Source organism: Thermobia domestica, chromosome 1 (assembly GCF_964235325.1).
Source record: "Thermobia domestica chromosome 1, izTheDome1.hap1.1, whole genome shotgun sequence".
NCBI lineage: Eukaryota > Metazoa > Arthropoda > Insecta > Zygentoma > Lepismatidae > Thermobia > Thermobia domestica.
Window position 1 is genome coordinate 167,710,990 of NC_137454.1, and position 243,750 is coordinate 167,954,739.

At 36.6% G+C, this 243,750-nt stretch overlaps 4 protein-coding genes across 5 annotated transcripts; 3 read left to right on the plus strand and 1 right to left on the minus strand.

Moving 5' to 3' along the window:
• The first annotated feature begins 346 nt into the window (after positions 1 to 346).
• LOC145671452 (uncharacterized) lies at positions 347 to 94,716 on the plus strand. Its single transcript, XM_081740662.1, has 13 exons — positions 347 to 467; positions 1,543 to 1,823; positions 2,571 to 2,706; positions 8,918 to 9,126; positions 17,279 to 17,540; positions 45,495 to 45,600; positions 51,787 to 51,915; positions 64,529 to 64,691; positions 70,855 to 70,944; positions 80,662 to 80,786; positions 85,579 to 87,770; positions 90,622 to 90,751; positions 94,039 to 94,716. Exons 1-13 carry the CDS (start codon positions 347 to 349, stop codon positions 94,331 to 94,333), a joined length of 4,239 nt encoding a protein of 1,412 aa, XP_081596788.1. The 3' UTR covers positions 94,334 to 94,716.
• A 9,440-nt stretch (positions 94,717 to 104,156) lies between these two features.
• On the minus strand, positions 104,157 to 172,987 carry AP-1-2beta (adaptor protein complex 1/2, beta subunit). 2 transcript variants are annotated; one of them, XM_081766249.1, is made up of 19 exons: positions 172,831 to 172,987; positions 169,972 to 170,087; positions 167,543 to 167,713; positions 165,617 to 165,862; positions 158,479 to 158,672; positions 156,681 to 156,855; positions 150,951 to 151,138; positions 149,021 to 149,147; positions 147,318 to 147,445; positions 136,938 to 137,118; positions 131,106 to 131,374; positions 127,895 to 128,087; positions 124,902 to 125,095; positions 123,818 to 123,904; positions 120,781 to 120,910; positions 118,824 to 118,995; positions 116,232 to 116,386; positions 114,247 to 114,273; positions 104,157 to 104,560 (listed from the first exon to the last, which is right to left on the minus strand). In XM_081766249.1, exons 2-19 carry the CDS (start codon positions 170,077 to 170,079, stop codon positions 104,486 to 104,488), a joined length of 2,820 nt encoding a protein of 939 aa, XP_081622375.1. In that variant the 5' UTR covers positions 170,080 to 170,087; positions 172,831 to 172,987; the 3' UTR covers positions 104,157 to 104,485. The 2 variants fall into 2 exon arrangements, with proteins under 2 accessions (XP_081622375.1, XP_081622385.1); XM_081766259.1 differs by lacking the exon at positions 114,247 to 114,273 and having other exon boundaries at positions 172,831 to 172,986.
• Positions 172,988 to 178,085: 5,098 nt separating this feature from the next.
• LOC145690871 (tubulin alpha-1C chain-like) lies at positions 178,086 to 227,856 on the plus strand. Its single transcript, XM_081766271.1, has 4 exons — positions 178,086 to 178,244; positions 182,294 to 182,516; positions 194,726 to 195,027; positions 226,786 to 227,856. The coding sequence occupies exons 1-4, from the start codon at positions 178,242 to 178,244 to the stop codon at positions 227,608 to 227,610; spliced, it is 1,353 nt and encodes a 450-aa protein (XP_081622397.1). The 5' UTR covers positions 178,086 to 178,241; the 3' UTR covers positions 227,611 to 227,856.
• On the plus strand, positions 207,174 to 213,782 carry LOC145665521 (uncharacterized). Its single transcript, XM_081732828.1, has 2 exons — positions 207,174 to 208,308; positions 213,772 to 213,782. The coding sequence occupies exons 1-2, from the start codon at positions 207,195 to 207,197 to the stop codon at positions 213,780 to 213,782; spliced, it is 1,125 nt and encodes a 374-aa protein (XP_081588954.1). The 5' UTR covers positions 207,174 to 207,194.
• Positions 227,857 to 243,750: the final 15,894 nt, after the last annotated feature.

The window sequence follows — 243,750 nt, forward strand, 5'->3', positions numbered from 1 at the left end:
TCAGGAAAAAAAAATGGTGGAAATAATGAATATTTGAATGAAAGGAACTTCGTAAAAGTCATTAATGATCAAAATTTTTAGTTGTGCCAAATTACACACAAAATGCACACAGATCGGCATTACACACAAAATGCACAAACAGGTCAAAATTGCACACATTTTGTGCAATGACACACACATTGGCAACGCTGTATCCTGACCACTGATATGGGAACAATGCTCCTTACGTGAATTACCACGTAATTGTCGCGTAACTGCCACGTGATCGCTCGCAGAGGGAGGAGAATAACGTCTGTCATTTGTCTGTAAGTTCATTGTTTCGCCTTTCCTTGTTTGGTGAATAACAATGTCAGATACCAGTGACTTCACTTTGGAGGAATTCTTACTGGCAAATATGTGGGTCTATGAATGGAAGCATAACAACGAAAATACGCCGCAGATAACGGATAGGTTTCGTGAACGGTTCGGTAAGGAACCACTAAGTCGTTAGACTTGGAAGAAGAAAGCTTTTCGCCTGGGAAGTGTTTTGAATGGCCTCGTTCTGGTCGTCCATCAACCCAAAAGGTAATATGTGCTAGAAGTTATCGCGTCACTGATGCGTTCACTCTGCAAGTCGACCAAAAAGCGTTCTGTAGAACTTAGAATTGCAAGGAACACAATGCAGCTACTTGTGAAAATTGAGTTAAGCCTCATATATTCCAGCCAATGACTATCAATGAACAAACCGACAATGATTTAAGATGCCGGCAGAATCATGCAGATCTTGTTGGAGGCCTTCCTCACAACTCCAGCTCATAAGTTGTTCTTTTCTCTGATGAATGTGATATTTGTTGGAGTTCGTGGGACCCATATATATCATCAAGGAATTGAGAACAATCCTCCGCACGTCATGCTTTGGGCGGAAATGACTGAACAATACATCTTTGGTCCATACTTCTTTGGGGTTCCGTGACCCAGGTTACTTATCTGGAGATGTTGAATGATTGGCTTCTTCCACAGCTGCAGAATGTGGGCATTAAAAACATAGTTGTTTACCAACACGATGGAGCTCCCGCCCACTTCTCACTTGCTGTTAGCGAACGCCTGAACGTACCTTTCCCTGGCTAATAGATAGGACATGGGCCCCCAAATTCATCAGCACCTTATCTTTGACCACCTCGAAGTTCGGACTTTACATAACCAGACAATGCCTTGTGAGGTACCATCAAATCACACAGGTATTGAGGTACCATCAATACCAGGAAGAATCGGTATGCTGCTCTGCAAGTAAATGTTTAAAGCCTTCCAGCTTATGTTGCCCCAGCTGTTAAGGCGGATGAGTAGGAGAACATGGAGGCGTATCACGCTGTACAGGAATAATGGAGGTGCACATGAGGACGGTTTGGACAACTAACTGCAAGTATTATTAATGTAGAGATAAATAAGTGCAGGTATAAAGAGGCTTTCTGACCACCCTGTAGAAACACTCAAAACTGTGTACGTAATATTTAAAGTAGATTAATAAAACCAGATCCCAATAGCTTTTTTTCTTATTAATTTCAGATGTGGGAGCTGAAACCGCAGATTTAATTGAGGAATCCCGCCATAAGAGATCAATCAAAGATGTTGATCTGGTAGTTCGCTTAGATAGGGAAGATAAACCTTTAGAATTGGAGCTGGTAAAAAATCATGTGTTGATACCTCCGCACTTGACTTTTGAAATCATTGGTGACAACGGAATTTTGGATAAAGAAATAAATATAGCAAACAAAGATTGCTTTTTCCAGGGAAACATTTTGAGTGGAGGCTTTGCTGCCGTTGACAATTGCGATGGCACTGGAATTGTAAGTACTCTTATGCATTAGGTTTTGCACAGATATAGGTTTCATAGGGAAGGATTTTCTTATTTTTAAATTATTACAGTGTAAGTGTTTATAATTCGAGGAAAGCCAACAATTCAGTTTTCTATGGATAATCAATAAAGCAGATATACGCGTATTATCGAATACTCAGATCACCGAATTAATTTGATTTCTAACATTTGCTAAAAGGTGCTTGCATTTATGTTTAATTGGAATTTGACGCCATTATGATTTTCGATTTAGAACATCCATGATAAGCTTTGTATATACATGTCTTGTATAATGTTACATGAAGTGTCAAGTAGTGTTAGATTTGTAGTGGGAGGTAATTGAGATTTTTTCTTGTTCTTCTACTTACATTATTATTATTATTATTATTATTATTATTATTATTATTATTATTATTATTATTATTATTATTATTATTATTATTATTATTATTATTATTATTGTAGAATTAGCAAGAAAATCCATTAGAATTTCTTGTTGCATGTAAGAAATTTAAAAACAAAAACAATTGAGAAATTCTGAGAATATTGCATGTTGCTACTTTTTTACACGATTTAATAGAGATTCATTTAGTTTGACACATAACGTAAAAACATCCATCGATTCTGTATCCATATATATATTTCCCGCAGGTTTAATTGAATATAATTAAGCCGTATATTGATATTCTATTACAAATTTAATTCTTTATTATAGTAATTCCTTATTATTTATATTCAGCGAGGATTACTATCCACTCCTGAGGGAAATTTTCTTGTCCACCCAGCTCCTGCAAAACTTCGCGGAAAACGGGACGTTTCTGAATTGCACATCATCATGGAATATGATCCTCATGGCGGAGAATGTCATGTCTCCAGTAAGTACTTTTGTTTTCTAATTAGCGTATTCTTCTTGTAGATTTTTTTTTTACATGAAAACAGTGGATCTTAGTCTGTAATACAAGATGACCTAATTAAACCGCACTTATTACACTTCCTATATAAGAGGTGATGAAATGAAATCCATTCGGCGTCTCTGGTAGGATCAATTGATGGCATAGATTGTATTGTTGTAATGGTACAGCTCACAGATGACGAGAAGAACCCTAAAACAGGGGTAGCGGGGAAAAATCAACGATACGGTCAAGTTCATTTTCGGTTTTTGAGGTGTGGTCTATACTTAGATGTCGTCTGTTACTCCGGGTAAAGTTATCTGTGTGCTATTCCGTGGTGTCATTTGAAACTCCCGTGCGAAAAGTGAGTGAGCCCATACCTACGTCACACTACTTCTGCTGGGGTTCTTCTCGTCATCTGTGAGCTATATGTAGTAAACTAGTGGCATTAGTATAGTATTCATGATGAAAATCTCCTGTATTTGCAGGAATAAGATCTGAACCATGGCATTCACTATTCCAAATCCATCCAAGTTTTCTCAGTGAACAGTAGGGTGAAGCGAAAAAATCAAATTTTAATAGGGCTCAAAAGTTGCGTATTTGCATGCTAATCAATGGAAAAATAACGAAAAAATTCACACTTTGGATCTTCAGTTCGCGCAAACGACCTAAAGTTTGAAAAAAATGACAAAGAAAAAAAATACCTTTATGCGAAAAAATAAGATTTTTTGAGTATCGAATTCTAATAGGGCTCTAAAGTTGCGTATTTGTGTGCTGATCAATGGAAAAATAACGAAAATAATCACACTTTGGAGCTCCAGTTTGCACAAACGGCCTAAAGTTTGAAAAAATAAATAAATAAAAATTACCTTTACGCAAGAAATATATGAATTACTTTTTTCATTTCTATAGCGCCCAAGTACTTTATTGTAGTTGTGTGAGGTCATGTTTGTTAATAATTCGTTAATGTGTGTGATTTGATGCATTTTATTTTCATAATGATTTTGTAGCTCTTCGCCCATTTCTCTACTTTTTTCCTTGAAATGGCCCAGAATTCACAACGAGGAGGTGGCTGCAATTCGAGTTCCACCCACACTCTACACAACTCTCCAATCAATTAGAGTGTGCTAAGTTATGTTAATTTAATCAAAGATTTTGTCTTAAATTCAGATTTTTAAAAAAATAAATTTTGGCATTGTGAGTATTGAGAGCAAAGTTGCTCTAATGTAGCCATCTCTGTTTCTTGTCCGCACGCTTTTCCTGCAGACTCTGTGACAAGTTCGATACAATTTTCAACTTCCAGAGTATGGGATAGAAAATTTAAGAAGTCTATCTCATGAGTAGGTTTGTCATACACAAGTGATAAGATAGTTTGTGTGTCAAGCTTTCGAGCACTGATAGGGGCGACAGCTTACAGTTGAGTTGATTTTAGTTTAGCGTCCCTTTCAGCAGCGAGGCTATATGAGACGTGGACCTACTGATTAACGTGGAATCCGAACCACATGAGCTCCCGCCGGGAATCGAACCCGGGTCTCCCACGCCAAAGGCGCGTACGCTAACCGCTTAGCCACGGATGAGCTCTAAAATATCTACGAGTCCGCCGCTCTATCCACCTAACCACAGAGGCTACACGACAGCTTACAGTTTCTTTTATCAGCTCACTGTAGACTGTGGCATCAAAATTTATTGAAGGTGCCACAAAAGTTCTAACAGATTTCCCCTTCGGATCTTGATTTCTGGAACCAAACTCTCGTACGTGTTGTCTCTCATTCACTGTCATAGCCAACAATATGTTATCTCGATAGCAGAAGAATGCATTTCTCTCAATCACATGATCGACGATTTTTTTAATGTTGTTTGGCAAAGGTCTAATTGTTTGAACTACCTTCAAAATGTTTTAAGGTTCATATTTCACTGACTGATATCTCTCTATGTCGAATCAGACAGGAGCATATGTCTTTATAATGTAGTTTACAAGCACTTTGAGTTCATTTGTAGGATTTGTTTGAGAAACGTACAACCGTAAGGCCCGGTTTGCGCATTTCAGCTATCGGAAGTCACTGAGAGGTCCAGGATTTCTTATAGCCACATTTGCAGCACACTGCCTTGTCTTAATTGTTCTGTTAGAACTTTTATGGCACCTTCAATAAATTTTGATGCCACGCACTACAACGAGCTGATAGATTGGAGAAAATGTAAGCTGTCGCCTCCTCCAGTGCTCGAAAACTTGACAACATAAACTATCTTATCATTTATGCACGACAAATCTGCTCGTGAATTTGTCTTCTTAAATTTTCCATGCCATACTCAGGAAGTTGAAAGATGTATCAAGCTTGTTACAGAGTCTGCAGATAAAGTGTACGGACAAGAAAACAGAGATGGCTATAGAGCTCACAATGCCAAAATTTAATTTAAAAAATCTGAAATTAAGACAACTCCTTTGACTAAATCAACATAATTTAGCATACCCTAATTGATTAAAGAGTTGTGTAGGGTGTGGGTGGAACTCGAATTGCAGCCACCTTCCTCGTGGTGAGTTCTGGGTCATTTCAAGGAAAAGAAAAAACGTAGAGAAATGGGCGAAGAGCTGCAAAATCATTATGAAATTAAAAGTATAAAATAACTCGCATTAACGAATTATTAACAAAGATGGCCTCACACAACTAAAATAAAGTACTTGGGCGCTATAGAAATGTAAAAAAAGGAATCTGTATATTTCTTGCCTAAAGGTAAATTTTAGTGTTTTTCGTCATTTTTTAAAAATTTTAGGGCGTTTGCGCGTACTGAAACTCCCAAGTGCGATTTTTTATTATTATTATTATTTTCCCATTGATTAGCATGCTAATATGCAACTTTTGAGCCTTATTAGAATTCGATATTCCAAAATTTGATTTTTTCGCTCCACCCTAGTGAACAGTCATCCAGTTTCTGATTGCCGAGGGATGTCAACCGGCTGAGGTGTTCCGTCAGATGGAGATTCATATATATCTAAGACGGCCGACGTGTATTGGGAAAGAATATTCTTTTTTACTTCCTGGAACTTGAACTTCTTGGGGTGTCGTAACGATGGGTGCTTCCATTGTATGCTTGTGGATTTGGAACTCGGTTCAAAGTGGTATTACCATGATTACTCGGTGATTCATCCGCTGCCACAATCCACAAGAGAAAGTGATATTCTTCTGTGCGGTAACGCATCAAATGTAAAGACGTGCCCATATGTCTCGGTTTTTGTCTCTGTAAACATCCGTGGCACATTACTGTCCACATAGTTTATGGTATCCCAGGTTCTTAACTATTGTTTGTGCTGTTTCATAGCTCATATTCAGTTCCGTGGCTATCGTTCGAGTGCTTACACGTCTATTGTTGCGAAGGAACGCAATCATCCATTGCAGTACAGTTGTGATCTGTGACAACAACACGCTCCCGGCCAGAATGGGGAAGATCATTTGTAGTTCGACCTATGCAAAACATTCGTGCCCAATTCGCGATGGTTGCTTCAATACACATGCATCGCTATAGACTTCCTCCATCCGACGGGACACCTCAGCTAGTTGATATCCTCCTGCACTCAGAAACTGGATATCTACTCGCTGATTCGACTTGGGCGAATTTTGGATGGTGAATGCCATAGATCAAACTTTATTCCTGTACAGAAAGGAAACGTTTCGCAATGATTCCTATACTAATGCCACAAGTATATACGCCATTACATACCACTACAACAATGCAATCCTATGTTATCAATGTTCCTAACAGAGGTGCCGAACTGGTATAATTTGACCACACCTTATAATTTCCTATCCTTATACAGTATTTACGTTTCCATCTTATAAACTGCCGTATATCTTAACATTTACCTAAATTAGTCACTACCTCTTCTTACCTTTCTAACTTCTTCAGAATGAATCCTAGCATAATTCTTGAGGCATACTGTTGTTGGCGACAAATCATTACGGATTCACACAGTTCAATTCGTCTATAAAACTAAGTTCAACAACAACTTTATTTATTATCTCGGGTGACATATTGAACCAAAAGCACGAATGATTTGCGTTAAATGCTGTAGAGTCCATTGAAATTCCAATATCCGTGCTCCTTCATTCTATTTGCATGCTTTTCTCTTTTGTTCGTTTGAAATTCTTTCTCTACAAGCTTTATTCTTCATAATTTTGCTATATATATTATATATGTGTACAGTCTGTCACAAAAAATAGTACCACTTTGGAAAAACTGTTATGTTGTTAGTTTCAGCCCTATTTTATACACCTCGTTGGTCACACATTGTTCAACTGATCTTTTAATACTTCTCTAATGTTTATGTTGTGCTACTGTAGTACATATATGAACATTACTTGAAAACACTGAGATTTATACATCAAAAGACCTTATAATCCAGAAACTAAATTTAATGCATATTTGTTAGTACCCCACTCTTTGTGCAAAGTTTATCGCTAAACGGTAGGTAAATCATTGAAAGTAAATGAAAAAAGAAAATTGTTTACACTACAATCTTTATGACACTTCAGTCTTTTGTTAGAACGCCACGGGCAGCTCTTAATGCTGCAAATTAACGTGATATGATTTTTACAAGTGTTTCACTTAATGTAATATATACTTCGAGGTGCCAGATTCGAACCAGTTCCTCAGTGATTTCTCTCCTAGACTGATATGTCTTCCCATGTCCTTTTTATGACATAATATGTCATTTTTGTGACATAATATGCTACCGAATCAATATAGGATTTATATCTGGAGAGTTTGGTGGCCACAATAATCTTTGGAAATTCATACTTTGGAACCAGTCCGCTATACTCCGTGCTATGTGACACGGCGCATTGTCGTCTTGGAAAATAAATCAACTCGAATTACGGTCTGAGAAATAGTCAACAGATGGTTGTAGTAACTTTCGGTTCAGGATGTCAACGTAATATGCTGCATTAATTTGTTTATTCCAGATTTTAATTCATCCCACTCCATTTGAAGTAAAGCATCCGCACAACATGCCACTTTCATCAAATTTCCTTCTTTTGGAAACGTACTTTGGCTTCACATTTTCTCTTTTTCTCATCCAAAATTTCATTCCACTGTCATTTTCAACGATCATAAACTTCTCCTCATCCAAGAAAATTACGTGCCACCACTGTTCATCACTCCATGCACCGTGTCTACTGACGAACTCTCTTCTTGAGTTTAGATGTTTATCAGTTAAAAGTGGGTTTTATCTTAGAGTTTTCTTATGTAACCCTATTTTTATTAAATCCGTCTGACAACAGTCATCCAGCTTATGTTGTAACCTGCATTAGAATAAATAATTGCTGCATTTCATAGTCCTGGAAGCTCTGTCTGATACAGCCCAGCGAAAAACCTCTTGATCCAATCTCGCATCTTTCATTTTCTGCCACACCGTTCTCATTAAGAAGACATACCATGCTCCCCTTGCTTCTGTATTATTCTACCAAAGATAGTATGATATTTACCTAGAATTTTGGCAATTTGTCTATTTGAGTAGCCCTCACTTCGCAGTATCAGAATTTGTCTTTGTTTACAAAGGCTTGTGTCATACACTTTTCTCATATTTTGAGTTTCTAGGGAACAATGAGATTCTTCAGCGTCTTATAATATACGTGAAGCACTTCCGTATAGAACGTAAACAAAACGAATATTCAATAGTACATAATTTTCATTAAAATTTGCACTTTACACCGCTTCAGAAAAGCAAATAAAACGAGCATTTTAAATCTCAACCTCACTCATACTGACTACAGAGACACCAAACGGAGAGCATCTGAACTATTGTAACGCAAAATACTGCTCTGACCTCCAAACTTAAAGGTTGTTGGAAACACCAAGTAGATACCAGTATGTCACGGAATGGCTAGCTGTACCTGAATTTTAAGAAATACATTTCTAAATTTTTGCAATTTTTTAAAAGAGTAATTCATATAAACTATCAGATAAGTATCATAAATAAGATTTAAAAAAAAATTATGGCACCGACACGATAGAATAAAGTTTTTCAATGTTGTGAAGGATTTGTGGATGTTTAGATTAAAGTTGAACTATGTTTTTTAATCTTTTCTAGCTGCCTGGAAAGCACACAACACTACTCGTACAAATCAATATTAGATAAAACTAAAGTTGGATTTTCTTTTTTGCTTGTTACAATGCTCTTTACAACGCACTTATATCCTTGCAGGTTCCGAGGAATTAACGCTGTCAAATTGGACTTCACCAGTGCTGGATGATGTTATGTCTTCCATGCTTGAAGGAGAGGTTGTCGGTGAACTAAGTAACAAGGTAGTGGAATTGGCTGTGTTCGTAGACGATAAATTGTATCAGAACCTAAATAAAAAGGGCAACGGTGAAGAGGAATTGTCTCACATTATCCTTACTATGGTTAACGGAGTAAGTAAAAGATCGCATTTTCATAATATGCATTTTCACCTTCCTCTTTTGTGGAATTCTTTGTGGATTTACGGTTTTATCTTTTTCCTTAAAATATATAAGAATTTTACAATAAAGACATACGGTTGCCTTGCTGTAAAATTCAGTCTAAAGCGGGACACACTTGCAGAAAATGTGCAAATTGCCTGTTCTTCATACCCGAATTTGTACATGAAATAATTTATTTTAAAAATAGAAATACATATAATCATTAATGAAAATTGCAATGAAAATTTAAATCAAAAACAAATAAAACAGAAAACTCGTATCATCAGCTTGTGTGCAGTTAATTAAGTTGAATAGAAGTTATGAGCTATTAAGCCGGCAGAAACAAAGATTTCACTGTTGCTAACACCAAAAATTTTAGCGGTAAAAACACATCGGTATCTTTATAGTCATAGGTAATACGCATCGGGGTCGAAATTTAGGAAAAGTGTCTAGCAATTTATACCGTACCGTAACACGGGGTTACTTTGCACAAAATATGAAAACAGTTGCACAGTCCTCTGTCAGTAAAAGCATGAACTATAAACAGAGTTTCAACTGCCTCCTTTATAAGATAGAACATCTAACTGTATTTTGGCTATAATGCTGGCGGTTAGCATCAGTTCTAATTACCCGTAGGGTTTGTAGAGATATGGAAAGCAGTCACTGTAAAGGCCGACGAAATTTGAAAGATATCACCTACAAGAATTTCCGTCAAAGTTAAGTCAGTTTCGTAGAATACTACAGTGTATAATGGGACTTTGAAGCAATAGTTGAAATTGAAGTGTAAGACGTTTTGAAATCATAGAAAGAATAATACTGAGAGAAGGCGGTTTCAGTCCCTAATCGGGGTTACTTTGCACTGGTCCAAAGTAAGCCTTTAAATAGGAAATTACTACTGCTAGTACCTTCTGCCTTCTAATTTTAGGCAAATTTCCTATTTAGGTAGATGTCGAAGTGGATTTCTTGTTGAAAAATAAATTACGTACAGTGGCGGATCCAGAAAAATAGTTTGAGAGGGGCTTCACTCAGAAAAGGTTTCATTTTTAGAAATCATTGGACTTTGCTGAGGGGGGTCTTGAAGCTTATACGCATAGAAATTAACATCAGATTTCTGAAAAAAAAAAAAAGATATTATGCAATTTGGGTGGGCTTCAGCCTGAAAGCCCCAAACCCAGTAAATATTCCACTGATTACGTTTGGGATAATATTCTTGGACATAAAGAGCAACCAAGGCAGATCGGTTTACAGGGATTTTTTTTTTTTTTTTTTTTTTTTTTTGTTCCTGATTTCGCATTTTTGTGAGGAGTATGCTAAACTATCAGAATGTGGTTCCTGTGCCTGTACCAGAAAATATATAATTTTCTTTACAAATATCGATCATTCATACTAATACAGGGAGGTCCCACAAGTTGTCGCTCAAATCTGATTACCACACAACACATCATGAGAAATGAAAATGAGCAAACTTTAAGGTGCTATGGACTAGAAGGGTAGGAGCTACGGGGATTCAAAATTTGAAAAAATGAAACGAAATCTTTGAGTTTTACGTCCCATGGTTATACCGGCAAGGCTGAAGGAGACGGTGATGATGAGAAATGAATGAAACGGTGGAATGAAAAAAGCGGGAGGAAACGGGAGAACCCTGAGAAAACCCACCGGTGTTTGTCTACCACAAAGTTCACTTGACGGGGCTTCAAAATTTGAATATCCAAAAAATTATATCATGGAATTATGTACGTTTAAGGTAAATATCTTGAAAACCGTTAAACCAATCAAAAGTTGCACAGTATAATGAGAACAAAATACCCTATAGAAAACCACAAACAGTGTTGCCATAGGTGAAGCAGTGTTGCCAACTCATCATAAAAATATTTTGTTTGAAATAGTACCATATACAAGTGTGCAGTGCCCAGATTTAAAATCCACTATTATCACTAAACATAACAGTGAAGTGTAGTGGTACAATGTTGCATACTGTTGGAACTACGTGTTCTGAAAATGTACACGTAATTCTCATTTCATCAATTCTTCCATAATTATTGACTTTCATTAATAATCTCTTTGAGTACCATATATAAATAGTCATGTTGCTTGTTACATTTGTTAAACTCAATAAAAATGTTCATTATCAAGCTTATTACAATATCTATATCTACTATCTTACTCTCTCTTTCTCCCTCTCCATATATATATGGGGGTGGGGGAGTTCAAACTGACAACGTTTGTGAGGTGATTTCTGACACCAAGATAATAAGCTTATATGGACTTATGGCGAAAAGTGCTCACTTTCAGAGCTAGGGTCGTCCAAAAGCGTGAAAAACTACATTGCAACACGCGTTATTTCGAAGACAAGAAACCGTGGTGTGTTGGTCCATATAAGTGTAAACAGAGTAACACATACAGAAATGATGTATTCCATCCAAAAATGAACATTTCAGCACAGTTATACGTACAGAAAAATGTAAAATATACCGTGAAACAGTACCTATACAGCAGTACGCGCTATTTCGAATATGAGGAATCATGGAGTTGGTGCTCCCTAACACCTCTGAATTTCCGGTGACGATTTCTCTATTCACTGCTGTCAAGGCTTACTTTTTGCCTTCTTTATACCTAACTTTAAAGTCAGAACTTATCTGAAAATTCTATTGGGAGTCCGCCTATCTAAGAATTATGTCTGAACGGAATTATTTTCTCACATTGCACATTGAACTGAAAATTAAATGAAATTGTTTAGTTTATCGTCCCACGATCATGCCCGTTAGGCTAAGGGAGACGATGATTAACGCATAGAATGATAATTGAAGAATTGGTGAAATGAGAAAGCAGGAGGAAAGGAAAGTCGAACACGATATTGTCTACCACAAACTTACTTGGTCGGGGATCGAACCAGGGACCCTAGGCACCAGAGGTAATTCCTTTGATTAATTCATTTAAATGAAAATTAAATAAAACTTTAATTTACACTCTTCTGAAAATGATATATTTAAAAAAAATGACTGTTTTAACTTTTCTTTAAAATAAAAAAGAGTTTGAACCTTGGATATTTAAATATTTTAACTTTCTGAGAAAGCTTGCTTAGTTGATGACTATATTTCTTTTTATACAATATTATTTATTCCAGACTGTTGTAAGTGGTAGTACACTGCGTTTTTATCTACGATCTGTTCGCAGCACTGAAAATAAAATAACTATTATAGTAAAATAATTATGAGCGTGATTTTACAAAATAGGACATCTTTCGGGAATTTACCGGGCCAGAGAAGATGCCAGTTGAAAGGCCCTCATCGCCCATGACCTGCAAATTACAAAGGGAAAAGGAACCTGAGGAAGATACCATTAACCCCTTACCGCATGCCGTGCCATATATGGCACATACCCTTTTTTCAAATTAGCTTTTTTTTTTGTGATTTATCAAAGGCATCAAATGACTGTTTTATCTGCTGTGTGAGATATTGACGTGTATGAATAAGAGATTTTGGTGTCATCTGGCACGCTCTTTGTGAGTTGTAAGTGTGTCATATATGGCACTTACTTATTTCTCGTCGGAATTAAGCGAAACATCTAAAATTCAAGTTTTAATTCATTTTTCAAGTTCCCATATGAGGATTTCCAATACTGATTACTTTTTTCGCTAAAAGAAAAAAAATCATGCAGAAAGGGGTTAAGGTAAACAAACGTCGAAGCTTCCTTTTCATAGAGGGATTTATTCCAGGGCGCTGTTCCTCTTCCCTCTGTTGCCCCTAAGTAATCTTAACAGCCAAGTTCTAAGCTAGTACATTTATATAATTGAGTGCTAGTACTAATGTATATACTCCTCCTTCATTCCTAGTAACGTTTTTTAGCATCAACGCCACTAGAAAAAAAAGGGGGGGAATAGTATCCTCACCTTCAATTTATTGTATTTTATCACACGAATAAAATATACTTAATTCTTAGCAACTTCTTGATTGTTAATAATCCAGAAATAATGAAATATATAACAATTACTCGTACAATAGAAATAACTTAAAGTAAGATAGAATAATTCAACATATTATTACGAATATAACCACAATTTCCCCTGGTTTTTAATTATCATCTTTCGGGAGTTCACTGGATCTAGATAGGAGCCAACTGATTTTTATAAGATCTCAGGTCGTATGGCCTCCATTAGAAAGGGGATGAGACATATGGAAGATACCACAAGTGTAGAACCATCGAAGATTCTTTTGCAGGGAGCCTTGATTTGAAGCACGGTTTCCCTTATCTGTATTGTTCCTAAGAAATGTTCGACCGCCAGGTCTATAAGCACTGTTTAATAGCTTATCCTTAATAGAAAGAAAAGTTGAAATATTGTTCATTCTTGTTTTCTTGGTGGTGAGGAAGAACAGCATAGACGAAATTTTAAACAACCTACTAAATGGAACGACATTAGTTTGAAAGAGTGAGGAGACCTTTTGAATTCTATATTTTTGAGATTTACGCCCACGAATATGCCCTTTAAGCTGAAAGAGGAGATGAGAACTATATGATAGTGAAATGAATTGTAGAAGAACAAAACGTAACATATGTGCCACGACGAAAACGTCTTTTGATTGTAAGCTTATGGCTTACGCATGGGTAACTAGACTTAAAAAAATACAGGAGCAGGATATTCGGCATGCCAGTGAGCAAAAAGTCTCTAGCTTTTCAAAATAACCCGTGTTTATTTATTTAAGCTTATTCCGATATATATATTATAAAGTTATTTTATTTTAATGTCTAAGTTTATTTCAATGTCTTTAAAAATCAAAGTTATTTTAATATTGTCAACGGTGTAAAAATGACGTCTAAGGATGCGCACGAGACAAGATTTGTGGCTGTCTCGACTCGAAAATGTGGTGTAAAAGTGATGTCTCGACTCGAAAAATGTATATTTCTCTATTGGAAGAGCCGTGTCTCGACTCGAATTTTGTCAGGAAAATCCTGTCTCGACTCGTCTCGTGCGCATCCTTAATGACGTCTTTTCAGAGGATTCTTTTATATTCAGAAACAGAAAGAAGTCTGGTGAGACTAAGTTGGGACTATAGGACAATTGCAGAACCATTGTATCCCGATCCGGGTCAGGTATTCGCACACGACAAAGGTAGTGTGGTTTAGAGCATCGTCATGATGAAGCTTCCACGAATTCTTGATATCGCTTCAGGCGCAGTTGGTCTTTTGTTTCAGTCTTTTGAGAACTCCCACGTAAGATTTGACGTTGACGGTCTACCAGGTGAAACAAAGTAAGAACGGGCTACCTCTTTAGGAGCAAAAAGGACAATGAGCGTGGCTTTGTTTTTCGTTTTGCTCATTCTTGCCTTTTTTGGCGAGGGGACTGATTCGTATGCCATTCAGTGCTCTGCGTTTTCGTTGCAAAGTCATATTCAAAGATCCATGTCTCATCACTGGTTATTACATTGTCCAAAAACCAAAGGTTTTCTTCATAACACTGTACAAGTTCTTCATAAACAGTCAGTCGATTGTTTTTCTGATCGTCGTCTGTGAGAACTCTTGGAACGAGTTTCGCACACAATTTCCGCATCTGCAACTATTCCGTTATAATCCAGTGAATAATTCTTTTCGAAATGTTTAGTGTGTCACCTAACAACTAGTGTGTCGATTAGAATTCCGTAACTTTTTCAGTATTTCTTTAACACTACAGTACTCGCATGAAATTGTTGAAACATGAGTGCTCGCGCGGATTACTATTGTAGTCCATTTGTTAAATACATATATCTTAGTGGTTATCCAACCGGTATTTTTTACATTATTTTTGTGGGTTTTCATAAGCAATAAAGAACACATTTCAGTGTAAACATTTTGTTTTTTAATGCACAAAAAGAATTAGAAGACAAAACTTTAGAATGCGTATGCAATTTACTACATTTTTGTAAATGTTCGTTTATTTTCTTACTATTTGATTAAAAATTGAAATAAAAGAGGAAATTTGCATTTAAAGTGTTAAAAACTGTTATAAAAAATAAAAAGAAGTTAAATTGTTTGCAAGTTTAACTTTTACACTTGAAAACAAAGTCAAAAGTAGGCAAAATTTTGGGTGTTTCAGTCATAAGAGTCAGTGCAAAGAGTGTGCTTGCGGTCAGAGCAGATCCACTTACTGCACCTGATACATCTTTTTCGGGTACCCTTGTTTCTTCATCTTCCACAAAAAGGTTTGATAAGTTCCATAGCCACAGATTGCAGGAAGTTTCTACGGTTGATCATAGCATCATTGTTATTTACATTGAAAACAATGAGAGCATTTACTCCAGCAACGTTTAACACGTGGAAGAAGAGAGTGTGTGGGCATATTTGCGAATTACTGGCTGTATCACACTGGCGACACAATTTGTCCAATATGTCAACTCCAAATTTAGTGTCGTTCTATCTTAATAACTATGCATTGTAGGTATGATGTTATGACGCTGCGTTCGCGTATTTCTTAGGTGCACTACCATCTGGTAATTCTGTCCTTTCCAATGTAAAATTCTCCGGGAAACCTGTCTTCCGGGATAACGCCATTCCTTTCTTCATCTTCTATTTCTTCCAAATCGTCACTACCACTTTCTTCACAGTCACTACTCGACAACATTTTCCTCTATTTCATCTTAGTGTTCTATACTCAAAACACTTTCGTCGTCACTTTCAGTTTCTGTTAGCCACTGTCGTATCTGTTCTTGCTCTGACATTTTAAATTAACATATATATCACATATATTTGAGCGAATAATATGAAATAATACGTTAAAAACGAGAACAGTTAAAACGTTAGCCAGAAAACAAACTATCACGTCAGTACTCGCACGGATTACAATAGTAGTCCTTGCGAAAATAACAATTCATATAACATCAGTGGGTTGACTTTGGGTGCTATCACTCAACTAATGGTGTTCTAGAAATGAGGGAGGAAGGTAGACGACCGCTCAAGGTCACAAGTGTTGCCAACCCTCAGATACCAGAAAATTGAAACCCACTGGACTACAATAGTAATCCGCGCGAGCACATTTAAATTAAATTTACCTAAAATTTTCAAGCAAGAAAAATGCTGAATAAAACCCTTAACAGCTTCTTAATAACAAACTGCTATAATTAAACAATACATTTAAATGAATGATAGGATTGGTGCGATTGAAATGTCAAAGAAGGTGTATTATTTTCAAAGGCCAAAAGCATGAGAACTACAACACCTAGTCTAGTTAGTCAAAGTATTCTTCAGCTGCAGCCAACCACATTCAACGATTGGGTTTAATGACGAAAGGAATTTAGAGTTCTCAATTTCACGTTACATCACCCGGTCATTAATCAAGTTTTTCTGTGAATACTAAAAAGTGATTAAAGTGCCAGAAGAGATAACAGTACGTAGGAGAGATATGAAGAGAATGCGATGAATAAGAAAAGGTTTATACTGGAACTTATGGGGAGTCTGAACCGTGCTTTCAGTGACATCTAGGTACGCATTTTTGTGCATTATGAGGACAATGGTCTGTTGAACGATGTAGTAGGATTTGCGGTGCTCCCGAGGAGTTTACAACATGCTGATGCTTGGTGGCCGTGGGGCTAATTTTCCAATTTTGTGATACCGTCACGAAATATCACCATTCCTGGTTCAAATGAACTGTTGGTGTTTTCCGCTGCTAGATATACAGAATGTCTCAGTTTGAATTCGTAGAGGAGGTACACTGACAACTGTGTGTTCTGCATGATGGGTTTTCACGTGAATCTGTTCAACAAAACACTGCCTTCATACTGAATGAGTACCCTAGCTTGTTTTCTGAATATGTACGGTGTGAGACGTCGTGTGCGTATCCTCGGTCCTTTCATTGATTACGTCATAGAGGCTGGATACGACTTAACGTAAAAGCTGACATTTCAATCACATCAAGCCAATACAATTGGTTGAAGATGTAATAACTTATGCAAAATACACGATGTTTTGATGTAGATTAATTCTTATGTGAGCATTTGTTAATTAAATTGGATCTGTTGATTGTTTAGTAAACGCAATAGATGAGAAGTATTTAAAGGAAGTATTACGATGAATATATTAAGAACTGACTATCACATCTCAAATTCTTAGGCCTTTTCCTTTTCTGAGCTTGCTGAAATACCTTTTGAACTATTTACAGGTTCAAACCCTATATAATCTTCCATCTATGAGCCAAAAGATGGAGATTGCTGTGGTAAAGCTACAAGCCTTCAAAAACGCTAACTCCGGAGCACCCAGCAAACGCAGTGGAGAAATTAAAAACTACCTTCTTTCATTCTGTGAGTGGCAAAAAAAGAATAATCCTGGAACCGATTCAAGTAATCCCAGTCACTGGGATCATGCAATTATGCTCTCAGGACTGGACCTATATGATCGTACGAAAGTCAATAACGCTGTCATAGGTTTGTATCTTTTTAAACTTACTTATTACTTACAAGTACGTATTTAGGTCATATATCTATATTTTTTAAATCTAAACTTCTGCCTCTTAGTTATAAGTTAATGGTGGGTGGGATTTGTGCACACTCATATGAAAGTTATGTTTCAATTTTATTTGTGCACACTCATATTAAAGTTATGTTTCAATTATGTTTGTGCACACTCATATGAAAGTTGTTTCAATTATATTTGTGCACACTCATATGAAAGTTATGTTTCAATTATATTTGTGCACACTCATACGAAAAGTTCTGTCTTACCTTTGTTCACACCCATGTGAAAAATACAGGTTTAATACCTTTGTGCAACCATATGAAAACATTTGCTTTACGTTTGTTCACGTCCATATGAAAAATTTTGCTTTAATTACCGTATGGCACACTCATATGAAAAGTTCTTCTTTAGTTATCTTTGTGTACACAAATATAAAAAGTTGCGCTTAAATAACATTTGTGCATACTCATATGAAAAGTCCAGCTAAATTTTTATATTTGTTTTTGTACATACTCATATGAAAATGCCTGCTTTAATTACCTTCGTGCAGACCTATATGAAAAGTTCATTTTAATTACCTGTCTGTATACCCATATGAAAAGGTCTTATACAACGTGGTCATGCGATTAAAAGCTTTGCCCTCACCCACAATGACCATTTTGGTGTTTGTTCAGTCGATATGCATACACAGTCGACTTACAGCATCCGTTACAGACCTTTGGACTACCTTGTACAAATATTACAAGTAGGATATTTAGTCTAATTTTTGTTTCTATGATAAAAATGTAAAGAAGAAACGACTTAACCGGGGTTCGCATGGGTTAGAATTTTTTTTTTCTTATAGAGTAAGCATTTCGTTCATGAATTTTTTAATTCAAAAATAGGTAACTTAGAAATGCAATTGAGCGAATTTAATTGAAGCGAGTGTAAGTAAACTTTCACCATTCGATTAAACATATTCATGTATCTGTCTGTCCGTCAGCGATTACTTTCGTAGAACTTACCTGATTTTAATGAAACTATAAATAATACTTAAAAAAAAAAGAACAAGGAAGGGATAAAACCCATCCAAAGTTAAAATTTTAGGCGTATACACATATGGTAATATAATTTTCCATGATAACTTAAAAAATACCTTTTAAAAGATGTGGTATATATTTTAGAATTCTTCCCAACCGTCCCCACTTATTTGAAATTGCAATCGGTCAAGGATAAAGTAGTACTCTCACGGATCTTAAAAGATATATCTAGCGATGAATTTCGTGAAAAAAAAGGTCTCTTGACGCATGATGCATCAAATATTTACTGTCCTTTCAAATGAACAAGATTTCGTTCTTACATGAAAACAACAATATGAACCAATAGTAAATCTTGATACTTTTTTCTGCTTCCCCATAGCTGTATCTTTTATATTGAACTAGGCAGTTCAATGCGAGGAGAGATAATTAACTGCGTGTTTCTTTGAGTCGTAGAATTATCAGTTTGCTTAAGATTGGAACAAGGTACAGGCGAGAAGATGATTTTTATCTAATAATAAAACATATATTCCAATCTAAATTTTGTATACAGTTCTTATGGAATATAGTATTTGATTTCTTTGAGGATTAAGCATTCATTACCCATATCGCCTGGGACCAAATTGGGTCAAAGGCAAAGAGGTGAATTCTTTCTTATCTTAGAAGGTATGTTAACGGTAATTCAGTTAGGGACAAGGATGCTATAATTGAGCCTTTAAAAACAAAGTTAAACGTAATCTTGCCCAGATTTTACACAGTTTTCATGAAACATATTGTGAGTTTCCTTTGATGTTTCCTAATGAGAATTTGCAAGCAATTTCATATTTTGAAAAAGGGAATTTACGTGAAAGATTCATGGATAAGTAATGAAATCAAGTTCAGTGTTTCGTTTGAGTTCAATAATATTCTCTTAATGATTTGGGTTGAAACAATCAAAGGGAAATAATTTAGTTTAAGGGGCAAGGCTGTAATGTACCATTGCAGTCAAAGTGTAATGAAATTTTGGTAGGAGGGAAGATAAACGGGCCCTCGGATTTTCGGTTCAAAATTGATCACAACGTCTTCCTTAGGTCCCAAATAGTGTTTCCTGAAAATATCAGACCGCGGAAACTTCAAAAAGGTGCCCAAAATTACTATAGATTTACCATATATGGGCAGGGAAGATAAACGGGCCCTCGGATTTTCGGTTCAAAATTGATCACAACGTCTTCCTTAGGTCCCAAATAGTGTTTCCTGAAAATTTCAGACCGCGGAAACTTCAAAATGGTGCCCAAAATTACTATAGTATTTACCATATATGGGCAGGGAAGATAAACGGGCCCTCGGATTTTCGGTTCAAAATTGATCACAACGTCTTCCTTTGGTCTCAAATAGTGTTTCCTAAAAATTTCAGACCGCGGAAACTTCAAAAAGGTGTCCAAAATTACTATAGAATTTACCATATATGGGCAGGGAAGATAAACGGGCCCTTGGATTTTCGGTTCAAAATTAATCACAACGTCTTCCTTAGGTCCCAAATAGTGTTTCCTGAAAATTTCAGACCGCGGAAACTTCAAAAAGGTGCCCAAAATTACCATAGAATTTATCATATATGGGCAGGGAAGATAAACGTGCCCTCAGATTTTCGGTTCAAAATTGATCACAACGTCTTCCTTAGGTCCCAAATAGTGTTTCCTGAAAATTTCAGACCGCGGAAACTTCAAAAAGGTGCCCAAAATTACCATAGAATTTATCATATATGGGCAGGGAAGATAAACGGGCCCTCAGATTTTCGGTTCAAAATTGATTACAACGTCTTCCTTAGGTCCCAAATAGTGTTTCCTGAAAATTTCAGACCGCGGAAACTTCAAAAAGGTGCCCAAGATTAGGATAGAATTTACCATATATGGGCAAGTAAGGTAAACGGACCCTCAGATTTTCGGTTCAAAATTGATCACGACGTCATTCTTAGGTCCTAAATAGTATCTCCAGAAAATTTCAGACCGCGGAAACTTCAAAAAGGTGCCCAAAATTACGACAGAATTTACCATATATGGGTTGGGTAGGTAAACGGATCCTCGGATTTTTGGTTCGAAACTGATCACAATGTTCTTCTTAGGTCTCAAATGGGGTTTCCGCGTTCTAAAATTTTCTACGAACACTATTTGGCACTTCAACAACATTTTGAGATCAAATTTGAACCCAAAAGCTGCGAGCCCTTTTATCTAACCTGTCTATACGAGGTTATAGAGGGTACATTGTATAGTAATTTTGGGTACCTCATGAAGTTACCACTGTCTGAAATTTTCAGGAAATACTATTTAGGACCTAAGGAACACGGTGTGCTCAATTTTGAATCGAAAATCCGAGGGCCCGTTTATTTACCCTATCCATGTATGGTAAATTCTATCCTAATTTTAGGAACTTTTTGAAGTTTTCGCAGGCTGAAATGTTCAGGGAATGCTTTTTGGGACCTCAAGATCACGTTCTGATCAAATTTCAGCCGAAAATCCGAGGGCCCGTTTATCTTCCCTGCCCATATCTGGTAAGTTCTATCGTGACTTTCGGGAAGATTTGGAGATTCTGCGGTCTGAAATTTTCAGGAAACATTATTTGGGATCTAAGGAACACGTTGTGGTCACTTTTGAACCTACAATCCGAGGGCCCGTTTATCTCCCTTGCCCATACACGGTAAATTCTATAGTAATTTTGGGCACCTTTATGAACTTTCAGCGGTCTAAAGTTTTCAGGAAATACAATGAGACGTAAGGAAGGTGTTATGATAAATTTAGAACCAAAAATCCGAGGGTCCGTTTATCTACCCTACCCATATATGGTAAATTCTATACTAATTTTGGGCTCCTTTCTGAAGTTTCCGCGGTCTAAAATTTTCAGGAAACGCTATTTGGGACCTAAGGAAGACGTTGTGATCAATTTTGAACCGAAAATCCGAGGGCCCGTTTATCTTCCCTGCCCATATATGGTAAATCTATAGTAATTTTGGGTACCTTTTTGAAGTTTCCGCGGTCTAAAATTTTCAGGAAACACTATTTGGGACCTAAGGAAGACGTTGTGATCAATTTTGAACCAAAACTCCGAGGGCCCATTTATCTTTCCTGCCCATATATGGTAAATTCTATAGTAATTTTCGGCACCTTTTTGAAGTTTCCGCGGTCTGAAATTTTCAGGAAACACTGTTTGGAACCCAAGGAAGACGTTGTGATTAATTTTGAACCGAAAATCCGAGGGCCCGTTTATCTTCCTTGGCCATAAATAGTAAATTTATAGTAATTTTGGGCACCTTTTTGAAGTTTCCGCGGTCTGAAATTTTCAGGAAACACTATTTGGGACCTAAGGAAGACGTTGTGATCAATTTTGAACCGAAAATCCGAGGGTCCGTTTATCTTCCCTGCCCATATATGATAAATTCTATGGTAATTTTGGGCACCTTTTTGAAGTTTCCGCGGTCTGAAATTTTCAGGAAACACTATTTGGGACCTAAGGAAGACGTTGTGATCAATTTTGAACCGAAAATCCAAGGGCCCGTTTATCTTCCCTGCCCATATATGGTAAATTCTATAGTAATTTTGGGCACCTTTTTGAAGTTTCCGCGGTCTGAAATTTACAGGAAACACTATTTGAGACCAAAGGAAGACATTGTGATCAATTTTGAACCGAAAATCCGAGGGCCCGTTTATCTTCCCTGCCCATATATGGTAAATACTATAGTAATTTTGGGCACCTTTTTGAAGTTTCCGCGGTCTGAAATTTTCAGGAAACACTATTTGGGACCTAAGGAAGACGTTGTGATCAATTTTGAACCGAAAATCTGAGGGCCCGTTTATCTTCCTTGGCCATATATGGTAAATTCTATAGTAATTTTGGGCACCTTTTTGAAGTTTCCGCGGTCTGAAATTTTCAGGAAACATTATTTGGGACCTAAGGAAGACATTGTGATTAATTTTGAACCGAAAATCCGAGGGCCCGTTTATCTTCCCTCCTACCGAAATTTTTGTTTGGGGGGAACCATACTTTTCGAACGTACCGCGTACTGTAAATTTTAACCATAATTTTCGGTCTATGTATTAAATTCATTTGTTCTTTACTGAAACCAAAATTAATGTGGGAGCTTCGGAATAATCTAGGAAGAATTATATATCGGGGAATAATTTCCTTATTTATATATTATTTCATTATACAATCTGTATATGGGCATTTCAAATGGATGAATATTGAAATTATACATCTAAATGCAATAGGTCAGCATTGGACAGAATTTTTTTAGATTGTCCACCAATCTGATATTTGTTAGAATAATTTAAACCCACTTCGTCCATCTGAAATGCCCATATCCTCCCAAAATACGGTTTCATCCAGTTTTTACTATTTTTCATTCGGTTAGTAATTTCCGCCGCCAAAATTCCCTTGCTCTGATTGGGAACTACACTTCCGCCTTACTATTCTCGCGCGCCTTCACCTTGTACTTTGTGATGTGATCTTGGTGTAGATAGGAGCATGCATCATCGCTCCATCGAATTTTCATAAACACAGAGGAATTCGACAGGAAAACTAAACAGAAATCAAGTAAAATTAGTTTCAGATAAGAAATGAAATTGTTGAAAGCAGATGGGAGCTCTGAACAGTTAAATTAAGCAGTGAAATCAATCAGAAAATCGGTGAAATGTGGAATTCAGCTCAGCAGACGCCATGTTGGTGAATATTGATAGTTGTGGACAGGAGTAGCATCAAAGTGAATTGGTTTTGCGGTTGTCTGATATTTCAAACTAAGTTTTTGGAGATTAGTGTTTCCCCTAAGAATTCCCTTCACCTTCCCAAAGTCAAGTAGGGTTCGGTAGCCTGTCCATATATAGAGTTTTGTGTGTAGTATAAGTGATTTTTTTTTCTTAACATGGCGGTATATTTAGGTTATTTGGTAGGATAATTCTTACTATGTCCGAGAAAACTCTAACAGGGACTCTCATTTATTCCTGAATTGATCACAGTTTCCAAGAGAAATGGGTTAAGTGATTCTCATTTTCCCTTCAGGAAAGGGACTTTCTTCGTCCCTTTTCAATGTCCCTCCTGGGGCATTGAAATAATCTTGTAATTAGAAAAAATGAATTAGTTTGATAGAAGGGCCATTCGGCTCTGACTATTCCCTTCCTTTTCAGTTCCCGAGCCGGTTTAGAATGAAGTAATGTTATTGATTTGTTTGATGTACATACAGCTGAGTTGTGTAATAAATGGATTAGTATATATAGTGATATGTGTTAATATTTGCTTTCTTAGTTCATATGTGATATTGTATGCGTATGTGTAATTTAGTGTGTTGTGTGAGAGCATGTATAACTAATTTATTTAAGGACAGTGTACTGTTGTTGGATTATTCATCTCTTTTGCTCGGTTCAAATAAGTAAATTAGTCCGTAATACAAATTTATAGTATTTCTGTACATACTACTTATAGTTAACCGATAATAGACTATAAAACGTGTTTAGTAGTGCAAAGTTTGTTTTCAAACTACCAACGCCATCTCGTGTCGGGCTAAGAACTCGCCGCTAGTGTTTTGTTCCTTCGAGACTTAAGAATTTAGTCAACTCGAAAATTGCCCTTCTATTTGTAATTATTTATGTAATTTTGAAAATTGCATAAATATTAGTTCTAGTCCATATGAATAGATATGTAAATGAATGACATTATAAATTAGCTTCTCTGAAAAGCACAATACGTTATGTAGTTTCATAATTAAATTATTAATAAAATTAAACTTCGAGTTTATCCTTAAACCAAAGTTTGTCTATATGGCACTATTCTGTCGTCAGACTGTAGTTTCAAATTCTCTCTCTTCGTTACGTTCTGTGAGAGATCGCATTGTTTTCGTTTTTAAAATATAATCACATTTAGTTAACAGAATAGTTAATGATTTTGAATTCTCATTGCATATAAAAATGATATGAACCCGTAAAATGAAATATACTTCGGTTTGTACTGAAAGAATCTAGTATCAGTCCATATAAATTATCGCCTATTGATCAGTATACTGTAGTAGCTTGTTGATTTTAAAATATATATAATGAGACTGCTTTGAACAGTCTAGGGCAGAATGATGGAATAGGGTGTCTATAAAGGAATTTAAGTTATAGAATGTGAATAAATGAATAATAATAGTGATTATATATATATATATATATATATATATATATATATATATATATATATATATATATATATATATTAGTAAGTGTGAGTAAATAATAGGACACCTGTAAATGCATAAGCCCAGTTGTAATTTTGCCACAAAGTATTGATTGTATTTAGTATATAATAATAAATGTTTTGTGCACTGACCATTACGTGAGAATTTTGTGTTAGGATAGTGTGTCGTGTGAAAATGACGGATTATATTTTCACTTCCCGGCTCATCATTTAATAGTAACCGTACATACTAACTGCTCATCTGCTCTGACGATGCGAATAGTGGTCATGTAGCAAATGATTTCGGATAGTTTCCAAGTAATCACATAACAGAATAGTCTTTGCAGAATTGGTACAGTTTAAATGTATGCGTTCAGCTTATATTTGCTATACTACTCTGCAACTTCGATTTTTTTCTTTCCACGTCACCTGATTAAGCCGAGATCATCGCTCTTCGCGGAGGTAACGAAGTGGATAGGAGTAAATAACACAGTAAATATATTACAGTAGAATCTCGTTATTTCCGTACCAAGGTGTCGATCTCCCTCCTCCCCAACGTTTTAATTTTCCTTCTTTTTAAACTAGGTAGTGATTGAAATTAAATGACACCTCAAGGTTTGCGCCCTTGCGGATTTGGGAACTACTAGTAAGATTTGGCAGACAACTTGCTAGTACAAAATTTATTTTATTTATTTTTTTTTTTAATTTTGGCAAATCTCTGTTAGAATTTCTTCTATTATATCGACTTTATTCTACTTTTTCCATACTTTACTCGAAGCTTCTCTGTTTCTGAGGGGTCGGATAATTTGTTTTAGAAATTCTAAATTAGGGACTACACCAACCTTCCGGCTGGACCGGCCGTAATCTGACTGAATTGATACCGAAAATGGTTAATAGTCAATCATTCCACAGGGCTTATTCCTTGTGAGATGGTTGCCTAGAAGGCACGGACTTGTACTTAGGCACTCAGATAGCCCGTGGGGCCACGCATTTTTAGTAGGCCACCTGTTTGAGCATATTAAAATATATTTGGCTGTGGATTGTCATATGTCTAAATTTGACCACTTATGTTTGTAGTATTTAGTATCTAGTGTATTTTCCTTTGGCACGCCGCTTTTTCTCTTCTCTTCTCTATCTCGCTACACTCTTCTTCAAGATTTTTCTATTTTTCAACCTCCCACCCCGAGTTTTGAACCTGACAAATATAAACCATTTGACATATATCATTCGAACCCGAATTTCCAGTTGAGATGTTGCGAGACACGATTCGTAGAGGTATTTGTTGATGGCAAATATTAAATGGTAATTGAAAGATTAAATGGTAATTGAGTATATGTATGTGGATATACGTATAAATACGTTTTGAATATAATGTGATTTTGAAGTAAAATGTATAATGTTGAATTTCGTAGATAAATATGTGTAAAGGGTCTTAGTACCTTGCCTCGAACGGTTGTTGGTTGCCATAGTTTCGAAAAATTCGACGAATATAAAATGTGAATTTAATGTGTACCGCCGCATGTTAGATATTCCCTTTAATCTTTGTAATATGAATTATTAACATATGTAAATTTCAACATCGTCTGTTATTATACTAACTGCATGTAGCATGAATTTAAGGCGTATAATCGTAACCCTAATGTATTATTAAATCTACCCTCAAGTTCATAAACCTGAAATTCTCCTGTGCAATTACATTCCAATTTCATTCATCATATACTAATCTTCGAATCTAAATGGTGTTTTCGCTTCACTAATTGTGGTTTCGATACACAGGCAAAACCTCCTAGAACTGGAGAAAATTTTCGCTTCCTTTATAGTGTGCGAATATGACTATAATTGTGTGCACCTTAATGTGATACAAGGTGGTAGTGATTTAAAGTGCTAATAAATGGACGGGATAATAAATTGAATAACAACGTGACGTAGTCACTGTGAAATTAGTGACAAACTTCATTTCCTTAATTTCAAAGAATGGAAAACATGTATAAATAAATAAGTATACGAACTGGATATGTGTTGTTCGCAATTTATAATGATTAACTCGTATGCGTATATCTATATATATATATAAATAAAGTAAATTTGGGTACATTGACACCAAAAGGGCGCCTTACGGACGTGGGATATAAAAAATCGTGCCGAAAGTACGAGAAAGCACTCGTCGTATCATCTTTACTTTCAGTTTTTTTTTTTCATTTCATATAAGATACAGACTCATTTAATGATCATTCTATTTTTTTCTTTCATACGAAATATAGAATGTGATTAGATTTTCAGATTTACATCTCATTTTATCAAAATTTAAATTATTTTTCATCTTTCTGTTAATATCACACACACACACACACACACACACACACACACACACACACACACACATATATATATATATATATATATATATATATATATATATATATATATATATATATATATATATATATATATTGATGTAATCCAATATTATATGTGGGATGATACATTTATATGTGTACTCAATTGCATGTCATAAACATTTTCCTTATGTTTAAATACTTTATAGATGTAATAAATGTTGAGCAACTGTAGGTAGTTGATAGTTTCTTTTAAACTGAATCACCTATATCAATACATTGTCCTGTATGTATCTGTGTGTGAGTGAATGAGTGACAAATTTAGCTTTAAGTAGTAGTTTTAAGCTTGATTTACGACGATAGTGTTTACAATATGTGTGTAATACTATATTATATGTATTGGTGCATGGCCGAGGTCATGAAATATAACTAATTCTAAATTATTCTAAATCGGCTCTGAAAGGAAAGCCAAAACAACAGGATGAGCGTTGATAACGTTAGTCTTTCAGGAATTTCAAAAACTTCTATTTGTGGAAAATAAGTGAATCACTTTGGATTTTTTTCTTTCCTTGGCTAATTCAAAAGTGCGTTCGATCTCCACTATGGGAATTCAGCTATTGGATAAAAGTTATTTAATGTTTGGAAATAACAGAGAAATGATTAAATTAAAACTTCTCATCAACTGGGTTGTGTCAAGGCAACTCCCACTTGTGCAGTTGCCTGGATCCAAATCAGGGTAGTATGAGAAACATGTGTCTTTTCAGGATCAATTCAGAATTGATTCTCAAATAATAAAATTCGTGTATAACTCACCCTTTTAAAACCATTTAAGTTTCTTTACCATAGTCACGTTATTATCCAGTAATCCTTCATCTCTAGTTCCTTCTTCCTTTCTTCTTTTCTTCTCCCTTTCCTTCTTTCCCCTATCTTTCTTCCCTTCTCCTTCGCTTTTCCTTCTCCTATTTCTAATAAAACTAAAGAAGGGTCGTGACTGGGAGTTGTCGCTATAGACACGGTCATTAAATTCTTTTGATATTTCTCTTCGGAAGTCCCATAAGAATTAATCAATAACGAAACATACATATAACCAAAATAAAATTCCAAAAATTCATTCATTTTAATATATTTACTAAATTATCAAATTGAAGATTAAAATATAGCGACTCTCCTATCCCCACTCTCGATTTAAGCTCTATTTCAAGGTATTTCTAGCAATTACGTACATGGAACCTACGGTATATATCAATCAACTCATCTTGGCGAAAGAAAGCAACCGGTACCGGAATTGAACAATTTCAGTCACCTACTTCCGACACACGGTACCTAATTTAGCCTCCGGGGACGGGATATTTCCAGTAATTGTACACCTGAAATAAATAGACAGTACAGTCCATAAGTTCCCGGACTGATTCTTCTTACAGCTTTCCTACTAAGGCTATTTGTAGGAACAGCGATTGGATTACATATTACTAGGCATCGTGTATCGAGAGTGGGTGGTCGGAAGAGTCCAATTCCAGGAACGAACGCTTTTGTTTCGGCAAGACGAGTTGATTGATGTGTATGTTCTTGCATGTGTGCAATCGCTAGAAATATTCCACCCCAGAAACTAAATTAAATACAATGTATTGGGAGTGGGTGACCGCAATTGTCCAATTCTAGTGTCAATCTTTTTCTTTGGTCAAGACGAATTGATTCATACAGAGGAAACGAATTGATTGATATATAAGATGCATTGTGAAATCGTTGGAAATACCTCACCTTCGGAAACTAAATTAGAGTCAAAGACAAGGAGGTGAAATCTTATAGTGTAACATTTTCAAGCTTCCTTCTACAATGTACAGATGGTGATAAGAAAAATGGAAACACCTGAACGAAATTGCGACTTACCAGATTAATATGGTGTCGGGCCACCTTTCGCCTTCAGAACAGCCTTGATGCGACGTGGGATGGAGGCATAGAGGTCGTGAATGGTAGCAAATGGAATTTTACACCATTCCTCGTGCAGGGCATCGGCCAGTTCTGTGAGAGAGGATGGAGGTGGAAATCGTCGCAGGAGTCGTGTTTCCAAGACGGACCACAGATGTTCAATTATGTTGAGATCTGGGGATTGGGCGGGCCAGGGGAGGTGTTGAACTTAATTCCGATGTTCCTCAAACCACGCTGCAACAACGCCAGCGGTGTGAATGGATGCATTATCGTCCCGGAAGATGGCGTCATTGTCCGGGAACAACATCCGGATCATAGGATGCAAGTTGTCTCCTAAAATTGCGACATAATCGTTGGCAATGATTCGTCCGCTAAGTGTGACCACAGGACCCAATGAAAACCATGATATTGCGACCCACAGCATCACCGAGCCGCCACCATGTTTCACAGTTGGGCGGAGACACTGCAGATCATAAGCTTCTTTTGGCGTTCCCCACACATAAACACGGCCCGTGGTTGGGAATAGGGTGAAGGATGACTCATCCGACCATATCACAAATTTCCAGTCCTCAACGGTCCAAATTGCATGGTCACGGCACCATTTGTGGCGTGTGAAAGCGTTACGGTCCCTGATGAGCGGTTTGGCCCGTGCAATACGACCCCGTAAGTTCATGTCATGTAATTCGCGGCGGACAGTGATTGTCGAAACAGGGTGGGGGAGGTGCTGATTGAGTTCCTCCGTCACTTGCTCCGCAGTGGCACGACGGTTCTGCGTGACAATGCGCTTTAATACCCAGCGTGACCTGTCACTCATTATTTTCTTCCGCCCACTGTTCCGCTTCCCCGATGTGGTTTTCCCGTGTGTTGTGTAGGCCGTCATCACCTTCGACACTGTCCCACGCGACACACCTAACACAGTAGCCACTGCCGTCACACTCACTCCACGTAACCGCGCACCAACAATTTGCCCTCTTTGAAAACCTGAGAGGTCTCCCATTTTACACTACCTCCGTCTGCTGCAGCCACTGGACACTGCTGTTTCACTGCGCCTGACGTAGTATGGAGACCGACCTAACACACCACCACCAGCGGTCCGGCGCTGCGGGCGCCACGACACCACTGCCAACCCATACATCTGACGTGTTGCCAACTACAGATGTTTCCATTTTTCTGATCATCATCTGTATATAAGGAGCAGTCAAATAAAAACCGAACACCCTTCATAAAACACATTTCTCTTCAAAGTTGACAACACTGCAGTTACCGATAATGTCATTTCTCGGGAGGAAAAATGCATAGTGACAACTCACAGATACACACAGTGGTTCGTTTATTGCTCTATAGGTGAGTATACTGAAAAGTATGTTTGTCCAGTATTGGAAAAAAATGGAGGCAAGCAAACAAGAACAGAGAGATGTGGTTCATTTTTTGGTGGCTGAGGGTTGTGAAACTCATAGGATTGCGTATGCTGAATACCGCATGTCACTGACGAGTGTGCAGGAGTGGCATAAAAAATTCCGAGAAGGACGTACGTACATCACGCAAGATGATTCACGCCGAGGACAGGGCCATCAAGCCATTGTTCCTGATGTGATTGCGCGGATTGATGGCCTTATCAGGGAAAACTGACGAACACAGAAGAAGAAATCCATGTTCAGTCGGAATTAGCTATGGCTCTGTGCATGTCATTATCAAAGAACACCTGCAGTTCCGAAAAATTTGCGCGAAGTTGGTGCCACATCAACTGACGAAAGGACAAAATATTGACAGAATGTTTTCATCTCTGATGCATCTGCAGCGGTACCACGAGGAAGAGTATGCGTTTCTGTCCCGTATCGTCAATGGGACGAGACGTGGTGCCAACATTGAGCTCAAGAGCAAACGGCAAAGCGAACAATAGAAACACCCCAATTTTTTCCCGCCGAAGAAATCCAAAGCTGTTCACATAAGTTCCGGTAAAGTCACGATGACCTTCTTCAACTGCAGGGGTCCTCTGCTTGTTGACTTCCTCGAGCGTGGGACCATAATAAATGCGAAGCAATATAAAGACTCTTTGCAGAATCTGAGACGCGTCATAAAGTCAAAGCAGCCTGGAATGCTGTCAGACGGAATCATTCTTTTGCATGGTAATGCCCATCCCCATACTGCCAAACTGGTGATGGATAGCCTACGCTTGAAAGCTTTGGCTGGGAAACACTTCAACATCCTCCGTATCTTAGATCTTTCCCTTTGTGATTTTCACATTTTTGGCCACCTGAAGAAAAACATTCGTGAGTATCGGTTTCAGTCGGATGAGGAAGTGCAAGACTTGGTGATGTGGATCTGTCAGTGATCTAACTCCTACAAAACTGGAATTGATCATCTCATCACCCAGTGGGATAAATGTACTAACGCGTCTGGCAATTACTTTTGAAAAAAAATCATTCTATTGATACTTTTTGGCGTGTGTTCGATTTTCATTTGGCTGTCCCTCATATTTTCATTCAGACTTCCCAATCATCTTCATTGTTGGAGGTTGAAACAGTTCAAGAATAACAGGATGAAATTACTGTCATCTTAAAAAACATGTTCTGCTATAAAGTTTGTGAAAATCCTTCGATTTTCATGAAATACCGGATTATTCTTTAACATTTAAGAATTATCCCTATTGCTTGGTTGAAATCAGTGATGACTAGCAGGAAAGTTAGGGCTATCGTTACATTCATTTAACGGTAACTTTCCTGTCAATTACCCAATATTCATGCGTACGCCGCCCCGTGAGCATAAAATGAATCCAATTTTCATCAAACATGTATGATCTGTCAGGAAAGTAAATGTACACCTATTTTTCGAGTCTGGCATTCCTGCGCTCCATCCGTGGAGAGTATGAGAATTAAATCAATCAAATGTTTACTGAGGGGCAAAAAGAAAAGCTTAATCTGAATAAGACATTGCAGAGGGGCACAAGCTGTGAATACGAATAGTGCATTGTGTAAATAAAGGACGACACCGAAAGAGAAAGCCAGAAGCAGCTGTTAAACTTACAAAAAAAGAGTAAAAATTGTCGAAGTGGGAACATAAAACATAAATAAAACAAATACGCCGACAACTAAACGGTCACCATGCCTTGATCTTAGTGTAGTAGTTAAGGTGCTGGCTTACAAATGCAAAGGACGCAAGTTCGAATCCTCGGCAAGGACGTTTTTAAAAATTTTTGTTAATAATACATACAAATCATGAGAGATGGTAAAAGAGGTCGTATTTAGTTTTTCGTAGCAATTATTATTTTTAATGTTTAGTACTGATAATACTTTTTGTCTTTGCGTATTGCTTTTATTCTTTTCTTCATTTCGAAAGAGAAGAATATCCGAACAAATGCCACCAAAATTCCTCATATTTTGAATGTAAACGCCATTTGCAATTAGTGAAGAATAAAAATTGAACGTTCCGATGTAGCTGCAAAAAGTAAAAAGAAAAACATGGAAGTCGACCATACTCATGGTTATTAAAAATACAATTTCTACATGCCTTACACCTCCCGACCACGTTTCTACGTTAGCAAGTAAGAGGTTTGTGTTTAGGTTAGGTTGGTCAATACGTTTTGCAAAGGGGCCCGGTTTAGCTCTGATGCACCACAGGTGCGAGAAGGGAGAAAAACACTTTTTCTCTCTCCCTCTGTGTGTCTACTTATCTATCTATTTGTATATATATAACGCTATTTGTGAATGCCATAACCATCCTAATTTTCAGCGGATTGAGACGAAACTTGGCACAAACATTAATTGTCGAAATATCTTGATGAGTTCGTTAACCAGAATAATCAGATGAAAATGTTCAAAATGGTGGCCCTTCAAACTCTTAAAAAGTTCCAAGGGAAGCAAATTTCGCCCATAAATAGGTATTCAGAAAGTTTGAATAAATTTTCCTCTTTTACTGAAATATTTGTGTGCAGAAACTTATTGAAATATTGGACCCGATTAATCGCCTAAAGAAGGTTCACGCCCTTTCGCTACGGTCAGGTTTTTTTTTTTTTTTTTTTTGCAGGAGGGGGTTATTTTCCTATCGGAACAAGATGATTGTTAGTGATGATATGAAATTACACATTGAAAGTGAAGTAACTTGTGTAACGTGTTATTTGAAAGAATAATATAATAAATGTGCATTCCTCTAACACAGAGAACTCATGTATTTCGAGTTCGGGAGCCTGAATGGCGAGAAGTGTTATTTGATTTGCTTTTAGTAACACATTGCATTGCAAATAAAGGTAGGCAACATTAGTGGTAAGTAAAACAACAACAACAATAATAATAATAATAATAATAATAATAATAATAATAATAATAATAATAATAATAGGTGTTGTTTGTGGCAAGGTAATATCTTAATTAATTCTTCTTCAAACGTAATGATTGTAACGCCATATCTCCCTTACAAACAAAATATTAGCAATTTATATCGAGAGAACGAGAAACTGTAGAGCGATGGGAGCAACGTTGGACAGTACGCACTCATAGTACTCAGAAAAGTAAGCGATTTCAATGCAAAAGGAACGAAGAGTCATTGTCATGGGTAGTTATGGGGCCACGGCAGAGCCCTCTTTAGGCAAAGTGTCAATAACTTATATCGAGAGGTGATACTGGGATGGGACCAACTTTGGACACCGTGGACCCGTAAAGCGCATCGAAAAAAATAGGGGGGGGGGCGCCAGCCAGCCTTACTTATTTCCACATAATAATATAAAATTATGTTGTCGAAATACGAGTTAGCTACTAATATTTCATATTATTATTATTATTATTATCGACAGCGTCTTTTCATTACGTGTGCGTGTTTGACATGAAGCCAAAGAGAAGATCCATCATTTGTAGAAAGAATAATAGTCAGTTACTTTAACTGTGAACGGCAGCGAAAAATACGAAAAGAGTGGACTACCTGTAACGTAAAGAAGCAATATTTTCTCTCAAATGGATAAAAAATAAAGCCGAGATTAATTCGAACTCGCATGGACGGCGCGAAAAGCTAGTGCTTTGTCCACTTTTTTTTTTAACTGACTCACTGAACGTGTTTCAGTAACTTACTTATTGCTAATTTTACTTGCTTCACTCGTTTAACTTGCTTTTTCTAATAACTTGTAACGACAGAGACACGAACACAGAAACATCGAGAACAGTTAAAAATCATAGATGCTCTCCCGCCGGGAATCGAACCCGGAAGTCCATATACCAAAGGCGCACGTGCTAGCGACTAGACCAGCGGGAAGGGCACCACTCTCTCCCTGTGTCGTTAGGGATTACGACCACTGTCTTGCCAGCTATCACTTCTGTGGGTTGTATACTATGATCACATGTTTCTTCTCTGCTGCAAGAGTAAAACCTACATTATATGTAATACATGAGGTATTTAGACCTACATACTCTTCATATAATGTAATAAAAGGGTCATGCTGGGAATAAGAAAAAGAACATTCCTTGGACTATTGGCATCAGAAATATTTATCTACGAGGCATGCGCAGTAGTATATTTCAGAATAGTTACTGTTTTGTTCAGTAAACGAAGAAAGGGGTATAAAAAAGCAAATATGTCGCGTCAACGAGATCGACCAGATTTGACAGGGGCGGAAGCAGATGTATAGTAATACAACAACTTCGCTCAGTTGATACGAGCCGAGCCGGTTGATATCACTACCCGAGTTGGTCTTCTGCTTGGGCTCAAGAATTCGACCGTGCAGGTCTCAGCCTTAATTTTAAGAACTACAGTATAATTTTAAGTACTACAAGAAAAATACCTTTGATTCGACTCGGATTGAACTCGAGTCGAGTCGAATTTTGGCTCGACTCCTGCTCATCCCTATTCGTATTTGTATTTTGTTTCCACTTCAACAATTTCTACTCTTTTTTTTCTTTGTTTACCTATTGTTTCTGGATTTCTCTGTCGGTGTCGTCCTTTATTAACACCATGCACTATTCTTATTCCCAGCTTGTGACCCGCTTCAATGTCTTATTCAGTTTAGGCTTTTCTCCTTATATTGACTTGACATGTGATTGATTTAATTCTCACTTTCCGCGCACGACCGATGAAAATGTTTTATTATTATTATTATTATTATTATTATTATTATTATTATTATTATTATTATTATTATTATTATTATTATTATTATACTATTGAACTTGCACGGCGAAATTACTGTATAATACGATATCATTTCAGTAATTTTATTCCATTGTATGTTATTTAATTTATTAATGGGCACTAAATTGTCTCCAGATCAACGAATAAATTAACTACGGCATGCACTTTGGTGGAAATATCATTACATGAACATGTTTGGAACGAACCAATAATCTTATTGCAATGATATTTCCACCAAAGTGCATGCCGTAGTTAATTTATTCGTTGATCTGGAGACAATTTAGTGCCCATTAATAAACTAAATAACATACAATGGAGTAAAATTACAGAAATGATATGGTATTATACAGTAATTTCGCCGTGCAAGTTCAATAGTATAATAATAATAATAATAATAATAATAATAATAATAATAATAATAATAATAATAATAATAATAAAACATTTTCATCGGTCGTGCGCGGAAAGTGAGAATTAAATCAATCACATGTCAAGTCAATATAAGGAGAAAAGCCTAAACTGAATAAGACATTGAAGCGGGTCACAAGCTGGGAATAAGAATAGTGCATGGTGTTAATAAAGGACGACACCGACAGAGAAATCCAGAAACAATAGGTAAACGAAGAAAAAAAAAGAGTAGAAATTGTTGAAGTGGAAACAAAATACAAATACGAATAGGGATGAGCAGGAGTCGAGCCAAAATTCGACTCGACTCGAGTTCAATCCGAGTCGAGTCAAAGGTATTTTTCTTGTAGTACTTAAAATTATACTGTAGTTCTTAAAATTAAGGCTGAGACCTGCACGGTCGAATTCTTGAGCCCAAGCAGAAGACCAACTCGGGTAGTGATATCAACCGGCTCGGCTCGTATCAAATGAGCGAACAGCTCGAGTCGGCTCGGTTGGGATGAGCCGATGACCCGAGCCGGCTTAGTTGGAACAAGCCATCGACTCAGCTCAATTGAGCCGATGGCTCGAGCTTTCTCGGTTGGGATGGGTCACCTACTCGGCTCATGTGAACCGGTTCGAGCCAGCTAAGTTGAAACTAGTTCATCAGCACGTTTCGACTCAGCTCAACTAAGCCGATGGATCAAATCGGCTCGGTGTGGTGAGCTGTTGGCTCGGCTCACTTCTCGATTCGGTTCGATATTGAATGAGCTGTAAGCCGAGCCGCTCGAGCCGTTGAGAAGCCCAAACCCGTTCCCAGCTGTTTTGAATATGTTTGGATGAAGCCTATAACTTTTAACAATTTTTTGCTCGAGCCCGAATACTTGCCCCTTCGGAACTCAAACCCAGAACGTGACCGATGTCCTTGCCTCCTGAAGACTTCCAGACGACCGAGATCGACAGTCAATTAGCTTTTACTATTCAGATACAAACCGTATATCTTTTAAAGATTATACATGGAGTTGATATAATAATAATAATAATAATAATAATAATAATAATAATAATAATAATAATAATAATAATAATAATAATAATAATAATAATAATAATAATAGTTTTAAACTTGCCCTGAAATTTGGCAAAACTTACTTAAAAGTAGAGATTTCGGGGAAAGGGTTCCGTACCTTCAAGACACACCTCTGCAACTACCAACATTTTAAACTAGAACCTTTTATTGAAGTTTCAAGTAGAAAGTATGTTTTGAGGAAAATAACTGTAATAAATATAACTGAATATCACGCGACAGTAAGGCATATAATAAACTAATTTTTAGAATATGCAGAGGTAAATATAAAAGCTTTGCTACAAAAATACCTACACAGAGCATAATTCAATGAGCTCTGAAATACAATGTAACGAAATAGCCTATGAGATTCAGTCTACAGAGCAATTGTTACTTAAAGAATGGACATACACTATTTCGAGAATCGAGACAAGACGGGAAATGTTTACGATACTTTTCGTCTCGTCTCGATTCTCATCTCCAAAGACAGACGAAAATTTTGATTTAGCCCTGACCCGTCTCGAATGTAAAATGTTAATTCTCATGTTATTTTATTTGTTTTAGAAACGAGATGAGAAACTCCTACTCTCGTGAGCAACATTAAACCAAACCGAAATATTCTTTCCAAATGTCACGTTTCTGCTTGTAATGGTATGACCTGAGCGATAATTTAGCTTCTAGCTTTTAATCTTCTACGAGATAATAATAATAATTATTATTACTATTATTATTCCTGAAGATTTGATAGTTCAAGTATTGAAACATCCGAGTATTCAAATATCTGAATATAATAAAACGTATGTTATCGCTGATCAATCGCCACCAAAAATTCTAAAGTAAGAAAAAAAAATTGCAACGTGCATTCGCAGAAGCACCTTGACCACTGAACCGCGATCGCTACGCGGTAAACGATCCGTCTTTAGTCTGGTTACGTTAGGTTTCTTTGTCTCCGCTTGCAAACTTGTATGTTATATTTTTCGATTCAAAATATCTTTCGTATTTCTTTTATGAAGTCGGCAAAGTTTATATTAATAACTTGAGTTTTTCTTAAACCACTGGTTCACAAGTTCGTTCTTTCTCCACACGAAACTACAAATATGACAGATTGAATTCTCATACTCCCCATTTCTTTCAAAGCAGTCGCCATTACCTGGTCAAAGACTTATTTCCGCCACGATTCATATTAACCAAAATAAATTCATTTTTCGGAAGCGGAACTTTCACTTTCCGGATTTCGCAAAATTATGGAATTCAGTTATACTCCGGAATTCAGAAGAATTTCGGAACTCGGAAAGAATCCGGAATTTAGAAAATTCCGGAATTGAGAAAAACTCCGACTTTCGAAAAAATCCGGATTTTCCGAATTCCGGAATGTTAACGAAATCAGAAATTTCTAAATTCTGGATTTTTCCGAATTCCGAAATTATTACAAAATTGGAATTTTCCGAATTCCGGAATTTGTCCGGCTTTACTTTCGGGAGTCCGAAAACTAATAATTCCGGAACGGGCTATCCCTAGTTTATACACAACCTTTCAGAACACTAAGCTAGTAGCTGTCTACAAACAAACAAGTAATGCAAAGCATGTTGTATACTGCAATACGTCATGTATTAAAATCCGACACCATGACCCTTTTATTACATTATATGAAGAGCATGTAGGTCTAAATACCTCATGTATTACATATAATGTAGGTTTTACTCTTCCAGCAAAGAAGAAACATGTGATCATAGTATACAACCCACAGAAGTGATAGCTGGCAAGACAGTGGTCGTAATCCCTAACGACACAGGAAGTGAGCGTTGCTATCACCGGTGGTCTAGAGGCTAGCACGTGAGCCTTGGGTGTATGGAGTCTCGGGTTCGATTCTCGGCGGGAGAGCATCTATCATTTTTAACTGTTCTCGATGTTTCTGTGTTCGTGTCCCTGTCGTTATAAGTTATTAGAAAAAGCAAGTTAAACGAGTGAAGCAAGTAAAATTAGCAATAAGTAAGTTACTGAAACGCGTTCGGTGAGTCAGTTAAAAAAATAGTGGACAAAGCACTGGCTTTTCGCGCCGTCCATGCGAGTTCGAATCAATCTCGGCTTGATATTTTATCCATTTGAGAGAAAGTATTGTTTCTTTTCGCTACAGGATGGATTTTCTCTTTGGTTTCATGTCAAACATGCTCACGTAATGAAAAGACGCTGTAGATAATAATAATAATAATAATAATAATAATAATAATAATAATAATAATAATAATAATAATAATAATAATAATAATAATAATAATAATAATAATAATAATGATAATAATAATATGAAATATTAGTAGCTAACTCGTGTGTGTATTTCGACAATATAATTTTATATTATTATGTGGAAATAAGTAAGGCTGGCTGGCGCCCGCCTCCCTAATTTTTTCGATGCGCCTTATGGGTCCACGGTGTCCAACGTTGGTCCCATCCCAGTATCACCTCCTGTTTTCTCGATATAAGCTATCGACATTTTGCCTAGAGAGGGCTCTGCCGTGGCCCCATGAGTACCCATGACAATGACTCTTCGTTCCTTTTGCATTGAAATCGCTTACTTTTCTGAGTACTATGAGTGCGTACTGTCCAACGTTGGTCCCATCGCTCTACAGTTTCCCGTTCTCTCGATATAAATTGCTAATATTTTGTTTGTAAGGGAGATATGGCGTTACAATCATTACGTTTGAAGAAGAACTGAGGAAGATATTGCCTTGCCACAAACAACACCTATTATTATTATTATTATTATTATTATTATTATTATTATTATTATTATTATTATTATTATTATTATTATTATTATTATTATTATTATTATTATTATTATTATTGTTTTACTTACCACTAATGTTGTCTACCTTTATTTGCAATGCAATGTGTTACTAAAAAGCAAATCAAATAACACTCCTCGCCATTCAGGCTCCCGAACTCGAAATACATGAGTTCTCTGTGTTAGAGGAATGCACATTTATTATATTATTCTTTCAAATAACACGTTACACAAGTTTCTTCACTTTCAATGTGTAATTTCATATCATCAGTAACAATCATCTTGTTCCAATAGGAAGATAACCCCCTCCTGCAAAAAAAAAAAAAAAAAAAAAAAAAAAAAAAAACCTGACCGTAGCGAAAGGGCGTGAACCTTCTTTAGGCGATTAATCGGGTCCAATATTTCAATAAGTTTCTGCACACAAATATTTCAGTAAAAGAGGAAAATTTATTCAAACCTTCTGAATACCTATTTATGGGCGAAATTTGCTTCCCTTGGAACTTTTTAAGAGTTTGAAGGGCCACCATTTTGAACATTTTCATCTGATTATTCTGGTTAACGAACTCATCAAGATATTTCAACAATTAATGTTTGTGCCAAGTTTCGTCTCAATCCGCTGAAAATTAGGGTGGTTATGGCATTCACAAATAGCGTTATATATATACAAATAGATAGATAAATAGACACACAGAGGGAGAGAGAAAAAGTGTTTTTCTCCCTTCTCGCACCTGTGGTGCGTTAGAGCTAAACCGGGCCCCTTTGCAAAACGTATTGACGAGCCTAACCTAAACACAAGCCTCTTACTTGCTAACGTAGAAACGTGGTCGGGAGGTGTAAGGCATGTAGAAATTGTATTTTTAATAACCATGAGTATGGTCGACTTCCATGTTTTTCCTTTTACTTTTTGCAGCTACTTCGGAACGTTCAATTTTTATTCTTCACTAATTGCAAATGGCGTTTACATTCAAAATATGAGGAATTTTGGTGGCATTTGTTCGGATATTCTTCTCTTTCGAAATGAAGACAAGAACAAAAGCAATACGCAAAGACAAAAAGTGTTATCAGTACTAAACATTACCAATAATAATTGCTACGAAAAACTAAATACGACCTCTTTTACCATCTCTCATGATTTGTATGTATTATTAACAAAAATTTTTAAAAATGTCCTTGCCGAGGATTCGAACTTGCGTCCTTTGCATTTGTAAGCCAGCACCTTAACCACTACACTAAGATCAAGGCATGGTGACCGTTTAGTTGTCGGCGTATTTGTTGTATTTATGTTTTATGTTCCCACTTCGACAATTTTTACTCTTTTTTTGTAAGTTTAACAGCTGCTTCTGGCTTTCTCTTTCGGTGTCGTCCTTTATTTACACAATGCACTATTCGTATTGTCCGTTCACTGTAGCTTGGCGCTGTGTTTTGACACAAAACCTGGCCAGCGAATCTTAGCAGTCCTTCCCCTACTTTCCTCTTGTAGCAGTGGTAACAGTGGAACTAACTCATCAACTTTAGCACTAGTAGGGTTTGGTATTTGCAAGTTGCGTAAATTTCGAAAGAGTTTACTTCTTCTCTAATCAGGGCCGTAACTTGTGTGGGACAGGGGAGGGGCAACTTCCCCCCAGGGAGGTTCCCCGCCGTTCGAAGGGGCCCATTTGGAGACGAAATTTTCTTAATCAATATACAATACGAACATGAAATTATAAATGAAGCATTAAACAGTTTCACTACATTACATAAAGCAGCGCACAAAAGGTAAATAAAACAAAAGTGAGCCTTGTGCCCACTTCAGTAAGAAACGTCTATTATTAGGGGCCCTAGAAATAACATTTATTCGTATGGCTTTGAGATTTGTCAATGTTGTCCCCTTAATTGTCATGTATGGAATGGGCCCAAGGGCGTAAGTAACGGCCCCGCAGACCTTGCCGTGAGGGAGGGCCGACAGGCTCCGGGGGGCATAAATAGTAAGAAAAACTTAGAAAGAGGGGGGGCAAGAATGAGAAAAACAACTTTTTCTAGGAGGCCCAAATACACATATTAATGCTTGCCCCCCAGAAAAAAAAAATATAAGTTACGGCGCTGTCTCTAATGTGAATTTATTGGTACACTTCTCCTAATAGTTAACTATATCAGGTTGGTCTTTTTAAACCTTAGGCCGTGGAGAGAAACAATATTACAGGAGGATAGTATTCATATTTTAAGAAGGTGGGGAAAGGAGAGCAAGGATGAGAAAGATGAGAAGAAAGAAAGAAAGAGAATGAAAGAAACACTTCTACATTTACTTCATAATGAATTTAAACACACATAAACGAAAAAGGGATGTCGGAACCCTCCACCATAATATTTGTGGAAGTGTTGACAATATAATATTCTGAAGGAATATATTTCCCGCCAATTCTGGGGCCTCGATGTTTGGCCCAATTCTGGCCTTGCAGCAGTGGCGGATCCAGGGGGGCGATCATGGCGATTGCCCCCCAAAAAGGAACCTTTCTCATTTTATATATTTAAATAAAACCCAATCCCAGAGTTTGGAGCTCTTAAAAATAGCTCTAAGTAGCAGTATTAAAACCCACCGCCCTCAAGAAGTCCGTCCTGGATCCGCCCCTGCCTTACAGAAGCTACTATCTAGTCATTCACCTCGTGGGACTGAGGAAAACCTTAATAAGGAATACCGGCCAGAGCCGCGTTCATGCCCACGCTCGATCTATCTATTTTAATGCCTTTTTTCGTGTTGCACAGTGTCTGGTAAGGGCACCCAAACAGGGCAAATGTGTACAGCTTTAAAATATTTAAATGTTAAAATTCGCTTTATATTGTACTTTGAACACTGAATTCAATGTGTATTATATTCTTCTTACAGCAGCATGGTTTATTTCCTAATACTTTAAGTCTATGGTTGTTAGTATTTATAATTATTGCATCATACTAATCCTTCTCAAAGCTCGTTCAATTAGTATGAAATTCTACACTTAGCAGTTTGCAACATTGCAAACCTTCACCAACAGGCAATATGTGGGGAGAATATTTCCACCTATACTCGCATCGAAATTCCCAGCCCTTGTTTACAATCAGTACAATATGTTTCCGTCGCCTTATCATGAAAACAACGCTGTCCAGCGAACCTAACGGTCTTCGCTACCTCTGTTTATTGTTTATTGTCTGTTCACTCTAGGATGGAAGATTGTTTACAAACAACAATTGTAGTGCGAGCGTCAAAACCTTGCTTCTCACCCCTACATGGTTAATTCATCGTTGCCAGGCACATGAATCTCCGAACCGAATGTACCTACTTCTGCACAGTCATGGACCAAGTGCTATTACTACATAAATTGCTGCTTTTGAGATGACTGAGATATTAACGTTATGAAAAATTGAGTTAGTATTATGTAATACAATCTTACATATAATGCACACTCAATTTTGTGCAAGTGTTCTTGCTCGAAAGTGTGCGAAAACCTTGTACGCCTGGCAATATTGGAAGATGGCAGTTTGTGTTGTAAACAATAAACAGAGGTAGCGAAGACCGTTAGGTTCGCTGGACAGCGTTGTTTTCATGATAAGGCGACGGAAACATATTGTACTGATTGTAAACAAGGGCTGGGAATTTCGATGCGAGTATAGGTGGAAATATTCTCCCCACATATTGCCTGTTGGTGAAGGTTTGCAATGTTGCAAACTGCTAAGTGTAGAATTTCATACTAATTGAACGAGCTTTGAGAAGGATTAGTATGATGCAATAATTATAAATACTAACAACCATAGACTTAAAGTATTAGGAAATAAACCATGCTGCTGTAAGAAGAATATAATACACATTGAATTCAGTGTTCAAAGTACAATATAAAGCGAATTTTAACATTTAAATATTTTAAAGCTGTACACATTTGCCCTGTTTGGGTGCCCTTACCAGACACTGTGCAACACGAAAAAAGGCATTAAAATAGATAGATCGAGCGTGGGCATGAACGCGGCTCTGGCCGGTATTCCTTATTAAGGTTTTCCTCAGTCCCACGAGGTGAATGACTAGATAGTAGCTTCTGTAAGGCAGGGGCGGATCCAGGACGGACTTCTTGAGGGCGGTGGGTTTTAATACTGCTACTTAGAGCTATTTTTAAGAGCTCCAAACTCTGGGATTGGGTTTTATTTAAATATATAAAATGAGAAAGGTTCCTTTTTGGGGGGCAATCGCCATGATCGCCCCCCTGGATCCGCCACTGCTGCAAGGCCAGAATTGGGCCAAACATCGAGGCCCCAGAATTGGCGGGAAATATATTCCTTCAGAATATTATATTGTCAACACTTCCACAAATATTATGGTGGAGGGTTCCGACATCCCTTTTTCGTTTATGTGTGTTTAAATTCATTATGAAGTAAATGTAGAAGTGTTTCTTTCATTCTCTTTCTTTCTTTCTTCTCATCTTTCTCATCCTTGCTCTCCTTTCCCCACCTTCTTAAAATATGAATACTATCCTCCTGTAATATTGTTTCTCTCCACGGCCTAAGGTTTAAAAAGACCAACCTGATATAGTTAACTATTAGGAGAAGTGTACCAATAAATTCACATTAGAGACAGCGCCGTAACTTATATTTTTTTTTCTGGGGGGCAAGCATTAATATGTGTATTTGGGCCTCCTAGAAAAAGTTGTTTTTCTCATTCTTGCCCCCCCTCTTTCTAAGTTTTTCTTACTATTTATGCCCCCCGGAGCCTGTCGGCCCTCCCTCACGGCAAGGTCTGCGGGGCCGTTACTTACGCCCTTGGGCCCATTCCATACATGACAATTAAGGGGACAACATTGACAAATCTCAAAGCCATACGAATAAATGTTATTTCTAGGGCCCCTAATAATAGACGTTTCTTACTGAAGTGGGCACAAGGCTCACTTTTGTTTTATTTACCTTTTGTGCGCTGCTTTATGTAATGTAGTGAAACTGTTTAATGCTTCATTTATAATTTCATGTTCGTATTGTATATTGATTAAGAAAATTTCGTCTCCAAATGGGCCCCTTCGAACGGCGGGGAACCTCCCTGGGGGGAAGTTGCCCCTCCCCTGTCCCACACAAGTTACGGCCCTGATTAGAGAAGAAGTAAACTCTTTCGAAATTTACGCAACTTGCAAATACCAAACCCTACTAGTGCTAAAGTTGATGAGTTAGTTCCACTGTTACCACTGCTACAAGAGGAAAGTAGGGGAAGGACTGCTAAGATTCGCTGGCCAGGTTTTGTGTCAAAACACAGCGCCAAGCTACAGTGAACGGACAATACAACACAAACTGCCATCTTCCAATATTGCCAGGCGTACAAGGTTTTCGCACACTTTCGAGCAAGAACACTTGCACAAAATTGAGTGTGCATTATATGTAAGATTGTATTACATAATACTAACTCAATTTTTCATAACGTTAATATCTCAGTCATCTCAAAAGCAGCAATTTATGTAGTAATAGCACTTGGTCCATGACTGTGCAGAAGTAGGTACATTCGGTTCGGAGATTCATGTGCCTGGCAACGATGAATTAACCATGTAGGGGTGAGAAGCAAGGTTTTGACGCTCGCACTACAATTGTTGTTTGTAAACAATCTTCCATCCTAGAGTGAACAGACAATATTCACAGCTTGTGCCCCTCTGCAATGTCTTATTCAGATTAAGCTTTTCTTTTTGCCCCTCAGTAAACATTTGATTGATTTAATTCTCATACTCTTCACGGATGGAGCGCAGGAATGCCAGACTCGAAAAATAGGTGTACATTTACTTTCCTGACAGATCATACACTTCTCTGAAGTTCTTACATCGTTCATACTTGGGTTGGGGTTAAAATTGGTGAAATTTTCGAAGAAGGAAAAAAAAAGAAGAAGAGAGAGAAACTTTTCCTCGCTTCTACTGTATGAGTTCAACTTTTATACACAGTGACGGCTCCTGAGGAAAGTCCCACGGGAAAATAAGTTCGTTGCTACAAGCTAAGGGAAGAAAAATGATCCAAAGTCCTAATTCTATTAATATACACTTTAAAGCACAATATAATGTATATTTTAGAATAATGGAAGCTGTGATATTTATAAGCAGCTATTCTCACGTATATACGAGAATAGATGTAGAATATAATGAGTTAATTCTGTTTTCTTATAGGTTTAGCGTGGGTAGGAGGAATGTGCAACACTCAATATAGTTGTACGATGAACGAAGGACATAATTTTGAAAGTGTTTTTGTAATTGCTCATGAAATGGGTCATAAGTAAGTAAAATTTTATCTTAGTACACTTAGTAATGCAAAATGCTAACTTATAATAGATCTAAAAAAATATACTTTTATTAACGTATATATACTATTTTTCTGTAAATTTGGGGGGGTCATTTAAATGCAGAAGGCATATATGAGGATTTTAAGACAAATTGCATTCAAATTATGCCAAATATTGTATATTCATAAATACAATGAGGGGGCCCACATAAGGTTTGGGGGCCCGGCCCCCCTTGACCCCCAGGATCGGCGCCCTTGTATATATAAGATTATTTGAAGTTAGATATAATACAGAAACATATATGCCAGACAATACAACAGATATGTGTATAATAAACATATTTACACATTCAGTGGCATATGACATATTGCTACTTTTCAATGCACTAAAATAAACAGGATATCAGGAATCATCACATTCGTTTATAACTTTATTAGTGGAGTATATGTGCACAATTTTGAGTCTTGTAAAACTCATACATACACAATGGAGTAATGAAATATATACAACTCAATTTTTAAAAGAAGAAAAAATATAAATTGGCTTGTGCCATTGGACCACAAAACTATTCGGTTTATCAGATTTCCAAACTATCCCATGCATAAATGTGAGAAGTTTTATAAAACGGGTCTGTCCACAGGTATCGGATCAAAAACGCTAAGAGATATCGAGAAGCATTTTCTTGCAATCGATTCAATGTTCCAAGAACAGGTCTCATCTCCTCTCTTATTCAAACCAAAAGTGGTAAAAAATTAGTCATTTCCGGTTTCAATGTTTCTTACCATAGAAGAAAAACGGTAAAAAGAGAGTGACAAATGGGTTTCAGCTATGGATTCAGTGTCTCAAGAGAACATATTATGACCACCTGCAACACTCTATATAGACTGGAAACGGAATTTATTAGTACTTCCGGTTTCAATACTTATTTCTACAGAGTAAAAACGATCAGGGATATCAGATAAACGGTTTCTGATACAGATTCAACGTCCCAAGAATGAATTTTATCTCGACTTTTGTCTATCTGTTGAAACCGGAAGTGATGAAAATATACGATTTTTCTGTTATAACACTGATCGCATGTGAATCTAGTTAGCGACAAGCATTTTTTTTTTTTAAATATGGATTCAGTGTCAAAGATATGTTTCATCTCTGATTTTATTCTTTTTATTGCAACCGGAAGTGACAGACATCAATTACCACTTCCAGTTTTAATGTTAATTTCCATAGAGCACAAACTAAGGGGTAACGAGTAATGGCTCTTTGATATAGATTCAGCGTCCAAGGAACAGGTTCCGTCCTTGATCTTATTCAACTATTGCAACCAGTAGCCTAGTTGTAGATTAACTAATTGTTAATTGAATTGAGTTTATCGTCCCGTTCAGCAGCGAGGCTATATGAGACATGGACCTACTGATCAACGTGGATTCCGAACAAGCCTAGTTGTAGATAAACTAGGCTAAAGTAGGAGTTCGCATAGTTTGGAAGTCCTCCTACTTACACTATGAAAGCGTATCTATAGCCGGATAAAGTGGTGAAAATGCCCTTGCACGGATTGCTGTGATATTTATACCAAAGGTATCTCATATCCAAAGACAACTTTGGCCAGAAAATCAACTTCAAATTCCTGTGAATTTCGAAGTTATTGTTGGAAATTCGAAAATCAAAAAGTTTTCATATCTCGGAAACGACTTAAGTTACGAGGGTGAAACAAAATATACATATACCTTGTTTGAAGGGTCTTACTGGGAACAAGAAACAGTGTATTTCACCGTTTAAATTTCTACATATTTCTACTATATTTCGCCGTCTTCCTACTAACATGTCGAGATCGTACCTCGAATTTAACTATATGGGTATTTTCTTTCAGGAAATGGAGATTGGTGCTGTTATCTTCATTCATCATTGCATGAGTTGAGTTGATTTTGAGTTTAGCACCCCTTTCAGCAGCGAGGCTATATGAGACGTGGACCTACTGATTAACGTGGAATCCGAACCACATGAGTTCCCGCCTAGAATAGAATCCGAGTTCAAACACAATTGCGCGTACGCTAACCGCTTAGCCACGAAGAGAGCTCTCGTTTATCATTTCAGCTGAGTAGGAAACTGCCCGAGACAACTGACAGGAACATGTACACTCATGTCCAAAATGATTGTCGCATATCTATAACTGTCTTCTTGTAAGAATATAATTTGATAATGATTTTGCAGGATACTTTTAAAATTGGTACTGTGTGTGTAATCGGGAAATGTATATTTGTGGTAAATTTCATAGGAAAAGAATTATAAATACGAAAATTAGAATGAGAAAAAGAAAATGTTGCTAAATGGGCAAGATAGTTTTATTTTCGTTTTATTGTTCTTATTTAGTGCTCCTTTGACATGGAATTTGCCACATACATGTCTTTGTTGATTATACACATACTAACATTATAAGAAATACCGGGCGAATTCGTTATCAAATTATATTCCTACAACAACATATTTATAGACATGCGACAATAATTTTGGTCATGAGTGTACAAAGAATTCTTAGGTCTTTTTCTGTCAACTCCGGGAAATCCAGGACGTCCGCAGATGTAACTTTTGCAAAAGAGCGTGTACACGTACACCTGTCAACCGTGCTGTTTAGCTTCTACTCCCAGTGGCGTAGGGAAGGGGGGCGGAGGGGCCGGGCCCCCCCAAAGAGCTCCGATAATGTACTTTGGTGCTTTGATGTTTGTAATTTTTTATATATTTTTATATTTATATATTTTTTTGTTTGTAATTTTTCTATATGTACCTATAACAGCACTTGCCCCCCCCCCAAACACACATCCTGGCTACGCTACTGTCTATTCCTAATGTGTTTTCTGCGATGTGCTGTCGTTCCATTTGTTGAACTTCCTCGTCGAGGCCATCGTCAGAATTAAGACGATTGCCAAAAATATTATGAAAAAAAGAAGGTATCCGGTATAATAATCCAACTTGTTGTCCAGTTGGTGACGAGAAGACAATATTTGTCCAAGAATGCCATAAAGGGTCTCAGCAACCCACAGAATTTTTGTAACATAGCGGAAAAAGTTCGCCTCAGCCGTAATCAATTGCGTGCGCTTATCTTTCAGTGTAGGCATTAAAACTGTAAATCCTCTTTCTTCCAAATATTCAGTTGTATCCTGAAAGCCGCAATTCACACAATAAATATCCCTTGTGCCATGAGAATCGTTACCCCGTTTGGATCTTGAAACATATTTTCCCATTGCTGTGTCATTTGTGATCGCAGTATATGGCCCTAACATATCTACAATACAACCAATCGTAGTATAAATACTAAATGGCTACATAGAGGCATTTTTTTTTTTTTTTTTTTGTTCCAGGCTAAGATTTTTGTTTATACTCATTATTCGATCTCTTGGGTGTCGAATATATCTTCCTTCAAAGATTAGTACCAAATGGTCAACAGTACTGCGAAGTTTCGTTGCCACAATAGCTTTTTCAATTGTTATGAGCTCTCCTTGCGAACAGATCGCGACTCCAAAGTTACAGAGTAAAATGATTTTTTCGAAGAACGTCATGACAGATGCACACATATCCGAAACTTCCTGTTCCCTTTCTAGCCCTGCAGCATTAACACTATTCGAATTGCCAGTGCGCAGTTTAGACAAAAACGTAACAGTAGTTCAATGACAGTTCGCTTATCAGCAGCACTAGCGCTCTCTTCTCGAAGAGGTACGGTTATGAGAGTTATACTGTCATGTAGCCATTCATGACGAGTCAGAAATTTAAATTTGATCATCTTTGACTTCTGACAGTATTTTTGCAGGCCAAAAATATTTTGGAGTAATGCGGGTTGCATATCTTCCCGGCGTGTACGACTTTGGTTTTCCTCATTTTACACAAAGTTGCACCGCGAGTATCAGACCATGATCAAAATATATTATAGGGTGGTTGGTGCTGCTTCTATGCTGGGAAATAGAAGGTGGTCACTCAAGCATAAAATAAAAAATATTTGAATTCGAATATTTTCGACACGCTTTTCGCTAGAAATTTGAATGACGAAATACGTTGTTTCTTGTTTCGGATAAGACTCTTTAAACAAAGTATATGTATATTTTGTTTCACCCTCGTAACTTAAGTCGTTTCCGAGGTATGAACACTTTTTGATTTTCGAATTTCCAACAATAACTTCGAAATTCAAAAGAATTTGAAGTTGATCTTCTGACCAAAGTTATCTTTGGATATGAGGTACCTCCGGTATAAATATCACAGCAATCCGTGTAGATGCACTTTTCACCGCCTTATCCGGCCATTCCTTTTCACACTGATGAAACGAAATACACTTTTTTTATATAGCAACGGAAAATGGAGTTTTCTGTACATTATATATTTGTCTTCCTTTAGTTCTAAGCCTATTTCGACTATTCATCCCCTTATTTTGTACGAGGCAAGGCTGGAAAGTTCATGAAATCACCAAGAAGAAATTTACCTGGAAGAACCATTTTAATACACTAATCAACGTATTCCCTCCGAAGCTCAATAAACTTTTCACAACGATGTTGCAACATTCGAAATAGAAGGTCTTGTCCTGCTGTGCAAACCAGCCCTCCACCTCCGCAATGAGTGCCTTATCGGATGGAAAAGTTTGCCCTTGAAATGTTTTTTGAAATGTGGGATGAGGTGATAGTCGGAGGGGGTGAGATCAGGTGAGTAGGGTAGATGAGGTACAGGTGAAACCCAGATTCACCAGCAATTGCATGGTTTGATGAGCCTTGTGCGAGGTGCATTGTCCTGGAGAAACTGAACACCACTGCTCAATTTTCCCCGACGTTTTTTTTTTTTTCTTCAGAACCTCCTTCAGCTCAATCAAATAGTTGGAATAAACCCCAACATTGATGGTTTCATCCTTTTTAAGATATTTGATAAGGATGACACCGTCCTTATCCCAAAATACCGATGCAAGCACTTTTCTAGCTGATCTTTGGCTTCGGAACTTCTTCGGTCGAGAATATCCACTGTGGCGTCACTCCATCGATTGCTTAGTCTCTGGATCGTAGTAGTGCAGCCATGTTTCATCTTCTGTCACCAGACTGCACAAGAGCTCACCAGGGTTTTGAAACTTGCAAAATTTCCTGTGACATCTGCACCCGTGTTCTCTTCTGATCAGCATTCAAACATTTTGGGATCCATTTGGCACTGACCTTCTGCATGTCCAAATATTCTGCTATTATGATACTCTCACGCTCACGCGATATCTCCCCACACGCAGTAATGTTTTTGATCGATATGCGCCTATCCTTCATGATCATGTTATGCACTTTGTCGATGTTTTCCGTGGTCACTGCACTTGAAGACCTGCCTGAGGGAGGTTCATCTTCAGTCTCAAGATGACCAGTCTTAAAACGCCTCACCCACTTCGATACTGTTGTATATCCAGGAGCGTGTTCCCCCAAAGTATCCTGCAAAGTTTTATGAATTTCCATAGAGCATTTGTCTTGGAGCACAAAAACTTGATGACACTGCGAAGCTCATTCTTCTCGAAATGAAATGAAATCTTTGAGTTTTACGTCCCACGATTATGCCGGTTAGGGTAAAGGAGACGGTGATGGTGAGTAATGAATGAAATGGTGGAATGAAGAAAGTGGGAGGAAACGGGAGAACCCCGAGAAAACCCACGCACACGGTGTTTGTCCACCACAAAGTTCACTTGGCGGGGGCTGGGATCGAACCCGGGACCCCTCATTCTTCTCGAATTTCCTTAGATCCTTCGCCATATCTTCTTACAGAACCTGCAACAAAGGAAATAATGATAAAATGATCATATAAGGGATGAGAGGTTCACAATACATGACCTTTCTAATGACTACAATGATATGTTTCAATTTTTATTTCTTCTTGGTGATTTCATTAATTTTCCAGCCCCCCTCGTATTATACTTATTGTTAGTAGAAACGATAATAATAATATAATTACGAATTTAATTAAATGTTCAAGTGAATTCAGGTTTTATAAATTTATGGAGACCGACTATCAAGACAAATTCGTAAGTAAATCAAATATTACTACGAATCAAATTCATTACGTTTGGTGCTTAATATATTCACGAACTAGGCATTTTTTCGCAGGGTACCGATAATAGACAAACAATAAATTTTCATTGTAACTTAATATATTATGTACTTTGAAAAGCTGTGCTTATATTTCAGCTTAGGAATGAATCACGACGGTCAGAATGGATGTAATGCACAGAAGTATATTATGTCTCCTAGTCTGGGTGCAGGAAAAGTCACATGGTCAACATGCAGTAATAGAGAAATACAGAACTTTGTTAAAAGGTAATAGATTATATGGAAATATAAGGTAATTGAAATATGACCTTTACAAGTTAATTTAATAGCATTATAAAACAATTTCCCTGTCTAATAAACTTTATTGATTCCAATAAGCAAACAAGAACTAGTACGAGAACCTAGGTATCTAAACTGTTCATTTCTTGTATGATTTTATATTTTTCTTCCCTTCTTCCATTACTGAGAATAAATCATGCAGAAGGAAATGGTAGAGACGATGTTTCGATGTGAAAGTGAAACACCCCAACATTTAATTGTTCTAAACGTGTTCTTAGCCTTCGAAAGCGATCCAAGCGTCTCTAATACTGGTGTCACTCGAATGCTGAATAATTATTCAGTCATTTCCATGCAAATTCTTATCACGGGATTGGCACCTCCCAAGCTCTCTGAATACCTCAAAAGACCAAACTTAAAGTAGGCTGAAGACCACATCAAAGTTTTCCCCTTTACATAGTCGAATGAAGAAAGAACGCTATGCAGTTTGTTATTGTGACCAAAAACACAGCTCGCTTTCACTAGGTGCTTAGATTGCTTCTCGGGATCTTCATGTGTAGATTCTGTATTAATCAAAACCAATTCCAATGTTCTGTCATGAGCACATCAAAAGTCTAAAGATTCAGAATTCGGTGCCAGGTCGGCACCACGTCAGTTCGATTTGGATATCTATTCGCACCATCAATATCGCTTAAGCAGAAGCGTTCACCGCTCTATTTTCATACGTCGTTAGGAAGTAGTTTTCTTGACATCTTGTCAGATGCTGGCAGACCACTCTTTCTCAAGAAGGATTAGAACCAAATGTATCTTATATGGATATTTTTAAGTTCTGCAGTCGCCTAATATCGCCCACAGTACACATGAGAAGGTAAATGAAACTAACAATAAAAAAAAAAAAATAAAAAATAAAAAAAACTGAATCAAGCGGACACTTGAGTTAGAAAAATAAAACATTTTTCTGAGTGATACGTTTTAATAAGTATGTTATTTAAGTACTGAAAGAGAAATTTTGAACATTCCATCACCACAGCTTCTCAGCAGACACCCGTAGCAGAAGAAAAGTATGATATCAGTAATTAAATAACTGATCCCTACATTTAATTGCTGCATGCTTCCGATGTGTATGAGTGAGATAAGCTTATAATGTCGTTTAGGGTGGTCCCGACATTTGGGGATTTCCGACAGTTCTAAGCTTGTAGCCCACTTGTAGCCCTGCAGCTCACTTGATTTTCGAGACAAATGAAATTAATGAACTCACAGGAGTCCAAGTATGTTGTAAGTTATAAGAGCAGCTCATCCTAAAAGGTGATTCCTGACACTAATATAAGCAAAAAGGACCCTATGAACATAGAGAATATTGGGAATATTTGCAGAGTTAGCGAGGGTCGAAAGCGTGGGAACAGTAAGTTCGAAGTGGTAGATATCGAAAACCAAGAAGCTTAGAGATGGCGGTCTAGAAAGTCTAAAGATGGCGCTGGTGTTCAATACATAGGAGCCCGTCTCACACACACACAGGTGGCACTTGTGTTCAAGACGCTACATGGCAGGAGTGAGGTCATTGTGCTGCGAGTGTTAATAGGACAAGTGGCAGTAATCGACTAAAACATGGTACATTATTCAAACCTTGAACAGGCCGATATCCTATTCATGTAGTACTGTTATACGGATGGCAATGGACGTGAAGCAGTATGACTCTATCAGGAGCGTATTCCTAACAGACACCAACCGTCATACAGGATGTTTGCAGCAATTTATCGACGCGTGTGTGAAACAGGGACCCACTATCTGTCCATGTGGATGGTGGTCGGCTCCGTCGTGTACGAACACGTGTTATGGATTAACGTGTGTTAGAAGCTGTGGACAATGAGCCAGGTACGAGTACCTGGGAATTTAGTAGTGAAATGCATGTTAGTCACATGACTTTGTGGCGTGCGTTACATGAAAATGCCTTGTACCCATACCACCTGCAAAGGAGTAGTAGGCCCCGACGTATATTGAGCCGTCAGCAAAAATTTTTGTGACGTCATAGGTCAAAGGTCAATGACCTTGGCCCGGGGTCAATGACCTAGGGGTACCTAGGACCACCCCCTCTAAATTTTGGCAGGGGTACCATGCCCCACCCCCTAAATTTTGGCAGGGGTACATAGGACCATCCCCCTTAAATTTTGGAAATTGCCAAATCTAAAAATTTGGTATGGTAGCATAGGACCATAGTATGTACCCCTATCAGTATAGGGGGTCTATGTCGTTCCCTTTCATGGGTAAAAAATTGCCAAAAATTCAAATTTCGGGGGTTTTTGACCTAATTTATCCCCTTTGATGAGGTATTATTACCCTATATAGTTATATGGGCGTATACAGGGGTCCATTCCCTTTCATAAGACATGGGTATATTAATGCACCCCTTGAAAAATTTGGGAGGGGTACCTTGGCCCACCCCTTAAATTTTGGAAATTGCCCAATTTAAACATTGGATATTATAGTACAGGACCCTAATATGTATTATGATAAATTTGGGCGGTCCACCTTGTTTCCTTCTGGGGGTACAAAATTGCCAAAAATATAAACGTAAGCAATACGTTGTACCACGTGTTTGGTTTTCGACCTAATTTATCTCCTTGGATGAGGTCCTATTACCTTATATAGTTATATGGTCATGTATAGTGGTCCATTATCTATCATAAGACATGGGTACATTGGTGCACCCCTTGAAAAATTTGGGAAGAGTACCTTGGCCCACCCCTTAAATTTTGGAAATTGCCAAATCTAAAAATTTGGTGTGGTAGCCTAGGACCATAGTATGTACCTCTATCAGTATTGGGTGTCTATGTCGTTCCCTTTCATGGGTAAAAAATTGCCAAAAATTCAAATTTCGGGGGTTTTTGACGTAATTTATCCCCTTTGATGAGGTGTTATTACCCTATATAGTTATATGTGCGTATACAGGAGTCTATTATCTTTCATAAGATATGGGTACATTGGTGCACCCCTTTAAAAATTTGGGAGGGGTACCTTGGCCCACCCCTTAAATTTTAGAAATTGCCCAATTTAAACATTGGGTATTATAGTACAGGACCCTAATATGTATTATGATAAATTTGGATGGTCCACCTCGTTCCCTTTTAGGGGTACAAAATTGCCAAAATATAAACGTAAGCAATACGTAGTACCACGTGTTTGGATTTTGGTCGATTTTATCCCCGTTGATGAGGTCCTATTACCTTATATGGTTATATGGTTATGTATAGGGGTCTATTTCCTATCATAAGACATGGGTATATTGGTGCACCCCTTGAAAAATTTGGGAGGGGTACCTTGGCCCACCCCTTCATTTTTAGAAATTGCCCATTTTACACCTTTGGTATAATAGTATAGGACCCTAATATATATTACTATAAATTTGGGTGGTCCACCTCGTTCCCTTTTAGGGGTACCAAATTGCCAAAATTTTAGTACAACCACGTGTTTGGACTTTTGACCTAATTTATCGCCTTTGATGAGGTGTTATTATCCTATATGGTTATATGGGCGTATACAGGGTTCATTACCTTTCATAAAACATGGGTATATTAATGCACCCCTTGAAAAATTTGGGAGAGGTACCTTGGCCCACCCCTTAAATTTTGGAAATTGCCCAATTTAAACATTTGGTATAATAGTATAGGACCCTAATATATATTACTATAAACTCGTTCCTGTTTAGGGGTACAAAATTGCCAAAATATAAACGTAAGCAATACGTTGTACCACGTGTTTCGTTTTTTTACCTAATTTATTCCATTGGATGAAGTCCTATTACCTTATATCGTTATATGGTCACGTATGGGGATTCATTTCCTATCATAAGACATAGGTACATTTGTGCACCCCGTTTAAATTTTTGGGAGGGGTACTTTGGCCCACCCCTTTAATTTTGGAAATTGCCCCTTTTACATGTTTGGTATTATAGTATAGGACCCTAATATAGATTAGTATAAATTTGGATGATTCACCTCGTTTCCTTTCATGGGTACGAAATTGCCAAATTTTAGTACAACCACGTGTTTGGTTTTGGCTCAATTTATCCCCTTGGATGAGGTCCTATTACCTTATATGGTTATATGGCCATGTATGTATTGGTCCATTTCCTATTATAAGACATGTGTACATTGATGCACCCCAGGGAGGGGATTCGGTATCATAGTACATGCCTCAACATGTATCATGATAAATTTGGATGGTCCATCTTGTTCCCTTTCATGGGTAAAAAATTGCTAAAATATAAACATAAGCAATATGTTGTACCATGTGTTTGGTTTCTGGCCCAATTTTTCCCCTTTGATGATGTTCTATTACGTTATATGGTTATATGGACATGTATATGGGTTCATTTCCTATCATAAGACATGGGTACATTGACGCATACTTTAAAAATTTGGGAGGGGTATCTTGGCTCATCCACTCGGTTTTAGAAATTGTTTAATATAAGCATTTGGTATCATAGTACAGGACCTCAATATGTACCACTATAAATTTGGATGGTCCACATCGTTCCCTTTCATGGGTAAAGAACTACCAAAAATCAAATTTTGGAGGTTATTGACCCCGTCTTATAAGGTTTTAACGCGTTATATGGGTATGTACAGAGGTTTATTACCTTCATATGTTTATGTTCCCTTTTAAATTTGGGAATTATCAAATAACAAAATTCGGTAAACGTTTTCTAGGACCCATTGGTGTCCCTCTTATGGCCAAATATTCAAAATTTAAAGGTTATTGACCGGCTTTATTATTGAATAAGTACAGGATTTATTACTTTTTTCATAAGACACGGGTGTGTTTGTGTACCAATCTTAAATTTTGGGAGGGGGTACATTTCTTATTGTCATATCAATAATTGGTAATTGTTCTTAGAATTGGGTGGTATCTCTTTCTTTGGGTAAATCATTGTCAAATATGAGTATGATCACGTGATCAGTTATTGACCTATGATGGGATTAGGAGCCCAGGACATTGGTACATTTAAACTTTATAGGATAATTTGAGAATGCGTCATTGGTATTGATTATTACAGCCAAATATAAACGTAAGCAATACGATTTACCACGTGATTGACCTTGATGAGGTAGTGTACAGGGATACATAGCTAACCTTATTGAATCTTATGACTCATAGTCTTAAGGAAATACTGGCAAAGTTATTGTTGATGCAATTTGATTGGTGGATCACTATCTTTCGTGCAATCTGATTGGCTGATCACTATCTTTCGTGCAATCTGATTGGTTGCTGATGTTCAAATCTTTGCTGCATTCAGTTTTAAGTTTTGTTTAACATTTAAAAATCTTGGTTTCGTTCAACATTTTGCACTCACTGATAAATATGATCAAAACCGTTTATTTGTTAATCGAATAGTTAAAAACCGGATAAAGTTTGACGGTTAACCGTGAAACGTAAAATTTTTTTGTTTGAAAGTTTTTGTTTGAAAACTCTTGTTTCAAATTTGTTTGAATTTTTTCGAAAACCGTTTATTTGTTAATCGAATAGTTAAAAAACCGGATAAAGTTTGACGGTTAACCGTGAAACGTAAAATTTTTAGTTTGAATTTTTTGTTTGAAACTTTGCTTGAAAATTCTTGCTTTCAAATTTTTGTTTGAATTTTTTGTTTCAGAATTTTGTTTGAAATTTCTTTGACAACTTTTGTTTCAAAATTTTTTGTTTAAAAATTTTTCGTTTGAAATTTAAAAAAATTTTTGTATCAAAATTTTGTTTAAAATTTTTGTTTGAAATTTTTCGTTTCCAAATTTTTTGTTTGAAATTTTTTGTTTCAAAATTTTGTTTGAATTTTTTGTTTAAAATTTTTCGTTTCAAAATTTTGTTTGAATTTTTCGTTTCCAAATTTTTTCGTTTCAAAAATTTTGTTTCAAAGTTTGGTTTGACATTTTTAAAAGTTTGTGCACTCAATAGTAAAGAACCTGAACTGTTTAGAACAAAAACCTCTGGCAACATTGTGGTGCACGTCAGAACATGATGTTGTAACGTCATCGGTTTTGCATCATCGTTCGAGTTAGTATTCATGATAACGTCATCATGGCTACTTGTATGCAGTTTCTAAATACGCGTGATGTGATGAAATCATTTACCAAGATTACTGATTTACAACAGAATGTACCTTATAGAATCTTAGCTAGCCAAAAAATCCCTACAAAGTTTGGATTAAGAATCGTAGTGAAGCTTGAAAATGATAAGAATATAATTTTACCAGCAAGATATTTACCCATGGAGGCATCAAAACAAGAAGAACTGCTGCGTTTCTTAAATACTGGATCTGTATCTTTATGTTACAAAGGATTCTTGGGTCGAAGTCATCAATTTGAATTTAGTACACAGCCGGATTCGTCAGCAATTGTGATTCAAACGTCAGCACATTAGACATAGTTGTATGAATTTGGTTGGTCGGCATGACGTCAGTAACTGTGATGAAATCATGAATTCAAACGTCAGCACATTCCTTTCCAATGACGTCAGCAATAACTATAAACCAGCAAATACAGTGTCATCCCACGAAATCATTTGAGCAAGTGCTTTTCAGGAGGAAAGATGTGTACTTCTAACGATAAAGAGTTCATCTTCGCAAGCTATTATCCAATCAATATATTTCAAACAAAACATGTGATGATTGGTATCAGTGCTAGAACATTTGAACCAGTGATTCGATTGGGCAAAGCAGAACAATTTGGTGTACAACCGACCTGTGAAGAATGGCACGAATCGACCAAACGATTATTTTCATGATGAGCTAAATGTGACCATAGTCAAATCATTAGGCTCAAATCATGAAGTGGTGCTACGTACAGTCCTCGAAGAGAAGATGGTGCTGTTACGTAAAAAGAGTACATTCCATGTCCCTCGCAACATGGTGTATCTAACGCAAACGGAATGGAACAAATTCATCAGCATATTTCAGTGTGTTAAACATGCAGTGGAAGTGTGCAACAAAACAAGTATATTCCTGAAAAAGTACTATTTTGAAAAATGTGTTATGCATATTGTACAACATGTATCTAGATATTGTGATGGTTGTCAACATCGTTCGTGGGTGCATACCTGTATTGATAAACAGTTTATTTGTGATCAAATGGACATTGAGTTTCCACCAATTGATATTGCAATAGACCTTAAAAGACTTCAATTGGAATTAAAATTATATGCTAAAGACAAACTAGTGCACGAAGTTCAAAATACATTGTATCGACAATATCCAGAACCACTATCTGGTATGGATGTATGTGGAGTGTAATAAAATGATCCATTTCAATGAAGTGTTTTTTTTTTCATTTCAAGTACAACCCCATGTTCTGACGTGCACCACAATGTTGCCAGAGGTTTTTGTTCTAAACAGTTCAGGTTCTTTACTATTGAGTGCACAAACTTTTAAAAATGTCAAACCAAACTTTGAAACAAAATTTTTGAAACGAAAAAATTTGGAAACGAAAAATTCAAACAAAATTTTGAAACGAAAAATTTTAAACAAAAAATTCAAACAAAATTTTGAAACAAAAAATTTCAAACAAAAAATTTGGAAACGAAAAATTTCAAACAAAAATTTTAAACAAAATTTTGATACAAAAATTTTTTTAATTTCAAACGAAAAATTTTTAAACAAAAAATTTTGAAACAAAAGTTGTCAAAGAAATTTCAAACAAAATTCTGAAACAAAAAATTCAAACAAAAATTTGAAAGCAAGAATTTTCAAGCAAAGTTTCAAAGAAAAAATTCAAACTAAAAATTTTACGTTTCACGGTTAACCGTCAAACTTTATCCGGTTTTTTAACTATTCGATTAACAAATAAACGGTTTTCAAAAAAATTCAAACAAATTTGAAACAAGAGTTTTCAAACAAAAACTTTCAAACAAAAAAATTTTACGTTTCACGGTTAACCGTCAAACTTTATCCGGTTTTTAACTATTCGATTAACAAATAAACGGTTTTGATCATATTTATCAGTGAGTGCAAAATGTTGAACGAAACCAAGATTTTTAAATGTTAAACAAAACTTAAAACTGAATGCAGCAAAGATTTGAACATCAGCAACCAATCAGATTGCACGAAAGATAGTGATCAGCCAATCAGATTGCACGAAAGATAGTGATCCACCAATCAAATTGCATCAACAATAACTTTGCCAGTATTTCCTTAAGACTATGAGTCATAAGATTCAATAAGGTTAGCTATGTATCCCTGTACACTACCTCATCAAGGTCAATCACGTGGTAAATCGTATTGCTTACGTTTATATTTGGCTGTAATAATCAATACCAATGACGCATTCTCAAATTATCCTATAAAGTTTAAATGTACCAATGTCCTGGGCTCCTAATCCCATCATAGGTCAATAACTGATCACGTGATCATACTCATATTTGACAATGATTTACCCAAAGAAAGAGATACCACCCACTTCTAAGAACAATTACCAATTATTGATATGACAATAAGAAATGTACCCCCTCCCAAAATTTAAGATTGGTACACAAACACACCTGTGTCTTATGAAAAAAGTAATAAATCCTGTACTTATTCAATAATAAAGCCGGTCAATAACCTTTAAATTTTGAATATTTGGCCATAAGAGGGACACCAATGGGTCCTAGAAAACGTTTACCGAATTTTGTTATTTGATAATTCCCAAATTTAAAAGGGAACATAAACATATGAAGGTAATAAACCTCTGTACATACCCATATAACGCGTTAAAACCTTATAAGACGGGGTCAATAACCTCCAAAATTTGATTTTTGGTAGTTCTTTACCCATGAAAGGGAACGATGTGGACCATCCAAATTTATAGTGGTACATATTGAGGTCCTGTACTATGATACCAAATGCTTATATTAAACAATTTCTAAAACCGAGTGGATGAGCCAAGATACCCCTCCCAAATTTTTAAAGTATGCGTCAATGTACCCATGTCTTATGATAGGAAATGAACCCATATACATGTCCATATAACCATATAACGTAATAGAACATCATCAAAGGGGAAAAATTGGGCCAGAAACCAAACACATGGTACAACATATTGCTTATGTTTATATTTTAGCAATTTTTTACCCATGAAAGGGAACAAGATGGACCATCCAAATTTATCATGATACATGTTGAGGCATGTACTATGATACCGAATCCCCTCCCTGGGGTGCATCAATGTACACATGTCTTATAATAGGAAATGGACCAATACATACATGGCCATATAACCATATAAGGTAATAGGACCTCATCCAAGGGGATAAATTGAGCCAAAACCAAACACGTGGTTGTACTAAAATTTGGCAATTTCGTACCCATGAAAGGAAACGAGGTGAATCATCCAAATTTATACTAATCTATATTAGGGTCCTATACTATAATACCAAACATGTAAAAGGGGCAATTTCCAAAATTAAAGGGGTGGGCCAAAGTACCCCTCCCAAAAATTTAAACGGGGTGCACAAATGTACCTATGTCTTATGATAGGAAATGAATCCCCATACGTGACCATATAACGATATAAGGTAATAGGACTTCATCCAATGGAATAAATTAGGTAAAAAAACGAAACACGTGGTACAACGTATTGCTTACGTTTATATTTTGGCAATTTTGTACCCCTAAACGGGAACGAGTTTATAGTAATATATATTAGGGTCCTATACTATTATACCAAATGTTTAAATTGGGCAATTTCCAAAATTTAAGGGGTGGGCCAAGGTACCTCTCCCAAATTTTTCAAGGGGTGCATTAATATACCCATGTTTTATGAAAGGTAATGAACCCTGTATACGCCCATATAACCATATAGGATAATAACACCTCATCAAAGGCGATAAATTAGGTCAAAAGTCCAAACACGTGGTTGTACTAAAATTTTGGCAATTTGGTACCCCTAAAAGGGAACGAGGTGGACCACCCAAATTTATAGTAATATATATTAGGGTCCTATACTATTATACCAAAGGTGTAAAATGGGCAATTTCTAAAAATGAAGGGGTGGGCCAAGGTACCCCTCCCAAATTTTTCAAGGGGTGCACCAATATACCCATGTCTTATGATAGGAAATAGACCCCTATACATAACCATATAACTATATAATGTAGTAGGACCTCATCCAAGGGGATAAATGGGCCAAAAGAACAAACACGTGGTACAACGTATTGCTTACGTTTATATTTTTGACAATTTTATACCCCTAAAAAGGGAACGAGGTGGACCATCCAAATTTATCATAATACATATTAGGGTCCTATACTATAATACCCAATGTTTAAATTGGTCAATTTCCAAAATTTAAGGGGTGGGCCAAGGTACCCCTCCCAAATTTTTTAAGGGGTGCATTAATGTACCCATGTCTTATGAAAGGTAATGGACACCTGTATACGTCCATATAACCATATAAGGTAATAGGACCTCATCAACGGGGATAAAAGCGACCAAAATCCAAACACGTGGTACTACGTATTGCTTACGTTTATATTTTGGCAATTTTGTACCCCTAAAAGGGAACGAGGTGGACCATCCAAATTTATCATAATACATATTAGGGTCCTGTACTATAATACCCAATGTTTAAATTGGGCAATTTCTAAAATTTAAGGGGTGGGCCAAGGTACCCCTCCCAAATTTTTAAAGGGGTGCACCAATGTACCCATATCTTATGAAAGATAATAGACTCCTGTATACGCACATATAACTATATAGGGTAATAACACCTCATCAAAGGGGATAAATTACGTCAAAAACCCCCGAAATTTGAATTTTTGGCAATTTTTTACCCATGAAAGGGAACGACATAGACACCCAATACTGATAGAGGTACATACTATGGTCCTAGGCTACCACACCAAATTTTTAGATTTGGCAATTTCCAAAATTTAAGGGGTGGGCCAAGGTACTCTTCCCAAATTTTTCAAGGGGTGCACCAATGTACCCATGTCTTATGATAGATAATGGACCACTATACATGACCATATAACTATATAAGGTAATAGGACCTCATCCAAGGAGATAAATTAGGTCGAAAACCAAACACGTGGTACAACGTATTGCTTACGTTTATATTTTTGGCAATTTTGTACCCCCAGAAGGAAACAAGGTGGACCGCCCAAATTTATCATAATACATATTAGGGTCCTGTACTATAATATCCAATGTTTAAATTGGGCAATTTCCAAAATTTAAGGGGTGGGCCAAGGTACCCCTCCCAAATTTTTCAAGGGGTGCATTAATATACCCATGTCTTATGAAAGGGAATGGACCCCTGTATACGCCCATATAACTATATAGGGTAATAATACCTCATCAAAGGGGATAAATTAGGTCAAAAACCCCCGAAATTTGAATTTTTGGCAATTTTTTACCCATGAAAGGGAACGACATAGACCCCCTATACTGATAGGGGTACATACTATGGTCCTATGCTACCATACCAAATTTTTAGATTTGGCAATTTCCAAAATTTAAGGGGGGTGGTCCTATGTACCCCTGCCAAAATTTAGGGGGTGGGGCATGGTACCCCTGCCAAAATTTAGAGGGGGTGGTCCTAGGTACCCCTAGGTCATTGACCCCGGGCCAAGGTCATTGACCTTTGACCTATGACGTCACAAAAATTTTTGCTGACTCGGCTCAATATACGTCGGGGCCTACTACTAAAGGGTACACGTACTGACAGAAGCAGACTTCCAACCACGTGAAGCATTCTGCCAATGATTCATTCAATAGACCACTCTCATCATGCTGTTCAGACATTAGTACTGTTCATTGATAAGGCCACGTTTGGAAGGGTTGGCTCAAACATGCATCGGCTCAAACATGCTACCCAATGAATGGAGTACAGTACTTGACATTTTTGCAGGATACACTGCCCGAATTTTAGAAAATGTTTCCCTTGTGATTCGCCGCAACATGTGGTATATCCATGATGGGGCTCCCTCACACTTCAGTGTAAATGCCCGTCGGTGGTTGAACAACAAATTCCCAAGACGTTGGATTGGGTGTGACGGCCAAGTGCATTAGCCTGCCCGGTCTCCGAACCTGAATCCACTGGAATTTTATCTGTGAGAACACATTAAAAGTGTGGTGTATGCTACAATGGTGCTCCTGTCAACGATGTCAACAACTTGTAACATAATCACCTTAGCACCTGTACAATTGCTCACCATGATCCAGATATCTTCAAACGGGTTCGCCAATCCATGATCCGGCGTTGTCATGCATGCGTTGCTGTCCACCCTGTTCCCACGCTCTCTGCCCTCGCTGCCTCTGCCAGTATGCCTAATATGCTATATGTTCATAGGACCTTTTCTGTTTATCTCGGTGTCAAAAATTACCTCCTGAAGTTTCTTACAACAAGTTAAACCCTGTATGTATGTTCATATTTCACTACCATAAAAATGGTGGTAGACGGGTAATAGATCAGCTTCCAAGAACAGCCAATAAGGGCAAGATGCTTCAGCAACGACAGATTTTGAACTTTTGAAGTTTTCACCATCTTTAGGAATGAATTCACATAATTCAGTAAACACCTTTTGCTATTTTATTTCTTATGCATCTTTACTATTACAATTTTCTTATTTTCTTTCTTCACAGGAAACAAGTATCTTGTCTAAACGATAGACCGAAGCAAAGTGACAGGGTTCCGTATGCACATCAAGATAAACTCCCTGGGAAATTGTTCACAGCGAAAGAACAATGTATACTGAAATTTGGAGACAGCTTTTACCCATTGGCTACTACGAAAAAGCCATACGAGGTACCTCACAGTCCTTTCTCTCTCTCTCTCTTAAAAAAGTATTGTCAATATTATCTTTCTTTTTATTTATATGTCACCACTGAAGTATGTATCGTGCATAATTTTTCATTGTTAACTTTCATAGATTGGGACTGAATAGATTAAGTGTCTAAAAAATCGTTAAATGCTTATAAATTAGTATACATAATATTTAACACAGATATACATGTAAGTACACAAATCTAAATCATAATATTAATATTTCACTACAAGGACATTAAATGAAGCGAACCACAATCACGGAGTATTTAGGATCAACCGTTAAATCAACCAACACCTGGACGACAGGAGAGAATATTTTGAAACAAAAATAAGACAAAATGGAGCCTATAGGCCAACCTAGCCATAGAACTATTTGCTTCCAGTGCTAGTAGTAGTAGTAGTAGTAGTAGTAGTAGTAGTAGTAGTAGTAGTAGTAGTAGTAATATGCCTTTTGGCAGGTCCTGAGGATTTAATTATTTTTTAAAGTTTAGGTTTGGATCTGGAAATATTTCTTCCACGTTTCTCGATATTCAGCTTCCTTTTTTAACTCCCAATATATATATATATATTATTTTTCAAATCATTGATTGGTGGTTGTGTTTTTCTTCCTACTCCGTGCTTTCCTTCCATGGTGGTAGAAGAAGACAATTTCTCCGCAAGACGTGTCCAATCCAATTGGACTTCCTAGGAAGGATGCTGTCTAGGGAAAGAGGATAAAGAATGCTGACTAAAAGTGTCGTCTTCTATCCTACTCGTTTTAAAACATCTTCGTTTGTTACTGTTTCTGTCCAAGTCTGAATCATACAGCCCAATGGTCCATATGTAGTACTTCAACTTCTTTCTTACTCCAATATTAAGCCTGCTAGTTACATTAATTACTAGAGTGATCTTTTCTTGTTGAATACTTCTTTGGCTATGGCAGTTCTTGACTTAATCTCTTTGGTGTAGTAAGCGTCTCTTGTCAAAATACTTCCCAGATACTTGAAATGATCGACATCTTTAAGTTCTCTTTGTTCTATTCTGATCCGTTTCCACGGGATATTCTCATGACTTTCGATTTTTCGATGTTGATTTCCATTCCATACAGTTTCCCAGTATCAACTATTTTGTCAATTATCTCCTATAATCTTTCTTCTGTTCTAGCTATAAATAATCGTATCATCTGTATACCTGATCTTGTTAATGATCTGCCCTCCAATCTTGAAATCTCCAATTCCCATTAATGCTTCCTTCATTAACCATTCACTGTAAATGTTGAATAATTGGGGCGACAAACTACATCCTTGTCTGACTCCCCTTCCAATTTCCACACTATTCGGTGTTATGATGACCAGCCGAATTTTCGAAAACAACAACTACTACTACTACTACTAAATAATAATAATAATAATAATAATAATAATAATAATAATAATAATAATAATAATAATAAATTGTAGCTTGAAAACGCAATGACGGAACAAAGTCGGTTGAAAGCGGACGTTTATTATTATTATTATTATTATTATTATTATTATTATTATTATTATTATTATTATTATTATTATTATTATTATTATTATTATTATTATTATTATTATTATTTAGTCATATACCTATATTTCCTTAGATGTGATGCGGGTATTATCTTACCGCCCATTCACAAATACCTCAAAAATTGTAATAAGTCTTTTGTAGTGAATTTCATATATTTAATCTCATTCTTTTAGTTAGTAACTTTTTAACTTTACGCGTCTCTACCACAATTTATGAGTTATGGACTCTCTTACTGTCCCTTAGTGAAAACAATAGCAAACTTTTAGTTTGGTATTGATAACATGAAAGACGTAATTTTTATTGTGTTATATTAGGTTCTCAAAAAAAAAAAAGGATTGTCTTTGGAGGTCAAAATTGAGAATACCTTTATAGTTATTTGAAAATAACATTACTGTGAGCGGTCCTGGGTTAGATTCCTGATTGGGGTACTCGATCGAAAAGGCGTAAAAACTTATACAGATCAGGCATTCTGAAAAATTCCTCATTCAAACCAGGAAAATGCTGGGATGATCTAATCCGCTTCCATCCTTCCCTCACTTGCCCGGATAGTATGCTCGCCAAGGGATGTCATTCCTCATACGTAACAGGCTTAAGGCCATTGTCCAGAAATATGTATAAATAAATAACATTATAACCACTTTGTTCGATTACCTTCTGCCATTTTTTCGGCAACACCATAATCCCGTCGCTGTAAAACTTGTGATACGTGGTTTTCAGAGGTCTCTTGAAATTAACTTAACACCATTCAGGAAGCTCTGCAGAGATCGAAACAAATTATAGTCTGACCGTTAGAGTCCGGACTCGTATGATGGATGCATTAAAATCTCCCAGCCAAGTTGTCTCAAGATCTGACGGGTAGTTAAAGATGTACGCGGTCTGGCGTTTTCAGCGTGGTACACCACACCATTTTTATTGACTACTTCAGTCCGTTTCTTTCCAATTGTTCCATGTCTAAGTCTGTGGTTCATCTCGGCAACAGCAGCTCATGGTGCGCGATGCACATCGAATCCTACCAAACGCAATGCATAACCTTCCTGGGCGTCAGTGCGGGCTTTGCCACAGCTTGTGGAACTTTGAAGCCAACAGTTGCCTAACTGTGAGCCATTGGGATACGCATTCAATTGTAGTGCAGAAAATATTTCTCAATATTTCCATCAGCTTGTAGAACGGTATAATACTTGAAATAGAATAATGAATTCTGCATGAGTTTATTGACGGTCAGAAAGCGACACGAACAAATAATTCATGTTTCTCTGTTTACTCGTCAGAAAAGGATCCATTTCTGAATCGAGTGTTGACGTGCGAGATTTTTTAAAAACGATACTTCAGGGCACCGTCATTGGTTAATATGGTACCACATAATTCTAGCACAAAGAACTAAAACCACCACTCACCAGGAGATTATAATCTGTATTTGGTGGACTGCTTGAGGCATTGTGCATTGCAAACTGCGACCACCTGGCCAAACAACCAATACAACTGTATACGCGCAGCAAATCGGCCATTAAAAGTTGAAAACTATCGATCCAGTGTTTGCAAATCGCAAAGGCATTTTACTACTTCAAGACGGTTTGGTGCTGATTGCCACGACTGGCGCTGATTGCAAATATCAAGGTGCTGACTACCACGACGGCGTGCTGACTACCACGAGCCTGGGAGAAATTGTATTTGGAAAGAGCGGAATTAATCCCTCATACTAAATTTACTAATCATTATAGGCCTTATGCAGAGTCGTTTTGATGTATGATTAGCGTCATACTAAAGACCTGACTACTGTAGGAAACATATGTTAGTCGAGCTCTTTAGTATGGTTCTAATCACTCTTCAGAACGACTCTGCATAAGGCCCTATGGGTCTTATGCAGAGTCGTTCAGACGCGTGATTAGTCATACTAAAGAGTTCGACTAACATGTTTCCTGCAGTAGTCAGGCCTTTAGTATGACGCTAATCATACGTCGAAACAACTCTGCATAAGGCGACATTTAGTATGAAGGATTAATTTAGTAATCATCACAGCAAATCTATGTGGCATCCTAAGTTACAAAGTTGCTCACTAAGTGCAGCGACATACGCTTGGATGTTTATAAAGGGATTGTCTTTTCTGTTATATGTACAATTTGCACATTCCGTTGTTTATATTAAATTGTTTTATTGTATTATTTAATGGATCAGTATTATAAAGTAAAATTAGTGTGTATTTATTCATCCTAATAATGTTTTTTATAGTCAAAGAAAGGGCTATTTAAACAATGCTAGGAGGACAGTTCTGAGCATAAAGCAAACAAATCTAAAGAATTAGATTTTCCGGAGGATAATCTTCGCTTCGAAGACGGAACTTCCTTTCAGCAGTACGATAGATTGGAACAAGATAAACGGATTTTGTATTTTGGATGGGATCAACATCGAAGCGCGGGAGTTCCAGCAATGACATAATTGATAATTCCACATACAGGGTTTTCTGCTAGTGACGTCATCTGCATGACATCACGTAACAGGCATTTTCGAGCGCCCAACACCACCGATCATCCCTCCACTGAGCATAGCAGCACGCGGAGTATTTGTTGCATTCGTACAAAAGGTTTTGTGTTCTAGTTGATAAGATTGAAAAAAAAAAATCCTTCAGTGAACTGAATGACTGCAGATCCATTTTGCAAGCAGCTTGTCACAAACAGTCGCTTTGTCATTTCATCAAGCAATGAGCTCACCAACACCAAGTGACAAATTTCGTCTACTCTAGTACCCAATAACATCTGCCAGGGTGAAAAACTTGATCAGACAAAGGTCATAAGCTGACATTGCCAGGCTAAAGTCTAAATTAGAGCAATCTTACGAACAGAAAAAAAAAAAAAAAAACTTTGTAGGGTAGGCAGTGGCGGAACTACTGCCTCTGCAATGGCAGGGAGGCCCAAGACGTAAGGAGGCCCTGATTATATGTGTTTTATTTTAGTCAGACATGAAATCGCAACCAAAAAAAATAATTTTTGTTACTCCGATTGAAAACTATACGCACTATTTTACCGTAAGATTATTGGTTTTGAGCGGGTATAACACCTGATTTTGTCATTCCTGATGTGATCAAAATTGGAGGAAAAGATATATCTTTATTTTTCTGAGTAAGTTTAGAACTACTTTCGGAACAGTTACAGTCCGTTTGGCTACGAGTCTGAGGTAAATTTAATATATTACAAAATTTATTTGAATACAAGTTAGATTTCACAATAGTATATGCGTATGTGACTCGTAATCAAAAGATCATGAGGAAAATAAGTAACATAATATTTTTCCAGAACTTTCACTGTCAATCAGCCGTGTACACATACATATCCTCGTTGAATTATAACAGTGTAACAATCATGAAAACTCCATTCACATATATTATATTCAGTTTTAAACAATTAGTAAATAGTCCTAATTCAAAGTAGCGGTAATATTCTGATTATTACATGTAGTTACTCGTGTTTACATGGTGTCATTCATTGCCTGACTTTGAATGTCTGTGTTGGAAAGAAACATGGAATGCCTAAATTGTTTTATAGGTCCTAATAAGTCCTGGCAAGATTTTTCTGTATCTCTCTCTCTCTGTGTGTGTGTGTGGGGAAGGGGTGATTTTGAAGTTCCGCCACTGAGGGTAGGTGTTATTTATATACTATACATTAACGTTAAACAAGCTGCTTCAGTGGACATGCTTACGCGATTAAACTCGAAATTGAACTGAAGTTTGTGCAAACAGTTGAATCATGTATGGCCGAGTGTTTGCGCAAACACGGTGTTTGCACAAACATGATGTTTGCACAAATTGTAGATCGTCTGTGGGCTATGTAACGTTATGTCTAGCAACTTTCAGGCTCGTGGCAGTCAGCACGCCATCATGGCAATCAGCACCTATAATTGGCTGTGGCAGTCAGCACCCGACCCTTCAAGACAACGATAAGCTACATGCTGCTAAGATCACTTGCAACACCATTATTTGACTTGGTGGTCCGAGTCGAAACACATACTCATATTTCTTTGATAATGCATCATCGGATTAACACTCGTTCGATAAACATCTATGGTCACGTTGGTTCCGAGCTCATGGCAAGGTGGTCTATGACTGGTGATCATTGCTTACGTGTACTTCTAATCGTGAGATTCTTAAAGCCTGCATAAAAGTTGGAGACTGGTTATCGTTGCAGATGGGAACTATTACTGACTTTTCAGGTACGTCTTACTTCGTATTATATGACCTTCCACTTTGAGTGGTCAAATACGACACAACCTTTATGGGTACCTAATATACATATTTGAATCGATTATCCACAGATATTCTATTTAAAAAAAAAAAAAAAAAAAAAAAGAGTACCGAATTTCATTCTCATAACATCAGATTCTCTAATAAAATAGTGTAGACGGCTTAAGAGTCATTTCTATTGCTTCGAATGATAGGGGTGAATTCATCCCGTTTTCTTTTGTTTTGTTTAAAGAAAAGAAAAGTTTCACTTGATAATATTCGTAAATGTTTTTTTTTTTTTTTTTTAATGAAAGTGTTTCCTTTAAAATTTAAGAATGTCCCAGTTACTTGTAATTGATATCAATCAGAATTTTAATTGTTATCTTCGTTTTCCAGAACATATGTCGAGAATTATGGTGCAGAAATGACACTCATGGAGTTAGAGCTCATCCAGCATTAGAAGGAACTAAATGTGGAGATAATATGGTAAGGAAGAAATATGTTTATGGATTCGTGTATAAACATATTAATCACATAATTTTACTCTGGGATCACCCTTTTCAAACGGATGGATAGACGGACTCACACACACAAATGTGTATTTAGGTATCCAGCACTCCAACAAATATTCGGAAGACTGTGCCGTTATCTATATTCCATTAAAGAAAGAACCCTGAACTTCATTCTAATAAATACAAGGTCCTCCAATGAAATAGCGTAAAATTTGAAACCACCTACCTAACACAACCACTTGCCTATGAGAAAACCAAAATACAAATATAATGAATACTGAATAGTTTAACTGAAAACGGAAAGTTCATTCTTTACTAAAGTATATGGTACGTATACGTATCTTGTAATTTCCTCCGTAACTGATGTATATTTGTAGGACTGAATGAAGCTAATGAACAATGGAAACATACGAAGATATAATACTAGCCTGCAGTGGCGTATTTAGGAGGGTGGCTTCCGGGCTTAACCCCCCCGAAATCTTACGTAGTATAGTAAAGTAAATGAAATATCTTGCAGAATTTTCACATTTCCAGGTAAAGCCCCCCCCCGAAATTAGCAAAGCCCCTCCCGAAACAAAATCATAAATACGCCAGTGCTAGCCTGAAATAGTACTATTAATAGTATAAGATTTTGTGTTATGAATTATGGTCCACTGGTATGAGATACAAAGGCATTTGTTGAATTCAGACCATATTTATAGCAAATTTCAATAAGATCAGATATTTCAAATATTTCTGTAACCATTATGGAGAATACATCGCCTGGAAAAGATTCAAGATTGTAATATCCGAGATATACTTCTGAATTAACAATAAAGCTTTTTTTTTAAAAAAAAAAAGTGAAGTAAAATAAACAAGAATATGTACAGGGTGGTCCAAAAGTAAAAGGCAGGATTTTAAAAGAATTGCAAAAGTAACACTGTAGTTTAGTAGTACAGATAGGTTGAAAACTTTTAAGACATGTAGTGTCGATGGCAAACCTAGGAGAGTGAGGTCAGGGGAGCGTGGTGACCACTCCACAGCACCACGTGTACTGGTCCACGAGTTGGAAAACTGTACATCAAGATATTCACGAACATAACTTCCATAATGCGGAGAGACACCATCGTGTTGGCAGAAGACAGGAAATGTTCCATTTTCAGAAAAGAGAGATGGCAAGATATATTTTTCGCACATTCGACAATACTCGATTGCTGTTCAAGTACCATTCATAGACAAAGGGCCCACAACACGGTCCACACACACCATACTACACCATCATTTGGCCAGGAATGCTAGCAGATTCTTCATACAAATAGGGATTCGTGTCCGACCAGCAGCGAACATTCTGTTTGCTCCCCTAACCAGAACGTAAACGTTGGCCTCATCTGTAAACAAGACGTCGCAGGCGAAACGGGAATTTGCTCTGCTGCCCATTCCGCGAATTGCGTAAATGTAGCTTGTAGGGGTGCCACTTATGCAGGGACAAAACACGCATCATGGATATCACCATTTTCCTGGGATAAACGACGAGTGCTTCGATTCGGACTTTTGCTAAATATTGTCAACAGTGCTATTGATATTTCGTCAGTCGCCGTGCATGACCTGGCTGATTTTGGTTAGTTGGCCACAGACTGTTTCCCTGAATTTCTTGATCAACTTGCTTACTGTTCTATGGTAAATGGGTGCCTTATCTGAGTGACGATTGTTAAAATCATCAGCAAGGACCCTCGTGCATTGTCTCTCGACATCAAAATGATCTCGATACGTTCTATCTGCGTCACAGCCATGTTATCTTAGTCACCTGAAATGATCCCAAGAAAACAGAAACAATCATAACTTCTTTGGTAAGTGATACAGCAAAAACAAACACAGTAGTGAATTCCTGAGTGAATTTCAGATGAGAACAAGGCATTGGTTTTCATTTAAGAAAATGAAAGTGAATTTAAAATGACGGATTTCAAGATTGTGGCCATCGACATCACAAGTCCTAAAAGTTTTCTCCCCACCTGTACTACTGTGTTACTTTTCAATTCTTTTAAAATTCTGCCTTTTATTTGAGTGTTTCCAGACTTTTGGATCATACTGCATTTAGATGGCAGTGCTGTAGCTCATCTAATTTAGTTTGAGTATTTGTTCTTTCTTAGTTTTAAGCAGCGTTAAGCAGAAAGAGTGTGTGCATAAATATGCACATAATGATTTTTGGTTTGAACAGTAAGTGATAAAAGCAAATGGATAACCAGAATTCATAGATGGTTCAAATGTCTGCCTTGTAGATCAATGGAAATCATCTCCACAGGAAAATAAATCGGTACAATCCAACTTTGGAAGCCCATATATGGAACTCATCTTGAGTGAGGAAAAAAAAAATAATAAATAAAAATATGTTACTGCAATGATAAGAATTATACAGGATGTACAAGAGGTCCCCGTACTCCTAGGTTTGAGTACACAGAGAGCAATGTCAGAGAAATTTCAGTTTATTTATTTTGTACATAGTATATCTAAGCACTTACATATACGAACATGCTTCTCCATGTCCTCAGTGACATGTGGAGCATTTGATGATCTGTCGTTCAGGCTTCCTCCACGCTCTCGCGCAATTCTTCGTCTCTCCTGTACCGACAATGCGAGACATGTGACTTGATAATTCCCCATAATGAATTGTCTGGTATTGTAAGGTCCAGGCTTGGTGGGGCCATTTCAATGGGGATGGAGTGTTGGAGAACCATGCTCAATCCAGCGGCCTGGAAATGGTTCATTAAGGGAATCACGCACGTGAAGTGCAAAATGGACTGAAGCCTCAGTTTGCTGTACCTACACATGATCCATGATTCCCCTCTGATGCAGCTGCGGTATTAACTACGTTTGCAACATGTGTAAATAACAATGTCCAAGCATATATTCATTAAAAAAAAGTTCGAACAAGTATCGTGATGTAATTTCTGACCATATCATAACATGAGGTGGATTTCGTTCCCACTCTTGCACATAATGAGGATTTTCCTTAGACCAGGAGACCACATTCCTCCTGTGTGAACTGCAATATATCACACATTCTTCTGAAAATAACAGTCATGAGAGACATAGAATTTGGAAACTTTTATGTCAACAACATGCTAGGCTCCAACATGCTATTCCATTCGTTGTCATATACAGACACACAGACATTGTCTATAAACTTTCATATGTAAATCTTTTTAAATGTTGTTATACATTGATGAATGCAATATATTCAGTTCAGCTGCTTTTATGCGAAGTGATTTATCTGGAGACATCGCAATTAATCGAGCGACGGGAGCACATGTTTCCTCATCGATGCGGCCTATCTTTGACACATCCTAAAGCAAACGCACGTTTCTCCCAATCAAGTAGGGTCACTTAACGAGGTGGGTCCTTGCCAAAGCGATCTCTAAACGCAGGCATTACGTGTCATTGTATGCGCGGTGTGTGGATGTTTGTGCACCCACACACATGCAACTAACGGTTCCTCAACTGTGAAACTAAAACCACTCACATCAGCCATTGCTTCACAACTGAAATATCCCATATGACCTTGAACTCAGGGATACCAGATAGTGTTATCTCTGGCCGTAAAAACGATCATCAATATCACACTGACATTGTTCTCTGTGATACTCAAACCTAGGGGTACGGGAACTTTTCGAACACCCTGCACAGTAGATGCACAAAAATGAGGCTACGGCTTGTGCCGTTAAGAAAATATACAAATAAGAGACAATAAAGAATATGTGTGAGAAGTGAAAGGCTAACTGAAATAGTAAAGAAGAAACAAGGTAAACAAGGTAATACTACTAATATCGAAATAAAGATTTGAGATGACTGACGTCAAGACCAAATATGGTGGTAAGCTGCATGCCGAAAGTCCATGGTAATTAAGATAAAGCAAATGTAAGGGTAAGTTTCCCTAAACCTTCATATCCTCTAGCTCAGTTGTAGCTAGTTATGAGAGTATATCAAACAGTTTGTGCACAGCATGTAAACTGAAACAAGTGTGGGCCACTTTCAGAGGACAGACTTGACTGGGTTCCCACCAACCTGGAAGTCTCAGCTTACTCATAAAAAGTTTTAGAAAAATCAGGGAATTTTAACTACGGATATTTACTTCTTATAACCCACTTCTCTTTTTGCATTACCCTGCTATTTGGTAGGGGGTATTTTATATAATAATTAGTTTGTTTTGTAAAATTTCCCAACCTACAGACATAGTAGATAAGGACTCCCTGTTTGGGAAACATACAAAGGTAACCAAGGAAGTTCTGTCGCTTTTTGTAGAGGCTTGTGTTCAATTGGCCCTCACACCGTGAGTTGGATGCGAATGGAGATAAGGCGAAGGTCAGTTGTTGGTGTGGGTATATTCAACAGTTGTTGGTGGTGTGGGACCTGCACACAGCGTCACAAGGGCGTGCATACTGTACGAGTTAAAACTGGGGTCAAATACCGCTGCAGCGGGGCGGAAGATATGCCAGGCCTTTGGTGAGGGTGTCGTAACTACGCGGACAGTGCAGCGATGGTTTAAAAAGTTTAAGGACGGTGACGGAACACTCGAAGACGCACCACGTGCCGGAAGACCAACACATGTACAAAATGAAGTTCTTCAGGCAGCAATTGAGGCGAACAGTAGCCAGACATGTGAGGAACTGGGATTACAATTCAGTGTGAGTGGAGAAACCATTCGGCAGCATCTCCATCAACTTGGGAAGCACTACAAGTTGGGTAAATGAGTTCCACATGATTTGATTCCGGGCCAGAAGGCAATGCGAGCAGACACCTGTGTTTCTTTGCTGTCTCGTCTGAGGAAGGAGCCATTTCTGGACAGGATGTTGACATGTGATGAGAAGTGGGTCCTGTACGAAGCTCCACGGCACCGTCACAGGGAATTTTTTTTACATTTCCCTTACACCCTATGATGAGCGATATCTCCCCTGGAAAAACAGGTGATACCCCCCAAGGGGGTTTACGATTTTATGTTATTTCTATTATCCGTGCCATAAGTGTAAAATATTGCCCAATATATAATCTCTTGGTGATATTTTCTGGTAGCTGGCACATAACACACTAAGTATTACCTTCAATAGCTTCAATCTAAACATTAGCTTTGATTTTATATTTTTAATTCCCTACTCATGAAATTTTGTGAAGTATTGCGCTCAAAGAACTGCTTAATATCATATAAACAATTCATGTTAGAACTGAAATCTGATACCAGAACAATATCAAAGCTGGCTCACTATAATCAGTAAAATAAAGGTGATTAGCTAACTCCAAACGAACATTAGAAAACTGAAAACCTATCCGTGATAAGCAGGCGTCTTGATGGTGGCGCACGGAGGCTGTTCGGTCAAGTTCAGCATTGACAACTGCTCTTGTTTCATTCACTCGATAACAGAGCTTGAAACAAGAAATGGTGGTGTGAGAGCATCAGTCTGTCAAATGAATGGACAGAATAATTTGTAAAAGCACACTGCCTTTGTTAGTCCTTGTGTTTTTATATTCATCCAGAGAACTTTCATAAAACGCAAGAAAACATGACAAAATTAAAGCCCATTATGTGTTCGGTACAGGCCTCAATGCAAAGTTAATGTGTTGCTACTCAAGTCCATCAGCAGTTTAACATTCAGCGTGAAGGAATTTCGGTAGTAACTAAAGATTTATTCAAAATCGCATATTTCCTATTTCCAAAGAAATATCACATACATCCAAATGGAGACCCCTAGTTAGTACAGTGGCATCGCTAGACCATTAAGGAACAATAAAGCAGCATGTAAGAAACTCAGCAGAGAATGCACATCACTTGTCGCATTCTTCTATTACTTCTATAATATTTTGGTATTGCCACCACTGAATCTACAAAAGCCAAGTTCTTTAGAATTAGTAAATTCTCACTCATGTCAGACAAGTGCACGGATATAAATGGAAGAGAAATCTGAGTATTTGTATACGTTACATAGAGACTTGCAAAGTGAAGGGGACCTTCATTTGTACTGTTCCAGTTCAATCTCCTTTAGGAAGAATGCATCAAAGAGACAATTATTCAAGAAATGCATAAAGTAGGGCTTAGTACTGCAAAACTGACTGCTGTGGCTTTTGTCGGTGATTCAAATGTCAGCGGTGAAAAATCTGGAGTTCAGGCACGTCTCGAAGAAGATTCACCTAGGTTGGTTTTTCTTTCAGTGCAAAAAACATCTTTTGCAATTGACTTTGATAAGAGCATGTGGAATTTCAAAAGATATTAAAAGGGTTGTAAATGTAGTGAGTAAACTGTACACAACATTTCATGGGAGTCATAAGCGGCTGAAACTTCTGCAGGAAGTAGAATCTTCAATAGACACTACTTTTCACAAATTGGTGCAATCTGCTTCCACCAGGGGGCTTTCATATGAAGGTAGTATTTCTGTGGTGATCAAACATTATGCTGCAATATGCATTGTGTTAGAGCATATCTATGTTGATGCAGGAGACATGTAATCAGATGCTGGTGGACTATTGCTGGACGACAACTTTTACACTAGTACTCTTAAATACATTTTGTAGCCACTTGCAAAACTAAGCAAAATTCCGCAAATGTCAAGTGGAAATGATATGGTTACAGTGCTGAAGTTGGTAGAAGGTGTCATTACACATTTGGAAGGTATCACTTTTGAAGAGATTTCAGAACGTGCTGAAAGTGTTGTAGAAAAGGCAAAATCTCAGGGTGTCAGAATGGAGAAAAACTTGAAACCCCAAGAACTCAAGGCTCTTCTCTCCAGTTACAAATCGAAAATTATTAGCAACATAAAGGAAAGGCTTGGTGGTCCTCTCAAACAGCTGTCTTACTTCTATGATGTGCTTCAAAACACCCCCGACTCACCTGATTTAACTGAAGTGGTCAGCATTTCTAATCTAAACTCGAACTAAAGTATAATATTTACAAAAGGGTTCCTGTAGGTCCTAACATCAGCATCCACCAAAAACTCTTGGATCTTGCCTGTGGAGAAGAAAGAAGAATTATGTTCTCAACTCTGTCCGAAGTAGCAAGTGTTCTTCTATTACTTCTTGTGGGCACAGCAGAGGTAGAGCGTTCATTTTCTACAATGAACAAGTGTTATGTTCAGATAGATGCCGACTTAGTTGTGAACATGTAAACAAATTTAATAAAAATATGTATAGAAGCCCCTGTACTCCTGATATTCGCTTCGGTTCTGAAGAAGAACAAAGGCTAAATGAACTGACAGATAAAACTTGCAGCATCTGGTTAAAGCAACATCACATAAATGTGTAGATAATTACTATGCATAAAGATACATGAAGAATGAATGAACGTGGTGCAACTTTGGTAGTACAAAAGACATGTCTATGCGTGCGTGAGGGTGAGAATAACAAAATGTGTTCATACAATAGCAAATAAAAGTGAAAGGAAAGTATTTTTCTTTTCTCCTATTCATAATTAAAGCAAATAATACAATCCTTTGCCGAGGTAATTTGTAACGTGTATGTAGCATTGAGAAAAGATACGCTTAAGAACTTCCTTTTAAAAACATAAAACACATCGTTACAATCTACACCCCCTTGAAGAAAATTTCTGGTAAATACCCTGCACCGTCATCATTGGTTAGCATCAAATGAACAGGTTCCAAAACAGCTGAAACCAGCTTTGCACCAAAAGAAGGTCCTCGTGTATATTTGGTGGACTGCTCGCGGCATTGTGCAACGGGAATGGCTACCAGCTGGTCAGAGCATCAATGCAACAGTTGAGCCGTGTTCAAGAAAAACTCAAAGCTCTGGAGAAAGTACTTCTTAATTGCAAAGGGGTGCTCCTGTTACAGGACAACGTTAAGTCTCACGTGGCTAGGATGACCTAGGACATAACTCTACGCCTTGGATGGGAAACACTATTGCATCCGCCATACTCCCCGGACACTGAACTTTCCGATTATCACCTGTTCCATTCCTTGGACAATCACCTTAGAGGACACCAGTTCAAATCCCTAGTAGAGGTGCAAAATGCACTTGATACCTTCTTCGCTTCAAGGCCCATCAAGTTCTACCGCGATGGAATCTATGACCTTCCAGAACGTTGGTAGAAGGTCATCGATGCTGATAGGGACTATTTTTAATATTCCAGGTGCTTCTTAGGTGACATATCGATGTTCGAAGATGGTGGGTGAAAAAGCGACAGAACTTTCTTGGTTACTTTTATATAGTTGCTTTTTTACATTATATGCAGGCCCGTATTTAGGTAAGTGCTATTCTCTGCTCGAGCACGGGCGGCAGAATTTAGGGGGCGGAAAATTTTGGATTCTTTTAAAAAGATTCACAATAAAGTAATATTTAAAACTAGCAACCCACAGAGTCCCGCGCAAGCGCGAGAAAATATGTTAATGTGTTTAATTCGCTCTAATTACAGTAGTTACTAATTAGTTAGCTTATCTGATTATTTTTAAAAATACATCCTCTTCCACCCCTACCCCAAGGAGTGAGAATGAACTTGAACTGATATCGTTAAACTTAGCGACCTGGAAAACTATGAATTCAACACTATCTGTCGTTTTCGATTACTTTTAAAATCCCGCCCCCTCTCTGGAGAGTGGAGTATGGCCTTGAAGTTGAATTGGAATAAAATTGTCACTACTCAACTCAGCGACTCCAAAAACTATGAATTCAACTCTAATATTGGTCATTTTAGATTATTTTTAAAATGTCCCATGTTATTCTTATAGGGACTTCGCATCCCCATATCTCGGCTCAGGTGTGACCTAGGGACCTGGAGCAGGTCATTTGGATCATTTCTCTGAGAGCTTTAAAACATATTAAAATTTCATGTTTCTATCTATTATGTTTCTCGCGTTGAGAAGCGCTACAGACACGCGCTATTAAGCCATTACTGACGGTGAATAATGTAAACAATTATTTTTTTTAAAAAATCAGTTATCATCAATAGTTATTGGTGTCTTGCAGTGACGTCCACCAATGGGTGTCAGCCAATCCCAGCTTCCAAATCATGCCCCACTAGATCTCTAGTAGGCTACTCTCTCTCTCTCTGTGTGTGTGTGTGTGTGGGGATTCGGGTGTCGCTTCCCTTCCACTTCCTGTGGGTTGGTATCGGTGACGACAACCCCTCCACTGTTCGCCCGTCCTTAGTACGTCATCATCATCCCATGGAATGCAATGGCAAACTACCATGGGTTCACCTTTCCCAGGGACCTTCGGGTCAAACATCTACCTTCGGGCAGAACATTATAACTTGTAATACCTACACTGCTACTCAACAAGAGCTGGTGTTTGCAAAATCACGGCTTGTTTCCTTGTTTGAGACATAAGTTTGTTCGGGGAAGAGGGCGGCAAATTATTTAGAGCACAGGGGCGCAAAATATATAAATACGGGCCTGAGACCTGGAACTTAGTAAATCGTGGCCTGGAAAAGTCAGGGAATTCGTGCTCGCCAAATAAGTGGGAATCCTGCTTGGTCTTTTCCTTCATAGTCTCGATGTACGATCACGAGACCTCACTCCAATACTCTGATCCTCAAATTATTACCGTTTTATTTAATATCACTCACGAAATCAAGGTGGCATCTTTAGAGTGGGACTTTCTGCTTTAAACTTTTCCGGTAGACTCTAAGTACCATTTTAAATAGCATGTTATATTATGAACACTGGAATATAATGTATAACACGGTAAATATCCTCATATATTTTATGTACTATTACAGCGATGCAGCAGCGGGAAATGTATCAATCCTGACGCGGTGGTGCAAGAGGAGAAGACCACTGCTAGGTCTGTGGCACGCACTACAAGAACAAGATCGCCAAGAAGACGTAATAATCGCCGAAGGACGTATGTGAAACTTTTTTCTTCTTACACTGTCCGTGAATTACTGATTATTTGAATAAATTATATAACGTAGACACTAGCTTTAGCTAGAAAAATACAAGACTCATAATGTGTCAAAATATTTCTAGTTCCATTTTTGTAAAGAATGTGAAAGAAATTCCTCCTTCATATATATATATATATACAGTCTCTCACATTAATATTTGGTTTTTATTAGGAATTGCCAAAAACAAATTGGATTTGGATAATAAACGGTCAAGTAAACATAATTTATAAGGCAAAAGGTACGTGGATATATATTGAACGCTGAAAGAAAAACTGTGGCACAAAATGCTAATCAATACTTGGTAACAGGATGTGAAACAGATAATGGACCAAAAATACCTCCCATTAATATTCGGTTTCGTTAACATCAACGGTGTTTACTCGTTTCTGTACTAAGTAGAGGACATGGTATGGTGACAAAACATGTACTGCAGATGACAGCAGAAGAGAGGTCATGGCAGAGGTGCATAAGCAACACTGAGCGTTGTGAATCAAACAGGTTACATGGACTTTACATAGTACAGAAACGAGTAAATACCGTTAGTGTTATCGAAACCGAATATTAATGAGAGGTATTTTTGGTCCATTATCTGTTTCACATCCTGTTACCAAGCATTGATTAGCATTTTGTGTCACATTTTTTTTCTTTCAGGGTTCAATATGTATCCACGTACCTCTTGCCTTACAAATTACGTTTACTTGACCGTTTATTATCCAAATCCAATTTGTTTTTGGCAATTCCTAATAAAAACCGAATATTAATGTGAGCGACTGCATATATAGATAGATAGATATATACAAAGGCGTTCAATACTTTTTGCATAGATTGATATAATATTTTTATTAGTTGCAATATTATGATAACATTTTAGGTGAACATACTTTGATCCTTTGGCTTCAAAATGGTAGTAATTATTGTTTCCTATTGTTCGCAGGTAAACCACAATGAACACTGAAGTAGATATCAGGACTCGACAACGGTCGGTAATGTAATTCCTATTCAAAACCGGTGATGAATCAGTCACTCAATCCATAGGAAGTTGCTTCCGGTTTATGGGGATCACACATTGGACCGCGCCAGTATCCAACGTTGGTTGGAGCTACTTAAAAATCTAGATTTTCCAGATCAGACCAGAAAATTATGGCCTCCTTTTTCTGGGATCAGTCATTTTCAGATTTCTTGAAATAGTTCCACAATTAACAAGAAGAGCTATTGCTTGTCATTGGATAAGGTACGACATGCTCTTCAGACTAAGAGACCGGACCTGCAACAAAAGATGATCAAACTCCATCATGCCAAGCCTCACACAGCTATGATGACACAGCAGAAAATCATGAAAATGAGATGAAAAGTCGTCCCTCAGCATCCTTATAGTCCGGACTTGGCTCCTTCGAATTTCTTCCTGTTTGGTCGTCTAAAGGCCCACCTGCGAAGAAAAACATTCGACAGTGACAAGGTACCTTATTTCTTGTGTGAAACAGTGGCAGCCACCTGAATTTTACCAAAGTGCATTCAAGCCATGGAAAGAACGTTGGACGAGATGCATCACAGCATATGTAAGCTACATTGAGTGACTTGGTCTTGTAGCCAAAGAATCAAAGTATGTTCACCTAAAGTTTCATCGTCACATTGCAACTGATGACAATATTATAACAATCTGTGCAAAACTTATTGAACACCCTTTGTATATATCCAGTGACTGGAAATTCGATCTTTGCCTTGAAAAGGGTTATTCTATAGCTAATTTGAAACAAATTTTCTCCCATGAACCTGGTTGGCAAATCAGTGGTTTCAACGGAGTTTGCAAGTACGTGATTTTTTTTTTTTTTTTTTTTCCAAATTTGCAGATTTTCTTAACATTTCTTTAGTTTCGGTCATTCATTGCTTCTCTTTTCTTGAATGAATCTCTAATGATCTCACGTGGTTGGTGGAACAAAACGTCATGGATTCGTTGTGACTACGATTATGCGACTATTCAAAATAAAAATGAATACAACTGAGACGAATTTTAAAACAACATACTATTAAAATAATACCTTATTTATTATCTAACATGTTGACACATTTTTGGTAATAATTACTAGAAGTCACTGAATGCAGATACGAATATCGGTAGAATCTAATGGGAGAAATCCGCGATTACGTTGATAAACGTAGATTACTCTTCCAGTTACTACCATCAGAAAAATACCTTTCAATCTATACCTTAAAAATATCTACAAATGTTGTATTAATCAATCTATCAGAATTGTTATTACTCACCTCAAACAGATCACATATTTTCCTTGCATCTCCTTCTTTGTCTATGCAAAAGACTTCTTCCTACCGGCTTTCCAACCAAAAGTCAATGCATTTCGTTCATATATCTCATTCGAACCTATCTTACACATGATGATCAAATTACTTGCACTACGTACAATGCTGAATATATGTCGTGGAGTTCCGGATTATTTTCTTTTTTTTTAATATATATATATATATATATATATATATATATATATATATATATTGTTCGACTGCTTTCGAACATCCTTAGCCTGTATTCGTGCCTATTAGCTAAAACCAAACTTTTGTATCCATATACTGTTAACGAATTATCTTTTACTGTTATATATATATATAAAGAAAAACTTCTTAAAAGACAAAAGGCTTTGTCGGGATAGTGCCATGGATTCGTTTCCCACCATTAGCTACTTATTTTCTTGGGAACTTTGCTTTCATTTGCTACCATTACTTCTAGATATTTATTTACTTCATTTACATTATTTATAAACGATCAACGTATTTTCGTTAATTCCATGAATACAGTTTCGATTCCCAACATAGGGGACGATGAGGTAATAAGAGATAGGGATAATAAGAAACAGAATGGCTGATAGATTGGTTTATCATCAGAAAACCGAAAAAAAAATCCACAGCTTAACTGTATTTTTCTATGTACAAGCCTAAAAAAATATTGCTTTTAGGCAACTTCTTTACCTTCTTTTCTGCCTTTCAAAAAGTGTCTACCAAAAATGTTAGTACCTAAAGTCAATCTTTTTCGTGAAGATTATTTTTACAGCTTAGTTATAAATGTTTCTTAAAAAATTGGTTGCATAAATTTGTACAGCATTAGTGGTACTTCAAAGTGGAATTGTTCCAGTTTTTCTCTGATAAGTGAGCTTGCCAGAAAATGTCTCTATCTTATTATCCCACTTTTTTTTTGTTTTGTCGGGGTAATAGACAGTCGTTTGGTCCTTCCAGGTTCACTAACTCGAGATTAAAATTTCACTGGCCTTCTCATGATGATATTCAGGAAGTGAATAAGGTGTTTATCTTTTGTGGTCCTGTAATTTTATTAGGAAATAATCTAAAAGAGCAGCACTTGTGAATATTAAGAGGCTTTATTCTATTAAAAAGAGAGAATGTTTGGTTTAAAAAGTTTTGGTCTAGGCCCATTTTCTGTTTTAGGGCTTAAAGTTTCATTCCATTATTGTTAAAAGTACTCAAGGAAGCTATTTTTCATTTTGGTATAGCATATTTAATTTTGTATATCCTACTGTGGAAGAAGTCATTGTAGCATAAAGAGTTGTTTTAAGATGTAGGCCCTACCTTTTTAATTAAAAAAAAAAGGTTTATATGACTACAATGTGTAATTTTGTCATTCCAAAATGTTCAGAATGAGTGAAAAACTTCATAAATTATGAAAGGCTGTAATTTGCATAGTTTGTAATTAAAAGCATTCAACGTTTAAGTATGACTTTCACTAACCTTGATTTTCACATGGCAATTGACAGAAAAGTAGCCAGAATAAAAATATATAAAAAGGTAGGGCAGTAGAATACATCTTAGGCATATCTCTTGTAAACCTAGTTTAATAACAAGGCACAGCATGAAAGAAACCTGGGCAGCGTCTCTTATTACACCATACGGGATAATAAGAGACAATAACTATATATATATATATATATATATATATATATATATATATATATATATAAACGCAGTCATCCTGTACATTGGGAAGAAATAAAATAAAAAACTTAACATTTTAAATTACTTTTGTCTCTTATTACCCCATCTTCCCCTATATTTGTTCTTCCTAAACAACTGATTTCTTTCTATGCCCAAAAGATATTTGCATTTTCTTACATTAATCTGATACCACATACAAAATCCATATCATCAAGCTAAATTTAAGAAGTAACGAAGATGCTTCAGCCCATTATGGATTCTGAAAGAACCAGTTTTCTTGCTATTTGCGCTTTACTGCTTCTTTTAGTGAGATACGCCTTCATCAAACTTCAAAATATCCTTGAGAATTCTAGATCTTCTAAAATTGAATCATAAGCTTACTTGGTGTATAAGAATACTTGCTGAACTATACTTTCATATCGGTTCTATCATCATCACATATATATTCTTCATTGAAGATTTCATGATTACTTATCAAACAACAGAATCGATACCACGATAAATAATTCAATAAATAAATTTGAAAAATAAATGACTGTGATTATGATTATGACGCATCCGATTATTTCAGATTTAATAATTGGTGACAAGTACTTAAATGTCGAAAATTAGGAAATGTCGAAAATGCCAGATTTCTGTTTAGTTTTGTAGAGTCCGAGGAGCTTGCCTAATTCTAAACTTCTAAATAATAAACTACGAAGTTTTTACAGATTTTGTAAAATTTAGCATTTGGCAAATTAGTCTTGAATGTATCAAAGTTGTTATTATTATTTTAATATCACTTTTTCTTTCCAGTTCTAGTCAACTTGTGGGAGAAAACATCAATGCAAGACTCATCTATGATATTAATAAACAAACCAATGACAACACAGTTGGAAAAAACACGAAAGATAACACACACTCTTCTAATAAAAAATCACCGAAAAATGCACAGGACAATGAAGTATCAGAAGAAGAACTTTTGCCAATCTATGCTTTTCCGTCAGAGGCCAATGAAGAAACCACATTTATTGATACAACACATTATCCAGCTACTTTTAAACAGAATAGTATGGATGAATTTCATACTAGAACTCATTCGACTTCGCTGAACACGCTTCTTGCATTCAGTGACTTACCTATGTTCGAAGATCGTATTGATACAACAACTGACCGAAGTATTTCATCTTCGACTACAACAGAAAAGCAATTTCATACACTGTCTGACGAGAAATATTTTCCTAATGAAGAAATTCGTACTATTTCCACTGCGCAAAATGCAATGAGCTCTTCAACTCTTCGTGAAACTCAAGATACCAAAGAGGCAAGTACCGATGGTCAAACTAATACCCCTGGCGAAATAATTCACATTTTCCATCAGTCTCCTGAAACGCACGAAGCAACTACAAGACTTCGTGAAATCAGGTTTCAAAATGAAGAAAATGACACAAATATAAATACGGCTAAAGTAACACAACCCGCCACTGAAAAGTCTTTCACAGAAGAATCAGTTTCGACTTTCACAACACGAAATGGAAAAAGTTCTACAATTCGTGACGTCAGCCAGAATTCATCCAGTACCAGTAAGACTAACACGCTAAGCATAATATTTAATACTGCTGAAACAAATATACTTATCAAGGATTCTGAAAGATATAAAGAATACCGAACAACTGGAAATGATATGGAAGAACATTCTCAACATTCTGAAAAAGGAACAATTCTATTTTCAAATGAAGTAACAACTCCGTACAGGACAACTGACGCAATTGTTTCTAATGGGGTATCATCGCGTCAAACGATAGAAGGAATTGCAGAACAGTCCACAGAAATTTATCAGACGAGTCGGGAAACATATTCTCAATATGAACAGGGAGAAAGTCATATCATAAAGGATGAACAAATGAGGATTCCTAAAGAAAAAGGACAAACTATTTCCGTACCTGAGTCTTCACAACATGTGCGAAATTCTAAGATCTTCACTGACCATGAGGAAATTCAATATTCGTCCACTGAAATTCACACAAATGTCCCTAACACTATAATACATGATTATATTACAACAAATTTCCAACACAAAGAGAGACAAACACAACCAACTGCTACGAGCGTGGCTGACTGGAAATTGGAACTATCTACTGAAACGAGTACACCAGAAGAAAATATGTCATCACAAAATAATGATCTTCTAATGAAACAAGTAACTGAGAACTTACAAAGTACTACTATAATTACACAAAACACAGATGACAATTATAGTACTAGAATGAATATTGAAATGCAGAATAATTATTCATCATCAAGAAGAGGTGATAACATAATGGAAATTTCTACAGTATCTTCTGATCAAGCTGTTAGTTCCTCTCTACATGCAGAAAGTGTATCAATCGTAAAACAAGATGGCCAACTCAGTGAAACTACAGATAACCTAAAGACAAGTACTATTATGACTGACAACGAAGTAGAAACAGTGTCTGTCAGTGATAAAATTACAAGTACTTTCCTGAGTTCGTCGCCGCATTCCGAAAGTGAGTTGCAGCTGTTAACAAACCATAATGATGTGCACAAGGAAGATGGAGAATTAGTTGAAGCACATAAATCTATGCATGAAACAAACATTCAAAACGAGAGTCACAAAACAGCTGAAGCAACTACTCTTGAAACTACCACATTGGGAAGTATCTCTTTTGTTCAACCCAAGCAAGAACAAGGAACTGAAGACATGCCGAAAAAGTCGACGTCCGTAAAGAATCTAATGGCTCAACTAATACAAATAAGTAATCCTTTTAGCATTGGAGGTTTAGAATTAAACAGGCACACGCAACCAAAATTCAGATCCCAAAGACATTACCAGTTACCTGCAGTTTCTGGAGCTTTGTTTGCAAATAATGTCCTTCTTCCTGAAGTACCACCCGAAGAAAGCAACCCACTTACAGATGAAGGGAACTCCAAGGCTATGGCACAATGGGTCAAAATACCTGGACAATGCAATGTGACATGTGGTGGAGGTAAGATTCTTCAATAGAATATATATAACTTTTTTTTTCAGTTGTTTAGTTTTAATTGGTAGGCTACACATATCCACTTTTTCTACATTATCTTCATTGATATTCTAGGAAAGATACGAACACTCAACAAACACTGCATGTAAGTCTAATGGAATTTTATTTATATTTAGCTTATAGCTCATTAAGATATTTTAACTTTCCTTTAAGAAACAACACCTATAAAATGTGATTATTTCGCCACATTACCGAAATTACGTCTATAATCTCTTATTTATATAAATTTAAGCTTTACATTTAATTAAAAAACATCTTTCTTTTCAGGTCAGCAATCTTTCGATTAGTTTGATACAGGTTTTCACTCTTCCCTATTCTAAGCTAGATTTCATTTCCATTTACTTTTCTTCACTATATCTTGTTATACTTGGTCTGTATATTTCAATTGTGGCTTCAAGTATTTTTTCCTTCTACTCTTTCCTCTGCAGCTAATACCGTGGTTCCTCCATGTTTTATAATGTGTTCAATCATCCTAACTCTTATTTTCGAAACATTCTTCAATATACTCCTTTGTCCTACTACCATTTAACATCCTATTCAGCCATCTAATTTTTACTCGTAACACCCTTCTATAACATCACATTTCGAAGGCTTCCATTCTCCGTTCTTCCTCATCTTCTACTGTCCATGCCTCACATCCTTACAATGCCACATTCCACAATGAGATCTATTTTGAATCTTCACTTTTCTTTTTGTTTCTTTTCTAACGCATCTTATAACATTGTTTCGCTCTTGTTGATCTTCATGTTGAATTTGTTGCTAAGCATCTGTTACATTCTGTTTAGACTTGGATCTAATTTTTTCTCACTGTCTTCCAACATCACGTTGTCGTCAGCAAACCAAATCGTGTATATTTTCTGACCATAAGCAGTTATTCCTATGCTGTGAGTGCCCTTGATTTCTTTTATTGTTTCTTTAATATAGAGATTAAACAAAATTGGTGACAATGAGCACCCTTACCTGATACCTTTCTGAATTGCTGCTTCTCCCCTCTCTCTCTCCTTGTATCTCAATTGTTGTCTTCTGTTTTTTGTACATGTTATATATTTTTCTTCGCTTCTTATAGTTTTTTTCTGAATCCTTCAGAATTTGAACATTTTTTATTCTACCTTATCAAACACTTTTTCTAAGTCTACGAATGCTATGTAAGTTGCTTTTCCCACTCGAATTCTTTCTCCTATCAATCCTTTTAATATTGCTTCTCGTGTTACATTTTCTTTCTGAAACCAAACTAGTCATATGCTAGTGTTTCTTCTACGCTAGATTCCAATTTTTTATAGATTTTTGAAGCATGCATAGGCAATCTTATCGTTCTGTGATTCTCGTTTCTCAGACTGCTGTTTTATGGTATTGCTGCTATCTTGCGCTACTGAAAGTGTAACGGCATCATCCCTTCATAAATGTTGTTAATTATTAATCTACACAACCTGTTTTGAAATCCTTGTCCCGCACTTTATTTGATTTTCCCTGGTATCTCATCTACACCTGGAGCTCCATGTTTTAGGTCTTGTAATGCTTTGTCATATCTGAGTATGAAGTCTCCTCTTGCCTTTTATTCTATTCTTCATGTTTTCCAGTTTCTCTAAATGCTTTTTCGCTTCTATAGAGGCTTTCTAAATATCTCTTTCATGTTTTCATTTTATCTCTGCTTTAGTTATGAGTCTTCCTTTTTCATCTTTTAGTACCTGATCTGTGGTTTGAAGTTCTTCCACATCTCTTCCTCTGTTGATATTCTTTTCTGTTTCTTCACATTTTTGTCTTATCCTTTCCTCTTTGCCAAGTCTGCATTTTTGAATGATTTGATTTCTTGTTCGTTTACACTGCTCCTTAGCATTATTGTTATTGATATTCTACAATTTTCTTCTCTCATCCATTATTCTAGAATTTCCTTCATAATCCTATCTTTTCTTGCAATTTGCTCTTCCTGACCTACTACTTCGTTCATGGTAGTAAGTGGGTCAGTTTTCATGAATGACTATCCCTGGTTAATTTCTTCCTTCGTTGGTTCTTATGCCATCTTATTTACTGCCTTCGCGAATATTTCTTGGATTTCTTTGCTCTTTGGGTTGCCTGCATCAAGTCGTCCATTTTTCTTCTTTTCTCCCAGGTGTTTAAATTTTAATTTACTCTTTATCATGACTGAGTTGTGGGCACTGTCCACGTCCACCCCTGTATAACTTCCACAGTTCTTAACTTGGTTTCTGAACCTTACCTTAACGAGTACGTAAACTACGTAACGAGTATTTCTATTGATCTTCTGGAATTTTCATATATATGAATCCACTTGTGCTCCTTGAACAAGGTATTTCCTACTACTAGTGTGTTCTTCGTGCAAAATTCAATGTCTTTCTCCCCTTTCGTTGTATTTTCCTAATCCGTATTTTCTACTGTTTTCCCTTCTCCTATAATCACGTTCCAATGTCCTACTAAAAGATTTCTGTCTCCTTTTATGTCTTTCATGATATTTTCAATAGCTTCATTACCTCGCTCTGCTTCTTCAACATCCTGCATTGTCATTGACACACATACCTGGATGAGTTGTACCCCTTGTTTTGGTAGTTAGTTTTACTGTTAAGACTGTTGTGACTTCTTACTCATTTTTCTACCTTTTGATTTGTTATGAATCCAGTGACACAGCTTTCTGTACCCAAGTTAATAATTCTATATTCACTTGATGAGAAATCATTACTTAAATTTAAGAAATATAAAAGCCATAATGAATAGAATTTAGATGTCAGATATTTACAATTAGGTAGAGAAGTGTGATCATTTTTCCCTTTATTTTTAATCTCCATAGGTTACAGAAACGTGACTGTGGTCTGCAAGAAGGGCGATGAGATTGTCGATAGAGCATTGTGTACAGAAAAGAGGCCCATCATTAAAGGGGACGAGAAGCTTTGTAACAAACACCCTTGTCCATATGCAAAGTAAGTAATTTCGCTGATTTGTTCGTTCATATGAAATGAAAAAAAAAAAAAAAAAAAAAAAGTGGGATGCACTCATTCCAGTTGTGCTTATTGAACTGCATTTAACAATTTACTCCTCAGACTTTATTCTTTACCTTAAAACACTCAGCTCCTGAATTATCGAGGAGTGGCAGGGCTTGAAAACTTGCTCAATATCGTAGGATACAAGAATATGTAAGAATTGTTTTGGATATCGATTTATATATAAATTGGTATCCAAAGAGGACTTCGCATTTACTCTAAACTTCTAGTGAATACTTATGGCACTGAACGTATTTTGCAATGGACGATGAATTTATAGATTTTCTTATTTAGATAAAACAATATGTAACAACTATATGTTAGATTTTGGAAGCATGGAACAATAACTTGCTTTTAATATAAAATTATTTGTATCGTTTCTAAGCCCAAAGTAGCCTGCATATAATCTAAACTTTGTTTTAATACTACTTTAGACAATACAAAAACAGGGAGCACAGAAGCGAATTTATGCACTCGCAGTTCGAATGGAATGTTGATCAGTAGACAAGGCTTTCACTTGAAGTTAAATTTCACAGACTTCTCGACTATTAATATGACCGATCTTTTTCTACCAATGAACTAGTGTGCCACAAAATGATGCTCTTTGCTGCATTTGTCTGAATACAGTGGAAGTGTTTTAATAATTGACTGAGGTGCTGACTTATTTTACTTATACACTGTTTTGTGTTTATTTCATGTAGGGTAAAATCTGACTATGTTAACCACCATCAGTTCCATTGAAAAATGAGAGAATAAGTGTGTTTCGAAACAAAAAAATATTTGGTCTAGGAATTAATTCGTGCGGGTGGACAAGAGGTGGCGCAACGAACGGAGCGTCCCACAGTTTCGTGTATCCACACATGTGTTGCAAACCCCTGTCATCGCGTACCGTTCGTAGTATAGGGCAGTGGATTAAAGCGTCAACAACACCAGTTTGTAGTTAAGTGAACATGGCGCAATTTGTGCCTGATAAAGTATTTTTGCGGGGTGTCCTGCTGCATTACTTTAACATGCAGAAAAGTGCGACTGAAAGTCATCGTATTTTGGTGGAAGTGTATGGTGACCATGCTCTAGCTGAGCGAACGTGTCAGAAGTGGTTTGCACGGTTTAGAAGTGGTGATTTCGGCTTGGCAGACCAAGAGCGAGCTGGACAGCCAAAAAAATTTCAAGACGAAGAATTGACAGCATTGCTCGAGCAGGATTCGTGTCAAACGCAGGAACAACTTGCAGCAGCATTAGGCGTTGATCAAACAACAGTCTCCAAACGCTTGAAAGCCATGGGAATGATTCAAAAGATGTCACATTGGGTTCCACATGAATTGAAAGACAGAGACGTTGAAAGACGAAAAACCATTTGCGAATTGCTGCTTCAACGACAGAGCAGAAAGGGGTTTCTGCATCGAATTATTACGGGTGATGAGAAGTGGATCCATTACGAGAACCCTAAACGAAAAAAGGCCTGGGTGAAACCAGGTGAACCAGGTCCATCACAACCAAAACGAGATATTCACTGTGCAAAGGTTATGCTGTGCATATGGTGGGATATGAAAGGTGTGGTGTACTATGAGCTGCTGCAACCGGGTGAAACTATGAATGGAGAACGTTATCGACGACAATTAATGCGTTTGAAGCAAGCTCTGGCCAGAACACGACCAGAATGGGAGAACAGACATGATAAACTTATTGTTCAACATGATAACGCTCGCCCACATGTCGCAAAACCGGTCAAAACCTATTTAGAAAATGTCGGATGGGAAGTTTTACCCCACCCGCCGTATTCACCAGACGTAGCTCCTTCGGACCACTACTTGTTCGATTGCATGAACAACGATTTGATTGGACAGCGGTTTACTTCTTCAGAAGATATCGAAACATGGGTCTCTGACTGGATCGCTTCCAAGGATGAGGATTTCTTTCGCCACGGAATCCGTACATTGCCTGACAGATGGGCGAAAGTGGTGGCTAGCGATGGACAATATTTTTCTTAAGGTATTTATGTATTTTGTGTTTGTACTACAGCTTCAATGTGTGCGTACCAATCGCACGAATTAATTCCTAGACCAAATATTATAGATTGTAAACAATCCATTTCTGATGTAGTATCTAAATATCACATACTATTAGTTTGTATTTTATAAATAACATACAGTAAAAAGTATTTTGCAACATCATGGGGCCCTCTAAGTAGCGAAATACCAAATCCTACTCTTAGTTCTGAAATTAGACGGGGAGACAGCTACATTCATTCGGCCTGTTAATAGGTTTTGACCACCAAACAGTGGGAAGGAATTGTTTCTCTCTCTGTTTACAGTTTGCAAAAGAATCCAACCATTACTTGTTACAAACTTCCTGCATATGATCTCCAGAAGAAAAATCTTTTAACACGTGACGAAAAAAAAAAAGACCATTCACAACTCAACAAATCCGTCTGGATTGGGCTATCGAATATCTTGCAAAATAGTATAAAATGACTGAGAAGACTTCATGGCGCCATTGTTATAGTCATCAAGCCTAGGAGGCTCAGGTGAGCAGGTCATAATGCAGTAGGAATGCTTTTACAATTTTAATTGGAAATCCAATTGGATAACCACCATTAGGAAGATCTAGGCGCAGATGAGAGGACAATATTAAGATGGATCTCGCAGAAATAGGTATACAAGTAGAAACAGGATTCAGCTGGATAAGGACTGATATCAATGGAGAACTTCTGTGAATGTGGCATTGAACCTCCGGGTTCCTACACCATAGAGTGAGTGAATGAGTGAGTTAGTTTTTTATTCATAAATGCTTATGAGGCCAGGGCTCACATTCTTCATTTAACGTATCGATTATGATTATTAGTAACGCCACTATGCAGTAAGGATGAACAGAAGGCAGGTACCATTGAAAGAAAGAAAAAAAAACTAATAATTTTAGGATCTCATAGAACGGTAAGTCGCATCTACCTTGTTATTTAAAACTGTTTTTAAAAAATAGGCCTAATATGTAGGAAAAAATCTCCCACACGACGCCTTTATTCTTATCTGAAAGGTACAGAAGAAATATTTCTTGTATGAAGCTAATCATTGCTACAAGTTATATCTCACTAAAACACATTTCATCTTACATGATAATTTCTTGAAATAGCTAGGCTACTATAATGTGCGGTCTGCTGAATGTCCATTGTGTATCCCCTTTTAATATCTGCAGTTACTCTGTATTAGATTTTATATTTTTTATTTTTCCAGATGGCAACACCGAGAATGGTCAGGGTGTAGCGTAACTTGTGGCAGTGGAGTGCAACTTTCATATGTAGTCTGCGTTTTACATGACAATGGAACAGAGAGTGAGGTAGATAATTATGAATGTTCAAAAGCTGGAAAAAAGCCTCAGCCCAATGAGAGGCCCTGTGAACAACCTTCATGTACATCTATGGCAACCCCGAAAGCTGAAAAACTCCAAGTACCTGGTTCTGCTGTACAGAACAGCTTTTACTCAATACCTGTGTTAGTTGCAGTTCTTCTGAATGTTTTAATTATGTAACTAATAAATTATCATTTTCTTGTCAATATAACAGTTATACTTTCGTATGACAAAAAAAAAAAAAAAAAAAAAAAAAAAGTGTTTTCTAAAATCAAGATTTTTCGAATTATTTTTATAAACAAGCATATTTTACCTCTTATCCCGTGGAAAAAAGATTCATTTTAGCACCGTCAAAAGACAAAGAAATTAGAACATCTTTTCGGCAAATACAATAATGAAATGGCATTACTTTCTCCAAAGAACGTACAGTAATCTCTAATGGCCTATGTAAATGTCTTAGAGCATACGGAACTATCTACGACAATATATTAGGTCTTTGTAAGAAACATCTGAGGAACAACATAACTTTGCATCGGATAGAATTCTATAAATTCAAAAAATAACATCGGAAAGTAAGTTTTTGAATCAATTTTTATTAAGACAACGAACTCAAAACTAAGAGCTGGTAAAGAAAATTTACGATAAAATGTGTACACAAGGTATCTACTAAAATTCCAAAATTAAATTTCGTGACGTTTTCTTTACCAAATCACAAAATTTCCTAACATTTTTAAGAGCGAATTTGGGTGCGAATTAGGCCGAATTTTCATCCATGCGATAGAAACGTATTTTGCTTGCGATTTGGTAGCGTCTACAGCCGACAACAGACATTTTTGGTGGTGAATTTTGACGTTTTATAGAACATTTTCCAATCTGTACTTACATTTGTACAGTTAAAAAAATCGTGACCCAAAAGCTAAATTTCGTGACTTTCATGACCGATTTCTGATTTCGTGACTGATAGACATCCTGGTACACATTTACTGGAGTTTAACAAAACAAACAACACAAAAAGTAAGAACAGTGGTAGGAAAAACTGATTATCATTATGCCACGGCAATTTAAAGGCATCACTCATAAGGATTTTACAACTTTTGATAATGCTAAATTGAAAATCCTTTTTTTCCTCACTTTAATCTTTACACTCTAAAGCCTCGTCCTTACTTTCTAAATAATGCTGTGGAATTCAGCAGGAAAAAAAAAAGAAACCTATGAACAGTATAGATAATATTAATTTATTGTAACTTTTCACATGGAAACGATAAAATATTGTTACCATTTTGGTTAAATAGAAGAGTAGGGAGATACTTTTACCTATTATCTCAAGAAGTTATATCCGTTTTAAACAAAACTTCAATGTTGCCAGATCTCTATATGAAACCAGAAGAGAACTTGAAGAGTACTGAGTGCTAATACTTGTAAATTGTTAATTCCTAAACTTATATTAATTGGTGAAATAAAAATATTTAATATGATAAAGTTATTAATTTAATTAACTTCCAGATATGACCTATTGGACCAATCTTCAATGGAATCATTAACATCATTAACAACAATTGGAAACACACTCGTGGTTGGAAGTCGATCAGAACCTGTATTTAAAGATACCATCTTGGCATGTCCCGGGTGAAACAGGAAAAAAAAAAAAAAAAGGTTCAAAATTTACGCTAAAATTAAGTATCTCAGACTTTCTCAAATTAGGGATATAAACTTCGGTATATATATATATATATATATATATATATATATATATATATATATATATATATATATATATATATATATATATAAACTATTTCTCATTAAAAATAAGTAGGCATATACTCGAGCGTTTTCCAAAATTCTGCTTTTAAGGAAGGGAAGGGGAATTTCTACAATTGTTTTATTCATATTAAAGTCAGTCTCAATCATGTTAGGAAACTGAAACGTTTAAAATTAATTTTTGAACATAACTAACAGTGTCCTCGAGCAAGGGTTTTTATCATGATACTTTCGTTAAAATGCATAGAAAAAGAGGGTTCAAAATTTATATCGAAAGTAATCTCATGAAACCTCTAAGTTAGGAACATGAAACTCGGTGTATAGATTTCGAATTTAAAATAAATAAACACGTATTCTAGTGTTTTTAAAAACTCGGCTTTTAAAGAGGGGAAGGGACAATTTCTACAATGATTTCTTTCATATTCGGATCACAATACCGTCCCATTATCATGGAAAAACTGTTTAACCGTTTGAAATGATTTCTTAAACATGGGTAGCACTTAGCTCGAGGCGAATTTTTATCATCATCTGTTTCATTAAAATGTTTATTGAGGGGGATAGTGGGGTCAAAATTTATGACAATTCAATATCTCTAATATTATGACAATGAAGCTTTGTACAGTATATAAACTTCTACTTAATAAGAAGTGAACGCATGCTACAACGTTTTCGAAAATTCCATCTTTAAGGGAGAAAGGGGTCAATCTCTATAATCGTTATCTCAATATATAAAACTGACATTGAATTGAATTGAATTATATATTCTAAGAGGAGGAAGGTTTACATAAACCTTCCAAACATTTCTCAAATAAACCTACTCTTTCCGTTCGAGGAACGGATATTTCTGCTATTAAATAAATAAATAAATAAATGTAGGATCTTTCCGCATTTACCTCAAAAAGTCGCGAAGGTTAGAATACAAATATGAAATATGTTCTTGATATGTAGACTATACTATGTATCGTAGTTACATTTACTTTACCGATCTTAAATGGTATACGTATATCGAATCCCACGTTACTGCTACAAAGTAAATTTAGAAATGGTCAAATATAAGTGAATGAAAACTTTTGTTAAATTATGCTGCATCCCTTGCAGCTAAATGGTATCCTCGTGAAAGAAGTACGGGAACTTCGGATTCGATTCTTGGTAGAAGTGAATTTGTTGCGGATTCCGTTTTAAACTGTATGTCCAGGTCTTATAAAGCCTCGGTGTTACAAGAAGCTAAACTTCCAACAATTAATTTATAATGATATATTAGACTAAATGATAATGTATGAGATTAACGTAAGGTAATAAAAAACTAAGTGCTATTACTAGTCCACAAATAGTTTCTAGTTATTGAATAACCCACATAAAATTAAGTTCACGCATATTCCACTGTAAAGTAGGAAGAAAACATGTCTCTAGGATTTACTCTCTGATATGGTATTCAGTAAGACAATTGGGCATTCGAAGCACAAAAAATCAAGTCACATTACAGAAGTTGTGAGGAGAACAGGCATGAAGTTTATAGGAAACGTTTAATTATATGAAAAAGTTTAACTGTTTTTTCTTCCACTTTATAGGGTTATTTACAATACCTGGACATAGATATTTTAAGGTCTGAAAGTAGATTCAAATAAAGATCTTAAAGGTGAAATATGTCCAAAATATCAAAAGTGGACTTGATTTCTTTGTGCACTAATTAAATGTACCAATTCTCAGCATAAAACACTTGTTTCTGCCACCAATCGGAATTGGATAATAGGAAGTTCGTTTGTAGTGCATGACATATGAAAAATACGACTTCTCTAAAGACATTTACCTATACTTGATTTGTGTGATAGACACCATGTAGGAAGGAATAATTTGCTTTGTTCTATTGACTAAGACTACAATGATAAGAAAGCTGCACAATACACAAGCACGGCCTACAACCTAGAACTGTTCAGAGGATCTCAAGTAGATGCCTTAAAGGAGAAACGGCTAGTAGCAGAGATAAACAAAGAAATGTCACTAACAAGCATCGACTCTTTGAACAAGCCAGAGAAACACCACATTTAACCCTTTTAAATTATGATGGCACAACACCTGTATCATGGCGTCGACCTTCGAAATTTACTTTATAAGTCTCTAGTAAAACTTTTTAGATTGGGTTTTCTGCATTCATTCAAATATGGAAGCATCATAGAACATATTTTATGGGCATTTTGCAGCCTCGCGTGCTCTGTCTGGGAGCTGTGACGTCACAAACATGGACGATGGGTTTTAAAAAAGGGTATATTTGAGAAGTTTTTTTTTTTTCAAAAAAATTCCTGACACATTACTATTTACCATAGAATCATGGTTTGTATCTCGTTGGTTTCGTTATGAGACAGGCTTTCGAAATGTACCACTCAAATTTCCCTATCATGTACCAGAAGCGGGAAAATCTCGTCCAAAATGGGAAAAAAAGTATTTTTAAAGAAAAATTTCCCTTTTCCCCATTTTTATCTTTACAGGTACACGATAGCGAAATTTGAGTGGTACCATTTGAAAGACTGCCTTACGCTGAAGAAAATGAGGTATGACTCATGTTGCTAGAGTCAACAGACGTTTGTCAAAAAAATCTCAATTTCTTTATTTTTTTTCATTTTTTACACATTTTTAGTCAATTACTTTAGTAAAGTATCTACAGTATTATCACTATTTATTCTAAAGTCATGATACGTACCTCGTTTTCTTTGGCATGAACCATCTTTCAAACGGAACCACTCGCATGTCTCTAGCATGTACCATAGTGCAGAAAATTCGCAAAAAAGGAAATTTTTGTCAAAAAATTCCTTTTTCCCCGATTTTGGGCCCTTCTGGCCGGCTCCTGTGTCAACCCACAGAGCCCAAAAAAATCTCAAGCATACTACATACTATGTGTAATAACTGTACGAAGTTTCAATGTTATATCTTCAAAAATAAGGGAGGGAAAAAATATTGCCCCATGTGCAAACAGTACCAGTTTTCCCCTATGTGAGCAATGGATAACCCATTTTGCACATGGGGCAATATTTTCTTCCTTTATTATTTTTGAAGATATAACATTGAAACTTCGTACAGTTATTACAGATAGTATGTAGCATGTTTGAGATTTTTTTTGGGCTCTGTGGATTGACACAGGGGCCGGCCAGAGGGGCCCAAAATCGGGGAAAAGGGATTTTTTGACAAAAATTTCCCTTTTTTGCGAATTTTATCTACTGTGGCTCATGCTAGAGACATGCGAGTGGTACCGTTTGAAAGACTGGTTCATGGCAAAGAAAACGAGGTACAATTCATGTTCCCACAATGAATAGTCTTGATGATGATGATGATGATAGTATAGAAATTCACTAAAAAGGTATTATCAAGGGAAAATATGTAAATCGGCTGTAGCATCAAAACTATTCATCCCAGACAACTTTGTATCTCATTCTCTTCACCATAAAGCAAAGTTGTTTAGCATTCGCATGATCGTATCCTATACCAAGGGAGAGATATTTGCGATAAAAAAGGGATTTTTAAAATAGAAAATCCCTTTTTCCCACTTTGAGCGGTAATTTCCCGCATTTGGTACACTTTAGGGAAATTTTACGGACGCAGTTGGAAACACTGTTTTACTAGAAACAAAACGGGGTATGAACCATGATCCTACGATAAATAGTCTTGACGCAATAGATGATTGAATGAAAGTCTACAAAATACCTTTAAAAAAATCCATAATTTAAAAGGGTTAAACTTGCGCCAACTGCGACAAGCCACTTGTGTACACACGATAGCACATGATCATGTACACTATCACAGAATTGGTGGCTGAGACAATGAGATCACTGGGAATTATTGAAATGAAAAATGGAATGACATTATTTTCATTCAACTTCCCACGATTATCCTCTTAGGGCTATAGATGACGGATGATTAATGGGAGTGAATGAAGAAGATATTAAACTTTTGTACTCTCCCACCGGGAATCAAACCTGGAATCACATGCGTCAAAGGCGCACGCGCTACTCGCTAGACCAACTGGGAGGACTGGAAGGGCTTGTAAGCTAATTGTTTATTTGAGGGTACAATATTGTATTCACATATATTTACAACAGTTTACTTGTAACAAATAACTTAGTTACTCTCTTCATTTACTTGTATAACAGCTCGTATTACACTGGTATACAAATTTTGATCCAAGGTCGTGCTTATTGGTTTTTCGTCGTTTTCTTAATAATTTGCATCCACTGAACACGAGTATGGCAGTTATTTTCCCGTAATGTCAAAATTTGTGATGATATATGCATATCAGATTTTATTGAAACAGTAACATATTATACAATTCTATCTTATGAGAACATTGAACTACAAGCATAATACAAACCTTGTAGTCATGCTTCTGTTGATTTTTCATTGGTTTCTTAATGATTTGCATCCGCTGAACACGAGTATGGCAGTTATTTTCCCGTAATGTCAAAATTTGTAATGATATAAGCATATCAGATTTTACTCAAACAGTAATATATTATACAATTGTATCTTATACGAACATTGAACTACAAATATAACATACACATTTTGGACATCAACTTTCGGGGTAACAAAAATCTACATAGCAATACATAAATATTACATTTCTTATAAAAATATATACAAAAGCACTTGAGATTGGAGGAAAGTGTTCATCAAGTACTGGAATTCCGTAGTCAAAAGTGAAGGTTAGTGGTTCTTTTCCTTTTGTGGGAAACGTTCACTTCGTCACGGACTAACCCCCAAACATAATCACACATCATTGCACAGTCCCACCTTCCTTCGTATCTGCTTTCCATTACCTGAATGTCCTAATGGAAACGTTCCCCGTGCTCTTCGCTAACATCTCCTTAATTCTCCCTAAAGAAATCCAGGTGTGAATGAAGCATATGTAATTTTAAAGACATTCTACATCCCAATGCTCGATATTGATCAATGAATGTCTTAACTTGGTGATCAAACGCTTCACTTCGGTTATGCACAAGAAATCCCGTCACCAATTTATGAAAGGCCTCCCAAGCGTTTCTTTCCAAATCCGTCATTTTTTTTTTTCTTTAAGTGTAGCACTATAGTGTATGACATAAATCTAAGGCCCTGTGAAAATGCCTCTGATAAAGCTGGAAACATTTGTTTGATACATTGTAGGGCAGGTGAATTACGATCCAGAGCTTCCAGAAATTGTTTTGCCAATCCCAGCTTCATATGTAATGCTGGCATGAGAATCTTCTTCCTGGGCACTAATGCTTCATTTATCACATTTTGTGTTCCTGGAATAAGCTCCGTTCTTTCAGGCCACACGGTTTGATCATAATGCTGGTTAGTTGCCCGACTGTCCCACAGACATAGAAAGCAGGAATATTTAGTATAACCACTTTGCAACCCAATAAGAAAACCAACAATTTTGAAATCCCCACACACGTCCCATTGATGTTCCTCATATTTAGTTTTCTCCAACATCAGCTTCACATTTGCATAACTCTTCTTAATCAATTTACAATTCTGCTATGAATCTTTAGAATCTATATTCTCTGTTTGCTACTCCGAACAATTATCTTTAATAACAAATGCGATAAAACCTAGCGAATATTGAAATAAAAGCACGCAAATTGCTCTGCATAAATCAGTATAGGAGAAAAATAAAACATGCTTATATCACTGAAAAGATTGACACTACATAAATATAAGTGTCAGATTCGTGTTCAGGGGGCCAAAATACATAAAAATTCATCAAGAAATAATAATAAGCAAAATTTTGTATACCAGTATTAGTATTTTACAGGCATGACTTCAGTTTCGTACTCAATCAGCTACCAAGTCACGGTGAATGTGTTATACATAATATATATTTTATTCAATTGTTTACTAAAAAGATTTCCGATACAGCAACAAAGCCATTTTACACTGAAACATCAGCAATAAAGGAACAAACTTTTATAGAAAGTTTGCGAAAGCTAACATATGTATTCCGGCATTCGTCTAGTGGAACTGCAACATCACCAGTCAGGATGCTTAGTATCAAAATTCGAACCTGGAGAGTCCCAATTACGGAACGCCAATGCTAACCACTATTTACGTTTGTTCAATAAATATTATCAAACTATTTTTCTGCAATTATTTTTGTAAAATATTTATTATTTTCATGAAGCAAAGAGTGAATTTTCTACTTGGGTTGAGAAGTATCCCTATTATGCTTTTAATCGACAACTAATAGTTTACGTTCATTATTTATATCAATTTTCTACCTATTACTTGCAGAGACTATTCGAAGTAAATGTTTTATTTTAGTAACGTTTCATTAAAGTGTGTTCATATGTAGGCCCGCACCCACGCTTTTCTTACGAAGGGTCCAAATTTTTGGGATGGAGTACAATACTAAGGCAGTACGTCTATGTAGTATTATTCTACACCCGACAAGACGGTAAGTAATTGTTAAATGCTGTCACCAATATATTCTGAAAAAAAAAAAAAAAAAAAAAAGTACAGAACAAGATTGGTTTTATAAGATTAAAAAGTACAGATGAAGTGTAAGGTCAAATCTTTATGCTGCATCAATCATTTCTCTAAATCTATGTCGAGTTAAGAAGTTTTGAAAGCGGTTCGGACCCGGTGGATCCCCCCTCCCCGTGTAGATGCACCACTGCTCATATATGAACTTTTCGACTACGACAATGATTGGAATGAAGTTTCCAACTTTTATAAAATTCTTGATAATTTTAATATTTTTGGATCAAAAGATTCAATATATATCAATCAAAAATTTTCTTCTAAGCTTTATATCTAGAGAACTACATATAGTGTAGCCAAACCCAAACTATCGCTTAACTCAGTATTATGTGCTTATCCCATAAAAAAATACGAAAACTCGATTTAGGGACCGTTCAAAAATTTTGTGGCTCCAGATCCAAAAACTAATTATTGGCCAAGATCCAATCTTTTCATTTTTAATTTTTTTTTTTCATCATTCCTAAAATTTTTGTTAAAGACATAAATCTGAATTATTTGCAAATATTCAAATAAACTAGAATAATACTACAAAACATTTTTGGAACAAAAGATGGTTCTTTAACGAACTGACAGACACAAGCTTTTATTAAAGTTTACTTAGGCTACAAGAGTTAAATTAATGTTCATGGAGAAAGTGACACCTAGAGGTTACACGCTAACCAACTATTCTACGAACGTGAGTTAAAATTCACTTACTTGGTAAACGTATAAGAAAATCACGAACACAAAATGCCTGATCGCTTTGCGTATTTTGTGACTTATTTCTATTTAGTCGTTTGTTACGTGTAAAATGTCCATTACCTACGCATATTAGGACTGTGGGATATGTATAGTAACTAATAATATGAGAGATTTACGTTGTACTTCTAATAAAGCGTAAAGTTCCCATAAATTTCGCTGCGTGTTTGCCACGTTCAAGAAATATATATATATAAGAATTTGGCAATGACAAGTTTGGAGATTTCTTTTCTTAATTATAATTTTTAACTTTTTTTTTCTTGAGATAACTTTATCGGAAATAAGTGTTTCTTCTTCTGCACATTTCCAAGAACACATTTGAAATTTTCTCTCATAAGAAAAAGCGTTACTTATATTTATGTAATTTTTAAAGACATGTGACATATTTTGGACATAAGGGTACAGTGTGTGTCACGTCAAGAAAGAAGAAAAAAAAAACGTGCACCGTGTTCCATTTGCAATGCAAATAATTGCACTCTGGTAATGAAAACGGTAGAAGTGTCTGTTGGATGTCATTCTGGGGAATACAGTTCTACATTCTTCCATCTGCGCAGTTCATCACAATTTATCCTCGAGGTTGGTGATATGTCCAAACTCTGTCAAACTGACCTTACACATGTTCACTAGGAAACAAGTCTAGTAGTTAAGGAGGCCAGAGAAGTTGACGTATGTCATGAAGAGTTTGTTGGGTAACATGGATAACGTAAGGACGGTGTTGCTTGATTTCTGAATGGATGTTGCAATGGTTAATGTTCCTTGAACAAACACCAGAAGAGAACGATCATTGTAGGGTATAGCTATCCACACCATGATACCTGCTGTTGGTCATGTGTGTTATTTTAAATTCCTTACTTTAACAGGTAGCAGTGTCACATGTCTCCACTGTCTTGAAGTGTCGTTCGCTAACTGGCATTCTGTATATACAAAAGTCATGAAGCAATGAAACATGTATAATGGATATCACCGGAATGGGTGAAAAAAAGACTCAATCGAGAACTGGTTTTAACAGTGTTTATTCAATATAATTAACATATGAAAAAAAAAGACAATCCACTGCCATTTAGCTATCTTATCTTACATCAATAAAATAGTACAATCATGAAACTCATATACATAAATGTGTCTTAGGAGATTGTTCACAGAATCTTACACTTGGCATATCACGAGTATACCAAATTAAAACGTAGCACCGACAAACAATAATATCTACTGTACATTTAGCAGTATGTCGCTACTTACTGGTGGAATGTATCTTTTCTACGATCATGCAGGAAGAATTAACAATCGTAAATATTATCCACGTTTCACCATCTTGCAACTTCCTTCTTAGCTATGAAGAATTGCATCATAGGCTTGGTACACACCACTTGCAACATCTAAAGCTCGAGATTTCAGTGATAGCTACAACATAAGAATTGAAAAAGTTTATTGCAATTTGCAGTTAGGACTGGAGTACTTTTAACTACGAACTTACAGGTAACATAGGGTGGAGGTACCGTTTATGGCCACTTTAAGGACTTTTTCATTTTTGATTTTTTTGTAAGATATATTACCAGTATTTATGATTTGAAAGGGTATACTTCTAATTTGAACTCTTGTGAACACATTTTTCGTATTAAATCGTTATCTACTGCCTTAAAAAGTTGGTAAAAAAGCATTTTTAAAAAATAATACACATTTCACCACTTTTGGCCATTCTGTTTCTGCTTATGGGTCACTTTTTTTTAACACTTATGCCCACTCAAAATAAATCAACTTCCAAATTAAGGTTTATTAAGTAAAAACACATGAAAGATCATTTACTTATACATGAAATTAATCTAGGTATAGGGCTCTCGCCTACTTATTCTGAATGCTAAAATTATGTATAGGCTATTACAAAATGTATTTATCTTTAGCACTAAATATGTACATTTTATAAATAGTTTGCAGTATAACAAGAAGTAGCTCAATAGAATAACAAAATGAGCTCAATAGAATAACAAGAGATCAAAACTAGTCGAGCATACAACAATATCAATGTTGTAGTGTTTTTCAAGTGGTTTTACAGCTCCAGGAAACACATTTACCACCATTCGACCCCGTTCTTTAAGGCTGGGTTCTGGCAATTTATCAATTATGTTAAAAATATTTACTTATGATATGTCATTCTCAATGATTACAAATTGTGCTTTCTTTGAGTCCACATGAGCTCCTTCGTAACTAAGTGGTTAGCGTACGCTCCTTTGGTGTGGGATACCCAGTTTTGATTCCCACCGGGACCTAATGTGGCTCGGATTCCACGTTAATCAGTAGGTCCACGTCTCATATAGCCTCGCTGCTGAAAGGGATGCTAAGCTTAAAATCACTTTTTGAATTTACTCATTTGAAACATTGACTATCATACTCAAAATTGATATTTTGTTTAATATTACACCAACATACTCTATCACACAGAGAGATTTCATTAAGTCTACATATAGGCTACACAGTATTTTATACCGAGTGTAGTAGTGTAGGCCTGTTATATTTCGTTCCATTATATTATTAGGTAAGGTTAAGAAATTTTATTTTTTATTTTTTGGTCAAACTATGATTTATTTTGTACTTTAAATTTAACTTCATATTTAGGACTATTAGTGGATTTGCCTATTTAGGCATATAGCAAAAATGTGTTACAGTGTAAAATACTGTTTTTTATTATTTTTGTTAATAAACAATCAAATTAGTATAGATGGCCATAAAGAGTGACAAGTATGAAACCACTTATGGCCACCTACTCGCCATAACTGGCTACTTACGGAATATTCCGACCCACTAATGGCTACTGTATTTTATTTGTTGTGTTTTGAGGTTCTGGCAGTTACGATAGCATTATAACGAAAATATAGTTTTTTATTACCAGAGAACTAAGTTTCTACTTTCTAGGCTGCAAGATGAATTTTCTACAGTTTTTTGAAAAACTCAAAACTCTTAAGAAATTTCACAAGAAATTGGAGAATTGTGTGCATCACAACATACAAAATGTAACAGCATATCAATATTCATTAGATTGAAATGTCTAGTGACTGAATCTGTTGCTTAAAGTCTAGTGCTTTTAATAAGCTTTGTTTCGATTGATTGAAAGCAGTATTAAGCTTAATAAAGGGCTAATAACATGAAAGTGGCCGTAAACGGTACCTACACCCTAATTGAAAGAACAATAAAAAAACGAAACTAGGAGGGGAATTGAATTCATGTTTTCAGTGTATCGCTAACCACTATGCTACCCTGTCTGTTCTCTGATTAGTCACCATTTTATACTTGACAGTCATGCTAAACTCAGTAACCATATAAATAAATTATGCATAAAAAACATCTAGATGATAATTACCCAGTGCCGGATTTACGTATAAGCTAAATCAGATATAGCTTAGGCCCCACTTACTTGGAGGCTCAAAAAATTTAGAGAAAAAAACATTGTAATGTAACAGATAACACGAAAAAGCAAATAAGATAAAAAGCACATACAACAATGGTGTTTTGTATTGTTGTACTAGGCTTTTATGAAGAAAATAATAGGGTTCTATTTTTTAGGCTTTGTTATTCAACCTCGCTTATAATGGAGCCCCCATTTCCCAGTCCTGTTTGTAATGGGCCCTTGTTTCCATTGCATATCCATTAGGTCCATAAATTAACATACAGCAATGTTAATCTAAAATCTAAAAAACGGCGACATTTGGTCGCTGAAAAAAAAAAATTGACGTAAAAAGGACCCCTAAAGCTTGACGTATAAAGGGCCCCTTTCAATAGCTTAGGACCCCACCAAACCTAAATCTGGCACTGTAATTACCTGATATTTTCTAGAATATGTTCTGTACATTCGACTTTTTAAAAAATGCACATGCTCTCTACAATTTTCTGTCAGTAACTTTCAAATGAATGATGGGCGTTAGCAAACAGAAAATGTTGCTAACAACTCATAAATATATTAGTTAATTGGGTGAGGGAGTACGGGGGAATCACTACATGTTCACACATACAGAAGGTTGTTCCGGATACATGTGAACAAGTTTGATGTACTTGCCTCAAGAAATGCTTATGTCGCCACTAGCAGTGTGAATAATCGTTCAATAAAATTTCCAATTTAGGAGACTGCAATAGAGAATGGGCATGAGTATTAGGATGGAGTGTTTTGCCCTTTTTTTGGAAATTCGATGACGGCTAGTGCGGAAAAGGTGCCGTTACTGACCTTACTGACTTTTTAATTTTTTTTTTTTGGACAACCCCTTACCCTGCCCCAACGGACTTAAAGTTTTTTAAATGTTTGGATAGGCAACACGCACAACACCAATGACAGAAAATCTACTTGTGGTCGTTTTTAGAGTTACCTGATGGCTATAATACAATTATTTTATTAAAAGAAACTTGTAGCAATGCCAGTAAATAATTTTAAAATGTTTATGAGTCAAAGTACAGCCATATTAGCTCAGTTGTTGGAATTAATGTCCAGATTTTGTTTGGAATGCTACGTTAACGATGATTATAGGCATAGCTCTTGATATAACACGATTTTCTTTGTGCAACTCTTCGCTTATTTTGCTCTGTACGAAAAATAACCCAGAACTCACCATGGGGAGGTGGTTGCACATCGAGTTCCGCCCACCCACCCACTCCGTAGGCATACGTTGACATTTGACCTTAGGTCACGTAGTTCTTCTTGGTCTCGAAGCGGGGCATTCTTGTTCTAGACTTCAGTTTGGCTCTAACGTAGATATCTCTTGCGTTCTGGCCGCACTTTTTCGACGCTACCTCGGACACCAGCTTCACTGTGCGTTCCACAGCTTGACTATGGCAAGGGAATGTTGTTGTTAGAGTAGCTGAAGTTCGGATGTTTTCTTCAAGCTACTGATCCATTATGTTTCGTGTGATTGGCGGCTCTGTTAGACACTTAGGCCAATCAATCATGTCGTAATAATTTTCTGCTGTAAAGTTTAATTTGAAGTCACGTGGGCGGCTTGATCTCGGAGTCTTCTGGCTGCGGCACTTTTTATCCTTCTCCAGCCTAACGTTCGAGTATGCGGATTTTCATCTGCTGTCATCACTATCAGCAGGTTTTCATGATGAGCGTAGTATCCGTTTTTTTTTGTAGAACAGAATGAACTATGTGTTGTAGATTTTCTGGCAGGAAACGTGATAGCTTAACTATGCTGGATGGATGCATGGCGCCCATTTCGCACGAAGATTTCGCCCTATTGAAAACCAGACGGGAGCGTATACTTTAACAATGTACTGGCAAAGCAGACACAAATTTTAACTAGGTTTATCAGTACTGATGTAGTGCAGCGAAGCATCCTACAGGCTAATGTAAGCCATCATCAATGTGATAATGGTCCTGGTTTTCTATTTGCTAAATCGGTAGTACACATTCCTGTAGCAACAGCCTTACAAATTTCAAAGAGATAATTTTGGTCGTTGCTTAAACCATTTTTTTTTTTTTTTTTTTTTTTTCAGACACCCATTCAACGGGAATGAGTGTGAAGGAGACGATCGGTGAACGTTCACAATCCTTTAATTTCTTTCCGATGGGGCCGGAAAAAGCGTTGGGTCCGGTCGTCCAACCATCCAATTCGGTAACCAGGTGTCGAAATGGAAACTCGTTGGTATGAAGAAGGTAAATGAGATGCTGCAGTTCCTTTCCTAGGGATCTTTATATCTGACTTATCACACCGTTATCCCATCCTGTGTTCGTGGCTTCAACATCGCTGCCGACTGCCTCAAGACTTGACACGTTGTACTGGTTCTTCTCTAAAAGCTCCAATGTAGAGTCGGCAATATCCTCCCAGTGCCTGACTTAGGTGTGGCATGACCCAAGTATTCTGAACTGGGCTCCGATAGAACTGTGATATGTTTTTCTGTAACCTCTCGTCTTCGTAGTTTGCCGTTAATTTTCTCGCACAAGAGTTGCATCATTTTTATCCCACCAAAATAGATACTTGTAATCGCCCGGACTAGGTGAGCCTTTTCTTTCTGGATCTTCTTACCCAGTTTATCTTTTCCTCTTCGTACCTTAGATCTGTCAACAACAAGATTTTTGTCCTCTGGCGTTATGAGTCTCGCGTCCTGAAGTACGACAGAAGCGATCAAAGCAACCTGTCTGTCTGAAGCTCCAGTTCTAAACGCTGCCTCCGCTGTATTTTGAAGACAGATGCGCCTTGAAGTCAGATCCCAACGTGCTTCCCGGTTCAACAGCTTCGCTGGATTCCCCTGACGACGCCAATATCTTTGACCTGTGCCTATGCCTAATTCCACTAGTTGATGGACTTGCTTCAACACTTCCAGCGTCTTTCTTGGTTGTCTGCCCCTTAAATCTGCTCACTCTACGGGAAAACATCTTTGACAGAGATTTGCTTGTTCGGACGTCAAGGTTACTAATGCTCATTTACCGTGATGTTCTCTGGTCCGAAAGAAACCTGAATTCTCGTTTTGGAATCTTGCGTGTCCTCTCACAGTTGCTATCTTGGGCGGTTTTACATTTGCAAGACGCAATACCGAAAAGAGACTTTTCCGCGTGTGCAACAAACCCTGCACGAAGTGTTGCTTCTTGTACTTGTCGACTGAAATGTTTTTCCTTGGTGCGACACTTACTACAAAATGTTTTCAGCATGTCAAAAACTTTCTTTTCTGAAACCATAGGAATGCTTGCTTTACGACAAATATGTACAACTCTTTGTCCAACTAGTTTACAAATGTCAGTCACTGGTAATTTAGTTACACTTTCGTCATCACTTAAACCACTTCGAAACCAATGATAATGTCGCATAACGTCAGCGTACGTGGGTAACTGCATTTCACTCATTTCACTTGGAATGCCAAATAAGCCTCGTTTCACACTTTCAAGCCTCATAGCAGACCAACGCTTTTTTCTTCATCTTGCTTTCCATTGCTTCCGAACTTGGAAACCAAAGTATACAAAATGTCTCTGAATCGTATTGCACTAAGAAGACTGTAACTTTAGGTACAATGCACAAACTCTGTCTTAACAGAAACAGTGACGAACTAAAACCATTAAAGCTTAAGCTGCAATAAACTGGCCTGTTGGATTGGTTGGCCGAATTACGCAATACTTATACCACCGCCGAACTTCGAGCGAGAATATTCTAGAAACGTCGGCGTAGGTTCTGGATCCAAAGCGAAGAGCGGAAGGTGCGCGAATCTTCTGGACGGAGCAGGACGTTGCGACGACACTCGAAGAGCGTGGCCAAAGTAAGCAACCATGAAGTTGTGTAGTCTGCCGCTAGATGGTGTACATAACAAGCGAAGAGTTGCCAAAAACAAATCGTGTTATATCAAGAGCTATACCTATAATCATCGTTAACGTGGCATTCCCAACAAAATCTGGACATTAATTCCAACAACTGAGCTAATATGGCTGCACTTTGACTCATAAACATTTTGAAATTATTTACTGACATTGCTATAAGTTTCTTTTAATAAAATAATTGTATTATAGCCATCAGGTAACTCTAAACACGACCACAAGTAGCTTTTCTGTCATTGGTGTCGTGCGTGTTGCCTGACCAAACACTTAAAAACTAAGTTCGTTGGGGCAGGGTAAGCGGTTGTCCAAAAAGAATCAGTAAGGTCGGTGCCACTAATGGCACCTTTCCCGCATTAGCCGTCATCGAATTTCCAACAACAGTGTAAAACGCTCCACCCTAATGAGTATTATCTCTGCAAGCTTTAGACACAACAAATAGTTCGGACATACCAATGTCGTCGATGTCTGTAGCGTCATTTTACCAGTCCAAAGGTTCAAAATTCATCGGACTGGTATCAGAGCTTTTAGCGAAATGTCGGTAAACGTAACAATATGAATTATCTGTTTCTGCTCCACTGGTGGTAAAATCAGAGTGTTCTTTGGAAAGGTTGGCTTAATACCTTATCCATGTGAATGAGCACATTTGGGGTGGACTGTCTGTACAAATGTTGGATATCTATGCGCAAAATTGGGATGATAATGGCGAATGGGAGTACGTACGATTCATCTTTGCACTTTTGTCAACTTCACGAATTACAAACTTCTCAGTGTACCCAAATTCTGCAACAACTATGAACCTGCAAAAATTGCATTGCAACAGCGTAAAATGTTGCTACATACCTTTGCATCGCTAAAGTGGAAGATAATGGCCTGTTTTTGACTATGTCCAATTGGTAAATGTATGCACCATCTAGCATAACCATATGTTCCACTTGTTATCTGATAAATGGCGCTCATACAGTTCCCGGCAGTTGGATTTCCGCTTAGCAATGAGCCGAGGTTGAAGCTAGTGAACGCGAGATTTATGATAGCACTTCATCATCTGATCTGGAGACATATAGACCTTTCCAGCCATCTTACATGAAGGGAAGTTCTTGGCAAGCCATTCGATATATGTCACATGACGTTTGATTCATTACTTTTACTGGAGTCTTCTAGTGGGTACTTTTAAGAATGAATATTTCTCATGCGAGCGTCAAATGATTGCCTCGACTCTGTTCTACAATTTTATCATAGATGGCCTTTGGAAATGAGTCACGACACACCCTTCCTAATAACAGTGCAGTTTCGGGTTTAACCTACTGCATTCACTTCGCTCTAGATCCTGAAAGAGGAAGCCATAGACTAAGAAAGCAACATGCGACTTTTCGCTATAGCTCACGCCTGTACACAGCAACGGTGCATGATTCTATTCGCATATATCTGGAACCATCTTCTGTAATCCATGTTTTTCTCATTATTCAGGAAAAAAGTAATAGCTACTTAAAATCCCTCCTAGTTACAAAAATCTGGGGTAGATTGTCTCGGATGATGTGCTCTAGCACTCAAGTATTGGTAAATGGCTGCTACATAATCAAAAAGACGCTAACATCAAATCTCGTCAAAACGAGTTTTTGAAACTAATTTAATCAGTAAATATCACTGTTAATAATTAAAGCGGGGGTTAAACGAAATAATAATGAAAGTTCCAAGCGTGCTGCAATTTGTAATACTATAACTTGGTTATTTTATAATTAAATATAAAGCACTTCTTTCCATCAACCGAAAAATGGTCAACTGATGGAAGTATGAGGAATGAAATTACAAGAATCAAAAACAGATAAACAGTGGCGGCTCCTGAGGAAAATCATATCGGTGGTAATTAGAATTTTATCGCTTCAAACTAACAGAAGCAAGCTTATCTGATGTATTTCTTCTTGTGTACAAGAACTAGTATATTGGGTGGGTTCTCTTAGTTTGTAGTGGTAAAATTTGATTTCTACCGATGTGACTTTCTTCCGCCACTAGTACAAAGACTAGAATTTTTGCTGGGAACAGTTCAGCATTATCAAGAACGAAAAGGTATATATGAAGATTGAATAAGATCACAAGTAACTGCCTATCATTCAACACTGGATTCGTTGCTACCGTAACAAACGAACGAAACGTATATGACTTTCTTCTTTCTTTTTCAGTTCATTTATTACTGGTAGCCACGCATCCACATGAACTAAGATATTACGTAATTGATTTTTAGTTGTATTTTACTTTTATTTGAACGATCCCATCTAATTAATTTATGTATTTACCTTTTCATTCTTGATAATGCTGGACCATTCCCATGCGAAACTTAAAATTTTGAAGTTATCACATAAACTGTTTATCATCACTCATCTGCGCGATTACGATATGTTTACATATGAATTCATGATACAATACACTGAACAAAATTTGTACATATCATACACCCTACCTTATTATCATCTACTTTTTCTTTCTCTCACACACACACTAATATTTCAAGCCAGTGGCGTATACTGGTTTGAAGGCATGGGCTACCACTGACCTTGTATATTATTATTATTATTATTATTATTATTATTATTATTATTATTATTAATAATAATAATAATAATAATAAAAATATGCATAACAATGAACAAAAAGTGGTTGGTGTGTTTTGTTTGAACTTTTGTTTTGAGACTATTAAGGTTCGCAGTTAAATTCTCGTGGATTGCATCCGTAAAATGTTAAATTTTACCAATGTCACTTCCCTCAAGAGTCGCCTCTGTTACTGATTTTCCTATTTGGTCTTAAATCCATTAGTGTATTGATTTTAGCCTTACCAAAAAAAAAAAAAAAGTTCTACAATCAATTTTCTTTGTAGCATTTCATTTTCCTGCTTAATATTACTCACAATGCTCACCAGACTAATAGAAATTAACACATTTTCTAATTTACAATATTGTCTGCGGCCTTATTTCGTAATGGTTGGCGCAAAATTAGCGGATTCAACTCAATGCAAATAAAGCAATAAGTAATTACAAGTGCAATAACAAGAATCGCAAAGTAAAACACAAATTTTGCATTGCGTTGACGCAAAGCGCTACGAAATGATGACCCGAAATTCTCAGATAGATCCAAAATAGCTGCTATGTCATTGTTTTTAACTTCGATTTACTCGCTCCGCCTACAGAAACCGCTCCACAGAGAGGAATCCTGCTTGGTTGCCATCCCGTGCCTCGCTAGTATACTGTTACGGAGGAACCTACGTGGGCGCCGAAACAGTTACATATTTCTCTCTGCTGGCAGACGATTGCGGTTTCCTAGGAGTTGTCAAATCATCAGTGTTTACGAAAGCGAGAGGGATTGTGTTCTAAGCGTTAACGGCTGCCTTAGTACGCATTCACGTTTGCGAAAATATAGACACTAGTACAATGGAAAAAAGAAAATAAACTGTAAACATGTTATTTTAAATTAATTTGTACGTGTTGTATTAACTTCCAAGGGCTACCGCCGGTAGCCTCGGTTGCCCATAAAATACGCCAGTGCTTCAAGCACAATTTTATTGCAGAAGATTATTAATGAGGGACCTTTTTCAAAGTTTTTGAATTTTTAAAGACGTATTCTGTTTCTAGAAAGATTTGGTTTCCCAATTCTAAACCTCTACTCATATAAAGCCCAGCTGTTTTCCCAACTAAATATTCTTTTGATGTGCATAGTGCGACAGTATTTGAAATATTCAAGGACACTAGTTAGGGAAGCACACAAATTATTTTCTAGTCTGGTAAGGCCCTGAAGACACACATACTAAATAAAACATTCTTACCTTGATATTCTCTACAGGTCTTCCCATCTATTAATATATCATCCATAGCAGCAGGAATTACCGACAGACAGGAGAAGATTATTAACAAAGAAGTAAGAGCAAAATACAAAACTAATGAAAAAGTCTACACTGTAGCACATGAATATGCTCATCGAATAAGTTGAGAGAAGTAGTCTAATCATATTTTCAGTCCACTGTCGTGTGAAGTGCAAGTTGCTGGATGCAACAAACTGCTTCATCGCTTTCTACGATGATTCAGAAATACAATTCACCATTCTGGACATGCATTTTCATGTGTTAAAGCGCAAGCTTTGTCATTAGTAAGGGGGGCGGAAGTTCATGACCTAAAACTATACATATATGCCCTAAAATATATGGAAAAATGACCTCAAAATCGTGAAAAATTACGATTAAATTTGTAATTGTAACTTGAAAAGAATACAACAGACATATCTAATGATAGGCACTGTGTCCACGATACCAGGAAAAAAAATGACGTAGCTTCTTCAGTTGAAATAGGTTCTCAAGTTTGATTTAAATAAAAATAACCAAATAAAATATAAACTTCAACAATTTAATGAATAACACATACACAGTAAATTATTCAGCGTAAAATGTACTAATTCGTAGCATCTCGGCCTACTATGAAGCACGGTGTATGCTTTCATGTCCTGCACGTCACTGTACGGGTAACAGTAAAGATAAAAATATATAAGAAAAAAAAGACCAACAAAACTATACTTAGCGACAATTCGACAACACTGTACCTTCGAGAAATGTTCTCTATATGGCGCGAGACACACGACACGTAAAATTTCATAGACAGGAACTAACGATCGGAATATACCTTCGCGTTTTATTGAAAGGTGAAATCGATACATCTATGTCAAGTTTCATGAGTCCTTACGATTACTTTAGTTACATCTCCTTATATGATCTTACATCCGAGTTTGAGCCAGACAGAGACGTCTGGTACTTTCCACTTAACAACACAGAAACAAAGACTAATATTTTCAGTTCCTCTTTCTTTTGCTTATAAACTGTCACTCTATGAAAAAATGTGTTTATGTCGGTGTAATGTCTCGAGCATATTACCAAAATTGAAATAACAATAACAAATAATGAAAAAGTACCGAAGTTTACGAAAAATGACTAGAAAATCACCGAAACTTTAAAAAAAATAACTAACAAAATGACCTAAACTTGCAAAAAGTTGTCTAAAAGCTGAAAATTGGCAATATATACATATATATATATATATAAATGCATTTTAAAATTACCACTTTTTTTCAGAACGAAGTGTATTACTATGTGTATTTGATGGGCACTGGGTCAGCGATACCAGAAAAGAAGATGACATTTAATCAACTTCCACCCTCTAATCATTAGTTTTATATTTTGTCTTAGCTTCCATCCTTTTATAGTTCTTTTCCTGTCACTTCTGAAGAGTGTACTTACTGCACATAGATTAGATAAAATGAAAATTAAGTCTATAGTTTAATACCCCACGGTTATATTGTAGAGGCTAAAGGAAGCGGGAGATTAATAACCTTCACAGCTACGATATTGTTTACCACGAAAATTATACGGGCTGCAATAGAAACAGGAACTTCTTGTACTAAAAATAAGTGCTCTATCATTGAACCACTATGTTCTCCGATAGGGGAGGTATTTCGAATTGAACTGAAAAAAGATAAGGACTTCATTCACTCACATACATTAATCAGAAAAGTTTGAAGTGAGATTATTTTTTAAAAAAACAAGAAGCTCCGCGTTTATTAGATTACTTCCAGTACTTAGCCGATATGACAGGAAAGTCAAAAGAAAACTAAATCTAGTTCATAAGTCTATCTTTCTACCTAATACACTCAAAAAGAAAACCAAGTTCTGGATAAACAACAGAGGAACTTCTCCATAAAAATGTGGTAAAGTTAATAAGGAAGGATTTTATGATTTCTTTTTAGTATTTTTGCACACACACTTACCGTGATGTTTGGATTTCCAGGTTGAATTTTCAATTCATTCAATACCCAAATGCCATTCGTAAGCTTCAATGATTGGTATAGCATATCTTGGCCTTCTACATTACGTTTGGCTATCGTAAACACGTTATTTTGTTGCATCTTCTGTACTACGGCATCTGAAAGTACAATATCATTACACATTGACGTAGTCTGGCCTGTCGTTTAAGAAGAGCTTTAAAAAGCATTTTTCTTTTGGTTACTTTTTTTTTTTTTTTTTTTTTTTGTTAAAATCTTTATTGCCAACCCTGCTAAACCGTGAAGTTCGTTCTCACTCTAATTTTTAATGAAAATAATATATATAATAAACTTATATCAAACTTCCTTGTGTTATAGGTCATGAAAAGGTTATGGCCGGTCATTTGGCTTTCAGTTGTGTGAGATGTGGTCACCCCATCGGCTTCCATCTCCATTATTTCTAAATTACCGTTTACTGTGTCTCAATTCAAATAGCTCCCCAACTGCGTCATTATTCTTGGTTAACACTTAAAATTTTACATGAATAATTTACTAGATCTATAACTTAAGGAATAAGATAGTTCACTGTTGCACAAACGAAACCTCTCCACTGCATTCCATCCTGTACCAAGCCAATCCACTTTAAATTTGTTACTACGCCTTACCCTTATAATCCTGCCTCACATTCTCTTACCTTATCCCTGGGTTTTCCGAAAGTCTTTCACTCTTAGGTTCGCCGATCAGAACATACACCTTGTGAGTATTACCCATAAGAGCGATAAGTCTCCTTTTTCTTAAGAGATTTCGACTTTATTATCTGTGTGAAATTCGGTAACCAGTAATATTGTGAGTTCAGCATTTTATATACAATAAAATGCCAAAAGTCATGGGATAGCGGTGGGAAACTTGCTGATGTCACAGGGACATGGAAAATTGGTCGAATGGCGCGAAGTAGTTTCAGTGCTGGCAGTAAAACGTCGTATTCTGTACTGATGACAACCCGTGGGGAATAATAGGAGTTCAAGTGCGGGATGGTACACGAATGGAATATGCGATTTCGGAAGTCGTCTGGACATTGAGCTTCTCTCGTTCCACAGCGTCAAGGATGGACTACGGGTAAGAATCGGACGCATTACGACCTATCAGAAACTACGCAGTGGCCACTGACGTGTGCTGAATAACCACAACTGGCGATGTCTGGGCAGGCAAGCAACATTAATCACTACAGGACGTCCCAGCAACGTATCTTAATGGTCAGTACAGTGCAATTTGATCTCCAGGCAATATCGCTGCCGCAACTGCACAAGTGCCACTACTAAACAATGACCATCGGCAACAGCAACTCATGTAAGCTGGGGAATACGTGAATGGAGCCTTAGATGACTGGTGACGTGTATCGTAGTTGGATGAGTCTCGTTTCCAGTTGGAAGGCATGGATGGGACTGGGTGTGGAGCAGACCCCATAAGGTCATGAATCAAAGTTATCAACAAGGCATTTTCCACGGTGTTGGTGGCTCCGTAATGGTTAAGGGAATGTTTACATGGTATGGTTTGGGTTCTCTGGTCCGCTTGAACCACACATTAAGCGGTTATCGCTATGTTCAGCTGTTTGGTGACCGTCTACAGTCCATTATTGACTTCTTGTACTCTGCCAACAATGGGACTTTCTAGGATAACAATGCCCCATGTTACCTGACCGCAATAGCACGCGACTGTTTTGAGGAAGACTCTGGCCACTTCTAGCATACGATTTGGCCCCGTAGTTTCCGGACATAAACCTTTTCGAGCACATATGAATCATCGAACGATCATTCACACCAAGGATCCTCCACCTGCAACAACCACCGAATTATAGACAGTAATCGAGGCTGCATAGCTGCACATCCCTCCAGCGAACTACCAGCGACTTGTCTAGTCCATACCAAGTCAAGTTACTGCACTTCTCCATGCTTGAGAAGGTCCCACACGTTATTAGGTAGGTATCCCATGACTTTAGGCACTTAAGTGTAGTTTACTAAATAGATCCATTTTTCATGTCTTTTCGCGTCAACAACGTGCAAACAAGTGCATCCATTGAGAAAAAAAATGTATTTTGAATAATAATATTAAACTATATCAGAACTAATCATATTTTATTACAGTTGCCTCAAGCGCGTTTTCTAGTGCTAAATTAGAACCTAACGGTGGCTACAGCATCTCCCTGCTTCAGGTTGTGCCAAAAAAAATTCAGATTGTTGCATGTAAACCTTGCAACAGATTGTCAAAATCAATACTCATAATTACTTTAATCCATTTTAATTTTCATAAACAGAGAAGCTATAGACATCTTGCATTCCTTAAACATTTCCTCTGAAGCTACTACAACTTCTAGAAGGACGACCTCTCAATTACGATTTATGCTGTGTATACGTCAATCCATTACTAAATGCATATCATCAAAAGACCAACCTAAAACGTTCTCGGGATCTGTTAGAATATATCAGTCAGTTTCCATCCTGCATTTCGTTCAATCTGCGCTAATACCTCTTTCTGAATGTTTTACAGTATATAAAGTTCTTCTAAAGTACACAAACGGTATTAGAGATGCAGAACGCTTACCTGCATTACATTGAATATTAGTAAGAGTATATTGAACTTCGTTCTGAGCTGGGATATCTTTCCATGTGGCCAAGAACACCCTCTTATCCATCTGTCCATCTTCTGTGAAAAATACGTTCATGGGAACAAGACACGCGAAGTAGAAGACATCTATATTGTTTTTAATGGCAACCTGAAAATAAAATTATTTTGTTGTATAGTCATTAAAACGAAATATTAACAGTATTAACAATACAAATAAATAGTTGTTCATACAATAAAAAATGAAATTAAATATTTCAGTTTAATGTCCCACGATTATGCCCTTTACGCTAAGGGACATGGCGATTAAGGCAAACAAATGAAGATGGAACAATTGGTGGAATCAGAAAGTAGGGGAAACGTGAGTATTCCCAGAAAACCACGGACAAAACGTTGTTTACCACAAACTTACTTGGCTGGAGATCGAACCAGGGACCCTACGCACAAGAAGTTAGCGCTCTACCACTGAACCACCATGACCCCATTCATGCATAAGATAACCTACAGGTGTAATGGAATACCCATATTACAACTGAATGCATGTGACTAAATTCAGATATTAAAGGGTTCATTTTTTCATTTCTAATATTTCCTAGTTGTTTCTTCAGCCTTTTTCTTCTTTGGAGAGAATATTGAGTGAAGAAATATTAAAGAACTTAGGTTTCCAAATAATTCTAACCTACATATATTACTTAAAAATTGTAACGTATATTAACCATGTTAACAAATTAGAAAAATATATGTTTCATATTTTTAAAAAAAATGTAAAACGTACCACTGGACTGAAGTTTATTCGTAATGATTTGCCAACACTGTTTCAGTTCATTTGAAACTATTTGATTGGCTAGTTTTCAAGTCTATGCATATGCGATACTTGCAATCGTTTTCGTAAGAAAGTTTTGTGATTAAATAAGTGTCTATTTTGTTTGTTGTAATTCCAAAAACATTGTGATTTGCAGTTATTATGATAAGAATAAAATTTCCAGATAATTTACCTAACATTCAATTTGCGACTAAGAAAAGGTCCTACATAATTTGTCAGAATGAATCGTACCAGAAGTGAATAAGACTATTATCCAATCATTTAATCTGTTCTTTTGTAATTATATTGAAAAGTAACACTTTCTAACACAAACTATTATACGTACTACTACTATGAATAAATAATTTAATGTGGACGTCAGCAATCAGAATAACTTGTCCCTGGGCAATATATGCTATAAGATTAATGTCCGTACGAGAGACGAACATTGTTGCGTGTTCGCTGTGAGGTTTCCAGTTCTGTTAACAAGATTCATGACTAAAAAATCATTGTAGATAACAGCGCCATTGTATATTTACACATATTGCACACTGAATAAAAAATGCAGTGATGGTAGCAAGTCAAGAGTAATAGTGCTACTAGTAGTAGAGACATTTACAGCGGTTCAAGGTTATTATCAGACTTAAACATTTTTATGTCAGTTGAATGTTTCTTCGCCATACATAGACATAGTAGATATCAACCGTGCTACACGATATTTCCAGCATTTGAAGAAATGAAGCAGCAGAGAAAGTTCGAAATGTGTAGTCTGCAAGTTCGACTGGAAGTCCATACTTGTTCCTAGGCGAGTGGTAATACTTTTTTAATGATTGGCGAGAATGTTGACAAAATTCGGAAGAAGTCCGCGCATAAGACTTGTTGCAGTTATTCGAAGACACGACCACACTTGTGAAATTTATGGTTTGGCGTAATGTTCAGCTCATATGTGCGCCGACCTTTTTATATATTCATTACTTGAGAACTAAGTTATACACACACGAAACATGCCTTGATTTCCTAAGGATAATTGATAACCTAAAATTAAAATGTATATCTTCTATATTTTGGAATATCAAATACAAACTAAAATTATTTACTAACAACGTCAATAAATTAACACTAAATTGTAGCTACCTGTAGATTTGTGAGAGGATCCATCCTCTGCACGGGACCAGTTGTATTAAGAGGCAAGGACGTGTCATGAGATATACTGGGAGGCAAAGGTGTCATCACTTGCAAAGGAGCAGAAGGAATCAGCCCAAAGCTGAAACAGATACAGAAAATAAATAATGTTCACATGAAATAACATTTTGAGCTATTTCGAAATTTGAAGTTACATACAAAGTCTGAACAATACAAGATTTTCATCTACCGATATTCGCTTTCGAAATACGATTCATCTCTAATATTTTGTTATTTCCCATTTACTCTCCTCACTCTACTCCCAACTCTTGTTTCGATTAAATACACGATTCCCACTTCGTTGCGCATTTCTGATAACCAAAGAGGTAACTACAGTGAAATGTCGGATTTTCGAGAGATGTATCTCTGTTTTTTTTTCTTTCTTTCTTTCTTTCTGAAGTTCCTCCACCATCTACTCATCGTTTCTTCATTTATTCCATCTATTTCTTTACATCCCACTACTTCAATATTCTCGATTATTTCACATGACTGCTATTATTTATAGGTTTGTTTGCAGTGATTTTCTCCTCTCTTGATAACTTGCTTAGATTTCGACCTGGTCACACATTCTTTCAACCACAATACTTAATATACGTGACAGTAACAAACTCTCTAATATACGAGGGCAAGTCAAGAAAGACTTGGACTGATTTTTTTCCCGGCAGTTCTGTTAACGCTGGAGCTTCATAGTTTGGCATACAAGTAGGGTGGGTCTTGCTGTGCATATATATAAAATGTTGTTAAGGAATCACTGCATGTTTGGTAACCACGACTTTTTATTGCAGGTGATGTTCTGCACCGCCTCTAGAAGTCGCCTGTAGAAGAAATGGAGTCATTACGAGATGAACAATTTGCAGCTATACGGTTCTGCTATCGCCTGGGGAAAAGTGCAACAGAAACTCTAGGAATGTTGAGAGCAGCCTACAAAGATGACGCTCTGCCACGAAGTACCGTGTTCTGGTGGTTCAAAGAGTTTAAAGAGGGCCGAATGACAATCACGAAAGCTGGTGGACCAGGTGTATCAGCGTCAGCTGTTACTGAGGTGAACATTAACACGGCAGCAGTCATTGTTAGAGAAGATCGCCGCATCAGTATCGACGATCTGGCAGCCGCACTACGCATATCTCATGGCAGTGCCTTCAAAATTTTGCATGACCACCTCCACATGAGCCGAGTGTGTGCGCGATGGATTCCGCGACTCCTGACACCAGAGCAGAAGGCCGTTCGAGTGGAGACTTGCAGGGAGCTGTTGCAAAGGTTTGAGGATGGTGGAGACGCCTACCGCACCGTGCGACTTTTTTCTATTCCCTGCCCTAAAATCCAGACTGCGTGGACGCCGCTTCTCTGATAATTCCGAGGTTCTGAAGGCATCGGAGGCGGTTTTGAAGGACCTCTCAAAGAATGGCCTGCGACATGTGTTTGAGGACTGGAAGACTCGAATGAAAAAGTGCATTCAAATGGGCGGGGACTACTTTGAAAAGGATCATGTGCCTGTTGCTGAGTAATAATAAATTGCCTAGAAAAAAAAAATCAGTCCAAGTCTTTCTTGACTAGCCCTCGTACCATTGTAATTCTATACTTCTTTTTAGGCTTACATTTTAAACCATTCAGTCTCGAAATCTTCTCAGGGTTTTTCAACATAACTATCAGGGAGTACCTTATTCTTGTCCACGTAGGAATTCCTTTAAGAATCATCAGTATACAGAGGTTGATTCATTTATATCGAGCCGAAGTTAATGTACAACCGTACCGCGAATGCGCAAACCGTGCGCCTGTCACCGTGCAACGTGAGACTGTCATGAGGCAAGAAACAATATCTCGTTAGTCACGTAATAGAGCAGTATGGTCAAGCGTAGTTTGATGCCGCCGAAACTGTAACAGATTGTCGGAGGGATTCATTGCAGCCCTTTCCGATGCTAAGTTCACCGCATCGCGCATCGTTGAAATATGTAAAGTGCGTAATTTTCGTGTAAGTTGTGTCACTGTGAATCGTACCATATGGAAATATGCGGCACAGATTTCTGGATCCACCACACCGACACAAGCAGCCAGAAATCGCCCTCACGTTAAGAGGACCCTGCCGCTATTGAGTGTGGTTCGGCGTATAACGATCTCCGAAAATCCCCACTCACAGCGTAAAATGGCAAGCAAATACCGCACATCGTGACAATCAACCGCGCCATTCACAGGATTTACCTCTCACGGCTTAATCGGTAATCGTGATCTCCGAATGATCGCTGGAAGTTTGTTGTTACCCTTGATGAGCCGTGGATTTACTTCATTTACTGTGGTAAAGTTCGTGCCATTACATACAGACCTGTTGACAGCAAGAGTCGAAACTCGTTCTTCCGCTAGCGTGTAGAGAGTTTCCCAAAACGGTTCATGATTGTGGCCAGTTTCTCGTACAAGAGCAAACTGCGTCTCCGAAAGGTGGAGTAAAACGTCAAAATCAACGGTGTGTACTATCAGACTAAAATGTACAGCATGAAATCCCAGCACTGCAAGGACAAGACGTAATCTAGGTTGAACTGCACCGAGACAAGGCATCCACCCGCAAATCGAAAATATTGCAGGAATTCTATCCCCGTATGGAACAGGAAACTGGAATTGTGGCAACTTCCTTTTCTGATATCCCTGTCTAGAGTCCAGATGCCAGAGCAATGAACTGTTGTGCTTTCGGACTCCTCAAGCAGCGCCTGTCCCAACGTCGAGTCCACCCTTCTCCGACTTGTGGGAAAGCCTATAAAGAGGAGTGGGATGCAATATCCATGGCCCAGCTGTAAGGCAGTCTGTTGCAATGGAAACTCGGATGCTTGACAACAGTCAATAGAGGTGGCCTGCAGATCAAACACAGCTGGTGGTGAAAACATGATATTTCCTAGGTAAGTGGCACATTCAAATTCGGCTCAATATAAATGAATCGTCTGTATTGTACAAAATTTACAGGTTAGAATTTCTTTATTCAAATTAAAATTGGAGAAAAACTTACCTATTTTTATTAAGCTGTATAGCAAACCCTGCCATAGCCTGCATTGCTTTATTAGTAAATGTGAAGTCCATGTAAATCTGCCCATTCCTAAAACATAAAAATATTTTCAGTCAAGCATACAGTGAATAGTGTGATATAATAAATACTAGAATGTGTTAGTCTTTTCACTTACTACCTCCTTGTACTTCGTTTAATCTTATGCAAAAGTTTATAATAAGAACGCATTATTTGAATAAAATGGTATTTGCCGTATACAAGAACCATATTCCAACCAGCATGAATACCTTGAACATAGAATTTTCGAAACTGACTATTCACCTCTCTGCCTGATGAAATTTGTACCAATGAATATATTTGATAAGTTACATCTACCTTCCATAGTCATACTTATTTTAAAGATAAGAAAGAACAACTACTTCTCGAGCAAACCCCTAGCTACAAAGAGATAAACTGATGTCCTTATATATATATATATATATATATAACACGTCAGAATTGTTTTTAGAAACACGTACTTCATCTGTAATCCACTCTTCCGTTAACATGTCAATGTTTCCAGACTGCTGAAGTTCATCGAATTGCTCAACAGTTAAAATATAGCTGTAAGAGTTTCAACAATGTCTGAGAACACTGATAGATTTTCCACTGAGGCAGCAGGAAAGCAAATTACAGAGCAGTTATGTTTTTCAAAACACTATGAAGCGCTTTAAAAATATATATATATATATATTTTTCGTAGCAAAAAGTAAGCCACCTTAACTTCTCATATTCAAAATATGTGCGACTGCCAACGATGAACGTAATACGTCGAATATACTCGTTGGTACGAATTTCTTCAGGTAGAAAGGTGTGTCTTGAACTATAAATATTTGTGTTTTCAAAGTGATTGCATATAAATGATGAAATTAGATTTAAATTGCACATGTCAATGATCCCCTTCCCCCTACTTTCTTGTAACTAATAGAGTATGTTCTAGAAGAAATCTCTTTATGTCCATGTTGCTAATTAAATGCTCCATGATGCTAAATATTTTTCTATTATTTAAAAATATCTTTAAATTTGTTTTGAGACATTTGATACTCACTTCCTGGAAAATGTTCCCCAGATGTCCAGACCTTTCCCTTTCTCTGCTGGCAACCAATTCGTTTTAGGAGGTGTGTATGACGTAGGGATAGATGAAATTCCAAAAATATCTCCCAACAATCCTGTCGTCGTTTGAGAGACTGGAGCTGCTGCAGTAGCTGCAGGGGCTGGAGTTGTACCTACATCACCACCAAGCTGCAACAATCATACATCGATCATATATAATTCTACTGGATTACTCAAGTGAAATAGTGAAACGAATATAATTCACTGTATGTATGTTACTCTGTACGCTTTGACATTTTTCAAGCGATGTTCATCAATGGCATAATATTTACCTTTAACCCCTTGTTAAAATTTACTCTAAAAATAAATAACGAAAGAAAGAAAGAAAGAAAGCAAGAAAGAAAGCAAGCAAGAAAGCAAGCAAGCAAGAAAGAAAGCAAGAAAGAAAGCAAGAAAGAAAGCAAGAAAGAAAGCAAGAAAGAAAGCAAGCAAGAAAGCAAGAAAGAAAGAAAGCAAGAAAGCAAGAAAGAAAGAAAGAAAGAAAGAAAGAAAGAAAGCAAGAAAGCAAGAAAGCAAGAAAGAAAGAAAGAAAGAAAGAAAGAAAGAAAGAAAGAAAGAAAGAAAGAAAGAAAGAAAGAAAGAAGAAAGAAAGAAAGAAAGAAAGAAAGAAAAGAAAGAAAGAAAGAAAGAAAGAAAGAAAGAAAGAAAGAAAGAAAGAAAGAAAGAAAGAAAGAAAGAAAGAAAGAAAGAAAGAAAGAAAGAAAGAAAGAAAGAAAGAAAGAAAGAAAGAAAGAAAGAAAGAAAGAAAGAAAGAAAGAAAGAAAGAAAGAAAGAAAGAAAGAAAGAAAGAAAGAAAGAAAGAAAGAAAGAAAGAAAGAAAGAAAGAAAGAAAGAAAGAAAGAAAAGAAAGAAAGAAAGAAAGAAAGAAAGAAAGAAAGAAGAAAGAAAGAAAGAAAGAAAGAAAGAAAGAAAGAAAGAAAGAAGAAAGAAAGAAAGAAAGAAAGAAAGAAAGAAAGAAAAGAAAGAAAGAAAGAAAGAAAGAAAGAAAGAAAGAAAGAAAGAAAGAAAGAAAGAAAGAAAGAAAGAAAGAAGAAAGAAAGAAAGAAAGAAAGAAAGAAAGAAAGAAAGAAAGAAAGAAAGAAAGAAAGAAAGAAAGAAAGAAAGAAAGAAAGAAAGAAAAGCAACGACATTACACAATTGTGCATCTATACCGTGAAATGTTAGGTCTGGACACAATTTTGTAATATCGTTATTTATCTTTGGCTTATCGTTTTCTTTCCTCCTATTTACAACATTCCTCGTTTAGTTTTACAGTCTCCTTCCTAATTTGTTTTTTTAATATCTCAATATTACGACAGAAATCATCAGCAAGACAGTTAGGATCATCCGCAGTGACAAAGTCAATAAGAATCCTAACGTGCAATAAGGTACTTGAAGTGTGCACCCACTTTCTGCGTTTAAATATGATCACGAAATGCTTGTCATGCCCACAGAAAGAAACAGTAGTGTAACTGCTTAATTTGGTCCCAGTTTGAACTGCTGACCCAAAATGTATCAGCAGTAGCAAAGTATATGCACACGAAACGTATGGTCTAATAACTTTCATATATAGATAACTCTAAATGCAAAGTGTAACAAATATGCACGACCAAATTTCAGGGGTGAATTCCGTATAGGAGGACAAGTAAAAACGTTAAGAAGACTATGTCAGGAAATGCATGGTTACGGAGCTACAATCATTACCCACCTGACGCTGGGCGGGGAATTGACGAATATGACAAAAGTCACATTCTCACCACCACTGTTTTCCCGATAATGAGGAGGTATCCATGAGTGATGCATCAGTGGAAAGAATATGGACCTGATTCCAACGAAGCCATATTTGTGCCCATTTATCGATACTTACGGTTGCCTACTTATCGTTTTTTGAAAAAAAAAGTCTTAAGTTATTGCGTACCCCTAAAGATGAGCGCCCGAGGTCTCACTCGAAATACTGGAAAAAAATGTTTACAAGGAGCACTTCTAAGTGCTCACAGCTTATTTGAGACACAGCTTATTTTGTCCATGAAGTACACAATTCTTGGCTCTTACAAAGAGAGATCAAATTCGGTCAAAAATATATCAAATAGTAAAAGAACATAACCATATATATATAAGGAATTAGAATGAGAAACCAAAAGCAGAAGTTTAACGGCAGCAACAGTTAAGGAAGAGATAAAGAAGAAGATACTAATAAAAAGAAACTGAGTTCCGTTATTATGTCGAGCTCATTTATTTAAAGCAGCCATACATTCACAGGGATACACTATCTGAAGTCCCATGTATTCAATCCTGTTCAAATTTCTGTTTTCACTTTTTCAATCTTAATAATGCTAGATGTTTCTCAATGAATACGCGGAAATTAGAAATTGTTCCTTGTTGGTAAAATCGAATAACACATCAGATAGGACAGAATCACCATCCTGCGCAGCTTTCTCGTCAGTTGATATACTTACATGTGGAAAAACAGAACCTTACATATTTACACTACTTCTACAAATTGAACTGCAGTAGTGAAAACTTTCAATTCTACTGGGTGTACAAAACTGACTTCCTAAAAACAGAAACACAAAAGGTAAGGTGTCTTCCCCCATCCCGTACTTTTTCTTATTTATTTAAATTTATCACACAGAACACTACAATATTACTAACATATTTTTTCCCTACCACAAAAGAAAATAATTTGCGTTCTTATTTTGTAACGATTAGAAATGTATTTTCCAAAAGAATAACACTGTTTCATAAATATTACGCGAAATTCTGATTTTTTTAAAAAAAATACCTAAGAGTTCTTAGAAGACATACAACAGTAAATTCACATGATTATTGGTTCTGATTAGAGTCTGTAGGCGAAAATATCGAGGTTGCTAATAATATCAGTACAAGTAAACTTCTTTCCTTTCTTCAAAATGTTATAAGTACATCTCAAATAAAATCTACAGTACTTACCAAACTATCTAATCCACCACCAAGTAGATCTAATCCTGTGTTAAATACAGGTTGTGTGGGTTGTGCAGGAACAGAAGGTGCATTAATATCCATGCTTAAAAGATCACCAATGAGAGAATCTTGGGAGGGTATTACTGAAGGTTGTTCTGCTTCAGTTGGGGCTTGATCCAGGACGTTCTCCTGAGAACCAGTTCTGGAAAAGAAAACAATACATTTTACTATTGGCAGGGATATGCTATCACAACAGTGCTAAGATTTTGTATAGACCGTACGGAAATCATTACTTTGTACTAACTGAATATTCCAATCTGAATTGAATAACCACCATTGAGTTCTAGAAATTTTGACAAACATGCTGCCATGTTAATTTAAGGAAGAAAAAAATGGTAATAATATCTTTCTGAATTAGAGTGATCACAAATTAGTGTGTTTTCAAGTTTACTTATTTATCTTTCAAAAGTGGACATAGAGCCTTTCTTTAAATAGTAACAAGAAAATCTTGATGCAAATCTGCATATCTCTTGGCCTTGAAAAAGAAATCCGCTTAATTTTCAAAATACCGCCAAGTACATTTTTTTTAAATCATTAGAATATTCAAGTAAGTAATAAATGTTAAGAAAGGTTACAGAGTCTTGCGTCATTATAAAAATGAAATGAAATCAACACAAGAGTCATTGTGTTACGTATCGTCATAGTGTTAACCAGTGGTGTAACTAGTTTTACTGCGTCCTGGATCGATCCATCATCGATTTACTCATACCCGCCCCCTGCCCCACGCATTTCAGCTGCTGCGTTATATATAAACAGTATACAAAGTTATTTTTATTAAGAAACCTAAAGTTTTTACTTATCTTTTTCCTAAGTTATCACTACATACTTAATATGAATTATGTTCATAGAAAATTAAATTAAAAATGGTTTACTGTACTTAATCTAAACTGCTACTTTTATACTTTAAAGGTAGTATGATATCATTGCTTATAACTCTTAATCTAAATGGGGAGTACAGGGTAGTTTATAAGTGTCAACTAGGTTTCAAACAGGCCCAACTTTCGTTTTATTCCCGGGTGGGGGTGGAACCCGGGGGGGGGGGACACGGCGCGCTGTTTGCAATGACTCATTATGCAAAACTTTCACTAGGCAGCTAACTAGACAAACATTGTCCGGGTATCGCCCAGTGGGGATCCAGAAAGGGGGCGCGGGGCTCGCGCGCCCCTCTACGAGGAGTAAAATATATAAATTAGTCCCTAAAGAAGCGCTTGTTTAAAGGCTGTGGAAAAAACAGTTTTAAAATTTCTCTCAAAAGAAAGATTCTGAGTTCGTTCTCCACTCATTACAGATAATGTATGTGTTTCCACTTCATGCTAATCTTCGATTCTCTCGTGTTGGACAACATGGCTTTCCTCAATGCTGCCTCCAGAAGGGCGGAGATAAATACGTATTATGAAGCATTGCAGTCCACATTTTTAGTTAGCGAACCAAATATTGAAAAAGTCTCAAGTTTATTTTTCAGACCTGCGCCCCCCCCCCCCTCAAAAATTCCTGGATCTGCCCCCGGGTGTATCGGATGTTGCCAATTAACTGCTGATAGTCACAGCGTACCTTTTGAAATGTTTTCAAACGTTCTTTGCATAAGGAACAGATTTCCGTTTTCTTTTTCTTCGCCCTTGCGCCCTGGAGCAATACTCCACTCACTCCATTGTAGTTACGCCACTGGTATTAGCTCAAGTCAATGTACGTTAAAAAAACTCATCTCTGTGTGCATTCTTCAATATTTACAGTAATTCTACTTCGGTTCGTCAAGAAGGAAAACGACAGTTTAAACAAGGGAAAATCTTAATTAATTAATTAATTATTGAATAATAAAGGGTTCTTTAAAAACTTCTCTATCTTTTCTACTTTAGAAATAATAATGTACAAAGTATACATTCAATTGCTATTATCTTGAGGCACAAAATGGTTTAAGGAAAAAACACGGACAGATAAACAAAGAACATTGTTAAAATTTTGAGTGAAAATGTAGGACAGGACTGGTATATATATATATACGAAGGCCGTTTTCTTTCCTTTTTCTTTCTTTCTTTGTTTTTTTCTTTCTTTCTTTGTTTTTTTTTCTTTCTTCAAGCTCTGGTAAGCCACTAGAGAAGAATCACGTGAGATGGGGAAACCAAATTAGTCGAATGTGTTCATTGGAGATCGTAAATTCTCCATGCTGGAAGTCAGACTATTGTGTTCACTTATGGTACAGTTGTGAGAGTGAAAACCGTCTCGAGTGCAATCGAAGCGCCCTACATGGTGTGATTCGATTTCTCCAGGTGGCTGCTGATTTCCTGAAATTCCAACATCAGACAGTCCAGAAATCATATTTTACCAATTTCACGAACCATATGGTTCATACGTTCAAAGCCATCTTCCCCTACAGATGTTCACCCTTGACTAGGTCTGTATATTGGTCATGTAGGTTGGCAAAATTCTGTGTAGCACTTCTGCACACAGCAATCACTTATAAAGTTCCCATCATAATCCTTCATCATTCGATGGTGAATGGTGGATGTATTGTACTTTTCCTCCTGGAGAAATCGAATTATATCATATAGTCACCCTTGACAGGCGCCACGATTGCACTCGATACGGTTTCATGCTCGGTACTCCACAACGATTGAACAGTAGAGTCTACATTTTGGTATGGAAAATATACAATCTCCAATGAACAAATCTGACTAAGTTAAGTTTCATCATTTCACGTGGGTTCTCCTTTGGTGGCTTACTGGAGCTTTCAAAAAAGAACTCGTATAATGAATGAAATAAGTCTATGTTGATCAGCACTGCATCCAAATAAAACTATCCAATTTACGCAATAGTATGAAATTTCTTGACCCACTTCGTATACCATACAAGGAAGGTCAACTCTTCAAGTTACAAATGGTTCCCTCCATAAAGAAACTGCCTCTGTACAAATGTATTCAGTGTAGCTTCGTTTACGTCCAATACGTTTCTTGTATATCTTACTTTTTGCTTGTAACTTACTTTCCTGACAAGCCTTATATTAATCATAAATGACCTACAAAAGTTCTTTCTGCAGTCAACAGTTTCTGAAATCAAGTTTCCTCCCAAATAACTACTCTAAAGTCACATGGTAATATTTTTAGTTTACGGTTCCTTGACCAAGATTTTTTTTTTTTTTTTTTTTTTTATAATCATACTAACATACCTTGCAGGCAACGATTTCCTGATGCCAGCCCTTCCTTCTACAAAAGCTGTTGGTGGTTTGTGATATACCGAAGCTAAACTGGCAATATGACAAATCAATTCATCCAACAAAGTAGGCTCCAACAGATCAGTTTCCTCAGAAATCAGAGGTTTCTCTGCAAGAACAACTTCTTTTGCCGCTGCTGGGTCCGTAGACAAAAGGCGCCAATAAATAAAACCCCTGTCTCTCAGATCGGGATTATCTGAATCCTGGGTTGCCAGACTCAATACCTGAAACACAAATACTCATGATAGACAACACATTTCGAAATATTTACACTTGTTATTTCTAGAGATCAACCACTTTGAAAATAATAATAGATCTTTCAGAATACAATGTTAAATACTGATTTCTTATAATCTTATTTAGAATTTATGGAAGTGTGGGATTACATTATGATACGCAAAGATAATTTCGGTGACTTTTTCTAAACTATCACTTTCGTAACAGCAATTAGAAATTACGTGAGAGAATGGGCAGAATCAACTGACTGTTTTTACATCATATACTATATAGGTGCAAAATCAATGAAAATTCGAACAGCGAGAGAATGTGGCCATTCAGACTGCGGACTTGGTAGAATAGTAGTTATTACACTGGTATACTAATATCGGAATCTCGCTTGAATGCCCAGCTAATTCCCGTTCTTATTCGCTCTGAATTTTCAGTGAGTTTGTATCTGTAAGGGAGATGGCGTAAGGATAATAGGCTGAGTCATTCCATTTTCCAAATTCAATTGGTATAAGCATACTGAATAAAAAAGTTACTCATCCTACATAGAAATTATCTAACATACGCTAACAGCGCCTCAATCTAAAGTGACTCCACGACGTGTTGCAGATATGCTATATCGATATCCATATACTGGTTAATCTCTACATCTTGCAGTTTCAACAAAGTACGAGGATGCCTATTTCTGCGTTTCACTCGATATTACAAATATAGTCCCACAGATTTAAACCTAGATCTAAATTTGGAAACTTCGTAGGTATGATAGGTGCTATATGTACCTGAATGTTCTCAAACACTGACAAAATATGGCAGTTGACTTTGAAAAATGGAAGTGTTCACTGCATATTCATCATGTACACGTTCAAGAAATGGCAACACATGGTCACCAAAAATGTTCAAATAAAAATCTGGTTAATGCTCTAATTTACCTATATGAGTGGACTCTAGTCATGGTACGAAACACATCCCTATACTATTATCTGCCGGTGAAAGACTTCATTGGACTTTCGGTGCACTCGACGCTTTGTGTCATTACAATGCTAAAACGAGACTCGTCGGACAACATTACATGTTATCAGTCCGCTACAGTCTGTATGTCTTGAGCCCACTGAAGTGGTTCAACTTCCTGCGCGCAGTAAGAAATGGCCTCTTTTGTGATACTAATCTCCCAATGTCCATTACATGAAACTCCCTTCGCTTCGTTCTTTCGGAAATCGTTGAAATAGACCAGCATTCATGGACTGCAGTTACTCCTGACGGGTCCGAAAATATATTTTATTCGACCAGGTGTTACACTCGTCGGCGGTCATCTTTTTAAACCGCAATTTTGATGCCGTTTTGTGGTGACACACGTATTACATAATTTCTTACAGACACGTTGAACAATCACCAACAAATCGGGCAACTTTACTTATTATTTGCACATGAGTACTCCTAAACCCAATAGAACCTTTTTGCCATTCTGTCACATCTTCGTCTCAACACATCTTAACAAGCTGTTTCCATACAACTGACACATTTACTCCAGTTAACTACAATGATTATGCGTCAGCGGTACTAGGTCATTCATTCACGTGTGACCAGTGAAATGCTATCCAATGTTAGTTTCAGATGGAGTGATAAATTTTGCGTCCGGTGTGCTTAACTGTTCATTCATATAGACACTGAATTGTCCAAGCATATATACAGTGTAGGAGTTGAAGTAGAGTCCACTGTGATCTGACAGTACGAGCACGGACCTCACAAGTGAAGGGTGTGTGGCTGTTTAGAAAGAGAACGGGCAACGCAGTGATTTGCGCACCGGCACAACAAGCCAGAGACCAGTTTTCATTTCCTACTCAGTACCACACTTTTTCGCTCTTTTGATTTTCAAAGAAATGATGAGTTAGGAAATTTCAGGTGTTAACAAGAAAATTGATAGAAACTCAAACGACGATACAGATCCAACAGTAGACTCTCTAACCAAATTAATTAAAAATAGATTCATGAAGCACTTAAGACACGTCGCAGATTACTTTAAAAAAAATCCGTGATCCCCTCTATAAGGAAGCTATGAACCGCTTACACACCTGAATTAAGCATTAATTGTCTAGACAAAAATCTTATATACCTACAAAATTTCTGAACTGTCACTAAAAGTATCTGGAGATACATTAAAAATCCTTACAATGCAAAACATTATGCTGCACATAAATGACTCTTTAAATTCTCCCCCCCCCCCCTCCAAAAAAATATGGCACTAGGCTGATTTCCTGAGAAAATATTTCAGGTCAAATCACGCAGGCGTCGGGTATGACAAGCCCAGCCAAGAACAATGTGTAACACTTTTTTAAAAAGCAAAGCACTTTTTCAAAGATAATAAGAAGCGAACCAACGTACCTGAATTAAATGAAATTATTAGAAAATTAAGACCACTAGAAGCCCTAGGACCATTTGCTGATATAAGGCATAATTTTAGCCAAAAGCGTGGAAATTTACTAGAAATAATTTCAATCACTAAATCTAACGAAGATGCAAAACTCCCACAGAAGCACAACCCTATAAGTCTCCTCAACACAATGGCCAAAGTCGTTGAATGTGTTGTCTTCAAGAGACTAAAAAGCCTCCTCCCTACACATAATATAATATTTGCGAACATTTCGGATTCAGAATTCAACATTTGACAATACACCAGTTAGAGTAACCGAATTCATCAATGACTAAATACGAGGAGGATCAAAAATAAGTTACATGTCCCCTGAACCGGGGCACATTGCACAACATGGGTGGCGCATTGTCAGAAGACTGGGTCTGTGATCAACAAGAGGACTTTTATCGACAAGGAATTGAACAACTGATTGAACGTTTGGATCGTTGCTTACAGGCACTTGGTAATCATGTTGAAAACTAGTGTGGTATCTGTCAATTTGCATTGTAATGTTTCATTCAATATAATTTCATTGGCTTTTTTTTTATTTATTTATTTTTTAAATGTTTATCGTATAATTACCAGAGCCTTGCTATGAAATGTGGAGAAGGCTTTTGATAAGTGTTAGTTCCCAGGAGCAATACATAAGATGATACAAACTAATACACTGGATTACACTGTATAATCGCATTCATCAGTCATTAATTTGCATCACACTAGAATAAAAATTTCACACAAAAGATTTACTTGAATCGTATTATTAGACTAAATATTAGGCCACTACTCTTCATTATACAGGGTGATTACAAATTAAAAATGCAACACACACAATAACGAATGATTCATGAAAATGTACAGGACCTGTCCAAGATTCATACATTTACATCCTGTTACAAATGTTAGATGTGGCTTCCTTTCGTCGCATGACACGATGTAGTAGTATAGTTCATTCACATGCGTTCCAGCATATCCCTACTAATGGTAGTAAAAGGAACTGTAATGCGATTCTGGAGCTCACCCAAAGTTATTGGTAGTAAAGGCACATAAACTGTCTTTTACATGCCCCAAGGGAAGAAATTCATACACTCTCAGGTAGAGAGATTAAGTTTGTGGAAACAACCACAACCGCATGCTGTACGGTAACAACAGAAAAATATTTCCTCATATTTCAAAACACACAATACTTTCTGCTGCATAGACACAATTTTGTAAACTAGGCATGTGCTGCCAACTGTCGCCACCAACCAAGATTATGCATATGAGGAATTAAACTTTCAAACGTGTTCTTTCGTTTCATCATTATTACATACGCATTGTATTAATATTTGGTCTAGGAATTAATTCGTGCGGGTGGACAAGAGATGGCGCAACGAACGGAGCGTCCCACAGTTCCGTGTATCCACACATGTGTTGCAAACCCCTGTCATCGCGTATCGTTCATAGTATAGGGCAGTGGATTAAAGCGTCAACAACACCAGTTTGTAGTTAAGTGAACATGGCGCAATTTGTGCCTGATAAAGTGTTTTTGCGGGGTGTCCTGCTGCATTACTTTAACATGCAGAAAAGTGCGACTGAAAGTCATCGTATTTTGGTGGAAGTGTATGGTGACCATGCTCTAGCTGAGCGAACGTGTCAGAAGTGGTTTGCACGGTTTAGAAGTGGTGATTTCGGCTTGGCAGACCAAGAGCGAGCTGGACAGCCAAAAAAATTCAAGACGAAGAATTGACAGCATTGCTCGAGCAGGATTCGTGTCAAACGCAGGAACAACTTGCAGCAGCATTAGGCGTTGATCAAACAACAGTCTCCAAACGCTTGAAAGCCATGGGAATGATTCAAAAGATGTCACATTGGGTTCCACATGAATTGAAAGACAGAGACGTTGAAAGACGAAAAACCATTTGCGAATTGCTGCTTCAACGACAGAGCAGAAAGGGGTTTCTGCATCGAATTATTACGGGTGATGAGAAGTGGATCCATTACGAGAACCCTAAACGAAAAAAGGCCTGGGTGAAACCAGGTGAACCAGGTCCATCACAACCAAAACGAGATATTCACTGTGCAAAGGTTATGCTGTGCATATGGTGGGATATGAAAGGTGTGGTGTACTATGAGCTGCTGCAACCGGGTGAAACTATGAATGGAGAACGTTATCGACGACAATTAATGCGTTTGAAGCAAGCTCTGGCCAGAACACGACCAGAATGGGAGAACAGACATGATAAACTTATTGTTCAACATGATAACGCTCGCCCACATGTCGCAAAACCGGTCAAAACCTATTTAGAAAATGTCGGATGGGAAGTTTTACCCCACCCGCCGTATTCACCAGACGTTGCTCCTTCGGACTACTACTTGTTCGATTGCATGAACAACGATTTGATTGGACAGCGGTTTACTTCTTCAGAAGATATCGAAACATGGGTCTCTGACTGGATCGCTTCCAAGGATGAGGACTTCTTTCGCCACGGAATCCGTACATTGCCTGACAGATGGGCGAAAGTGGTGGCTAGCGATGGACAATATTTTTCTTAAGATATTTATGTATTTTGTGTTTGTACTACAGCTTCAATGTGTGCGTACCAACCGCACGAATTAATTCCTAGACCAAATAGTTTTGGACGATGAATCATTTATAATTACCCTTATATGTAAATGATAAAACCAACATTCCAAAGTCAAATGCTGCAATGCACACAGATGACATTATAATCTATGTATCCTGATTTCAAGCTAATCAAATTATTAATATTGTTATAATTGTAGCAGAAGTAACTAAGTCCAAAATATATACTTTTGAGGTAAGATTTACCTAAAATTACTGCTTTAATGAAGTATGCCGCGTTCTTTCTTCAAGAATTCTCAGTATCCATTGCTTTATTTTGAAATTAGTCAGGGGCAAATAGTGAATTCATTCCAACTTTAACAAAATAATTCAGGTAACTTTTGTATTAAATTAAAAAAAAAAAAAAAACTTTTATGAAACACGACATGCGTTTCTTTACTTCCTTATAAATTACTCCTATTGATTCTGATTGAAGTCGGTCACAGGTAGAGTGCTAATTTTTTCAATAATTACATTTTTTTTTAAGTTGCTATCTTCTACTGTGAACGGCATCATTAGTTATGTAGTATTTGCTACAAACTATTTCACTTACCTGTTGTACAAGTTCTTGTGTATCGGTTGGTCTTTTCAGAAATAGTTTTACAATGGCTGTCAATAACTGAAGCTGAACCTGAGTGTTCTCATCATGGAAACCTTCCAGAAAGCTCTCTAATAATTCATCGGCATTATCAATTCTTTCAGCATATTCCCCAATGATCCAGATCATAGAAGCTCTGTGAAAAATTCAGAAAAAAAAAAAAAAAAAAAAAAATAGAAAGCTTTAGTTTCTCTGTGGTACACTAATTGTGTGAAGTACAATAAAAATTACAATTTACATTCGAAAGTTATTTTTGATTCGGAATAAACGAAGTGATTGGCATGATAACAGATGTTACTAAAATATTTTGCTATGACATTATATACACACACACGGAGGAGGATAGGAAACTACAGTTACAAGGCCGATATTTCTGGAGTTTCGTCTGTTATAGAAGAATGAGGAGTGTGCGGTAATTTTAATACATGGAGTTGGCAATTGTGCAGTATTTCCAACGTACGGTATATATACACAACGAAAGGCATCTAAAAAAGTACCAACTGAAATATCGAAGAAACGAGAAACGCTAACGATATACGGTTTGCGATAAACAGCAATATCAAATAGGACTCATCAAATGGAAGTATGGTATGGTAGGAATAATATTGACAAATGGGGCATCAGGATTTAAGTGAATGTTTTGTAATGGAATGACAGAGAAAAATAAAAATAACATGGAAGGTACAAGTGGAGAAATACAACGCCATTTGTCTTACGCTTCTACTGCACATAGTACCGGAGATATGATCATGGGAATCATTGTAAACAGAAAGACAAGTGACCCACTTACCACCAGTACTACAGTACATATGAGCTGTCAGAAGTCATGGGAAGAGACGAACAAACACCAACGTATGATGTACCAGAGAAAAGAAGAAAACATGAGACATCGTTAGCTCTATTTATTTGATAGTATACAATACGTAATAAAATGAGCATGGCAGTATATCGAAACATAGGGACTGACATATGCAATGAGCGTAAGCTTAGTCTGTCAAAGTATATGTTCAAGATGGTGGCCGTCCGCTCCGGTACAGGCATCGAGGGGCACATATCACATTTGGACTGGCTCTACAGGCTGCAGTAATGCGTTGCTGCATATCGTCTGGTGTTGTTGGCACATCCCGGTAGATACTGTCCTTCAGTTTCCCCCAGAGAGAAAAAAAAAAGTCTAACGGAATCAAATCTGGAGGACGAACCGGCCATTTGACAGGTCCTCCCGCGTCCTATCAACTAATTGGGAAACATATTCAAATATTCTGTAGTGCGTCGTGCACTGTGAGCTGGATATCCGTTATACTGATACATGTTTCTCCTTGTCTGAAGAGTTATGTCCTCTAATAGTGCTGGCAGTTCATTTTCTAGGAAGTGTATATCGGTTAGCATTCAGTGTCCCATGTACGAAAAAAGGTCGAAGATGTTCACCCTCTATTCCACGCCAGGCGTTAACACACTATGGGTGCTGGCGTTTCACTTAGCGAAGCCAATGTGGATTTTTTACAGACGAAAGTGCATGTTTCTTAGGTTTTCATGATTGGTAAAGGCTGCCTCGTCGGTTAATAGAATACGCGACAAATCTGGAGTGTCGTATCGTAACATCCATGTGCAAAACCAAACACGGCTCACAAAATCATTCCGATAAAGTACCCAATGAATAGAGATACCGGTATATGAGTAAAACGTATGTGTATGCAGAATGCGTAATACACTTCGTTCAGTCATATCACCATCCCCGCAATAGCACGGGAGTTAATGTGTGGATTCACAGCAACAGCGGCTAGAATATATGTTGCACTCACCTCACCTATAACAGGCTTGTTCCACACACTTGTCCAGTGTTACACTTCCGGTGTCCCTTTATTTTACAGAGAGATTGCCAAAAAGATGTTGCGACAGCTGCCGTCTGTCCTGATATCTCTCTGTATACACACCGCAAGCATCTGAGGCATTCTTTCTAGACTCCATAGATCAGGATCATGTCGGCTTTTTCTGCGTTTGTAAACACTACCGTCTTCACTCTTACCATTACGACTGCCTACTATGAACTAGTACGATCTCGTGAATCGCTAATCGTAATTTGCTCACGGACTGCTTTGTCAGGCACCTCAGACAGCACACATACCGAAGTACTGGCGGTCAAGTGGGTCACTGTCTTTTTGTTTACAACCATTCCCATTGTCATATTTCCGTTACTACATGCATTAGAAACATGAGATAAACGGTGTTATATTTCTATGCTTGTACCCTTTCATGTTATTCATGTTTTTGTCTATCGTTCCATTACAAAAAATTCACTTTGTTCGTGGTGCCCCTTTGCCGATATTTTTCCTACCACACCACACCTCCGTTTGACACGCCTCATTTGATATTGCTGTTTACTGCAAACCATATATTGCTGGCGTTTCTCGTTCCTTCGGTATTTCAAGTGGTACTTTTAAATGCCTCATGCTAGATATGGGCCATTCCATGTGACGGAACGGGACATTTGGACACATTTTCACGATGTCGTTTGCTTGGTACTATCAACAATGAGTAACGCAAATCCCTGATTGCTTTTGAAATAAAAGAAGGTGTATTTTGTATTTTAATGCCATAATATATGTAATGAGACGCACCATAATGCCTATAGATAAATTTAAGTGCTTGTGACGAAACGGGACTCGGAACATTAAAGCAGTTTCAGATAAGGAGACTTGAGTTGATATTTCTGTGAAGTAACCGAATCATTCTTCCCCATAATCTTATCGATTACAGTACAGATTACTTCCTTCAAAATAGTGCGGTTTCAGCGCTGACAATTGATTAGTTCGAGTAACAACGTGAGTTATATTCGTGACGCAAGGGACATAGAATATGACGGAAAGGGACACCTGTGGGAACTTAATAAAATACGAAACAATTAATATGTTTCAAACGTTTTTTTTTTTTTTTTTTTAACTAAAATACTAATATCAAATGAAGGTATAATATACCAATACAATGTATGATATAAAATATGTAGTATATAATATATTACGATGGAACTATAATATACCAATATAAACTGAAAGACTAACAACTAATACAAAGCCGAATACTCATGTGCACAATTGAAGAATTAATTCTATGGATGTTACATCTACTTCCGGAAAAAAAGTATCTTTCATGACCGTCGATGTCAAGGATCGGAATGTATTTTAAAATATCGGTGTTCGATATTCAAAAAGAATCGTTCCCTTTTAAAACGAACTTCGAGTCTCCAGTACCGGTAGTTTTTCTCATGAATCACACCTTGCTTCCTGCTGCATCCGCTGAAACAATTTGTCCGATGAACTGTTTAACAAACTTCTTACCAGCGACTTGAACAACCACCAATATCCCTACTTCAAGCCGTGGTTCTGCACGATCAATTGATTCATCATCATCGAAGTGGGTTTCAGAAACCTTGAACTGCAAGTTATATTTAACTTCAGAAAGCGACTTTGTTTTAAAACACACTGCATATGGTGACACAGCTTAAACATAGTGAACTGACTGTGTGTCTGGAATTGCCTGGATGTCCTGCAAGCAGATGCCAAATTCTTCTTTCTCCTTAAGCACTTTTTCTCTCGGACAAAAACAGAACTGTCGTTGATTTTGACACTGCACATGCACATGCATAAAAGGTCTTTGCATCATGGACATTAAATCTGCTACCTAAAACTGCGTGCCACACAGACGTTTTCCACCACCTACTCCATTTGCACTTCCCTTTGCATGACTAGTAGCCAAGAAAATCCATGTCAGAGTAACTTGAAAGTACTTCTAAAGAAGCGTCATATTATTCAAAGTGATCTGCTGTTGAAAACTGGCTGACTGCTTCATCAGAGAAAATATTAATGCTCTTTTCTGATGAACATCGTTCTTTAATTAATCCTAAAGGAAAGCACTAACAGCATACTTATCATGGGTCAGTTCGTCACTTACAATGGCGTAACTTTGAATAAGTTCCGAAGATATCCATGGTACAGCAGTAAATATGGTAACCTGTTGGGTTCCCCAGTATGAAGCCCGTCTTGATGTCAAACGCTGATGTAAAATTTTCTGCGAAATCAATTTGTAGAACAATCTGTTCCCATTAACTGTACTTTTTTTTTTTTTTCTCTCCAAGAAGTATCTGTTCTGCGTCTTTACTAGGGAACAGTGGTTCAAAAAGAGAGGTATTTTGCCTCTCGATTCCCGAAAGCTTCACTTAGGCTTCCCTCTTTCATGACTTTAGCCATTCTTCTTTCTGTTACTTCCCACGCAAACAGAGTTATTTCCGATATGTCATCAACAAGATTTTTGTATTTGCACTGAAAAGTATGAACTCCACACTATTACATTTGCCAGCCATACAACGTTCGTTCTCGTCACTACAGACAACATTTACTATTAATTCAGACGATTTAGTGGGAAAGTCTTTAGAATAGCGAGAAAGTATACCCAGAAGTAAGTTAACGTTTTCGTGGTAATGACATAGGCAACTGTGATGAGGCATCTTGCTCAGGGGAAAAACAAATTTGGAGCGAAGTGAAAGAAAATTCGACTTTCCTATTTTGATGTTAGGGTGTTCCTTTTCGAAAATCTCGTAATCTTCTGCTATAACCATATACATGAACTGTACCTTTTTTGAAACTTAACCTTTTCATTACTATTTCTTACGGTTAATACACCCTTCCTTCCACGTGACTTTCGCGAAATATAATCTCGTTTGAAGAGTCTATTATTTCGTTTTCCATCGTTTTCATAGTTGGATCATCACGGTGTTGACGCTTTTTCGGTATCAACGATACGCCACACTTCTTCATAAGTGCAGGCTGCAGTGCCCTTATTCTCTGCTACTGTGTTTCTCATGAGAATACTAATCTGAAATGCGAAGTGTTAACCATTTTTCTATAGCTTTCGTTCGTGATGCTTTATCCGTTGCTTCCGTGACGGAACGGGACAGATTTCAGTTTATGACTGTGGCTGTTTTAAAGACCTGCACCAAAAGTGAAACACCTAATGAATCTTGTCAATTCGTGGTTGCTTACCATCTGTTATATTGTGTTCCAAATATAAATACTTTCAAAACTGTTTGAAATTTTAATAATTTGTGACGGAACGGGACAAATCACAAATTGATATTTTAAATGGAAGCATGACTTAATTGTATGTCTTTTCAAGATAAGAAATACAGTATGTGCTTGCTCATAAATTATATTACGAAGTGAACATAGAACAAATTTTCACACAAACGCAGTCAAACCTCATCTTGCTAAATCAAATTTCCTTTAGGCAAAATTTTCACCAAGTCGAATATGCGGACGCCATCTTGCTTCAAAAGGCAGGATTACACCTCAAAAAATATTGCTCGTCAATAATCAAGCTTGTATTGAAACTCTAATGCAAGTACTAATAAAATAAACAAACACCAAATTTCTGAAATAAAAATTAATTTGGTGATATTGGTTTCACTTTCCGTGGAATGGCCCATATATATATATATACAAGTAACGACTTGTTTAATATATGAGGACTATCTAGGGCGAAAAATTCATGAAGAAATGGTTTAATCCATCAACTTCTCAATCGTGTTTATGTTTTCTTAATGTTAAGGGGATCTTATACCTCTTCGCTTAGGTTTCTAACTCTCCATTTGATAACACGTAAATTTTAATATGGTAATTTCTAACAAAGGAATGCAGGTAATGGCTTGAAATTTTTAATAGAAATACACAAGACCCATATAAATCCAACCACGGTCTCCAATTTACGTTACATGCGTTAGATTAATTGCAATATATTCTTCAGTAAGTTTGACAACAGAGAATAAAAAGTATGCTGCAGAGGAGCGAGGGCTTGTTAGGGGAGAGGGCTGACCATCTGTTTGCTTGTTAGCTGCATTTAAAAGGACGCTGTGATTCTCACTTCTCAGTGGTTAGATTAGTCTGGAATAGAAGAGCCCAAAACCTCTTCTTTTTTTTTTTTTTTTTTTTTTTTCCTTTCACGGTTTGTTTCTTTCTTCCACTCCTACAGTTACAAGAAGAAAACTTGTTTCGGTAAGCATTTTGAACTAGTAGCGAAAAGCAAAAACTAAAATCAGAATGACACCACGGACGGATTACCGTGGGATTAAAGGAAGGGGCGGTCACTCCCTCCGATAACATTTGAATACTTTGAATAATCGGAGTAAGAAACTAGAAATTGCGTAATCTAATAAGAAAAGTTTGTTGAAGAACGTATACAGATCAAGACGTATTTTAAGTGTCACAGCATTGTACTCCCTTCTTCCCCTCCCAATTCCCTTCTGAATAAGTTCTCTTTTGTTTCTCTGTTCCATATTAGCCTTTACACTTACACTTTCACTATCCAGTATTGATTTTGACCATACCATATGCACAGCAAGGTTTAATTCTTCCTGCCTCCTTTTTTAAAAATTGTCAATTATAATAAAATTTATCGAAAACAATTCATCTCAACGATAAAGACTTTTACACATTCATTATTGCAATCTTAAAATAAACTCGCGCCTGTCGCCTGTGCTAGCGATCTAATATAAGTTAGTTTGAAGCCTTATGTATTTTTTCTGTAAGTAAGTCCGAATTCATATTTGTTTCTATTGTAGCATTGACAAAAGTAAGTGCCAAATCATTTCAGGTTCGGTCTTTGCGAGATTCCTAAAGATGCAAGGCCCTGCGCAGTCGCCCACCACTTGAGACGCCTCTGCACTAGAGGTCTACACGGGCTGCCTACAAAGCATCTATCACTTCGGGCCCAGACAGAGCTCGGGCTGTTAATTTTTAAATATACAACTATATTTGTCGGGATTTTTCGGGCCTAACTTTGAAAATATACTGTAAAACGATACAAATTGCAGTTTTTTCTGGAAAACTTTTAAAACACAACTGCAAAATTAAACCTCGAATTGCTGCAAATAAAAATACAATTTTACATTAATTATTAAGTTTCTGTAATTTGGGCTAATTTGATTATCACGGAGCTCAGTCCGGGCTCGGGCCTAAATGCTAAGACATATTTCGGACTCGGGTCGGGTCTCATATTGCAAATTCACGGGCCGGGCCGGGCCCGGGCTAAAAATTCCGGCCCGTGCAGAATTCTACTTTGCACCCGCACACATTCCTTCCTAGTCCAGAAAATCTCCTCCCTTCCGCATCGTCAATAATGGTAAATTTGTTCCTCGAAGTTCAAATCAGAACTCTAACATTTGTTCGTTCTCTGGGCAAGGGCGCCGATCCCGGAGGGGGGGGGGCAAGGGGGCCCGGCCCCCGAAGTTCATGTGGGCCCGTTACTGTATTTGTAAAATTACAATATTTGGCATAATTTGAATGCAATTTGTTTTAAAATCCTCATATATGCTTTCTTCATCTGAATGCCCCCCCCCCCCCAATTTACAGAGAAATCGGCGCCCTTGTCTCGGAGGTAATGTGAGTAATGCAAATTAAGAAAAATATGCGTAATATACAAATGTCAGAAAAACTTGATATTCATTTGAATAGACCTTTTACGTAATGTTTATTTTAGAAATGATGAACTTATACAAATATATCGAGGCATCTTCAATTTAATGTTAAACAGTGACGAATGAGCCGTAGCTTGAAAACTATAAACTATTTATACCAAAATTGAATTAGACCAATTTGTAAAAAGTAAGATAACCATAGTTGGAAATAGTGTGTATATTTTTATAGGAGGAAATCCAGAATGACATTCTCGGTAATAATAATAAATAATAATAATAATAATAATAATTCTAATTCTTCAATCACAGGTTGGTGGGCAAGAAGGAAATTTTAAAACTTTTCTCTCCATTGAGAGAGCTGTTTTATAATTTGATACGGTCTCTTCTTCGTAACTGCATCTTGATATTCTATCCTTGATCGGACCGCGGTGGCTGAGTGGTAGAGCGTTCACCTCTGATGCACGGCGTTCTTGGTTCTATCTCAGCTCGCACCAAGTGAACTTTGTGGAGGACAAACACCGTATGTGGGGGTTTTCCCGAGGTTCTTCCGTTTCCTTCCACTTTCTGCATTCCACCATTTCCTTCATTTCTCAACATCACCAGCTCCTTTAACCTACCAGGCATAACCGTGGGACGTAGATTTTTCTATCCTTTGTCTTCCACTTCCTGGTGTTTCTTCTGCCTTTCCCTCTATCAACACGATAATCCAATCGGAGTGTCGAATAAGATAGCCAAGCATGCTGTTTATTCTTTTTCCTATTATCTTCATGTTCTGTCGTCCTTCACTAGCTTCCTTTAGTACGTCTTCATTCCTTTCCCTTATTATTATTATTATTATTATTATTATTATTATTATTATTATTATTAATTTTTCTACGGATACATCTCGCTTTTATGGCAAGATTCACCCATTCTAAGGTTTTAAACTTTCGCTCTTAATTATACAAATACATTATACATTATAAAAGTCCATACAAAAAAATGTGTATGTCTACATCCTATAAATAGTACACACACATTCTACCATTATAAAAATAGTATACGTCTTACAAAAAGAAATTATCAACGAAATACCTCACTACTATCAAACAACATTTGTACTGTGTATATATATATTTATATTAATTATATAGACTGTCATGTCTTTTAATCACATGGCTACCCAGCTTGCCTCACGACGATGGGCAGACCCAATAATTTGAGTATTCTAGCAGGGAATCGAACCTAGAACCAGACGATCAGGAGTCGAACACTCTAACAACTAGACTATGGAACCCCTTTGAATGACTATAAGCTTAAAATTCAAATGATTCCACAAACAACAATTATCAACGAAATATTTCACTACATTTCTAACACTAATGACATTTATACTGTTGATACATTTATATTAATTACTTTATGAAAACGAGTAGAATTGCTATATGCATCTGAAATTAAAATGATCCTACAAAAAGCCTTTTTTTCAACGAAATACCTTACTATTGTCAAACAACATTTATACTCTGTGTACACATTTATATTAATTACATTATAGAAAAGAATAGAATGATTATATGCCTGAAGTTAACTCATCCAAAAAACAATTATCAATAAAATATGTACTGTACACTTTGTATATTACCAATACACTACTTTCTGAAAATTGAATAAAAATATTGTATGTATGAAATATTAAATTGACTCCACAAAACAAATTTTTGCCAAGTCTAATACCATCTTTCAAAGACATTACTTTTAGTTTTACTACAAAATAGAGCATTTATAGCATCTTATACGAGAAGAATATAGAGCTTCTTATCATGATAAAGTACATTTAACACAAATACGTTATTTAGGTGCAATATTTTTATTCGTTCCAATTTTTTAATACAAACTACTGCTGCTGTTGTCTTTTTTACATTTACTGTCTTCGAGTTTATTTTTGTTTCTCGATTCTAACACTGAGGTTCACGGAGAGGAAGTGATCGTTCCAACCGAGAATCAACAATTTCAGGGAGTATGACTGCTATTTCTATAGAGACAGCCGACAAAAGGGCAAAGCTGCCCAAAACAAGTTTTTGAAAAAGAAATAAAGAAAGAAAATTAGAAGGAAAGTAACAGAGACAACATTGGTTTTTAGCCAGGAGCGCTCATAAATCACTACCACGTGTCGCGAAGACTAGTAGGGCTAGAGGTTCAGAGGGCTCTCAATTCCTGGAAAAAGATCTATCCATATACTGTATACAGCATACTTTTTATTCTCTGTTGCCAAACTTACTGAAGAATATATTGCAATTAATCTACACATGTAACGTAAATTGGAGACCGTGGTTGGATTTATATGTGTCTTGTGTATTTCTATTTAAAATTTCAAGCCATTACCTGCAATACTTTGTTACCATATAAAATTTACGTGTTATCAAATGGAGAGTTAGAAACCTAAGCGAAGAGCTATAAGATCCCCTTAAGGGCCTTTAATAAATAATATGCAGTCATCGACAAAAGAAAGTACTGTCTTCATGAACAATTTATTTACTATGCTATTTTCTTTTGTCGCAGATTGTACAACGTTATGTGAATAAAAATTGCATTAGCTATTAACAGCCTCCCTATTCTTTCAAAATGCTTGTACACTATATGTTGAAACGTTTCACAATCGCTTGGATTTGGGTAAATATAAATTCTAACTATTGTATATTTTTCTGTTTTAAAATCGGATGACAAAAAATGAACCAAAATTAACTTTCAAAATTCATTGAAGGTAAAACAAAAGTTACGGGAATTACATTGAAAATTACGCTTCCGATACACTACTAATAGTAAAATATTACTCACGTCATTTCAACTTCCATACTCATTGAAAAATTATTCGAAATATACATTATACTTGCCTTGCTTCTGGCTCATCCAATGTGTCGAGGTTTTCACATAAAGTCGATATGATGCTCTCATATTTATTTGGATACTTGCGGAAAATATCTTTAATAACTACAATTGCCTCTTGCACTACATAATTTACCTGCAAAAAAATATTGATTTAACTTTAAATTTCAATTACTCATTCGATATTTGTCTTAAGAAACACAAGAGCATTTTAAGAACTCCATAATTACTTCGCACTCTCAATGAGGATTTAACCTGGGGCAACGTCCACACACTTAGGCCACTTAGAAACGTTATACTCTTTCATAATCTTGAAACTTTGAAACATGGACTTCATTATGTAAATCAAACCTTACACATTATAGAGCAAGAGAATCATCTTTGGCACATTACGTAGTATTATTAGTGAAGTTATGAAATGCGAACAAAAAATAATCGGAAGATTAGCGAAGATTTTTTTTTTTTTTTTTAACGAAAACAGAACTGTAGATTGATGTCTCTGAACAAGGAGTAAAAAGACTTATGAAAAACAGAAAGATGATCTGATGAAGACATTAAGAGTTGTGTTCTGAGGGATCCGTTAGATGGTATGCTGAAGAAAGAAAGAAAAAAAATTGCAAGGATGGATGACGTTAACAAGGAATATAGATATACATGTACAAGACGAAAAGGTTGGTAGAAAACTGTAGGGCATGGAATTTTTAACTTCTGAAGCGAAATGGCCTTCAGTAATAGTAAAATACTTACGATAATTATATTAAGCACTAGCAGAAGTGCCCGGCTTTGCACGGGAAGAATAATGTTATGCACAATATTTGAAAAATAAAGAACTAAGTAGAACAAATCACGATATGCGGGACATGTGCGACGCCTTGTCAGAAAATAAAGAATAGCAGAATACGAGCGTTGACAAAGTCAATTTCAGGGTCAGTTGACATGCACGTTCTTGACTATACTTGGGCTTGGGCTTGGGCTTATACATCTAGACTATCACCAATCAGCTTAGCGACTCAGAACGCTATGGATTCGACATTATTCTCAACATTCTGAACATTTCATTTTCACCTTTTTTCTTCCCCCCTCAATGCCGATGAGGGTTCGACTTGGACTTATTTAGAGAGCATCCAGAGTGGCACTATCATCTCAGCAACTCCGAAAACTATAGCATCGATATTAATATCGGTCGTTTTAGATTATTTTTACATGTCATCCCCTTCCCACACCCCTAGACGTGTCTTACCCCCACAGTACTTGTTCCAGATTCAATGTAAGTCAATTTGTTTTTAAAAATCAGTTTACTACCGATTTCCATTTTCCTAATATGAGTTCATGAGATAGTCTATTTTTTGCATAATTTTTAGACCACCAGCTACCCTTTGAACCTCTCTCCTCCCTCCTTTAGAATAATCATCAAAAAATTCTAAATAGCTCATGGTTTGTTGAATACAGCGCAGAAATATGTCAAGCCAATGGTGTGGATTTGTACCGCACAAACAAACATTGATTTTTCCATACAAAATTAATTTACACACAATAAAAATCTAAAACATACACACTATCCTTATTTTATATTAAAAGGGTACAGATATCGGTAAGTAATTCAGTTACAGAGCTATTGCAAGCTATTGCCAATTATTACCGTCCATATAAGAAGTAAAGTACTTCTATAACTACATTAAGTAATACAAAATAATACATAATTATAAAATACCTTTGTTTGGATAAGATCCAGTAGAGTAGAAACACACCGTTCGGCTGATTGTTCTACTTTGATGGCACATCTTCCGATTGCTCGAACTGCTTTACGCACAAAGTCCACATCAACTTCTGTGGCATACCTAGTATAAAATACAGTGTGTTAATATATTCTTCTTTTAACAAAACAAATAATGTCGAATTCAGTGATAATGAATACCAATAACTTGGAAGTGTACTCCAAATTGTTTTCTTACACAAAATTGAATTTACCATGAACTACCCAAATTACCAATTACATAATATCATCTCTAAATTGACTTTTGAGTTATATAACGTACCAAAATCTCGATCTATCCTTTTGAAAGGAATAGGCAACAGAAAATGAATCGAATATGAACTTGCCTAAAACCTAATCCATAAAATCTAGCACATTGGATGAAGTTAACTGGTGTACTTGCTTTACAATTCTATAGCTTAGATTCATATCCAATTACTCCATCTTAGTCTTGTTTCCGATTTAAGAAATCGAGACCTCAGCAGCTTATTAATCCATTTTTCATTCAGATACTGTAATTTTTATAGATATTGTACAAACTTTTAAAATAAATGCAACACCAAGGACATCCAGACATTTAGTTATGGATAATATTCCACATATGTTCCAAATGGAACATATGGAATCTATCTTCTAAGTGGAACATGTTAACATTGTCAACTTAAAATATAAAGGTTATCAGGCAACGCTGTTAAAACAAATATCATAATCTAACTGTAGGCTTCAGAAGAATTAAAGGAAAAAAAAAATATGAATCTCAATGTAAATACATTTGAGCTCCACAGGTCAGGGCAAAAAATTTACAGCAGCCACTGGCGACCAAATATTTTAATTTTGAGACAGGCATTTGGCCTTTACTTTCTTTGCTAAATGGTAAATGGCGACCACACTCTCTGATCTGGCTACTGCCTGCCATAGATGGTAGACTAATTTTTAAATTCACTTCAAAAGTTATAAGAGAGACAATGTACGAAATTAACATGTACACTTTTTTCACGCAATTTATGCTGCAATGTGTATAAGTAAATGTACTATCGTGCAAGGGGACTATACTGGAGTGGAACTTGATTGGTAGCTAGGTTACTTACAACTGGATTATAAAATTAAATTTAAGGTTTGGAAAGCTCTGTCGTACACTCAATACATATATTTACATCAAACAAAAGAATCTTGCGTGTACAATGCTCAGTCTTGCTTCTATTTTATGTAAGCTTCACTAGGTCAAAGGTAAGAGCTACAACAATTCTTGTTACATTTGGAGACCGTATTAGCAACTACGTATATTATTATATCTATAAGCTCAAACTAGTACGACGTACACAGGTGAAATATCTGCGTGTCCTTACCGGTTTTCAAAAAAACAATGTCTACAAGAAACTAGTAGTAAGTTTTTATTATATTTACTTATTTATTTATTTACTTACTTTCTCGACTATATACATCATGAATCATGCATGTCAAAATTTTAGAAATAAACTGTTATTTTCACTGAGTATGCAAGCTTTGAAACAAACATCTTACTTCCCTCGCTAGTACTTGGTCATGTTTAAAAAATTATAAACAAAATAAACTAAAAATTAAGTAAAATATATTTAAATTCTACATTACATGAAGTCAGAGGCATTGATCTCGTAGAACTGAAAGGAATTCGGTTTCTTAATGCTCAATTTGAGAGACAAGAATCTGTTAGTAGTATATACTTAAGAATAAAAATGAAAGAAAAACCTTCAAAACTCTATTTACCTTAAATTTCTTGTTGAAATCTACATGTTACACGCCTATCTACAAGCACGTTCAAGATTGTTTAAAGAAGGTTGTACTACACTTATTTTGACTATTCGAACAAATACAAAACAACTGGTAATGGTATTTTAACATAACTACTTACTCTTTAAGTTCAGACAGAACTTGAGCAATGTTAGCCTGAGAAGCCAGTCGTATCATAATATCTAACTTCTCCAACTTTACATAGATAGGATCATTGTATTTTACGAAGAATACTTTCATCTCATGTTTCAAGATATCCGGCCGCTTCTGCACAATTAGGTTGATATTGCGAAGCGCGACATACTGAACCTGAAATAATTATTATTAACTTTACAATATTACATTTATAAATATTGCAACATTAATAAATTAAAAGGAAAATGTTACAAAATCTGCATGGCACAAGATCTGTAATTTAGCTATATCAGTAAATATATAATAACTAAATTATAATCAACCTGCTTTATGAAAACATATAGAGAAGGCTAAAAAAACTGACTGACCGCTATTAACAGAATAAAGGATATATGTACACATGGAAAAATTACAACAGTCCCATTCATAATATTAGCTACACGACTCATACCAAAAAAACCTAAAAACCGACCTTAGCGAACTTAACCTGGAACACACTTTTATTCCAAAACTTCAGAAATCAGTATTGATATCAGCAAGCAAGACAGCAAGAAAATTCCATACTCGAATGAAATGGTCATGAAAAGGTCATGGCAAGACACGACTACAGATATACCAGAAAATATCTGATATAATTTGATAATAATAATAATAATAATAATAATAATAATAATAATAATAATAATAATAATAATAATAATAATAGAAGAAGAAGAAGAAAGGGAACATTAAAAATAGAACTATGAGTGGAAACACTGTATCTTTACACTTCGGTTGTACGCCAGCTTTAGTGTGTACATACTATGTACTACGAAAAATCAATTTAGCGTCAGCGATTAATTCGGCTATGTACTTTTCGACACTAAATTCAATATTCTCATTTAACAAATCTACTGCGTAAAAATATTTAGTAATAGTTTTCTGGTCCTCTTACACAAAGCCGACATAATGTAACTACAGTCCATTTAATACAACTTGTCCCTTCTGACAATTGCTTTCCTGTTTTTTCTTTCCTGCACGTGGTCACAACAATCAGGCAAGAAGAACCGTTTCTATGGGAACAGCACGTTCAGCCAATTATAGTGGCTCATTTCTCTCGCTCTGCAATAGTAAACATTCCATCCTTTCCGCACGTTGCCAATTTGAATATAAACAAATGCACATTGTTTTAGTCGAATGTCAACTTGAGTAGTAGACCTGCTGGTTATTGAGAGCATTCTTTTTAGTTCTCTTTTGTGTCATTTAATTTTATAAAACAGATTTACTTGCAGTGAATAATTTCGTGTGGGTAAATCCATATCAAGTGGTCCAATGCATGTTGCTCGACAATTTTTAAAAATTCTGATTTTTTGTGTGCTGTTACCTTAACATGTCGTTAGTTCAAAATTAGCATGAGTTTAATTTTATTGGCTTTTGGTTTCGAGTGGCAGTCATATTTGTTCGAAGATGCGCCATTTTATGGTGTTGTAAAGCGTTACAGAATCTGAAATATCTCAGCCCCTAATTACCCTATCGATGTGAAACCAAAACCAAAATCTTCAGTAAGTTCTACACTTTAAGAGTGTATATTAGTTATTGTTATTCATAAATTATGAATGGATAAAATTAAAATTTGAAAAAGTAGGTGATTGACGTTAAAAATCCCAAATTTGGCCTTTTTTTTTTTTTTTTTTTTTTTTTTTTTTTTTTTTTTTTAAAAAGAAGGGAAGGGGTCAGGAAGTTGAGCTTTACTGAATAAAGAGGTCTGATATGATTCTTATCACTCACCAAGTTTCAACCCTTAGACGTGCCCCCCTTTTATTTATTTATTTATTTTTTTTTTTTTTAGAAATTATCAAAAATTCGAAGTGGAAACAGTGCATATTTCACAGGATATATCTATCTCTGGTGGGGGACCTGATAAAAATATACAATTCCTTCCCATAACAGGTCTACATGATATTATTCTAACCGAAAATTAGGAGTTTCAGATTGGACTATAAGTACCTTTATTATGAACATAAAGTTATACCTATAAATAAGCATAGGCAGAAGTACGGATAACCGGAATTTACTGTATATCCATCATAAATCGGTTGGCAATGGATGAATAATGCATAGAGTGGTTAAGCACAACATACAAGAACAAGTGTTATCCTGTTAATAAGCAAACAGAACAAATGTACTGAAAACACAATTCAGCAGAGTGCTTGTTCCAACATGCACAATCGTGTTCAGACAACCATCAGATAGGAATTCACTACTGGTGCTTCACTCAGATGATTACAGCGCAAGAAGACGGTTGTGTTTCTGCAGATCTGTTTATCAATACTGAATCAAATTAGTGAAGAAAATGGAATGTGATGTAGGCAAATGTATTGGTGAAGAATGTCATAAATGTGTGTATGGGCCGGTAGCAAGATGCATTACGTCCCTTAGTGACTTCAGTGAAGAGAAGAGGAATCTTCTACTAATGCGAACAAGCAGTGGCATTGCAAACATATGCAACTAAAATGAAGTGAAGTTTTCTCGAAAGTACCATAATCTTTTTGGTAATTCGTGTTGCGACCCTCTAAAAATCCATAAAAAAAAACTATAACCAAAGGATTTTCAGAAATTTCGAGTGCAGATTTACTAAAGGAGAAGAATTATGCAGTAGATCTGATTCCTGGAAAATCATTATGTGCTACATGCTACACAAAAATCTTTGTTGTACAAGAAAAAAGCAAAATCGAAAACAATAATGCTGAATCAAGAAATGAACCTGATTTTGTCCTTCCGTCAGACAATATTGAAGTTTTGAATGCAACGTGTTCAAAATTAGGCGTGTCACCTGTTTCGAAAATAAGGAAGTTAAGTGTTGAACAGAGACCAAAAGCAATGCGCAAAGAGTTAGAACAATTGAGTACAGGATTGAAAAGAAGTCTTGAAGTTTCTTTTGACAGTTCAGTTGCTGATGAATCACGACAGAAAATACGCATTCAGTGTCGCTGGCCGAAGAATATGAAGTGCTCATCGAAAAATTGAAACAGAAAGCAGTTGCTGAGAAAGAACAAGTGAAAATAATAAGCTTACTACCCGAATCTTGGTTAAGAAAAATGATGTGTGCTGATTTTAATGTTTCAGAACGTTTAGTTAAACTGGCTAAGGAACTTACGAAAACTCAAGGAATACTGCCTGATGTATGTAAAAGAAGTAGTAGTAAAACTATTGATGAAAGTACTGTGAAGAAAGCTGTTCATTTTTATACAAGTGAAGAAAACAGTAGGATCCTTCAAGGCAAAGACGACTATGTATCTGTCCGAATTAATGGCGAATTAAAGTTCACAAGCAGAAACAGTTACTACTTGGTACCTTGAACGAGTTGTACTTACACTTTAAGGAGACAAACCAAGATTGTAAAATTAAACGATCAAAATTCTGTGAACTGAGACCCAAGTGTGTATTTGCTGGTACATCAGGAACACATTCTGTATGTGTATGCGTACATAATCAGAATGTGAAGTTAATGATCGACGGTGCTAAATTAAATGTAGACTATAAAGATTTGCTTGAAATGTTGACCTGCGATCTCAACAATGAACAACATATGATGGATAACTGCATCCAGTGCCCAGATCCTGAAAATCTACTTTAACAACTATTTCAAGACGAGTTAACATACGAGCTTCCTGATATTATTTACAAGCAGTGGATAACACCAGATCGTGCTGAGATGATCACCATAGTTAAACCAAGAGAATACTTTCTTGAGGACCTTGCAGCAAAACTCAGAAATCTCAAGTCACAGCACTCTTGCAGACAAAAAAGATGTCTTTCACACTTTGAATGCATTGTTTTAGCTGATTTTTCAGAGAACTTCTCATTCGTTATTCAAGACGAGTTTTAAAGTTTTCATTGGGTGAACAAACTGGTAATGCTTCACCCATTTGTTTACTATTATAAACCAAGTGATGGAGGTGATTTAAAATCTAGAAGTCTTTGTATTATCAATGATTATTTAGAACATACCACCACAGCAGTCCACACCTTCCAAAGTCATCTGATTGCAGATGTTAAGTCACGTGTTCCGTCCATGAAACATATCATATACTTCACGGATGGGGCTGCAAGTCACTATAAGAACAGGAAAAATTTCATCAATTTGTGTAGTCACAAAGATGATTTTGGTCTTGAAGCGGAGTGGCACTTCTTTGCTTCCTGTCATGGAAAAAATGCTTGTGATGGGACAGGAGGGACAACACAGCAAATAGTAACCAAAAGGAGTTTACAGATGATACGTAATGATCAAATTTTATCTCCACAGGACATGCATGATTATTGTGTAAAAAAACATTTCCGGTATAAAGTACATTGTCATGTCAGGAGTGAGGAAATAGTCAACCGTGAAGTTGAACTGCGAGGGAGATTTGATACTTGTTTGCCTGTTCCTATAACACGTTCATACCATAAATTTGTACCTCTCAGTGACGCCAAAGTTAGATGCTTTCGCACTTCAGTTTCTACTGACTTTCAGGGAGTAAATGTGAGAAAAGCGTCCTTGCACTGCCTCCAAACAGGTGACACAGTTGCATGTATTTATGAAGAAAAGTGGTACATTGGAATTGTTGAAGATGTGAGTATCGAACATGACGACGTGAAAGTGCATTTTTACGAACACCCAGGACCACGAACTTCATTCAAAATTTCAGGAGACGACAAGACATGGGTACCTTTCAAGAACATTTTACGAAAGCTCACTCCCAATGAGCTTACAACAGCAACAGGTCGGTGTCATACTATCACTCCGCAGTTGTGTGATCAAATATCCAAACGTTTTGTGGAACAAACTGTTTAAGTGGTACGTAAGAGCCAGTATTGTTCTTCTATCTTGTGCTTAACCACTCTATGCATTATTCATCCATTACCAACCGATTTATGATGGATATACAGTAAACTTTCGGTTATCCGTACTTCTGCCTATGCTTATTTATAGGTATAACTTTGTGTTCATAATAAAGGTACTTATAGTCCAATCTGAAACTCCTAATTTTAGGTATAGAATAATATCATGTAGACCTGTTATGGGAAGGAATTGTATATTTTTATCAGGTCCCCACCAGAGATATATACCTATGAAATATGCACTTTTTCCACTTTTCTGAATTTTTGATAATTTCTAGAGAGAAAAAAGGAACACGTCTAAGGGTTGAAACTTGGTGAGTGATAAGAATAATATCAGACCTATTTATTCAGTAAAGCTCGTGGCAACACAGCATTGAGCACCACGTGCACGCAGGAGCTGTCAGAAAGGACAAGTAGTATCAATTGTTGTATGACTAGGAGGGAAAATTTACAAATTCTGAATTTATGTACTCATCCTCTTTGTTTGAAATTGCTTTATGATGAATTGTAAGGTTTAAACTCCGGATTCAAAAGAAGTGCTCTCAAGAATAAGCCATTCTTTTTCCCTTCTTCAAAAGTATGCCTAATGGAAACACTAGCTTCGTTTGAACGTAATCTCAAGCAAATAGGAGAGTGAATAAACTCAGAATTTTAAAACATATTTCTGATTAGCTGTACGGAAAAATTCAATGTTCATAATGCCGTTCTATTCTCACTAATTAAGTTGGCTACATGATATATTGGTCCGGTTATGCTGATTTTACTATTTTATGTTTCTTACTTTTACCTACTTGATATTTATTGGTTCAAGCTTCACGACAATCAGTAACTTGAACTGGTTATATCTCCTTACCTCAGGTTCAGAAGACAAAAGTGTAACAAGTGGCGGGGCAAGTTTCTTCGTTAAAGTTGTCACAAAATCTGAGTCAGGAGGCAGCATTTCCATGAATTTCATGAGAACCTTAACAGCAGATAACACCACTGCAGCGTTAGCATGAGCTAGCCTTGGAGTAATACGTTCACAAATGCTGGAAGCAAAGTAAACAATTAAAACGCCTACTATTAAATGAAATCTTATCGTTTACCGCCCCACGATTATGTCCTTTAGGCTACGGGAGACAGAGAATATTTACTTTCAATAGTGATTATTACTCAATATCGTTTTTATATATATATATACTAATAAAGTATTTTCCAATTACTACTACTCGATTCAATAGGATGTACGTATATTAAACTCTTATTAAAATTGTATTTACCCAAAAACACTGCACACGTTTCAGCAGATGTTATTGCCATTCTCAACCAAGTGATTTCAGAAAACTATTATTGCTCGACGAACTATCTTTTCCATGATCTAGGCTGGTGAAGGTACAGATTTAAAATTTACTGGTTGTTGCTTACAAAGGGTTTTCATTTTTCTCAGCCTAAGTGTACAGTCCAGTGAAGAAAGGGTACAGATTTTAAATTTCTAGGTCAGATAACACCAAGATTCTTTAGATAAAAAAAATAAGTTTGTCAGTAAAGTGAAGTACCGATGAAGAAACGGTGAGAATTTCAAAACAATATTTCATTAATTACAAACTGCCAGTCTTACATTTCACTCGCACCTACCTAATACTACACAAATTAAGCTAATCTTTATCCAGACAATAACTAAGATATTTTAGTCCTAAATAAAGAAAAACCACTACAAATATTTAAAAAACTATAAATTTATGTCAATGTTTCCTAGCTTTTCAAGATCCAACACGTGCTTCTGTCCTTAAAAATTTCTTTGTTCTGAAATTAGGATACTTTTTATAATTATCCTTAAGCATTTTTGTTGTCCTAAGTTAAGTTTTGGTTTTTATAGCGTATGAATAAGTTCTTAAGATAGCCTCACAAAAATGTGAATTAAAGATTATTGTAAAGCATCCTCACTTCAGGACAGCTTTATTCAACAACAAAGAGGCTACTTAAGGACAAAAACAAGAAAAACACTTGAAGAGTTTGGCATCACTGTTATGATAGCGTTATGTCAGCAACAATGTGTGCTCCGCAACAGAAAGCGCAGCGTGTTATTTGACTTATGAAAACTGAGTCACTTATAAAAGTGCAACGTAATTTTAAACGTCAGTATGGTGGTGAATCACCTGCAGCAAAAACTATCCGTCATTGGCTAAAGTCTTTCAAGGAAAGAAGTCTTTCGAGTGGAATATCGTCTCGACGTGTGCAGGGCCACAAATGGATCTCACGTTAAAGTCTACCAAAATTATACAAAACGAAGGAATTCTCTTTCATGATATGTACTCATTGATGTAAGTTTTCATTCATTTCCCAATTAAATTTATACTTAAAACTAGGGAGTTCTTTTTCAAATACCCTGTATATATATATTAATTGTAAACTCGTTTTTCTACTATTTAAGACAAAGGTAGAGAAATCACAACTAGAGTTCTCCGTCCTCACACCCTCCAAAAAAAGTTCCTTTCTCATTTTTACGACAGCACGATGAAAAATATACGAACTTAGTTCGTCGAAGAAAATCTGAGTTTATCTCACTCAGTATAAACTAAATGAACAAAGTTCAAATACGTATGAACAAATATATTAATCAGGTATTGATCAATTATATAGATCAATAATTCTGTGATAAATTATTGATTTACCTTTGTGCTTCCCTGTCATCCTTAGGGTTGTAATTAGCCAAAGAATCTAATATGAACACTTGGCCCCATTCGGTGCATTCATTCAACGCAGTTAACAGTTTATTTATGGTCTGCGCATTCATCTCAATCAAAGGGGCTCCACTTGCACTCGCTTCATTAATCTCGGATAACGCTGCAACAGCATTGGCTACCACCTGTAATTGTAGACCACATAAATGTTTTCAAATATTTCATACTCAATTTTTCAATAAAAAAATAAAATAAAATAAAAATAAATTCAATAAAAAATAAAAATAAAATAAAAATAAATACATATATAAAGAAATATTAATAATCTGCCAGTGACATACAGATATAGATGAATATTTTTAAGGAAATCAACATTTCTCGGGTTTCCTACATATTATTATATTTTACTAATTCTAACCGAAGTATTAATTTAAAATTATAAAACCTCAAATTTAATATAAAAATAAAGTATCAAATTTCATATAAAGTACCAAATTTTACGACTGTTTTGGTATTTACATAATGGTAGCCAGTATTTCCATTAAATTTCTTACTGGTTCACTGGCTTGGACTTAATCGTCCCTTTTAGCACCTAGGCTATATGAGACGTGGATCAACAGTTTAACGTGGTATATGAATCACATGAGCTCCCACCAGGAACAGAACCTGGGTTTCACGCGACAATTAAGTCTTTTATTGTTGGACTGTACACTAACGAATTTTACGACATCATTCACAATTAAGTTAGTCTTCTTTTTTCTGCAGGCTACAAACCATCGTTACTGGACACTGGCCCCAGAGCTTACGACGAAAAAAACACGTACATTTTGACATTTTACAGCATATGGAAATGAAGCACCTCAAGGATCTTTCCAAATGAATGAGGTCATATATATAATTGTCATATTATTTATCTTTATTTTGCTTTTGATTATCATATTCATTTCTGATATACAAAAATTATATTAATAATAGTAATACACTATTTTCCTAAAAATGCCATACAGAACTTATAAGATGAACAAATTTATTTTTTTTTTTAGCAGATCCTACGCACAAAGCGGGAAAAAAACGTTAGCGCAATGTTAGAAAAATGAAATGACATTATTACTTTTAGGCTACGAGAGACAGATGATTAAAGCAAGTGAATGATGATAGAAAAATTGGTGGAATGAGATTGTGGGAGGAAACGCAAGTACCCCGAGAAAACTCACTGACACTATGTTATTCATCACAAACTAACTTCACAGAGGTTCGAACCAGGAACCCCACCCACAAGCACAATATTGGAATGGGTGTATTACCTCAGCCTTATGGTGTTAGGTTCAGTTCTAAAAATGAAATGAAATCTTTGAGTTTTACGTCCAACGGTTATGCCGGTTAGGCTAAAGGAGACGCTGATGATGAGTAATGAATGAAATGGTGGAATGAAGGAAGTGGGAGGAAACGGGAGAACCCCGAGAAAACCCACGCACACGGTGTTTGTCCACCACAAAGTTCACTTGGCGGGAGCAGGGTTTGAACCCGAGACCCCTAGCACCAGAGGTGAACGCTCTACCACTGAGCCACCGCGGCCCCTAGGTTCAGTTCTAATTTCGTATTGAAAAGCTGCGAAAGGGGTACGTAATTTAGTCAGAATCTGAAGTAGGAAAAAAAGAAAAAAATCGTCGTAGATTTTAATTTATAACTCCTGACTGACGAACTCCACTGACAATTTTGATACTTACATGAGGTGTACAAAATGGTGTAGATTTCAAGACGAAAAATAACACTGATTAATAATTTACATTTTTATCAAAAATTGTGTCACATTCTATTCCGAAACTACGATAGAAATGATGGTTTCACATGATATATGTCATCTACAATTAAAATTAACATTGTGTTCTTTGCGTAAATGTTACGGGGAAGTTCTCACCTCGATTAAACATTTTGATGCTTTACACGATGTGAGTGAGATATTATAGAATTATTCGAAGAGTGGATTAATGTTAATAACAACGTTCCACATAAAACTGATCTTTAAACGTTCGTGCCTAAAATTGTAAGTCTATAATAATAACAAGTGGGTTTCGTTGTATATTATTCAACTACGGAATACCTCTAAACTCCCTAAACTACAGACTCAATATTGAAACCGAAACCGAATGTAGTAGATCTATTACTTTGTTTTAATATAGCGAAAAAGCCTGAGAAGGAAGTTTTCTTGGCTCGCTGGATCCATATAAAAAGAATCTTTTCTAGCTATCTTTTACCGTTCCTGATCTGCGGAGATCAATATAGAAACCAGAAATGATGAATTTCTACCACTTTCGGTTACAATATAAGGTTTAGAGCCTAAATTGAACCTATTCTTAGGATTAAATTTATATTTAAAACAATTGTTGCGGTCCATTACAGCTTCTACTCCATGGGCATCAAATACTGAAACCGGAAATTGTCGTATATTTCTATTACTACCACTTTTAGAGAAATTAGAGCTGAGACGGAATCTTCTTTTCTATCGCTAACTCTTCATCATAAATCCATTTCTCGATATCTATTACCCACTGTGTTTGGACATCAACACTGAAACCGGAACCTGCAGCAACTGTCTACTATTTCCGGTTTCAGCAGAGGAATAAGGATGTAGCTGGAATGTTCTTGGAACACTGAATCCACATGGACTTTTTCCGTTATCTACCATTATCACAGTGCAATGTTAAAAATAGGACAAGTAAGAATGTATGTCGACACCCTTCACCTTTCATTAACCATCGATGAAGTGAGCAGAGCGGCTCTCAAAATTATCTCACCTTATTAAAATATCACGGTTATTGTTAGAGACACGATTTTTTGGTGACACGCGAAAAGTATCAGTTTTATATGAAAATGTTGTCTACCTAAAATATGTGTTTTCACTATTTGTTAGGCCATATAACGCTCGCGATTAAACGCGAAATTTTGTAGAATTAGTGAAATTTGCAACAAGTCTCCATATTCCACGAAATTTACGCGTAAGTGACAATTGTTCAACGATTTTACGATGTATTCATTACCATTATTTCTCCCTTATGCATACCTGACCACGAGTAAACGCTACTAGTTCGTCATTTGTCTACCACAATGAAATATGGGACTTTCGGATGTCTGGCCCAAGCCCTCCTTCAATTTGTTTTCTTGGCTGCAACGAATGTGTTCCCAGATTTGCCTCCTGTATTTCTGAACGTCAAAGCAACCGGAAAATGCCGAAAATCACATGTCTCGATAGAGCACAAGAATTTAAAGATCATGATTACTACGTTTCTGATGCACGTCAAAAAGTAGTTCTGTAAATTTTGTAATATTAGACTAGCCTGGAAGCAACGCGATTCGTGTGTGAAGCAGAATGAAAGCGAAACAGGCCCCCCTAAATCCCCCCCTAAAATTTTTACGGCAGGCTTGCAAATGAACTATAATATAATTGGATCGCCCCCCCTCCCCTCCTACATTTTTGTACTGGCTACCGGCCTGAAGCGAAAATCACAAAAAGAAGTTGTTGTTTTGTGTTACCGAGAAAAAGAACATATTTTACACCAGAAAATCTTGAAACAATGCTTACGTGTTATTTGCATAAGTAAACTGTGAACACTAAAGTTATTTTTCCTATTAATATTCTCTGTGTGCGTTTTTATTATTATTATTATTATTATTATTTAAATGATACTTATATTCAATGAGGATGGTCAGTGTTATTTTTAAAAACTCAAATATTGTTTAATATAGTCATGCATGAGTTCATGTCATGATTGATTAGTGGAAATCAAGGTGAAATAAAAGGTAATTAACTGTAACTGAAAAGGAAAATAGTGTTCTTACTATTACTTTAAAAAAAATAAAAAATGAATGAATAAATAAATAAGTTAATGTCTGTTGTGTTTTGTATGATGTTCCCTTTCCTTGAGATTACATGCTATGTTGAATGTATCACTGACTAGTGACACCGAACCTACTGGGCCCGCATGGGCCCGCATGGGCTCGTCATCAACAGTCACTGACACACTCACCAAGCCAATCATCTACGGAAAATAGAACTCAAATCTGGCCCGAAATATAAAGCTTCCAAACTCTCTTCCATCTCGACTCACAGTCCGATATCCAGGCCTGCAGTTCATCATCCACATCCCATCCGGAAATAGGTTGTGAACCACGACTACAGACACAGGACACCGACCTACGAGTGGAGCTGGCAATGAGCACAATGAAGATCTTGATGTTGTCTGTAAAAGTCCTATGTGAATTAAAAAAAAAAAAAAAAAATCTTACAAATCTCGAAAAACAGAATTTTGCAACAAAAAAAAATCCAAACTGAGATTTTGATTTAAACGGATAAAATGAGAAAATTTCTACAGATTCGGTTGTTTTCAACCCCGGTCACACTAAGGAAAGTCTCTTCCCTGGATTCACAGCTATTTCATCTCCCCAGTAAACTTATTATGTACGTACTGCTCTTTGCTTTGATCATGCTTCGCATGCATACCAAAACATCAACTCCATATTTCTACTACTTCTTAAAACTACAAGATAATTATATTCTGTATTCGAAAAGAAAGATGTTTTCACGGCTAGTAAGTTTTATTCGAAAATCTTCATGAAAGTAGTGTTGGACAAAATATTTGATAACAGAAAATCTTTACACTAAACTGACATACCCATCTAAGAGAATAATATGATCAATTTCTATATCTTTCAGAGCCAAAACAATATTTACTTTTGCACATATATTCCCAAAATATTCATATTCATTTAATATTCTTCATTTAATATTCTTGACTTTCAGAACATTTACATTGAATCGACACGCAAAACAAATGAAAAGACACAATATAAATACATTACACTATTGAAAATAATACTTCACTGCATAATGTTGTGGTTAGCTACTTTCACTTTTCTTTATTTATTCTTTGGTGCTTAAACTTCTCTGTGCATGGAGATTGTGGCCGGCATAGAGGATTTACGCTCTTCGCGACCTCTCTTACAGCTCGGACCCACTGGACAATCTAGCACAGGTAAACACTCACTCACATATTGCCATAGCTTAAACCTAAATCCCTATTCTAACTACACTAACTTAACCTAAACAAGAATATATAAAAAAAAAAATCACACATATATTTCATGAAGCACCATCCTTATTTTATATTTATATTTTTGTTTTTGTTTCGCTACCACATTCAGACCGAAGACGCAGTGGTTACTTGCATTAGTGTCGCTCTGAAATTTCTAAGTTTCTTAGTAAAGAAGGAAAAGGTATTTATCAGAAATTATTAAAAAAAACTGAAATTTCTAAAACTTGATGGGTATCAGATTAAAATGTTACGAAGGTTTAGCCTATTGTCGAAAGTTTTCAGTTACCAGTACGCAAATTTCATGTACCCTTGCACTTAACTGTAGCCATGACTCTAACACTTACTTCCAAAATCAACGTTTAGAATTATTTTGTTTCAAAACCAAAGAAACATGTCAAAATAAACAAAACTTAATTTCGAGCAGTGTTACCGAAAAAAATGAATAATTTCAAGATTTCAGGGAATCTAAACATCTTTTCTTCACTGGGGGAAAATGTGTGTGTGGTACACACATTTTCTTGAGGTTACAACAATCGCTCTATGCTGAGATAATCTAGCTTTCTTTCCCCCCCTCATTGAATGAAATCACGATGTCACATTGACCGAATCTGCATGTGTGCGGCGTTGAGGGAAGCTTTATGCACTTAACACATCATGTTATGAATTTCACACATGCACCAGAAAATATAATCACACATGCTCGTTTTCTCGAGACAAGGAATTTTGAAGATGCCAAATACCTGGATTGGAATTTCACTTTCACTGGTTCCTACTTACGTGAGTTTCATTCCTTTGACAGAGACTAAACGGATATATTAAAAAAGAAAGGTTTTCCTGATGAATTACTCCACTAGAGTCTCCTGGGAGACTCTCAATTTGTGGTCCCAAAAATAATTTCGGATACGAACTACTGTAGCACCGATCTAAAAAGCCGTTGAGCGTCACTCAACTTCTTCTTCTTCGATGCCTGCACAACGACTCAATATTTACTCTCCGTCACCGTCTCCTCCGGATTCTCCTACGTTCTCTCGCTGACCGAGAACGTAAAATTTGCCAATGAGCTCATTCCGTAACAATAAGCATATCCCATACTAGTATCCTTTATGCAAGACGAAAATCACTTCACAGTTTAGAATATTACTGGTTTAATAATTTCGTTAAAACACCAAACACAGCACGTTTATCTCTGCTGACAACTTCTAACACTAGCCAAAACGAAGAATTTATCACAGTTTTAAAGTAACAACAAATTATTCCACAATTTCTACAGACGCCGAACACTGCACGTCTGTCTCCTGAAATGGCTGACGCCGTAAGACAAAGAAATACATGAAGATGATCCCTAATTGGAAGATAATCGTGACGTAACTATCGGATGATAGGCTTCTGTGCGAAGATCAAAGAAAACCGAAATCTCAGCCGCAGCTGTGATTGTGGATTATCCAATCAAATAATTTACTTCGAAAACAAAGAGATGCACCAAGAAGAAATTATGGCTGACTTTCTTAATTTGGAATTTTGAAGAAGATTTTACGAAATAAAATTTTTAGCTTTCTTGTGAGGATTCCCTATGCCGAAATATGAATAAAAATAAACTGAGAATCATTAAAAGGCTGGAATATACACTTATTTGTCTAAAATAATGATATATTCTTGGATAAATACGTAAAATATACAAAATATAATTAATAATCATGTAATCTTCATGTAATATTCATTGAAACGATTTACTTTACTAAAATTACACAAAATTTTCGACCTACGTTTTTCCTACTATAAAATAAAACAGTTTTCTTACATTCTAAATAAAATTAAAATTTCCCTTCCAATATACAAGGTGCTCAAAAGCACCGGGCCATGTTACGTTATGCTGAGCATAAGGTAACATTACCCTGACTTTTTATTCAACGATTTTACCTCGCTTTGCGCATATTTTTTATGACGAAATTACGAACTTTTATTTACCACAAAATCGTGTCTCAAGTTATTGTTGTTTGTTCCTGATTCTAGACTATAAAAATACACACTAATATACTTACCATTGGGTTTGAGTCTGATAACAAATCTTTCAATTGATCTAAGAATCCTTGATCCTCGACCAGCTGGGCATTAATGTCATATAATTTAGCAACACATACTGCTGCTGTTTTCCGCACGTATGGATCTTCATCTTTCAGACATTTCCTCAAAGGTTCACAAAGATACTCGGTTATTTTATCAACTCTTATACATCCCATTGTACGGACTGCCAATGCACGGATCAAAGGATTGGGATCTTCACAATCCTGGAAGAAGGTTTTTAACTCTTATATAAATAAACAGGTGTGGATCACAGCTAACAACAAAATTCATAATACACGAAATCTTAAATGGAAGTAATTCTTCTGAACTTACTTTTGGTACTATATTCTTTTAGAGGAGTCACAAGAAGAATTGTTTTACATTAAGGATATCCAAAGTTGTTTTAGAAAAATATCTCGAGGTTAGAAAAAACTTAGTTACATACTTGAGAACGTGATAAGTTTCAAGCATTTCTATCCTACACCCCTCTCACTCCACATGACACTATGCCATGTTTCATATCTTCAAAACAGAAACGACGGAAAAATACCTATATCGGGCATTATCAATAATTTAGGTTGAATAAAATATAACCGACATAGGTTATAGTTCAATCACATGATTCAAATTTGAAACTTAGGTGACTGAACAGATTGTTACGCTCTTTTTACGTCATGAAGGAAAATGAAAACATACCGGGCAAATCCTGGATGGTATAGCCATTTTTTTTAGACTTACTATTGATTTAAAAAAAAAATCCTGGATGTAGTCGTCAATTTTGTAACATCTTAAAATTTACTAAACAGAGGAAGAAAGAAATTTTGACAAATTCTAGCTAAATAAATAAATAAATAAATAAATAAATAAATAAATAAATAAATAAAAAAAAAAAACAAGCCCAAATTCTAAAGACAAAAAAATAATTTCTAATTTACATACGCAACGGAATTTAAAAGTTAATCTCAAGTTCTTGCTAAACCAGTAGACCACCGATGAGACCTTAGTCAGTATTCCATCTAGCACACGTTCGTCACTTACAATATATATTATTATTATTATCTATATGTATATATCTGTAATCAAATGCTAGTAGGATTTTCTCAACTTAAATCATAAACTCGCAATTACCTTCTTTAATTTTTAAACCGTAACGGATTATTAATAAATATGAAATATTTAACTATCTTAATAGTTCCCCAAACTAAGAACAAAATATTTTTATATCTCACCTACTTTCGTCGTTCCTTTCACATCAGATAAACCAATAGACAGCACCCACCTATTCGTATCGTAAAACCTGGAAGTCGCCATATTGGCCCTTGCAACTTAACATTCGACAACTGAAGAACGATATTCGACGATACAAGTAGTTGTTACAGCTCTAGTGTGTAACCTATCCACACATATATGTATCGGTAATTACACATGTATAACTTTTTACGGGTGAGTTTAAATAATAGAATTTATGCTTTTTATTGTATTAATACGAATAAATAATAGGATTTATGCAGAAATTTAGAAGAATTTAATATAAGTTTAAAGTCACATTCGTAATTAATTTTGATTTAATCATACTCTTACGTTAAATTATGGTGTGGTGCAGATTTAGTATAAACCTCACCATTTAGAGGCTTTCATTATATTATTAACATATCATAAACGAACATTAAGAATCAGCATTCACAAATAAATCAAGTTAAACAAGTATTAAAATGAATGGCATGATTTTACAAAATGGGGACCATTCAAACAAACAACGGGAAAAAAATAATAACAAGAACAATAATGTACGTTACCGATAAACGGTACGTTACAAGATGAGTTTTTTCTTCTTTCGATAGAACATTAGGTTTTGTTTTTTTTAAAATTATTATTATCTGCTTCTTCTGAATTACAACACTTACCTTAACAAAAGTGTTCACAGCCATTATAGCCATATCTGGTTGACTTTTGGCATAATTCATCAGATATAAATACACTAGCTTCTTCAGCTCCAAGTTATCTGTCTGCATGCAGTTGACAACATCCGGAAACAATGCGGAGACATCTTTGCCCACGGTCATAGACGCAATCACCTATATAAAAAAATGTATGATGTACATCCCATAGAAATATTATAATATATATCTTTTTCCAGAGTTTGAATATCCCAACATTACACAGTTATAAAGTATTCATACGTTTAATTAAGTACACGATGCATCTCGTTCAAAGTTGCCTGCAATGTTGGCTATATTTTTCAGCTCGTAACATTAACGATTTTTGAGACAACAAAGGATAAGGAAAAAACGGCAATGAAAAATATATAAAGCGGAGTTAAATCAACAGGCAAACAATAGATTAAAACCTACCACAGTAGACTCACGCCGATAACGCTGGACTCTCGCCTACCAAATCTTAGCAGTGATATCAAGTCAGTGTGCTAAGTAAAGGAAGAACAGATTTTTGGATCGATCACCAAACATCCAAACTAAATTAGAATGAAATGCATACCAAATATTGCAAAAGAGACATGTATCAAGACTTTTTCCTTTTAATTCTTTTCTCAAAAACATATTTTCAGTTATTATTGTATTCTTTGTAAAACTTTTTTAAGTATTGGTATTATGAAGCTAACGATATAAAGAAGAAACATTCCTGCATTTGCGTAAAGGTGGAGCTACAAGTCCTAATGGAGGAAAAACTGAAAAATATGAGTGCCTATATATATATATATTGCTCCGAAAGGAAAACACCTTATTCGGCATGTTACAAAATCGCCTCACACAGTCGGCCTATTGAACAAATTTCCTGAAAAGAGAGCCAACACTACTACTGGGAATATTTCCTTCTTACAAGAATCATTATTTGCTTTCAGTATGACGTAATACCTGCCACAACGAAGTATTTAAATGATACGATTTTGCAGCTGGAGATTTTATCCTGAAAGTTGCACTACTTATTGCATTGTCTCATTCTAATATGTAATAAATACAAGCACAATGTCTGCAATACACATTTACATGCCACATACGAAAGCTTGGCATCTCTAAATATGTTTAGAGCTTCTTTCTACCATTCAGCAAAGATTTATGATTTCTCCGGAAATTTATTTATAGCCTACACCATTGTCACTACGCTTAAAGTTTTAACACTTTTTGTCGTTCCTCAAGTTTCTTTATTTCTTTAAAGAACACTTTTTCAGTCTTTTTCTTTTCACCTTTTTGAATTTGTCTTGATCCTTTAAAGTCTTCCTCATATCTTCTGTGAGTAGCTTAAAAAAACAAAAAAGATTCTTTTGTGAAATATTGCAATTTCCTTGACTTTAACATATTTCCCTGACTTTCAAAGTCTCTGAATCTTGTATTGCGAAAGAAAATATCCAAAAACGCACGGTTAAGGAACTGATTAAAATCGAATACATACTGTAATCTAATACTGATCCACAAGGACTGTTTATAAGTACCACCTAATGGAACTACATTTCAGAAGTTCTCATGTGGCGATAATCTTATTTGAATCTACTTAGCAAGATGAAGATCAAAAAGCTTTCTGTCAAAAAAATTATCAGACTGAAACATCGTCCTTATCGTAACTGAGTCTCGTCCTTATATAGCCTCGCTGCTGACAAGCAACGAAAATAACAAAAAAAATGAATCAATCATATCTTAGCTTATATGAAGATGCACAAAATGTATAGAATGGTACTTGGAGTAAAAGAAATTTCTAAATTTCACCCACATTAACGCTGGAAATGGAAGATATGTTTGGAAACGAAACCCTAAAGAATTATACATTTGAAAATTGACTTTACTCACCTCTACGTCTCTTGTAGTAACTAGATACTTAATAGCTTCTAAATATTTAGAAAAGCTACTCGATTACCCTTCATCAGCAGTCAAGACTTCTAGCTAAGCATATGATGGAATAATCCCACATATTAATTCCTGGTGAAAATATGTAGAAATGTAAATACTATTGAAACAACAATATCCTATGTACGGTTGTTTACTTCGTAACAATGGATAGTCAAGCAGCTTTCCTAAATATTTAGCAGCTATTAACTGTTTGGCTCTACAGTCCAAAGTCAATTTTATTTTTTATTTATCTATTAGTTTAACGTCCCACAATAGGAAATAGGAGAACCCTAAGAAAACCCACGCACACAATATGACCATCACACAGCCCCTTTAGCGTGAGCTGGGATCGAAACAGGGACTCCACACAACAGAGATGAGTATTCTTCCGGCCTCAATTGTAATAGCTATTTTCTGCGCTCTATAAGAACCGCATATTGTTCGAAGATCTGGTCTGAACTTCTGTCTGATCATCCCTGTATTCTATTTGTACTTACCTTCTTAACAGCTTCTCTTTTCTTTTCTTTTTTGTCATTGTTGAGCTCTGATTTCAATTCAAATATTTCACCCTTCTTAGTAGTCGTAAAGTACTTGGAATCTGTCATCTTTGCTCCTGAAACAATAAGAAAATGACACAACGATAATTTGGATATTTTCATACAGAGGGAGACATTTTATAAGGTAGTTATAAAATTTCGATATATGTTTGCTTGCTGATCTTTTTATATAAAATTTTCTACATAATGATACACGAGCATGCAGCTTGTAACATCAGGTTCAGGAGGCCCCCGGCTGCCCTCGATTGCACTGGATCTAACACTACCCAGAGATTAACGACAACAACCTCTTATGGAAACATACCTAGTAACAGTGTGAAGTCGCTAGTAGAATATACATTTTCCGAGTCATTAAGAGATAGCTTTTCAAGGAAGAAAGAGAAAAATAGTTGAGTGATTCCATTTCAAATCGTCCAGGGTGGTCCATACGACTGTCTCAGAATTAGCTTATTTTTTAAAATAAGAAACTACATACAAAATTATTAGACCCATATTTTTTCTTTTTGCTGAAAAAAATTTTTCCTTCAATATACAGCCTTCCAAAATGGCCGCCCTCCTCTCGGATTGCTCGAAAAACTGAAAAACATGTCAAATTAAAAATTTTATTGTAGAGAAACGAGTGTACTTAGTAACATAATCGCAACAGCAGGAAGAGTATAAAGTTGTATGTTTCGTTGGAGGGCCAAAATTCGTCTATTGGTCCAATAGAAATCGCGCAATTTACTCGCAATGTTGCCAACTTTGGTGAATTTTTTGCTAACTTCAAACATTTTTTTTTTCTATCCTCACGAGCAATATTAACCATCTGCTTCTAGCATCGAAATCTATTCCATAAGGTCTTTTGATAATGTAAAGAACTTACGTTTCTGATTATTACATCCCACGTTATAGCATGATGAAAAGCTGAAAATTTCATTAAGGCGCAATGTTTGGACGCCAGTTTCTCAAAAACCCCACCTTTTAAAAATCTGAATTTTTTACGTGTATTGGAGAAGTCCCTAAGTATTTAATATCCGTTAACCGTTCATGCGGCTGCAGCCCCTAACATTCGCAATTAATTATTGAAATTTCAATTGTTGTACTTGCAATGTTGGGCGTCCGCTTTTGTCAAGTTTTTTCTGTTATCTCCTTTCCACACTTTCTGCAATTTGTTATTAGGTTCATTAATCCGTGCTCTTCACAAACTTTTAAAATATTTTGCTCGTTATCAATGTATTCCTTCACAAATGTTAAAACTACTAGTTCATTGCCCTTGTACAGCGGGGGACACTTTTAAATGGTACAGCCATATGGAGATTTACGGCTAAGGTGTACCATTTAGAAGTGTCCCCCGCTGTACATTCGCCATGTTGGTAACATAAATGCTAGTTTCTTTCCCACAATGCAACTGTTCGGTTACCTTGCGCCAAGTAGTTCCTTCCGCTCGCCATATAGTCCCATGTTTATAACCGCTTATATATAACAAATAAACAGATTTTTCAAGACTTATATATTATCAAGCACACAAACGATCATTTTATTCATATATTTCCTGTAAATTTTTAAAAAAAATCTCTGGAAACGGACGCCCAACTTTGGAATTTAACCCATAATTCCTATGGGCATTTAGGTCCTATACACAAGGCGATTTGAAAGGGAGAATGAAAATTTTGAGAGTGGCTTCCTACTATAAGGATGAAACAGCCTTCTGTATTACATGCAATCAGTTTTCATCACGAAATTTAGTCGTAGTGTCTAACAAATTGTTTCTACGGGTAAGAGGTGCAATCATGAGTGCAGATTCACTTTGCGAGGACCTCCCTTTACAGATATAAATACGCGTCCAGACGTGTCATAAAAACGACCGAGCAAAAACCACAAACTAACTTGTGCTAAGTGGCCACCAAAAGCCAAGTTATCCAACAATCAGGACAAGAACGCAGCAGGAGGGACCACGCAGGGATGTATCCGCATAGAGTGGGCGCATCAGCATGGGAGGGTATACGCATAAACAAGGATAGTGAAACAAACACGATATCGCATAAAATACAGGTTTCCTACAACGTTCATAAATACTCCGCAAGTGAAAATTAGTATATTACACAGTAAGTAACATTTCATATGCATTCATTAATTTTAACCCCAGTATAGTACTTACGATTTTAGACTATAAACATGAAATACCGGTTTCCTAGATTGTAAAAAAATCCTCCGACAGTGGATATTAACATCCTACACAATCCTCTCATTTTAACCGTAAAATTCTCTGTAAGGCAAAACACTCTTAATCAATATCATCGTTTTATAACACATGAAATTGCACGCATACTATCAACCTGTAGTCTGTATACAATCATTTGGTCATAATGCACGAAATAAGAGGGTAGCCTATATCTTAGTGAATCTTTCAGTGAGAAGCACGGGCTGATGCGTACTTTTGGCATTAATAAACGTATCAATCTATTTGTAATTATTTTGGCGTACGATAGGCAAGTTTTTTTTTTTGTTTTTTTTTTTTTTTTTTTTAATGTAAAGGCATATTGTAAACTTGCATGTCTTGTCAGAATAACTAGGGAATTGACACTTAACATGTATCGTCCTGCTGTCGTTGCTACAAAGTTACATATATAATAAGCTTCAATATTGTTTAATGGTTACATTTAAGGATCCGTTAACATTGTGAAATGGCCCACTGTAGGAGAAAAACTTTGCCGGTCTAACTCAGCTAATGTAACTTGTATTTACATGCTAATAACAATTTTTAAATATGCATAGAATGGTGTGTTTAATAACAATAGCTCATATAAATTTAAATCTTACCTGAAATACTAAAATTTAAGCAAATTACACGCCCACCGCCACCTCAATTGATAGTTGATATATCTCGTTTGATTACTTCACCAACTCCACTGTACCCTACCACCTCTTTCTTCTCGGAGAAGTCATAATTTTACTTTATCAAATGCATTTGACATGAACAAATATTAGACACAACATTGGGCGTGATTCCGTAAAAAGTTTCGCAAAACTTGCGGGGCACGATGCAACGTATGATTTTGCGGACCGTAAAAGACAGAAAACGTGCTGTTATGCATATAATCAAAGTTGGAGCGCCGGTTGCATTAACGAAAACTATTATGGAATGGTGCCCATTGAGAATTTTGCTACTTTGTTAAATTACACTTATCTATCGTTTAATTAAGAATCAAAGCATTAAATTATCTTATGATATAGGAGCAAGCTTACTTTATTCGAAATCTGATTTCGAAAAAATCAATATTCAATTGGTTTGCAGATCACGGTCCCAATTCAGCTATGGTTTGTTTCAACGCAACCTAAAATTTTCGTTTTAGTTTTCGGTACTCGGCAGATCATTTTGAATTTCATGTTGCATCTTTTGCCTAATATTGCAAACCGTAAAGTTTGCAAAGACTTTTACGGAAATAGCCGCCACCTTTTTCTTCTCGGAGAAGTCATAATTTTATTTTACCAAGTTTACATTTGATATGAACAAATGTTTGACACAAACATTGGGCGTGATTCCGTATCAAGCTTCATCATCAATCTACAAGCTGCAGCACATCAACCTATTATATTCCATCAAGCTCTTTGATTAGAATCCTTAGGTAAAGAAAATCAATAAATGTTTTGTTTGATGGGAAAGTTTAGTGTTCCCCCTTTTTTACGTTAATTTTGGAATGGTTTAAGAATAAAGATAATAGCATTTCACAGTATTGAGAATATCGAGAACTGCTATTATAGGAATATACAGTCTCTCAAAAGTCAGGGCAGAAAAATATATTTTACAAACGTGAGTAACTAGGGATAGTTTGTATGATTGGCAAGACTTTCCGGGTGATATTCAAGGTCCCATTATCATCATTATCTTTAAGTTTTACGTCCCACTGTTATGCCGGCTAGTTTAAAGAGACGATGCTGATGAGAAAAGAATGACATGGTGGAATGAAGAAAGTGGGAGGAAACGGAAGAATCCCGAGAAAACCCACCCACACGGTGTTTGTACACCACAAAGCTCACTTGGCTCGAACCAAGGATCCCATGCACCAGAGGTGAACGATCTACCACTGAGCCACCGCAGCCCTAATTCGAGGTTCTCTTGTTATATTGGATTTAGGTCGTTTTTAAAATATGATTAAGTTTATGTAATACAGTAATGATTTAAGGGTAGAATTTGTTCAGAACACGTTGGTAAAGTCGATTTTGCAGCATCTATAATACGTTAAAAGTTATTTATGATACCAATAACATGATTTCGTATAGCATGTGTAATTTCTGAGGAATCATATGCAAATCGTTATAGCTGGTTTTGGCTTGGTATTGGAATGACAGAATACAAGCACATTAGAAAAATTCTACTAGTTGGCGGCCGTAATTCCACGAAAATTACCGAAACCTTTGATAATCAAGATCTTACAGGAATCGTTATTTTATATTACCAACAGTTATTACGAAACTTTTAAGCCACAAAATCAGTGAAAGGGAAGACAGTTCTGGTAGTTCATGCTCAAGGTACATCCGAGTTATCAGCTGGTCAAGAAACCATTAAAAGCAATGACTCCACCAAGAACAGTGTCCGCAAGATATTAAAGGAGCATAAATAGCATCGATTAAAATTGCAACTACCGCAACATTTGGGGGAGAATTACCCAGATCGTAGTTTCCAGTTTTGTGAGAAGGCGTTAACAGAAAGAGATGTAATCCCAAATTTGTCTTCAACATACTACATACTAATAAGGACAATATATTTGTTTTCGGTTATGGGGAGTTCAGCAAGCAAAATCCACGATACTGGTTTCCTGATAACACAAGATGTTGGATTAAGGTACAAGGAAAGGGTAATGTGATGGTACAATGGGGGGTCTGAAAAACGTATATCATTGTCAACGTATTTCCATTATTGAATCTTAAACAACACCAACATATCTGCAAAATTTGGACGAAGTCAGCGACGCAATTACGCTAATTGTCGCCCGGGCAAGAACTCGCCTTAGTGCCCCCCTGACCAATCAAATCAAAACGCTACCCCAAATATTTGCACAATTTTGCAAAATCAGCAATTTCCTGGATGTTGAATTGGATGTTACGATCTATTGGAGTGGGTATTACGTTCACTTGATCTAAAATCCCTAGATATCTCTCAATGGAGATGAAGGCCCTTGTGTAATCAGCAACAATTCGAAATGTGATCCAACTGGAACAAGGAAATATTCAAGCTAATGCAACTGTTTCAATGCTTAGTGTATACCACAGAGGCATAAATTAGTCATTACCATAGTGAACTGTCCCTAACGATTCCTGTTTGTACAATATACATCCCAGTTATGATTTTTGGGACACTATATGTAAAACTGGTATATAAATTCGAATTTATATTTTCTACACTAAGAAAATTCCTTTTGTATTTTGTGTAATACAAAAACACTTCTTACCATCTTCTTAGCTTCAGAGCATAATCATAGGATATTGAACTAAAAAAAAACAAAAATAACAATTTATTTTTAATATATCGAGTTGCGATCGTAAATGTTACATAGAAAGATATTTAATGAGACCCATGATAGTTATCCGTGCAGTAAAAAGTAATTCTAAAACTTCATACAATGCAAATTATTACTTGAATCTTTTAAATATTCAATGAACATAAAAAGTTCATTACTGAATTCTTTTTTTCTTTCTTTTTTTTTGCAACTTTTTGCAATTTTAAGCCCTCTATTCGATAGAGCATCAAAAACTGAGAAAGTGATGGAATTTTTCTCGTCACTCTTACCGTTCCCGAGATATTGGCCAAAAAAGTTCCGATATAGGGAGATTTAAGGAGCCATATCTAGGAAAAAGTAAGTCATAGAAATATCATATTGGTGTTGATCAATACCTAAGAGGATGTTGAACATATTGGTACCAAATAGTAACCGGTGACCACTGGCCGATTGGCGATCGTTCCCCAGATATTGGCCAAAAATATTCTGATTTCGGGAGATTTAAGGAGCCATATCTCGGGAACCATAAATCATAGAGAGATAATATTTTGCGAATTTTTCAATTTTGAGCCATCCATTTTGAGCATGTGTCTTCGTAAAACAACATATTGTAGAATGTTTTAACAGAGCCCTTAAACAAAACATGTGGAACAAATTTTGTACTCAAGAAAATTATAAATGGATAGATATATCACAAGAATTGATTAATGAGTATAATAATAAAGTACATAGAACAATTGGTATAAAGTCTGTAGAAGTTAATAAGAAAAATTAATTCTTTTAAGTTCGTTGTGGCAATCTTCTTGGACATTCTCAACTAGTTTCCTCTTGGTTTTGGTAAACGTAACCTGAAACTTAATAGAAACACAAAAACAGAAAACAAACGATCATTTACCAAAACTTCGAAGCCCTAATCGCTGGTCTAGCGGCTACTGCATCTTTAGTGCATGTGGTGCGAGTGCGATTCTCGGTGGGATAACTGAAATTTTAACACAGCATAATGGTTCAGATCCCATGTTAAACTCTAAGTCCACGTCTCATGAGGCCTCGTTGCTTAAATGGACGACAAACTACAAGAAACAAATAAACCAAACCTGTTTGGTTTATGCTTCATCGACTGACAAAAAGCTTTCGACAGACTGAATTGGGGTCAACTGAAGAGACCGACGACTCACTTGCAACATGTACATGAGACAACAAGTGAAGTTGTATTTGAATGAAGGAGAATCCAATAGCGTGAAGATTGGAAAAGGAATGAGACAAGGATGTAATATTCAACCCGATTATTTAACTTTCATAGTGAGTGCTTAATGAAGGAAGAATTAATGGGAGTTGTACATTGGCAGATTGGAGAGCAGATCATTAATAAGGTCAGGTATGCGGATGACAGCTCTTATGGCTAGAACTGAAGAAGGAATACAGGAGATGGTGGACAAAATAGTTGACACAGGGAAACAATATGGAATGGAAATCAACGTCGAAAAATCGAAAGTCACGAGAATATCCCGTAAAAATGCGCCGTTATGGGTCAGAGTACAACAAAGAGAACTTGAAGAGGATGATCATTTCAAACATCTGGCAAGTATTTTAACGAGAGACGCTTAATGCACCAAAGAGATCAGGTTAAGAATTGCCGTAGCAAAAGAGACAGTCATCAAGGAAAGACCACTATTAACTAGCAGGCTTAATATTGAACTAAGCTGTCAAATACTATAGCCTATATGAAGAATTGAACTGAATGGTTTAGAAATTTGAATATTACGGAGGTTGTGAAGAAATGTTTTGAGAACTTCGAAATGTGGTATTGGAGGAAGATGGAGAAGATAAAATATACGGACAGCGTAATAAACGAAGATATTAAAAAAAAACGAGTAGGAGAGAAGAGGACGCTCTTAGCCAGCAAGGAAAACCAATGACGTACCTGGCGAAGAAATTGCCTTCTTCACACTGCCACAGAAAAAAAAGATGGAAGAGAAGCGAGAAGTAGGAAGAATAACACAATTGATCGATAATTTGAAAAATAGAAAAAATATTGGGAGTTAAAAGAGGAAGCTGAAGATCGAGAAATATGGAAGAAATATTTCAAGTCCCCGAACCAAATAATAATAAACAAATTAATTAAAAATTTAAAAAGTAGTCTCAGGACCTGCCGACAGAAGACATAATAATAATAATAAAGACCCTATAAAGAACAGAATATAAAATTACGTTTTTATGAGACGAAACGAATAAATAGTTGATAATTGTTTTTAATGGTATCAAAAATATCTATAATGATAGAACATTTTACTGAATCTTGAGATGATTTCATTATTTTTCATTTATTAAGTCCTTTGCAGGGGGCAGCGCCTTCCTTGTCCCCACTACAAATGAACTCTACCCACAATTAATTAAATGTTACTTGAGCACCACTACATAAACTGCTTTGAACTCTATTTTGTACGAATGATCTTTATAAACTACTACAAAATTACATCTTTTGGTTATAATAAATATTGAATTACTGCTAGTTCAAATGGCACAATTAATTTAAATGTTTGGATTTAAAAAAAAAAAACTAGGTAACGCTGCTTATAGTTCTTTTGTTATCACCATGGAAACACTTACAAATTAAAACTTTTTGAGCTAATTTGATATTGGGGGGCTTGTGGAGATCATTTTTGCTATAATTTTAGCATTATTTTGATTTATATTTTATTTTAACTTATTAATCGGCTTTAATATTTTATCAGAATGGTAAGTATATATTTTATTTTCTATTCATATGTATGGTTTTTTGGTGAGACGATAGTTTATCATCCTTTGTTTTCTACATTGTAAACTTCTTTACGTGCAGTATTTGTACTTTATTATTTATTAATAGTACGTAAGTTCAAAAACCAATGTATTATTAATGTTATGAACTTCACCTGTACTAAATACTTATCTACGATGCCATTATATTGAATATATCTTAATCTATATATAACCTACAATATATACAAGGACTATTCATTTAGGCATTACTCGACGGCAGACGGTTGTACCTACTTTTGACAGATTTCTTACATTTTCAGGTTAGGTTAGAGCAACCATATGTTTGTATACATCCATCACAAACGTACATTACTTATGTACGAAAAAAAAATCTCGCCGTCTGTTTCTATTTGCATTCTTGTATTATGTCCCCTTCCGCTTCAGTTAAAAGTTACACAAACAATACTTTCACTATCATTTTAAAATTCATTTCAATACGCTGTGCACTGATCGAAATTACGGTCAATGTTCCGTTAAGGGGGTCCAGTGTCTTTGACACCACTTCTTTCTATTGATTTTCGTTTTATTACATAATATAACGTTATATTAGGTTCTATTAGGTTAGCTTAGGTTACGTTAGGTTAGGTCAGGTCAGGTTAAGTTAGATTAGGTTAGCTTAAGGGGTCCAGTGCAGTTTTGGACCCCCTTAACGGAACATGGACCGAAATTACTTATATTCACACTTTCATTTCGTCGCAAAAAATGTTTCACATCGGATTTTACCTATAAATTTTCTATTTGGTAGAACTGTCTACTCGAGTAAACCCTTCATTTAATTTCCAGATCTTTTCAAAAGTATTAATCTTCACCGTATGTACATTTAACGTCCCAGTGTTATGACTCAGCTGAGCTCAGGCAGTGTTAAGTGAAGCTCAATTATGTGCAGTATCATGTCGGACTGTGAAATGAGTGATAGAGATAAGCAGCTAATTTGTGTTAAATTTTGTTTTCATTGGCTGGTTTTGATGTCAGCATTCTGTTGATCTGTACCCATCGTGTAACACTGAATTCGAACAACATGAACTCCCACCGGAAATTGAACCTGGGTCTCCCGCGCCAAAGGCACATATGCTAACCATGTAACACCAAGGGAGTTATGTGTTAAATTTTGTTTGAATCTTGGAACAGAGACAAACATGTTTCTCGTTGATGCCTCAATAAGTCGCGCAACAAGCTTCCAGCAGTTTGCACATTTCCAAGTTAAAAGAAAATCCATGGAGGATAATCCCCGTCCTGATCGCCTAACCCTGAGTCGGAATGAATAGAAATTAAATACGAGGGGGAGGCTGGAAAATTCATTTTCCATCTGATGAGGCACTCATTGAGGAGGTGGAGGGCTGGTTTGCACAGCAGGACAAGACTATTTGCAAGGGTTAGAAATGTTTCAACATCGTTGTGAAAAGTGTGTTGAGCTTCGGGGGTAATACGTTGAATAGCGTATTAAAATGGTTCTTCAAGGTAAATTTCTTCTTGGTGATTTCATGAACTTTTCAGCCTCTCCTCGTATTTCCATTGGCTCATGTCACCAAATCTTACACAAAGCTCTAGAGATTCGGCGTGTATCAATGAAATTAATGCCAAAGACATTTACACATGACCAGGAGGCTTGTGTCATCATCCATAGCAGACTGGAGGAAATAGCTTCTAACGATCCGATATTCCCGGCCATCATCATTACAGAGGAGATGGATTATATGTTCAGTTTACGACCACTAAACCAAATAGTGTGGTCACCTAAAAGGTTATGGTCAGCATGAGCCCAGTAACACTTGGATTTCTTAGATAGTGTTTGATTTCAATTCTCCGATGGATTCCTTGTTTTTTCAATAACTTGAATTTGTAGATAGCTCTATAAGAAATAATCAAGCGTTACTAAATCTGGCGAAAGGAAACTAAAGTTTCTTCGAAATAATTTATTGGAAAACAATTCCAGCCATGCTAGCACAGGAAATATAACATGTCATTCTAGGAGAAACAAAGGTGTGAAAGATTCCGTGCAATAGCTGAGAAGATGTTGTAACTGACAGGCGATGAGAAATAGCAATCCACGTTGATAGCACTCCAATAATTTCGTTTCCGTTTTATTTTTCACACAGTAAACCAGTGCCCATATAAGGAATTGGTAGAGGCTACAGGGCCAGAGCTATATTTTACTTGCAAACTCAAAACTGAATGTTAACTTTTCAACTTCCATTCCAAAACTTTTGCAAAGCGAAACCTGAAATAATTCTTGTGTTTTGAGTAGTAGGAGCAAACTAGTTCTGTCTTATTATTAGTTAGGATTGGAATGAGCCCCAATTTAGTGAATTTTATTTTGATTTTTTCGAAAGTAGATGATCAGTTTCTTTGTTGTAGAAGACTCGGTTTAGTTGCCGGTGAAAGTTCATGTTGTTCGAATTCTGTGTTAAGCTATTGGTCCATATTTTATATAAGCTCTGTGTCGAAATGAGGCATTAAAAACTCACCAAAATAAGAAATTAAGAAGAAAGAAGGAAAGAAAGAAACTATATGAAAAGATAGCCAAATTAATTCTTTTTCAGTATACATTCTGTAATAATGAATATTTTCAAATAATGGGTTATTTCCATATAGCCTACTTATTACTGAATATTGCAGTATCAAATTTTAGAAAATGCTCTTTTTTCTTCAATGTTATATATCTTTTCTTAGTTTTCGTTTAGCAGAGAACCAAATAGAATTATTCCTAATCATTGTCTCTAAGAAATTGCAAGAGGTGACACGCTTTCTGTATGCAAAAGTTACTGCATTTTTTTTTTAAATGAACGCGCTGACCAAGCTCTTCAAAACAGTAGCGTCATTTCATGTTTTGTCAGGAAAGGAGGAGGGGAGCAAGATTGTCCACTGACACATTCACCTCTCTTATAAATAAATTAGTATACTATTTATTTAAAAGTATGTTTTAAATGATCCCATCCCGTAAACGTCGCCAACACCTAGTAGCCCACTTGCCAATAAATGTCGATCGTCAACATAGCTACGCGTCGAAGGATTGCCGCTAGTATGCCACTAGTGGCAGAGTTTCGTCGAGTCGAAACAGATATTTAAAGTTGGGATGTTAAAGTTACCACCGCGTAACATCGAGGACTTTATTTTGGTCCGCGCTCCTTCGATTCGCCGCGGAGAATCGCGAAGGAACCAACACAAATTATTGTCAGTCATGTGCATCCGGTTATTATTATATATCATTTTTTCCTGACGAATTGCTCCTAAAGTGAGCTCCGGAGGTGAAGAGTAACCCCTGCCTCTACATCATCAAGTGAAAACTCTTGAAATTTATGCGTATAATTATATGAATTTCGATGGCAACTATCGTCGATCATTAGAAAGTGAATATGGGGGAACTATGAAATAAAGTAAATAGACGCGTGTCATTTTGTTATAAAATTACATGGCAAATGCATTTTATCTGATCCCAAACGGTTATTGTCGAATATACACGGTTAAAAGAGCACTCGAATTAGGCAAATTAGAACGACTTCAACGATTTATCTCTCTACAAGCGGTTTCCTTCATCGTCCCCGTGGTGAAATCGGAAGAACACGCGGCTAATAATCTTAAGGTTGGTGGTTCGCGCCCATCCTGAGCTACTTAAAAAAACTGTTTAAAAAGTGTTTTTAGACTCATCTTGATGTAAACAAATCACGCATATAGGGGATTTAACGTGTTTTGAGGAGTAATTTTGTGGTTCATTGGCGTTCTGTCTCGTCTCTGCCGCTGATGCTATAATTTTCAAAACGGAAGTAAGGCCACCACGGATCGTTGCTGCGGGGCCACCAATTTTTGGAGAGATGTCGCTTGTTGCCCATCGGTGGTCCACCGACGCTTACGGCATTAGGGAATAGCATTGTAAAAGCCCAAGTGACGCCTCTGCTTCAGTCCTAGTCTAAATCCAGGATCACTTAATATCTTCCCTTATATTGTAAATAATTTTTTGTATCAGTAAAACCTTTTTAAACTTTTCCTTGCAGCGTGAATGTATATCAATTCACATTGGCCAATCCGGTGTTCAGATCGGCAACGCATGCTGGGAGTTGTATTGTTTGGAACATGGAATTCAGCCTGATGGTCAAATGCCTTCAGACAAACTTGCTGGAAGTGGCGATGATAGCTTCAACACTTTTTTCAGTGAAACAGGAGGAGGTAAACATGTTCCCAGAGCAATCATGATAGACTTGGAACCAACAGTCATCGGTAAGTTTGTTCCTAACCTAGTGAAACAACCTAAATACTGTATGTCTTTAATGTAAAGATTGTAGCTACTGTTATATGAATCTACCTCTCATGCAGCCGATCGTCATTGTCGAGAAGGGGTTGGACCGAGTGGGTAGCTTCATTAATCATTCATTTGGTCACCCTTCATCTTGATGTTCTTTGCATACCCTTTCAGTTACGAATACTCCTGCAGGATTCATGGGTGGATACTGGGATTTATGGTTAAGGATGATTAAGGGACATCTTCCTTTGATGTCGACATACACCATCCTGATCTATTTATCTATCTGTGATTCCAGTATTTTGTTATATTTTTTTAATAAAAGCTTTCAAGAAAGAAACATAAAAAGCACCATTCGCTTTCTTTCTTTTTCTTTTGTATTCCGTTACTATGTCCTTTTGTCGACGGGAATGGTTGTTAGGTGCACTTCCCATTCTCCTTGACAGTGTCAGCTTCACGCTGATCTTTTGGCGAGGATGTGACTACGGGATTGTTAGGATGTAGCGTTAGTTCTCCTTGTGAACGCCCAAATTTGGTGTTGCGGTGATCATGCGTTTTCTTAAATTTATTGGGCCGATGCAGAATCGTTTTGATGTATGATTAGCGTCATACTAAAGGCCTGACTATCGCAGGAAACATATGTTATTTGAACTCTTTAGTATGGCACTAATCACGCGTCAGAACGACTCTGCATAAGGCCCATTGTGTTTAAAAATAAAACAATTTATGGGTAAATCATTCTCAAATTCTTCAGGACCGGAACTTCCCGTAAGAAATCTAAAACTTAAGAACAACTGTAAGAAGCATCTATAAATATAGATATGATGGAAAAGACAAGTGTTGCGGCTCCATTATTTTACTACCATGTAATTAAGATTAAAAAAAAAGTAAGCTCAAAATCTCAGTAGTGGTTCTAACTATCCGAGCGGGATCAAAGGCTTGTCCCCTTCTGTTATTATTAAAATTATAAATTACATAATCGGTAATTTATAACTTTAGTAATAACAGAAAGCTGAACAGCTAAAACATATAAGAAAACTAAGAAATGGAACACTGTTGATGGAAACGATTAGTGAAAAGCAGACAGAGAAGCTTCTTAATTTAGACAGCATTGGAACGCTCCAAGTGACGATAGAATATCGCCATCTTTACCCGTGAAGTGATTTCATATTGGAATTTTTAAATGCATCGAGAATATGAAGGCCGACCTCTAATTGACAGCAAAGCATCTTATCCAAGTCGAGGAGCAGTATACGCAGGAAACTAAACTCTGCAATGAAATTTCGTGTTACACATTTAAGTGAGAGCAGGGTAGTTTAAAGAAGGCCTCTCCCACAGAGTGTTACACTTTTCTAAGTCTCTATTCGAGCAGAATAGAGAGAGGCGGGGAAACAGTGAATGAGTTGGTTGAAGCTACAAAATCCTACTTCTTGTTGAAATAAAAAAACAACCGATAAGTTGGATAATGTTAACGTAAAAGTTCAGGGTACAAAATAAGCATCTAAAGACTTTTCTAAAATTACAAATAAATGATATCCATTTATCAATTTCTACTTGATGTGACCGGGCAACATATTGAAAATATAAATAAAATTTCAGAAAATACGAGTATTGCTAGACAGAATAGATATGAGGGAAAAGCGTGTATTGGTATACAAGCTTTTCCCTCATATCTATTCTGTCTATCAATACAAAACTTGATATACACATTTCTTATCCCCTATACTAATTTCTGAAATATATTTGGATTGTGTGCCTTTACCCGGGGCCACTCCAGAGGGGGCCAAAGTTGATGAGAGGGATTTCTGGAGGTAATTTTCCCGACATTCTCCCAATTTTTCCTGTTGAAGTACGTTATGGGCCCCAATACATAGCACCTCTGGAAAGCATGTTTCATGCTGAAGAGAATGAACTATAAACCATGATTGGCTGATTGGCTGAAATGCTATCACTCTCATGGCTTGAAATGTTGTAGCAGTAGCTAAACAACAGCTTATCGTGTCCGCCTAGCGGTACGGTACGGTAGTAACACGTAGTGGCATTGTTTTGTTTAGTATATTGCTTTCCCTGCGAATGATTCTTACAGTTTCGTTGTGAAATACCTAATTGTGCTCAGTGCTTTGAAGTCCCTAATATCGTGGTGTGTGCTTAGTATTTAGTGACGAAAGTGAAGTGCTTGTTCACAGACTTTTCGGAATGCAGCGTCGAGGTTGTAAGAATAATCCAGGTATATTCTGTTATATATGTAGAACATTTGTGGCCACGAAACAACGGCGCAATATAACTTCCTTTGTGCGAAAGGCTTATCTTCCGTATTTTGGTTTAACATTGGGAGATCAGGAGAAGTCGTGGGCACTACATAAGTTTTGTCGAACATGCATCGAGCAACTGCGGCAATGGATGAAAGGTGAATGACGAGCATTGCCGTTTGGAATCCCCACTGTGTGGCGTGAGCCTACTGACCACAGTACCAATTGCTACTTTTGTTCTGTGAATGTGAAAGGTTTCAACAGTAGGAACAGGGCTAAAATTGCTTACCTAACTACAATTCCATCCGTCAGTCTACCAGTATCCCATGGTCCTGACATACCTGTCCCACAGCCACCAAACCAATTAATCGAAGCCTCTTCCGAATCTCCTAGTGACAACAATGACAATTCGGACTTTGACCCACAAGAATCAACAGAGCCTATACTTTTCGAACAGAGTGGTTTAAATGATTTAGTTCGTGACCTTGGTCTCACAAAGGAATCTGCCGAACTACTGGGATCACGACTAACTGGGTTGATGTCTGAGTATGATCGATCCCAATGGAGACTTTTCATCAATGCTTCCAAGCGGAGTTTGAAGTGTGTACTCCTACACAACGGAAACAAACTAGCATCCATTCCAGTTGCTTATTCTGTTGTCATGAGGGAAAGCTACGAAAACCTTGATTGATGTTGATGTTGATGTTGAACAAGATAAAGTACCACAAACATCAATGGCAAATATGTGGGGATTTTAAGGTAATCGGCCTTCTGCTGGGTCAAAAGTCAGGCTATACCAAATTCCCATGTTTTCAGTGTGAGTGGGACAGTCGGACAGGGGCAGTCCACTGGACTCAAAAGGAATGGCCAGATAGGCAGTGGAATGTTGGTTCGAAAAACTTACAACGCGCAAGTCTTGTTAATGCACATGATATACTGTTACCTCCCCTTCACATTAAGCTTGACTTAATGAAGCAATTTGTAAAAGCTCTAGATACTGAAGGTGAGTGTTTCAAATATCTGTGTCAAAAATTTCCTGGCATCAGTAATGCAAAAGTTAAAGAGGGCATCTTCGATGGTCCAGATATTAGGAAACTTTTTGGTGACGCAAATTTTGAAAATGTCATGAACCAGAACGAGCGTTCAGCATGGCAAGCTTTCCGAGATGTAGCGAAAAACTTTCTTGGCAACAGAAAGGATCCAAACTATAAAGACATGGTGGAAAGAATGCTACTGTGTTTTAAAGAATTTGGTTGTGCCATGAGTTTGAAAGTGCATATGCTGTTTTCCCATCTGGACTATTTTCCAGACAATCTTGGAGTCGTGAGTGAGGAACAAGGAGAGAAAATTCATCAGGACCTCAAGGAACTCGAACGTCGTTATCAAGGAAAGTGAAATTGCAACATGTTTGCAGGCTACTGATGGTTGTTGCAGAGAGAAGATTCTGCCACTAGTCACAAGCGTGCCGCAACAAGACTCAGTTTCTCAGGGAAGAGGCGTAAAATCCACTAGTGTGGATTTTTGTGCGGCATGTCATGACCTATGGGTCCGTTATTTCCTCATTTAAAATGGCGCAGATGAGAGCACAAATTCAAAAACACTATGGAGTTTACTTTTCCTTGCTTTAAGAGTCTTACTGTTTTATAGTGAATGCTTATCCATAAACATTGCTTCTTTCCCCCCGTTTTCTTGCCTTGTTTGTTTTTAATATCGTGATTACGAGTCGCATTACTTATTATTGTCGCATACAGCACTAGAAATACAAATATAAGATATTAATATTGCTTATATTAGTAAGTGCACCAGTATTCGTAGCAGTGTTATGAATTGCAATAAACCATTAGATACATTGATATTGGCAATGTTAATATGCAATTTGCAAGAAAACCTGATGTGCAATAACTAAACCGATTTTTGTTCTGAATTCGGTACACCCGAAATATGAAACGTGGCATACTATACCTCATGCAATGATCCAAAAGTTAAAATTCGCAGGCAAGTGTTATTCGTGCAATTGAAAGTTAACGTTCTCTGACGTCTTCTTCTTCTTCTTCTTCTTATTATTATTATTATTATTATTATTATTATTATTATTATTATTATTATTATTATTATTATTATTATTATTCCTGTTATATCGTATATCAGGCATCAGATTTCTACTCGGCAGCTAGAAGCTCGTCAGTAGATTTGATCACGTAACCAGATAGAGCTAGAAATTAGGCCTGTTCCATATGAAAGCTGCACTTTACTTTCTACATGTCAAATAACAAATATTAAATGGTCAACCAAGGATGGAGTTTGTGCAACACTGGTAGAGCTTCCAGGTTATTTCTGATGAAAAAGTGGAATAATTCTTGGAAAAATTCCTGGAAAGAAGAATACAAATTCCGGGAGTGACATGGATGGATATAATTTATTCACGTTGGTTGATTATTTGTTTTGTAGTTCAGCGTCCCATTTTGCACTGAGGTCACATGAGCTGTGGATCTATAGCTTAATATGAAATATGAACCATATGGGCTTCCTCCGGAGATCAAACACGAGTCTCTTACTTCAAAGGCGTGTACGCTAACCATATGATCACAAGATAGTTCTGTTAAATCATATACGTGTTAGCAAGATTATTTAGGTATATACCGAAGCACCTTTGTCTTTCCCTAGCTTATGCTCTACTCTGAGAAATTGTGTAACTATGTATGAACTCATATTTCTGTAATGATAGTACTGCCTGATATTTTTAATTACCTGTGAACTTGTATTTTTAATGGCATCACTGTTTAATGATATTTCTCAACTTCACCCCTGTTTCTCGTTTACAAGCAGAAAGAGAAGAGGGAAAGAAAACGAAAGAGATGCAACGATTTTCCTTCATATTGGTCGTAGCTGAATGCAATCCATTGAGCAGTTCTGGTTTTGAAATACTTATGGGATACAGAGACAATCTCTTATGACGTACAGGATTCGTCAGGCATCCTGTGACAAAACCATATTATTTTAAGATTTAGCAACTCTGAAAATTCTTGAAAGCATAAGGAGGAACTGTGAAAAGTTAATTTCCTTTTCTATTGTGTTTATATTATAATTGCATTAGATTAGAGTTTAGTGTCCCTTTCAGCAGCGAGGCTATATGAGACGTGAACATATAGCTTAACATCAGTGGCGTCGGAAGTATTTTTCAGCTGGGGGGGCAAACTGCTGTCTTGAAAATAGACACGGGAATGTAACATAGTTAAGATAATACGAATATGTGTTTGTAATGTAACAATAATTTGATTTGATTGGTTAATAATAATAATAATAATAATAATAATAATAATAATAATAATAATAATAATAATAATAATAATAATAATAATAATAATAATAATATAATGAAGCTGTAAACAGTTTCGTGAGAGTGAAATTTCCATCTATTAGAGGCATCTTAGTTTACATCTTTAGATTAATTAATTCCGTGTCAGTTTTGTACTGGATTTTGGTCTGGTGCAGAAATTTTCAACCACTGAAATCAGAATTAAAAACATATAAAATTATAAAATTTGTACTGCTCACAATGACTGTTTGTAAGTACAAATTTTACCATTTTATATATTGATACATATTTTTAACTGTATTGGACATGGTCACACGGACACTCTTAAAGAATCTTAAAGCTATTTAAATCACTTGGAAATGAGGAAATTAAAATTATATTTTTAAAAATCCAGTACTGGTGTTGCAGTACACTGTAATATTAGAAATTGCTATTTAGAACTACAAACTTTGTAGCACTTTGTAGTAGAAAGTAACTTGTACATTATAAAACAGGCTACATAATTAAGTAAAAAATAAGAAAATATATTTTTTTTCTACCTACTTGACCGTACCAGAAATGGAAAAATGGAATTTTCACTAAAGACTTCATAAAATTTATATAGAAAATTCAATTACACTAATTATCCAGAGTTATTTGTATTTTTACTACACTTACTTCAGTATATCCAGCTTATTACATTCACCTCTCTTCCTAATCTCATTATACTCACTTCACTTCACACGAATAAAGTACGACACAATTAATAAGAAATAATTCAAATTTATATTGAATTTAAGTGTTATTTTGTAATTTAAATAATTGGTTATAATACGCATATTTTCACTTACGTAATTCTACATTTATTTCTTTTCAAAATTGACCAATAGTATCCTTTCTTTCGCTTGTCTTTGATATGAATTCTCTTGCAATGGTGTTTAAGTCTGGTCGCTACACATATGCAACAACAGCAGATGAGCCAATCTTTCCTGCGTCATGGACGTCCTCAAATATGTGTTTAGATGACGCAAATAGCTGAATGATATTTCGCAAATGTTCAAGAAGGTGTCATAGTGAGAAAGAAAGTCCCTAGACGAACAACTTAGTCGAGAAGGCTGCGAACAGTTGGGGTTTCAGCACTAATAGTTTTTAATATTCTGATGGTCGTCAGCGACTCAGTCGTCATCAAAGTAGGTGGAAGCAGCCTGAGCTGAGCTCATAATCTATCCTGGTTAAAATCCGACGAGTGAACTCCGAGTTCCTGCTTCAAATATTCTCTTGAGAGAGGCCCACCAGCACATATAGCTCCTTCAGAAAGTATCTTCTAGAGTTTTATGAGTTGTTTGAGGCCTGGCTGATTGAAACGACGCTGCACTTCATTCTACAAATAGTCAATGATTTCGAAGTACATTTTTGGAAAATCTGATGCAGGTTCTGGGTAGCTGCTATAGAAGGATTATCAGTCTCCTCCAACCTAATTGGTGTTCTCTTTGATCTTGATGAAGTGGGCAATTTTAAATGTAGTCTGTCTTCATTTTCCTTTGCTTCCTTATAGATGTTTTCAAATGCACTGTCCGTTCGTAGGTTTCTCAGTGTCCTCTAGATAGAATCGCTGCTGCTCTTTTAGATCCAGAAGCAGAAGTTTCAGAATTTTGAAGCACTTTCGCCAGATGTCCGCAAGGTACAAAAGCACGTATACTGACTATCAGAAAAAATATCATTCCGAACGTGTTCATTCTTTTCAAATATCCTTTCAGAATTACTTTCTGATCGTCATTTTGACCACTTGTATTGCTGATGATTCTTTTCCAACGTAATTTGAATTCGTTTGTAGTAGATTGAAATCTGATTAGAGATTTTCGCCTAACATACCAGCGAGTAGGACAAACAGGCAGCAAATGTTTAGGATTACTTTCGTTGATAGTTTTACAGGGTTCAAGAACAATGTCAGCTGCATGATTATTGCAATGAATGTATACAGCTTTCGGATGTTGAGTCGAAGTTATCCTCTGCACACCATTCACTCGTCCTGACATAATAGCTGCACCATCATGACACTGTTCGCGTATATTTTCTGCATTCAGGGTAGGTTTCGTTAGAATATCTTTGATCGTGAATTCTATTTCCGATTTTGTGCCATGTGGGGTGATCATTTCCATAAATATTTTATTGGGTTTGATGAATCAGAGACAATACAGCGCACACAGAGACAACTGTTCTTTCTTTGACATATCAGTCGTGGAGTCGGCTATGATTGCATAAAGTGGAGACTCTTTAACTTCTGCTACCAAGTCTCTCTATATTGCATGTCCCAAAATCTTTAAAATTTCATTCTTTCAATCAGCACTAAGCCAGTTATCCGGTCGATTAATCCATTGGCTGAGAACAGGCACATCCATTTTTCTTTCATCCAGGAGTGACATCAAATTACCCGTACTATGCAAATGTCCACTGATTGCTTGACCACTGCAAGCTAAATATCTAACACTACTAGTTATTATAAGCAGTGACTGTCTTCCTTATTCTTGTTTACAAACTTGGTCTGAAAGGAGAGCTGAAACAGGTGTTCTGTTTCTGCACTCATATCTTGGATAGGTGCTGACTGCCACGGGTGCTGACTGCCACAGCCAATTATTGGTGCTGACTGCCACGACTGTCGCTGATTGCAGATATGAAGGTGCTGACTGCCACGATGGCGTGATGACTGCCACGAGCCTGGGAGGAACTGTATTTGGAAAGAGAGGAATTAATCCCTCATACTAAATTTATGATTATTAATTAATTTAGTAGGGATTAATTTAGTAATCATCACAGCAAATCGATGTGGCATCCTATATGTTACAAAGTTGCTCATTAAGTGGAACGACATACACTTGGATGTTTATAAAGGAATTGTCTTTTCTGTTATATGTACAATTTGCACATTTCATTGTTTATATTAATTGTTTTATTGTATTATTTAATAGATATGATGGTCTGAAGCCAGCTGACAAGGGAAGTTTGGGAGAAGCACTCGCCTGCAGAGAAATAGGCATGTCATTTGAAGGACCAATTCATGCTGATTACAACAGGTAATAAAACTCCTGTACGTTGAGAACTGTTCGAGATATTCAGCTTGGAAATTTATATGAGAAAATAAGTGGATGCACGTTTCAATACGTTAAGTATTCTCACCCATGGCGAAGCCTGATGGTTTGAAATTGCTATTGCTTGATCACTGGGGTCCATTCACAGACAAATTGTCCATTACAAGTTGCATGACGGATGGCAAAGACCTAATGGTTGAGAAGATACCAAAGAATTGCACACGATTTGTTCAACCATTTGATGTGTTTTGATTCCGATCAATCAAAGATTATAGCAGGAGATTTGTACATAATATGAATCTTCTTCATCTGGACGTTATAATGTACCAACGAAACAATCAAATAAAGTTCGTGTCCATACGAATCACTTCCGATCACTGCGATACATAGGATTGTTTCAGTTTGCGTTCTGCAAGGCAGGTTACGAACAAATTATAGGCCTATAACTTTTGAATCACTTGTCGAATTTGCTTTTTGCTTTAGTTCTGCGAACTGTTCTCTTGCCGGATGCAACACAATTGCACATATAAAATGTTCATGGTGCAAGGGAGTATTTTGCTTGCGTCATTTATTCATAAAACAGAACAACAGTGATCAATTTTCATCTCTAACCTATGATTATTGTGAACAATGTAGTGACTAATTGTATCTAACAAACCCGCTAGTTATTGCGAAACACTTTTTTTCTGTTAATTCCGGTAGCTTCCAATTCGTATGTCAATATTCGTTATATTATGTTGTACTTAACGCGTATAAATGCGTATATCCTCATTTTCTCATATAAACTTCCAAGTTGAATATCTCGAACTGCTCTCAACCGTACAGGAATGTTATTAGCTTGTTATAATCAGCATAAATTGGGACTTCAAATGGCATGCTTAGTTTCTCTGCAGGCGAGTGCTTTCTCCTGAACTTCCCTTGTGAGGTACAGCCAGCAGTGCTTTTTTGATAGAACTTTCAAGAGCTGCTCGAAACAATTTGCGCAGCTGTACACAGTTCATTCTGACATAGGGAGTTCAAGTGAGAATACATAAATCGTACCAATTTTGTACGCACCGCTCCCTGACAAAACTGAAAGTACACTCATGTCCAAAATTATTGTCGCATATCTATAACTATCTTCTTGTAAGAATATAATTTGATAATTTTGCAGAGTACTTTTAAAACTTATATTATGTGTATAATCAGGAAATTTATATTTGTGATAAATTTCATAGGAAAAGAATTATAAATACGAAAATCATAATGAGTAAAATAAAATGTAACTAAATGGACCAGAAAATTTTATTTTCGTTTTATTGTTCTTATTTACTGCTCTTTTGACATGAAATTTACCACATACATGTCTTTGCTGATTATACACATACTAACATTGTAAGAAATACCGGGCGAATTCGTTATCAAATTATATTACTAGAACAACATATTTATAATCGTGTGACAATAATTTTGGACATGAGTGTACATACAGAGACCTGTTTACCTTTGTTAGGTGTTGGTCTGAACAACACGATCCTAAGGATCTAGTTTCTTTCATGCTTCTTGGCGCCCGGTAATGTTACGCCTAGCAACTTTCTCTCAGGCTCGTGGCAGTCAGCACGCCATCGTGGCAGTCAGCACCTTGATATTGGCAATTAGCGCCAGTCGTGGCAGTCAGCACCAATAATTGGCTGTGGCAGTCAGCACCCGTGGTAGTCAGCTCCCCACCCATATCTTAACCCTTTCACTACCACTGGGACACGATACATTCTCAGAGGACCCCTGGTAATTTACCACATTTTATTGCTATGAATCGATGTTCCACTGGTAAAGAGAAGCCTGCTAATGGTTCACAGAATTCTTATTAACATTATCCAATAGACAGTAGTGGAAGTGAACGTAAACAATGAAAGTGATAATGGAACAGATGAAAGTGAGGTACAATGTGCTACTGATAAAGCAGTGGTTGCATGTACTGTAATTTGGAAAAGGATGCCGAGATATAAAATATTTGTAATCATAAATACGACCCAATTGTTTTTCTGACAATATACGTTTCATAATTGAAAATACAAGATGATCATTCATGTCAATACCACTGGAACATATAGGTCCCACGTTAAAATAACAGAGGGATACATAATGTCCCACCCTTCCCACGTCGAAAAACGAAACGGTGGAAAATGTTTTTTATATATATTTATACGCTTGAAAACTACTTAAAATAGCCATATATTAATGTTTCTCACTCCAAAAAAAAAAAAAAAAAAAATGGTAGTGAATGGGTTAAACGAACGGAACGACAATCGAGTTCGCATTTTTCATATGCTCTGAATTATTAATTCTACCTTATATATTTTCCTCCTCACTATAAATTTACTGCACTCTGCATATTGTTTGTAAGAACATTAATTTAACTTTATGGAAAATGTATTTAGGCCCTAAATGTCCTGTTACTCATTTAAATTGTTATATTTTTCAAACTTTAAAATCTAGCTCGGCGATTCGTTTTATATTGCTGACTTACGATTGCTTAAACAACAATTTAAAAAGAATTTACAGTGTTTTGAGAATGTACATCAATGGAAATAAAGATAATTTTAAATTCTTTTTCCTAACTCTTTCTGTCTAACATAGGGGCAGAAAAAGCGCCCGGTCCCTTGTTTCAAAGAGAAAGATGAATCTGAAATAGAGATTTTTTTCACATTACTATAAAAAGCAAAATTTAGTTCATATAATCAGTGTTGTGTGATGTTTTTACAGTCTGAAAGTGAGGGGGCAAAACGAGTATCTTGCCCCCTTTGAAAATTTCAGGAGGGGCAACTGCCCCCCTTGCCCCCCCGGTTCCGGCGCCCCTGCTTAACATAGATTCCGAACCATATGAACTCCTGTTGGAATTCTAATCCGGGTCCCCCGCGCCGAAGACGCGTACGCTAACCATATCAAAGTAAGTAGCATTCCATAACCCGTGCAACCTTTATCACCCGAAGGAGACTGAACAACCATTAGTTGAAATTGTAAATATTAAATACCTGGAACACAAATAGGCGAGTCAAATTCGCTAGAACACTAAGATTTGGTTTGCATTTCGTGGTAAAGATTACAATACGAGAGATTATTATCGAATCTTTTCTAAATTATGGCTCACTTTACTAGCACTGTAACCAAGGGTACAAATTTCTCTATAAATTTGGGGAGGGGGGCATTCAGATGGCATATATGAGGATTTTAAGACAAATTGCTTTCAAATTATAACAAATATTGTATATTCATAAATATAATGCGGGGGGCCACATGAGCTTTGGGGAGGGCGGCACCCCAAGATCGGTGTCTTTGACTGTAACATTGTCCTTCTATTTATATAGAATTTAATTTAGCATGCACTGTATCTATGTAGAATATTTAAGTAAAAATATTGTAGTTTCAGTAAAATTGGAGAATTTATACTGTCATTTCGTATTAAGTCATATCTAAAAGCCTTCGCTTACTGTTCTATTTGTAAATACTACCTCTCAAAATAAGAATAAGTGGAAATGCAAAATTTATTTTTTCTAACAGTCCATACTCTTCGCTTTCAGACGAAGTACGCACAGGCACTTATAGGCAACTTTTCCATCCAGAACAGATGATGACCGGAAAGGAAGACGCAGCCAACAATTATGCTAGAGGTTACTATACCATTGGTAAAGAAATAATTGAACTAGGTTTAGATAGGCTGCGTAAGTTAGCTGACCAGTGCAGTGGACTCCAAGGTTTTCTTGTTTTCCATTCTTTTGGTGGAGGCACTGGTTCAGGGTTTACTTCTTTGTTAATGGAACGAGTATCTGAGGACTACGGAAAGAAAAGCAAATTGGAATTTTCGATCTATCCAGCACCACAGGTATATTCTTCAATGGTTATCTCTTTGATTATGATAATTCTAAGTCAGGACCGGTCCTAAGTAATTTGCCACTCCATGCAACAGCATTGTTTGCCACATCTCCCTCCCTAGAAAGAACACACCTTAAAAGTACACACTGTTCCAGAGAGGATGAGGACATTCTTTATTGCTGTTTTAAAGCAAAAATTTTCTAACTTCGGGCATCTTCAGAAAACAGTAAGCCAAAGCGAGCTCTTTCGTGGCTAAGCGGTTAACGTACGCGCCTTTGAGACTGTGGTTCGATTCCCGGCGTGAGCTCAAGTGGTTCGGATTCACGTTAATCAGTAGGTCCCGTCTCATATAGCTTCGCTGCTGAAAGAGACATTAAATTCAAAATCAACTCAAGTAAACCAAAGCTACTGATTCGAACCTCCAAGCCAACCTTAGCAATCGGGAAAAATTGTGCAGATGTGTTGTTTCTTCTTCTAAATATCTATAATAAGGAATGGTATTAAGTGTAGAAAAAAAGTCATTATTATGTATTTCAATGAATGTTACTCTTTTTTTCTACACTAAAGAAGAGGTGTCAGTCTGCGATTTTGCTCAAATTTTGCACACAGATAGGGTATACGGACAAAATCTCGCGGCCGAAACATCGCCGCCCAAAATCTCGCGTGGCTAAAACCTCGCCGCCCAAAACCTCGCGGGACAAAATCTCGACGGGCCAAAACCTTGCGTTGCCAAAACCTCGCCGCGCAAAATCTCGACGGGCCAAAATCTCGCCTGTCAAAACCTCGAGAACCAAAATTTCGCTTGGCCAAAACCTTGAGGAATGAAACTTTTCTTTAAATTTACCCAATGAGTTTCTTAATATGCAATTCCATATTACAAATAATAATAATAATAATAATAATAATAATAATAATAATAATAATAATAATAATAATAATAATAATAATAATAATAATATACAAAACATCGTGTATATGGGCTTTCTTGGAGTATTCCCGTTTTTTGCCACTTTCTTCATTCCATCATTTCCTTCATCCTGATCATCTACATCTCCTTTAACGTACAGGACATAATCGAGGTACGTAAAAACTTAAATATTATTTCATACTTTCATAAATATTATTGGATTTTGTTAGAATTTCCTAAGGTCACCGTCAAAGTGAAATAAAAACCCAGGCTCAAACTCCATCTATATTGAAAATTTGATCTAGACAGGTCGGGTGGTTCAAGAGTTATTAAGTCACAAACGCAGCCAATTTAATTTTTATGTATTTCTATATGTCTCCTCTTTCCCCTTCCTATCAAAGTGAAATGATAAAAACCATCCCAGGCGGTAATCTGATCTGTCTGGCAAATTCGATCGAGATTGGTCTCTTGGTTGAAGAGTTATTAAGTTTTATTTATTTTTATATATCTCCCCCTCCACTTCATTATGCCGTCAAAGTGAAACTACAAAGGACATCCCAGGTCCGAACCTCATCTATGTTGAAAATTTGATCGAGACCGGTCGGGTGGTTCAAGAGTTATTAAGTCACAAACGCAGCCAATTTAATTTTTATGTATTTCTATATGTCTCCTCTTTCCCCTTCTCGTCAAAGTGAAATAATAAAAACCATCCCAGGCTCTAACCCGATCTGTGTGGAAAATTAGACCTAGATTAATCTCGTGGTTGTAAAATTATAAAACAAATCCCAGGCCTCATCTATGTTGAAAATTTCATATAGATCGGCCGGGTGGCTCAAGAGGTATGATGTCACAAACGTAGTCATTTTCATTTTTATATATACAGATTTTCAAAGCACGCGTTAGAATATTTTCTTGTCATTATTTTAATGTAATTATGTGTTATTACAAAATATATACATATATCAATATATAGAGCATTCTACATCGAAGAAATAGTCGTGACGAGGTTTTATACTGACGACATTTCTTCCCAGGCAAGAATACGCACCGCGAGGTGAGATTCTGTGTCCAGAGATCAGGACCGCGAGGTTTTGGCAGGCGAGATTTTAGACCACGAGGTTTTGGCAACGCGAGATTTTGGCCCGGCGAGATTTTGTCCCGCGAGGTTTTGGGCGGCGAGGTTTCGGTCCGCGAGGTTCTGGCCGCGAGGTTTTGTACCCAAACCCACAGTAGTACCCCAAAAGAAAGCAATAAATCTGAAATGGTTCACAGTACCACCTAATAGAACTCGAGATATAGAGTTTGTCTGGTTGGCCAAATTAAGACCTCAAAAAGTTATTCCTCTACAAGCGAGGTTTTATTTATCGCCTCCATGGCGAAGTCGAAAGAACATGCGCCTAATAATCATAAGGTTGATGGTTAGCGCCCACCCCGGCGTACTTTTTTGTAGTATTTTTTAGACTTATTTCAATATAAACAAATCACGCATATAGACGATTTAACATATTTTAGGGGAATAATTTTATGGTCCGTTGTTGTTTCGTCGTGTCTCTGCCGCTGGTGGTATAATTTTCAAAACGAAAGTGGGGTCACCGCAGATTGTCTCTGCGCGGCCGCCAATGTTTAGCAAGAGGTCGTTAGTTGCCTATTGGTGGCCACCGACGCTTACAGCATGGGGTGTTTGTATCTGAAAAATAAGAGAATAAAGAAGCAAGGTATACATGAAGTCCGTTGGCATCATCCCAAAAGTCTGAAACGGTGAAACAGATGTCAAAAGGGAAAACACGTATTTCATCATTTTAAAAGCACCCCGTTTTGAGGTAAAAATATTTGCCACAGAGTCCCCCGGAGGGTCCCAGGCGGGGACCAACTCAAAATTTGCAAATGGCAAGGGGAATCTAGTAGTATATCATTTAAAAGTATTGCTAAAAGAAAGAAGATGGAAAGATTCTTGAGTATCTATGCTAAACTTGTGCAAAATAGCGAGCGTTCAAGATGATAATAAATCAAATTGAAAACTCCGTGGCCATCCCCTAGAAATCTGAAACTGTGAAACCGTTATCAGAAGAGGTAAACACTTGTCTTATCATTGCAAAAGTATAATGCACCAAGGTAAAGAAAAAGTGCCCCATTGTAGGCTTATTACATCACTAATGTTAAAATCTACGCTCCACGCTTGTGTCCTTTAGGCTAAAGAACAGGGTGATTATGAATTATGAAATTAATGGTAGAATATAGAAATGGAAGAATATAGGGCAAGATGAGTTTTATTTACCAGTAGAAGAGACAGTTCAGCATAAACTTTGACAACATTCACAGTTTGTTATTGTTTTACTTTTACCTTTTTCAAGCACTTGGCTACGTAAAGTCTAGCCTCAACATCATTGAAGCCCCAGTAAAAAAAAAAAAATCAGGAACATAAACAGAAAGTGTAATTTTAATAACTTCCAGTTTATTACAAAATAAATGCAAATATTATTTAAAAAGTAGTTAACAAGGAGCCAAGACAACATAATAAGTTATCAATTCCGTTGAATTCATTTTTCTAGTCGCTGCCTTAACCTAGATTTTTTGGTAGATCATATGCTGGCTGCACTGGCCAGCAACACCGATGGATGGCAACACCGAAAATTCTTCCGACTCATATTTTCGGGTATAGAATAACTTTACCTATTATTACCGTAAGTTATATTTCATTATTCCTTTTCGCTTACGAAAAACGGGCAAAAGAAAAATGGTTAGCTTTTGTATCATTTTTAGTAGTCTTTCCCCTTAATATTCATAAATGAAATTCAAATATTCACATCCAGTGTGACCACCCAGCAAAAATATTTCGTACTAACCTATGCAGAAAAAGTACTAGATCTGGGGAAAAGCACTAAGATTTTATTTGCTTCCGTTTCACCCTATTTATGGCATTTTACGATATTAATATCTTACTAGAAGATTTCCGGCAGCTCTACCTTCCCTGTGGGTGGAGGAGTGACCTCCCACATTCTTGAAAAAAAAAAAAAACTTCAATTTTTTTACAGTCAAAATTCGCTACAAACCGTGCTAACCACTTACACTCTCAAAATTTTGACTTTACACCCCCACACTAAAAATTCTGCGGAATCTCTGCTTAATTGTCGTATAAGAACTCACTCTAAAACCACTAAAGTAACACAAGTATGATAAATATAGAGGATGTCGGGAGAAAACAAGTAATATCCTAACATGGGCTTATTGAGATAATCTAGTTTTAATTCCTTCATAGCATACTGTTAAAACGGATCAGCAAATATGTAATATTGTTTACTGTGGTTATTTATTAGTTGGAGGAGGCGACCGGACGGCACCTATGTCCCACTTCCGCTCTTGTAAATACCACAGTTGAAAAAAAAAAGGCAGAAAAATGTTACCAGAAATAGTGAAATTTTCGTACATGGCCAAATTTTCATGAAATTCCTTTTTCTCTCCCAAATATATTTATGAGGAAAGAAGAGGAAAAAGAAAAGTACTAGATTTGTTGGTGAATGTACTAGAACACTAAAATACTATAAAAGGTAATAGACCTAGTACGAAAGTACTAGCGGTGGTCACTCTGTTCACAACAGCTATAGTTGTCTATCATCCTATGATGTTACTCTGTAAAATATAATTTCATTGTTGTCAGTGGGATAATCGAGGATCCAATTTTAACACATTTGCTTAGAATAAGTTATTGATGAGCATACAGAATTCTTATTGTAGATCTAGTTTAACTAAACTTTGTGAAGATACTTGGATTAAAAAGGTCTAAGTCCAGCGAACAAAAGCAGAAATCACGACGAAGGGAGAAGATTGTCTACACACCACCAAATTAAAAGCCGTCGGGCTAACCAGAGTTGACCGTGAATTGTAGCACACCCAACTATTTTGGTAGGCCTACATAAGCATCTGTGTACAGCGGGCCACAGAAATTCTTGAGGTACAAAATCTATTAGTTAGGCAACCCAACAAACACCCGCTCCAAGATTAATTACGCCTGGTAGAGTGGCTAGAACAGCAGATGAAGTTGCCCCCACTGGTGAAAAGAACGAATTGTAAAGAGTGCTTTTGTGCAGGAGTGAGGCAAAACGCTGGCTGACGAAATGACAAAAGTGAGTCTTTGCATACTTGTACTCACAGTACACAGCACAGTACCAGAAAAAAAATATACGGACACCAGAGGCGCCGATGAGAAGATAACAGTCGGGGAACTTAAATAATCTTATAATTAATTCAAATGAGGGATTATATAAACAAGTTAACTTACTTCAAATGACTATTCATATATGCATATCAAATAATATACGGATAGATTATGCTGCATATGTATTAGGTTTTTTTTTTTTTTTTTTTTTTTTTTTTTACAAAACCTTGATATACGGATAGATTATGCGGTATATGTATTAGTTACAAAGCCTTACGCTGAGTTTTAAAACTATTAATAGTAATTCTATCTGCAAATCAATTAAAGTATGGATTGATCATTGAGGGGAAGAACCCAGCCCCTAATGAAAATTTTGGGGGTCTAACAGGGCCTGAGCTCCTAGGTTCCGGCGCCACTGATTGATACGTAATGTTACTTTCGAAAGAAGAACTTGTCTGATTTCATTATTCGTTAAATGACTTTTGAAAATGCTAAATATTGTTATGCAGTAATTTATTTGTAAATATTAAAAATGCAAAATTCGATAACACTTAAAGGGGTTGGAGAACTTATCCGTACTAAGCGTATTTCTCCTTAGGTTGGAAATATAACTGAGAGTTCGTGATTTGTTTAATATTTGTGCAAATTTACACATTGAGATACAAGGGGAAAAGAGGAGAATATAGTGTCAATAAACAACAATTTAAAAATGCACGAAATTAACGGTCAATACCAAATATAGAACCATTAACAGAATTAACTCTGTAACCCGTTTTGTCCATTCATTTTCCTTGCTTTATTTTCAGGACTACATCATCACTGAATTTCTCCACTGGAGATTATCTTTCATTTAGCAGTATCCAACTGGAGCTCAGCCTTGTAAATGAAACATTTTTAAAAAGTGTAAACGGCGAAAGCGAGAATCGAACACAGATTGCCGGATTACGATACTACGACTCTAACTACTCATCTAAAGCGTTACTTTTTGCGGCTCGCCTAAAGAGCCTTTGCTGCTCCCTCAAAACAGTAGCTTGTTAATAGTCAGATTGATTGGCAAAACACAGGCAGTTCTAATCTGAAGAGAATGATGGGCGAAACTTGTCCCTAGGGTAATTAGAGATGTCTCAGGGAATGTTTAAAAATTTCCCTCTGTATACGGGAATATGGGACATTATCGGTATATTTTTTTTTTTTGGCGGGTTTACTTTTGCACCTGGAAAATTGGAATTGTGCATAAACATTCAGCCCACCGAGTAGTATTTATCAGATTTTTTTCAGATCTCTGCGTTAAAACAGGGGGGTTCAGGGGGGCTAAATGTTGAAAAAAGGATATTTAGACCCAAAAAATCCCGTTTTTCCTCATTTTCCCGCCTTAGATACATGATGGAGACACGTGAGTCATACCGCCTGAAAGGCAGTTCTAAGCTGAAGAGAATGATGGGCGAAACATGACCCTAGGGTAATTAGGGATGTCTCAGGAAATTTTTTTTACCTGAGATCATGGTGTTTTACGGTAATTTGGGGCATGGTGGGAATTCCTGATAAAATTTCTCCCGCTCTTGGTATTCAAGATAGAAACTAGAAATTTGGCACACACATTCAGTATACAAAGTACTATTTATCATATTTTTTTATATGGCTACGTTCACACAGGGTCGCTCCAGAGGGTCCCAAAGTGTGAGAAAAAATTTTCCCTCCGATATTTTCCCTTTGACATAATTTTTCCCGCTCCTGGTATACGGTATGAGCATGCAAATGGTATCATTTGAAAGCCAGCTCCATTCTGAAGAGAATGAGGTATGAACCATGATCCTAGGATAAATAGTGACGATACTGTAGCTGCTTGACTGAAAGTCTAAAAAATAGCCCAAAAACCCCGGATCCCTTAAGGGTTAATAAACAATAGACATATAGTGCCTCAGACCACTTTCTCTTCTCTTTCATCGAAATTGTCTCCGTAAGTTGTCTTCATTATACTTAGTAATACTCGTTTTACAGTTATTTCCAGTAACTTTCAACAAGAGGGACACGAACACAGATACATCGTGGATATATACAATTTCAAAGGATCTCCCATCGGGAATTGAACACGGGACCGCGAGCACTGAACTATCTGAGGCAGTGATGGCGTGGGTTAATGAAAAGTTGACCCACCATCCACCATGACCCACCATAACCCTCCATCAACAGTGGCCACTCTGACCCACAACCCACCATGACCACTCGGATCCACACAAACTATGACCCACTCGGACCCACCACCCACAATGACCCACTCTCACCCACCACCCACCGACCTGCTGCGACCAAACACCTACTAAAACACATTGTTATCAACTCTGACATATGATACACAGCTTCTCTACTGACTAAAGAGATTATACTTGTAATAATAAAACAAGGTTGTGAAATTTTAATTAATCGGAGTTTGAATTTTTACGGTCTGTTACAATAGCGGTGGATCTGATCTTTACGATGTTAAATGGTAAAGTGTTTGTCATGGGCCAAATTTCGATGATTTTCAATTAAATTATTATTTTATAATTATTTCCTTGTTGAATTATCCATACTTTTCAGTAGAAAAACGCATGAAATTTGAGAGTCCCAAATCATGGTAGGTAGACCAACATAAAGTCCAAGCTTAAAATTTCCGTATAATTAAGTGTACATTACAAATTTTATGTATATTTTTTCACAACTTCATTGCTTGATTGCCCTGTGCCCTAAGCGCTCCATATAATAAACAAGCTTCAGCAATTATTATAGTAGAAAGCACATGGTTTCTGTTTCTCAGTTTGTTTGTGAATTTTTTTCTCAATTAATATCGATCATTTTCAATTATTTTTACAAATCAACCTACTACCAATTTTGCATATATAGAAAGTACCGCCCCCTCATAAAGAAGAATTTTAAACAATGCTATAAGATGTTGTGTTCATTTTCAATACAGAGTTAATATAATGAATTTCAGCTCCGTAAGTTTAATGGCTTGTGAGATACTCTCTCTCTCTTTTTTTTTTTTTTTTGCAAAAATTCGGATCCCCACTACCCCCTTAAGATATTATGATAATGAAAGTGATATGATAACGTCCCAGTTTGGATTAAGGCCTAACTATATATCAAAGGAAATAATTATAACATGATAATTTAACCCGGGAACGGTCGAGTGTTGATTTGTGACGCGAGCTGTTGCCAGATAAGCACGGCGCTCACCTTCAATATAAGCGTTCTTATAGCCGTTTATGACTCTATATGGGATTTATTTTGAACACATTCTTTTATGCTGACATTTTGTAATTTTATTATTATTATTATTATTATTATTATTATTATTATTATTATTATTATTATTATTATTATTATTATTATTATTATTATTATTATTTTCGCAAATATTATAAGGTGTTTATATGAAACCATTTCTTATTACAAGTTGTATCTATTTTCATTGTCAAAGTTTTTTTTTTACCAAATCAATTTCTGTTATCCTGTAAACAATTCACCTAGTTGACTATCATTATCACGTAAAAATCACACTTTTTATTATGAGCATTAACACTCAAGCATTACAGTTTTTAAATATTTACATAGAGCGGGTTTTCAGTACAGTATCCTCACCATATGTTCATAATACTCACATTATAAGATTGAAATTTCTAATGAAATGAAATATATATAAATATCTTTGTGTAAACACTCTACTTATGTCTCTCGATACATAGATATTTTAATCATTGTTCTTCTCTATGTGTAGAAGGCCGATGCCCTTCTCCATCATCTGCATATCGAAATGCAGATGAGGGGCACATTTGCATATTTATATATAAATATAATGAATTTTGTGGTTTAATTAATTGCTTAACATTAGCATATTCTGTGCATATTTTTTTAATATTATTAGTAATGAAGTGTAAAACACCTAGCATAGTACGTAAATATTAATACAATATTGTATTATATTGTATTTATTTCATTGTGTTTATTTCATTTATAGGCATTATATAGTGTAGTAATGGGTTGCATAAAATTACTGCGTCGTTACATAATGAATAGTTTACAGGGGATGATGGAAGGAATGATATTAAAAGCATGGATGAAGGATTAATTAAATAGGAAATGAGAAGATTCTATAGGAATCATACATGAGTTTTCAGAACGCTTGGAAGAGAGCTAGCGCTGAGAGAAGTTTTTTTTTTCTTTCCCGACTTGCTGTCGCCTAGACTACTTGATGTGAGGTCTCTCACAACTCAACATGGAAAGAAATTACCAGAATAGGAACTAAATAAGTATCTTTATAAACAGGAAGTAGCCTACGAACTTCCTTGGTGAATCTACACTGAGTTTGATACAGTGTGTTGAAACAGAGCGTTTGTATTGTTTCAAAAGCCATAAACTTTTTCGCTTCTACATGCGAAATTTTAGCTTTCTATAGGTGTGATTTCCAATGCACCGAGTTCAAGCGTCATTTCCTTCCCCCCCTTCTCACCAGAGACCAGTAACCTGGCCAGCGAGCCTTTTAGTTATTTCCCGAAATGCAACACCAATTTGAAAATGTATACTCTGATTTGACTTATTTTCTGTGTTTAATATTAATATTTACGTACTAAGCTAAACACGTTCTTGGAAATACCGCACAAAATTCTGATTTATATTATCAGCGTGTTTCCCTTATCGAACAAGACACTTGGATCTTGTATTTGTGAAAAATAAATAATTAACAAAGATGTTTCCTTCAATCTCTCTCCAAGAAAACATGGCTGCATTGGTAGCAGACAGTTTTGAACGACAGCCGCAGAAATTGGGTGTACTGCTGCTTCTGAGAGAGATGACAGTTCATAAATTGTATATATATGTATTCTTTGTATGTTTACCTTTATTTTGATGTATAATATCATATGTTTCTCAATTTTATTTGTATGTAACAAGTGAAGAAAAACAAAAGTGTGCGAAAAACTTTCATAGTTTCTGCTGCGAGCAAAAAGTTCAGTGTTGGCCGTTCATTAGAGAAGGGGCAGCACGTGTCAGCCAAGAAAGGGCGAATTTGGCTACGGATGGTAGCTGAACAAGTGCATTGTGCAGGTCGGACCACACGCAAATCGCCTCAGGGCAGAGAACCTTTTGTCAAAGGTGGCTTGAGGAAGCGAGTTTCTTCGTTTCCTTGTTTTTGCCAGAAACATATACTCGTTTTCCTGAGAGAACGAGGTAGTTCGAGACAGATTCGTGAAGCAACAACATATAGTTTTTCGGTTCGAAGGAAGTCACCTGACTTCTCTTACAGAGTGTTCGATACCCGGGACGAGGTGTGAGCAATTTGTTTCCGGCTCCCCTGGATTTGTCCTGTGAACAACTGTAATACGCGAGTGTGTAGAACTCAGTTTTTTATATGAAGCTATAATCATATTACAAAAATGTGTAAGACTTACACATATCTGCAGTTTGTCGTCAGTGGTGCTTATTGCATATAGTGACAATGGAAGATGAAATTTGAAATCATCAGTTTATAATCATTCATTCTCTGAGTGCTATGGACGCTCAATAGAGACAACATAATTTGAATCTCATCGCACCTCCCAATTTTAATATGGGAAAACCCAGTTTTTTCAAACATGGAAGAAATACATACTTTACGATATCTCAGTTAGAGATATAAAACCTAGGCCAGTAACGTCTCTAAGCTGTGCCTGTCCTTGGACATTTTAGTACAAGGTTTCAGTAATTATAATTTGCTTGGTTATAGGAGCTACTAAAGTTCCTTCATTGAACGTGTGAAATCCAGCTTACCATATCTCCTACAGAACATTTTACATTTCAGTGGAATGGGAATCTAGGAGGACACTGTGTCATACAACATAGAACTTGTGAACAGTGAGTAAATAGCGGAACAGTGAACCAGTATATTAAATTGTGTTTATTTTTATCTTCAATCTGTGTATTTATATACACATATCTTGAAATATGTTTCAGTGGAATACCTCTCTCCTCTAAAAACTGTTAGAGACAAGAAACTTAAAATTATGAGGAGATAAAAAGAATGTTGTAAATATCTCTATATATATTTTTTTTCTTTCTTTTTTAAAGGTCAGACAGACCTTTCTAACTTCAGATTCATCCTACCTTCTCCTTTTTGTTATTTTTATAAGTATGAAATAGTGTGTTAAATTATCAAGCATATCTATATATCTAAAAAGTGTGTGTGTAGTGCACTACGAAATGGTGATAATTATTAGTGTATCGAAGTTTGGATATCAACACATTCATCATCTTTTATGTTCCTGATTCCATTGTGGAAAATAAAACTGCCAGCTCTTACCAGAACAACTGTCTATTCAATTTGCTGTATGGTGAGTACCTGTGCTAATGATATGTTTGTTTCAGGAGTGTGATTCAAGGAGGCATTTTCCCCTTGATTGTGTATGTTTGACCACCTCTCTGTATGGGGCTCAGAGAGAATTCTGCCCAAGGAACCAAATAACAGCCATGAGATAGTGAGCTCAAATATAGGCTGCTACCTGTAAAATTAAAAAGTTAAATTTTTTTTTACCTTATTTGAAATCTATAACTGACTCACTATTGTAGCATCTTGGAGCATGGCTGTTATGCAGATGGCCCTGAGATCTGCTGTTCCACAAAACATAAATAATATTGCTCTACCGACTTTATAAGGGAGTGGCGGCCCTTCCAGGAGAGAACCTTATCTCCAAGAGGGGAATAAATCTTTTCATATTTTTGTATTTGCATCCTATGTAAATATTTCAGTTAAGTACGAATATTCCCAGCCACTCTCCTTCATTACTTTTTGTTATATTTTGTGTTGGTGTTCTTAGGTAAACAGTTGTTTCGGCACAGGCTACCTAGCACCTCACAATAAAGTGGCGCCATCAGCGAAAAGGGCATGAAGTATATCTTATATACTAGCTGGTCAACATACAGTTTGTGTTAAAATTTCGGTATATGTTTTGTTCTCTTCCCGAAAAATTTCCAAGAACGTAGGTGTCTTGTGTGTTGAAATTTATTTGTGTCTTGAATATTTTTGTTTAACCATTACTGTGTCTTAGAGAATTCAGTTTTTTAGAACTTTGGGGGGAAGAAAGTTTTGTAATTCCGTCTGTTTTTGTAAATGGTTGTAACGCGAGCACAATCTCGAAGAGTAAGAAATATGGACACAGAGTTTGCATTTGAAGAGTTCGCTCAGAGAGCTGGGGAGCTCTCAGAGGAGAATAGTGTCGTTGTCGCACAGAGCGCTAGCGAGCGTCCGGTCAGCGTTGTGGGAGACGCTGACGCGGTAGATACAGTTCCACCAGTCCCCAGTAGGGATCCGGAAGTACCATTGCGGGAGGACAGGGAAGTAACCACGGAAACTGCAGAACAAAGTAGTATTAGCCCAGCCGGTAACATAAGTAGTGCTATGGTAAACACGAGTAATTTGAATATTGCGGCCATGTTTAGTGAGCTCTTGGAAGGTCAGCGGAAATTAGAGAAAAGGTTAGAAGCAAAAATTGATGAGAATAGTAGAAGCTTGAAGGAAGATTTAAATTTGAAATTAGGAGAAAGTTCCAAGGGATTAGAAAAATTAGAAAGGAAAATCGAGGAAAGTAATAGCACGTTAGAATCAAGTTATCTTAGACTAGAACAGGCGATTGAGTCTAGTAATGCTCGTCTTGAACTCCAGTTGGAGTCCGTGAGTTCAAGACTGGAGCAAAGTGAGCGTCAGCTGACTGAGCGTCTGGAGCTCACGACTGCTGAGCTTAGGGGGGAAATACATCAGACCAGAGAAGAACTGTCTACTCGTGTGACAGAAACCTCTAATAGGATAGACGAAGTTCAGGAGAATGCTTCTAGCATGGCCAGACAGTTAGAAGAAAACTACACTGAGCTTACTGAAAGTGTTAAACAGGTCTCGTCTCGTGTCGAACAGACCACACTTACTCTGAATAATCAGGTCAGGCGAGTGGAAGTGAGTTTCGCTTCCCAACTAGCAAGGATCCGGGGGGAACTAGAGCAGGAAACGCCACTCGATGAGATCAGGTCGGAATGTAACGGTAGCATCCAACAGATGCAAGAGACCGTTCATGACGTGTGTGCACAACTCGAGAAGAAAATGGAGGAGTGGAAGAGCTCCATTCAGAAGGAGACGAGTGAGGTGATAGAGGGGAGACTCGCTAACATCTCTGTCTCCGGCACACAAGAAAGACCGCCATCTCCGAACGACATCTCGAGTCGCGATCTGCCTGGTTCTCAACCTGGGAACCTCGCTATTTCCCGCGAGACAGAACCTGTCCCGTCGACGTCTCGCTCATGTAATCATGAGACGAGACAGCATCTCGCAACAGCTCTTGGTCTCATACACAGGGATGTTACCTTACCTGTGTATGCTGGAAATGAATCTGAGACCGAAACATATAACTTTCTCCAAGATCTCGACCGGTACTTTGAGGTCACTGGAGTACCGGACGAGATGAGACTCAGTTTCATACCGCGAGCTATTCGGAATACTTGTTACCAGTGGTTTCAAGTTAACAGGAACAAAATCCACACTTACGAAGACTTTGTGCAAAACTTCAAACAGTGTTACCTTAGCGAAGAGCGGCTGGCGAACCTAAGGGCTACTATTCTCACCTCCCACTTCGACAATCGTGTACACAAATCCCCCGAAGAGTATCTGCTGGATTTGTTACACAAGAATAGCATATTAGAGCCAAGAATGTCTGATGCTACATTACTGAAGGTACTTCCGCGTCATTTCCCGAACTGGCTATTTAGGGCGATAGTCTCTTCTCGCCCAAAGACAATAGCAGAACTTTTAAATCTAGTACAGGAACTGCAGTCGTCGATGACGAATCGCGACCAGTTTTTCCAGAGTAACCAGAGGAAAGGGGTCAACATGCTCCAAGTGAGCATGGAAAACGAGGACAATAACCCCTCTGGCCACAGTGGTAAGCACGCTGCTCGTAAAAAGAATAGAACGAGAGAAAACCAGCGTCCTTACCAGAGAAAGAGACACCAAAACACGAATCAAAACAACCACCAGCGATCCCCGCCTCGCCACCAGAGCAGCGGAAGTGGGTCGTCTGGCTGGTCACGTGGGGGGAACTCCCACTCCTCTCACAACAACAACGTTCGTGGAGCCCGCGGTAGGAGGGGAGGGATGCGCCAAACGGATAGACCACAGGGAAATTCCTTCCGTCACGAGGACGAGGAAATCCAGCTGTTGGAACGTTATGACCGGGCGCCTCCTCCTACCAGCCAGAATCAAAACATTACCAGGAGTAACCAATCCTCTTCTTCTGCTCCCAGAGAATGAGGATTGTCCGCATGTGCTTGGGACAACGGTAAGATGACTATGGAGAATACGAGTACATCTGAGTTGACAAATGTAAATTCCAAGTATGTGCGAAATTTAGAAGAGAACGTAGAAAATATACACTTATATGAAAATTCATGTGAAACCGCAGTTAAGGAAATTTTTGAAAATGTAGAAGGAAAAGAAGAAGAAAATTGTAGACTTTGTTTAGAAATTAAGGCAAAGAAGCATTTCAGTGAAGGCATGTTCAAAAATAAGTTAACCTTGTTAAGTAGGACTGGAGAACACATCGATTTAGATAGGGCTGTATATGAAGAGGACAATGGCATTTTTAAGAATTTATTTGATTCAAGTAATGAAGAACTACCCAGTAATAACGTCATTTCACTACCAGAGATTAATGTACTTTTGTTTGGAAAGGAAGTTAATTCTTTATTAGATACAGGGGCTACTTGCTCCGCCATTTCGAAAGAAATTTGGGACTCCGTCTCAAATAGCCACCCCACACCCGCATTTTTGAGTGCTAAGAATATACCGGTTACGTCTGCTTTCGGAAGTAAATCAGCGACGATCATAGGCCAGACGCTGTTAGTCATTCAGATACATGGGAAGGAATTTCATACATTAGGCATCATTATTTCAGGTCTGAACAGATCTTTGATTTTAGGTTCCAACTTCTTTACAGAATCTCGTGCCGTGTTAGACTATGACACCGGCCTTCTACATCTCAAACATCCTCATGATGTAGAAGTCAAGTTTAGATCAGTAGATTGCGAGACTGAGGATCTAGTAGTTCGTTGTTTAGAATTGAATGGTGAGTGCGAGAAACCATATAGTTTCATAGAGGAAGTAGATACTTTTGAATGTAATTTTTCCCCGTCAGACGAAAGACGGAAGGCCATACGGGTTAGCGCACAGAATGAGCATAAGACCTGCAGAGAAAAGGCTGCTCGTGCCCCGAACTTGGATGATGGTAGATTCCCAAGTGCCCAAGAAATGGCAGTTCATGTATTCCCACCAGAAGAGTGGTTGAAAGTGAACACACGTGCCTCCCATTCAGATATAGAAGATTTTGTCTCGAACTACTCAGATCTCTCAGCCCCACAAAGAGAGAGTTTGAAAGCTGTTCTTTTAAAGCACCAGGCGCTTTTTGATATCAAGCCAGGTTGCATAGCTAACTACGAGCACGAGGTTGGAGTAACGGACGAACGTCCCATAAAAACTAAATTGTATCCTTACCCAAAGAAATTCAGGAATTTGGTATCGAATGAAATTTCGCGTTGGGAAGCCTGGGGTGTGATTAAGAAGATGCCTACCGCTTATATAAACCCTCTGGTAGTGACGCCGAAGAGTGACGGACGCATTCGAGTTTGTATAGATGGAAGAGCTCTGGCCAAAATTTCAGGGGATCTCTCCGACAGACCTATGCCACCCCTATCTGTTCTCCAAGACATTTGCGACAACTCTTGGTTCAGTTGTGTAGATGCAACCGAGATGTTTTTACAGATTAAGGTGAAAGAAAGTGACCAGAAATATCTTGGGTTCCTACATGAAGGCATTTCATATGTTTTTCAAAAACTTCCGTTTGGAACAAAACAGAGCCTTGCTTCTTGCGTAAGAGCATTAGATATGCTGATTGGATCAGAAGCTAGAGAGTACTGCGGCGCTTATGTAGATGATTTAATTCTAGCCGACAGGAGCTTCGATGATCACTTAGTACACCTCGACAGAGTGTTGGGTTTACTCACTGCGGGCGGCCTAACTCTCAGGCTGAAAAAGTGCAATTTTGCAAGAAAATCATTGAACATACTTGGTTTCCATCTTTCGCAATCCGGTATCGGCAAAGATCCGGCGAAAGTGAAGGCGGTGTTAGATTTTAGGACACCACGGAACGTAAAGGAACTGCGTTCTTTCATTGGCTACTGCCAGTACTATCGTTGCTTTAGTAGGAAGTACTCGGAAGTTCTCCATCCGTTGTTCCAACTTCTAAAGAAGAATGTTAGGTTCAAATGGGAACCAGTACATCAGGCAGCGATGGACAGGATCAAGCAGATCTTCCAGGAGGAAGTAGTACTGAAAACCGTCCTGCCTGACAAGCAATTGATTCTTGAGTGTGATGCGTGTGATATTGCGTGTTCTTCTCTGTTGTACCAGCGTGATGACAATGATGACATTCGTGTCATTGCTTTCACATCACGTGTGTTCAATGCCGCACAACGAAATTATTCGATAACGGAGAAGGAATTTTATGGACTCATAGATGGCGTTGTTAAGTTTAAACAGTACTTAGTTGGTACTAAATTCATAGTACGCAGTGACCACCTTGCACTTAAGTTTATTCTCTATTGTAGACTTACAAACCAGCGCATCACCCGGTGGGCGATGTTGCTCTCAAATTTCAATTTTGAATTCCAGTTTGTCAAGTCCAATGAGAATCTGAGTGATTATCACTCTAGGTACCCTCCTCACACAGAAGAAGACCTCAGTGTTGCACGGAAGCCTATCCTCCAGGAGTCGCTGATGTCCATCCTGACGGAAATCCCATGTGAGTTGAGGAAGATGATAGCCATACTACCGGAGATGCAGTCTTCAGATCCTGTCTACGGCAAGATCAAGAAAGATGTCGAAGAGAAGACGGACTCACCAAAGGTGAAGGGTGCTTGTCACCGTTTTGAAGTTTTGAACGGGCGCTTATGCAAGCGTGACCGGGAAGGAGTCCGAATATGCATCCCAGAAGTGTTAGTAGTTCCACTGCTCGATTATTACCATTCAGATCGAGGGCACATGTCGGCTAGCAAACTACTTCCGCTTCTATCAGAATTTTTCGTATGGCCAAAGATGAGGGAAAGTGTGAGGCGTTTTTGCGCTTCCTGCGAATTATGCCAGAAAAGCAACCCCCCCAATGTTATCGTCCGGGACCACTGAATCCCGTCGTAGTGGAGAAGCCAGGCTACTTGGTCTGCGCTGACTGGTTAGGGCCTCTAACCAAGGGAATTGGGGGAGTCCATTACATATTGGTATTTTATGATGCATTTTCCAAGCTAATGGGCTTGTACGCATGTAGAAAGGCAAACACTACCACTGCAATAAGGAAACTGAAGGAGTATCTGAAAGTTAACCCTAGTGTGGAACTAGTCTTGACAGACAGAGGGTCACCTTTCCAGTCTAACCGCTGGAAAACAGAGTTAGCAGATCTTGGTATCAGGCACATCACATCGACGCCATATTATCCGCAAGGTGAAATGGCAGAGGTAGCTGTCAAGGCGACAGTACGTTTGCTACGTAAATTGTGCCATGATAACCAGAGATTGTGGCCCAAATACTTGGAGAAAGTAGAGAAGTGCTTAAATTCGGCCAAACACCTGACCACTGGCGTGTCAGCCTTTGAGTGTCACTTTGGGCAGTCTATGTCTAGAGACATAGCCAGGCTGTTTGAAATCCCAGAAGTGGATCAGCGCCATGACGTGCAGTACTATGTAGAAATTGCAAGAAAGAACCACAAAAGGAATGCTGCTGCACGAAAACGTAACTTCGACAAGTCACACCGTACTGTAGAGTACAAAGGGGGTGATCTTGTTCTAACTACAGTTTTCCCCAAGTCGGATGCTCTAGCAGGTGTGTCGAAGAAGCTCTTGCTCTTGTACTCGGGACCATGGCAGATTGTCGCCGCCACTGGTTGTAACATGTACACACTAGGGGATCCAGCGACAAAAGAAGTCAAGATAACAAGAAATGCTTTTCTATTGAAACCATACGTTTCTAGAGAAGAGAAGGATCACAGTGGTACTGGTAAATAGAGAAGACACAGATCACACATATAAGCATCAAGTAACCGGATTTGACAAAATGTGTATATAGTGTTAGTGTTTAGTGCATTTTTCAGTGAACTAGTGTATTAGTGTAAGTGTATGTATTGGGAACTGATGTCATTTATGTTTACGTAACTCAGGGAACACTGAATTCTCTTTATTTAGCTTTTGTGTATTGATTTTCATGTATTATGATTACTGTGTGTGTTTAACTTTAATTTTTTTTTACCTTGGATGTATTGTGTACCTCTAATATTTCAGGAACGAAAATGTGCCCTCCGTATGATCTACGTCCTGTACTAAAAAGTACAGCACCTAGAATCATAGGGGGGAAATTACTGTAGAAGGCCGATGCCCTTCTCCATCATCTGCATATCGAAATGCAGATGAGGGGCACATTTGCATATTTATATGTAAATATAATGAATTTTGTGGTTTAATTAATTGCTTAACATTAGCATATTCTGTGCATATTTTTTTAATATTATTAGTAATGAAGTGTAAAACACCTAGCATAGTACGTAAATATTAATACAATATTGTATTATATTGTATTTATTTCATTGTGTTTATTTCATTTATAGGCATTATATAGTGTAGTAATGGGTTGCATAAAATTACTGCGTCGTTACATAATGAATAGTTTACAGGGGATGATGGAAGGAATGATATTAAAAGCATGGATGAAGGATTAATTAAATAGGAAATGAGAAGATTCTATAGGAATCATACATGAGTTTTCAGAACGCTTGGAAGAGAGCTAGCGCTGAGAGAAGTTTTTTTTTTCTTTCCCGACTTGCTGTCGCCTAGACTACTTGATGTGAGGTCTCTCACAACTCAACATGGAAAGAAATTACCAGAATAGGAACTAAATAAGTATCTTTATAAACAGGAAGTAGCCTACGAACTTCCTTGGTGAATCTACACTGAGTTTGATACAGTGTGTTGAAACAGAGCGTTTGTATTGTTTCAAAAGCCATAAACTTTTTCGCTTCTACATGCGAAATTTTAGCTTTCTATAGGTGTGATTTCCAATGCACCGAGTTCAAGCGTCATTTCCTTCCCCCCCTTCTCACCAGAGACCAGTAACCTGGCCAGCGAGCCTTTTAGTTATTTCCCGAAATGCAACACCAATTTGAAAATGTATACTCTGATTTGACTTATTTTCTGTGTTTAATATTAATATTTACGTACTAAGCTAAACACGTTCTTGGAAATACCGCACAAAATTCTGATTTATATTATCAGCGTGTTTCCCTTATCGAACAAGACACTTGGATCTTGTATTTGTGAAAAATAAATAATTAACAAAGATGTTTCCTTCAATCTCTCTCCAAGAAAACATGGCTGCATTGGTAGCAGACAGTTTTGAACGACAGCCGCAGAAATTGGGTGTACTGCTGCTTCTGAGAGAGATGACAGTTCATAAATTGTATATATATGTATTCTTTGTATGTTTACCTTTATTTTGATGTATAATATCATATGTTTCTCAATTTTATTTGTATGTAACAAGTGAAGAAAAACAAAAGTGTGCGAAAAACTTTCATAGTTTCTGCTGCGAGCAAAAAGTTCAGTGTTGGCCGTTCATTAGAGAAGGGGCAGCACGTGTCAGCCAAGAAAGGGCGAATTTGGCTACGGATGGTAGCTGAACAAGTGCATTGTGCAGGTCGGACCACACGCAAATCGCCTCAGGGCAGAGAACCTTTTGTCAAAGGTGGCTTGAGGAAGCGAGTTTCTTCGTTTCCTTGTTTTTGCCAGAAACATATACTCGTTTTCCTGAGAGAACGAGGTAGTTCGAGACAGATTCGTGAAGCAACAACATATAGTTTTTCGGTTCGAAGGAAGTCACCTGACTTCTCTTACAGAGTGTTCGATACCCGGGACGAGGTGAGCAATTTGTTTCCGGCTCCCCTGGATTTGTCCTGTGAACAACTGTAATACGCGAGTGTGTAGAACTCAGTTTTTTATATGAAGCTATAATCATATTACAAAAATGTGTAAGACTTACACATATCTGCAGTTTGTCGTCAGTGGTGCTTATTGCATATAGTGACAATGGAAGATGAAATTTGAAATCATCAGTTTATAATCATTCATTCTCTGAGTGCTATGGACGCTCAATAGAGACAACATAATTTGAATCTCATCGCACCTCCCAATTTTAATATGGGAAAACCCAGTTTTTTCAAACATGGAAGAAATACATACTTTACGATATCTCAGTTAGAGATATAAAACCTAGGCCAGTAACGTCTCTAAGCTGTGCCTGTCCTTGGACATTTTAGTACAAGGTTTCAGTAATTATAATTTGCTTGGTTATAGGAGCTACTAAAGTTCCTTCATTGAACGTGTGAAATCCAGCTTACCATATCTCCTACAGAACATTTTACATTTCAGTGGAATGGGAATCTAGGAGGACACTGTGTCATACAACATAGAACTTGTGAACAGTGAGTAAATAGCGGAACAGTGAACCAGTATATTAAATTGTGTTTATTTTTATCTTCAATCTGTGTATTTATATACACATATCTTGAAATATGTTTCAGTGGAATACCTCTCTCCTCTAAAAACTGTTAGAGACAAGAAACTTAAAATTATGAGGAGATAAAAAGAATGTTGTAAATATCTCTATATATATTTTTTTCTTTCTTTTTTAAAGGTCAGACAGACCTTTCTAACTTCAGATTCATCCTACCTTCTCCTTTTTGTTATTTTTATAAGTATGAAATAGTGTGTTAAATTATCAAGCATATCTATATATCTAAAAAGTGTGTGTGTAGTGCACTACGAAATGGTGATAATTATTAGTGTATCGAAGTTTGGATATCAACACATTCATCATCTTTTATGTTCCTGATTCCATTGTGGAAAATAAAACTGCCAGCTCTTACCAGAACAACTGTCTATTCAATTTGCTGTATGGTGAGTACCTGTGCTAATGATATGTTTGTTTCAGGAGTGTGATTCAAGGAGGCATTTTCCCCTTGATTGTGTATGTTTGACCACCTCTCTGTATGGGGCTCAGAGAGAATTCTGCCCAAGGAACCAAATAACAGCCATGAGATAGTGAGCTCAAATATAGGCTGCTACCTGTAAAATTAAAAAGTTAATTTTTTTTTTTTACCTTATTTGAAATCTATAACTGACTCACTATTGTAGCATCTTGGAGCATGGCTGTTATGCAGATGGCCCTGAGATCTGCTGTTCCACAAAACATAAATAATATTGCTCTACCGACTTTATAAGGGAGTGGCGGCCCTTCCAGGAGAGAACCTTATCTCCAAGAGGGGAATAAATCTTTTCATATTTTTGTATTTGCATCCTATGTAAATATTTCAGTTAAGTACGAATATTCCCAGCCACTCTCCTTCATTATTTTTTTGTTATATTTTGTGTTGGTGTTCTTAGGTAAACAGTTGTTTCGGCACAGGCTACCTAGCACCTCACATATGTCGCATCACTGTCTTGATGTGACCGATTACACTTCCAGAAGGTGCTGACAGTGCTTTTCCCACAGATTGACACTTCACAATTAGCACATCGTACAGTTGTTTTTTTCTGCTTTTTCGCAAGCCACAACTGAATCTCCTCCTTGTTATTGTCTATGATCTCGAAAAAAAAATCACTCACGCCGTCGGTCGACAGGTGAGCGTAGCGCTCACAAATTATGCATAGTCACATAAATAACGCTAGTGCTACTCCAACTGAAGAGAATAAAACGCTGACGCTTGACTCGCATACACCAGACACATCAAGAGACAGCTAGACGGCTCCTCAGGTCTGTGACGTCACGAGGGCGGCTTTTAAAAGAAAACATAAACAAGGGTGAGCTCTGCGCTCACCTGTCGATCGTTCCCCGGTTTTAATTGAAAATCATCAAAATTTGGCCCATGACAAATACTTTACCATTTTATATCGTAAAAGTCAGATCCACCGTTATTGTAACAGACCGGTACATAAACGAGGGACCGGAAAAATTCAAACTCCGATTACTTAGAATTTCACAACCTGATTTTATTACAAGTATAAACTGTTTAGTCAGTAGAGAAGAGGCTGTGTATCATGTGTCAGAGTTGATAACGATATGTTTTGGAAGGTGGTGGGTCGGAGCGGGTCAGTAGGTTGTGGGTCAGAGTGGGTCTCGGTTGCTGGAGGGTCATGGTGGTCATGGTGGGTGGTGGGTCAAGTTTTCATTGACCCACGCCATCACTGCCTCAGATAGTTCAGTGGTCGCAGTCCTGTGTTCAACTTCCGGTGGGAGATTCTTTGAAATTGTATGTGTCCTCGATATATCTGTAAAAAATGAAATTAAATCTTTGAACGTCCCACGGTTATGCCGGTTAGGCTAAAGGAGACGGTGATGATGAGTAATGAATGAAATGGTGGAATGAAAAAAGTGGGAGGAAACGGGAGAACCCCGAGATAACCCACGCACACGGTGTTTGTCCACCACAAAGTTCACTTGGCGGGGGCTGGGATCGAACCCGGGACCTCAAGCACCAGAGGTGAACGTTCTACCACTGAGCCAACGCTCTACCAACTTTTCTCGTGAAAACACTAACTAAAATCGAAATATTATTGTCAAATGTTACATTTCTGGTTGTAATGTTATGCCCTGAGCAATAATACGCTCCTAACTTTTAATCTTCTATGAGATAATAATTATTATTAGTGTATTATTATTATTATTATTATTATTATTACTATATTATTCCTGAAGATTTGATAGTTCAAGTATTGAAACATCCAAGTATTCAAATACCAGAAGAAAATAAAACGTATATCATTGCCGATCATCGCCATCAAAAATTCTGAAGTAAAAAAAAAAAAAAAAAAAAAAAGTAGTGGTCGTTCGTAGATCCGATTCGATTCGACTACCTTCAGATTACTGGTCGAGCGTCTTGACCACTTTTTTCTTTCTTTCTTTTTAAATCATTTTATTGTACTCAAGAAGCAATTACAACGAAGTGTTTATGAAGTCTTGTCCCAAGATTACAAGTCTTAAAAAATTAAATTTTAAAAGTTACATGGAACATCTGAACCACGATTACCATACAACAATTGATTGGTCTTCAGTTTGTTTAGGAGTATAATACACGCGCCGTATTTAATTAAAAATAAAGAAGTTTTGTATTTTGTTTTTTAAAAGAATCTGTAATGTTGATAATTTACTGAATACAGTGATATAATGCCCTTCGAGTCCTCAAATCCTGTGTTTTGCCAATCAACCTATTAACAAGCTACTGTTTTGAGCGAACAGAAAAGGCTATTTATTTAGACGAGCCGTAAGAAGTAACGCTTTAGATGAGTGGTTAGCGTTGTAGTTTTGTAATCCGGCAATCCGTGTTCGAGCCTCGCCTTTGTCGTTTACACTTTGTAAAATGTTTCACTTACAAGGCTGAGCTCCAGTTGGGTGCTGCTAAATGAAAGATAATCTCCAGTGAAGAAATTCAGTGATGATGTAATCCTGAAAATAAAGGAAGAAAATGAATGGAGAAAACGAGTTACAGAGTTAATTCTGTTAATGGTCCTATATTTGATATTGACCTTTAATTTCGTGCATTTTTAAATTGTTGTTTATTGACACTATATTCTCCTCTTTTCCCCTTGTATCTCAATGTGTAAATTTGCACAAATATTAAACAAATCACGAACTCTCAGTTATATTTGCAACCTAAGGGAAAATACGCTTAGTACGGATAAGATCTCCAACCCCTTCAAGTGTTATCGAATTTTGCATTTTTAATATTTACAAATAAATTACTGCATAACAATATTTAGCATTTTCAAAAGTCATTTAATGAATAATGAAATCAGACAAGTTCTTCTTTCGAAGTAACATTACGTATCAATCAGTGGCGCCGGAACCTAGGAGCTCAGGCCCTGTTAGACCACCAAAATTTTCATTAGGCGCTGGGTTCTCCCCTCAATGATCAATCCATACTTTAATTGATTTGCAGGTAAGACTACTGTTAATAGTTTTAAAACTCAGCGCAAGGCTTTGTGTTTATTTAAACAAATAAACTAATACATATACCGCATAATCTATCCGTATATTATTTGATACGCATATACGTATAGTCATTTGAAGTAAGTTAACTTGTTTATATAATCCCTCATTTGAGTTAATTGTAAGATTATTTAAGTCTCATCAGCGCCTCTGGTATCCGTATATTTTTTCTGGTACTGTGTTGTGTACTATGAGTACAAGTATGCAAAGACTCCCTTTTGTCACTTCGTCAGCCAGCGTTTTGCCTTACTGCTGTACAAAAACATTCTTTACGATTGTTCTTTTGATAGGATGGGGCAACTTCATGCTGTTGCTCAAGCTGCTCTACCAGGCGTAATTAATCTTGAAGCGGGCGTTAATTGGTTTGCCTAACTCACGGATTATGTACCTCAAGATCTTCTGTGGCCCAGTGTACAAGATAAATTTTTATTGATTTCATCTATTTTAATAGCTTTTAATATTTTCCACTAAGATTACGGTATATTTACTATATAAAATTAGTTTTTTTTTACAATTCCATTATAAACGTTTTGGACACCAGCGACTGTTATATATATATATATATATATATATATATATATATATATATAGATAGATAGATAGATAGATAGATAGATAGATAGATATAGATATAGATATAGATATAGATAGATAGATAGATAGATAATGAACATCTTTAAAAGATCTCCCTCGTAGCACATATTTGTTCTCTGCAAATGAACTAACATTTTGTACAGAATTAACTAAACTCGTACAACACTCCTTCTAGAGTCATCGCCCAATATTGCTCAAAAACCCGTCTGACTTTATTATTATTTTTAAAAATATGTATATGTAACTGTATCTTCGACCGTTTGAAGATGTTAGTTGTATGCATGGGGTGTAGATTTCACGTCTGTAGAAAGAGAAAAAAGAATGTTTTACTTAGATTGGTAAGAGTGTGAGCTAATTGAATATTGTGTTTATATGGATGATTGGTTAGTCAAGATAATGCCAACGCCTAGGAATCCGCTAGTAATAAAGCTAAGTGGGTCAGAGATCGCGGTTAGATTGTGTGGCGATGGGTGAAACATGTCGTTTATGAGTCAGAGACAGAGGGTGAAAATTTGAGATTGAGTTCATGAGATCCATTGCATCACTGGTCAACAAATTTAAACAGTTTTTTTCTTTTGTAACATGGGTGAAAAATCCATTTTCTTTATCAATTCATGGTGCTGAACACGAAATTGATAATGAAAATGCTACTCGACGTCCAGTTTAAAAATTGTGCGACGAATTGACGAAAAGTCGGGTTTCCCAATGTTGTAACGTAGTAGAATCATATATATGGTTGGAGTACATGTGACTTTTACGTTTTAACTGTATATGATCAGTATAAAACGTGGGTACATTTCCATTTGGTTTTCCTAATAAATACTTGAATCAGAGTTTTTACATTAAACAGAAAATAAGTACTTTCTATCGTACTACTGTGTGGTTTATTCTTTACTAGTTATGTGGGATTAAATTCGCTTCATTTTTGCTTCTCTGTTCTGGTGAAGTTCAGGATCATCCCTGGCTACTACACAGCAGTAGTCAGTAAGCACTCCTGTATTCAGTTTCCCTTAATATCTTTTTTACATTCTACATATTTGTTGGTTAAAACACACACATGTTCATCACTTACTTCCCAAATTTTCAGAAAGAAATGTAGATGATAGTGTAAAAATGCAAATTAAGGGACACATTGCAACCCATTTTTTGATACGATGAAATCAAATTATTTACAAGTTTTTCATAATCTTTAGAAGGTTTGTTTCCCAAAGAATTGTTCTACGTTTCTGAAAGAACTCCATGCACTTTTCTCAGCATCACTTAGCAGGTGTTCGAAAATCTTTTCTTGCTGAACTTGATGAACTTTAGGGCTCAAAAAATGTCCTTTTCTTGATCTTTCTTTCGCTGATTTTTAGAAATTTGTTAAATAGATATTTGAATGCCAAAGAATTTTGATCCAACTTTTTAACAAGATGTTTAATTAGTTCAAGCTTGATATGAAATTAGAAAGTATAATATTTTAAGATTCAACTATTCATTTTGTACATTCACGTTTCTAGGTTCCATACCTTTATGTAATCCCCATTTCTTTTAAATGAAATGGCTAATCTTTTTCTCATGTAGTTAATATTCCATTTGCAGAAGAAACAACTCTCTTTCTCGTTTTTCTTTTTTTAACCAAATCATTCAGTTACTTCAGTATGTAAGGGTGTCTTCTGGTTCGTATTTAGTAATCTTCAAAATAATTCAAACGTTTTAACACTTTCTTAGCTAGTTTTTAATACTTAACTATGAGAAGCGTACATAATCAACTTTCTGCATATCCAACAAGATGTCTACACCTTTATACACACACATGTACATTGATTTACGACGTTGCTATAGTAACAACTCTCTTTTTAGTTAACGATTACAAAATCGAAATCTCGAAATCTCTATGTGTCTTTCTTTTCTTTATACATGATACTGCTCAAATAATTCGCCTCTGATCCCTTTTTATAAATTGGCATAGATTGCTAATATTATATGCAACGTTATCGTTGTAGATGTCGCTCGGACGGGACTTCCATAATAGTTCTACTATGAAGGAAAGAACCCTGGATTGAAGGTTATAAAGCATCTACCTTCTGAATAGCCCTCATATATATATCACCTTTAATACAAATATTTTACTTTTCCATTTATATATATTATAACATTACACATTTTTTATATTTATCAATATATCTCAATACTAATAACGACGATTTACAATTATCATGAATGAGGCTATTCAAAAATTAAACCTAATTGATAGTTTCTTTCATGTTCAAATTACAAATAAAGATCTTCATAATATTAAATATTAGCAGGGTCAGAAGGCAACAAAATTAGAGCATATAAACACATTGAAGATTATCATTTAATACATTAATAAACTTTGAAAAATTAAGAGATTCGATATTCATTATTCTTATTATTTCCATATAATAAGGTGCATTTATTTTATATAAGTCTGTCATTACCTTCATAAGTTTACATTAAAATTATGATCTTTTATTTTTAAATATTTATAATATTCATATAAGTAATTATGAAAGAACCTTGCAAAAGACATGAAACACAAATTAACATTTCCTCAATTAATGCTATAAAAGGAAATTGCAACAAAACTATAAGGAACAAATCAATTGCCATAAACTAATTTTATCACTTTTTTAACTGATTTTATAATTGCATATGTTTTCAACATACATTTTAATAATAAATAGACTGAAGAACATATTAACCATAGACGTAAGCAAAGGTCAATTTAATACAAATCTGTCGGACGCCTTTTTGACAGTTCAAGTTATACGTTCGAAGGGTTCATTTAAGCAACATTGTATGGCACAATCTTGTGTACGTTCTTGTCTTTCATAGGATGATACCATATTTTGATCCTATTTACAGAAATACTGCCATCTGCAAATTGATTTTGTGAAGATCGGCGATAATTATTATTTCTACTGAAATTCCTATTGTTATTTCTGAAATTCCTAGCTCCATTTCTATGGTTAGGTTGCGTTTGATTTCCTGTACCATTATAACTACTCATTCTATTGTTGAAACTACGAACATTAGAATCATTTTCAGGTTGTATATCTACATTACGAACAGAAGCATATTGTGCCTGATTACGTGCATAATTACCCTGACCTCTATCCTGCATTTTATTGTTATTCTGTATTGCAGACTGACTCTCATAACTCTGAATGAGCATAATTAAATGGTTGAAGTTAATGCACTGTACCGACATTAATAACTGTTGTAATCTAAATGGCAATAAGATTCAAATAGAAGCTATAATTCGGGATTCCGGATGGTTTGGACTTAGTGATCTTAACTCATGATATGTAGATACTACAAATTCAGTAATACTCCGGTGTAATTTTGGATTGTAATGCTTCGTTCGCAATACGGCATCTCTATTTGCTACCATAAAATCGTTTTCATAATTTGATAGAAGAGTATTCTTAAAATCTGAATATGTATGAAGACTTCCTCTAATAGCTTTAAACCATGTTAAGCAGGGTGGTAACAAGATGTGCGGCAATAGCTTTAAAAACTGAGACTCATCTACACCCATGAGCTCACATTCATCCTGAAATTTTTCAAGAAATGCCCTAGCGGGTATATCTTCTGGCACGCCAAAAATTTTGTAAGCGACTTAACTTCGCTAAATCGCAATTGTTTACCTGTGTTCATCTTCATGCCTCTACTGGAGATGTGTTTGCGCCTGGATGTTTGCCTCACTCTTCCTTCCCTTTCAGTACTCTCTGCACCACTCGAAGATCCATCAAGTTCCAGAGTTGGTCTAGGATGACGATCAGGTACCCAACCTGTAGATGTTGGATGACTCATGCATCCGTTATCCTGAAATGGAGTTTCGGGAATGCACCTTTCCTTGATGAAATTTACTTCGTCTTGCAGTAATTTAATATGATTTTCATGGGCATTAATTGTTGATTCTAGAACATCCATTGATTCTTGAATTTCCATGCTCCTTTGTACTACTTTTTCCGTTTTCTCATCATACTTCTCAAATTTATCCACTACATGTTGGTTCATCTGGTTTAATTGATGTTGAACACGATCCCATCTGTTTTCATTGCATTGATTTAACTTCGCTATTTTTTCATCAAAATCATTTGCTAGTTGCGTTATCTTCTGGTCCAATTTTTCATCAAACTGTTGAATTTGCTCGGACTGATTCCTTATTTGTTCAGACTGGTTTCTTATTTGTTGGGCTAACTCATCACCTTTTCGTACTTGATCCTTAATTTGCTCAGACTGGTTTCTTATTTGTTGGACCAAGTCTTTTAAAATGTCAGTCAAATTTTCACTAGGATTTATTTCTGGACACACACTCTGATCACCAATTATATTATTACTTGTTGTACTCATATCCATATTTCGATTAATTACTTTTCCACTTCTCAATACGGTAATACTAAGGTCGCGCTGAAAGCTTGCCGCTTTTACTATTCTTCAAAACGACACTTATATAACTCCCGGTGGTGAGGCACCGATTTGTAAGGGTGTCTCCTGGTTCGTATTTAGTAATCTTCTAAATAATTCAAACGTTTTAACACTTTCTTAGCTAGTTTTTAATACTTAACCATGAGAAGCGTACATAATCAACTTTCTGCATATCCAACAAGATGTCTACACCTTTATACACACACTTATTTACTCGACAAGATGTCTACGTACATGTACATTTATTTACGACGTTGCTATAGTAACAACTCTCTTTTTAGTTAACGATTACAAAATCGAAATCTCTATGTGTCTTTCTTTTCTTTATACATAATACTGCTCAAATAATTCGCCTCTGATCCCTTTTTATAAATTGGCACAGATTGCTAATATTATATACAACGTTATCGTTGTAAGTAAATACCAACCTAGCCATAAACGGACCACGTAATACGCCAGCACAATCTTCCATAAATGCACACACTCAAGTGCACAAATGAACATCTCACAAAACAATGAATTAAGAAGTTTTGTGACAGTTTTTGAATAGTTTCCCCTCTTCTTACAACACATAAAAAAGGTAAGATCAGAAAAGAACCACCCAACATTTACTTTTTAAAGCTATGCAATATCGTCATACATAGAGAAAATCTCCAAATCATCAATGCTCTGTAACTCGATTATAATAATTAATCGATTACGATTTATAACAACAGTTTCGTGGTCTAATATTGACTAGAAATTGTATATATTACTCATGTCGCACAGAAAGGGTTCAGTGTAAAAGCTAAGGAGGAATGCAAAAGAAACAGCAAACACATCTTTTGCCTAATTTATTCTCCAAGTTTCGTCTACTAATGTAAGTATGACGACAGATATAGCTTCTTCTAATACTTAATCATCATCATCATCATCATAGGTATTCTGCCTTTATTGGCAGGTCACTTGCCGCAGCTGAGAAGCTTCCATGCTCCACGATCCTCCGCTAAACTTTTCGTCTTCGCGTATGATCTTTCTGTTTTAATATCATCCATTAATTGTAGTCTCTTTCGCCCCCTTCCTCTCTTTCCCGCCACCATACCCTCTAGGACGTCCCTCATGATACAATCTCTTCTTAGGCAATGTCCCAACCAGTTTCTCTTCCTCTTCCTAATAATATCTAAAAGTGTTCTTTTCTCACCCACCATTTCTAACACTCTCTCATTCGTTTTCCGCTCGACCCAACTAACTCTTTCCATTCTTCTCCACACCCACATTTCGAAGGCTTCCAGTCGATTTTCGTCACCCTTACGCAATGTCCACGTTTCCGCCCCATACAGCACAACACTCCACACGAAGCATTTTATGAGTCTTTTTCTCAACTCTTTGTTCAAGGTCCCACAAAACAGACTTTTCTTTCTTTTAAAGGCTTCTTTCGCCATTCCTATCCTTGCTTTTATTTCACGTTCGCATTTCATGTCATTACTAAGAACACTACCCAGGTATCGAAAACTATTCACTTGTTCTATTTTCTCCCCTCCTACTTTTATATTTGACACAGACCCCTTCGTTCCAATCACCATGGCTTTTGTCTTTCTAACATTTATTTTCATCCCATATTCTTCAAAGCCCCTTCTCATTTTTTCTAACATTTTATTGATTTTCTTTTCAGATTCTGCAACAAGGGCCATATCGTCTGCAAATCTTATGCATCTAATCATTCTACCTCCTACCGAAACGCCATCATCATCATGTAGGCTCTTTTTTACTATCTCTTCTAGATAGACATTAAATAGTGTTGGCGAGAGGCAGCATCCTTGTCGAACTCCCCTTCCAATTGTACTCTCTTCCGTCAGTTCTTCCCCTATTCTAACACTTACTTGCTGGTTCATGTATAAGTTTCTTATGAGTCTTCTATCTTTCCATTCCAACCCTATCTTTGTTAGAACTCCCAACAACAATTCCCAATTCACGCGGTCAAATGCCTTTTCTAGATCAATAAATACAACATACACCTCTTTCCCTTTTTCTATAAATCTTTCACCGATCACCCTTAATAATCCAATAGCATCTCTTGTGCCCTTGCCTCTTCTGAACCCGAACTGCTCTTCCTCAACATCTTTATTTGTTCTTCCATATAACCTTCTGTTCAGTATTCGGAGCAGAATTTTAGCTGCATGAGATATGAGACTAATAGTTCTATAATCCTCACATCTCTTTGGGTTCGATTTCTTAGCCATCGGTATCATTACTGAAAGAACAGGAAAATACCCAAACCTACTTTGATATAGCTCTGCCAAAACTTGAGTTTGCATGACAACTTTAATATTCCTTGTATATCGAAAATATTAGCAATATAAGAATATAAAGGTACGTGGTAGGCAAGTCGGATGAAAGACGTAATTTGACATTTTCTTTTAACATTTCAATTATTACAATAAGAAATTTAAAACAAAAATGAAAAAGGTATTAAAACAGTAATGTCAATAGCAGATAATATGTTGTCTAACAAATCAAATCAACTTGAGACAGATATAGCTAATTTCTAATGTATTATTTTCTATTTTAGATATCTACGTCCGTGGTTGAACCATATAATGCGATATTGTGTGCTCATTCAACTATAGAATCTTCAGATTGTGCCTTTATGACAGATAACGAAGCTATATACGATGTTTGTAGAAGAAATATAGATGTTGAAAGGCCAACATACACAAACTTGAATAGGATAATAGCACAGGTGGTGTCATCTATTACTGCTTCCTTACGATTTGATGGTGCTTTGAATGTCGACTTGACAGAGTTTCAAACGAACTTAGTACCATACCCGAGAATCCACTTCCCCCTTGCTACATATGCGCCTGTAGTATCTGCTGAAAAGGCATATCATGAGCTACTTACTGTATTAGAGATAACTAACGCTTGTTACGAACCAGCAAATCAGTTGGTAAAATGTGATCCTCGCCGGGGGAAGTACATGGCTTGCTGTTTGTTGTATAGAGGAGATGTCGTTCCTAAAGATGTAAACTCTGCAATCGCTACAATTAAATCGAAGAAAACAATTCAATTCGTCGACTGGTGTCCAACAGGTTTCAAGGTGGGAATCAACTATCAACCACCAAGTGTTGTTCCTGGAGGTGACTTAGCTAAAGTTCAAAGAGCTGTCTGTATGATGAGCAACACTACTGCAATAGCGGAAGCATGGGGTCGACTCAATGTAAAATTTGATTCAATGTTTGCAAAGAGAGCATTTCTTCATTGGTACGTAGGAGAAGGTATGGAGGAAAGTGAATTCACAGAAGCCCGAGAAGATCTGGCAGCATTGGAAAAAGATTATGAGGAAGTTGCCGCTGATTCAGGAGAAGGAGGTGAAGGTGGTGCAGAAGGAGAATAAAGCTGATTATGATATTTTATGATATATTGTATATATATGTATATACATTTTTCTACTGATTTGTTTGTTACCGATGTTTTAAAGTATTGACATTTATTATCGCTTTATATTATTAGCAAAAAGAGAGTTGACTATATTATCAAGTGTACAAGGGAAGACAATATATATATGTAACTATAACATGAAAAGGGGAATAAGGGGTTTGTATATACATGTATTTTCAATATATAAATAAATAACATAAAACACAGAGTCATTGTTTTGTGATAGCTGTGGTTTCAGATCCACACTTACACTCTTTACATGCAAGTAAACAAAATTATGACAGTCTTCAATTTTCTCTCTAGTTTTCTTTTTCGGTTGATATATTATTATAAAAAGAGAGACCTAATGTTATGTAAAATACCTATTCTTAACGCTAGAGATATACAGAGGTTGTTCAACCTACGTTTGGCCGATTTCGTTCCTTCCCCCTTCCGGGCAGAATGGACTCACCCGACCTGGCTTGTGGCGTCCTGCAGTATTGTGCAGTAGCTTTCTGGGAAAAGAGTTGTTTTTCCGCGCGGACGACAATAACGCACAAAACAGGACCATTGCTGTGAGTGTTGTGTTAAATTTGTTTCCAAGTGTGTGGGTTTTCGCTCTGTGACCAAAATGTAGCCCAAACTAAGCCGGTTTTGGGAAGGCTATGTTGCGGCTCTTTATGACGTCCACTTTAGTGTTTCTGTCATTAGAAAACAGTGCAAGAAGAATAGTTGCAACACCAGTTTAAGTGGAATAAAAAATGTTATTAAAAAGTACAAGGGCAACGAAGCTCCACTATTTGGATCACCAACGAAGTTGCCTACGAAGCGGGAATGCACCAAGGCCACCTCCACCATGCAGAGAAAACTTCGAAAAATGCCAATGCAAGAAAATCCACCAACACAAAGGTGTATGACTAATTGTCTTGACGTGTCTTTGGGGACTGTGAGCCGGACGTTACACCATCAACTCAAGCTGGAAAAATTCATGAAACCTCGCGGCCATCTTCCCACGGATGCCCATCAAAAGGAACAAAAGTGTAACGCCCGGAAGCTGTACGAACGGCATCTGGCAAAACAAAGGTGGATGTACGTTGCAACGCTCGATGAAGCATGGATTTACCTTTCCGACTGCGGCAAACCAAGAGCCAGCATGTACCGAGAGAAAGGCGCAAAGAACTTCAGAAGGTGGGTCCGTGTCTGTAAAGAATCCTTCCCAAAAGGGTTCATGATCGTTACTGGCTACTGTTACCGAGGTAAACTGAAGATTCGTAGGGTGGCGAAGAACTGCAAAATAAATTCGCAGTATTCAGGAGCAGATCATGCGGCCGATCTACGAGCATGAGATTCCAACAATGTACGGAAATGACGCCAATCTGGTGGGCATTCACATGGACAAGGCCTCATCACATACTTCACGATCGTCCCTCGCATTCTACAGGGAGATGGAGGAGGCAAATGGTATACAGATTATATCTTTCAATGAGGTACCTGTTAAATCTCCAGATGCAAGTCCTATGGACTATTGTGGATTTGAATTGCTGAAGCGGGCTTTGGGAAAACGGCGTGTGACAACTGTGGAAGGATTTTGGAAAGCTGTGCAAAGGGAATGGGGCAAGATTCCCCTCCCAGTTCTTCAGAGAGGCCTATTACAGTGGAAATTATGGTGTCGGGCTATTGTTAGGAACCAAGGTAAACACATCGAGCACTTACGGACCTGGCGCCATGGATTCTTCTAAATTTTTAGGTAAGTCGAAATTGGCCAAATATAGACTGAAGAACCTCTGTAGATATGGTATACAGTCACTGGCAGCTGGTGGGGGAAGTCACACCTGAAAAATTGAGATTTTTTTCGCTTGAAACTAAACTAAGCAATCTTTCTCAAGATACTAATTGTTGTATAAAACAATTGATACATTATATCATCATTATTCCCTTAGTTTCAAGCGATAAAGTTTTAATTTTTACTAGTGACAATTCTAGGGTTGCCAACTCTGGAAAATAAAAAAGCCGGCACCCCACAACATTCCCTATGATATAGGTCTAAGTATGAAGTATCTCTGTTCGGACCCATTTATGGGAAGGAAATGTACTATCGTGAACAAAAGTGCATTAGCATCTGTATTATGCATATCATCAGTACATTCACTATTAAGCCTAATAGATACATTGTGCTATAAATGAGAAACTAAAATCGGCACTCATCATTTTGTTGTATTTACCAGTAACTGCCACTTCTTTAAAATTATCAAAACAGATGAACAAAAGTATATTAATATTTTGGTGACTATTTTGGATTTGGAAAATAAAATTTATTCTTTAAATTCATACTTCAACTACAGGAAGTCTTTTTCACTCTCAATAAATGTATAAAATTCCTTACAAGTAAATTTCAAATTTTCCCTGATACAGTCCCCGTCATCTCTTTAAAATTATTTAAACACATGAGCAAAATATATTAATCGTTGATAGATGGTGAAAGGTGATAGTTTTAGATTTACAGAATGAAAGTTAGTTTCTAAATCTATACTTTGATCTAGATGGAATTGCTTCGAACTAGATACCAATTTGAAAAAACCGGCCATAAAGGAGCTGGTAAGAAGTTTGTACCGGTCACCGACTTTTATCAAAATAACAGCAATATTTCCGGTCAGGCCGGTGAAAAACCGGTCAGTTGGCAACCCTAGTAATTCCCTCACCAGCCACCTGTATATACAGTTTTTTTTTTTAATTTTGTTTTATTTTCTACTTTTTCGTTACCCTCATTAGTTTAGGTAGGTACCTAAATAAAAGATACACTAACTTCCTATAAAATTGGTCGGGATACGAAACATATGTGAACAAGTATTTTATTTTTGAAATAATGAAAATCGGTGTACTTACGGTATGTTGAGGTTATGCGATAACATAACTCTACACTTAATTGCAGTAAGAACGCACTGGTTGTGGATTTTCATAATCTAGCTCCGACCACTACTGTCAAATTCTGATCAAATTAACATGGGACCACCGCGGAAAGTAACACTTTCAAACAAATAAACAGAACACCTTCAAAATCAATGTACCTATCTTGGAAGTTAGGGTTGTTTACATAATAAAGTCAGTTATGATATTAACACTACCGAGACGTTAACGAGAAGAGTACCACTAGCAGGGCCGTTTTTCCTCGAAAAAGATTTGGGGACGAAAAAATTGGAGGGCGAAAAATGAGAAAATAAAATACGCTGGTACAGAAAACGTCATCCGTTCCGGTTGAGCTACCAGGTTACAAACAAACTAGATCTCGGTTTCTAATGTAAATGTGATTCGTACCATTTTACTTTTGTTAATTGAAAATAGAGATTAATATTACTTGATAAATAAGAATACTTAAGGACAGTTGTTTGAGGATAACTGGGGGATGAAAATTAACTATTAACTGTGCTAATATTAGGAAATATACGTGTTTTCTGCTATTAGCGGCTAAAAGCCGAGACTATGGAAATGATTTTTGTGCACTTTTTAATTATAATAATTTATGAGATACCTATAAATGCAACCTCCATCCATTTAAAACTACTAGCTTGTCACTTAATATGACAAACTGAACATCAATATGGTGAAAGAATAAAAACAAACAACAATTATAATACACTTTTAATGAATTCAATGTATTATTAATAAAAGCGCGCCCAGTAAATTCCAATCTCCTGTACATGCATGGGATTATCTTGTCACTTGCTTATTTAGCAGCAATTAATCAGCGCTTGTTTGTAACTATCATGGCTGCGCTCAGCCAAGGTCACAGCAGACGACTGGCAACGTAATAACTGAAGGAGGGGGTGCTCTGGAAATAGTGAAGGGGAGTAACAATTTGAAGTGTCTAGGGCGCAGGGGAGCTTAAAAACGGCCCTGATCACTAGATCCTGATTAAATATTTGCAGGAGTACTGTGAAAAGTTATTTCTTTAAATAAGAAATAATCAAAATAGGTACACATATGTCGAAGGTATGCGTGAACATACTGAGAAGAATTACATTATTAAAATTCTCAGCCGTGAGTTTCATTTTCTAGCTCTGAACGGATCCGTCATTAAAGCATCGACATTAAAGCATTGATCCAATAACATCGACGGTATATTTCATCCACGTAGCTTAACATCGATGATGCGCTTCCTCGATAACCAAATCGACTACCAATTCATCGACACCCATCTCATCGGCACCTAAAATGCCGACGATCACATTATCGACTGCCAAGTCATCTACAACCAAATATACGACAGCCAGAGCCAATTCATCAATAGCCAAATCATCGACATCCAAATCATCGGCAACCAAATGACCGATATCTAGCATGTCGATACACAAATGGTCAACGACCAAATCACCGACAACCAATTCATCATTCAACACCTAAAACATCGTAGACCTAATCGTCTACAGCCAAAAGATCAATAAGCAAATCATCAACTCTATTAATGGACAACCAAATCATCGACAGCTAAAATATCGACGACCAAATCATCGACAGCTAAATCATCCAAACGCAAGTCATCAACAGCCAAATCATCTACACCCAATTCATGCAAAACCAAATCCTTGACAAAGAAAACAGTGACAATACATGACATGGGCACCCAAAAATAGATAACTATAAATCGACAACCGAAGTATTGACACCTATGAAATTCATAACTAAAACATAGACGGCACGTAACATCATCAGCTAAAACTTCAACGCCTCATAAAATTGTGAAGTAGAATATAAGTTGTATATAAAATAGAAAATAAGGAAACCAAGGGTACGTAAAATGAGGAGCCAAAATATCTACGATGCAAAATATTCACGACATGGCAGGAACATCCATAACAAAAACAGACAATAAAGAACTTTCAATTTTAAATATGAAAAAATGTTATCAAAGTGCTCTCCCGTGCACTAGCCAACTTCTCTGTGTATTATACAAAGCAACTCAGGCATTTTTCAAACATCTATAACTTCGCTTCCCATGAAGATAGTGGAACGAAAATTTGCTCCGTCACTAACCGTTAAAACATCGTGTCTTTTATAAAAACTTCAATGTTTTATCTTCAAGCGTTTACGAAATAGAGGGTCATGAAATCCTTAAAAAATGGAACTCAAAAAATATAGAGCATTTTCTCTAGACGTGGTAATTTGAAATTTGGCACAAGCGTAGGATTTGAGATCCAAGTAAAGCATAAGTTCCCAAAACCAAAAATTTCCCCTGAAAGGCGAAAATCAGAAGGACAAGATAAAAATAAAATCACTAGACTTAAAATCTATATTGTACTTTCTGTACACACAGAAACTTGCAATTTGGCTCAAATATAAAGGTTCGTGATATAAGTAAATGCAGCGGTGGTCCATGGGGGAGGCTGCGGGACTGCAGGCCCTTCCCAACTTAATTTCACATTTCCAATCCGAGACCTAATAACCAATCTTTATATTTATGCTCTTTTTACGTGGGTTTTGTTGCTTAATTTTTCATCTGCTTTAAGCGAATTTGTTGTTCCACTTCACCTTCTGGGATTGTCAGTACAATCTCTTGGGCTTTCTTATGATGGTTCAGGGCCGGCGCGAGGGAAGTCGATCCGTGCCACCGCCCAGGGCGGCAAAATTTGAAAAAGAAAAGAATACTATCAAAATATAATGCTTCGTAATAGGTCCACATGAAAAAAAAATCAGGAAATATAATTCAGAGTGACTGCTCTCTGTCAGACAGTGATGCACCTTAGTCTTTACATTTTTCTATAGATACAGTGAATGACGATCTCACCACAAAAGCGAGCACAAGTATCACACATAGTGATGTCGTTATAGATCAAGATCCAGCGAATTAGCCTCGTAGTACAAATGATTTTATTAGAAGCACCCTAATCAAAAGAGGTCCTCCAGAGCAATTAACCAAGTTTGACAACTGTCCCAGGGATAATTTCAACCGTTGGTTCTTAGGTAACTGTTACAAGTATACCTGATGTAATGGCGAAACTATGTTCAGAGAGTGGTTAGTTTATTTAGAAAGTAAGAATGCTGTTTTCTGTTTTTATTGCATTTTTTCCAGACGTAAAATATATTTCATAGTTGATGACTATAACAATTGGTGCCACATTTCTGAAGCTCTTGCCACTTATGATAGGTCTCCTATTCATCTTGAGTCGCAAGGAAGGCGGATAGAGTTTTCGATAAGACTAAAGAGTGGTCTTACAATTGACACAGAACACCAGAATACCTTAAATGCCAAAGTACAACGTTGGAAGAATGAAATAGAACAAGTAGTTGTAATACAGTTTTTAGGTGACAATGTCTACCATTACTCGGAACATAAGATAAACTGTACACAAGTAATAATAGTAATTTTCTGAAACTGGTAGAACTCTTTGCGAAGTTTGAACACATTGAATGGCCGAACACATTGAAAGAACCATGGGAGGATAAAATAAATACCACCATTATTTAGGAAAAGATGTCCAAAATGAAATTATTCAAATTCTTATTGAACAAATTAAAAGTGAAGTACTGTGTTGGTTGCGAGCTGTAAAATATTATAGCCAAATATTTCTGGTACAGAGTAAATGACAACAATCCTTCGTTTTGTACAAATTACATACAGTAATGGAGAATGCCTTGTAAAAATTTGAGAACACTTTCTTGGTTTTGTCCGGTAGTAGACACCACTGGTCTAGGAGTGACAGAAATAATAATTAAACAGCTAAAGGAAATGAACATTCCTATCGAAGGCATGAGAGGCCAAGGATATGACAATGGTTCAAATATGAAAGGCAAACATTTAGGTATTCAGAAGAGAATTTTAGAAATATATTTCCGAGCCTTCTATGCCCCTTGCGGTAGTCATTCACTAAACCTTCTTATTAACGATGCTGCGACGGCATTTCAGTACGCCTTTTTTTAAAGATAAAATAGTTTATGACTTTTTTGCGACAGTTCAATGTTGGGCTATACTAAAGGAACATATTAGCAGTCTCACTTTAAAACCATTAAGCACCACAAGGTGGGAGAGCCGAATTGATGCTCTGACTCCACTTAGATACCAAACAGGGGAGGTTTATGATGCCTTACTTCAAATAAGTAACGACAAAAGAACAGATAGAATGGCCGCCCGCGATGTTCTGTGTATAGCAAATCAGCTGTTGACTTTCCTTTCCTTTGGTCACTCGTTATCTGGTATGACATTTTACTCCCAAATAAACATAGTAAGCAAAAGTCTCCAAAGCATTGATTCTCATGTGTTAAATGCAGTCGGGTTTCTTGAAAATATATCTGAGTACTTTGAGAGGAGCAGAAATGATACAAAGTTTCAGTCTTACTTTGTTGATGCGGTGGAGTTGGTATCAGCATTAGATATGGATGATCTACGTATAGGTAATACAGTGCAAGCTCGAAGCCGAAACAACAGGAAGACAGTTTCAATACGGGGCAGAGGATGAAGCTATTGAAGATCCACAAACAAGATATAAGATCAATTTTTATTACAAAGTTCTAGACGTGATTGTATTAACTTTAAGGGAAAGGTTTGATTATATATATATACAGAGTGTTAATGAACTATATCGACGGACTGTGAGAGGCGATTCCTTACATCAAAATAAGATAAAAAGTTCATGTGGACCTATGGCAAAAAGTGCATAGTTTCAGAGCTAGGGCTGTCCAAAATAGCGAAAAAGCCAAATTTCAAGAAGCCCTATTTTGAATTCGAGAGACTGTGGATGGGGGCCCTTTTCAGCGTTAAGGAAGTCACTCATTCTAAAAAATCATATTTCACTCATGTTCATTTGGTGTATAGAGTATTCCTTGCAAGGTGGCATTCCCAGACATGCCATCAACCGAATTTTGAGATATCCTCTGATTATGATTGGTCCAAAGTAGGCAAACAATAAAGCTTGATAGCAGTGAACACGGAATCGTTTGACGCAATTCGCAATTTCAGAAATGTTAAGGATCGTCAGCAGCATGGTCTCTCGTACTCGGGAAAACGCATGGTGCGATGTTTTCTTTCACGCTTATAAGTGAAGAAAACGTGATATATATATATATATATATATATATATATATATATATATATATATATATATATATATATATATATATATACCATGACGAAATACATCGCATCACACATTATTCCGAACAGAAAAGAACATGGAACTGCAGCTTCCTAACACTTCTGACTCCCTTCCGAAGCACTGGATGTCCATTGTTGTCAAGGCTTACCTCCTGCCTACTTTAGACCCTCCTTCAAATCAGGAGTATCTGAAAACTCTATTGAGAGCATATCTGAGAAGTACATCCTGTAGGGAATACCCTCTACACCTATTGACAATTGATGAAATATGCAATTTTGGATCGTGCATGCGTGGCATCTTTTACGCTGATAAGGACTACCATCCACAGTTTCTGGTATTCGAAATAGGGCCTCTGCTGAAAGGGCCTGTGACACATCCATAAGGTGTCTGGGCCACAACACCGATTTTGATGAAACTTGGAAGACTAATAGAACACCTTGCAAAAGTTATGTAACTAACAGGAATTTGTCGAAAAAGCTGTAGTTTCTGAGATACAGTCGATTTATTAAAGATGACATTTGTCGTGATATCTTGGGAACGGCTCCACCGAGAACAAGTAAACTTTGCAAGCCATAGTAGATACATGATAGCTTTAAAACTAAATCAAAACGAATTGTCTGTACCTGCGCAGAACTGCGCATAATGCGCAAATGATTGTGCGCATGCGTATATCTCGAAAACGTGAAGACTGCGATATATATTTGTCTTGCTTAGTTTGCACTACATGACGAGTATAACAAAATGCAAGAAAAAACTATACTCAAAGGTGAGCGTTTTCAAGCAACTGAGGTGAAACGATGTTGAGGGTGGTCTGTTCCCGGACACTCGCCTCTAGTTACGACACTCTGTCTGGCTTCTCAGTCATACATTTCCATTACACCTGTGTAAAAATCATATAGTTAACGTTAATAGTCGCCACATTCGGGGCGTGGTGATATCAAGCACTGTAAGTCATCAATGTTGCACAACAAGTAATAGTTTAAGAGATCGTAAGGATAAACTATTAGGCCTATGGTAGCGGTCTATTGGAACACATCAGTGTAATGCAGGTATCAATGCATGAAAGAAACATGACAAAATCATAGTCATAGGGTTACCTATATATAGTTTGTGTTTCCAGGAGACGAGCCGTTTTTCATATCTCGTCTCGTCTCGACAACGAGCAAACACTTCGAGACGAGACGTGTCTATTATTTACGAGACGAGACACGAGACAGTGTGGAAAGGAGACAAAATGCGGCAGCCCCAATATCCCGTCTTGTCTCGTAGCAAAGGCTAACGTAAGAAATCTGCGACAGTAGTTACGCAGGAAGCAGGGTCTTCGCTGGTTTTCCGTTCATTTTCATCACGAGTTTTGTCTCGTAATGTTCTACGAGACGACATGATACCAGGTGCAGGCTTCGATACAAAGACCCGAGACGATAGCAGCTTCTCATGTTTGCGACGAGTCTGTTTCACGCGACGAAATGAGATAATCCCAAACGTTTCGTCTCATGGCCACACTAACTATATATAGATAACCCTATGACCTATGACTTTGGCATGTTTCTTTCATGCATAGACGCCTGCATCACACTGATGTGTTCCAATAGCGACCATAGGCCTGGTAGTGTATCCTTTCGCTCTGTTAATACTGTGTTACTGTTGTGTAACATGGATGATTTACAGTACTTGATATCACTACGCCCTGAATATGGCTACTATTAACGTTAACTATATGATTTTTACACAGGTGTAATGGAAATGTATGACTGAGAAGCCAGACAGAGTGTCGTAACTAGAGGCGGGTGTCCGGGGGCAGACCACCCTCAACATTGTTTCACCTCAGTTGCTTGAAAACGCTCACCTTTGAGTATAGTTTTTTCTTACATTATGTTATACTCGTCATGTAGTGCAAACTAAGCAAGAGAAAAATATATTGTAGTCTTCACGTTTTCGAGATATGCGCATGTGCACAAACATTTGCGCATTATGCGCAGTTCTGCGCAGGTACAGACAATTCGTTTTGATTTAGTTTTAAAGCTATCATGTATCTACTGTGGCTTGCAAAGTTTGCTTGTTCTCGGTGGAGCCGTTCCCAAGATATCACGACAAATGTCATCTTTAATGAATCGACTGTATCTCAAAATCTACAGCTTTTTCGACAAATTCCTGCTAGTCACATTCGTTTAGTAAAGTGTCCTATTAGTCTATTAAATTTCATCAAAATCGGTGTTGTGGCCCAAACACCTTATGGATGTCACAGGCCCTTTAGCTTTTTCGCGATTTTGGACAGCCCTAACTCTGAAACATTAGTGGCTCGATACCATAATCTGAGGTAGTTCTGCACAGTTTTTTTTGTATATTAAGTTTCCCGTTTGCAGTAATTAATTATAAAATGTACAGGAACCGCATATCTTTTAGCACTCTAATCGTTATACGTAAATGACAATTATAATTGAAATTAACATATATATATATATATATATGCAACCAAAACACTATTGTTTTGATTATTGGGTGTCAGTGGCGTATTTAGGATTTTGTTTCGGGAGGAGCTATACACAGCATATGAATAAGCACTTAATTTTTCCTTTGGGATGCTTACAAGTTTAAATGGATTTCGGGGGATTTTGAGCCCGATAGCTCCTCCCTAAATACGCCACTGTTGCGTGTAACAAACTTTAAAAATACCATATCCATATCGTAAGAAATACACTGTTTTCAGATACCAAAGCAATTTCGGATTCACGTAATGTCTACAGGTAGAAATTTTATTAATACTACTGAATTATAAATATTTTATCGTTTGTAAATAAAGTCTATCCGACGTGTCTTCTGCTGTACAAAATGTTCTACTACTCTATCAATAAAGTTCGGCATGATGGATATGAAATCACGCTCGATTGATAAGGCAGCCAAAGCATTGATTCTTTCCTGACACATTGTGCTTCTCGAAAATGTTTTAACTATTTTAAAATTAGAGAAGTAACGTCCTGCTTCAGCTATTGTCGTTGGGGTAATTAGAAGAATTTCCAAAAGGTGTATGGTTTCCTTAAAATTGTCACACAAATTGTGTTTGTTCAGAAAATTTGTATAAACTTGAACATGGAATACTATTACTTTTAATGCGCACTACAATTACACTGAACACCGTTATCAAAAACAAGAGAAGGGCGAGGGCGCCTCATGTACATTACGTCGTGCGTCTTCGGCTTCTTCGGAAGTATTCGTGAGTTCTGAGCTGCTTGTAGTGCAGCTCTAGTAAATCCTATCCAAGAAACAAGCAAAACGTAATACAGTGCGGCTGGTGAAGATTTTGGTCTCAATGCTGAAGCACAGGGCAATCCGTGCACAGCTCTTGCAATATTATTAAGCTTCAGAAGGTGTTTCCAGTAATACTACTACATGTAGCATATCCAGCAGTACAATTTCAGGACACCGTTAGACCAAATATCATCATTACATGTTATTACCTTGATTAAATTAAACACAATTCAACTCAATTGAAAATATACTTATTCCACTAAAATAGCTAGTAGTTCTGCAGCTCTGCAGCACTTATAGGCAAGCCGCCCCTGCTCTGAAACTATGCACTTTTCGCCATAGGTCCATATGAACTTCTTCCCTTATTTTGATGTGAGGAATCACCTCTTACAGTTTGTCGGTATAGTTCATTAACATCCTGTATATATATATATATATATATATATATATATATATATATATATATATATATATATATACAAATTAATTGAGAAGAAGCGAGTGAACTAATCCTCCCAAACTTAAAAAAAAATATTTTATGATAACTTTCGTAAAAATTATTCGATTTTGACAATATAGTGTATGTGTTTAATGAAGTTTTCACATAATTCCCACTGGTTGGAGTTGAAGCCAGTCAAATATGACTCAGTTAATCCTCCCCCCATAACCCGCACAAGACTGCTCTTACAAAACCAATTACAGTAACGGATATAACTCGAACTGTCCAGAACAAGAAAAATACTGCACCTGGTTTCGATGGGATTACTTATCGCCATATTAAAGAAGCGCCTTATCAGCTGCTTTACCTTCTTTCTCTCATTTATACATTCATCCTGCGGACAGGCTTTGTTCCTTGTGAGTGGAAGACTTCCAAAACACTGATGTTCCTAAAACCACACAAACCACCAAATACTGTTTCTTCTTACCGGCCCATTCAACTTACTTCTGTGTATTGCAAAATTCTTGAAAGAATCCTTGTTCGACGCCTTCATTCTTATCTAACAGAACGTAATATAATCCCTCTGCATCAAGCTGGTTTCCGCCCCGGTTTTAATATCAATGATCAGTTACTTCGTCTGTCTAATATTATTACCAATCAGTTTAATACACAATTTCCATCTTGTCTAGTGCTCTTCGACCTGGAAAAGGCATTCGATAAGGTATGGCATGCAGCTCTCATATATAAACTTATCCGTCTGACACTTCCCATATCATATATCAGGTTTATCTATAATTTTCTTCACAACTGTATTGCTTATGTTGCTCTTAATGACACTCTCTCGCACCCGATATTTATTCTTTCTGGAGTACCACAAGGGTCTGCCTTATCACCTTTGCTGTATCTTCTATATGTAGCAGATATGCCACCATTGCCGCCAAACACACATATCTTTCAGTATGCAGACGACACTGCATTTCTTACATTAGGCCGGACTATTCACCGTATAAGTACTGAAATTAATGCAGCAATTCAAACTTTTCTCACCTGGTGTACGAAGTGGCGTCTGAAACTCAACCCAGATAAAACACAAGCAATAGTCTTCCTCCCGCCAAAACGCAGATCACGGGTACATCGAAATCCTTCACTACTGAATATCCAAGTAGATAACATGCGGGTTCATCCAGCTAAACATGTAACGTATCTGGGAATTATTTTTGACCACCACCTCACTTGGCGCCCTCACCTTCAGAATGTAATACAGAAAGCATATAACAGGATTAACCTCCTCAAACGCTTCACGGGTACTACTTGGGGACCACAAGCAAATACCATTCTTAATACCTACAAAGTTTTCTTACGACCAGTCCTGACCTACGGATTCACTGCATGGATAGCCGCACTCCAGCGTCATTATGAAAAACTGAAGATACTAGAACGACATGCCATACGAATAGCCTACAGAATAAAACTTCCTAGTCCTACTCAAGATCTTTACGACATTATGCCTTTTCCACATCTTCTGTTCCATCTTGAAGCATTACGGACGAAGTATATTACTAACCGATTCGAGTCCCGGCATCCGTTACTCCTCACCACAATGCAAGCAGACATCCCGTTCAATCCACCTCGCAAATTACAGGATACACCTTTGTCGCTACTCTTTGCACTTTACCGCTATACCCTACCTCCTGATCATCCGGATTTAGACGCAGTTGCAGCTTTTTCATCATCCGTCGTTCCTCATTACATAGCCCCTTCATCCTCTGCACAATAACAACCTTATGTCTTACCAGGGCACCGTTGGTCTTCATCACGTCCAAAGTTGGACAGAACATAGAATTCATCTGGTACACTATTACATCTGTGTTGTGTTGAGACAGTGCACTTCATGTTCCTCTTTTCATTTACTTCTTCTACTTTTCTTTTTTACCATGATCAAATAAAATAGAACCTGAATAAAATGATGATTAACTCCCCGTGTAACCAAATTGCACTTAGACCATCTATTGTACTTGTATTATCAACACCAATACGTATTGTAACCTATGCCAAAGAGAGGGCGTAACCCTCTAATGGCTGGGAGTAGGAACTTATTTTATAAGGATAAAGCAATTAGATGAATAAAAATTTCAATGTTACCCTATTCCCGTACAAAAAAAAACATAATTAGAAAAAATGTTCTAAGGCAACTTTTGTTTAAAAAAAAAAGAATTTTATTGAATATTGGGTATTATTTTGCTGAGGATTTCCAATCGCCTCAGTTACTTGGAGTCAATAATGAGAGTGCATTCTCCCTATTTTATAAAGTATATTTTGGTAAAAAGTTATTTAAAACATTCCGATTTTTATAGAGTATAGCAGTGTGCGAATTAGATAATCTATATTGTGGGGGGATAAAATTAGGCCAACAGGACGTAAAGTCTGAAGGTGCAATAATTCAAAATGAGACAATAATGTCTTACCCCCCCACACGCACACATAAATATGACATTTATAATAAATAAGAGATTTATTTATTCAATAAATCTACTGATATTACGTATATATTGTCTGACATGCACAGACATCATCTAATCTTTCTGAACGTGTTTAAATGTGCTCACTCTTGTGCCCGTAGCTCTCTAAGGTTTATTTACTTAATAATTCGGCGCCAGTGATACCCATAATTACAAGCACATGTTTTTTCCACTCATATTGAAATCTTCCATTTCGCGTTATTACACACAGCTTGCAAAAGAAAACCTACTTCAATATTATGAAAACCACTAAAATTATCAGTTAAACCAGACTTACTTTTCGAAAAAAGTTCTAAGTATTAGCCTATCATAGGAGAAATGGATTGTTGTTGGTCCCGATTTCTAGCATCTAAGTCAAATCGAAAGCCAAATATTTAAAAACTCTCAATTCAAATTTCGAGCTTGCTCTTTTACTCATCGCTAAAGCCGCGCTCTCCATGCATTTTTTCAAATATCGATTCCGTGACGGAGCTCAGGAAGTCAACACTTATAATTACTTTAGTATTAGCAGGGGCGTTTCCAGTAGAGGAAACTTTCTTGATATATATATATATATATATATATATATATATATATATATATATATATATATATATATATATATATATATATATATATATATATATAACACATCCGAGAGCAGCGTTAGTAAAACGTTGACATAAATTGTCGCCAAACGAGTGATGAAAAGAATCCAATTTATGGTGAAAAGTTATTTCTTTTCGTGAAATTGCTTATCTATATGTACTCATTTAAACTTGCAGATGTAGTTTATACGGCTTATCATGTTTTCCACAAGGACAAGATGTAATGGGCCTTATGCAGAGTCGTTTTGATGTATGATTAACGTTATACTAAAGATCTGACTACTGCAGGAAAGATATGTTAGTCGAACTCTTAAGTATGCCACTAGTCACACACGAGAACGACTCTGCATAAGGTTCACTATTACTAATATGGTATACTAGTATAACCACTACTGCTACTGCTACTATTACTAGCACGTCTTTGTCTACAGGACGCAACCAACTGTTGAATTAGGAGTTCATTCAATGTTATTTTCTGTATTTTTGTTTGTATTTTCAAGGAGTAGCATCATTTTATGTTTTGCTAGGCGAGGGGTAGTGCTGAAAGGTCGCTCCACCGATGTAAGTAGAGTTTTAGTTTTCATTAGTATATTATCATGCTGATACCTATTTTACTTTACATCGCACTTCTACTGTACATATAATCGCCTTGTTATCGGTAATGTATGTTACCTGTGCTTCCCAAAAACAGCTTTGTAAATTAAGGTTGGAACTAAAGGGTAAGGAGTTACAAAAAATCAGGACTGTGGAAGAATGATCAAGTTGTAATCCTGTGCTTATCCAACTCCTCTTCACTTCCGCTGATTAAAAGAAGTAAAAAAAAAAAAAAAGAAACACATAAAAAAAACAGTTTCCATCTAAAAGTGTCTGATTATAGAACAAGTTGTTTGGAGCAAAATAGTCGCTAGATTTGTAAGAAAGTCGTCAAATTGTCCTTTAAAAATTGCCAATCGGAAAAATGGTTTTTCGTCTCCATCTTGTAAGTCGAATCTCCTAGGTTTAGCGACCTTTCCCCCAAATTAACAACACTGTCCCAGAGTTTGGAGCTCTTAAAAGTAGCTCTAAGTAGCAGTATTACAACCCCCCCCCCAGAAGTCTGTCCTGAATTCGCCCTGAGTGTTAGGTTACAGATGAGTTGATTCATTATGTGCTACGTTATTTAAATAAAGTATAAATATTACATTGAAGTTTTCTAGATAACATTATTGGCGTGGACAGCAAACTGTACAGCGAAAAGAAAGA

What these genes read in the sequence shown, in the direction of transcription:
- LOC145671452 (XM_081740662.1), top strand. Translation starts at nt 347, where the DNA reads ATGTCAGATACCAGTGACTTCACTTTGGAGGAATTCTTACTGGCAAAT. An exon ending in TCCTTACTATGGTTAACGGA is followed by an intron (nt 9,127 to 17,278) that starts GTAAGTAAAAGA and finishes AACTATTTACAG; the next exon opens with GTTCAAACCCTATATAATCT. An exon ending in ATACAGAACTTTGTTAAAAG is followed by an intron (nt 51,916 to 64,528) that starts GTAATAGATTAT and finishes CTTTCTTCACAG; the next exon opens with GAAACAAGTATCTTGTCTAA.
- AP-1-2beta (XM_081766249.1), bottom strand. Translation starts at nt 170,079, where the DNA reads ATGACAGATTCCAAGTACTTTACGACTACTAAGAAGGGTGAAATATTT. An exon ending in AAAGAGAAGCTGTTAAGAAG is followed by an intron (nt 167,714 to 169,971) that starts GTAAGTACAAAT and finishes TTTTTTATATAG; the next exon opens with GTGATTGCGTCTATGACCGT. An exon ending in GACCTGTAGAGAATATCAAG is followed by an intron (nt 104,561 to 114,246) that starts GTAAGAATGTTT and finishes CTTATGTTGTAG; the next exon opens with CTATCACTGAAATCTCGAGC.
- LOC145690871 (XM_081766271.1), top strand. An exon ending in CTTGGAACCAACAGTCATCG is followed by an intron (nt 182,517 to 194,725) that starts GTAAGTTTGTTC and finishes CTTCGCTTTCAG; the next exon opens with ACGAAGTACGCACAGGCACT. An exon ending in CGATCTATCCAGCACCACAG is followed by an intron (nt 195,028 to 226,785) that starts GTATATTCTTCA and finishes TTTCTATTTTAG; the next exon opens with ATATCTACGTCCGTGGTTGA.
- LOC145665521 (XM_081732828.1), top strand. Translation starts at nt 207,195, where the DNA reads ATGGTTGTAACGCGAGCACAATCTCGAAGAGTAAGAAATATGGACACA.